At 40.5% G+C, this 286,596-nt stretch overlaps 17 protein-coding genes, 1 long non-coding RNA gene and 1 other non-coding gene across 36 annotated transcripts; 10 read left to right on the top strand and 9 right to left on the bottom strand.

The window, feature by feature from the left end:
• Positions 1 to 39,960: 39,960 nt before the first annotated feature.
• drp2 (dystrophin related protein 2) lies at positions 39,961 to 92,518 on the top strand. The gene is made up of 16 exons (XM_044041077.1): positions 39,961 to 40,059; positions 56,417 to 56,573; positions 66,043 to 66,163; positions 66,730 to 66,841; positions 67,709 to 67,865; positions 70,324 to 70,470; positions 74,845 to 74,923; positions 77,127 to 77,187; positions 78,741 to 78,802; positions 79,294 to 79,368; positions 81,395 to 81,596; positions 84,481 to 84,566; positions 87,710 to 87,867; positions 90,476 to 90,642; positions 91,484 to 91,595; positions 92,378 to 92,518. Exons 1-16 carry the CDS (start codon positions 40,013 to 40,015, stop codon positions 92,516 to 92,518), a joined length of 1,884 nt encoding a protein of 627 aa, XP_043897012.1. The 5' UTR covers positions 39,961 to 40,012.
• An 8,180-nt stretch (positions 92,519 to 100,698) lies between these two features.
• LOC122778919 (dystrophin-related protein 2-like) lies at positions 100,699 to 110,082 on the top strand. Its single transcript, XM_044041078.1, has 5 exons — positions 100,699 to 102,778; positions 104,169 to 104,421; positions 106,219 to 106,336; positions 106,421 to 106,507; positions 107,918 to 110,082. Exons 1-5 carry the CDS (start codon positions 102,702 to 102,704, stop codon positions 107,935 to 107,937), a joined length of 555 nt encoding a protein of 184 aa, XP_043897013.1. The 5' UTR covers positions 100,699 to 102,701; the 3' UTR covers positions 107,938 to 110,082.
• A 5,895-nt stretch (positions 110,083 to 115,977) lies between these two features.
• si:dkeyp-115e12.6 (centromere protein F) lies at positions 115,978 to 134,211 on the bottom strand. Of its 3 annotated transcripts, none has more exons than XM_044040572.1 (18): positions 133,992 to 134,211; positions 130,873 to 131,050; positions 130,069 to 130,265; positions 129,785 to 129,888; positions 129,439 to 129,506; positions 128,671 to 128,932; positions 126,456 to 126,649; positions 125,976 to 126,101; positions 125,707 to 125,835; positions 124,245 to 124,367; positions 123,122 to 123,257; positions 121,328 to 122,847; positions 119,445 to 120,233; positions 118,724 to 119,067; positions 118,499 to 118,598; positions 117,679 to 118,219; positions 117,282 to 117,421; positions 115,978 to 116,515 (listed from the first exon to the last, which is right to left on the bottom strand). In XM_044040572.1, the coding sequence occupies exons 2-17, from the start codon at positions 131,032 to 131,034 to the stop codon at positions 117,303 to 117,305; spliced, it is 4,914 nt and encodes a 1,637-aa protein (XP_043896507.1). In that variant the 5' UTR covers positions 131,035 to 131,050; positions 133,992 to 134,211; the 3' UTR covers positions 115,978 to 116,515; positions 117,282 to 117,302. The 3 variants fall into 3 exon arrangements, with proteins under 3 accessions (XP_043896507.1, XP_043896509.1, XP_043896508.1); XM_044040574.1 differs by having other exon boundaries at positions 118,571 to 118,598; XM_044040573.1 differs by having other exon boundaries at positions 128,671 to 128,929.
• Positions 134,212 to 135,573: 1,362 nt separating this feature from the next.
• zgc:162144 (RD3 domain-containing protein) lies at positions 135,574 to 138,256 on the top strand. Its single transcript, XM_044040621.1, has 3 exons — positions 135,574 to 135,911; positions 136,537 to 136,844; positions 137,303 to 138,256. Exons 1-3 carry the CDS (start codon positions 135,906 to 135,908, stop codon positions 137,673 to 137,675), a joined length of 687 nt encoding a protein of 228 aa, XP_043896556.1. The 5' UTR covers positions 135,574 to 135,905; the 3' UTR covers positions 137,676 to 138,256.
• A 122-nt stretch (positions 138,257 to 138,378) lies between these two features.
• On the bottom strand, positions 138,379 to 145,054 carry stx5a (syntaxin 5A). Of its 6 annotated transcripts, none has more exons than XM_044040616.1 (12): positions 144,845 to 145,054; positions 144,208 to 144,439; positions 142,937 to 143,010; positions 142,667 to 142,722; positions 142,443 to 142,513; positions 142,211 to 142,327; positions 141,860 to 141,916; positions 141,681 to 141,762; positions 140,688 to 140,774; positions 140,428 to 140,531; positions 140,206 to 140,327; positions 138,379 to 139,876 (listed from the first exon to the last, which is right to left on the bottom strand). In XM_044040616.1, exons 2-12 carry the CDS (start codon positions 144,268 to 144,270, stop codon positions 139,717 to 139,719), a joined length of 993 nt encoding a protein of 330 aa, XP_043896551.1. In that variant the 5' UTR covers positions 144,271 to 144,439; positions 144,845 to 145,054; the 3' UTR covers positions 138,379 to 139,716. The 6 variants fall into 6 exon arrangements, with proteins under 6 accessions (XP_043896551.1, XP_043896550.1, XP_043896552.1 ...); XM_044040615.1 differs by having other exon boundaries at positions 144,208 to 144,413; XM_044040617.1 differs by having other exon boundaries at positions 144,208 to 144,346.
• A 3,932-nt stretch (positions 145,055 to 148,986) lies between these two features.
• On the bottom strand, positions 148,987 to 165,726 carry vegfba (vascular endothelial growth factor Ba). 2 transcript variants are annotated; one of them, XM_044040986.1, is made up of 8 exons: positions 164,737 to 165,726; positions 159,540 to 159,591; positions 159,256 to 159,452; positions 159,082 to 159,155; positions 158,925 to 158,966; positions 155,818 to 155,901; positions 153,886 to 154,089; positions 148,987 to 152,690 (listed from the first exon to the last, which is right to left on the bottom strand). In XM_044040986.1, the coding sequence occupies exons 1-8, from the start codon at positions 164,812 to 164,814 to the stop codon at positions 152,669 to 152,671; spliced, it is 753 nt and encodes a 250-aa protein (XP_043896921.1). In that variant the 5' UTR covers positions 164,815 to 165,726; the 3' UTR covers positions 148,987 to 152,668. The 2 variants fall into 2 exon arrangements, with proteins under 2 accessions (XP_043896921.1, XP_043896922.1); XM_044040987.1 differs by having other exon boundaries at positions 159,092 to 159,155.
• A 1,534-nt stretch (positions 165,727 to 167,260) lies between these two features.
• Positions 167,261 to 174,308, bottom strand: dnajc4 (DnaJ (Hsp40) homolog, subfamily C, member 4). Of its 4 annotated transcripts, XM_044039494.1 has the most exons (9): positions 174,243 to 174,308; positions 173,706 to 173,752; positions 173,336 to 173,395; positions 172,555 to 172,687; positions 172,363 to 172,453; positions 171,646 to 171,827; positions 170,653 to 170,820; positions 168,478 to 168,564; positions 167,261 to 168,371 (listed from the first exon to the last, which is right to left on the bottom strand). In XM_044039494.1, the coding sequence occupies exons 4-9, from the start codon at positions 172,644 to 172,646 to the stop codon at positions 168,275 to 168,277; spliced, it is 717 nt and encodes a 238-aa protein (XP_043895429.1). In that variant the 5' UTR covers positions 172,647 to 172,687; positions 173,336 to 173,395; positions 173,706 to 173,752; positions 174,243 to 174,308; the 3' UTR covers positions 167,261 to 168,274. The 4 variants fall into 4 exon arrangements, with proteins under 4 accessions (XP_043895429.1, XP_043895428.1, XP_043895430.1 ...); XM_044039493.1 differs by lacking the exon at positions 173,336 to 173,395; XM_044039495.1 differs by lacking the exon at positions 173,336 to 173,395 and having other exon boundaries at positions 172,555 to 172,676.
• A 1,192-nt stretch (positions 174,309 to 175,500) lies between these two features.
• nudt22 (nudix (nucleoside diphosphate linked moiety X)-type motif 22) lies at positions 175,501 to 181,436 on the top strand. 3 transcript variants are annotated; one of them, XM_044040702.1, is made up of 8 exons: positions 175,501 to 175,765; positions 176,517 to 176,582; positions 177,407 to 177,509; positions 177,882 to 178,533; positions 178,740 to 178,862; positions 179,624 to 179,721; positions 180,023 to 180,116; positions 181,254 to 181,436. In XM_044040702.1, exons 3-8 carry the CDS (start codon positions 177,421 to 177,423, stop codon positions 181,356 to 181,358), a joined length of 1,161 nt encoding a protein of 386 aa, XP_043896637.1. In that variant the 5' UTR covers positions 175,501 to 175,765; positions 176,517 to 176,582; positions 177,407 to 177,420; the 3' UTR covers positions 181,359 to 181,436. The 3 variants fall into 3 exon arrangements, with proteins under 3 accessions (XP_043896637.1, XP_043896635.1, XP_043896636.1); XM_044040700.1 differs by lacking the exon at positions 176,517 to 176,582; XM_044040701.1 differs by lacking the exons at positions 175,501 to 175,765; positions 176,517 to 176,582 and having other exon boundaries at positions 177,188 to 177,509.
• si:ch211-107m4.1 (heterogeneous nuclear ribonucleoprotein U-like protein 2) lies at positions 181,123 to 185,957 on the bottom strand. Its single transcript, XM_044040699.1, has 11 exons — positions 185,412 to 185,957; positions 185,212 to 185,288; positions 184,844 to 185,086; positions 184,603 to 184,715; positions 184,237 to 184,503; positions 183,927 to 184,049; positions 183,718 to 183,819; positions 183,238 to 183,406; positions 182,235 to 182,462; positions 182,106 to 182,146; positions 181,123 to 181,649 (listed from the first exon to the last, which is right to left on the bottom strand). The coding sequence occupies exons 1-11, from the start codon at positions 185,849 to 185,851 to the stop codon at positions 181,572 to 181,574; spliced, it is 1,881 nt and encodes a 626-aa protein (XP_043896634.1). The 5' UTR covers positions 185,852 to 185,957; the 3' UTR covers positions 181,123 to 181,571.
• A 743-nt stretch (positions 185,958 to 186,700) lies between these two features.
• zgc:153018 (Transmembrane protein 179-like) lies at positions 186,701 to 190,363 on the bottom strand. Its single transcript, XM_044039654.1, has 4 exons — positions 189,858 to 190,363; positions 188,819 to 188,956; positions 188,253 to 188,331; positions 186,701 to 188,060 (listed from the first exon to the last, which is right to left on the bottom strand). Exons 1-4 carry the CDS (start codon positions 190,178 to 190,180, stop codon positions 187,836 to 187,838), a joined length of 765 nt encoding a protein of 254 aa, XP_043895589.1. The 5' UTR covers positions 190,181 to 190,363; the 3' UTR covers positions 186,701 to 187,835.
• A 1,518-nt stretch (positions 190,364 to 191,881) lies between these two features.
• trnaf-gaa lies at positions 191,882 to 191,954 on the bottom strand. The gene has a single exon. It is a non-coding gene; the product is annotated as a tRNA-Phe (tRNA).
• Positions 191,955 to 192,160: 206 nt separating this feature from the next.
• Positions 192,161 to 194,479, top strand: hs6st2 (heparan sulfate 6-O-sulfotransferase 2). Its single transcript, XM_044039505.1, has 2 exons — positions 192,161 to 193,130; positions 193,615 to 194,479. Exons 1-2 carry the CDS (start codon positions 192,553 to 192,555, stop codon positions 194,441 to 194,443), a joined length of 1,407 nt encoding a protein of 468 aa, XP_043895440.1. The 5' UTR covers positions 192,161 to 192,552; the 3' UTR covers positions 194,444 to 194,479.
• A 3,287-nt stretch (positions 194,480 to 197,766) lies between these two features.
• mbnl3 (muscleblind-like splicing regulator 3) lies at positions 197,767 to 221,940 on the top strand. Of its 3 annotated transcripts, none has more exons than XM_044040090.1 (8): positions 197,767 to 198,199; positions 205,268 to 206,278; positions 212,533 to 212,697; positions 213,452 to 213,655; positions 213,751 to 213,993; positions 215,260 to 215,413; positions 218,276 to 218,370; positions 218,911 to 221,940. In XM_044040090.1, the coding sequence occupies exons 2-8, from the start codon at positions 206,105 to 206,107 to the stop codon at positions 218,926 to 218,928; spliced, it is 1,053 nt and encodes a 350-aa protein (XP_043896025.1). In that variant the 5' UTR covers positions 197,767 to 198,199; positions 205,268 to 206,104; the 3' UTR covers positions 218,929 to 221,940. The 3 variants fall into 3 exon arrangements, with proteins under 3 accessions (XP_043896025.1, XP_043896027.1, XP_043896026.1); XM_044040092.1 differs by having other exon boundaries at positions 218,908 to 221,940; XM_044040091.1 differs by lacking the exon at positions 197,767 to 198,199 and adding an exon at positions 204,761 to 205,176.
• A 5,681-nt stretch (positions 221,941 to 227,621) lies between these two features.
• rap2c (RAP2C, member of RAS oncogene family) lies at positions 227,622 to 232,258 on the top strand. The gene is made up of 3 exons (XM_044040116.1): positions 227,622 to 228,536; positions 229,881 to 230,166; positions 230,741 to 232,258. Exons 1-2 carry the CDS (start codon positions 228,264 to 228,266, stop codon positions 230,157 to 230,159), a joined length of 552 nt encoding a protein of 183 aa, XP_043896051.1. The 5' UTR covers positions 227,622 to 228,263; the 3' UTR covers positions 230,160 to 230,166; positions 230,741 to 232,258.
• LOC122778348 lies at positions 228,405 to 229,542 on the bottom strand. Its single transcript, XR_006361429.1, has 3 exons — positions 229,513 to 229,542; positions 228,545 to 228,693; positions 228,405 to 228,470 (listed from the first exon to the last, which is right to left on the bottom strand). It is a non-coding gene; the product is annotated as an uncharacterized LOC122778348 (long non-coding RNA).
• A 2,289-nt stretch (positions 232,259 to 234,547) lies between the features above and the next one.
• On the top strand, positions 234,548 to 237,013 carry zgc:92907 (uncharacterized protein LOC436733 homolog). Its single transcript, XM_044040117.1, has 4 exons — positions 234,548 to 234,762; positions 235,948 to 236,110; positions 236,516 to 236,654; positions 236,736 to 237,013. Exons 1-4 carry the CDS (start codon positions 234,682 to 234,684, stop codon positions 236,845 to 236,847), a joined length of 495 nt encoding a protein of 164 aa, XP_043896052.1. The 5' UTR covers positions 234,548 to 234,681; the 3' UTR covers positions 236,848 to 237,013.
• A 3,275-nt stretch (positions 237,014 to 240,288) lies between these two features.
• Positions 240,289 to 253,701, top strand: sesn4 (sestrin 4). Its single transcript, XM_044039841.1, has 9 exons — positions 240,289 to 240,507; positions 246,922 to 247,119; positions 247,247 to 247,429; positions 248,094 to 248,339; positions 248,897 to 249,011; positions 249,226 to 249,350; positions 250,104 to 250,270; positions 250,387 to 250,531; positions 251,698 to 253,701. The coding sequence occupies exons 1-9, from the start codon at positions 240,442 to 240,444 to the stop codon at positions 251,785 to 251,787; spliced, it is 1,335 nt and encodes a 444-aa protein (XP_043895776.1). The 5' UTR covers positions 240,289 to 240,441; the 3' UTR covers positions 251,788 to 253,701.
• Positions 253,702 to 255,781: 2,080 nt separating this feature from the next.
• Positions 255,782 to 263,886, bottom strand: foxo4 (forkhead box O4). The gene is made up of 3 exons (XM_044039839.1): positions 261,859 to 263,886; positions 258,595 to 260,150; positions 255,782 to 257,533 (listed from the first exon to the last, which is right to left on the bottom strand). The coding sequence occupies exons 1-2, from the start codon at positions 262,297 to 262,299 to the stop codon at positions 258,621 to 258,623; spliced, it is 1,971 nt and encodes a 656-aa protein (XP_043895774.1). The 5' UTR covers positions 262,300 to 263,886; the 3' UTR covers positions 255,782 to 257,533; positions 258,595 to 258,620.
• A 4,348-nt stretch (positions 263,887 to 268,234) lies between these two features.
• ubl3b (ubiquitin-like 3b) lies at positions 268,235 to 278,496 on the top strand. Of its 3 annotated transcripts, none has more exons than XM_044040535.1 (6): positions 268,235 to 268,398; positions 268,925 to 269,033; positions 273,454 to 273,562; positions 274,394 to 274,480; positions 276,092 to 276,169; positions 276,952 to 278,496. In XM_044040535.1, the coding sequence occupies exons 2-6, from the start codon at positions 269,007 to 269,009 to the stop codon at positions 277,002 to 277,004; spliced, it is 354 nt and encodes a 117-aa protein (XP_043896470.1). In that variant the 5' UTR covers positions 268,235 to 268,398; positions 268,925 to 269,006; the 3' UTR covers positions 277,005 to 278,496. The 3 variants fall into 3 exon arrangements, with proteins under 3 accessions (XP_043896470.1, XP_043896471.1, XP_043896468.1); XM_044040536.1 differs by lacking the exon at positions 268,235 to 268,398 and adding an exon at positions 268,435 to 268,640; XM_044040533.1 differs by lacking the exons at positions 268,235 to 268,398; positions 268,925 to 269,033 and adding an exon at positions 271,470 to 273,314.
• The last annotated feature ends 8,100 nt before the right edge of the window (positions 278,497 to 286,596 follow it).

Raw genomic sequence — 286,596 nt, 5'->3', positions numbered from 1 at the left:
CAGGAAAAGCACTGAGTCAGATTCAGGTTGTCTGTCAATAAATGCAGTAAACAATGAGCGTCTGTCTGCCGGTTTTGGTAGAAATGGCTAAAAGCTCTGCCTCTAAAGCCTTTGTAAATAGTGCTGGTATAACATTAATTATTTATTCATTTCATTCCAGAAGTTTAACAGTTCGTAAATTCGTTTTTTTAACCACATGTACGTTTATATTATTTTGCTATTCACTATAGTTTTTAGGTCCATATCAACAATTTAAAATCTTGATAGGGAAACAAATGAATGCAGAAAAAGTGACTTCATGAACTTAACTTTGTTAGATTATTTCACATCTAAAGGCTGCGGTGATACGATATCTCCTTAGGATATTTTGACGCAGCATAATTTGCACTCTCTTTCTTCATGCCACTGCAGTGAGTGAGTGATTGATGTGCAGTCCTTTTTCTCCAAAGTCGCTGTGTATTCCAGGTCATTAGCAGTTTTTAGAGGTGTGACAGCGACTGACCCGTCCTCCCCTTCCTCTCTCTGTCTGCACTCTGTACGTGAACATGGTGTGTGATTTTCACACAAGATTGGGGTAAAAAAAAAAAGGAAAACAAAGCGAAAAAACCTAGAAGTTTGTCCCTTAATTAATCACAATGAACACGTTATTGCTGATAGTAATAATAGTAGGTTAAAAGTTTGAAATTATAGGTATATAGTTTACGTTTCTGTAGTAAACAGCAAAGATATGTCAGCCGTATTCTACATCCTCTCTTTTAATGATTTCTTTACTCTATAATCCAACAAAGCTAATGGTATTTTTGTTTGTTCAGCCAGTGACACAATCCTTCATTTGTTGCATGCTGCAAAAACAAATCTCTGTTGATGAAGTAGTTTTGCGGCGTAATGACACAAAACATTTCCATTAAACCTGAATTCACCGGCGCCCGCAGCCCCTCCGTCTTCTCTGTTTTTGTTTCTGCTCTCTGTCTTAGTCACCTCCTTCTTTTTCACTGGACATACAGGCGTGCGCTGTTGGCTGCTTTAAATTCTGTCCTGTCAGCAGGAAACACAGCGTCTTCAACTCTCACTGTAAACTGTGTGTGTCTGGGCTCGACTTCACGCTTTGGTGCCACTCTCTGTTCGCTTCCTCCAGTGACCTGCACACACATTTTAATCTGCAACTCGTTTTTTTTTTTAAATAAATTTCACTCAATGAAGTCTGTTTAGCTCCAAAGCTACTTCATGTCTCTGAAACGTCACTGGGATGTTTCTGTTTGAGTGCGCACACTTGTTCCCGGTGACAGAATGCTTCATTATCTGGCCAGGAGGATGGTGACGGTGGGGCGGGGGGGTTAACAGTGTGGATGATGAATTGCGTTGCATGATGTGCATTTGAGTGTGCCGTCCTTTTCAAATTGACAAGCAACCTCTGCAGCTATATGACTAAACTCTTCTGTCCTTGTTTTTTGGGAGCTGACAGAAGGATGCGTGAGAATTGCTCGGGGCTGTGGCTTCCCCAGAGAGAGACAGCGATGCTTTGACAACCTGCTGTCCTCCGCGAAACCCCGGAGCAGACTGGTGAAGGCCTATATCTCCCTCGCAATGGTTTTAGAGACACTAATCCATGCTTTTATAACATCTTGGCTGGATTATTGTAATTGTAGGGTTGGGGTTAGACATCTATGTGCCTTCACGCCTTATAGCGATGATAGATGGAGGGATAGGAAGATATGTAGTGGAAAATATCGTTTGTGTTGGTGAACGTGTCGGTTAGAAGCTGTGCTAGGTTTGGCGTTATGTTATCTATAAAGCGAACCTTATGATTGAACCTAAACCAAATGTAACCTTACAGCTAACCACGTTGGGTGGCTTTGGAATTAAAGGAATACTTCACCAATTTGAATTTAGCTTTGTATTACTAGCTATTATTAGCTTTTTTTGTTACATGCCCACCAGTGACACTTGCTCCGAGTCCTGAAACTTTTAACTTTTTTTTTTAGACCCACTCGTAGGGGGACGGGACCGCATTCCCAGCATGTGTCCGCCATGTTTGCTAACAGTTATGCTAACACGACCAAGAAAAGAATGAAGATATTTCTCAACTCAGGGGAAACTGAGGTTAGGAAGCACAATTTTTCAAAAATACTACCACTAGTCTAGTAATACAAAGCTAAATGCTAATCAGTGAACTTTCCTTTAAGTTTCCGTTTGTCACTACAGTAATTCTCTGTATGTTGGTTCAGACCAGTCATCTGTGTTGCGCTCTCTCCACTGGCGTCCCATTCGTTTTTAGGATTGATTTAAAAAATTGTTCCTTACCACTCAGGAACTTCTTTTTCCTTCATGCTCCATCCCTCGCGCTGTGGTCTAATAACAGGCTGCTTTTAGATGTTGCCAAAATCCCGGCTAAAAACTTGTAGCCTTTTCTGTAGCTGCCCCTAAACTTTGGGTTTTTGGAGTTACCCATGGAAATTAAATCTGCCTTCACTGAACATTTTAAATGTCTTTTAAAGACCCACCTCTTCTCCTTGGCCACTTCAGGATAAAAATGGTCAACCCCGGACACTTTTATGTAGTTTTTACTACATAAAAGTACTTTTTACTATTATGTCACCATTTTACTGTTTTACTTCTGTTTTTATTGATTTTACGTGTTATAGACTTTAACTCTGTAAAGCACTTTGGTCAACCTTGGTTGTTTTTTAGAAAAGTACTTAGAAATGAAGTTGACTTCATCTCGTCTTTCCTTTTATATCTGCCAAGGACACAAATATCTGGCTCTCCTGATTTCCTTAGCAAAATGATTTGCTGCAGTGGAAAAAAAAATTAATTAGCTTAACAGAAATAAGGGCAGTGATAACTACTTTCTTTTCACAATTGTGGATTTAGCTCTGTTTTTATTCCTATTTTTCTGAACAAAATAACTTATTATATTATAATTATAGTCTGTATAAAAAGTTTTATGATGTTTCCATCTCCTGTTTTTTTGAATTTCTAAGAGTTTGAAACGGAATTGTCATGGAAAAGAGTGACTCTTTAGCGTCGTAGAAACGGCGTTAAGTGATGTACCTGGTACTTACGTTTGATATGGTGTTACAGCAAAACCTGAGCCGAGTGCAACTTTTCTGTCGCCTCAATAAAGCATGGTTTCACCATCTTGTATCTGATTTTAAATGGAATCGGACTCTATAATATGGACCTCATGCTGTTGTGAAGAAAACCCAAAAATAACGATCTGACAGAAACTCAGGAAAAACGTTTATGGACATTATGAATCCAGATAGATGACTTTATTGATCCCATACTAGTGAGAAATAGTTTCATTTCTTCCTCATATTTTACTCGTCTTTGTGCAACCCGTGCAGTGGCTCCCCGATGGACGTTCAAAAGAATACAAATTCCAGGCACTTCAGCTTTGGCTTTGATCTCTGGTCTTTGGTGTGAACGCATGCTGATGTCAGTCTGTATTAACCAGCCTCCGATATTAGTCAGCAGTATCTTGAAAAGGCTGGTCATGTGATAACCTCCCGACAGAGATCCCTCTTTCTGTTGTATGAATGAAACACAAAATAAACACTGAGCACATGCACCTCTTTGCACAGGTTCATAAATTATATATAAACATGTTTTTTTTAGCAGCAATATTACATTACATTATATTATTATATTAGATAGATAGATAGATAGATAGATAGATAGTTTTTTTATTTCAAACCCATTATTTATATTGTGTCATGTTTGAAAACGAGTAGGCAGAAGTATATAAATATTTACATATTTACGCTATTTTATTCAAAGTGCTCTGTTCAACACAATAATATTTCTGGCTTTGAACGCGACCATTTCCATCACCGTCTGCTGTCCTTCATCCTTATGTTTATTTGCAATGTGTATTTTATTATATTCTTTTAAACTGATCTATGTTTTTTACTCTGCTTTCATTAATGTTAGACTGTTCCATAATGAAACCCCTGATATTAAAACACACTCACACACACACACACACACGCAACACTTTTAAAGTCGTCATGGCACACCTGCATTTCTAAACGTACCCATTCCTTCTCTTTCTGTCTTATTTGTGCGGACGCATTATTGTCACCGTGTCATCGCTTCAGTGGTTTCTCCCATGGAAAGTGACAGGTTACAGACTTGGAAACCAAGACTGCTTCCTGTCGCGAGTGCAATCCCTGAGTTATTTCTTGTAGGTTTTATTGTGTAATTCGGCAAAGTGGATGTTTATTACTTTTTGCAGTTGGCTGTTATTGCCGTCGCTGAGGTTATGGTCGATTGTGCCCGTTTGTGTTGTTAATCCAAGTTACATGTTTTCGCAGGGAAAGAGTGATTTTGTTGGGCAGACTTTTGTTCAGCGCTCTGGCAGACGTTCAGTTGCATAATTTCCAGACATCTGTGTGTACCTTCTGTCTGTGAGCTTAGCCGCGCATAGATATTTTTTTTTTTCCAGTTTGATCAAACTGTCTTTTTACAGTTTCCTTTGCTTTTCATTTCAGACAAACATTGATATTACATTATGTCAGCATATTATCCCGTTTTTTTTCCGCCTTGCCAGTCCTTTTTTTGTGCGTTTGTGTATATAATAATAATATCTGCATTTTTATTCCACACTGTCCTTTTTTCCCTCTTTCCATTGCTTCTGCTCCCCGCTGTTTCCTCCCTCTGGGGGGTCCTGCTATAACTAAATTAATATCTATGGCAACCTTTGATCATATTAATATCCCCACATTATTACAGCTTTTTTTCAATAGCTGTGAACAAGGAGGATTTAATTCATGAACATTTATGGTCTGTAGTAGCTGTTGTGCTATGGCTGTCTGGTGTGGTAATGAAAACTGTCTCTTATTTTGTCGTCTGCAGTTGTTGGCGATGTAATTGTCGGGCTGTCTCGTTTGGATTTCATTTCCATGTGTTAGTCGGCTTGTCACATTTAAGGTCTGCATATTTCAGACCATTAATGGACTGAAACGTCATTCATGTAAATAAACATTATCAAAGATGTCATACGTCAGTGTTACAGGTACAGCGCCAAAGCGTAAGACGACAAGAAATATGGTCTTCTTTATTTGTTCATTATGTGCCACTTACTACTCTGAAAATAGTTTGGCTCTTTGCTGCTCTCTGCCAGCTTGGCATTAAGCTTTTATATCTGTTTTGAACTGTTAGAGAATGCTCTCCTTCTCTTGCCAACCTCTGCACCGCACTCCCACTAGATTTATTAGAAATGTAGCAGATATGCGAGACAACCTGTTTGCAATTTTTTTTTCTCCCAAAGACCTTCGCGCCTCTTAGTTCCTCAGCGCTCCTCTTTCCAAGCCTGACTGTGCCTGATCATCCCTGCTGTACAAACGGCCTCGATGGGCCATAACAGAATGCATTAAACGGTTATAGGTGTTATTGGTTAATGGTCACACTGTCAGGATTGGAATCGGGGAAAAAAAAAAGGGCTTGTAATTGCTTTTAACACTGCTATCAAACCTGCGGCCAGGACGGAGTTGGTTTGCAGGGCAGTATTGTGCCGGAGCAGCAAATAAAATCTCTTGGCAAAAAGGGGAGACTCATTGGCATTCCCCCTGTGTCACCTCACTGCCTGTTTCTCCCCTGTGGCCGGCACCCAGTGTGTCAGCAGTCCTATATTCCAAAGCTGTGTGTGATAAACAGCCACACATCGGGGCCAGAGTCACAGAGGTTTTGCTGTAAGATTCTGGCCACCCTACTTTAGTCTATCCTCCTAAACCCCCCCCTGCTGTTTCTTCTTTACTTACAGGTCTGAGTGTCATTGGGTTTGTGAGTGTGACTGAGGAGGGACTGAGTCTCGGCTGTTAAATGATTCGCCTTTTTTCCAGATTCTCATCAAATCTCCTTCCGTGCAGGAGTCATTGACCTTGTTCTCTCTGTTGTAGGTCCCCCGACCCCCCCCCCCACCACAAATTTGAGGAGTTCGCTGCTACTGCCACTGCCTTTACTCCACATCCAGGCCGCCTCCACCCCTCCCCCGCCACCAGAGCAGGGCTGCCACACAAGCGTTGGCTCGATTCCAGGGCGGCTCTGATCCCGCAGCCACGTCAATCACGTCTTCACCGCTGGGTAACTATCAACCTCGCATACGAGACGACGCCTGCTTTTCGAATTTATTTATATATCTATTGTGCTGCGGGAATTAGAGGCACAGATGCTTGAGATCAGCCAACTTTGTTTTCGGAAGTCTTCTGTGGTTGTTTGTTACTCATGTGTGCAGTTTCATGTAAAAGAGACATTTTCTTCAGCCAAGCATGGAGTGTCCTCACACACACACTCACACAGATGTTGGGGTTCAGGAGTAATCTCAGGGGGTTTAGATCAAAGCTGCTGTGTCTTTGTTTTAAACTCAGTGACTTGTTTGACTTTGGCTCCAGGTGTCAGCTACTGAACTATATCTACAGCTGCTGCTCAAATAAAAAAAAAAAGATCTCACATTAGAAAACAATAATTCTTGTGTTAGACTTTCACCAAATCTCACATAATGCAGAGTCAAGCTACTATTCCATGTTTACCCTCTAGGGGTGGTCATTAAGAATTTGGTGATAAATCGCCGTCCTTCCTCGTGCAAATATCGATATTTTAACAAACAAATGAAGGCGCTCTGAAGTAAACGGTCCCTGACAGTTTTCCTCAGATTAGTAAGGGAAGCTTGGGTGGAAGTTTACAGCCGGATAATCATGGAGAAAAGCGATGTAAAGAGATGACCCATCCACGTCCAATACACAGACTTAATGCACTTTTTACTTTTCACGGAAGTTTTCTGTTTTCTTCAGTGAGACAGATATCGCGATGTATTGCTATTGTCTTGCAATATATCGATTGTCAGAGAATCGTTGTATCGTGATATTATTGGTATTGTGGACCATGTATCGCACATTGTATTGTGAGTTACCTTATGATTCCCACGCCTAATGCCCTCAGTTGGACCAGAGCTGGACTCCAGCTGTCCTTGAGGCTCTGTGCCTGTACCACAGTTCCCCCTCTTGCTTTAAAAGCAGAACTAATTTAAAAAGACACAGAAGAAATAGACAGCAACAAAAACATGGTGAAAATCAGGCCGTTACGTTTTTATTTCTTTTTTTATGCTCCGTCTGCTTAAAGAATTGGCTATTTTTAAGTTCCTGGACAGTAGGTAGACTCGGAATGGTGCTGCTCTCCATGCTAACAACTAGCCGCAAGCTAAACCGGAAACCACCTAATACTAACACATTTAAAAGACACGCTTCATTCAATAAATCAAATCCCCATTAGTGTTTGTGTCCTGGGACGAGAGCAGGAGTTCAGCTGAACGTGACGACTCATCTCTACGGAGTGATTTTACTGTCTTTTCACTCCTTGTTTTTGTTTTACAGCCTGTAGTTTAACTGTTGGCTGAGGCTCTCACTTTTCATCGACTATGTTTCCAGCATCAGGCAGAAATCATTAGCATTCATTTGTTCCGTGTTAGCCGCTTGTTCCGCGTCTACCGGATGTGGCAGCTGTTTGCTAACACAGTCGTGGATTTACAAACTAGATAATATGTCAGTGTAGTGTTTACAGCTTGTTATGCCGGCCAAAAAGGTATGTATTGATGCAGTAAATCAGTGTCCAACATAACATTTTTCTCCATTGGCCCATTTGCCGTGTCGATCCGGATGTTACTGGTCCCCTTTATATTTTTATTGTCTTGGCAGCCGCAGAAATAGAAGATAACCCCTTTCCATCCTCAATAATAATTAGTATTTAGTTCTGATGAAAAAATAAGCATTTGAATTATTCCCTTATTAGACATCAGGTAATTATACTTTTGTACATTTGCTTTTTACGTGACTCATTTTTGATTAATTTTGTTGTGAAAAATTAGTTACAGGAAAAGTTGACCTCAGTGTCATTTCAGTATTCAGTCACTGAGCAGCTGAAGCAAAAGTCTCTGCTGTGCAGAAACACATGGCAACCCATAATAAGCAATTTATAAGCAGCCTGTCTTTTGTGTTGACGTGATATAAGTCATTTGTGTTTTCTTGCCGATAGTAAATCTTGTAATAGAGCTTCCAGATGTTTATATTAATGTAATTACTGCATACTAAAATGTGCAGTAATTGAGGACTTAAATTTACTTCCAGCACACCACGCTGGCAAATAGGAATACAAAATATGTCCATACCATATGGCCATATTTTAGACCAGCCGGCCAGCGAGTTTTCAATCAGTTTGCAGGTAACCCTGTGTAAAGCATTACACTGACCCTACACAATTCCCTTTCAAACATACTGTATATTTGGGTGAATATTGGTGTCTAACTTATTGTTCCCTAGACAATTTTAGTGTATATGGTTCAGTGAACAGAGTTGCCCCGCTGACCCCAATATTCTCACTGTACCGCCAAGTGTAATGTTTTATTCCAATATCTTTTTTCTATGTACCATTTTTCCTGTACCGTTTTCTCTGCCTGCCTTCCAATCTCTAGAAAGCCCTAACATGACCTGAGTGGAATTATGTCCTTGTGGGTTTATCTCATATTTCCCCCCCCCAAACTGAAATTAAACTCACAAGATCACAAAGATAGATGCAAACCATGACATCCATTTGTCCACCCTCCCCCTGCTCTCGCCTCCAGCTCTGCTACCGTGCGTTCCAGCATCAGGTCCGCCTACGTTACATTAGCTGGTTTCGTCGGGCCCTTCTTTTCCGAGTTACATAAACAAATCTTTGGTCTCTCCGAGTTGTCACTTAGGTGTGTTTGACCATCTGGAGCTAATTCAATCACTGTCTCTCATAAGTAATATCCTCCGCCTGCTCTTAACGGTGACTGAGTTTTAGAGCAGTCTTCACATCGGATGGAAGCGAGGGAACAGTGAGGGAGCTTAGAGAATGTCATAAAAGGTGGCTGCCGGACAGGAAAGAGGCAGAAGCTTGTGTGTGGCTACACAATGAGGCTTGCAGAGATTCTGGGCATGTGAGCCGAGCTAAATACTCAGGTTTGGCAGTTGGAAATTAGTGCTGTGCAGCGCTCACTCAGTCATCCAACTGGTGTGCTGGATGACTACCTCGCTTCCATTGCCGCTCATGAGCGATCGGGTTTTAGAGCTGCGGCCTGTTTAAATGCTGCCACTCTAAGACATGAGAGAGTTTACTATTCTTAGTCAGCGAGGGAGATTTCTCTCTTCTTTTATCTGTCAGCCACTGCTTTGTTGTAAAACCCTGTGATTGACAGTCGTTACATATACTCCATTCTCTTTCTTATTTTTTTTTGCAGCAGCAGCTGCACAGTAAGCCTGTGCCCTCGCGCTTTCATCTGCTCAGCCCCTGAAATTAGCCTCTCCTCATGCTGCTGCGCTCCTGTGTCACAGAGCATCCCTAAGTGTTTATGACAGTGAGCTAATGTGGCAGCGCCCACAACGCTCTATTTCTGTGCTAATCAACAACAAAGTAGCATGAACAGTGATCAGCAACATGTTTCCCTGTAAGAGGTTTATCCACTCCAAAGCGCCCTCCTGTCTATTAATTCCTCTGCCTGAGCTCATTGCCAAATATTACCATATAACCTTTGCTGCATACTTTTGCTTTATGTCATGTAAGCTGTGTGTTAATGAAGCATAAACCACATGATTAAAAGTGGCTAAATATGGCAACATCACGCGAGTGAGAGCTTTCGCTTTATAAATCCCTCATGAAATGAGAAACCACCACACTCTGTAATGACTTTACTTAGTTTCATGCCCAGTATACACAGATGAGTGACATAACAGATCATGTCACCACAAAAATCAACATCCTTGCCTTTTTGGCAGCACCAAACATTCCAAAAACCAATATCAACAAACCTCAGCATCATTCTAAAATGACCACACAAGTGTTACACGGTAGCTCAGTGGTAGAGCGAGTCATCTTTCAACTTGAAGGTTGTGGGTTTCGATTACGCTCTGCTAGTCTACATGTCGATGTGTCCTTGGGCAATACACTTAACCCCATGTTGCTCCTGACGGCTGTGCCATGGGTATGAAATATGAGTGATAGAAAATGTGTAGCTGTAAAGTGTGAGTGAATGGTGAATGGCAAAACTGTAGAGTGAAAACCGCTTTGAGTGGTCATCAAGACTAGAAAAGTGTTGTATAAACTTCACCTTAAAAAATCCAAGTTTCCCCTTAACGGCAAATAACGGAAAATAAAAGAGCTGGCTATATTGGCAGAAGTTATTTGTGATGCTCGGTGCATATAGTCAATAGGTTAAGACAAAATTTTAAGGGAGCATATCGCCACCTAGTGTCAAGGAGGCCGACTTGACACTTAATTCAATAAATTAATTGAATACTTGGACAAGGACAGTAACCCAATTAACTGGCGCCACAAGTGAATAAATCACATTTAATATATGACAGAAAAGGATAAAGATCCTGGGTTTCTTTCTGTCCATAATGTTTTCTCTATTTCGCCTCATATAACTAACTCTGCACTGCAGAGCTCAGTGCTAACGTCACCATGGCTCTCCACATATCTGTGTTCAAGGCAACTACGCCTGCCTGCCCACCATAAATGTCCCTGAGTGTGTCACAGTGTCAAAGACCTGACACGGTGGCTTCTGGGAGCATTGTGTTCCACATCCCACATTCTTCCACCTCTCCTCTGCTCTCCTTGACTTTATAATTCAGCCTCTCTACTCCTTTAATCGTCCTTTTCATTCGAATCCTCTCTTTAATTTTCCTCTCTGTCCCTCGTCGCCCCTCGCGCGCCCGTGCGCATGCAGAGATGAGCTGGATTCTGCCGTGCATGCACGTTGTCCTCCAGAGGACGGGCTCCTGTTGAGGGCCTAAGGATGAGCAAATGTGGCATTCCCCTGTCATCCTCTCCCTCTTCTCACTTGTCTCCCTTTTCACTGTCGCATCTCCCACTCCTCCTCTTCACTCCTTTATTTCCCATTTCACTTAGCATGTATCTCTCCCTCACTCTCTTTGCCTGTCACCTCAGAGAATGATGGGCAGTGCTCGGGGAAATGGGGTGGTAAAGGAAAAGAGATGCAGCTTCTCGACAGAGTCAGCTTTACTATTTGTACTTCTGATGCGTGTGTGTGTGCGTGCGTGTGTGTGTGCGTGCATTTTCCTGGAGTGTATATTGGTAAATGGGTGGTAACTCATATTTACGCTGGTGTGGGAATATGTGGGAGGGGAGGACGTGCTGTTTATGTTCGCTGCATCTCAATCTTCCCATAAGAGGAACGATGAATTTATATGTTTTTTTACTGGGTTGAGTGATGAGGTGTGGGTCAGTGCATATGTTTTCCTGCATATTTGGCCCTGAGGTGAAATAAAAGCACAGCAGTGATAAAGAAAAACACAATGCTGCAGAAAACACAGCATTTAAAGGCGCAGTGTGTAACTTCTGGTGAATTCCCAAACAACTCTGCTCTCAGAAGAGCAATACTAACCTTATATAGGTTATCTAGCATTATCATTGTAGGCATCACATGTTCCGACAGCCACCTTTCTCCTGTTTCCATGGGGCAACATGTACTCGAAAAACAAGTTATTGTTATTGTGTTGTGCGCTTCATCTGAAAATGGTTTGTGTCAAGCAATACTATCACACTGTCTGGAGTTTTTATGTGTATAGAGCAGCAGCGGGCAGGGGCAACTGTTCTGTGAGGATTTAGCATGCATACTTCTCATTACCGTAACATTTGTGATATGTAGAAAATGCGACCTTTAAAGTTACACAATACAGTTTTAGTGCAGTTGCACTGTATTTTCTAATCTGTAGTGGGGGTTTTTTTTAAGTGGCATTTAAATTGTCGCCGATGCGTGGTTTGTTTCCTCTCATGCCGTCCTCGTGTGAAACATTGTTGTGTTCGACACTTTATCTGATGTACAGTATGTGCACAGTCCGTGCGGTTGACGTGAACTTGTGTAAAAATTAAGTCTGCGTCAGCAGGCAGCCGCTCAGGTAAGATTAACAGGCCCTGACGTTTCCTTCGCTGGAGACAGATGCTTGCTCCAGTTCCCTCAGAACATTTTCCATCTCCTGCGTCCTCCATCAGAACATGTTTCCCCTCACTTAGCTTCTGTGCCCATAGCGCACACACCTGTTTTCACTATTAATTTGATGATTTCTGATATTGCAATTATAGGCAGTGGTGATTAGGAGCGCAGGTGTCAGATTAAAGGCTTCTTTTATGCCATATTGAAGTCAATTATCTCTAAGTACAAACTTCTATAGACAGATGACCATAAATGCTGACATTATGCATGCAGGCTGTTTTGCTGGTGCAGCACATTTTCTTCAGTTGAATCCTTAGGGAAAGGCTGGTATTTTTGTGCTCTTTAAGTGCATTGTTAACAGAAAAAATCCATAAAGGTAAAAGAAATTAAAAATTCATCTGGCTTGTGTGTGATGGATGTCCTCGGGAATCACATGCTGCTCTGTCAAGTAACTCCTAAATTACAATATGATGTCTTCAGTCCAGCTAGACGAAGTGTCTGTGATTTGATTTGTAAAAAGGGACAACAACGTTTTACATGAGGCCCGTAATGCATACGCAATTGAGTCAAGAATTGCACAGAAATATCATGATGAATGAATGTCTACAGGCAGTTTACAAACATGTTTAGTGTTCTGTAGCGTGAAAGAGGGAGATTAATGTGAAAACGCAGACCATAATGTGGGTTGATGAGCAACGCTTAAATAGAGGTGGACATCTTTTATGCATAAGCGCGGCAAATGTCACAGGCATGTCACTGAAGGCCACTGTGAAGAAATGTGATTATCGTTCATGCATAAGAAGCGTTATTGTGCGGGAAAATGTGCAATGAAAAAAAAAAAGTAAGTGGTAAGTGTTTAAAAGTCGCCCAGGCATGGACATTATTCTCATCTCTGTTCTGAGAGGGCTTCACAGATGCTCAAGTTCAAACTGAGCATCGCAGTGGAGAAGAAAATGGGATTCATGTGACTTTGAAGGTGCTATGGTTGTTGGTGTGTTTCCAGAAGCTGCTGATCTATTGGGATTTTCACGCCCCATCACATTTAGGATTTTAAAAAAAGAGGAATTATCTAATGCAGGGGGGTCCAAACATTTTTTTAAGGAGGGCCAGATTTTTCTTTGAACAGTATATGGCAAATTAATGGCAATGTAACCAGATTAAAGCCACGCAGGAGTGTACAAATGAAACAAATTCTGCCTTGGAATGAAACATCTGGCGTCAGATATCATAATAAGAGACGAATGCATCTCTCCATCTGTCACGGCTGTGAGTACCCAGGACTCGTGCAGCTCCTTAGCAGCTGAGCTGATGAGGATGACAAGTGAGGCCGATTTTCTGTCCCTCTCCGTCCGTATAGCCATTAAATAAGACATCATAAAAACCAAAGCTGCGGGCCGTACAAAATCTGACCGAGGGCCGGACTTTGGACATGTCAGTTCCTCAGGTTAGAGTGCTCGAAATGAGTTACTCTACTTATAGCAACTCAAATAACCAAAAGACCATCTCAGAACAAGAGTGTAAATCTATGAAGTGGTTTAAGTGCTAAATATGTTTATGTTCATGTAATGTGCAAATAGAGGAAGTCCTGTGACGTTATCATAGTGTGGTTACATGGATTAACATCCCAGAAGCAGTTGTTTGTTTCCCGTTGTTCTTTTAACCGCAATTCCCTCTAAACCTTGAACAAGTGATAATAATTATAACCATGATGGCAAAGGTTAACTGCAGTTAATGAAGTAATCATTTTAACAGTTAAAACAACCGTGTTTGTTAGATTAGAAAAGGTTTTTTCTGTAGAAAAGAGCAGTAAAAACTGTAATTTGTTATTAATTTGACTTAAAATATATATTTCCTAGAAAAGCAGATATGAAAACAGATTGTCTCAGATATTTGTTTCTTTTCTCTCCATGCTGTTAATCATGTGGTATACATGAGGTTGAAACGCTGTCACTCTACTTCCACTCTTATGACTTATTTATAGACATATGAAACAGGCTCTCACGGGAACAGACCTTGATCTTTTGTGTACATATGTATCTTTCCTCTTCCATGTGCACCTTTAACACGTGTAAGCAGCCGTTTGAACTTGTAGATACCAGGTTATACGAGTGTGGGAGCTGGTATGCGGGGTTGTGTCAGCCTAGTTTATTGCAGATTTTTGTTCACACTGTTAGTTCTAATCCCGGAACATGGTAATTGTCAGGGTGAGGGACAGAGGCTTTCCTCATTGTTATCCACCAGCCAGCCCTGAATTTCCCTTCATTAGAAAGCAGTTAATCCCTGTGTATCGTGGTGGAGGCTCAGACTGTGAATGTTCTGCACAAGTCAACACATTGATTGCGCCATAACCTCTACTGGAGAGGGGCATTAGTATGAGGTGATGAGGACAAGTCTGCTGTTTTTAGCCGGGCTCTTTTATGTTAAGGCTCTTAGGTATACACTGGTACCAGGTTTTAGAACGACCTCATTTTCTTAGCTTATTATTGGAATTTAAGCAGTTCAAGTTCAGTCACTAACCTTGAATCTTTAAAGGTACCAGGTAAGTGGTAATTTACCCTTATCCTTTACCATTATACAGTTCTAGGAATACTCGCCTCGACTCTTCTCTTCTCTACTTTTTCCATTAGGGATAGTACGGTGGCAAACACATGCCGGATTTTATATTGTATAAAAGAATTCCTTTGAAATAACATTTCTTTGGTTTTTGTGCCATCATGTTTCAACGGCAGCCCAAACGTGCATTTCACGTTTTTGAAGTGGAATCAAACGGATATGCAAGCGAAGATTTGATCGTCCCACATAAACCTGATCCATAAACCAATGAAAAAGGAGGAGGAAATGGAAAAGTGAGTTGATATTGATAAAGTTTTTATTAGTAGCTTCTTTATAGCAACATCCACATTCATGGCTATTTATATTCTGATTGATAAGGAATAATAATAATGATAATAATGGGTAACACTAGATTAGGGGTACTACCACAAAGTCCAGCTCGTAATTCAAGTAACTTCCTTACTTGCTACTTATAAGCAATAATTCTGAGGGAAAACTCTTAGTTAATGGCTTATTGGTTGTATAATAAGGCCATGCAGCATAAAGCATTAATAAGTACTTAATATTGACTCATTAAGAGCCAATATGTTACTAATTTGCATGCTAATAAGCAAATAATTAATGGTGAATATGTGTTCCCTAATCTAAAGTGTTCCCTAATAAGGTTAATAATAATAATGATAAAGTGTTTGACTTTTAACTTTTCTGTCCAAACACACTGTCGGCAGACGGCGGTACATCACTGAAGGCCGTTTGCCAGTTAATCTCACAGAGACACTGTCTTCATATTTATATTGTACCTGTGGGGGGAAAAAGCCTCTACACTGGACCCATAAACCTGAGAAAGCATATATCTCAGTGCTCTCGGCATCATGCAAAACATGATGACACTGCTGTGTCCTTTACTTTGCCAAAATAAAAATAAAAAGTAATTTGTTGTTTCATGTAAAGCAGAATATGAGGCACTAAAAGTAAAAACGTCCTTTACAGTGTTACAGGAAATAGCCCACAGTTTCCCACTGAGGTTTGGCAGGAGTGGATAAAGATACTCACTTGAACGCATGCATGTATAAAAATGTCCAGGATGCAAAACAAGTTGAGTTTCTGCCAAACCTCAGTATCTTAGCTTAGAAGAAGAAAAAACAAACAAACAAACAACCAAAAAACAAACAAACACATCACTAACCTCAAAATGTCTCCTCAAATTGACAGAATTCAATATTTTCCCAGCATCTCTGTCAGAAGCAGAGCCTTAATTGTTCATTTCAGGTTAGCACTGCTGCTGAATCTGACTGTCATTCTCTGCTTTGTGTGGTAATAAGTCAGAGAGTTGTGTGCAGAGCCCCGATGTGGCAAACATGGTCCACTTTTTAAGATGTCACTGGTTTTTTGTTGAACTATTCATGAAGTTGAATATTTGATTATTATTTTTTTGCTTGTTTTCTGTTGTCTTTTATGTGTGCGACGTTGTGTTTTGGTTTTGCCGCGCTCTGTCTCCAATTGAAAAGAGGTTCTTAAGGTCAATGGGATTTAGTTAAAGCTCCAGTGCAGAACTTCTACCATCCCCTGAGGACTTTTGTGTAATTACCAAAACACTGCCAGCCTCTACATGACCTAGCGCTCTTCTTTCTCTCTCTCTCTCTGTCTCTCTCTCCCCTCCCCATCCACACTCTCACACATATAGACACAGAGAGAGAGAGAGAGAGAGAGAGTCCCTTCTGCTGTGTAAAACATTCCATTTTGATGATGAACCTTACTTCCAGACAGGTTCCAAAAACGTTTCCAAAAAAAGTTCCAAAAAAAGTTGCGATTATCCTGACCAAAAATAATTGTGATTAACGATATGCGATGTCTGACTAAATGTATTGTTGTATATCTATCTATCTATCTATCTATCTATCTATCTATATAAATATACATATATATGTGTGTATATATATATATATATACATATATATGTATATATATGTATACATGTATTGTTTATATATATATATATTATAACCTCTTAAGGGTCAGAATGAAGAAACATGCAGCTTCCCTTGGGCACATTTAGAAATAGATCACAAGCACTGTATGCTGGTGAATGAGACAGGATTTTAAGGTCACTCTCCCGATATTGTCCCATCACTAGTTGTATCAGTTGTGATATACAGTCTTATAATAATACAAATAATAATGATGCCTGGTGCCTTTCAAAGCACTCAAGGTCACCTTACAGTACATGATTAAAAGAGCAGAAAAATACACTAAAAATAAATAAAATACAGGCAGGATGAATACAATATTCAGGCGGTCAGAGGGATGAAGGCAATTTTGAAAAGGTGTGAATTGAGTTTGGATTTAAAGGTGAGAAGGGAGTCAATATTGTGGATGTCGCAGTCGGTGTTTACGTTTGAAAGTTGCGCGCTGCACCTTTAAATTGAAAATACAAAACCCAAGAAACGCAGGGTCATAAATAACACCAACATGCGGTGATTGACAGCGCTCCTACTTGTGATTCAGCAGGACAGCTCCGTTACTGCAAGATCAGGTTAATAGTGTTGCCAACTTCTTTCTTGCAGCAGAGAGAGAGATTTAGCGGGTGGAATATTCCAGTCACCGTGGACGACGACAGAAGCCTCTCTGAGTGGCAGAATGGGAATGCACATCTCGAATCACAGTCTTTTGCTGATTTGAGAGGTTTTGTGTTGGCATGTGTGATCGCAGCAGGACTTATGTGACTCTGAAATTGAACAAACAAGTTAATAAACCCCCCCCCCGGCCCTCCGTTACCCAGGAGTGTGCTACGGCTGACAGGCGCGCGCTGGTGTGTGTGGCACGGGTTGTAATTTGTGGCGGCGGACGTCGTCGCAGACCCCTCCAGCTTTCATCTCGGAACACAAAGCCGCTGATGAACATAGTCTCCGGATTACTTCATGTTTGGACTCATTTGTTATTAGAGGCCAGATCTGGGCCTGATTCCCCCCCCCCCTGAAGTCTGGACAGTGGGACAGTGGTTGCCGTGTCACGGTGGGGTCAGATGAGCAGACGGCGTGGGTGTTTGTGATTGAGAGCGCTGTCACAGCACCTGCGGTCACAGCCTCTGACGAAGTCCTGTGGGGCCATGAATAATGTGCGCCGTGGGCCTGAGTGATGGGTGGTGTAATAATGCCAGGCAGAATGGCGTGACCAGAAACCCCCGCGATGGCCAACATACCAGGGGGAGAGATGTATTTAGCTGGCCGTCTGGTACAGCATGGTCTCCCGAGTGCTGCTTCTCGAGTGAAATTGTTCCGTTTTCCTTCATCGTGCGAACATTTTTATGCCGCTTTAGAAAACGTAGCCTTGCTGCTCAGATGAATTTGATTTAACAGTCGTTATGTTTTGATGAGGTGAAACCCAGAATCAGACTCCGGGGACAAAGCAGATTTAGTGAAAACAGGCTTTATTCAAACGTGTCTCGGCAAAGGTATACAAATCCTGGCAATAAAGGCTGGAGAAAAAAATAAAACCCACCAGGGATGAAAGTTATAGCTGCTACAAGCAGTCAGGATATACCACTAAGGCAATAACAGACAATTTGGCATAAACGGCAGTGAACTGGGAGACAGAGGGCTGTGATACAGAAAACTGAACAGTGTTTGAACAGAGATGGAGTTCATTCTAAAGGCAAAAGTGTGTTTTCAGCTCGCTCCGAATGGCCGCATTAGCGGTGGAGTGAAAATCCTGTTGGTGACAGAAGAGGGAGTGAACAGTACAAATGAGTCTCTGCTCAAATGCATTTGTAGTTGTTTTGTCTGTGTTTTTTTTTATTACTGAAAAGAGACATAAATGTTTCTGCGTGTTGGTTTGGAAAGTTGAAAGTTGAAAGTCGGAGACACTGCACACACTGCTGGACAAGCTTCTGCTCCACTGATGAGAAAATAGCAGCAGATGAATATGGAGACGATTGATTTCCATAAATGCCACTTTCCTGTCATGTTTTATCCATCCTCTCTCACTGTTTGGGGTTTGACTTATGCTCTTCTGATTATTATTAGTCTTCCTCTGCACTGGCAAGCTGGCAATAAAGTTACAGACTAAAAACAAAACAGCACCTAATAACTTACCAGCTGCAGTCTCATGACTCGTGTTCTAACCTAAGCTACTATAATTAATGTTTTATTTTGAAGTATCCCTGTTCTCTGTTTTCAATAAGCCAGTGTGACTACATCTGGAAAGCTGTCATCCAGCGATGGAGAGACGTTTTACAGCTGGTGTCTGCAGAAGTTACCACGAGTGTTGTCCGATGACAACATTTAAACACCTTTTTTTTAAAGCAGTAGTTCCATATCAGATCCTTTGGGCCTCAACTGTTTCAGCTGTTCAGGGGGTTCATTGGAGACGAGGTCTTCCCATTTTATCTTCAGGAGTTTCTGCTCCAGCTTGTTTACATCACGCTTATACAGAACCCACACCTCAGCGCCGTCAGGGAGGGTGGAAAGAACGATGGCTCGGAACACCGTGATTTTGGTATGGAGATTGAGGTTGTGGTTTCGAAAAACACGTTTGGAGAGCCTCCCAGATGCTGCATGTGTGGCACGGATCCCGTTGTCCCGTTGTCAATATTTTTAATTGCTAACGTTGCCAGTCCAAGTTTCCCCTTAGCGATAACAGCCCAGGAGTTAAGGAGCTGGCTTGTACTGTATTTTAATGGAAGTTATAAGTGTTTTGTCTGTGTTTTGTCTCCACGTTGTCTCTTTACTTGATGCCATGTGTTGCAGTCTCCTCTTCTTAAAACAGCCTCGGCTGCATTAGTCGGAATCTGACTCGAATCCAACGGCCATTATCGTTTTTGTTTTTCGACCCTGAACCGAGCCCAGCACTCTCACATCCACTGTTCTTTGCCAAGTTTGTACGGCCTAAAATGTAACAGATAGTTTGGGGGACACATTCAGGCATTTCTGTTTAAATCATAATGTCTTGAACACGATGCAGCCAGAGTGGACGGAGGCGCCTTCGAGTGAAATCACAATGTCAAGTTGGCTATAGCAACATGACCTGACCCAAGCCTGCAGGCAATTTTCTTATTCCAATTTTATTTCCTTTCTACTTTTGTTTCCTTAAAATTGGTTGACAACGGGCTAATACCAATACATCGAAGGCTCTGCTCAATCCCAGGGCCCTGAAACTGAATTCAGCCATCTTTATTGTTATGCTTTACACATCTTTATCAAAGATCCCGCTGAAGGTCAACAAACAAACATCACAGTCTACTATCACTGAACCTCCTTCTCACAGGAGACATTTTAACTTGTCAGTGCATCAAAGGCACACGCGTAATTAATAACACAGACGACATCTCCGCTCTGTGAAATCATCACAGTTTGACGACTCTTGTGCTGAGGGTGTTGACTCGCTGTCACGGCTCACCTGTCAGTCAAAGTTGTCACTAAGCTGCTGTAAAAAATGCCTTTTTTTTTCCCCCCCGTACCGAATGCAAATGTATTTAAAGCTCAGAGGAACACGGAAAAGATTAATTTGAGGTCAGAGAGAGGGGACTCTACAGGTGTACTGTAGCTATGATGCTAGTTAACAGTGACTGTTAGCACTTGGAACAGCATTCTAAAGTTGAACGCACTCGAGTCCTTATATTATCTTGTTGGGCTGCGTGTGCAAATATTGGAGTCCTGTCGCCGCCGTCCTACGCACCTATGTCTTGAAATAGCTGTGCGAAGTATTTGTTATTTTCCCCAGAACTTTTCCTGTCAGACTCAGAGTCAAATTTCCCGAAAATATTCAAGTGAGAGAATGCAACAGAAAAATCTCAAAAAAGTGGGAAAGTTTCTTGGATGCTTGACCTGCGCTTCACCCCTCGGCTTATGTTGTATGTTTTGTTAAATTTACTTAAGTTACCTTATAAAATCCAAGTTTCCCCTTAGTGACAATGGACCAGGAGTTAAGGAGTAATTATTTATCTGCTCCACCTGTATCTCATTGTCCTTCCACTTTAATCTGTGTTTTGTCTCCACATGGTCTCTTTACTTTATGTCGTGTGTTGTGAGTCCTGTCGCCGCCGTCCCACGCACCTACCACCTACCTCTAAATAGCTGTTTGAATATTTGTTTTTTTCTATTCAAGTGAGAATACGACAGAAAAATCTCCCAAAAAATCGGAAAAAATTGCCGGGAAAGTTTCCTGCGTGCTCGACCCGGGCTTCACCCCTCGGCTCATGTTGTATGTTTCGTTACATTTCCTGCTTGTGTGAACACACCTGACCCGCGCCGTTTCCTGCTGTGGTCTCTATACTGTGTGTGTGTGTGAAAATGTCCTGACCCACTTTTTGAGACACATTCATGTTTGAAAGCAGCTTCAGTTGGGTTTGACGCGCGGTGTGGCGTAGGAGAGCGGACATGTGGAGCACTGGTGGGCGTGACGTACAACTCAAGACGCTGGCAATCCTCCTGTCACTACTGCAAGGTTAGGGGAGGGTCCAGAAATAACTCCTGTCTCCTCCTGAGCACTTGGGCTGCAACTGAGATTTTGCCAATAAAATGTTGCATGTTGCATTCCCGTCTCTCTCTGGTACCATCCTCTTATCTCTTTAACTCCCCTCCTCATCTTACCCTACCCATCATCCTTAAAAAGACTTTGGCTAAGTGAGTCATTTCCTGGAAATGTTGATTTGTTTCATCAGAAAATGTGCCTCCTCCATTGGGGCTTGCCCTCCCTGATTACCGCTAAGCTCTTTCCTGCTCAGTTTACTGTCTCTGATTGACTCTCTCGCTGATGTTTCCCTCTCTCTGCTCTCATCGACTCTCCCCGTGTCCCTCTTCACCACACTTCTCCTTGTCACTCACTGTCTCCCCGCGCCACTGTGTCTTTTTTTTTTCACATCGCGAGGCAAACAGTTGCACTGGTGTCAGCCACCGACCTCTTTAGTGTCTCTTTAATGGAGTCACAGGTAGGGACATAGTGATTAAGAAGAAAAAAGGAGGTGGTGCAGCTAAAAAAAATATAAAAGGGCAAAGAGTGCATCTTTGTTCCAGGCTGTTGATGGAGAACTAAGCACTTGACTTCATGGCAGCAATGTGAACTTCAAAGCCTCTTCTCCCTTAGTCCCTTCTCATTCACTTGCTTCCGCGTTTTATCTCTGGAGAGAGGATGTATACTGGCTGGCTGCAGGCATAAATCTGTTGCAGATTCACACTTTTGATCCTATCATTACAGGATTACCAGCTCTCTATAACCTTTGCTGTATTCTCTTGTTAACAATTTCCCCTTCCCTTGGTTTTAAATAACTTTTATTTGAATCGTCATGAGCACGAGAGTAGCTGCTTCTCAAGAGATTAAGCTTCAGTCATTTAAGTTTCCATGCCAACAGTCACAGTCGTGGCTCTTACCTGTCTCCCAGAGGCCAATCCTTTAAAAAATGAGACATGCCTCCATGCGCCATCTCTCTTTTCACTTCCTCCTACATGACGGCTGGCCCGTAGTGTGCCACTGTGGACAATACTCACATCTGAGGCAGGGCCACTGCCTCCATTCTTCAGAGGGAGCGAGGACTAGCTGTGATGGGTGTTAGCTATTTTTGTTCTCCCAAAAATACTCTGTGTGTGTGTGTGTGTGTGTATTCTGTTTTCAGCTTTTGAAAATCCCCTCCTTTTAATCCAGTTACTGCTCACAGACAACACACACGCACACAATAAGGAAAACATCACACACATTGCATCTGTCACAGAGGTGTCACTCAATATTTATTTAATCAATATGAAATATTGCACTGGGCCCTCACACAAATGCTAATTGCATGCATGCGGTAATATCTTAATTCTGGATCATGGCAGAGTGATGGTATTGTTTACCCAGCAAGGTGCCTCGGGGAGGCCTTTCAGGATGTTTTATGAGTCTGCTTAGACACTTGATTAGGAACGTGCTTTCTACTGGGACTCTTTCTTCACCCAAACACAAAGGACACTGTGAGATTTAATTCCTTCCTCCATCATTTGTGGCTGCACTGTTTGTAAGACATGCATTAGGAGGCAAAAGGTGGGAAAACATCAGATTTAACAACATAATCTGACAAGTGAGCAGCTTGTACATGTCCATCGATCCCTATAGGTTTTCAGAGGAGAAACGGAGAAACACTGTGAGTGTAGTCGGCCACAGCTCAGCGACTGAATGAGATTTACAGCGCTGCAGTCGCTGTCATGTTTTTACCCATCAACTGAAAAGCTGTTCGTCCACATTGAATACCAACAGTGAGCAAATTAAATCACATTACGTTAACATTCCAACACAGGGGTAGAGAGTCGAATACTAAACCATCCCAAGAGCAGGTGTGTTTTTTTTATCGGACAGAGTTCACCAAGCACGTTGTTATCACTGTAGCAACATTAGCAACTTTTACAAAGTTGGTCCTGCTCTGAAAACACCTGATAAACGCCTCCAGCACCAAGCGCAAGGCACACCTTCAAGCCTTAGAGGGAAGTGTACGTGTGAGTGCAGCCCAACACCACACGCATCTCAATTTTCATTCAGGCTCACATGTTAACTGATGAATGCCCACATCGCCACACACACCTGACGTCTCAGTACGTTTACGTGCACAGTGTTGAACAAAGCCCGTAGTCCGACTATGACAGGCAATCGGACAACTTGCAGAGTCCGAGTATACATGGGGAGTAGAAAATCGATTTATCGGCTGTGTACGTCTGACTCCGCCTCCGTAGGTGGCGCCGTATCGCTCTATAAGCCTGTGTGTGTTGAATCAGTTCCCTGTTGACTGTTATGTCACAGAAAAACAAACAGCGAACGTTGAAATGGATCATGCTGTGGTTTTACAGTAAAGCATAAATCTCGTCTCTTCGCCGGTCCAAATGTGGGTCCTCTCCGTAACCTTCGCTCTGGCCGATGCCATCGAGTTGTTGGTTCTTTTCTGGCAACAGCACTGCAGTTTATACGTCGTCTCCTTGTACTTCCAGGTCAAAAACAGTGGGGGGAAATTTTAGTGCATGCGAAGAAATGTCCGACTACGGTCCGACTAAGCGTATACATGCAGGTGTAATCGGACTATGAATCGCATTAGCCGGGTATGTTAGTCCGACTAAGACTAGCTCAGACTAACATACTGACATTTACATGACATTAAGAACTAAAATCAGACTTAACATGTATATAAACACACAAATAATCTTTTCACCACAGTTTCAGCATCTTGCCTATATCACAAACACAACATATCCTGTTCCTGTTTCAAAGTAAGTATTGTGAAATATGTATAGTGATGGATCTGAGACAAACTCCAGGAGCAGTGCTCCTGACAGAATCTCTTTGCTGTGTTGTATATTACATTAGACGCTCAAATGGATAAATACCAAACTACCTGAGATTATTCCATGTCCTGTGTGAGTTTTCTGTCTTGATCTGGCCGGGAATTGGGCATAAGTTTTTCATGAGACCTTGTCAGTGTCAAGCCTAATGCACTCGGTGTGTGTTCTGACTCAATGATGAGTCGCCGTGAAGAGGTCACCGTGTACTATTTAGAAAAGAGCAGCAAAGGTAGATTTCAAGAGTGACGGGTTCGTGACTGAAGTATCTCAATCACTAATGAGTTGTGATGAAATTTCACGCAGACATTCATGGGCCCTCTGACTTTTGCTTTAGAGCCGCCATGGGGGTTGACATTTGTGGCGATGAGTGAAATAGTTTCAGAAATATGAAATGCATTTTACGACTATTTAACATTTTGCCCGACAGTGTGTTGTTCGAAAAAAAGAATAGCCTCATTAAAGTAAAGGGCTTTAACAATGGATAGCTTTAGCTGAAGTCACCCCATCATCAATCACCCAAGTTGGACGTCTACTGAATGAGAGTAAGTTGAGAGACCCATTTACTGGCAGACAAAAATAGTTCTCTTCATGTACGTAGGATATTCACAACTGACAGTTACTTGTTTTTAACACCGCTGTCTGATGTTTCTTATGGGGCCGTCATAAAGCCAAGATTTGATCTGTCAAGTAATTTGGTTTAAGACCTTAAGACCATATGTGATGCAAATTACAAATACAATGAAGCACAAAAATGACGAGGACTAACAATTGATGTCACATCATACATAACAAGCATTCCGATTGGTTCAATGTGCACCGGGTGGAAGTGAAACAAAAACAAAGAAGTAAAAGCTACAATTTAGTTTGAAAAATGTTTTTATTAGTTTAGTTTGAAACGGCATTTAGTCTTCATCTTTGTTTTATTCTCATTATGTCTTCATCTTTGTTTTATTCTCATTATGAAACATTACAAAACTGAAAACAACCGGCTAATCCTTGACTCCATCATGGAATAATCCCATGGTTTAACATCTTTGTTTTATGATTTCTCTGCTTTGCCTTTATGACTTCTTATTGTGTTATGGTTTGTGGTTTTATGATGTCTGTGTCCACCCATGGGTTTTTGACTCCTACATTTGGAACAAATGTACGATTCTCTAACGTGCAATTGCACATACAATGTGCAATAACTCTTGTTTAGGTCATCCTTATTACATCTCACGTACAGCACACAGTAGGACTATTGTTGTAGGAGTGCACAGTACAGCATTATATGCACTATAACGCGTGTTTCTCGCGGTATCATTGCATTCATTTGTTGCCCAAGTCCAACAACGTAAGCTCGATATGCACAAATGCATGTACGCAGTTACAGGCGTAATTCATGTCTAATGTTGTAGATAACAGTGGTGACTGTTGGTTTCAGATGGGGAAACAAACAGCAGCCTCTTCTCAGAGGGCCCTGCGCTTTGTGGACCTCTTAATTTTGTCTGTTGCTCCCGTCATACGCGACTACTTGAGGTCAGTGCACAATAAAACGTAACTGTGGGTCATAATAAGCCACTTGCACTGACAGGGCAGACTGAGGACAGTGCCTTTATATACCATACTTGCTCCAAACCTAGGAGAAAAGATGGATTGATTCAGCGCTCCCTTTTTTTATGCAACGGTATGATCAATTGTCTAAAATGTCATGTCCGTTCTTTCCAGTCCAGCTCTCTGCCTACTGTCCTTCACTGAAAGGACAGTTTGTTTGGGAATGTGTTTGCGAAGCCTACTCAGCATTTTCTCGTCCAGCTAGATTTGCCACCCTGTCCAGTGTGTAATGATATATGGCAAACACTGTGTGGGTCTAAACGGGATTTACTCTCCGTCGGTTAGACTCTCAGGAATAATCAAAGGGGTACACATAGACCTTGAAGGTATATGAACTCAGGTACCGTTGCAGATGAGCGCCTCCTGAATATTTTAAACTCTCCTCCATCAGTAGCTCTTCATTAGATTCATCTAATGGAAACAAATTAATCTCTCTTTTTTTCCTTTTTTTCCCGTGTGCAGACACATACTGTGCCGTGGCATTGATTTTATTCATGTCTGACTTGCTATTTAGGTTAGGCTTTGAAGAGCATCCAAATTTAGCTGTTTTCTCTTCCACTGGTGCTTGTTCATTGTGCCAATTTCAGCCCATTTTCTTTCTCACACTAAACGTGACGTTCACTTGTACCCAAACATTATTTCCACTCTTCCAAAATGACACCTATGGAGGCTTTAAATCGGGGGTCTCAAACACAAGCCACATGTGGCCCGCCGCTTAAATGGCTGTTTTTGTTGTTTATAGAAACATGTTTTATAATGTCAACTATATAAATATATATATATATGTACAGTATCATTCTGTGTGACAACAAGCACTTTTATATCATTTTGAAGCTCATAGCAGGTCACAGAAAATTAAATCAAAAATAGTGTGAGTGTAACTTCTGCTCATATTGGTTGTTGTTGATGTCATTATTCTGCCTGTGTTTGGTTTTCATGAAACAACCTAACATTATTTGTATGTTATGTCTAAAACAGGCTCTGACCTGAATGGGGGAGCGTTCGTGTGTATATAACAGCAGCGCAGGGGCAGATTTAAGAAGCATTCATTTCTTATCTAGTGCGATGTGGCTGTGTCGCTTCCTGTGTGCAGCGTTTAAATGTTCCCGGCTGACACGAGATCTAAACACAGAGAGAGTTGTGTGGAGCTGATAGTGTGACATTGTGTGTAATGATGTCATATAATTTGTCATTAGTTTAAAATCTGATGTTTATATTTAAAAATGACACACTACACTTTTAAAATGGCAGACAGAAACTGAAATGTGCCTAGTTAGAAAAAGTTTTAAAATTCCATATACTAGTCATTTTTGGAAAATTTCCCACTGACCATTGAGTTCCTTGACCTTCTGTCCTCTCCACTGTCCTGCTGCCCTTCAAAAAACGTCCACACTTATAAGAGCCTGGTCACTTTCCTTTTCTGAGCTTTGTGTATATAAAGAAGTCAACCTCTCTGCCTGCATCCACATATTCACACAAACAGCTGGAAGTGTCATGTGCATCCAGCTCTGCTCTCCTGGTGCTTCCTCTCTCCTCTGTCTTCTCACCTTTTGTCTGCCCTTTGCACAGCGGTCCCTAACAACAAAAACAAAGCACGATCCTACGTCTGCCTGTCTCTGAACTGTTCCTACCTCGCTCCAACAGAGCATGCAAATAATACAAGTCCATAAACACCATATTTTAAATGACAAATTCATAAAAACCATAAACAGGATAAACAAGCAACGTAAGTTCAGACTGTAGTGCGGAATGTATCAGTGTTTCTCAGTATGGCGGTGTTTAGATCTCGTGTCACCCGGTGATATTCCCACGCCGCACACAGGAGGGGATTTCTTTTAATGTCGATGCAGACGCAGGCAACAGTAGCGTTGTGCTAGAAAGCGAGTGCGGCTGCAAGTAGGTTGGAGTATGATTGAAAACACAAAGGGAATTCTACTGCTCAAAAAACACTTATTTAACGTGGAAGAAAAGCTTCTTGTGCCAGTTTACTCACACAGAAGCTCCCCTCGGTCAGGTCTGATAGTATTTCTTGACAGATGAAGGACGCGGCGTATAAATAATGTCCCATCCTTTCTGTTCACGCAGAATAACAACATCAACAGCAAATAATTAGCAAAAGTTACACACTTCATTAAACCTAAAAAAATAGAGGATGACGTCAACCAGGAAGTCCCACTTTGACATTATATTTTCCCACTTTATTCCTTCCAGCTTTGGTTCACTTTTCTTTTAAGCACTTTGTGTTCAGTGAAAAGAGAGAAAGACGTGACCCTGTTTATGCGAACAGCTGCTTTCAAGCTGGATTTGTGCCTGCTCGAATTATATAGTTAGTCAACCGTGGAGTTAATGGTTCCATTGTTTTGTGACACAGGCGAAGCATTAATGTTGCATTTTCTATTTCTGTTGTCATGTTTGTATGTTTGTGTGTTTTGTCGCTCCTCCTCTGTTTGTGCACCGCTGCTATTCCTTCGTCAAACTGTGATTTATGCTGTAGCTGCAGCTCACACTGTGGGCTGCGGATATTCCGTGGAATTCATTGTCACCTTTTTAATGGACACCAAGCTGTCAACCGGATTCCTGTCTGCTGGAATCTCTATGGCTCCCTCAGCAAATAGGAAGTGACAAGGTTGACAGGCCAGTGAATGTGGACAGTTGAGTAGAGAGCCAAATGTCACACTACTCCCTGTCAAAAGTCTTTTTCTTGCTGTTATAATGAGATTTGTGCTTTCAAATGAGTCTCAGTGGAGGCTTGAATCCATTAAAGCACATTCCCTGTTGATTTGTGCTTTCTGCTGCACTGCATATTTATCATTAGCACATATCAGCACTCTGTATGCACAGTTCTGGTGAATATCCAGTAATTATACCTTATTATTTGCGGACAAGACAACCCTCTTTGCATGTAAATCAATATTTTTTCACAGCCCTTACTTAGAATTAGCATTTCACACGTTTATATCTGTTCCCCTGTCAATCTGCCTTCACTTTGCTGTATGTGTACAGTAGACGCACAGCTGTGCAGCTATATACTGTACGGACACACACACACACACACACACACACACAATTAACATTTTGTTTTACTGGTATCATTATGGTAGTAATTACAAATCAGAGGAAAATGAGACACTGAAAATAAACAGCAAATTACGAACTAGCTGTCAAGTTTGATTAGTTTTATCCATCTACCGGAATAAACTGAAAATCTCACTAATAGGAAGGTTGGTGTGAGAGAAAATTCTAATCTTCAGTCAACTTTAAGTTGAATAGTTATAACCAGACCTGGTGTTCAATATTAACAGCCATAACACAAACTAGGTGCCTTTTTTAAGGTTCCCTCACTAGACACCAAGGGGCCAGGCATCTGGACCGGATACACCGGACATCTCAAATCTTGCGATGACGCCGTAACTGTTCAGATGTCAGATCTCCTCGGATCTGAGCTGTCCACAGTAAAATCTTTCAACTGAACAACTGAACTCATCACTGACTCCAGAGGTTCCATCACTGGTCGTCTCACCCGATCATCGAAAAATCTCCGTAACAATTACAAATATCACACAGAGTCCCAAAAGTACAGTAGAGTGAGTCAGTGAGTAATTATGTCAAGGACAGCTTCATACTTCAAAACCTGTATTTTATCATCAGGGCTGCAACCAGCGATTATTATCATAATCGAATAAACTGTCGGATTATTTTCTCGATTAATCGAGTAATCGTTTGGTCCAGAAAAAGGATGATTTCAAATGTGTTATTTTGTCCACAAAATAATGATTTCTTTGTCATATGGAGCAAAGAACCCAGAGAATATTCACTATCACAGTTTCAGTGTCTGAGATCTCGTGTGACCGGACACGAAGGGAGCAAGTCGTTCCAGTTGTTTTGAGACTGCTTGTAAATTTGTCTCAATTTTCCAGCCATCTGTGGCCACAGTTTATCAATTCACTGATTCAGCTTGAGCATAAAAGTCGAAGGTTCACGTTCACATGGCTGCAATAACCCCCTCGGGGGCTCTGTGGGGAAGAAATTGTACCTCGAAAATCTGTCAGGACTTTAAAATGAAGAACCGATCCGACTCGACGTTGTACCTCAGCGCTAACAAATGTCTGATCAATATAATTATGTGTGAGTGCCCAGTGCAAACTGTATTTGTGTCAACTTGTTTGAGCTGGAGCGCTGCCAAATAAACAGTGAACACACAGAACTAAAAGTCACGTAAAAATTGTGTGTGGTTTAGTTGGATAAGGTCAGCATGTCCCCTCCTCTCTCTGAGAAACAAATGAAAAAATTGGTATTTTATTATTTGTGTGCATTAACGCTGCCTGTGTTATTTCAATCTTTTGAAAACTTAGATTAGAAAATGCTAACTTTATCTGCCTCAGCTCCAGAGAACTCTGCCAGCTGTTTTATGCATGCACTATTAATCTCAAATGCTACACAGGGCTATAACAAAACCCTGGCATTTAATTTACATTATTTTTATGTGCTGTTAGCTGCTGTGGCATCACTAAACCAAATTACTTGTGACTTTTTGTCTGGGCGGACGGATGAATGGATGTGCTGATTGTTTTGCATTGGGAGTTTGTAACAATGGAGGCTTTTCTGTCTTTTTGTGACAATTCTATTCAGACCATGGATCATTTTGCATATAACTAAAGTCCATAAAGGACAGAAAGAAAAAGGGAGATTAAAGTCACAATTCTGAGGACAAAAGTCAAAAGATTAAAGTCATAATTCTGAGATTAAAGTCAGAAGATTAAAGTCATAATTCTGAGATTAAAGTCAGAAGATTAAAGTCATAATTATTATTTTTTATTTTTTTACATGTGGCCCTAATACTTTTCCATATGTGACTATATGAAATAATCTCATTTTACAATAATCTGTAAAATAAATGTGCCTTGTCAGTGTAGTGGCACATGAAAACTAAAGAAAGCAATTGACCAGATAGAGATAATAAACTATTAGAAGAAAAAAAACAGAATATTTAGCTCACCGTCTTTCCAGTGGGATAAACTTCTCTTAATTAGCAGGGAGTTCAGTAAATTACCTCTTTACTGAAACAAGTGTTTCCTCTTTTTACGCAAAACTGCATGTGAGGACGTGGGGACGGAGCTGACTTTTAATTAGCGCTTCTCGCACAGTAATGATAAGACAGTACGGGGGGAAATCTGAGCAGCAGTCATTTGCAACAGTTACAAACACAGCTGGTGCCACAATATGAACTCCTCTGAGGTTAGTTTTGTTCTCTTGCTAATCCTCCAAAATGCGTTTTGATATTGTTATAAAGGACTTAGTAAATAATCTCTTTAAAGTGAGGGTTTAGTGATGCTGTGCTTTGTTGTTGTTGTTGGGCTTCACTTCGCTCTGTATGTTACACCACAGTGGACAGATCACATGCATTTAGGCACAGCAGTGCGTCTACTGAACAGTGGTTACACTTTGAAAATGGCATTATATGGACATTTATTGCACTTCACAATCAGTTTTCTGAGATTAAAGTCTCTTTAAATCAGAATTCTCTTAAAATCTTAATGTCTCTTTAAATCAGAATTCTGAGATTAAAGTCTCTTTAAATCAGAATTCTCTTAAGGCCCTGAAGTCTCTTTAAGTCAGAATTCTGTGATTAAACTCTCTAAATCAGAATTCTGAGATTAAAGTCTCTTTAAATCAGAATTCTGTGATTAAAGTCTCTTTAAATCAGAATTTTGAGATTAAAGTCTCTAAATCAGAATTCTGAAATTAACATCTCTTTAAATCAGAATTCTGAGATTAAAGAAAAAGTCAGAATTATGACATTAATCTCAGAAGTAAAGTCTTTTTAATCGGTTCGCAAATTTGCCAATTATGTGCTTAAAGTCTATCAACCGATGAAGAAAATCAATCTGTAAAAAAATAATCAACTGAACTTTAATATTCCTAAAATAAGTCTTATTTCTTCACTGGTAATTTCAAGCCTGGTGGTTTTTAATTTGTAACATTTTTAAAAACAGTTTTTTTTTAATTCAATATGAGATGAAATTGGTATCTCAACTGTCGTTACCTCCGCAAAAGAGACACCGTGAAAAAAAAAGCATTCTGTTAAATTATAACTGTGTTCTGCTCTGTTCATTAGTTACAGTACATTCTCATAAACGTAAGTGAACAGATGACATGAATCTCAAGGTGGAAATTTACACACACACACAGATTGAACTACATTACTGTTAAATAGGCCGTATGTGAAATTGCATGATGGTTCTGGAGTTTTCATTAACGCTTCACAGCTGTCAATTCAATTTGTACGGGAAAAAAGAAAAAGGAAAAGAAAGTGGGCAGGGACATAGAAGAGGAATATGTGAAATATTATATGCTCATGAGTATGTTGTCTCTATTCTGGTTGAGTGGTGGTTGAACAAAACAAAGAACATTTAAGGGAAATTGTTTCCATTTTACTATTTCAGCCTGTTTTCAAAACAAAACCAGGCCAGTGAACTTCTAGTCTGGTCAGGAGGGGGCCGGGGGCCAGTCAAGTGAAAAACGTCTGAAATGAACTGTTTAGTGATCAGAATTGAATAATTATATCTTGATAATCCAGCGTAGTGTTGCAAATAAAAATATTTTGGATAAAGTCAGGAAGTCATTTCACGTCGTCACACGGTATCGTGATGGGACACTGTGAGGGCTGCACGTACACACGCACACCAATGATTAAACAAACACACTCATCATACAGTTGGTGATAAACATAACCATTACTCACTCACCCGATGCTATAGAATAAACACACGGGTATCAAAGAAGGTGTTCAAATAACTGCCATAACTGCGTTCCACCCCAGGAATAATGACGTTAATGTGAGCCGAGCTCTCGCTTCAAAGCCATCTCTTTGGCAACAGACACACAAACAAACAGCGGCATCATGTAAATATAAATAACTGTGTGGATAGCATGTTTTCTCCAGAGGGGAAATTACTTTGGCTTTGAAAAGATAATAAAGTACGAAGGGTAATGAAATATCTGGTTGGAGGGCACAACACTGTGAGCATGACAATGTGAAGTCGTGACAGGAATTCAGGAGGGACGGCGGCGCGCAAAGGAGGGGACATGAAAGTCTTTCCTTGCTCCCGCCGTTCTAATCTGTGCTGCAAATCACAGATCACTGCGTCACACGTCTGCAGACAAAAGGAGTCCAGCTTGGTAGGAGTGAAGTGATGTGTCAAGGGAAATAGAAACAGTTTGACAGCTGACTGTGCCCAGCTGGGGTGGAAGGGTAGAGCTTATACAGCTAGTGTGTGAGTGTGTGTGTGTGTGTGCACTCAGACGCCGGCTGAATTTTTGCCATAACACAGTGTACAGAATAATGTCAGAGAACCTGCTCAGTCATCCAGGTCATAGTCTTCGTCTGTCGTTAAAGGCAACTGGACTTAAGGTAACAGTGAACCACTTAAGAAGTACAGAACAGTACAGAGTGTGTTCTATACTGTCCATGTCTGTGGGGAGGGTTCTAAGTGTGTCGCCTCGTGCACTGCCGTCTCCGAGAAAGCAGCCATGGGATATGAATGTCCGTGGCTGCCACCAGGAACACGAGGAATATAGATTTCAGCCTTTTAAAAGGCTCACTAAGTAAAACCTCTCTCAGCTTAAATCTACAATACCTTAAGAGAATGTGTTTGCTGATAGACAGACAGACAGACAGACAGTCTTCTCCCGACCAGAAATTGAAGTTTGTAAACCACTCCATCTCCAGCACCAAAGAGAAAAGGAGCATTTTAATCTCTCAGGGACACAGGAGCTGCCGCTCTGCTGCTGTCTGCTCTGGTAAATTAGTGTCACTCAGGTAAATCCGATCCGATGAAGGTCTTCATACGTCTAAGTCGCAAAATAATATATACAAACTTAGCGATGGAGGCGGCCGTTTGCTTAACTACCTCTGTGTGCTGTGATGTGAAATCGCGGACTTTTCCAATGGACGCTGGTGTGGGGAGTGACCGGTTATTTTCAGCCAGAAAAGGCAGTTTAATGATGAGAAAAATAGTAGCAAACATTTCTTGATTAGGTGAGTCTTTTTTTGTTCAGTGCCTAAAATCTGTTTTTCCTCACGTCCCGGCTGTCAGCCATGTTATTAGTGCGTGCGAGCGTCCGTGTCTCAGAGATGGCGCTGTGCTTGGCAAACAATGTGTCGACACCTCATAAAACTGCACTTAAAAAAAAAAAAAACGAAATTAGTGCTTTAATAGATAATAATAGGGTGCCCATGTTAATACCCGTGTGTGGTGTCACTGGAGCTTATCCAGTCTTTTAAGGAACTTTTCAGGCATAAACGCTGACTTTGTCCGGACCAGCAGTCCTCGTGGAGACTTATGGCGGTGCTGACTACTTAAATATTGAGATTTTAGGCATTTCCCTGGTAATTGTTGGAGATTAACCCACGTTTTTCCGGATTGTTAAAGGTGACATAGAATGCTTGTATCACACATATATGTTAGTTATGGAGATCTACTTACATATATTAACTTGTTTTCATGGTTAAAAACCTCCTAATCGCTGCAAACGAGCCGATCAAAATATCTCCTCACTGACGCTCTCGTCAGCCGCGCTGTTTCAGACCAAAACCACCAGAGCAGGTACTCGTAGTGTGGCGAGCCGAGACAGTGGTCCAGCCTCCATTAACCCCCGTCAGACACAAAGCCAGGAGGTTGCTGATGAAACGAGCCAAGAAACACACACACATTGTGCAAACATCTACACACACACTCACCATCCGGCCGCTTGGACACTGACACTGAGTCATTGTCAGCTTGGCATGTGTTTGTATTGAAGTTAAATCAGTGTTTCACACATTTGGTGAAGCCCAGCTGATGAATTTGGGGCGTCTGTATCAGCGCTTGCCAGTTTTTAAAGAAAAAACAAACAAACTGCATTATGGCTTTATCACTTTAGTGGAGTGTTGTAATTGTGGGTGTAAAAGGATTATAAATCGGTGCTTGCGTTTGCCTGCTGACACGGTGATGTGTTCACAGTTACAGTAAAGAGTATTCTGTATTCTATCACTGTATTGCTCACAGCTCGTGTAGAGTTAGAGCTGGGAACAAAAGGTCTGTCAGGTTATTCTCTCAGACTTGACCAGAAACTTCAAATACAACAATCTAAAATATACAGTCGGAACCTGTGACTAGACTCTGTGTGAAAACTTCTAGATTAGATTTTATTTCCCTTCGTGGCCCTTGAACCTTTGCAAAGTCCCAAACATATTTCCTCATCATTATAGTTGCTTTAGTCATGGCCACTCTCTCTTATGCTGCTATGGTTCTGCCTTACCTACTGAAGAGCGATACACCCCCTCCACCCCTTGCTGTTACGTCCTCACTTCTGTCACGATGCTGTGGCTTTGACCCTTGCAGTCCAGTCATTGAATGCTGTAAACACACTGTCGGGATTAAACCCTCTGCAGTAGAAATTCATTCTCTTCTCATTTATGTGGATCATTCTATGACCTGACACTCTTTCCTGGCGCACCTCCTAATGCGCTGTTTTTCCTCTTATTTGCATCGGTCAGAGTGCATGTGTGTGGGTCGAAGGACAACCGGGCAGATGGCTTTTCCTTTCCCATTAGCCAAGGGGAGTAGGTGGACATGTAGGTGTGAGCTGGAATGCACAAGGACAGAGAAGTCTTTGACCATGACAGAAGCCACTGCTTATTCGGTCACCCATCTCTCTCCCCTTGTCTATCTTCCCCTCCTCACCCCTCACTACCTCCGTCCTCCCTCCCTGATTGTCTGGTTTATCCGTCTCTGCAGGCCTGACGTATCTCTGCGTTCTCTGATAAGCCGGGCCGACATAGGCAGGGTAAATAATGTCGACACTCATTTAAACCTCTGTGACAGGTTTAACGACATGAGCCCGAGACTGGAGTCGTAACGGAGCAGCAAGACTGTACTGTTAAGGTAGGCACTGCTCGTGGTGATCTGTCTGCAGAGCTCCAGTAATGAATCCCATTGCTTCTCAATAATATCTGAGGTACAGTCTTGATTCCTTCAGATTAGTGCCAATGTGTATACATGGCGTATAACCACGGTGGCTTTCATCCTCTCATGCTTTATCTGCACATTTGAACTGTCTTTCTTCTGCTGCTGTGAAATGTAGAAAAAAAGCTTTGTGTGCCATCGTCTGTAGTCTTCACTTTCTTTTGATTTAAAATTCAGATATCGTCTGAGGAATGTTCTTTCTGGTTGCCTTGGCTTGAGTGGTCAGGGGAGAAAAAGCAGGCGGGGGCTGTGGGGGAGAGACTGGTATTCTCTTTGTGCCGTTCACATAATTGGGTAACCTTAAAAGTGTTAAAGGTACGATTCCTGTCAAGCGTGTGGGGGTGAGAGCTGTAGCCATAGCAGCAAGAACATTGTAAAACCTTGGCCGGTTCTTCAGCATTTTTAGACGCATGCACGCATGACTGAGCCAAGCCACATGTGACCGCCGCCGCCATCAATAATGAATGTTTAAAGCTTGTGTTGGAAGTTCAAAAGTTTCACCTAATGTCGTCTTACTGTGGCTGGGATGCACACGTTTGCGTGACGTGAATCTTTCGACATCTTCTCTCGTTGTGTGGTGGCTTTTCTTGCATTCAAAACAAGGACAAGATTCTCTTGTTTGTCTCTTAATATTTAAACAAGTCGCAGGTGCAGTGATGTACGGCCTTGTATCTTCATGTGAAATCCTTTCGCGGCGTCTGAGAGACAGCTGAGGAGAGGAGAGAGACTTGAGGTTGGCGACGGGGGCCGTCGCTCCGTCTGTTTACTGTTTCACTCCAGATGCAAAACCTCTCTCAGAGCTACAGTAGCTCTCACCTGCGGGGTGTTCTCCTGGTGCAGTGTTTGTTGAACTCCATCTCACATCCTGGAAAAGCAACTTCTCAAAGCAAAACAAACACTCGTGCTGTCACGCAATGCTTTTGAACGTCATTGCGTCACGTGTGGCCTCTCTGCTTTGCATGCGCCGCCATGTTTGATTCACAGTGAGGCAAATCAGATTTGTACGCAGAATGGGGACGTTTTTTTTTTATTATTTTCAGAGATATTTGAGCTGAAGCGACGAGCATTTGGAGCCCCACACACACACACACACACACTTCCCTTGATTGTCAGCGAGGGTAAAGACATTGAGAAGGGCGAGAGACACAGAGAGAGAGAGAGAGAGAGAGAGAGAGTGGGAGAGATGTGCAGGATTTCGCTGATTCATGCAAGGCTCACCTACATGAACAGGAGCTGTCTGAGGGGGAAAAATAGGGAGGGAAGGAAATTGAGAGATAATGGGAGATGGGAGTGGGAACGAGATGCTGATGATTCATGTGCAAAAAGTTTGAGAGCAGTTTGTGGTGGTCTGCCCAACAAGCTGGGAATGTGGAGAGAAGAGAGAGAGGAGAGTACAGATTAAGAAAGGGAATGAATGCAATACTGTCTTTCCCTCTCACTGGGGAGTTGTTCACTCAAATGTTGACACTGCAAAAACTTCCTCCTGGTTCATTCCAGGCTCAGTTCTTTTTTTCTATTTGATAAGCCAACCTGAGCTCAGTGGAGAGAAATATTTAGTGATGTGCGAGAAACATAAACATTTTAATGGCTGAACTCAAAACAAGAAGTTCCTTTTGCCTCCGCCGACAGAACAACTCATCCTTTTGGCTGCCACCGCTTCCTGTGATAAACTGAAATACTCGCTTCACTGATAGCAATCTTTTCATTATATTGGTCGATCGGTAAATAACTGTGTAAAACATCGGAAAGTAATCAAATATATCAAGATAACATCTCCGCGGCTCTTGTTCTGTCCAATCAGTGTCCCGAACCCAAAAAATATCTTTAATTTATATCTGTAAAATAGTGGTGAACAGAAACTCTGAACTCATCGAAGAAGAGGGAACCAGTGAATGACTGATGGTTCGCTGATTATCAAAGTGGTTTAATCAGTTCAGAATGATCGTGCGTGTGGTGGGATATAATAATTTCCTCTGCACTGCAGTCGGTTGAAGATAAAGCCTTGAGAGGGTTTTTTATAGTGTCTTGCCAAGATGTGACTGATATGATCCTGGATTCACTGTTATGTGGTTAAAGTCCCCCAAAAATGCATGTGTTGTATTATTATTATTTTTATTATTATTTAGATTTATAACCATCAGTAAATTTGATAAGTCTCTACTTCCACAGGGTTAATGGCTTGTGTTTAATTAAATGTATCTCAGTGAGTGTTATTGAGATGAATGAGTGTTGCTGCAAAGGTTAGAGGTCATGTAGAAGGACAGAAGCCTTATCGGCCACTTTAAGATATGATAGAGAATTAGGACCAAAGACATACTTGTATTTATTGAGGTCTGAAAAATGTACAAACCTATCGTTGTGAGGACATTTTGACCTTATATGCTGGAGACATTTTAAAGCGATTTTTCAGGCTAAGAGATCTGGTTTTAAGGTTAGGATTAGAATTGGGTTTAGGTTAAGGTTAAGTGTACGGGGCTATACATGCAGTATGTCTGTGATGTGTCCTCACCGAGAGATAAAAATAAGTTTGTGTGTGTGTGTGTGTGTGTGCTGTAGGTCTGAGGGTCTTAGATGAGAAGCCCTTCTGCTGCTAAGGTAAAGGTTGTGAAATGAACAGAAAAGACTAGAATCCTCTGACAGCCGCACTGACCAAACACGAGATTTATCTTGGCCTGTGAACCTGGAGAAAAGCTTCCCCTGGCCTGAATGCCACTTACTGTGGAGTGTGTGTTTGTGTGTGTGTGTGTGTGATAGTGCTTGTGTGTTTGTTTTGTGCTGTTCCTCCTGGGGTTTTGCACCTCTTCGAGTGGAGCCTCACTTGCCCCCTCTCTGAGACAAAAAACAAGCTTTTTGTCTGTGTTTGTTTCCCTGAGTTTAATGGAATGGAATCATGGGATAAAAGTGCTGTTGTCTCATGATTTCACTTTTCTATCTCACACGCAGGACAAAACTGTGTCACTTTACATTTTGAAGATTGCTGCAAGGACTGGTGGAGGAATCTGTGTGCTGATTTATAGTTTTTTACTATTTGTGATTGATTTTTGCTCCGTCCCTCAGTCGTGGCAGATGGGCTGGCGGTTCTGCCCTTGACAGTCTATAAATTTTCCAGTCTTACATTAATGTTATTAATGTGCTCCTCGTCTGGGTCTTGACCTAAAGAGGTGCTGTGGCATTTGTAAATGTCTGACATTTGTGACATAGTTGCAGGGTGGTTAACACTGGTGCCTCACATCAAAATTGGTTCTTGGTTCAAATCCCAGTTTGGCTTTCCTCTGTGTCGTTTTCTCAGTTTTAACGTGATAAACAATAGGCTGGTGACCTACAGTATACCTGCCTCTTGTTCAAGGTCAGCTGGGCTTGACTCCGCCTCCCCCTGAGACCCTTATCTGTAAACAGTATAGATTAGGAATGGATAGATTTATATGTTTTTGAGGGAAGCACACAGCAATATACACATATATCTATCTATCTATCTATCTATCTATCTATCTATATATGTGTATGTATATATATATATATATATACACACATATATATATATATTTATATATGTGTGTATATATATGTTTCCATTTCAGCAGGAACTATCGGGAATCAAAACCCAGGCACATTTTTGATATGCGTATATATGGTGAAATTTGAGCAGTAAATCCACAAGTTTAAAGACTTAAACACATGCATGTATCAACAATATGTGACCCACCAGGTAGACATTTATTTATTTATTTTTTACATCAGCTGCTCATCACAGAGGAAACACATGGCTACTTAATATGCAGCTGCTGCTGAGGCTCCTCACTGTCACTGCTGCTTCACAAGAAAAAACACATTGCAGAAGAACTAAATCGCAGCTGTTAACGAAGACAGATGTTTCTGGTAATGCCAAGGCCGATATCACTTCTGCTATGCTAGCGGATTTGATCGCTAACACGTTAGCATTTAAACTAGCACACTCTATCGCTAAAACGTTAGCATTTAAGCTAGCGGACGTTATCGCTAACACGTTAGCATTTAAGCTAGCGGACTTTCCCGCTAACGCGCTCGCATTTAAGATAGCAGGCGTCATCGTTGCAAACTTTCTCCAGAGCTTATACACAACAAATGGATGGATTATTTAGCGGCAGAAAGAGAACAGCCACAATACTCCACTTAACTATAAACTTTGTCTAATAATACTATGTGGAATTAGGGGATTTATTAGCTTTTTGTTGCAGTAATCAGGACAAACACAGTATTCCTGGGGAATTGTGCACTGGCACGGACTGTCTGTTTGTTCACCTTGCTTGACTTGGTAACCAAAGTAGCTTCATTTAGTTATTTCACTGAAAAATAGAACAATGATTTTGGGATCAACTGCCTGTGTCAGTTAAAGGGATGGAGGGTGTGGTGACATAGTGTCTGCCATGTTAATTATTATTATTAAATCTCCTGCTGTTTTTCTCTTCCTCCCGTGTGTGTGTGTTGCAGCTGCGGGGCGGCCCTCGTGGCCGGGATGCCACTGTGTGCCGTGCCAGTCCACGGTGGACGGTGAGGGGCAGGAGGAGGGGACTGAGTGCTGCAGACTGAGAGGAGGTGGTCTGCACCAAACAGAAGACATGAACCTCTGCTGGAATGAGATCAAGCGGAAGTCCCACAACATTCGGTAAGAAGCGGTTCACACTGTAATGGATGGGTCCGATGGGATGAATGTTTTCAAAGACGTTATGTGTACGGTATCTGTGAGTTCGAGTTGTTTGGGATGAAGTTTTACACCTTTCTGTCAAATACAGGTTTGATTCTCAGCTCTATGGCAACGGCTGTGGCATTTCTAAACCTCACAATTTCGAATCTATAACTAGATTCAGAGAGTTCAATCATCACATGTATGCGCTTCACAAAATGTGACACATTTCTGCTTTTGATGTTGCAGGAAATAAGACTAAGCAACTTTTTTATCCCTCACATTTGATTAGGAAGTTACTGACATATTTTAAGTGGGGTGACAAAGTCAGAAGTGATATTTTTATCACTTTACGGAGACTTTAAAAGACTTCCGAATGATAGGGCTGTAAATTAAATGTGCTTGGATTGATGTAAATATCCTCCTGCCCTCTCTACCCCACATTAATCAAACGTAGGAGCAGTGTGAAGTGCTCAGCTTGTAGATTAATTACACAGAAAAGAAGAAACAAAAGTATTGTGTAAAGACCCAATATAAAAAAAAAGAGACTATAAACAGAAATGAAAGTCACAGATGCAAGAGTGGAGGGAAATGAAATTGATGGTTCACAGCGACGGGATAAGCAGCCGGGAAATATTATCTGAGGGCTTGCAGTGACAACAAGTGTTTGCTTACGATACAGATGGAAGTGAAGCTTCTTCCATTGCTATTTTTGGACAGCCGGACAACTCTTTGCGTCTTAAAATAGTTTCTTCTAACAAATTGCTTGATGCGTGCATGTGCATATCATAAAATCAAATTACTTATTTTTATTTCCATGAAAACAGTGAAGTTTTAATCCCTAATTCGAATGATATTAACTGGATTGAAGGGAAATTACATGTTAACATTGCCGATATCCCCGACATCAAAAAATGTCGTCAAAGTCAGTCCTTTACTTTAACAATCCGTGGTGAAGGTAATGATGTAATTCAATGTTACGCCGGGTTTCATTTGGACCACTTTAATGGCACACTTAATCATTTTAAATTAAATTTTTAATAACTGTTGACCATCAGTCACTTGGTTTTTATTATTCACTGTTTGCAAACTCCCAGTCGATTTTACACCGACGTATAATTCAACTAATAAAGGCTGATCTTACAGCTTTCTGACTTCACCAGTTGCCATTTAATAAAGACTCTTAACTGCTCTCTTAACTCAGTAATTTGTTTTTCTGCTCGCTGAATATTAAGCGAGTACTGTACTTTTAATTACTGTGGCAGCTGCTCATGTGTGGGCATATATATGAGTACAGAAACCTCATGTGTGTCTCTCTGACACTTGTCTGTGTTTGCTTTTCATTTCCCTCCTCACGATTCCTCTTGCTGTCATTCATGGTCAGTTTACCCGCAATTAGATAAAAACATTTTTTGTTAACATTAATGCATTTTTCTGTGCTCATCTTTTTACGCCATTATGTGAGTTGTACCGGAGAGAGGACTGCTGGTGCAAAACAGTTAGAGGGCAGTCGTGTTGTTCTTTGATGCTTAATTGGAAACTGTCCATGCTTGCTGCTTCATTTCTTTCAATTCATCTGGCATCCTGTTTAGACCATTGGCCTCTTAATTGCTTACTTGACCCTGATATATCTGGAGGAAGCAGGGTGCAGTGGTTCCTGGTGGTGGGGGGGTGTGTTAGGGAAGGATAGATGTGAAATGGTTTAGGACAGTTTCCCCCTGCAGTCCTGTGTAATGAGATCACTATGGATGGCTCGCAGTGGCTGTTTGTGCTCGAGTGTGTGTGTGATTGTATTTGTTACCTCCCGAGGACATTTTCTGCCATTAACACTGACCTTGTCAGGACCGGTAGTCCTCATGGAGACCAAAACCTGCTCCCAATCAGGCAGAACCTCATTTCTGAGGAACTGGTTAAGTTGAGGGGTTAGATTTGAATTGTTGTGATGGTTAAGGTTAGAGACAACACTCTTGTTTAGACTAAATTAATGGAAATCAATGAGCGCTCTTAAAAAGGGTGAGAGAAAGGGAGTTTGGTGGAAATGAAATCATCACAGAGGAGAGATGGGGTGGCTGGGAAATGGGAGGGGCGGAGAGGAAAGAGGAAGATGAATGAGAGAGAGCTTCAGTGAGAAGCTGTCTAACCTTGTGGGTGAGATCTGTCCAGAGGAAACGTCTGACTGTCTTTAATGCCAGCGGCTGGACAAGTGCAGACGACTGGCTCTGTAATAGCCTGTCTGGCAGTGATTGACAGATGGCTGAGTTTCCATTCGTAATGAAAGTCATGGCGGCTTTCTTCTATCCTTTTAAGTTTCTCTTGCATTATCCCTTTATTGGAACTTGAGTGGTTTGAAGTTGAGTCCCTCATGCTGAATTTTCAGTGAGAGATTTCTAAACAAGATAGCGTTTAGGATTATCCTTGAGGCGTTTTGTCAGTATTTTAGACACAGGTGTATGAGCTGAGCATTATTTTTCTATTTTGACACATTTTTTAAAACATTGCTGGAATAAAAGTCTGAGCAGAAGCACCACCACAAACATGCTGCAGCCATTACACACTGTGCATGACACCAGTGTGGACATGGATCAAGGCTCCAGTCCAACATACTCATGTTGGCATGTTAACATTTAACAGCAAATGTATGTTATTTTGCTGTTTTTGCAAGTTAGCATTTGCTCATTAGCACTAAAGGAAGTGAGACATTGTAAATGTAAATGTTGAACTCGAAACTTCAAGAATAAAGATGGAATATCATGTCGAGATTTAAACTCGACATGTTGAGATTACATTTTTTCTTCACATGTGGCCCTAATACTCTTTCTGAGAGGGACTTGAATCCATGTAATTGTATGTAATGACGATCCATACATTATCCATCATTTGTGTGTTAACAAAATGCCTGGTACAATAATCCATGTGCAATATGTCATGTACAGTCATTCTCTCATAAACTGTTTAAGTTTCATTTAAACTGAACGTAAAGCCTCGTATTTCCTACTGAGCACATATTTTATCTGTTGATAATCTTGATAATCTTGTTGGGTGTTATTTTAGTGATAATGGAGCACCCCCCGGGCATTAGTAATGTATTCTCATTGTGATTTGATGTTTCCGATTCCTCTGTGGAACATAAATGTTAGAGAGAGAAGTCTATTCAATAGTCAGTGAGAAACATGCCACTTTGGATCACATAGGAGTGGAGTGACTGACACTGCCATCCCTTGAGCCAGGGGGAGGAAAATAAATAAATAAATGATGATTTGAAAACACATGCTGCTATTTCTGAGAACAAATTAAGATAATGAGTAAATTGCACAACAACATATTTATAGCTGGCAGTGGTACAGAGAATTTATCAGCGTGACACATTGTCACTCTGCTAATTGGACTCGGCGTTGATAACGTTGGGTTAGAGGTTTGACATTTTTTTTGTAGATGGTAAAATCATCGACACAGCGAGCGTCTCTCTCTCCACACACACATGCACGCACACTCGCTGCGTCACATGTGTTACTGACGTGCTGTTTTCATTGCTTTTGTGTTTAAATGAGGATGTGGTTTCAAGTCTCTTTGCAGTATTGAGAGACACCACTGAGATGGACTGAAGCATATTCAGTGCATCTTGCTGCTTTGTGTTTGTCATAATCACCAATATACGATTTTGAATATGATTATTTATGTATGTATGTGTGTATGTATGTATGTATATATATATATATATATATATATATATATATATATATATATAAAATATGTTTGTGTAAATAACTGTCTCTCTCTCTCTCTCTCTATCGAGAGAGAGAGAGACTGTTATTTACACAAACATATTGCTGGGGTCATTTAGCCATCTGTATCTACTGTGTAAGAAAGTACAGTGAGTGTGGGAGGTTTCAGAGCTGTATTTCTGCCAGTTGCTCAGTAGAGACTCATTATTAGAGAAAATGAGTTATTATTCGACCAGTTATCATTCAGACAGTCACAGGATAATGATCTGAAATTTGTTCCTCATTCCTTCATTCTGGGTCAATTACTACTTACTATTTTACTTTTTTGTAAGAGAAATTAAGCTGATGGCAGCTTAATTTCTGCTTGACCTGTCAAAATGAAGTAACATTTTTTCACAAACACTTAATTTATGTCTGTATGTATGTGTGTGTGTGTGTGTGTGTGTGTGTATGTGTGCGTGTGCGTGTGCGTGTGTGTATCACTTGACACTTGATTGATTCATTTCAAAGAATGAACGAAATGTTGCATGTGACATTTTCCAGGAACAGCCCATCGGAGCGTCACGCCCACTTAACACAACTATTTTTGTCACTTTTCATGTGGCGTGCTATAAATTTATTAACTGTAACCGTGTGCTGCACATTGTGAAAATGTCAGCTCCTCCGTCTGTACAACACTCTGCCTTTGAGTTTGGTCGTGTGAATCTATTTACCTTCATTATAATGCATTTTATATTCTGAGAAAAACAGAAGACAAATACAAATAAGTGCAATACAATAATATGCAATAAACATATTTAAAGTATTCACAGGTTAGTCCTCCCAGAGTGCAACAGTTGTTTTTCTCAGAAAGGTCAAGCTCCCAATTTTGTAAACATAATTGCCAATCGACTCCCATGTGATTTCTTAAATTCAAGAATTTAAGGCAAGACACAAGAGTTCTATTTACACCATTTATATTTTTAGGACATCATTAAATAGGCTGTAATTCCATCCCTAACAACTTACAAATCCCCATGTTTTAAAAAAAAGTTAAAGAACATGGTTTCACACAGAACAGAAAGTATAAAAAAAAGTCTTCTTTATTTTCCAGCACGATCAACAAACTTCCAAACATTCGGAAGATTTGTGTATTTGTTTTTACCTGTTCTTGTATAACTCAGCCTGTTTCATAGTGCGATCAAAACAAATGCTCTGGCAGTCGAACATGAGTCTCGGGTGTTGCCGAATCCTCACAAATGTCACCAGTGCTTCCTGGTTATGTGCAGGTATGAAGTGGATTTTCCATGATTACGGCGTCAGCAACACTGATAACAATATCAGCTATTGTGCAGGGCTTGGTCGGGCTGTGCCACATAGTGAGGTGCCCACTGTGTTGCACTGCAGGGAATGCCCACCAGGGCTGGTGTGGGTGGCGAGTGGCATGCTATGAATTTATTTGCCACATGGCTCAGATAACTGCAGAGAGCCAACCACCCACACTGAGCGTCTGTCTGAGGGCAGGGAGAGACTTGTGAGTCTGCTCTGTCGTTACCACAATGCTCCTCTACTCGCTATTCACAAACCTACTCTACTTTCCCATTCAGTGTCTTTGCTTGCTTGTTTTTCTCTTTTATTCTACACTGGGTTTGCACGATTACCCTCTTATGGTGTAGTGTCAATAGTGCTTTGTACTAACACCTTAGGTTTAAGCCTGCCCCACACTAGAGGATAATTGGCCAGATTTTGGTCCTGATTTGGTTGTCTTCTGATTTTAGGTTGATATGAACAGATTATCCTCGAAGGAGCAGTTGGCAGCCACTGAGCAGCGCCCTGGGAGCAATGGGTGTTGGGTACCTTGCTCAGGGGTACCCCAGGCTTTTGACCTGGTGAACACTCAGAACCAGAATCCGGTTAAAAGCCAAGTTCCCATTCCACTTGGCCGTGGGCTTCCCATAGGCAGTTGAAGATCTCACCTTATTTTCTAATCTGACCACCAGGCTAGGTAAAAACTGTGGAAGCTATCCTGGCAAATGACATTTACTTTCAACCGTAACTTGAACAAACCAAGATGGTTCTGTCTTCTCAGTCTTCTATCAGCACAAAAAATCATCCAAACAACAGTAATTAACGACGACAGTCCGCCTCCATGTCACGTGAGTTTCTGTGAGACCCCAAATCCTGGGAATCTCCACTCGAAAATCGTTTCATTAAACGCCAAAGTGTGTGGTCCTGCGTCATGACTCGTTTGTGCAGTCTGTGGTTTCTCAGGATTAAGACACTGAGAATCGGTTACAAAGTCTGTTGCGTCTGTGGTCGCCCACGTTTTTTAAAATCAAGTCAGATTTGAAAATCCTCTATTGTGTTAGTGCAATGCCCTGTGGTGATTCTGTGCTCGACTGTTCCCACAATATCCTCTGGCAAGTTACACGACGTTGTGGTTATTGGGCTCCAATAACATGTTGATGATAATTCTGTTGTCAAAAGATTGGGCTGAGTAGTGTGGGGGTTGTGTAAAAATTACAGTTAAGATGTTCAGATCAATCTGAATATTTATTCAGTGGTTTATTTCAGATTAAAGAAATGTAAGCATTTTCCCAGGATGCTCTGTAAAGTATATCCTGAATCTGGTGCACAATATTTTTCCACAACAATGGGATTTTAGCAGTGATTCACTTCTTTATTCAGGCGTGACATTTTTTTTTTTTTTTTACATTTTAATCATTTATGTCCGATTTCAGCATAATTATTTCATCCCTTGCACAAAACTCCCCACGACTGTTGAAAGACGTGGTTAACTAGGGAAAGATATAAAGAAGGAATCACAGCTTTAAGGCTTTTGGGACAGACACCACATCTGTTGGCAGAGACAAAAACAAACTTTGACACACTTTAACAATAAAACAAAACCGCTGGGGAGTTAGGGGCCCATGAATAATTTGAATTGCCACTCTATGCGTGAGCGAAGCTGCGAGAAGAGCAGTGAATTTTTTTGCCTTCTTACCCTCCGTCTGGTGCAGAACAAATCAGGGACGGACTTGCACACATTGGAGACAATGTTTGACTTTTTTGCACGACTACAGTGTGCGTTTGATTAGCAGACGTTAATTAGGTTTTGTGCCAACGCTACGGAGACATGTTGAAGGGTTTATATGGTGCAACTCAAATCCCCAACGGAGTGAAACCATTGTTTCTGTTGGAGCTACAAGAAAAGTTAGTGTTGGAGATGCTTTATGTTAATGCCGTGCTCATGAGTGCTTTTCACTCGAGTTACCTTAGTAACAAATGGAAAAAATCATACTTTTAATGTTTGTCACCTGATTATAATTGACGTCTTTTACTGCTGTGATTGCAAATTACTAATGCAAACAAACAGCTGCGGCAGGCGCAGCATAAAAAATAACTTAATTAAAATGCTTCGCAATTTCATTGTGCGCTTGTTCATACAAATTATTTATTAGTTCCGTTGACAGTGGCTGCACTAGAGTTTGCAGTAAGCTAATTTCATCTGTTCTCCTTTGGGCAGGAAGAGGGAAAACAACATCTCTGCCACAGCCAAACAAAAACACCAGCAATACATATTCACATCATGTTTTTAACATCATCGCATGCAAAAGAAAAAAACATAATACAACATTAAAACACATTTGTTTGAGAAGGTGGCAATAGCAACTTCAAAGGAGAATCCTTACAGTGTGTAAACTCTTATTTGGTGTGACAGTAAAAGCAGGGAAAACACACAAGACACCTAAACCTCTCATCATATTACAGTGTTTGTATTTTTCTTATTCTATCTTTATCCTAAAAAAGTGTAGACTAAATCATCAGACTCCAACAACATTCCCATCATCAGCACGCAGCATCAATCTACAACGTCCCTGTGTTACGCAGAGCTCATGACTGTGTTGTCAAAATAAGTGCAATAAATACTAAAAGGTTTGCTTTTAATCGCAGAAAAAGAAAATCTAAATCAAGTCTAAATGTGGCCAAAATATGGCCGCTATAGAAGGATATGTCACTCTATAGAGCAGTTTTCATTAATGAATGAATGAATGGACACATTTTCTTTGTCCTGGCATGGAGTAAAAGGTACAATAAATCTGATGGTTCAAATCGGAATCTACTCTCACCACACAAACACATGTTCGTGCATGTTTTGGTCTCCATGGGGACCTGACAAGGTCAGTGTTTATGCCCCTAAAAGAGGTAGCAATTACAAATACAAGCACACACACTCACACTCACACTCAACTGTCTCTCATCTGTCTAATTTCAAGTGCCTCTTATTTCCATACCTTCACTTTGGTTGTGCGCTCACTCCTGTCAGTGTGTTTGTGTTAAATTATGGAAAAAAAACGCCTCTGCGTTTTGTCGCAATAATGTCATCGTCAACAATCGCTTGCCCCCTCGCCGTGGTATCTTGTTCAGGCTCTCGGTAAACAAGTGTTCTCTGTTATACACGAAGCACTAAAACCAAATGAAGTCATTAACGCATGTCTGCTATTTTAGGTGCTATATGTGTAAAGTTCATGGCACTTTGAGGCGACGTTCTACTAATTAAACATTCCCGCGCCATCTATCGTATTCCGAAGCCGTTATTTTCTACACAAGTCAGGAGTTTTCTTTTTAAAACAACGGCATCATAATCAGAGTGCACATGGGGAGAATATGGCGCGTTCTAACCTAAGAGCGGGCAAATTAGCTTTTTGTGGGGGATTTAAAGCTTCAAAGTTAAAAGTGAATTTTAAATAGAGCTGCATAAACTCAATACAATATAAATGAAGCTGGATTAATCAGTGCAAGGCAATTAGCCTGAAGCCCTACAGTGTGAAGTTTAGGATAGAGACATTTTCAATGGTAATAACAAGCACCCCAGTTTCAATTTCACAATTTACAGATGTTTTTTCTGTATTTTTCTGTATTTTGATAAAAAAAAACAACAACTTTCAACCTCAAAGCAAGCAAACCTGCCTCCTTAGGCTGCAAAAAAAAGATTGTAACTAGAGTGATTTCCTGGTGGGCATAAGCTGTTGTAAGCGTATAAACACTGTGGCAAACAGCCCCAGTGGTTGGTCTACTCTTGTCACTCATTACATATGTTTCCCTCAAATCGCAGTTAAATGGAAGAGACGGAAGAGACGCTGAAGGCAGGGCATCAATAAAACTCTGCCACCGCTGGAGAAATCTCTGAAAGCATCACATACAAGGCAGAAAACCTTAGGGGAACGTTAGAGGAGACAGAAACTCAGGAAAGCCTAAGTGTTTGCATTTCACAGCCATTACACTGTGTGGTTTATTGATGTTGGAGTTGACATTTTACGGCTGTCATTTGGGACCATTTGCATGTGGGCTGCATCAATTTTGTGCATGCAGCATGCTCAGGGACAGTGACACTGAGCCGATATCTGGGCACTTTCTAGCAACTGAGGTGAGCATGTGTGTATTGAATTGGGAAATTTTGGATTTGATTACTGAGAAATAGTTGAACTCATCAGGTATTTGCCTTTAAGCTACATATTCTGTTATTGTTCATTAAAAACTGTATTTAAAACTGACCAAAGACAAGGAAATCAGAAAAGGATACAAAGTATACAGGAGATCTTTTCCTTTTCTGATATATCATTCATTCATTCATTCGTTCATTCATCTTCTATCACGTTTTCCTCCATATGAGGGTCGAAGAGGACGCTGGTGCAAATCCCAGCTGACATAGGGTAAAGGCGGGGTGCAATCCTGGACCGGTCGCCAGTCCATCACAGGACCATCACTCATGCTCATGGTCAATGTAGAGTGTCCAATTTGCCTAATCCCCAAATCTGCATGTTTTTGGACTGTGGGAGAACCGAGGAGAACTTGCAAAGTCAGTGCAGAAAGGCCCTGGTTCGGACCGGGTCATGAACCCAGAATCCGATATATCTATGTTAGATTAAGTGAAATTCAATGTTACGCTGAATATGTAAACAAAAACTATAGCCCTATTATTAATTGTAAGTTTTTGATGAAAGAATAATATTCACTCCACTTTTATCACATTTTTTCCACACAGTGTTACACTTTTTTTTTGCTCTTGTGGTTTTTGGCCACACTTCACCTGCCTGAACATTGTTCTCCTGTTTAATGCACATGTCAAAAAGGGGCTACGATCACTCTTCTTAATCATGGTGGTAAACACACACATTGCACCGTGGGCTTGGACGTGGGTGGACACTCTGCTTCAGACTCGTGAAGTGTGGGAATGAACTGAGACTGTGTGGTTTGTTATATTTGTTTATGTTGCATAAATTCAATTGTTTGGTTTTCATTAGCTTTGAAGTCTTTTTTTTTTTTGTTAATGTACTTAAGCGAGAACCATGCTTTGTGGAGCCCGTCAACGTGTGCTGCCAAATGAAAGCTTTCTTCAGAAATACAGAACAATGTCTTCTGGTATGCAAAGGCCACCGTGGTTCCCTGAGGAGCCACCCGAGTCCCGAGTCCTTGGTTTGTCATAGTCTATCTCACCATTAGATGTCTCTAATTCTTACATGCTCGACCTTGAAGCAAATTGTCTGTTCAATTCAGGTTTGAGTCATTCAAATCTAAATGAAACATAGACTTCATCATCTGTAAGTTAAGCAGTGTTGCAGACTGGATTCAGGTTTTCTTTTACCATTTAGTCCTATGACATGGAATTTGGGGGTAGATTGGTCTTTCGTTTACCCTCAATTTCCCTGTTTTCCTTTAAATCACATATTTCAATCAGACATACAGTACATGCACACAATAACACAATAATCAGTATCCATTTTAGGTCCTTATAATGTCTTGTATATACATTTTTTGCCATCTTTCAAACAGTAAACCCATATATTAGGGTTTGTTGACAGTTCATTAGTCACTCGCTTACATCTCTTCATGTCATCTGTTATTCAATCTCCATTTCCTGTGATGACATGTGTCTCTCTTTAAGAGCTGGCTCTAAGGAAACCATAGCTGTGGAAACCGGTTCGCTCATTTTTATGTCCCAGTCTGACAGGAAACAAAAGTGAAGCGAAGCTCATTGTTTTTTTGGTTTTTTATTATCATGGTGACGAGTCCTTGGTAGGTCGTCCCTTTATGCTTCACCGTGCACTCAGAAACCTTGTCGGTTGTTTGTACCACGGTCACGATCCTGTTTTTTGAGAATCCAGCCAGGGTCTGCGCTAACATTTCTAAGCAACGTGATTGAAGCTCCCTTCCTTTCTGTTGAAGTACATGGTTACACATTCCAGAGCGTGTCAGAGAGTGAAAAAGCTCAACTCAACAGGCTCTTCTCTCCAATAATTGTCCTCCACGGCTGACTCAGCTGAATTGTAGACTATCTCTCATCCTGGGGCGAAGCTTCACTTTGCCTCAAGTTTAATATTTTTTCTTCCCTCAAGTCAACTGAAGGAGATAACTCAGTTATAACTCAGCCAAAATGTGACATACAAACGTCTTGGCTACTACTACTGTGTTGATGTGATATCACGTTTTAATTGCTTTGGAGAAACACACGTTTGTGGCATCTTTATGTCAGTGCTCTTTCGGTCTTTTATGATTGGAAATGTTTGTTTGTATGAAGTGCTTCACTTTATGAAGAGTAGTGATAAATGATTATCTCGGGCTTCACATGATTATCATACAGTATATCACAAAGTGGATATATAAGACAAAAAGAAATAAAAAAAAATGCAACACTACCAAACCTGGCAAACTGTAGTTTCCTATTGTTTACAGTGTCAAAGCACTTCCTTGATTGAACAGTTACACAGACAGATTGCAAGGAAAAAAGACTCTCTAATTAACATGGAATTATGTGGTTAAATCAGGTTAATCACTGAATGTTATTATAACAAAAACAGTTTTTATTAGCGACATAACAAAGGCTCAACATCATTATATTGCTTATCTGTTAATCTCTGTACAAATATACAAATATGTGTTATAATATATATACACACGTATATACATATAACACATATACAGTATTTGCTTTGAATGTTTTTACCTCAAAATTAGAACTTTTTTAAACCAACATTAACTGGAATAAGATTGATGTTTGTTTCATTAACCCCTCCTGAATTGTATTGGCAACGAAGCTTATAGATATATGAATGATACATACATAATATATTCATATGATATGAATACAATCATTTTTTTAAACATTAATAGTAGATTTGCTTCACAGCAGACAAACTTATTATATACATTTTTTTTGTTCAGAAAAGCGGTGTTTCAGAGATTTGGTGCGCCTCCTTGCTGTGGTGACACGTCGCAATACAGTGCAACCATTATGCAACACAACACAAGACAGGACAACAACACAACAGGGTAATGCAAATCAACACAGACAAGGCTGATATTTTATTCTTTTTTTTTAGTCTATTGCCAAAAAAAAATCTTCATTTTTTTTGTTTTATCTACATGGTTTGACTTAATATTCACCAACAGGCTAAGAGTAACTATGTGACATAGTCAAGGTGTCAAATTGCAACCAATAAACCAAATGCAGCAGTGTTGTGTGACGGTGGACCACTGTCACACACCCCCTCATTCTTTTTCCAGTTCTTGCAACATCTCTGCAATTGCGAGAAAAAAAAGACAAGCAAGGCTGAGCTGGGAGATAGGAAAAGGGCCAAGCTCAAAAACTTCCCTCGGCCCTAAGGCAACTCACCAGCTAACTCCTCTCCCCTAAAACAGCAGAACCACTGTTATCTCCTATGCATTAATTAATCATCAAACCAAGCAGTAAGCTTCCCTCTAATCTCTCTGACTGATTGGGGAGTAGAATTCTATTTGACAGTGTTATTTATTTTGCATGCTAACCATCAAGAAATGTAGCAGATACAAGAGTAATTAGTATGCAACAGAGTTGTTGTTGTTTTTTTTGTTGAGTTATGCTGAACACAAAACCCATGGTTTGTTCGACAGCTACACAACGTTGTATTTACACCAAAGTCATTGTGATTAGGATTCTTATCCACAGCAACCAACAGTGATGAGCTGATGGATGCTCAGTGTCTTTCTCAAGGACACACGGACGTCGGTCGGTTACCGCAGCTCTTGCAGCATGAATGTGTGTGTGTGTGTGTATTCATATTCATAACAAAGGTCGCGCTCGCAAAGGTTGGCCCGCATATTTTATCTCTCCAGAATAATTCTCAGGAAGCTGATTTGTGAAATGAAAAATGTTCTGTTATGTTATTGACACCAAGTTTAGACTCTTTGTGTGAAATGTGTTGTCGTTCAGTCCTGAAGCTGCATGTTTGAGTCGACTGGATCCCAGTCACCCATTCACACCCATTAATCGTCACTGGAAGTCCACAGTATAGCATGCTATTGAGCAGGTCTGGGACACAAGCATTGCACAATGCATCTCACACACATAGCACAAACACAATATTGTTGTTGCCGATAAGTAATAATGTGCCAGCACATGCCCTGATGTCAAAGATATGATACCAAACAGCACTTGTAGGGATAAAACATCACATCTCCTAGACCTCGCTCACACCTGGCTTATTATGTCCTGAGAAATATAATCACAACTGGACAGTGCTGAGATTTTGTATTCTCAGCTGGCTTTGTCTCTTATGACTCACTTCCCTCCTGTGCTGTATGGTGATATGCAGTGGCTTGTTTGTTTGTGAGAACAAAATTATATTTGACTACAGAGGTGAGTCCCATGTCAATGTGTGTCTGTACCAGCGACTCAATCAAACTTCTGCTCACGCTGCTGTAACATGAAATGAAATTTGAACCATTAGAGAAAACAAAAGAAGTCACGTGTCGATCAGTTTAAACTCTGCTTCGGTGGCTTCAAATAAATCACGTTTGGTCCCTGAGCAGTATGAAAATACTTATAGTCCATCATGAGACTGCAGGGGGTCAGAGGTCAGCTGAGGTGGAGGTCTGTAACGTGTCCTGGGGATGGCTAGCATTGGCTACACACAGTACTGTACGTCGCCAAACCATACCTGAACTTAGAGCTGTCCACTTGCGATTTGATCACTCAGGACAAAACTTGTCAGACTGCAAATATCTGATCCTTATAATACTTACTCCCCTTAATACTTAAGCTTTATATGAGTGTGTTGCTTGTGGGTTCCTCTCGCTGGATGTGTGGGGATCTGGTAAAATGCTCTCCCGTTCTCTGAGTGTTTTCATGATTTATGTATTTGCCTATACGTCTATAGAGGTGAACACTGTCGTTTTGGTTGTGGGACGTCGAGCAACCTGTTTTTCTCCATTATTCACGAGAGAAGCATTAATGCAACTGAAGCTTGGCAGTGAACGGGACCCCCAGGCCAACTGGAATGTATACATGCGGTAGTAATTGGACTCCCAATTGAATTAGTCGGACCTTCAGCAATTCGATTTTGTACAATTTCAGTCAGACTCACAGGTTTACATTATTTTTTAACGTCCAGTTTAAGTCGGTCTAACATAATAATGACTTCATTTGTAACTTCATGTAAATGCACTGACCATTTATGCTCATGCTCCCTGTTAGCATCTCTAATGTGACAGCACTGGCAAATGGTGATGTGCAGGAATAATCATATTTGTGTGCTGGCCTCTGGTGTGTAATTGGAACGACTCTTACACACACACACACACACGCACACACACACACACACACCTACCTGTCTATACCAGCTGTGACGCTGGCATAAGAGCAGTGTTTCCCTCAAACATTGCTCATGATGCTGGCAGGTGGCAAGCAGATAAATTACAGGCTGCTGCAGGTAGATAGATGCTGTGAACTGGGTTTTTTTGCATCGTGGAGCATGACTCAGCTTGGATGTCACCTGATTTCGCATTCATATACTTACACATAACAAACACCCAACACAGATGACAGTGTACGGCCCACTCCCCTCAGATACTGTCAAGCTTTTCAACTCCTGCTCAGCTGATGTGCAGAGTATAGTGATAATAGTGGCAGATTTACCGTCACGGCGCTTAGTCATTTTTCAAAAACAATGTGTCCTGGTACTTCAGACAGTGGTAGACAAACGCAGCCTCACATTTGTAGTCTGGCACAGTCCGTCTCTGATAATATTTATCAGCTTCGGCCAGGTAGCCGTAATTTATAACATGAGCTACATGACTTTTGAAAATGCTGCCATCGGCCGACTCATTTTTTTTAAAATAAGAACCCGAGAAGACAAAAAGGGGTTTGATGATTCATCTTCAGACGCTTGCTGTAGGCAGCTGGACTTGCTTGAGTCTACTGAAGACCTGGACGACTGACTGCCTTCACAGACATGTTGATGACTGGTGATTTATGAAGCAGGGTAGTGTCGGGAGTATTACTCAAGTACAGATCGGATTTATTTCCCTTTCTATTTCACACAAAGTTTAATTACTTGAAAAACCACATACACACAGCTGTATTATTCATATTCTCCAACTGCTTGTTTCTTAATGAGGAAAAGCCTTTCAGGATGTGTTTGGCCAACTTACGGTTCTCCTAAACAAATGTTCTGTTTCTGTTCCTAACTAAAAATGCTCTGTGTATCCTTGACTGCATTTCCTTTCCGCATAAATCATTTGCAAGGCTGATTTTTTTTTAAGCACTTTAAATCCAGGACTGTTTATTTACTTACACATTTGTTTGCTGCAGTCTTCTTCTTCCCCTCTATCTTCAACGGTGCAAAACCCGCATATCTCGGAATGTTGTAAATGCCACCTGTTGTTCAGTGAAGTAGTAACAAACCATTTGTCGGAACACACACTTTCACAAAAATAAATAAAAAACTTACAAGAAAAAAAAGAAAAAAAAAAAAGCAGCACAGGGACCCGTCGACAAACAGCATCCTAGCATTTCTATGGGGTATTTGTTGGCTCATTTATATTCAATACTTTTGTGGAGAATTGTTGAAGTGTTAACACCAGGGTGCAGGGCGTGCACCTCCAAATTAACGAGATAATGGAAGTGTTTTTATATTGATTTGCAATTTCGTGGAGAATATTGTGAGGTTGAAAAACAGTTTCTGGGAGCTTTTTAATGCAGGTGTGGATGCTGTGTGCCTCCCACACAGTGCCTGTGCAGTGCTACTTGTAAATTGCCGTTGCCATTAACCAATTTAATGGTTAATTAATTATCACTGACCATAATTATGAAAGGTCACTGAGAGTGTTGCTAAAATGCAGCACTCGGGTGCCGTTGTGTCCAGAGGGACATTATCAAATTTGATATGACTCATCTGAGGTGCAGTTAATGGTCCTCAGGAACACTAAACCCCAGTCCACAAAATCCCTGCAGATGTGTTTCCCCCGACAGTTTGTCTTGAGCACATTGGCGATTTGATTTATTTTTTCCTGTCCTGGCTCACCTTGCCATTTTCTCATAGTCAGTCACCGTCTCCCCTGAAGACACAGGACTGACTGCTCAGCCGATATTAAAACCTCTCGTCCTGTAAACGTAACAGTGGCTGAATCTCTTGGCAGGTGATTATCAGCCGTTGTCCACTCTTGGCGAGACTTAAAAAAGGGTTACATATAGCACCTTTAAGTTTTGGATGCAAAGAGAGCTCATGTTGTGTGGACAGTATGAGATGTCACCTGCGGTATTGTTGGTGTTTACTCTACTAACTCTCTCCCTATCTGTGTGTGTGTGTGTGTGTTGGCAGGGCGCGTCTAGAGGCGTTCTCTGACAACAGTGGGAAGCTGCAGCTCTCTCTACAGGAGATCATAGAATGGCTGACAGCCAAGGATGAGGAGCTGTCAGAGCAGCTGCCCATAGGGGGCGACGTGGGCGCCGTCCAGCACCAGCGGGAGTTCCACCAGGTAAAGTGGATGATGAGAGCTACGAGTGTTACACATGCAGCGCAAGTGTTGATGAGGGAGATCTTTTTGTTTTTTTGCTGCTTGAGTGGTCGTTCATTTCCACAGGATGTTTACTCACTCGACTCTCTGTCTCTCACACACGTAAAGTAGTAAGAATCGCAATAAATCTGGATTACAAACCAAACCGCCGGCCAAATATCATGATTCAACTGAAACGTGACAAAAGCATGTCATCCCAGCCCGACTAGTCTCTTATATGGTGGAACAGGATGTGTAAATCATCCCCACTCTGAATCTTTTCTTGCATTTTTTCCCCTGACTTATTTGAGTAGTTTATATGAATAATTGAAGAGACGTAGGAAGCTTCATGTCTAACATTTAAGTTTATAGATGTGATGTAAAGATGGGCCAGCTGGGCTCAGTAGGATCTCTTTTCTTTGATTACACTCATGTGATTGAGTATTTTTGCCTTAATATATATGATTTCATTGAATTTCCTCAGATAATAAAATAAAAATCTTCCATTCATTCACAGATCTTTGCCAAGAGAATAACAGTGAAAGCAAAGGCACAAAGGGGATCAATAAAAACGCGATTAGTGCCATTTTTCCATAACCACGACACAGTGCAATAAGATTTAACATCATAATGATGAATTTTAAGACAAGAAGTTGCTTCTGTCAGCTCTCTATTCTGATGTCTACATCCATGCGGGAGCAGTGTGAGCGTTGTTGTGCTGTGATCTATGCTGTTGTGTCGCGGTTGGTCACAGTCAACTCAGTGGAGAAACACGCGGACCGGTGTTGTTGTTGTTGTTGTTGTATAGGTGTCGTTTGCATCGCGTCAACAAAAGCTGGGGAACAAAACAGACCTCTGGGAGTTTGCAGATAACGGCGTCTTCGCTGGCAGCCTTTGTAGACATCAGGGGATGTTGATCAAGGCAGAGTTTATTGTCTCATCTAGTCAATACTGGATAGATGGAACTTTCCTGAAGTTCAGCCACCATTGATGCCACTGTTGAAGGTGAGACTTTGTGCACTGTGTGTGTCTTGGGAGCGCTGTCGATTACATACCATGTGCAGTGCAAACAGCTCTTTTTGTTCACGGAGTGCTTTAATAAACCTGACTTCAGATAGATTAAGGAAAGTTTGAATATTTTGTTTTGTTTTTTGTTGCTCAGTTATATTTTGTCTTGTTAGTTTATGTGGTAAATATAGATATAGATGTGTGCGTGGGATTTCCTTCCACAGTCCAAACACTTGGTGACTAAATCAGGGGTGACAAACTAATTTTAGTTCAGGGGCCACAATTTGATATTATGTGGGCCGGCCCAGTAACATAACTGCATTATAATAACCTACAAACAAGAGCTTTCCTCTTTGTGTTACATTTAATGAAGCATCTTATTTCAAAACATCTTATGAGCAACATAAGAGCAAAAATTCTCTATGCCTCGATGTGGCCCTGTGATGACTGGCGACCTGTCCAGAGTGAACCCTGCCTTTTGCTCTATGACCGCTTTGTCCTCATGTGGAGGATAAAGTGGTAGATGAGTGAGCGAGTGAGATATGAAAGGAAAAAGATTTGTGTGAAAAAAATAATGTTTTCTTCCTTCCAAATAAAATATTAAAGTGTCTCAAACTTGTTGGAGAACTTCTCCTGATTTGCACTTGCAGTAGATCAGTCAGAGACACTGTGATTGCCTCTTTATAGCGAGCTGACACGGTTAGATGATACAGTAAAGGTTGTGATATTTAAGGGGGATCGGAGCCGTGGTTCTTCTGACACAGCTAATCACTCATACGTCGGTGTGAATCCTTGTTAGCTCCACGGCGGTGGAGGAATCTGTGGCTGCAACTGAGCAAAGTCATAGGAAAAACACAGATGAATGTCTCTGTACATCATCGCGGGACTGGACAACGTTGGACAGAGGGACGATAATGCTTCACTTAAAGGGCTATCTCTAGTTCTCTTTAGCATATTTTACCCACTTTATCTCAGTGACCAGCTGCTAAACTGCTGAAAAACCACAGGAACACAAGAGCTGCTCATGTGCTGTTGCTTCATTTACTATGTTTTTGTCACTTTCGTCTCGCAGTAAGAGGGTCACTGGTTTGATTCTGGTGTCTGTGTGGAGTTTGTATGATCTGGACACTCTAAATTGTCTCAACCTTCTCCTGGGGGGGGAGGACATTAGGTTCATTAGCTATAGTTTCTAAATGTAGCTGTCTGCCATTTAATGTTGCGCACCTTACCGTGGTTTTTCCAGATGTGTCCCTGGAAACAGCAGCTTGCTTCATATGACACCAACACTGAAGCTTTGGTCTGGGCAGAGAAACAATGAGGTGTTAAGTCAAGGACTGGACTCGGACTGGGATGTTAGAGCAGGACCAATCCAGGTGATTGTTGGCTGTTTGTCCATCACCAAGAGTGATGCCTTTTATATTATACACAGTTATTTGATATGATATATGTTGTGAATATATCACTATTTATCATAGCTGCCTTAAGGAAATAAGAAATGTGTTTACCATGGAGATTTGATTAGAGTATTGACTGAACCTGGGCTCTTTAAAACTTCAGAGAAATTGGGTCAATAATCATTTCCAAAAGGCCAAGGTGATGTCACCAGATGCCTCTTTTTTCTGGAAAGATATTTCATTTGATATTTAATATTTAATTGCTAGTCTCACAACTGGGAACATAGAACCGAGAACGATTTAAGTAAACAGCAACAATTCAGTTTAGTTTGATGATCAACTTTAGTCAAAGATGTTTGTTTTTTTTGATTTCTTCCTTTAGCCGTGCTGTGATTTATTTTATTGTTATTTAATCAGACATATTTACGACAACTTGTTCTCATTCGAGGCCTGGGAGATTAGCTAGTGGCACGAAGGGCTGTGCACGGAGTCTACACTTTGATTAATAATATAGTATAATAGTAATGTGCGAGTGCTGAATACAGGCTGCAAATAAACCCCCTTTTTGTTAATCCCCATTTAACACTCATTCCACCCCAACTATTTAATACAATACAAATTGTGATGTTCTCATTAGCGAATGGTGAACTGATGGCACTGGTTGCCAGGTAACTCCTCAAGATGAACTCAGTTTTGTCCAGGAGTCATTTTGAAAATGAAAGTGCATAAACTACAGCAAAAAAGGGATATTTTGTCATTATGTCACTGACTCTTGGTAATATTCAAAAGATTTTATTCATAATATTTAAAGACAGCTCTGGACTCTCAAGCTGTTCCAACACATGGTTGAATAGGCTGAATACTGAGTATGGTCGAAGTCTGTTTGTTGTTTTTAATTTTTGTATATTGTCATGTTTTATATTGTTCTATGTTTTCCCTGTTACTGATGTTTGGCTTCTTTTAATCGATCGCTTGACATTTCCATCCGCTTCCTCCTTCAAAGCACTCTGTTTGGAAATGTGCCATAAAAATGATTATTCTCACTATTTTTGTGCTCCTTAAAGTTGAATACCTTTGAGAACACTTAGGTCAGTTAGAGTTGCTGACAGACTAGTGAGCCGCCTCTTTCACTCTTCAGATAATTCCTTCATGGTTCAGTGATTGGAACTGCCCTTTAAATCCTTTCAAGGACTTGTAGTGGATAAGAGGCTCTGACTCCCCTGATCGTGGCAGAAAAAAACACTGCACTTCTCTCTAGTAAATATATAATAATCTTCCCATTAGAAGCAGTAAAACATGTCTGCCTTTAAAACCTTGAATTATAATTGAAGTAAAATCAGTGGGTTTTAGCTGATTCTGCATTCAGGCGTTCATTTTCTCTAAAATCAGAATAACCTAGAGAACAGATTCAATACATGTTATCACTCACACATCTCATTTCATTTGTCTTCACGTCTCCCCGGGTCTGTGTTGGCGTGGCCGCGCTTGATTGATTTTATTTTGGGAGCACCTATTATACGGCAAGACAACCTTTAACGGCTTGTTGAAAGAACACATTTCACGTCACCAAGAGCAGCAGGAGAGGCGAGCTGTGAACAAAATAAATAAGTAAATAACTCTACAGTCTACTTTTTCACCCTGTGGCACTCGGAATCTAATACATTTAAATTAAACTCCATTAATTCCCAGCTGAAGCTAAGAATGCTGCACCTGGAGGTCATCCAAATAAAAGCAAAAGTTAGTCAGATATCACAAACGTGATTTTAAAATAAATCACTTCACACATGTGTTCAGGATAACGCAGGATGTTTGCAGGACTTTGAACATCTACACTTGGCTCTTAAGTGTTTATTTTGTCTTTATCACTCACTTCAAAAAAGCCGTTGCCTTTTGAATACACTAAATGAAGTGAGTGACATCTTAATGATAAAGCTAATGAGCGTGTCAATGAACAGGTGTAGAGAGAGTATTTTCCTCCACTTAAATTAACACTTTATTGCTGTCTTTCACGGACATTTAAATGACCACAATCTTTCCAGCCTCTTACACGACAAAAAGGAATTGACGCACACTTAAAATTGAGTTTTGATTCATTTATCGATCATAATATCTTGGCATTGGCTGATTTATTTATTTAACCCTTCGAACGCAGAGCATTTCAGCTGCTTTTTTCCATTACTATGTGTAAACGTACAGTATGTACAGAGGCGATAAGAGTGTCTTATATTCTTTTTTCAGCACAACTATATGGACACACCTGAGCAAAAAGTACTCAAAACGTTTAAAATCTGGTGGAATTTGTGAAGTTTGGAAATACATTCAAAGTTCACTTGAACTGTGAAATAAAAGGTCTATTCTTGTGACTTCTGCACAGTTATTGCGACTTAATATCACTAATTAGTATATATCACAAAAATGCGATATATAATGTATCATAACTTCGACTCAACAACACATGAAAGAAGAAGATGAAAAAAAACTTATATTATCCCAATGGCAACTTTAAAAAAAAAGGGGGAACATTTGAGAAACACTGTGTCATTGATGTGGATTCAGTGACTGTCCATTTCATTCAGTTTAACACTCACCAGCTACAGTATTTCATCAGCCGGCATTACAGGTATTTACTACAGGCTCCTGGAGCCACATACAGTCATTTCTGAAAGATAAAATTAAATGAGTTTTGGAGGAGCTGCGCCTGTAGGTACTGAAAATAAGCGTAAACACCTCTTCCTGTGGATGGATCATACCTCACTGTGTGCCTGTCAAACTGAGCCTCTGGTCTTTTATAACATTAACATGATATTTGGAAAGACTTTGATATAATATTCCCTTAATTTAGCATGCTGACATAATACGTCTGAATATCACATCAGCGGCAGTCGTTTTATAGGAATGGAAATCAAATGGACGGCTCTCCTGTGTGTTAAAAATACCCACTGGTGGGACTATAACTAAAACCCCCACGATCTCCTTAGAAAGTCTCCCAGCTTTTTAATTGACATGCTATATGGCCCTGCGTGTGTCTCTAAATTTGGTTCAGACAGGAATTTCCCAGCAGGCACATAAGCATGCGTGCGTTCTGTTCAGAATCTGATGCAGTTGCGAAATCTTTGTGGATTCAAATATTATTATTATTATTTTTTTATATATAAAAAAAAATAGTTTAGAGCTTCAAAAGTTTGTAAGTGGAGAAATAAGTCAAGGTTTCAATGACACGGTAAAAGGTGTGCAATGGTCTGTGTGTGTGTGTGTGTGTGTGTGTGAAGATTAGAACTGATAAAATCTCTGCTCTTTGGATTCTTGTGTTATGGAGGAGCATGTTCTGGGATATTCAGGATGCTCCGATATTTTCCACCAAATCGACTCCGTCGTGGATGATGCGTTTCGCGCAGTGGGACTGATGTCAACATAATTGCTTCTATAACTGCAGCAGCAATTTCTTCTTCCCACGCTTTTCCTTGTCCGTTTGTGCCGCATCTTGTACCAACACTGAGAGGTTTGTGGCTCCTGCCACACCACCTCACTCTGAGTCCCACTTCAGCTGGTGCATTGTTAGATCGGCCTCCCTATTAACTGGACAATGAAACACAGAACTCACTCCCATGTCATACCGTCCCGCAGTGGCTTCTCTCTTCCTGAGCTCTCTTCATCATCCCTGCAGTGTTGACGGTGTAACTCTGTGATGCATAGACCCACAAATTTGTTAATTTGCACCTGTGCAAATGGGCCAAATTAGTTCTTAACAGTTGTATTCATACTAAAAAAACAACTTTGATACAGAAGATACATTAGATTGTAGATAATTGAACCTTAGCAGAGCCAAATTAGTTTGCCACACAGAATTACAGAGCAACACAAAAATTGTGGCCACAAAATAGGTCAAATGTGCGCCCGAATGGACTGACAATCTGTCCAGAGTGTATCCTGTAATCAGGCCTTAAAAGTTAGGCCCGACAAGGCTAGAGCATGACAGAATTCGGCCCGACAAGTACATTTTGATTGACAGCTTTTTAAAAGCCCAAACCCGTTTACAGCCCCACATTATTCAAATGTGCGCACGCACACAGCTCTTTTGCCTTTTGTCAAGAATGAGTCATTTATATATTTACATAGGCCACTTAGAACAAAGAAATAAAACAAGTCCTCCGTTAACAGCTCAGCACTCTAAATAGGCCGAGGAGGAGGAGTGGGTTCGGCCCGTACGGCAGTTTCTCACACCAGAGACACAAACGATTACGTTTCGATCAAGTATCCCCGCTGTGCTTTGTAGAACGGCTTCAGAAGGTCTATAATCCACTTTCGCATCTTTCTCGCGCTAATTGAAACGCATCACCTGACGAGCCCGTGTAAAAAGATAGAAACAAAGATCTTCAGCTCTAGTGTACCCCGCCTTTTGCCCCATGTCAGCTCAGATTGCCCTCATGTGGAGTATAAAGTGGTAGAAGATGGATGGATGGACATTATACCTATTTCATGGGAACAAATTAGTATTTTGTGGGAACAAATTAGTATTTTGTGCGCATGAAATACCCCAGACATTTTTCATGTCATGTCTGGGGCTCCGTACACAATAACTAATTACCTGTTTGTTGAACTCTTGCATGGTAAATGGTCAGACTGCTCAAAGTGTTCTACTCACACACACATACACATTGTATGTGTGTGTCGCTCTTTTTCCATCACACTCACAGGAGCAATTTTCAGTACAATGTGTCTTGCTCATAGAAACATTAGCATGTAAAAAAAAAGAAAGAAAGAAGAGGAACTGGATATCAAACCTCTTCTATGCCTTGAAAATGACCCACTCTACCCACTGAACCACAGCTACCAGACACAGCCCGCATCTGTACTCTTCACCTCGCACAATTTGAACACATCGCATTCAGTACGAGTCCCTGCTGCACATCACAGAGTTTCCTCTCCTATTTTATCCTCTCCTCTCCCCCTCCGCAGATTTCCCATTTTTTATGGCAGCATGCCTTTATAATCTGAGCTGATGTGTGTTTGCGTGCGAGCATTTTAGCAATGGGAGGAATTTTGAGAATCTTCTCTGCCGCTCGCAAAAGAGGAAATTAAAACGAAGATGTGTCTTCCCTGTCAAAAGAAAAGCAGTAAATGGAACGCCGACATGTTTAGATGAAGTGAATGAAGTCATTTCCTCCCTTGCTTTCTCTGCTCCATGCATAATGTAACTTCATCTGATCTGAAGACTTCGTTCTGAATGTTCCTTCAACCAAGGATGAAGCCTCTGAGTGTGATATTTAGCTGGAATTAAAGTTTTAACATGACAGCTGGCTCAGGGAATCCACGGCTGAGCTCCTCTTTGGGGCGGCAAAGCTCCTAAACTGGGGGATGGAGAGAAAAGGAGAAAGGAGAGCTGAGGAGGATGGAGAGTGGGCAGAGAAAGGGGAAAGGAAAGAAGAGTGAAGGAGTGAGGATGTGAGGGGAAGGAGGTAAAGGAGAATGGGTGATATTACCTCATGCCGCAGCGCTCCACAATTGCACAGTTTTGTGTTATGTTTTGCTCTCTGTTTGACTTGACTTATTATCAGGGCCGCATGCCTCTGAAATTCTAATCTCTTCATACTGTAAAAGGATTGAGGACACCGGGTTCACCTAAATAAATGACTCTGAGGAGATTGAATATCCCCGGCATTAGTTCATACACCTGCAGAGTGTTTTATAAAGAACAAAGATTAGTGTGGAAGAATGAAGGCGGATGACATACTGGCTTTCTTTAAGGGCCCCGGGGGAAGGCTCTGGGTTTCTGCTCAGTGGCGTACATTGTAAGTGTGTGTCTTCATACACGCTGAGCTCCTCATCTGTGATTTGAATAGGGAGCGCTGCTGAATGTGGACCAGTGGAGCAGGGCTCTCCAGCTAATTGGCTCTTCTGTGCTTGCAGGCCAACAAACCAGTACTCCCAATAGAAATGATCTCCTATTGTGCCCTGGGCTCTCTGCACAAGCAGACAAGCATATAATCTCATGTGGTCCTGCGAGTAGATCAGTGCTGGTGTATACTGTGTTCTCTCATGGCGTCACTTACTGTATACACACACACACACACACCGTATAGGCTGTCAGCGCGTGTGACAGCTCAACACCGCGCTACTGAAGAAGTAAAGACAAAAAAAGACAAAAAGACAAAATGGAAAAGTTGGAAGACACGCTGGAACCTTCACGCAGTTTGCTGTTAGAGGTGCTGCTACAATGGTCATGAGAGTCACTGATGGTTACCATGGAAACGTGGCTCTTAGGTCAGAGATGGTGAACCTTTTTTTCGAGGACAAAACCTCGTCATCACCCCGTCAATCGTATTTGTGTCGTGTTTTACTCTCGCACTCGGTATTTCTATAATGAATTTGACATATGGAGCTAACACGATGAGACATGACATTTATACACCGGTCCATCTATTATCAATTCTGTTTGTCCACAGAGGGACACGCAACCTTTGACACTCACATTCGCTCCTATGGGCAATTTAGAGGCAAATACGACATGGGAATGTTAACTTATATCATTATTGACATCACGTGGCTGAAGTGAAATGTCACACATCATATCAACTGAGTGTAAAGGGAAGCCGTTCTCGTGCACTAAGATTATGGTTTACTGTAATGTTGTCCTTATTATTTACATATATAATATTAAGAAACCCACATTTCCCATATAGCTCTGTTGAAATTTGGTCTGATAAAAAGGCCTGTAGTTCAAATTCCAACAATCGTATCTTATAATTATTTCTTTAACGGTGCAAATGCTTGTGCATGCAAACCTTGGACCACAATCAAAGTCATCAAAATTCTTGTGCTCACAGTCGTTTGAATGTCTGTCTGAGCACTAACATTCACCAGCGCTTTTGCTATGTTGTCGATAAAGTTGTCTCATTTTAGGAAATATCCAGAGAAACAGACACAGGCTCAGGTGTTTACCTTACTCATCACCCTCAGCGTCGTCCTATGGAGAAACCAGCACTTAACTCTGGTAACAGGTTTTCTTTTGCTCACACTCACACTTTCCCCTCTTCTGTTTTCCCCTGCAGGCGTTCATGGAGGATGTCAAGTCTCGTGGGCCGTTCATCTACTCGGTGTTGGAGTCTGCCCAGGCCTTTCTGGCTCAGCATCCCTTCCAGGAGCCAGAGGAGACCCTGACCGATGGAAAAGGTCTGTTCCCCGCACTCTCTGTGCCAACTGCTCGCACCAGCCAAAATACCATACTCGCAACCTGCATCAACTGAGACTCGGGGTTCATTTGATTGAACTCCTGCTGGTGGAATCAACCATTGGTATAATTATGAGCAGTGATTTGTCCTCCGGTTTCGCACTGAGTTTAGGGAAAGTTTCTTGGTCGAGCCCAATTAGCTCTAGCTCCACGGTAGCATCGATAGATCAATAATACAGTAAGCTGCGTGTCTTTGGACACTGTAGTGTTTTGCTCTCGTAACTGGGATGTTCACCTGGGAATTAGTAAGGCTGTCTACCTCACGGTGTTATCCACACTGTGTTTCCCTGGTCTCCCGACTTGTTTTGCCCTCCTTCCTTCCTCCGATTTCTCTCTTGGAGTCGGTGCACCGTCCAATCACTGCCCTTCTCTCCGTCTGACTTTTCGCCCCTTGCTCTTTCCCTCCACATCATTACTTCCCTTGCTTCATATTCTCACATCCTTCTTCGCACCCTTTGTGCTCTTATTCCGTCCATGGCCCCCGTCTAACCTCTTCCACTCTCCGCAGAGGTGTCTCCACGTCGGCGAATCTTGAATGTGAGTCGCTCTGTATGGAAGCAGGCGAACGTGGCCAGTGACCTGTGGGAAAAGCTAACGGCGCGCTGCGTAGACCGCCACAGGTCAGACTCCTTTCTTTACATTTGTTGTACATTTGCTTTCAGTTGGATGCAACTTAAAGACCAATCCATGTTACCTACATAGTGTTTTAATCTGCTGAGGTCAGCGTTGGGTCACATGTCATTCAGTCATATTTGCAGTGGTCAGTTTGGACCCAGCTCACACATTTGCTGCTGTAAAACGAGGGATCAGATTTCTTGTAAGAGTTTTTATGGCACTTTTATTTAGATAAAGAATGTTTTACACTACTGGGTTTTCTGCCCTCTGTTAATACTGACAAAAAAAAGAGTGAAAAGACATATTTAGTTTTTAAAAGCCATGGTGACTCAATTTTCTGTTTTGACTCAGTTTTGTTATCAAGGACAGTTTCATAAGCAGCTGTTGCGTCAGAAGCATTGGAATTCCAGCTTTGGTGATTATTTTTCAAATGCATTTCAAAAGCAAAAATCAATCTGTTTTCTTAGATGGAACTTTGTTTTTTTATTTATTTCACGAGTGAAGATCTATGAAATATGGAATATGGGTATTTTTCTTTTATTGTTTTTGTTTTATATAAAGTATATTTTATATATATATATGTTGAAAAACATCTGCAGTATATTTGTTGTAAAATTAAATCATCCAAACAGAAACATGCCTCTGGAGCTATAACCTCGAGAAACTTGCAGCTATTCAACATTACATACACGCACCATAATTATGTGGCCAGCTAATCCATTAGAGAAGCAATTAAAAACAACTAAATATTGAAATAGCATTTGGTTATTTAAATCAAGTTTGAAAACTTCATGTGACTGAATGCTTTTACTCTCATTACATACAAACTGAAATGTTGTAGCCAATGAGCCACATTTTCAACACCATTTCAGACACATGGAGCGGACCTTAGAGCGTCTGCTGCAAATCCAGGCGGCGATGGAGGAGCTGGCAGTGGCTCTGGAGCAGGCCGAGGGCGTGAGAGACGCCTGGGAGCCGGTCGGAGATCTCTTCATTGATTCCCTGCAGGACCACATAGACGCTACCAAGGTAGAAAGAAACAGAAAATCCACACATCGCTGCCATTTTCATTATATCTCTCACAGAAGCATATGAGGAGGTTGGTTGGGGACACATTTTGGCCACTGTCCTGCTTTCTGACCTGCTGCAGTTTTATAGTGATCCCAAAGTAGTTTTACGTTGACTGACACACCCACGGATGTTGAAAGTGGACACATCTGTATACAGTCAGACTGCTTAGCACTCTTGGCTTTGCGGCAAGAAGACCCAGGTTCTTTCTACATGGAGCTTGCACGTTCTCTCCCTGCTTGCGTGCGTGCGTGCGTGCGTGCATGCGTGCGTGTGTTCTCCAGGTTCTCCAGTTTCCTCCCACAGTCCAAAAACATGCACTTTTTGGGGGTTTGGCAAATTGGACACTCTAGGTATTTCTATGTGGCCCTGTGATGGACTGGCGACCTGTCCAGGGTGTGTACCCCACACCTTTCACCCAGTGTCCGCTGGGATTGACACCAGCACCCCCTGCGACTCTCATGTGGAGGATAAAGCTGTAGAAGATGGATGGATGGATGTTCACTTGAGGAAAACAGACACATATGAGTTGATACCTGTGTGATTGACAGCTGGTGTCCAATAGGAGGCCACAGTGCAGGTGACATCTGTTGGTTTCCGGGTTGCAAAACCTTGGCAGTGCTCTGGCCAAAACGGGAGCACCTATTGGTGCATGTTATGGCCAGCGGTGAACAGTCTCACTCAAAGTTGTCCACTTTTAATCGGATCTGTCGGGACATAATAAAACTAGGTGCCATATTGTCAAGAATTCTAGGTATAGATCTCTTTTACAAGCTAATTATCCCATTTAAAACAATCGCCTCTGGCTTACCCTGAGAAGGCACATAATATTGCAAGACTTTTCCACATTGGGAACAAGCTTCAAAACAGTGACGTCTGCTTTTTTTTTCTTGTTTTTTAGCTCGTTTGTTTTTTTAAAAGCAGAGAAGGGATATGTTACTCATGAATTAATGAGAGCACTGTGTCATGTTGTGTTGCCGTAAAAACGCCTGCCTGCGCACACGCTCGCCTGTCGGCGCCGCATGACATGTGACAGACGATGAGAGCAGGACGCGACACTTCAAAACTGACACGGTGAAATGGTCGGGGTTAACAATCCTCAGTTGAATAGATGTTGTTAAACAAAACGACAGGTCACTGGTTAAGTCGTTATTGAGTGCCAGGTGCCACCGCGTCCTGTAATTGTGTGTGCACAATGATCATGTCACTGTTTGGACTCCTGTCACGGCACATGCTCAGCTCCCATCTCCTTTTACACACACACACACACACACACACACATGAATGTACACAAGCAGGCCACAATCATACGCGTGTTATATGCCATCATCACGCATATAAAAATGTTAAATTGAATCATAGCAGACTAATCATCTAAGTTACCTATTGACTGTGCAGCTCCACACTGACATGTACTGTACTTTACTGCGTGTGCACACTCGCTGCTCCGATGACAATTTAGCATTTTATATGTTTCTGTTGCCTTTCCTTCAACTCGGGTCTCCAACATGTTTTTAAATACCGCAAATCATTTCCCCTTTCATGAAGCACCATCTTGTGAATTTTGCCTGCGGTGTAAAGAAAAGCTACCACAGAGTTGTAATTAGATTTCAGCAGCATATTTTGTGCAGGAGTTTATTTTTTCTTTTATAAGGGAGACATTCAAAAGAAATAAAATAAAGTCAAATAAAAATGAATAAAAATGTGACTTCAGGCTGCCTTGGGGGTTGAGTGAGCTAAAGGTGTACCGCAATTATGTGTACAACCAAATAAAGACAATACTAGATAATGTAATGCAAATAACGTGCCAAATATGCACATCTGTTAACTTTAGATGTCATGTTCATTTTAACTCAATAAAAACATGGTTGCATCCCATAGATCTTGCCAGCTAGTATAAGTAGTATAATGGAAATTTACCTTTTTGTGACTTCTCTGAGAATTCAGAAATTAATTAATTAAACATTCAAACACTAAAACAATTAAACATAACTATAATTTGATTTAATCTTATTCAAGAAATAATTAGAAATATTTTTTTGTAAAACAATTCATTTGGATTTTCATGGGGAACAATAATAATTACATTTTTAGCAATGAAAACATAGTTTCGGTTAAAGAGCTTGGTGTATTAACCATTACAGAAGCATAAAAAATGATTTTTGATAATTACCAATGATGTTAATTTAGGGTGATGGTATTATAAATCTAGCATGAACACAGACTGGTGATTTTATTTATTTATTTCACTTTTACGTAGAGCTGAAAGCTGCCATAATGATAACAATCACATTGACTAGACTGGATCACGTCTTGTCTCATCTGCCCCTGATATTTTTCTAATGTGTTTTCTCATTGTTTCCCCTCCATTACTCTCCTGTGTTTGCGTTGTGTCTCAATCTCTCTGACGCTGCTGCAGTTATTTAAGGAGGAGCTGACCCAGGTACGGGAGGGCATGAAGCACATCAATGATCTGGCCCACCAGCTGGCCATCTCCGATGTCCATTTGTCGATGGAGAACGCCCGCGCCCTGGAGCACCTGAATAACCGATGGAAAGTCCTTCAGGTGAGAGGATCACTGCCCAGTCTGTTGTGTCTGTTTGACCATGTCAGCAGCGGCTTCTAGAGCAGTCGGATTCAAGGGAGACGTCCTTGTGTAATGCAATGTTGTTTGAGCAGCGTCTGCAGCTGTCAAATTCAAAGGGAAACGTTCAAGTGTAATTTTAACGTCTGATGTTACGTTAAGGGTTTATGTGAGGCTTGAATGTTTTCCACAACACAGGCTTTTAACTGTGTCATTTATTTTCTTCTTTGAGTGTGTGAATGTTGTTGGGATGAATGAATGAATGAATGTTTTTGAGTCACACATCCTTTAACATTATTTGAACACGGACTACACATCTTTAGCTTTATTATTAGAGGATCATAAGATCCCTGGTATCTCTTTCAAACTAATGCCACCACTCTGTTTTTCTTTTATTAACTTTTTTCCATTTTTTTCTGTTTAGTTCCACAGCAGCTGTTTATTTCTCTCAAGTGTATTTATCACTCAGTTTATGTCAATCTTATCCATCCTTTTATAATATATGCATATACCACCTATGACAGGGTTTATTTATAATCAATTAGGAAGCTGTAGTTTATGTTTTAACCAATATTATATATAACCAACATTATACCAGGGTAAATTAAACTCTTTCTATAAAAAAATGGAAAATGATTAGAAACTTATGGAGCCCCAGACATGACATGGGAAAAAAAACTCTTGAAATAATAATTTGTGGCCACGAAATATGTAAAACGTGCACACAAAATATTAATTTGTTTCCTTGAAATATGTAAAACGTGCTCACGAAATACTAATTTGTTCCCACCAAATAGGTATAATGTACGCACAAATTAATAATATTAATAACATTCTCATGAATTACCTGGAGAGCTGCACAAGTAAAGTGAGCAAAGAAGTTTAGCTCAGTTTAGTCAGTTGTTGCAGTAGATACACTTGTATGAGGGTTTACAGAGGTTTATGTGAGTAATTTAAGCAATGGCAAGAATGATTAATGAGAGCACAACTTTCACATGCATTAATATTCTCATAACTTTGTCAAAAATTCCCCAATCTAATTCCATGTCCTGAGCCGTTTTCTATACTGACTGTTGTTTTCTTGCAGCACTTTATGCCTGTGAGGAGTTGAGCACAATGCTTCTTTAATGAAGCCCCTGAAAGGAGATTATATTATGAAATGTAGATGGTGCTCATTACTCATAGATTATTATAACTACTGGCCAGTATATGCTAACACATAAAGTTGCTGCACGGAACAGATGTTTTTTTTTTACACATAATGGATTGTAATTTGAGGCCGAATAGAAAAATGAATGGTGAAAATTACCATTTGAAATAATTAACATGCATTAAAGGTCTTCAATGAATCCACTTACTTTTTAAAGCCTTTTAAATTTTTCACAAATAAAGTGCCTTGGATTCATTGAACTGGATTTGACCTCCTCTTGATGTTTTGCTGACTGTGTGGATGCATTATGGAGCAAGCGTTACTGTAATTCTGTAATTTGCAGCCATGAAGCTTATATTCTCCATCAGAACCTATGCAACAAAACCCACTCAACCCTGTTCCCGTTCCATAACCTCTCTGTGACTCTGTCCTCGCATCTTGTCCTGATGTTTTAATTGCCACTCTAGCTCCTCGTCTCTCAGATGTGAATGTGACGATTTTGATGTCCGTTCAGCGATTCGTTGGCTTTAGATTTAGCTCGCAGGGTTCACTCAGCAAACTCGCCCCCTCCCTGACGTTTCACAGCTTTTATGTTTCCTCTTGTCCCCGAAGCGTCCCACAGTGGAAGAGTTCAGGAGCAGAGCACAACAAACGGGAAACAGATCAGTACAGTATAACTGCACGTTTGATTTGTTAGCCAGTGGGTTTTTTTCTGTGCCCTCTCTCTCCTCTTTGACTGAAGCAAATAAGGTCAATCCATTCAAGTTAAGCCTTTGTCTTCTGAGAGGAACCTATTAGATTGTTTGTAGCTGCTAATCACACCAAGTGGACACTAATGCTAATGGAAGGATTTGGGCTGTCATTTCTCCACTTTGGTCCAGACTCTTTTTTTGATACAGACATTTTGTGGTCTCCTATTTTGAGATGAATTTGGTGTTTTTCTCACTTTTCCGTCGTCATCACCATCATGAGATTCACATAGACATATAGAATATTGAGGGATTTCTCTCAGCAACTGTTGAGATAAATCTCCCCCCTGCCAATTGAATAATACGAACAAAATAAAATATGATTCAAACCGACTATCATGCACACTAAATAGGGTATTTTCTCTGAATGTGCTGTTGATGCTCACAATGCAATGGATTAAAAAAAACAAACAAATAGAGTGATTTGGTGATTAAGTGGATTTTCTAAGCCTCACTATAGCGGCGTCCCTTGTCTGTTTGTGCAGAATGGTGAAATAGGACTGTATTGTTGAACGGGCTAGTGTATATAATTATTTATTTATGTAGTACATACTGTTTAAGAGCGGTATGTAATGCAGGCTTGAGACGTGGCTTGTTTAAAAGGCTGTGTGTGTGTTGTTCTTTTGTTCATTTCTAACTGTGCTGATCCATTATTTTTTTTTTTTACCAAACTGAAGAAGGTGAAGTGCTCTTTGCTCAAAGCCAGCATGGTACTCCTTATCCTTCAAAAGCAGCCATCGCTGAATGAAATAACACATGTGCAGCCTTTTTTTGTCTGTGTGGGACGGACTGAGCTCACATATAAATAGAAACATTTGTCATTTTCATGCACAATTGTTTTATTTCTTCCACAAGGGTCAGAGTGATTGATGAAATCATAACTTTCTCGAGCCTGAGCTTTAAAAACGTCGTCACAATCCTGTGTATCATAGGAAAGGATTGTTGGAACTCATTACACATTCTTTTTCGGAAAGATCGGAAAGTGTAGAAAGATCAAAAATGATGACTTGTCTTGCTGCTTATTCGTGTCCCTTTGTGTTAGGTAAAAAGCGCCTCAGTGCAAAAGTTCTTTTTACAAGATCATTTCTTTTAAATCTTTCATGCACTGTGTGCTTCAGTCGCCGGCGTGTCCTCTGGTCTTTAATTCAGAAAGTATGTCAGCGTCTGTAAGCCCCCCCCGATGTTCAGCACTGTTAAAAAGGCCTTTTAGCATCCGTAGACACTACTCTACATAATATTTCCAAATCTTGGAGTGGTCTCAGAGCAGAACGATGAATTAAGCGGCAGGTGGTGTAAATCGTTTTGGAGTGGTTCAAAAAGAAACAACCCCGTGCACGTATTTCAGCTGCGTCGCTCCTCGATCGATGTGAAAACAAACCGAGCGGAGAAATCTTCTTCTTCTTCCTCTGTGTCTCCGGTTCTTGCTAAATTAAAATGATTAATGCTAAATCCCGGGCGCCGTCGTTGGCTCTGTTGATTTTTGGCTGCTCCGACTCCAGCGAAAAATGTATCTCCAAATTTGATTTGCTTACATTTGTCGATCATGGATGTTTTAGTAATTTGTCTTCCTTACAGCAGCACAAAAAAAATAGATTGTACCACACGGCGCAGTCGGCACAGCAGATTGTAAACGCTCTATATTAGACACAACCAATTTAGCGATGCATCAGATTATATTGTTTCATTTTTCTGGAGAGGGAGCAGTGAACGGAGTGAAAAAACATAAAAATAAATAAATAATGCAAACATAATATATCTAACTTTGCACATTATGACTCATTGCCTGTGCTTGTCTTTGGATGTTTCCAGGCCCCTCATCAGTTCCCCCCGCAACTCTCTCACTCTCTTTATCTGCCTCTCCACCTCAGTGTGAGTGGATTTGCCTCCAGTTGTTTGAGGATGTGTTTCAAACGTTCAGCTGACAATGATTCATGTGCCAAATCCAATACTTGTCAAATAAACCAGGATTAGATCAACTAAATCCCATTTGATGGGAAATAATACTGATGTGAAATGCTTGTACAAAGGCAACGGGGAACTTGATTTCGTCAACACTACATGCTTTATAACCTCCCCCCTGTTCTTCTCTCTCTCTCTCTCTCTCTCTCTCTCTCATTTCATCTTGTTTCACTTCTCTTGTGCACACATTTTAACCTGGAACAGTTGTTTGTCACAAAATATAGGGTTTCACAATCGCTGTCTGCCCCCCGTCCTTCCCGACCTGTTGCTCTTCAAAGGCTTCCAAAGACTTTCAAGATTAATAAAAAGACATAATTTATATTCTGCAGTTAACTAATGGAGGAGAAGCAGGTGGTCTCTGTGTGTGCATCCCCATTGTGGGGATTTGTGGTGGAGAGGGATGAACAGCATGATTCTCTTTGATTCAGCTCTGTGTGTGTGTGTGTGTGTGTGTGTGTGTGTGTGTGTGTGTGTGTGTGTGTGTGTGTGTGTCCTCAGGCGTCCATAGAGGAGAGGCTGAAGCAGCTCCAGGATGCACATCGAGACTTTGGCCCCGGATCGCAGCACTTCCTTTCCAGTAAGACTCCTCCTCTGCTATTTGAAGTTTGTGCCTCATGTCGCACCAGTCTGTGCAATGTGGTGCCAAGGCACCATCGGATTATCTGCGGAGACGGGGAAGAGGGTTATATGTATTACAGTTGTTGTCATAATGAGACTATAAAACACTTCCTGTGCACATGTTTGCGTGTTTATATTGGTTAGAGGTGGAGCTGGCAGCAGTCGTTCGTCCGTCTCCCTCAGAGGTGATGCTCATCACAACAGCCATCGCTCTCATCTGAACAGAGATGCACATTTGTGAATTCTGTCTCTTCTTTTACCTGCTGTTCTTCAAAGGCTGCGGAGAGGTAGTTGGTGCAGGTAGTGGGGGGGCGGGGGCTGACACGTGTGATTTGCATCCTTTAAAGTGATGAAGTAGTAATGGTGTGTGGTGCAGACTGTATCTGCACTGTCCTCACTAACCCCGTTCAGTTTTACTGCTGTCACGCCAGCTCAGAAATACCACACTGGGGCTTATAAAGCACAAATCCACTGCCTGTTCAGCCCACTGCACCCTGCAGGAACGTATACGTAGACTGCAGTTGTTAATGCTTCAACATGCCTGTATTTTAGTCTCTTATCATTGATTCATTCATCCATTCATCCATTCATTCATTCATTCATTCATTCATTCATTCATTCATCTTCTACCACTTTATCCTCCACATGAGGGTCACAGGGCCGCTGGTGCCAATCCCAGCTGACATTGGGCGAATGGCAGGGTCCACCCTGGACAGGTCACCAGTCCATCACAGGGCCACACAGAGACAAACAAACTATTCACTCTCACACGAGTGTCCAATTAACCTCTCGTGTTCACTCACGCACTCATCTTCTACCACTTTATCCTCCACATGAGGGTCGCAGGGGGCGCTGATGCCAATCCCAGTTTATATACAGTGAAAGGCGCGATTTACCCTGGACAGGTCCCAGTCCATCACTGGGTCACTCAGAGACAAACATCGATTCACTCTCACGCTCACACCTACAGTCAGTTTAGAGTGTCCAATTAACCTCTTGTGTTGTTTGATAAATTTGTTGTAGAGCATGTAGCGCTTTTGTGGGTGGAGGTGGAATGCACGAAATTGACTTTTGGTTCACTTTAAATCTATTATGACAACTATGATTACTGCTTATATTCTGGTTTAAAAAAATATATCATACACTCCTAAATAACCAGTGGTTACTGAGCTTTTCGGTTTGTGTCGCCTCCATGTGTGTGTTTATGGATTCTTTGTGTACTCCTTTGTTGTACAGTCCAAAGTCCTGTAGACTTGAGGTTTAGGTCAACCTTCCCCCAGTGTTAAGTCAAATCTTACAACTCCCCTAAAACCTAAATATTTGGGATTTAATGGGACTAACCTGGTTAAATAAAGGTTAAAGAAAACATGTTTTTCATTGTATTGCCTTAAGACTTAAAGGCATACTTCACCGATTTGCATTTAGCTTTGTATTACTAGAATAGGGGTAGTATTTTTGAAAGATTGTGCTTCCCAACCTCCATTTCCCCTCAGGTTGAGAAATATCTTCATTTTTTTTTGTTAAGTGCCCACCAGTGACACTTGTTCCAAGGCTTGAAACTGCAACGCTAATTTTTAGACCCACTTGTAGGAGGACGGGACCTCATTCCCAGAATGTAAACAGTGTCCGCCGTCTTTGCTAACAGTTATGCTAACCAAAGGACCAAATGTCACTGGTGGGCACGTAACAAAGAAAAGAATGAAGATATTTCTCAACTCAGGGGAAAACTGAGGTTGGGAAGCACAATTTTTCAAAAATACTACCCCTATTCTAGTAATACAAAGCTAAATGCTAATAGGTGAAGTATTCCTCTAAATGATATCCTGTAGACAAACCACCTGAACAAGTAATATTGCTCATCACCACTTTATTCAACTTAGTCACACCTTTGGTGTTTTCGGTCACAAATGACTGCCATAGGAAATGAATGGTGGTTTGTTTTTGTCACCCTGTCAACTCCCTTTCCTCCCCTTATTCTGTTGGACCGTGCCAAACAAACCAACACCTTCGGGCTTTACTGCACCTGTTGTGCGGCCCCTGTTAGGGACGATCTGAAAGGACACGGTGTCTTGACATGCTATCAGGGACAGTGTGCACTTTTTGCTTTTCATGCATGACATGTTTGTTCTGAAAATTGATTTTGCCTCCACGTGTTTGTGCAGGTTCAGTCCAGATACCATGGGAACGTGCCATCTCACCGAACAAAGTGCCCTACTACATCAAGTAAGTGCAACGCCGGGGATCAATATCTTCTACCACTGCAGGTTAAGAAGCTTCGTTTTTCTGTGGACATTTGCATTACCATTGTCTGTCTGCGAAGCACATTGATTATGTTATAGTTTTCTGAGCATAAAGTCAGACCAGAATTCCCCCTACAAGATCTACATGTAATATTCAGACTGTATTACACCGTCTGGCATCTTTAATTCCTTCAGCTTCTACCTCCGTGTGAAAAGTGATTTAAAACAGCGTCAAACGGTGCAGTTTCATCACTTTAGAAAACGTTGTTGGTATTATGAGTCATGCTTCATACATCTAGTACACTGAAATAGAGACTCAGCGTCACATTTGTTTGTTCAACCTGAATATATGCAATTTCTCACTGAATGGAAAACATAGATTCCTCATAAATATCCCATGACATGTCAGAGTTGAGCTTTCATCTTGCTGCCTGTGTCATTATTCTGGTAGCCTGTGACTTGACCGTTCACGGCCTGTAAACAGTAGTTTTTAAGTGTAAAAGTGAGTCAGTATGAGCACTAAGGCTCAGCAAAGTTAAATTAACCCTAGTCATCTTTGCTGTGCACACAGCTTGACTCACATATTCAAAGATCCATCTGCTGCCCAAGACAGAGGAGATAAATAATGAATGATTCATACAAGGACTCCATTGAGCCACTGTTACCCTGAGCATTCATCTGTTTATCTATTTACGTCATCAGTAGTATTTCACCTTTACAGCGCTGTTGGTTTTATCAGTGCACTGCGAGTGTGAGTGTGAGTGTGTGTGTGTGTGTGTTTATGCTTAGATGATGGTATTTTTATGTCTGCAATTGTTTGTATGCAGTTTGTTTCTCGGCAGACTACAGAGTATTTATTTTCTTAATCATCTGGAAACGAACGTCCCGGTTCTTGTTTTAGTCTGCTAGTCAGTTCTTTATGGGTTATATTACCGTACCAGCGGGAGTGGGAGTAGTATCTGAGCAGCACTCCACTGGGTACCAATCAATGTGCACTTGCAAAGGTAAAAGGATGAGTGGTGCCCTAAAAGGCTCTGGAGTTCTGACTTCCTGCTCTGTGGTTTCTAATTCATTTTGCTTCACATTTCATTCTGTATGGGATCTGTTTTTCTCATGGCACATTTTCTAAATGTGCCCATAGAGTTAGCAGTGTGATAGCAGTGTGATAGCAGTGTGAGTGTGTGGGTTTTGATGTGTGTGTGTTTGGGTTTGTGTTGGGATTTCTGCCTTTTAAGTTACTGGCAGTGTATCTCCAGCACAGCAGTAATGGGACCTAACATCAATGCTTGAACCTGCCTCCTTTATCATGTTTGATGTATGTCAGCACTTTACAGGCTTGGAATCTCTTGTAAACAATAGCTGCCCTATCGTGGACTTTCGTTTTTCACCACTCCCTCTCACTGACTACCCTCTGATCTTGCAGTTTTTTCTTTTCTTATTTTTTTCTACCATGTGCCACACCTGCCCATCTCTGCTCTCTTGGCTCATTTGTGCTCCATTGCCTTTTGTTTCATCTTTCTCTTCGTCTTCTCTCAGCCATCAGGCCCAGACGACGTGCTGGGACCATCCAAAGATGACAGAACTATACCAAGCACTGGGTGAGTGAGGAGACAATTAAAGCACCCTTGAAGTCCCGGACCCTCGCTGTGCTGCACTAACAGCATGACACCACTGAAGGCGCCGTCATGCAGCTGATTGACTATTTCAAACACCCTCGGGGCTACGTCACTACTGTCGTTAACCTATGAGGCTTAATTTGCCAGCACTGTGATTGCTTTTTGTTTACCCACTAATTAATTGAGATTAAATGACATCATGTGATTTACTGTTAATCTGATTTGACAGGGAATCCTTGCAGGGGAGATCGACACACTGCCACGTACACATGCTTCACTAGACACACAAAAAAATCATGACACATGAACAGATGATATTAGCAGTACAGTACTTTATTATTGACTTATGCAGTGGTGTGATAAACGGGCGGTTTCTTTGATGGCAGGATGTGTGATGCAGGATGGGTTTGTTTTCCCTTTTTCCATTTAGCCTTATCGCTTTCTATCTTTCTCTCTCTCTCTCTCTCCATTAGCGGATTTGAACAACATCAAGTTCTCGGCATATAGAACAGCGATGAAGCTGCGGCGAGTTCAGAAGGCTCTGAGATGTAAGTGCAGTATTTCATCAACGGTATTTTTCTGTCGGCAGGGCTGGAATTGGCTGGTTAAGTGATCCACTGTTATCTTGCACAGTAATCAGTAATCCACCACGACAGCCTCTTCTTTGGGAATGAGACACAACAATTAGCCGTGGAACATTTCTTTATTCATTTGTCAATGGATTCATCGTATTTTTCTGTAAATGTGGTGTCTGCGTTGTCAATTTCTGTTGCATTTTAAATGCAGAAATATGAAGTATTGATATACTGAAGAGTCAAAAGAGCCAGTCAGCCCCTGGATTTATTCTTCATTCCCATTATGGCCTGCAAAATTGGCAAGCGAGGTAATTGGAGCAATTAATTTATCCATTTGAGTTACAAAAGAAAAGACTATTTGTTTTTACCATTTGGCTGCAGCTGACAATCCCATGAGGGCCAGACATTCTCACTTTGTCATTCCTGCTTATTCGTCCACTGCTTTCCTCTCTGTTATTCACGGCCTCACACCTGGCCAATCCCCCCCACATCCCCCGCCCCCTTCATGATTTCTACCTTTTTAATCGCATCCATTTTTCCATCACCTGCAGTGCTGTAACTCATGTTGACCTCAAATTGCAGCTGCCACTTATTCATGTTCTACTCTTTCTGCCTTCACTTGCAGCTTTACTCCCACCTTCTCTCCCCTCCTTGTCCCGGGTTTCTGTAATAAAAATTCAGCATAGTCAGACCACTGTAAAAAATAAAAAATCCTCTTTCACAAACTCCCCCTCTTACATTTTTCTTATCTAACCCTCCTCTGGTCTAGTTGATATCATTACAGAGTTTAATTGCCGGGCTGCCTTGATAACTGCAGAGTTCTCACTCTTTCTTTAAGCACTCTTTGTGAATGATGGAGGAGTGCTGTGTAAGAGCCCCTTCATAAATACATTTTTAGGTGATTTACTCCCAAGGCTGAAAATCCTCCTGTTATCTCTTCTCTCTGTTCTACCTCATCATCCTACTATCCAATTATACCTGGCATCAATGGACACCCTTTTAGCTCCACTCCAAGGGATGGGCCATCAAATTAGTTTAGAAGGGCGAAATCAAATTTGTGTCACTGCACTTAAAATGACTGGTAAGGCTTAAGTGGGCAAAAAAAAATTGGTGAATAAGCGCTTCTGTCACTCGTGCGCTCATTTGCTCAGGTGAGAACGATGGTTCTATTGTGTCCGTCTGTGTGTTTTGATAATTAATGACTGAGGAAATGAATGTGCAGTCGTGTATGTTGGAATACAGGCGTTTAGACTCCTGCATGGGAGCATTGATGTCAGTGAATATTCCATCCTTCCATCCATTATACTGGAACCAATCCCAGCTGATAATGAGTAAGTAACCAGGCTCATCATATGGCCAATTTAGACCCTGGTCAGACCTGGCGTTAAAATGCATCCTGGATGTGTCTCCTATAAACCACATTATGAATGGATCTTAATTCATACACACACTGATGTCACGACTGTTTGCAAGAGCAAATGTCTGTTCTTAACGACGTCTGATTGTACAAACGTGTCCACTCTCAGTGTTAACCGTTATACGAAATCATGTGGTGATCAGTGTTAATGTTGCGGCGGTGGCTGTGAATAATTAATGCATGAGCACTGATTAGGGTAAAGAAAACTGGAACTAGCACCAGTCAGACAACGTCAGCTGAGGAGGTGGGCGGTCTCTAAACTGTCCTGCAGCTCTGGAAAAAGGACAATTGTGTCCAAGAAAAAACCCACCTCTGAATGTGGATTATGTGATTGGTTCTAAGGACACGTTCATGATGCATTGATGTGATCTGGCTGTGATCTGAGGGAGGATGTCAATCCCAAGTCTGAGCAGCGTCATACGAAGACAAAACATTCACACTCGCATTACCTTTCAAAGAAATGTCAAATATAAAAAAGATTTCATGCACATAAACCTAAATATACAAAGCTACAATAAATGATAATGAAAACAAACTGCACAGCTTAATTGTCCTTGGGTGTCTCTCGATGTGTCTCTTAAGTGGATTTAGTGGCGCTGAGCGGCCTGGTGGAGATATTTCGGGAGCAGGAGTTACAGCAAGGGGAGCATGTGATGGATGTGGTGGAGGTGATTCACGGGCTGACGGCTCTGTACGAGAGGCTGGAGGAGGAGAGGTCCATCCTGGTCAACATTCCACTCTGCGTCGACATGTGTCTCAACTGGCTGCTCAACGTCTACGACAGGTGAGTGAACTGAGTGAGACGTCTCTAGAAAACGGGTTAAAATCTCCTCGTCTTGTCGCAGCTTTCTTGCACTGTGATGTTTTTTTAACAGACCAACATGCGTAATGATTCTTTCAAATATAACAAGCACTCATCCAAACTGCGGGTCTTTCATCTTTGAAATAAAGCTGTAAAAAAGTATTTTTTTGGGTGGCAGGAGGAGAGGCGACAGATTTTCCAAATAAAAAAAGACACCTCCAGGTGTGTTTAATGAAATGGAAAATTTGCCATCTGTAATGGCTTATCAACTTCACGTTGAAGCCACATTAGCCACATCTAGCATAAGACACTCAAATCCAAAACCAAGTTGTCCACATTTGCATTTACCTATACATTAATTGCAATGTATGTGGAAGAAAGTCTATGGAATAGTACAAAAGAAAAGCTGTACATTGTGAACCCAGTGCTTACACTTTAAGCACTGGGTTTAAGCACTAAATGGCTTTATTGTGGATTTGGATAATTTTTCTGTTAAGGTTGAGAAGAAGGCATTACTTATCCAACACATGCACACATTGATTTTCACAAAGCAGTGCAGTTTGGTTCAGTTTGGCACATTACCCAATGTGCATTTCGATTAATATTTGTAAAGGATTCCAAAATGACTGATCTGTACTATCCAGTGTGCTTTCAACAAGCCACTGTACAGTTATTACGATAAAAATGTGTTCAAACTGGCTGGTTTTTGGGAGCATAAGATGAAAAATTCTGCTTCATATACGTATATGTATATATACATATACATATATAAATATATATGTATATATATATATATATATATACACATATATACATATATATTTATACATATATATAAAAAAACATATATCCATATCATGTGTATGTATTAACCAAATGTAGTTTTTTCTTTAGAAACTCTGACACAGGCTAGGACAATGTTTTGGCTCCCTTCTGTTGTGGGGTAACTACCACAGTAGTCCAGCACCTAATGGGTGGAGCCAGACACACATAATTGTTGTTGAAATTGACTCTAGATAAAAGCTGGAATGTAATGATACTGTTTGGTGTGAATAGACAGTATATTAATAAACCCTTTCACCTCTGTATTAATCTTAACCACGTTGCTTTGTTTTTTTTAATACTTTATATGTAAGGTGACATTATAAATCTGCCCTCCGTTGGATTCTCGTTCTTGTTCTTTTTTTCTTTTTTTTTCAATTTGATACTTAATGAGCATTAAATCTGTCAAGGGTGTCATTAAATGGCAGTAATAGGTTTGTCATGCAGGAGCAACAATGACCGTGATATATTATGACACAAGCCTGTATCAGTCCTAACACTGCAAAGGATTATTCTCCATTACACTGGGCTGTCATAGCCTGTGGCAGAGTTTATAAAAAAACATTTGGTTAATACACACCCGATATGAATGTAAATTATATACATATACTGTACATATACATATATATGTATATATATATGTACATATATACATATATGTGTATATATATGTATATATATATACATATATATATATATGTATATATATATATATATATATATATATATATACACATATATACATACATACAGTATACATATGAAGCAGAATTAATTATTTTTCTTCTTATACTCCCGTAAACCAGCCAGTTCGTACACATTTTTATCCTAATAACTGTACAGTGGCTTGTTGAAAGCCACAGCATGGCTAAAGCCCTCTTTAGGGCCAATCATCCTCTCCAAACCACAGTGGAGTAAAACCATTTTTCATTCCATCTGTGGTGCTGATTGACACTTTTAGCTATTTCAGCCAAAGAAACACCGAGCACAAAACAAAAAAAACATACAAGAGTAACCCTTCTGGTGTAGTTATTTGGTCAGTGGCTCCTAACTTCTTTACAGAGACTTTACCCTCTGCATGAATTCCAGTAATTGCTTTTTGTTTTCCAATTAATAGCCGTAGTGAATCTCAATGAGGTGCTCATATTCTGTGTGTCCATTTTGTTTAATACTTAAAGACGGTCGTTACGTTGCTCGAGCATGGTGTGCAGGAGTGACGTGTCTGCACTGGAGCAGCGCCAGGGTGTATATTAAATATGGCACATGCGGTGCACAGCAAACGTGCCTGTCAGATGTGCTGACAGCCTCTTCTCCCCATGTACTCGAGCTCTGACGATGGCGGCGATGCTCTTCATTTCTCACTTTGATGATTCCGATGTTAAGTACACCTGTGCCCCTCGCCCTCTCCCAGGGCTAGAACCTAATGTGTGCTGGTTATTCTGGCAGCAGAGCAATGAAATCTTGACGGGGGAACAGTTCATGGTGTGTTTGCCTTTCCAGTACAGTCTCTGAACATTTGCTTCCCCACTCACACCAACCCTAAATCCACAATCTCACTGCTCTCCCATTGACCTGTGATCAAACGTGTTATTCCCTTTGAGAGAGTGTGAGGAATTCATCCATCCGTCTTCTACCGCTTTATCCTCCACATGTCGCAGGGGGGAGCCGTGCCCAATCTCAGCCGACATAGGGCGATCGGCGGGGTACACCCTGGACAGTTTGACTTGAATTCATATTTAGTTCTATTTGTAAACTATTTGTCTGTAAGTAACACTGTGGCATTGAGGTGTAGGTGAGCGTATAATTGCTCTTCAGGGTATACACTTCATCATGTCCCTGTACTGGCTTTAGTTACTCTGGACGTGCTGTAATACAATTTCACACTGTTGCGCATCCTATTTTGACCCGTGTAATTTCTCCACTCTCTGTCCCTTTCAGCAGAGCTTATCCAGTGTATGAAGAGATGTTACCATCACGCCACACACACACGATTCTTGAACAGTTAAGCCTTTTTTTTTATCTGTGTCTCTCTCTCTTCTTCCAGTGCTCGCAATGGCAAAATGAGAGTACTCAGCTTCAAGATGGGATTGGTGAGCTTGTGCAACGCAGACGTCCAGGAGAAGTACAAATGTGAGTCTGACGTGTGCCCGTGTGCCTAATGCATCTCCTCAACGGCAAACAATGAGCCAAAACAAAATAGTAGTGATTGCCAGTGTTACATAAAGACATCCACTTACTCTAATGGAGGAAATGAATCTGCTGCCATAATAGAGAAAGCTTTCTTTGCTTCTACAAAGTACACCAGGGGCATTAAAAGCATTGCTTGCCAAAAGCACCATTTATGAACAATCTCCCTCTATACGGCTCTGACTGTCATTTTTCTTCACAGGTCAAACAGCAAAAATGCTTTCTTCTTTGTTGATTGTATATTGTGCCGTGCACCTCTTCAGTCTGGTACAGGTCTTTACTGTGCTACTGTAATTCCAGTTTACGAGTTATCTTAGCCATGCGCTGACAGACCGATCATTTGGCATTCAAAAACCCGGTTATCAGTGGTCGCAGAGGAGACTTGCAACCAGTCAGAGTGAGGAAAAGACACGCGGTGTTGCACAGGACAGCAGGAAAAAAAATACAACAGTTGTTTGTTCTTCTGTTACAGATAAATATACCGTCCAGTTTTTTACAAGATGCCACATATCTGTGGCATGTTGGTTGTTAATGAAAATGCTTCAAATAGACCTCTGTCAATCAGCGTTTTAAACCCACCCCACTGTAGATGAACTCTTTCACAAAAGATGGAAATTGGTGAGGCTGGGAAAGGGATGGGGGACAGATTGCAGCTGCAACAGTGAACAAACGTGAACTTGGTTTGGTTTCCAGGCTAAAAATGCTCCAGTACATAATGGTGAAATGTGAGGGAGCTTTTCGAGCTGCCAATATTTGGACCTTGAACAGCTCAGCCATTACAGGATCCGAGAGAACAGTGGCGGACTCGTGCCAGGATTTCTCATTCTTGGCACGCCATCTGTGTCAGCTTTTCAAGACTGAGAGATAACAGATTTGCCATGAATTGAATGATTGTGAGTCATTCCCCCTTTTATCTGGGTCCAGGTAGACATGTGGTGCCCTCAGAAGTCTGTCACTTCTCTAAATTGTACCATTTTTGCCAGCTCAAAACTCCACTGCAGTGTTATAAATATAAAGTTGAGACAAAGATGGTGGGTGTTTATTTCATCGACACCAGCCTTTGGCTGTGATTCAGAAAAGAAGCTTGACATTAATACGTTTTCATTAGTTAAGTAATTAACATATAATAAACATAAAATAAGTGATTTGGCACTTTTCGATACAAGTATCAAAACCATTTTGTTAACAGTAATGTGTACATGTAACAGGCAGCTTACTGAATTACTGTCAGTGGTTCATGATCATTTTTCATCATGTAAAAATCAGTTAATTATACATAAATTGAAGATAAACAAAAAAAAAATCCATGCAGTTGCAGAGAATGTCATTGTTTTAGTTGCTGTCCTTAGTTTTAATGGATAAACATAAAGTTTTATGAAGCTGTGGTGAATTATCAAGCAAAGTAAACTGTTCAGAATCATGAAAACTGAGCCCTGAAGTCATACTGCTAGTCCACCGGTCAAACTCCTTTATGTTGCATATGTAATGTGAAAGCTACAAGGTAAGGGACAATGCCAATAGGCCAAACTATGATGACGATCATGGTAAACACTGAGCTATTGCTCGTAAATGTCAGCAACTTTAATTTAGTTAAGTCTAAAGGCTAATGTTTAAATGTTTAAATGCACTTTTGTAAGTCGCTTTGGATAAAAGCGTCTGCTAAATGACATGTAATGTAATGTAATGTAAAGCACATGTATTGGATATTATGATGTCAGTAAGGGCTGTTCAGAAAGTTTGTGGCGTACGCAGTCAAGTCCAAGAATACATTTTACGCAGTACTGCATGTGTCATACTGCGTCTCTATAAAACATCACCAGCAAACAGCTCAACATTTAAATGTGGACATTTTCAAATCTTATACAGCTCCGTTAATGAGGACTATATGCAGTCGAGGAGGATGTTTAACATGTGGGTGTTAAAGCCAAGTGTTGTCCCTGTAGGGCTGAATAAGTACACAGAGAAGGGGGCTTGGCGTTGTGCAGCACCCTCACACGCTTGTCAGAATTCATCTTCTTCTGTGACAGGCGGCGTTGCTGCGAGCTCAGAGGAAAGAAAAAGAAAAAAAAAAAAGCCTCATTCAGAACCTGACAAGACATCACTTTTACAGCTCTTTCATTTCAAAGCGAAGCAGCGAGACCTTTAATACGGCACTGACAAACTCAACAAATAGTATTAATTTGAATGTTGGCAGATTATTTTTGCAGAACCTCTTAATTGATAAAACTATCGTGTGGAGCTATAACACAAACAAAAGAGTTGAGACAATGCTGATTAAGCCTTTCAGTTCCACATGAATCTCTGTGTGTTTCTCAGTATAGTGGTGTTTGGCTCTCGTGTCACACAGTGACATTTCCATGCTGCGCACTGGATTTTTTTTATGTCAAGACACATGGAGGCAACAGCAACATCGTGTTAATAAAGCGTTTCAGCTACAAAGACGAAGAAGTTCAGCAGTGTGATGCCCCCTTTGCCACTGTATACACACAAACACAGGCAGGTTTGATAGTAGTGCTTGACAGAGCCCATTTTCAGATGAGGTAACAGACCAAATTTACGGAAGAATATTAGGGCCACATTTCAAAAAAAGAAAAAGTCAGAAAAGAGATTATAGTCAGAATTTTGAATTTAAACTTTTTCTTTAATCTCAGAATTCTGTCTTGAATCTCAGAATTATGACTTTTTCTTTAATCTCAGAATCCTGTCTTTAATCTCAGAATTATGACTTTTTCTTTAATCTCAGAATCCTGACTTTAATCTCAGAATCCTGACTTTAATCTCAGAATTCTGACTTTAATCTCAGAATTCTGACTTTAATATTAAAATGATGACTTTAATCTCAGAATTCATGGGCTTTTTTTCTTTTTTCATTACATGTGGCCCTAATCTCTTCCCTAATTTTGCAGCTTTAATGATGTTTATAAATATTAAAAGCCCAACTCATAAAAGCTCTGCACATATGAATGTAGATGTAAATGCAAACATGACACAAGCATAACATACTTACATAAACATGTAGTACACAATTAGTTTGTATAATCACATTAGTCAATGCATAACTCATGCAAACTGCAAATTTTTTGCAGACCTATTCCATCAGGTGTCTGGACCTGGAGGTGTGACGGACCAGCGTCACCTCAGCCTGCTGCTGCATGAAGCCATCCAGATCCCCCGCCAGCTGGGAGAAGTTGCCGCGTTCGGGGGCAGCAACGTGGAGCCGAGCGTCCGTAGCTGCTTCCGCATGGTGAGGACAGAGTCACGCGAATACACGAAAACACACTCACAGACTTGCAATGGTGCTCGCAGACTTTGTTACACACACGTGCACACATAGGATAAATCATTTGTCAGGAATATGCTGTGAGTCCAGGCCACACAAGGAACTGCATGGTGTTTGCATGTTCTCCCCATGTGTGTGGGGGGTTTCTCCTCCTGCAGTCCAAAACCATGCAATATGGGGATTAGGTAAATTGGACACTCTAAATTGATGTGAGTGTGAGAGTGAATGGTTGTTGTGGCTCTGTGATGGACTGGCGTATGTCAGCTGAGATTTGACCCTCATGTGGATGATAAAGCGGTAGAGATGGATGGATGGATGGATGCTGTGAGTTCACCTTACCCCCATTTGACCTGATTAACTCCCTTTTTGACTAGAACACTAGACTGACCACGATTGAGCATTGAGCAACAACAGTCAACTACGCGTTTACAACATACTGATCTATAGTAGCGTGCAGAAATCTAAAAACCTCTTTTCTCTCACTGCGTCTCAAACTTGCTATTCTAAAATGCAGGAAAATACCAAGTGACCCCAGGAAGATCAGACGTCTTCTGTGCCAAGACAGTATTACAAATACAGAAACAGAATTTTAAAAGACTCAAACTTGAAAAATAAATGGCCTTCAGACACTCACCCATCAAAAATCCAAGTCAGCAGGGTTGGATTCTTTCAGCAGAGGGAGAAGATAAATGCACCATGTCAGGAAATGAAGAAGTTATAATTATTCCACCTAAGGAAGCCTCGACTGCACCACACACACATCCAGCATGTTGCCTTGCAAACATTACATCTCATGAATATTACATTCCGCTGCTTTAAATGCACATAAAACACACTTAGTGGTTGGTAATGCATGATGTCACTTCCTATACATGGACCATAGGTGCAGTTTAATTGGGAGAGTTGTGCATTAAATATGATCTACTGGAATAGCTTATGCAATATATTTGATGAAGCGAGGTCACGTAATCCTGTAGCACACGCAGTGTAACAGCTAATGAGCAGACATGTTCTAGGCATTAATTACCCTCCGTAGTCTTTCCCTCTTTTGCTTCCTCTAAATGGGTCTTCAGTGAACGTCTTCAGTGCAGGTTGCATGAACTTTACCATATGATATTTAACACCAGATAATTACTCAGTTGTTAGGAACATGTGGTAGATTTTTTTTTCTTTTTTTATAAGGTGGCGTGTGTCCTAATTCCCTTATTTTCAAGGTAGATCATAATTATAGCCACTTAATTCTGGTCCATGCTCACTGTAGCTGCTACGGCTGATTAAAATCTCTTCACGGGTTTGCTCCATGTTGGGGCTTTTAGAAGTAATTGAAATATCAATGTGATGTGAATATGGTGGCTGACTTGGCTTTGAAGTGAGTTATGACAGTCTTAAGCGGTGTTGGTACAACGCTTGCTGCAGCTCCGCGTCTGCGGGGGAAGAAAGAAGATGAAATTGACTTGAGGTTGATTAGAAAAACAGGTGAAAACAGAGTGATATCATTTTGCTTGTGGTATGCAAAGTGGTTATTGTTATGAAATGGCAGAATAACTTGACCTCTGGCAAATCGGTCTGCACTACTTTTGTGAAAAGTGACTCACAAATATCGCGTCTGGTGAATATTTAGAGCTGAAAGACTATATGACCGTCTCCTAATGATGTCCAAAACATTGCCAGCTGCTCAGCGTGTTGCTGTGTTATGCATCTATGTGATAGTCAGAGCCAAAGCCAGGTGTTTGCTATGCAAGGGGCTGCTAGTTGACCTCCCATATGGAGTAAAGCCGGCTACTCTGGCACCAGTGAAGAGCTCCTTCATCCCCAGGACACTTTACATCTCCATACACAAACACACACACACACATTTGTATCTTAGTGAGGACACATCATAAACATAATGTGTTCCCTAGCCCCTTACCCTAACCTTAACCATCACAACTTTGTGCCTATGTGCATTTAAAGTTGTGTGGCCCAGACAAAATGGTCAAAATGTCCTCACAAGGGTAGGGTTTGTTTTTTTTGGACCCCGCACAGATATAAATACACATACACACACATACACGCACACCTCACATTTATTATGCTACTCAGCTTGAACAGCGGAGGAAGCCCCAGGGAAATCAACCTCTTAATGCATCTCTGATGCAGACTTAATGAGAATTTAGCACATCACGGATTGTCAGCACTTGGCGAGTCATTCTTTTATTAGGTTGACTTCCTTTTTAGCCCACTTTCTGGAATTCTCAACAACTGCATAATGCGGTCTATTCAAGTCCAGTCCATTCACGTCCAGTATGGTGTAGCTGAGTCTGGTATAATTTCATATGGAAAAGTCTTGTCTTCTCTTCTCTTCTCTTCTCTTCTCTTCTCTTCTCTTCTATTCTCTCACCTCTGTGTCCCTCTCCCATCATTTGTATTCTCTTTGATTGCATTTCTCTACAAAAGCTCACCCCAGGACCACCGTTGGAAAGGAAGCACACCTTCTCTTATTACACCGTGTACCTTGCCTGCTGTTGGTCTATATTTGGGTTGTTTACAGCCTCCTGCTCCTCTTTCCACTCTCCCATCTTTCTCTTTCCAGGCCCCAGGAAAACCTGCCATTGAGGTGTCTCATTTCTTGGAGTGGATGAGCCTTGAGCCACAGTCGATGGTTTGGCTGCCTGTCCTCCACCGTGTGGCTGCAGCAGAGTCAACCAAACACCAAGCCAAATGCTACGTCTGTAAACAGTGTCCCATCAAAGGCTTCAGGTTGGTGTGTTTGGGTTGCATGTGCAAAGATGAATAAAGGGATGGATTGTAACATAAAAATAAATCTTCAGGAATCCCAGAGGGAGTGTGTATGTTCCAGTGGTTTTGTTGGTTTTCTTTGGGAACTCTGACAGAAGAATACAGAAGAAGATTAACATTTCTAACATTTTCAGGCGAAGCTCTTTCAGCTGCTCCCTCGGTGTCAAATGCATCACCAGACCTCACTTCGCTGCTCTCTGCACCGTTTCTCCACCAGTAATGAAATTACCGTAATCACAGCATATTGGGTTTGAATTGGAACTTCTCAGCTTTCAGAAACAGTTGGATTGTTTTTCCTACAGCGCAAACCATCGCGTAATCACAGTAACGCAAAATGTGCCGCGGGCGATACGCTTGGTGTTATCGGGTTAACGTCTTATATACAAACAAGAAGTTAAAAATAAAACTGTAAAAAACACTTCAATAAAACAGCATGTGAAATGTGTTTCTTCAGTGAAAATGTGTAGCATTTTGTACCATAATTACAGCTTGTGACTTACAAGCGTAAGAGTGTTACTTTAGGTGATTCTGAAACTAAGAGGTAGAGAATTTTTTTTTACTCTAATAGTGGCACCTGGTGTTTTCTGCTTTATACATGAATAACTCCACCACATCTTTGTGTTGAGGTTCTGGAACTAAGAACACATTGGCTGGATATAGAATAGACAACAAGCATACAAATAAATTCAGTACACAGGCATCCACTAACCTTTTATCCTGTACACACACACACACACACTCCTGCTTTGTCTGTTCTCTCGAAAACATCAGTTCAGCCTCTGTCTTGTATTGATCTTGACAGGTATCGCAGCTTGAAGCAGTTCAATGTGGACATCTGCCAGACGTGTTTCCTAACTGGCCGCACTACCAAGGGAAAGAAGCTGCACTACCCTATCATGGAGTACTACACCCCAGTAAGACAAACATTAAGTCATGCTTTACTGTAATTGAAGACAACATCAAGGCATCAGGGACAAATAAAACTCAGTCATATGAAAGAAATACACAATTATCTCCTGCCTCCAGACGTAGATTACTCCACTGTAAAATCTACATTATCTGTAAGTGTCTGCCTCATGCGTAGCTTGAATGCCGCTCAGCACTATCATCCTTTTTTGGCGCACGTACCTCACAGACTACGTGCTATTTGGAGCACACGTTGCCAAACTGAATAAACCCCAATAAAACCAGAGTCTTAAGCAATCGCACAGACTCTGAAGTCAAGTTAATTCTGTAGCGGAAGCTCTTGCACGGCAGTGCTTGAATGCACTGAGACGGTGCCAGATTTAATGTCTATTCAGTTCCGAGCTGCACAATTTCTTTCTTTTTTATTTTTTTTCAGATTCAGTTTTCACAGTGGCCCTAGATTTCAGCTGCTATCACAGAGCGAGCAGAAGCCAGGGAGCCAGATTTTGAAAGAACATAGAGCGAGGAAGCAGCGGGAGTTGAATGAGAAAGCAGATGGAAGAATAAGTAAAGTAAAAGATGAACTAGCCATGAGACAGAGTGGACAGATTTCGCATGAGGTCATTTTGGAGACGGCAACATTTCCAAGAACTCCTAAACTGTGTAATTTGTCTTCCACTCATTCACTCCCGCTGCCTCCTCCCCCACCACCACTGCCGCCCTGTCTCACCCCTTCCTCTACCCAATCCCCCACCCCCCCAACCCTCTTGACTCATAAATCACACTCCAGACAACCTCGGGAGAGAAGATGAGGGACTTTGCCAAGACTCTGAAGAACAAGTTCAGGTCAAAGCAGTACTTCACCAAGCACCCGCAGAGAGGTTACCTGCCAGTGCAATCAGTGCTGGAGGCTGAGAGCTCAGAGACGTGAGTCACACATACACAGTCATCTCTCTGTCGCCGCTTTTACGTCCAACGTCTCTCAATTACACACACACACATACACACACACGCACAACTTGTTCTGCTGTTGACTGCTTATCACAATAGGGCAGTTTAGGGCTCTGATGTGCTGATATATAGTTACAGGGTTCCCACTCGTCCTGGAAAACTAGTTATGGAAAACATGGGAATATTAAAAAAAAAAAAAAAGTGATGAAGAAATGATTGTCTTCTGAAACATAACAGACCTTTTTGCACTGCAGGATACAATTTGGTTTAGATGTACACTGTAATCTGTGAGTGTGTTTGCATTATTCTGTGATAAATTTGTCATAATTTCTATGAGAATGTAAGAGATTATTTCATAGGTAAGTTACAGCCATTGACTGCACATCATTATTTTAAATCAGACATCTGGGGGACTGAAGAGGAATAAAGAGGGAAGGAAGAGGGAATCTGGGTAAAATGTACAAAATGCAAATGCAAGATGCAACTGTAGAAAAGAACACTTTTCCAAAGCATGTGGAGGACAGGGAGGATGTATTAGTGTATGACGTGTTCATTTATCTGTCATATACTGTCGCTTCTGAAAATGTCCTGGAAAATAATTTCAAGAAACGAGTGGGAACCCTGTGTAAGTAAAATGGTTCTGTTACCAAAATGCTGTCCCTGTGATTCAGGTCTGATTCAAATGCTCTGGTCACATTCACTCAGAGGTGAAAACAGCAGGAATGAAAACTGCAGGATGCACTGACTGGGTCCTCACACTCTGAATAAACATGTTTGTTTTTTTCCAGACATAAGGGTATTACTTTGTCATCGGTTTGGAGTGAGTGGGTCATGGGAGTTGTGTCGATGTTTCACTCAAACTGACACAATTACAACTCAGAAATGACAGAACTTCACATCTTTCCATTTGCTTTTCCTTCTGTGTCGTGAGTACAGGGAAATCAGCCACTCAGAGTGACAGGACAAGCGTGTTTGCGAAACCAAGGATTAAATCAGTGAAATCATATCATATTTTAAAGGTTGAGTGTGTAAGAATCACAGTCTTGTGAATGTGAATCACACTCTGACTGGTTTGTCTACTCGCGCTGCTGGAGGAACAGCACAACCTTTGTCTAATGTACGTACAGTATATAAAAGGCTTATTCTAAGGCTGCGAAAATGAAAAAAAAACAATTTTTTAAAGCAATTGTACACCAACATACCTAAATGTTACCCAAAGGACCGTCAAGCCTAGCAAAATCATAACCGGAAACACTGCAGTGTTTTCCTCTGGTGTGTAATGCAGATGTCTATAGATGACATGTAGGTTATAATATACAACATTTTGGCATTAAACTGTCTGAGAGTAATGTTTTATATTTTGACGAGTGGTGTACTTACATTAGCCACAACGTTTTCCATTTCCACTCAAGGTAATGGTTTCATTATTTTTGGACGATGTAATCCACTTTACCTGTCCTCGCTGTAACGTCTGGGTCCAAAACAAAGTTGTTAGCCAGTGTGGTTCTTTTGTTTTTGCATTTCACTACGTCTACTTCCTGAGATCATGAAACCATCGTGAAGTCTTGTTATTGTTTTGATCCGAGTGACCCCGAGCAGCAGATATATTACATACTGTGCCTTTATACAGGAGTTGTGCAGCAGTTTTCCTTCCGTGCGGATCGCTGGAATAAAAACCTTGGCCTGGTTGCATACAGTACAGGATTGTTTTGTTTTTTTTCCGTTTATGCATAAAACTTGTCCTCTTTATAATTATATGCGTGGTTTGCAATTATTTGTGCGTCTCACTGTGACCACATTCACAGCGAAAGTATTGATGTCGGCTTCTTTTGTCCACAGGCCGTGCTCCTCACCCAAGCTGCCCCATGCAGACACTCACAGCAGAATTGAACATTATGCCAGCAGGTATGTGACTCTGTGCACTGTATCAAATAATTACAACTAAGTTTCTCCCTCCCTCCCTCCCTCCCTCCTTGATATTCACTTCACCCCGGCTTCCACCTCTCTGCTACCCCTGCCTTCTCTGCTCCATCACCCTTTAGACTTCGCTCACAAATTGATTGAAGTATTGATTTGGCTGCATGGTGCACTGTACTCAATGCAGGATCCAGACGACTGCCCAGCAGTTACCTTCACTCTTATTTCTCCACACAAACAAATGCTGTTGCACAACAAGCTGAGCAGTTTGTGATTGTTGTTTGTGCGCGTGTGTGTGTGTTTGCAGCTGTGTAGGTCAGGGGGTTTTAGCATGCCTATAGCAAACTGTCACTTGCTAAGGCAATGAGCCCATTGGTCACATGGGAGCTGCCACTGTGGATTAGTGTCTGTCTGACAGGTTATAAACAGGCCACAGCGCTGGAGACCCACACTCCTGGCTGCTCTGCCCATAGAGCTGCCTTGTGTGTGTGCCATTGTGTATTACGTCCCTGAGGATCTTGCATACAACCGGCTTTGTCCTGCCAAAGCAGGGGGAACACACACCAACAAGAGAGAAGGCACAATTGTCCTCTTTACCCACCATATCTCTGCCCTTTTCTTTTTCCTTTTCCATTTGCCCTTTCCTCTCATTATTCCTATCTTTGATCCCACTCTTCTATTGTCTTTCTCCCTCTTGTCCCCCTGTTTTCCTTTATTTGAGCCCCCCTTTTTCTCCCCCTGCTTTAATATTTTTGTTGTTGTATCCTTGTTGTATTTTAATTAGGGCTGTCAATCGATTAAATTTTTTTTCATTTTCTGCGATTAATCGTGAAGATAAACCTGAAGCTTACGCAGATATTTATTTATATAAAATCATGGAATGAACAGGAAAGGTATATTTAAGTTCAAAGTCTGTTGTTTGAATGGCTTTCTTTTAACTTTAAACACAGTTGCTCTGCTGTGAAGTACACATTTGGCACAAACAAAAGGCATCTTGATGTTTTAAACATGTTCGTAAATCATTACAGAGAAACAGAGAAATACAACACATCCAGAAAACGCTGGTGGACACTGAAAGAGAGCGCACAAATGCACACAAGTCAGGCAGGGCAAGAGAGAACACACAAACTCACATAGAGAGAGACAGCACGTGCACACACACACACAACAGTAATGTAGCAACATGCACACACAGAATATTGGTTCGATTTCGTGAACCATGTTTTTTTTTTGGTGCATCACAAATCTTAGTTTTTCAAGCGCCCTCCAAAACAAGCAGTTGGAAAATTATATCATATCATGACTGCGCGATGTATTCAGACAGAGCGCTGGAATCGTTGCACTCCATATTTATCTTTTCATGAGCTCCATGTAATCAATTATTAAAGGGATAATAGCACAATTTAACACACCACAATGTAGACATTATCAGAGAAAACCAAAGCTTATGTTGCCGTTGTAGATTTGCAAAACGGTGAATTATTGATAACATAATGTAATGGTTTTTCTAATTACGATGTGATTGCAACATTTCACATATGCAATGACTGGTATCTTTGGGAACAGTGAGTGTTAGCATTTTTAATCCGCACAACAACATAAGTCTGCTCATATCTCGTATTTTAATTGCTGGTTGCTGTAGATTGGAACTCATGTACTTAAACACGGGTAATGTATGTGTCTTTGCGGACAGTTTTTAGTGGGCAGAACAGGGAGCTCCAGCTGTGACTGATATGTAGTTAGGCCAGTTCCTTGCATGATACAGCAGTGTGATTGTGGATATGAATGGATGAACGAGAGGCAGAGATAATAAGAGTGCTTTTAACCTGTGTGTTTCTGTTTCTTTGTCCCACTACCATGTGGAATTGATAGAGCAGTATTTTAACGGTCCAGTGGCTTTTTAATGAATTATACTGGCTAGAAAAGTATGAGCAGCAGCAGCAGCAGCAGCAACAACAACACACTTAGACAGAAGAGAAAAAAAGGAGTGTTTTTTTTTTTCTATTTTAAAACGAGCTGAATTCTATCATAATACACATAGACAGTCCTTATAATGGAAATGGAGACTATTTTATCTGCACTCAGGCAGCTTACAGAACTGACTCCATCTGTCTGTCTTTCTTTCTTTCTTTCTGTCTTTCTTTCTTTCTTTCTTTCTCTCGCTCTCTCATAAATCACAAGTCATATTCCTTTACATGAATCCATTCCCCACATTGTTTATAATTCCCAGAAAGAACATTAATGGAAAAAAATGTTGAATATCACCACTGCAAGGTCAGTGTCTAAACTTAATTTCTCGAGATTATAAATTAAATGGACGCATCTAAGAGTGTGTGTGTGCGTGTGTCAAGTGCCCTTAAGCCAGTCAGATACTATAGTCCCCACTCATCTCAAAGGAGACAAAGTATTTGATGTCTGGGGTGAGAAAAAGACGGATCTGTCGGCATGCCAAAAACACGGTCCCTTCCTCTATCTTTCCCTCACTCTCTGTCCCTCGCCCCTCCCCTGATATTGATGCAGGACTAGAATTGATGGTGCCTTTCATCATCAGCACTGCTTGGACATCATATATAGAGGATGGATGAGAAGGAGATAGTAAAAACAAACTCTCAGAACCCTCATTTCCTCTTCTATCCGTTCACGTTCCTACATGAAGCTGAACACTGCGTCTTGCTAAGACAACACAGCTGTCCATTATTTCCAATTACTCTCACTGCACAGTCCTCCTCGCGATGCTGTTGTATCCGTTGTATCGCAGCGCTCGGTCTCTCTGTGGAGTGTTTTCTGATGAATGGCGAGGCCGATTGAAATATGAGCGGTCAGGTTCACAGGCCAGCCTCTAACAGGACATGTATAAATCCTAAATTCCTCAGCGGCACGGTCTCACCGGACACCGGAGAGAAAAGAGGAGGTAATACGGATGTCCTAGACAGCCACTAAATCACGGACCCCGCCTCCTCCATCTATCCTTCACTCTTTCACCTGATGACACGCTGTGAAAGTTGATGGAGCGTGGAGTGCACCGGTGTGTGCGTGTTTCCATGCTCGTGTGTGTCAGGGAAGCTGCAGTGCAGATTTAAAGATTGCTTTAATATGACACATGCATGCATAAGTGTGTATATGGGCAGCTACCAGGCTCAGAATATTTGCATCAGTGGGTTGATTCTCTGTGCCGGTTAATTGCCTGTCCTGAAGGAAAAATCTTTTGATCATCTAACAGTGATATATATCATTAACATGGTATTCGCAGAACGGCAGTGGTTTGTGTTAAATTAACTTTGCGGTGTATCCACTCTTCGTTCAACCCGTCTCTGCCTACATCTGTTCTATAGATCATGTCTTCTTATACATTACCTTTCAGCTGAGGCCAGAGAATCAGCGGCCTTGTTGTACAGTATATGCACTGTATGTAGGCGGTGGTGGCAAAGGTGATGACGAGGGAGGATTTTCTTTTCAGTCAAGGAAGAGCAACAGGATTTAAATTAGGTCTGCGGCCACATGATGATGATGATGCTCGTAATAATGGTTGCAAAGAAAGTAGTAAGTCATTTTCATGAGCTCCACGTGTTTCTACATCTCTGTGTTTCTCAGTTTAGCCGTGATCTCGTGTCAGCTGGCGACATTCCAGCACTGCACACAGGAAGTGATTTGTAATAGCAACAGCAATATTGTTCTAGTAAAGCAAGGTTGGAATCTGACTGAATACACAAAGAAAAGTCCTAAAAAAAAGTTTAACAGGATAAAAGCCTGTTCTGCTGCTGTATATGCACAAATGCTCCATGTCTGATAGTATTGTTGATAGAGTCTGTTTTCAGATGAAGGACTTATACAGATAATGTTTCATAGTCTCAGTTTAGGCAGAATAATAACATAAACAGCAACAAAAAATATAACTAATCATTCAGTTGTCTGAATGATTAGGGGCAGCCAGTCCCCAGACTGTGTTCTACTTATAAATATTATTATCATAATTAGCCATGAAGCACAGAAACTGCAGCTGCACTCCGCCAAAGTGAGCCAGGTGCAGGTCCATAAGAGTCTTTTAATGTCTGCACATTTGGGTCCAGACAATTTTCAGAGTTTGTCACTCACTTATGACAAAAGCAGTGGAAGATATAGTGAAAAAAAAAACAATAAAAAAAAAACTGAACTGTCCCTTTAAGATATTTGCTTATCCCTTATCCTTTTTAAGCATCACATATAGCATTCATGGATGGATCCAACTTTCGGCCATGTACTCAACTTTACTTGTTTCATACAGCAGGGTGCTTCTTCCAGCTGTGATATTGTTTGATGTACTTTTTTGCCGTTTGCCGTCAAACACAAGGGTTTTTTCCGACTACAGCACATTCGATTTGATGTAGTCCTGAAACAGCTTTCAGAGCTGTGTGTGTGTGTGTGTATGTGTGTGTTTGTGTGTGTGTGTGTGTGTGTGTGTGTGTGTGTGTGCGTGCGTGTGCGTGCGTGTGTGTGCGTGTGTGTGTGTGTGCGCGCACGTGCGTGCGTGTGCATGTGTGTGTGTGTGGTACAGCTGTCCACAGAGAGTCAGCAGGACATGATGCAGAACTACAAGCGCTGTCCTTGGTCCTGAAAAGACACAGCAGCTCACTCACTGCTTCTCTCACATCCACCACAGTCTCTGTCCATGGTCCTGGACAGCAGCACATTATCTTAAAGGCTTTGTGTATCGCTGCCTGCATTCCCATAGACAGCGAATATTTTTTTGTTTTTTTTATCAGGTTCTTATTCAGTTGTAATTTCTGCTGCTCTGCAGTTTGTCAGTCAGGTGGGTTTTTTTTGGTTTTTTTGACAGCGTGCCGCTCAGTTGCCGTCCATAATGTCTGTAATATTCAAAGGCCTTAGGTCTTATCAATACTAAACTGTTCCAGTTGTTAGGTTTATCTTGTATTTGGTGAAACATATTTCCCCAATGTGTGATAATGTCTGCTTTTTTTCTCCCCTTTTCTCCCTTGTTTGTATATGTGTGTGTCACATGTAGACTTGCAGAGATGGAGAGCCAGAATTGTTCATTCTTCACAGACAGCCTGTCTCCTGATGAAAGTCTGTGAGTATGCCGCTACCCCCACTACAAACCCCATCATTACATTTGTACCTTTCATGGGGATTTTGCTTGCACTGTTTCTTTCTCTTTGTGTGTGCGTGTGCACACGTTCAGGCTTCTTCATGCATGTTCCACTGTTGGGTTAAGATTGGGTGATCACATAAGTAATCAGCCACATAATGAAAATGACCCACAGAGAACAGTGTGTGTGCACACAGCCCCCTGTTATCCTGCACATGCCTGCTGTGATTAGAGTCTGTTGCTGTGGGTGGAAATCACACTAAGGAGAGAGAGAGAGGCAGGTGTGTGTGTGTGTGTGTTTTTTTTATAAGCTGTGTGAGAGGCATGGAGTGATGAGGTTATAGAAGTGAGAGAAATGGGGGATGTTTTGCAGTCGGTAAAGTGAATCCTCGTTGCGGTGATCTGACAAAAGTATCGTGATTCATGACTGTGCGAGATGTTGTGTTAGCGAGCGTCCATATCTTGTTTGGTTGACAGCAGCTGTATGTGAGTTGCTAAGCATTTCCTCCTCCTCTGAGCTCTGAAGTCAAGTGGAAGTTACATGACCAGCAGCTCTGTGTGAAATGTTTGATCTAGTAGAGAATCAGGGGGTTTGTGTGTGTGTGAGATAGAGTGAGTATGTATGTAGTGAAGCAAACTCATTATTTCTTCTCTTTTTAATGTGTCTGCTCTAAGGGAAAACTGAGAATGACACCACATGAATACTAGTTTTACGCTCAAACACTCCTCTTTTCTGCGGTGCCACACGTGAGCAGCTTGTGTAGCATTTTGTTGTCCTCATCTCCTCATGTTAGTATGTACTCTATAAGTTCTGTTTATATACACGTTATAAAGGGTCCAGCTATTGGCCTAGCAACTTATTACAGTAATTTATCACACTTATTGTCTGACTCTCTTTTAGACTCTGTCCTTTTTTTGAGTTTCTTCACAGTGTAGGAAGTTTTTGTTGGTGCTACAGCACCAGAAAATTGTTTTGTTGTAATGCTACAACTAAAGTTACAAGGCTGTAAACAGAGTGTGGAGAAGGTGTAGTGTAGTGTAGTGTAGAAGGTGTTGTGTAGTTCATCTTGGACAGGTCGCCAGTCCAATCCCAGGGCCACATAGAGACAAACAACCACTTACATGTACGGTCAATTTAGAGTGTCCAAGTTACCCAATCTCCAAATCTGCATTTTGGACTGTGGGAGGAAACGGGAGAACCCTGAGAAAACCCACTCTTTACTTTGCTGCATTTAGCTCCATCCTTGTTTCACAACAGTCGTGAGCACACAGATACATACAGCACATACATGAGCAGTGGGCAGCACACACTTTACTTGACCTGTCCTGGGATTTAACCCTCAAGTTCCAATTCACTTCCACTTGGCCATAAAAAAAAAAAAAACCTGCTTACTGCTGGTTGGTTTGCCTCCAATAGAAACCTCACACGTGTGTGCCGTAACTTTTACATTAGTTCACACAAGTCATCAAACTTTCACCAGCTCCATTTCACGAGACGTCTCTGCTTCTCTAGCCTCCCAATGTCTTTCTTTCTGTGTGCACATATCCAGAGTTGTTTTGGTAAAAAAGCTTTGCCACAAAAAGGTGTTTATATCGGTGCATGTGTATATGGAATTTGCATCCGTGTCTGCGGATAACTGTATGTGGAGGATCGCGCACGCGTGCGTGTGTATGCATGACACTTCACTTCCGCCTGTTGCGTGTAGCAATGTTGTTTTCTGCTTTTTTGTGCCCTTGTATCTTGTTGTTCTTATTCTGTGAAGCAGACCTTCTGTCTGTCAGCGCTGCTGTTTTTTTCCTGCTGCATGGCTCTGTACATACTGCTGTGCTATCTGTGCCTCCAGCTGGTGTTTGCTTGGCATCATGCTGTTCTCTGTCTTGAACCACACCACGCTTGCGTGTGTGTGTGTGTCCAGACCTTCATATGCACCACCTGTATGCATTGTTTTGTATTCACTGGCCGCTGCTTGTTGCCAGGTAATTGACATGGAAACGATAAAAAACAGGCTGGTCCAAAAATGATTCATAGAAACCAACATTCTTCAAATAGTGGTCAGAATTCCACCTTTTTGATGTTTCATAGATGCCTCTGAGGACTGAAAATAATTGCTTTAGTTGTAACAAAGCTGATTTTAAGAGAACTTTTTTTAGAATTTGTGAGACAAAAGTGACATTTTGTCTCTTCTTTTCAAGGATTAAGATACTGTATATATTGATGAGATATATCTCATCAATCACCTTACATATGCAGATGATTTGGTAATCATTAGTCCTACAGTGTAGTGCTGCCTTACAACAACTTCATGATACAACGATATCCAAAATCTAAGATGATATCTCGTCTCATGTCATGATATAGATAATAATATCGGTGTATCACCCAGCCCTGATCCTGAAGCACTGCTATCTCACTTTACTATGGTAGTTGTTAGGCGTCTGCTTTCCCCTTGACAACACAAATCACTGCTATATTGAGTAACACAGAAAGAGTGTGGAGCTGATTGGTTTAATCAGCGCTGTGTGTGAACTTGTTTGTTTATAATGAAAAACATACACACTACAGCTTTAAACCGGGCTCGTAGATATTTCTGTGATGTTTGTGGCACAGTAAGGCAAAGCTTTTAACTTTAGATCAATAAAATCTTCTTTTTTAATAGCCCTATGCATTATTGCAACATATAAATTGACAAACATCTGTCCTCCTAGTAAATAATTTCAAAATTTATAGGTGCATTTATTGTTTTACCATCGTGGATCTATAAACTTTTTTGTCCCATCATCAATAGCGGCTTCATTGTTCGGGGTATGACTGTATTATTGTCTTGCACTGAATGCAAGTAGGTTTTAAATGAGTTTTAAGTGAGCAGGTTGGTTACAGAACATTTATTCTTTGAAATGAAAACCTCGCACAGCACTGTGTCTTTGCCATAGTGTCCCGTGTCTCGTCCTGTCTTGCTCGTCCCGCTTTGCTTCGCCTTGCTTCGCCTTGCTTCGCCTTGCTTCTGGCTGTTTGCTCGTCCAGGGCTCTGCTTTGTGCTGCTGGTGGCTGTGTGCTGGTGGCTCAGTGTGCTGTCTCCTGTGTGGGGGACTCAGGGATGAAGATCAGTACCTCCTGCGTCACTCCAGCCCAGCCTTGGACCAGGACTCACCCTGTGGACAACACATGCTGCTGGCTCACCTGGAGCACCAGGACAAGGAGCAGCTCCAGTGCACCCTGGCCCGCCTGGAGAACGAGAACAGGTCTGTTCCTGTAGAAGCTTTGTTCCCTTCTCCCTTTCTGTGCATGTTGGCATCATATTTAGTTTCTCTTCTGTGTTTTACTGATGGCACACATGACTCATAATAACACCAATATTTGCAGAACAGGCTTTGCAGACTGTGTAGAATTTGATTTGTTTTAAATGTAGTTGTTTGAGGAGTGATTTTCTTCAGTAATGCTGCAGCGAAGCATGAAAACACAAACATGGGTTTGTTTGTCTGTCTGTCGGCATTAAACTCTTTTTTTTGGGATGTTTTCTGCCCTCCTGAAGAGCGTTAACTCTTTCACACTGCATCCAGAATGGCAGTGAGAAAAACAAGAAACCTTTTCTGAGGGCCACACCTGACAGAAAATAATGAGGATTCGAGCGTTTATAGATCATCCTCCTAAGTGCCTTGAAGAGAATGCAGTCATTATGAAGTGGCACAGAAGCATTTCTGGTTTAAATTTGAATTTATCGTTTCCTAAGAGGCTCCGATATTTTCAATAAACCAAGCAAATTCATTTTTCCTGATCCCCTTAATTGGTTACTACAGGCTAGCTTTATGTGAATGAGTCATTTGAACAATTCTTCAGTTCGGTTGTGACCTTTCTACACACACACACACACACACACACACACAGACACACAGACAGACGTGTGCCCCCTGGTTGTCGGAAACCTTGACCTGGTTTCGTTTTTCTATGAAATATGCTCTCCTGTTATGACGCGACAGTGTGCTTTGTTGTCCTTATTTATCACCACAGTAGCTGCCGCAGCTTAGTTTATATCCTGCTCTGTGGCTTTCGTGTGCTTCATACTTGAACTATAATGTTTTTCTTTTGGCTCCAGGAGATGTCAGACCATTTTAAAATATAAAATAAACAGCCACAACATTATTCTATCTGCCTGGTACTAAATGGCAGTTATAGAAAATGACACATTACAATTTTAGTGCGTAAGAAAATAGTTCATTTAGCAGTTATTATTGTTATAATTATTATTATTTTTATTGCACATACAACAGTGCACCCCAAATTGGTGGTTCATTAAAACTAACATGTTGTGCCCCATGATTTTCGGATAAACTAAACTAACCTTTAATAACCTCTCCCTGCGCAGCATGCAATTAGCTAATCCTTAATCAGTGTCACACTTGTTGCCAAAAGAGGAGGAACTTGTTTTAGTGCAGTCTGTATTTACAAGAATGATTGTGTTCAGAGCGTCTTGCTTTTTTTGCCTTAATGTGTAATTATTTTTCAATATGTCACTTGTAAGAATAACAGGTCAGAGTATTATATGGGGTGGATTTCTGTCTGTGTCATGTAGGAGTTGCATAAATATCTCCAGATGTGTATTTTCTCACTGTTTCCTCCCCTGCGGATCCTCAGGGTGCTACAGAGCGAGTACAGGCGGCTCAAGTGGAAACACGAAGAGGCGGCGTCAGTTCCCATGCTGACCGAGGCTGGAGAGGGAGGCCCGGGCTCGCCCACATCGGAAGGACAGCAGGACGAGGAGCTCCTGGCTGAGGCGCGGGTCCTCCGGCAACACAAGTCACGCCTGGAGACTCGCATGCAGATCCTGGAGGACCACAACAAGCAGCTGGAGTCCCAGCTGCGCAGGCTCAGGGAGCTACTGCTACAGGTACGCCTCTGTGAGACGCCTGATGATGATGATGATGATGATCATACCGGAGGAATGTCCCAGAGTGCAAAATGTAGTGTCGTCGAGCAACATTCCCCGCGCTGCACACAGGAAGTGATTTGTTTTATGACAGATGGAGGCAACGTTTACAGTTTTGCAAGTAAATCAATATAGCTGCAAACTCTTTCATTACTGCGCCAAAAACCTGGCCATTCAGCAGTTTGACTGGATTAACACTTTGTACCCCTCTATACGCAAATATTCCCTCAGTCAGGTCTGATAGTTTTGCTTGACAGAGCCCATTTTTAGACAAAGGATGCAGCATACAAATAATGTTACGTCAGAATAATAAAATAAATCACCAGAATGTACACACTGGAGGTTTTAAACTCAAGTAAATATTCAGTCACCATCCATTTACCTACCCTTCTTCTTTGTTCCCTGTTATTTTGTTAAATTTCATTTTGAATTTTTTTTTTTTTTTTAATTTGTGCAAAACTTTTAAACTGACTTGTGCATAAGACAGGGAGGAAACTCTTAAAGTTGTTTGTGGATGCAGTTTAAGAGAAATAATTAGTTTTTATCACTTTCCAGGCATTGTTTCCCATTTTCAGTCATTTCACAGGAAACACTTTTTTTTTTTAGATCTTGATGACGACCGACATGTAGGATTGTGTGGCCTTGAAAGTGTGCAATCTACTGAGTGCCGCTCAAATTTCCTATTGAAAAAAAACAACCTTATATTTGATGAATTACTTGTCAAGATCAATGGTTTTCAACTCATTAACGCGTGACAGTGTAACCGTCAGGCAGCAAGGGCTTCACACACGTATATTATTGAAGTACAAAAAAAAGAGGCAAAGACGGTATGTTTAAAGGAAACTGTGGAAAAGGTGAGGTCTCAGAAAATGTCAAAGTTAATGAGATGAGATATAGAAAAGGCAGTCGTGGGAGTTAAGAAATACAGTGTGGAACGAGTTAAAAAAAAAAGAGAGGGTAAGCCTTAAGAAATATAAAAGGAATTACTGCAAGTGCGGGGAAGAGATTTGGGGGGCTGACATACATACAGTCACACTGGGACACTATAGTTTAGAAATGCAAAAAGATGGAATAAAGAGGAGAGAGAGGGAATGTGATGCTTCTTCAGGTTAAACACCTGGAAATTGAAAAGCAGCACAAAATAGTGTGTGGCAAAGATGGTTGTATAGAGAGAGACTGGAGGTGTAAAAAAAAAATCTATTCAAATGCATGTAATTATTTTCCCCCTGAACCAATATCACAGTTTCATTCACTCAAAAAATCAAATCTGTGGAATCTGCCTGTTGTTGTCTGCGGGAGTATACATAAGAATTCTTCCTAGTCTCTGCAGACATCTTTTTTCCACTGCAAGTGCTGTACTTATTCACCTCCCGAGTATTGCCACGGTGTTACTAACAACAATACAAAAGATGCCAGGTTGCAGATAATATCCCCGGGAGTTAGATTATGCATCTGTGATTTTCTTCCCGCTGCCATTGTGTTTTTCTGCACTGCTGCTGCAAATCACTGTCTTTTCATTTGACTGTGAGAGCACAAATCACACATAACCGTGCGGTCTAAGACGGTGTTTTCTATCCGAATATTAATGATAATAATCACGGTGCTCGTGAGAGACGGCGGTCGTGGACGCGTGACTGAAAGCTGCTAACCATAACATTCATTACTATTTGAAAGGCTCAGCGCCCTCCGCGCTCTTAAACATGATGGATATGAGCAATTATTTGGAGTGAAGGATAATCAGTCTCTCTTCAAAAACAGCCCAAAGATGATTCAGAGGCCAATGGATCAGAACCGTCGACCCTGTCGTCTCCTGTGTCTGGAGGGGGTCATCACGGGGAGCCAGCCAGCAGAGAGACCACCGACACTGAAGCAGCAGGTCAGCAAGCATGTTGAATGTGAAGCCATGCAAACTCCCCCCTGCCACCCTCCCCTTGTGACATTTTCTGTGTGTGTGTGTTAGGAGATGACCTGGAGCACGAGCAGGACACGGTGCTGCAGCTTCAGGAGGTCATTGAGCAGCTGAGAAACGTCTTCCCTTCGGAACCGGGTGAGTTTGTCTCAGCCGCGTGGATCTTTGCTGCCGTAGCAACCGTGTGAATCGCAGAAAGACTCTCCAGCATCAACTGGAGGAGAGTGAGCAAATAGATACTGCGGCATGTTTATTGTCAGGGCGGAAGGCGCGGGGAGATTAAATGGCAGCGAGGAGGAGTGAGATGAAGAGACTGAAGCACAGAGATGACAAAGCGTCAGCGTTCACACACTTGGCAAACTGGCCTAGTCAGTCCAGAGCCTTTAACCCTCTCATGACCATGATTTTACAGCTGTAGAATTGTTTAAAGGTAGCTGTAGAATCAACCGTTAAGGAATTACAGTACTGAGAAGCTGACGTCACGGATGTTGGTCAATCTCATCTGTGATTGGACACTCGTTCCAAGTCCCGAGGGCTACCATAATGACAAGTATATGGGCACAAAGCTCTGTTTCTCTGCTTTCCAGTATCCATCCATCTGTCTTCTGTCGCTTTATCCTTTCAGCTGACATAGGGAAAGAGGCAGAGTCACGTCCTGGACAGATCGTCAGTCCATAGTTTTTGAATTTTCTAGATAGCGCAAATGGTCTAGGAGTTACGGAATGAGAAGTACGCGTGCCAAATCCGGTCGGTGACGACAGGATGGTAACAGAGGGCTTAAACAGCTACCTTTAAAATATAACTGCCCCACTGTCTGTTTTATTATAGTAAGCACTAAAACTGTTTTTCACACGTCAGCGACAGTCTGAACATAAAAGTGTGTCTGCTCTAGAGCAGCAGCAGAGTCACAGCAGTGGAGAGATAACACGTGATGAGAAGCGGCGACAAGATGAAAGAAAATGGGCTGTAAAAACATTAAATATGTGAAATATCCACCAAAAATGACATGAGAGAGAGTGAGAGGGAGAGACAGGTAACTTCTCTGTTTCTAGTGCATCTCCAATGCAGAACCTAATTCTTCTTCTCTTTTTTAAGCCAAACTTTTATTGTTGTATTGCTGTATGTTTTTATGGTTGATGTACTGTTCTGTATTTATATGTATTGTTAATCCAGTGTGTAATCTAATCTAATCCAAGACATTTTTGAGAGAGGTAGTGAGGCTTTTTAGGCAACTGTTGTGTTTCAGTGAGTGGTGGCAGCCCGTGTTAGCTGGTTAACAGTGAGTGGTACAACAGACCAAAACAGACCAAAACAAAACATATAAAGAGCTGTGAAATGAAAAGGTATTTAGTCAATATACTGGCTGCACCTTTGTTTTAAGTGAAGCAGTTTAACACAATGACACATCATGACCATTTTATGACATAATGTAATTCATTACATTAAACACAGAAGGGGTTTTTATAACTCTAGCCTTCTTAGAGAACCTAATATTAAAGCTTTTCCCCCCCTTTTTTTTTCTTCTCTTCATCGATTTCCTAATTTCAGGCACCACCTCACACATATAACCCGAGTGTTCCTCGAGGAGCGACGTAACAGCCTGAACGGACACCTGATGCCACAGGAGAAGCCACATTCCGCTGCGGTCTGGCCACAGTGACCCACCCAGAGCTAACCCTCCACTGGAACTTAGTGCACTAAAAGCCTTTTTCATGTAAACTGCAAGAGGCCGCCGCTGATGTCTGTTTGACCAGGCTGCGCTTGATAACTTGTGCAGTGTAGCCGTGACGCCGTGTGTTAACCAGCCAAAGGAGACTAATGTAAGCAGCAGATAACGGGAGTGGAGGCGGGCGCTCGAGATAAACGCTCAGCCAAGACACTGTGCTTACCAGCATCTGTGTGAAGCACAAACCGGTCCTTCCGTGAAAAGAACTTTAAAGAATAAGAAGGATATCCCCTTGTTTTGTCTGAATGCCTATATCTTCAGTGTGGTTTTTAATCATGGTTATTTTGATTAGATTTTTTTGGAGGGAGGTGGTGTGTCTGTGCTGGGCTGACTGTACTTCATGTGGCTGTATGGTGTAGTATTGTCATGGAGTTGACATCATTTCATCAGTTAAATCTCTGATTTATTTAAAACAGCCCAAGTGCCCTCTAGCACAGCGCCTCTGCGTGCGCACACTGTGTTCTTCTAATCCTCTCACGCTGCTCGTCGATCTCACGCACACAGATGTATGCTGCTACGTCCGCGCTCCCTGTTCCGACGACACCTTTCCCTCGTTGTGCACACAAATGTCTCCATGCGTGATCGATACATGTGCTGTGCTCCATGACTAAAACCCTACACTTTCATTAAAAAAAAAAATTTAAAAATGGAGCGCCATTTGATGTCCTCAGCTTGTCTGAATCGGATGTGCTCTCAGTTTTAAGTCAATTTGCTTTGCAACTGGGACCGGAGTTTTGTGTTTTTTTGAGGAAGTGTCTGCCGATAAACATCAGCATGCAGCCGTTTGCTTTGGGATCTTAGCGTTCGCCTGCTGTGTGCAGAGAATGCAAAGGCAGGAGCTCCAGGCAATGTGCCGCCAGGCTGAAGCTTCCTCCCGCTCGCTCTCGTCAAGGCCAATTCCGGGCACTATAGGGGGGCTACCATGGCACACCACCATAGCACAATCGCACACTGACTTCATCTGGAATAATCCCCCTGCTCATGTAGATTTGAAAAGAGCAGTAGCTATTGACTATACAAGCGTCATTTTCCCTCGCTAATGCGAACTTAATTGCTTTGAGAGTCACAGAAAGGCGAGTGCTTGAAATGGCTCTGCCCCCATCACGCCAGGGTCATAGTGTGTGTTCTGTTCCAAACATAGCACAGTCATTTAATGCCTTAAATCCAAAGTGAATTCATATGAAGTCACTCTTTCTGGATATTTTTTCTTTCACATTCAGGGAGCGTGTTTGTGTGTCACTGTCACTCCCTTCCTGGTCGGGGCTAGTGGTTCATTTCGAGTAACACAGGAAACAGTGTGTATCAAAACCACAGAGAGCGTTCATGTGTTGAAGCCAGTTAAATCAGACTTTTATGAATAAACCCATGATGCGAAGGATGCTTGGAGGGAGTAAAGATCAGAGAGACAAGAGGAGAGGCGGAGGGGAAAAAACAAACAAGCTATTGCTAAAGGGCTGGTGAGAGAGAAACCACAGACAAGTCTCCAGGAGCGGGACAAGAAGTCGCCTGAAACCAGTGAGTTCTGGTCATGAAAGCGTGATATTTATGCCTCGTTTGCACAGAAAAAACACAGCCGATGAGTTGTAAACAGCTGGGAATCATCTTCCATCACTTCATCCTTCTCTGAAGCCTGAAAACCTTCCACATGACTGTGAGTACTAGGGCCAAACGGAAGAAGCAATTATTATTCAAGCAAAATCTCAGACGATCGGCTGCAACCTGCGTCAGGATGAGGAGCGCGGAGCATTTTGCGAAGTTAGATTTTAGTTTTTGGGCTTCCCAAATAAGGAAATACACCACATTATCATTGGCATCTGTAATTTGAAAAGGATTGTGCACGAAACGGAGTCTGTTTCGAAGAAAGAATCACTCTTGTGGAGGATTGCTAATTAAATATTTGGATCCAGAAGGAATGGAACTACAGCGAGCACGGCATTGTGTTGCTGTTTAACAATAATAATATTAATAATGCATTTTATTAAACGATGATAAAAATCATTTCATTTTGCTACTTTATTCTTGAAAGATTTTGGCCCTAATACTCGTCCCTACTAAGCTCACACAGTAGAACGACTATTTTCATAATTGATTCATCTGTCGATTATTTTCTCGATTAATCGTTTGGTCCGTAAAGTGATCGACTTTTAATCATTTCTTTGTTATCCAGAGCAAAGAAATGAAGAAAATACTCACATTTAAGAAGCTTAAACAATCGTAAATCGAGTTTTGAAAAAAGCTTTGAAACGATCAATCGATTATCAAAATAGTTGTCGGTTCATTTAGTAACCGATTAATTGTTTCAGCTCTATCACACAGGTCAGAATAATCGGAAAGAGAAGAAAATAGTCTTGAAAAGCTATGTTTATTCATGAGACTTTCATTTCTTTTGACTTCACACATCTTCCACGCACACGAACACTTGCTAACGTACACACACATTTACGCTTAAAAATCATGTTGAAGATGTGTATGTCATGTGACGTGTGTTGCATTAGTGAAGGCAGAGGGATGTAAATACTCTGCCAGGTGGTTTAATGACAGCGCGTTACATTAATATTCCCCCGTGTTTCCTCTCTGCTGCTCTTCATGGTCATCGACCTGCATCTCTCTGCTCTCTCGCACTGTGTGTTCATCTGAAGACACACACACACACACACACACACACACACACACACACACTCCCTGTGGTGTGACTGAAGCCGTGTGATTGAAGAAAAAAAGCGTCTCCACAGAGGCAGGAGTCACACCAGAGGATCTCCATACTATTCAGCCAACATGCTAAACAAAACAAACAAACAAACAAACTATCATATTACTCCTCTGTGTTTGTTTTTGTGTCATCGTCAGGAGTTTACATGTCACGCCTCACATTACGATGACTCACCTAACCTTCAAGTAAAGAGTTAAAAGAGAATACTAACAAATGTGGTATATATACACACACATACACACTTATACATTACTGGTGAACTGTGTTTTTGTTTCATCATTAATATACCTCATTAATCATACAGATGTTCTTTTTTTTTTCATGTTGTGTTACTGTCCAGCACTGAGACACTTCCTGTTGTCTTTTTCTCTGGAGTTTTTAATCTGTATTTAAAAACGTTTTTTCTGAAGAAAGGCTTTTTACTGTATTAACATATATAGGTTACTGGCTGCTTTCTACTTTTTTGTGTACAGAAATAAAACTTTGTATTTGGCAAACACTCTCTCTGCCTGTGCTTTTCTTTTTTTCTGTTTCCATGTGTTTGCATTTTTTCCCTCTGAGACAGAATAATGAAACCTAACCTAGAACGGAGCCAAATAAAGGGTGTTTATATTCATTTTGCTCCTTGTGTTCATATTTATATTTGTATTTGTATGCAGCGGAATCAATATTTCCTGTTCAAAGTTGAGGCTTGGCATCACTTCTCCTGCATCCATATTACTTTTCTTTCTGGGTTTCTGTTTTATTCATCACTCTACTCTCTGTTCGTTCTCTTATTGAGTGTCACCATTTCCTTTCTTATCACAGGTGGCTCTGTTCCCCTGACTTGTTCTGCTCAGGTCCAGTGCAGCGCTTGATTGACATTTGACCTTCTCCGTGCCCGTATCACACGCTGATCTCCTGCTCGCTACGCTATCTCCGTCCGTGCCGGTGGACGCAGCAGGGTCACTATCTGTGTCTTGTGCTCGATTATCTGGTGCCCCCTCCCCGCGCCCCGCATCCACTGTACGTTCTAGATTTTCATTATCTAACGCCTCTTCGCTCGCTGCCCCACTCTCCAGCTGCTTGCTGTGCTTTGCTTTCACATCTGGGATTTCCTCTGTTGCTGCATCATCTTTTGCCTCGGGTTTCTCTGAGCTTTCCTCCCCTTTAGTCTTACTCTCCTCAGTTTTTTCCTCTGAGGTTTTCTGTACACATTCAATGTGCTTCTCTCTTGCAGCTGTCTTGGTCTCACTTCCACCGGCTCCCCACTTCTCCTGTGTCATATCCCAATAAGTCTTATTCTGGTGGGCGTGCATGTTGCGGATGCGCTCTCCCAGCTTCTTCAGTTCCTGACGGACCAAAGGTTTGAACTTGGGGTCCAGCTTCTCCAGCATTTCAAAGTCCCGCCGAGCTTCAACTTCATTGCACAGAGCAGCGTGTGCTTGCGCCCGCTGGAACACTGCTTTAAAGTTACCTATAGAGTACAAGAGGTAAACCAGTGTAAACTACAGCAACAGCAAAACCAGGCAAGAGTAAGTGGAGAGACAGAGAGAAGACAAAGGCAAAAGGCAAGTTGGGAAAGAGAAGTCAATGACGGGGAGAATGAAGCATAAGAACAACGATTTCACATCAGCCCCAACTATAAATAATTCAGTCACAGAAGAAACAAAAGAGAAAAACAACAAATTCATTTTTGACTGCGATGTCCACGGGTGGGTGTCACGGGAACAAACATGAGACTCAGCAGTGTGGCTGGGAGTGCTTGGTTTCTTCTCTCCATGATAAATAAGAGCGAACAAATATTGCTGCAGGATGAAGGCAGGAGTTTACTGAGGGCCAGACATGTTCACCGGTAGCAGTTGATATGTTTTAAGCTACAGAATGTAGGACAAAACTAAAACTAGAAAATCGTGCCTGCTGTTCTGTTTCTAACACCTGCATTATAAAAGCTGAAAACGTGGATTATAACTTTAAAAGCTGAAGTATTAAGACAAAGTATTTTGGTGGAAAAAGCTTTTAAAACTTGGAGAGAAAGAAAAAGACTCACAAGCCCCTCCCCCTTCCAAACACCTGCATTATAAAATCAGCAAATATCCAAAATAGTATAAAACTTTAAATGTGCTTGATCGAAAATTTTAATATGTATCAAAAATACGTTTTTTTCAATTGACATTTTGGTCAAAATTTTGGACGACATACTAACCTATGACTTTTTTGTCACATTTTGGATGACGTTACTAAAATAGGACTTTTTTTCACAGTTTGGACAACATACTTTAGTATGGCTTTTTTGTCAATTTTGGACGACATACAAAAGTATGATCTTTTTGTCACATCTTGGACGACGAAAAGAGTGATCCTCGACATGATTATGCATAGGATAAGCAACATAGATAGAAAAAAAACTGGCTTACATTTGACTTTAAAGGCCAAAGAAATCCCCCCAAAACAAGGATATTTCTAGTAAAATGCAGGTCAAAGGCAGCAGCTGTCGTCATAGGAACACAGTTACAATAATATGTTGTACTTGCATTACAATTTACACAATATCCGGACATGAAGAATGAGAATGGATATTACAGAAACATATAGATTTTCATGTCTTACCTTCAGTTTGGAGAAATGTATTTATCCAAGTTTGTCCCAAGTAAGTTTGCTGTTCTCTCACCATTCACCTCTCCATGAGGAACTCTCTCTGTCTCTCTCTCTCTCCCTCTCTCCTTGGAAGGTGTTTCCCCACTCCTGTGACCCTACGTCTCTCTGACAGGAAAGCAGATCTGAGGAGGAGGAGGAGAAGAAAGAGCCGAGGTTTATCCTCCGTGGCAGCGCAGCGAGTGTGATGAAGTGCTGTCAGTGCAGAGGAAGAGCAGAGGACCCAGAGTTTCCTGAGCTGGACGTGGAGGAGCTCAGCTCTGTAAATGCTTTTTCGGTGAAGAGGAAAGAGACGCTTGCTACGTCAGAGTCAAAGTTAATGTTCAAGACAAATGTTCTTGCACTTTACTAAGAATTGTTTGTTGACAGTTTTCAACAAAAATGTGCAACAAACAAGATGAACACATGAGTGTTTTAATAGCAAGGTGCTAAATGCGAGATTCAAAAAGGTCATAATAAGTATTGTGTTATAAATACCCAGGAAAAGATGCCAGATACCATCCCTGAATCAAACATCACAGACTACAAGAAACTAACCTGAAGTGTTAGTGTGAAAGGTAAAAAAAAAAATCTATTCTCAACAGACTAAAGGCACACAGTTCAATCTGAGGAAAAATATGAGTACAATTTAAAAAGAAACAACAAACATTAAGCATATTTTTTCATACAAAATCCTTTTTGTACCTATTTTAAAAGGTTGTATGTGAGACAGCATTTTCATTCATTCATAATAAATTGTTTTTGATTTGTTGTTTTGTTTTTTCACAATGTGGGACATAAGGCTGTGCAAGTTACACATAATATGTGTTATGTTGTTAATTGGGTTGAGCTGATTCATCTAAGTGAATCATACCGCTAGTCTTTAATTGGGTTTATTTGTTTCTTGCTGGGCTTTTAATGACACTATACTTTTTCAATCTGGCTCCTGGCAAATATTACAAAAAAACAAATAAAAACTAAGCATTCACAAAAAATAAAAACAGACAACCCCACTCTAAAAACTAATTAAAACTAACTAATTTTAAAAACAAAAAGTCAAAACTGGTTGATTAAATAAAAACTATTATACAAGAGCGTCGATAAGAATCAGCCTTTTATTGTAGTCAACAACAGAACATCGAACAACTGCCAAAGAACTACAGATCCCAGGGATATGAAGGCAAGGCAGCACAAGCGTGTGTGGGTGTGGGATGGTGTTGCCATGACAACTGATACCGAGACATGCGTGTAACTGTTACAAGCCAAGACCAGAAAGGAGTGATTCAACATGAAATGTTAACATAAATAAACTAAATCAATTTACATCCTTTTTGACACAAATGTACAAAAAAACGTGGGTTTAAATAATCTCAAATATCAGTGACAGACAGAGCAGCAAAGGTTTTAAAGGACTTCATATTCTTTAATAAAACACCAACATGCTTTTTATGTATATTTACAAAACGAGCTGTTAATACTGGCAGAAAGGGAAACCTTGTAAATGCAATGTCAGCGCAGTTAAATCAGGACAAAGGCTTCTGTCATCTAGTTTTGTTGACATCATTGCCTAGAGAAACATAAAGCTGTAAAGATTTCTTTTTGTACTGTCTGTCAAGGCCTGTTCTTACCAATATATGAAAATAGCAAAACTTGTTGGTTGATTCTCTCAGTAAATCTGTGCAAATCATGTTTTAGATTTGACCTGAAAATGTACTGCATCACTGACAACAAGCAAGTGTCAAATTTGACCAGGACTGAGGATTTTGGACACTGCTTAAGCAAATGATCTCTTTGCAGCCAGATAACAGCAGCAATGCTTAGAATTCAATGACCAGTAGCCCTTTATATATAATTTGAGCATGTGATATCATTACAAACAACCTGGGAAACCTTGCAGAGTGGTGATTATCTTCAGGTACAATGTACAAAAAAAACCTGTCCATGAACGTCCAAACTACAGAATTCATACACGCGGCATTTTGATCACAGTCGCAAATGTGCGACAAAGAAAATCCACCGCAAAAGCTAATTTAGTCAAAATGAATGTGAAACGAGATAAATACAGAAGTTCCGTTTTTTTTGTGAGGTCGTCTCAGAGTCAGAGTCAGATGAGTCTCATCAGTGTAAGAAAGGGAAAGCAAAGCAGCAGCAGCATGAGGAGACAGAGAGAGAGAGAGAGCGAGAGAGCACAGTGTACTTCACCATACATGGAGCGGAAACCAGTGCAGAGCAGACTGAGTCATAGACGTGTGCTTGGCTCTCTCTCTCTCTCTCTCTCTTCACCACAATCACACATGTATACAAACAATTTCAAGACTAAACTCGTGTTTTTATTCACAGCTAATCACCTCACACACCTTTTCACTATGGTTTATCATGGGTTTGTAAACAGCTGTCCTCACATTCAAGTGTCCATAATAAAAAAGCTACTTCATGACTTATATATGTGTATATATATGTATGTATATGTATATATATATATATATATATATATATATACATAAAATATATATGGGAAAATATGATATATACATATATATATATATATACATATATATATATATATATATATATATATATGTATATATCATATTTTCCCAAAGAGGCCCTTCTTGACTTCACCCTTTTTTTGGCAAACACACCACACTTATCTTGACAAGCGTGTGTTTAGAAAAGCATCAGCGAGTCAGCATTTCATTAAAAACAGGCCACGGTTGGTTTTGACCCAAGCGCTAATTCAGAGTAACTAAAAATGATCCCTCTGTTATCGTGTCATCCCTAAATCAGCAGCACCTCTGCACCTAAATATACAGGTGAGTGTAATAATAAAGTCTTTCCACACAACAATCACAGGATCAACTTGTGTGCACGGAGACATTTCAGATCCACAGTGATGGAAGTGTTGAGTTTTTCCCCACTGCAGGACCTGTTACCTGTAAACACATGTATGGATGTCCAGCGTGACGGGAAATGTTTGTGTTGCTGTAAAAGACTGAAGTGGTTCACGTCACTGGTGAGTGGAGTGTGTCTTTGTAGAGCTGCTGTTCTTCATCACTGAGCTCCAGTGTCATTAAACATTAGTTCAGTGCCACCAGACCTGCAGACAACAAAATAGATAGAGTCTAATAAATAGTATATTTTGCCTGAATTGTGAGTCTAGGATGATGTCATGGTGTGTCATTAGTAACTAGTAGTTAGTAAACGTTTTTAAAACACACAAAATAAAGCAGCAAATCTTTACAGTGGATAAGCTGCAGCCACATAATGATCTGCACTGTGTATAAATAACATAATCAGTCAACTGTATGTCATTAAGGTGCTTAAACGCCAAACTTCATTTTGCAAAAAAGGGCTATCAGATTCATCACCAACTCTACTTACAATGAACCAAGTAATACATTATTCCTGAACCTACAGACATTAAACTTTTATGACTTAGTGGACCTGTGCACTTTAATAGTTATGTTTGAAATAAGAACTCATCGCCTGCCAAATACAATACAGAACCTTTTCACAACCAGAGAGAGAGTCACTATCAGCTCAGAGGAAAAAAAATGTTGTGGGTTTTCTTGTTGTTTTTTTAAAAACTTTTGAACAAACATGGATCTGTGGAACAGCTGCACAGATGAATTTAAATGATGTACAAAAGTATTTGAACTCAAAAAACACTTAAAAGCCTATATTAATACATATATGAAGATTATGTGGATGAAGAAATAACTAACTAACTAAATAACATATTTTTAACTGTAATTTTTTTAATTATTTGCCAATATGCTTTTTGAATTTCCTAAATCTTTGAGACATGAAATCTACTTTAAATGCACACCAGTGTCCACAGTACACATGGCTGTGGAGGTTACCTGTGGATGTGTGTTTTTTTTTTAATCCGTCTCCTCTTCCTTTCCTGTGTCTTTCTGAGGGACAGGTACAACAGATGTCCCCAATAAACCTCTTCTCACAATGTAGGGACACGAGGGGCCACTGGGTATGTCGGCAAACCCTTAAGGAAGAAATTGACAGGATTGAAGGACAGGAGATTGGTACTGTGTGTATACTGAAAAGCAGTGGTGGTAGCCTGTCCTATTTTTTTTTTTTTAATCTGAAGCGTAAAATAAAGCGATACATAGTGAAAACAGCACAAGCAGCAACAGTAGCTTCAAAATGAATCTAAAACGTTATCTTTGAGCCAACAAAGCACATTTCTTCATTAAAAAGTACTATATACTTTATGCAATTTTACACAAACCGTAGACTTACCTTTCATGACAACTTCCGGTAGTCCATACGGCTCATACTCCGTGTCATCGAAGGCAGCAGACAATTGTGTCCTGTTCCGGCGGATTCTTTCAGCTAAACGAGCCGGGTCAGCTGGGATGGGGAAGGAACCTGAAAACAGCATCTTCTCTCCTGACACTGCTGCCTGAGCTAAAGGAATGGGGGAGACAGGGGGTGAATCCACTATGTCTACTTCCTCCTCCTCAGTCTGTGTGTATGCAGAGTGGAGTTTAAATGCTGTTGGAGGATCCAAGCTCTTCTCCGTTTGACTGCTGACACTCTTCATCTCGGTCCGGACAGCTCTCTTGATGGAATCCTCGGTCGTGTTTGTTTCATCAGATGCTCTGGAAACCTTTGGGTTTGACACAGGATTCTCTGGGTGACACTCTGTTCTGGTATTGTTCAGTCCTTTGGTAATGTGTTGACCCGTTGTCTCTAATGACATCTGGATAACTTCAGTGTCATGCTTGTCTTTGTGCTGTGATTGTATGACATTTCTCTCCTGATTTTCTTTTTCAGATACCTGCATCGAGATACAAAATACAGCAGTTAAAGACCGGACAATTTTCCAATGTATGCATTGCATTTTTCCCAAATAAGAACAAGATTAGCTTACAGCTTTCAATTCTGATGCAAATAAAGACATTTCTTTTACATCTTCAAATGCTTATCACTTCAAAAAAGGGTTGGCACAATCTAATTTGACATAAATGATAAAAAAAAAAGACATCACATCTGTAAAAACCCAAACTAAAAAATAAAATATAAATATAAATCTAAAAGTGGAAAAAGGGTCAGTCACCTTGTCAATGTTGACAGTGTCCTGATTGTATTCCTTAAGTGCTGCAGTCTTTTTAAAGTATTGGGTACTCACTGGTTCAGGGACGTTGCTGTGCTGTAGTCTTGATTTAAAGAAACAGAAAACAAACATTACAAACATTAAACATACCAAATATACATATACATTTATTCAACATGAGCGTCAAATATTTGCATTGTTTCTCTAGCCTGAGTGTAAGAGTGTTACCTGGAGAACAACATCTGGCCCTGCAGTTTGTTGGAAGAGCAGGAGAGGAGTAACTCATCTTCTCTGACGACTGCCACATGACTGGGACTTTGCTGAATAACCCGTATCTGGCCAGCTAGAGCCTCGCTCTTCGTCCCTGGTAGGTCATTGGTTGTTTCATCAGTGTGTTGCTGGTTTGACTGTGATTTTACAACAGCAGAGATTTGATAGTGGTCATCTTTGATGGGAAGGATCTGGTCAAATGTTGGGGCTGGTTGGGAGGCCAGTCTCCACAGTGCAAGTTCCTCATTCTGCTGCTGGGTCTCCTCAGAGAGAGCCCGTACTTTCCCCTGCAGTGCCACCACCTGGACAGCATAGAAAGGACAAGACTGAGTGAATGGAAACATTCCTAATATAACTCTCTCTAAAGAAAAGTGAAGGTTTTTACAGAATAACAAATTCAATATTCATTAGTTAATTAGAGTTTTAATTAATACTTTTTCTGATGTAAAGTACTGCAAATGCATTCAATTTAAAATTCTACTTCCTAACAAAGTTTGTCAACATATTTGTAAATTGCAAACTCTGTTATTTATTTCAAACTTCAGTGGGTAACTTTTTAAATACAAGTAAATGTCAGTTACTTTCACACGTTAATTTTGCTGTCTATTATTAAGTGTCAGATTCAGTAAGACAGTTGGCATCATCGTTGTGATAGGAAGAGATAGGAGACCGTCGCTACCTGTTGCTCTAGGTGTTTGATCTGAAGATGAGACACTTCCTCAAATGTCTTTTCAGCCCTTGTTGTCCCTTTATCTTCTCTTCTCTTTTCACCCTGCAGCAGTGACTCCTGACCCTCAGTGGTGATGTCATTCTCCTCACTAGATGACCCCTGCTGTGTCGAGCAGGACACAACAGTATTTCCTGGGTTTTGCTCGACTGGGTCTTCTCTGCTTTCAGTGTGGGTGTGTAATGCTAGGCCGCCAGTGTCAGAGACGGTCAGGCTTTCTATTCTTTGTTTCAGCAGACAATTCTCTTGTCGCAGAGCGAGCAGTTCTGCAGCATCATGTGCTGTTCGTCCATCTTGACTGTACTCAGTCTCCTCTCTCCGAAAAATGGAGCCATAGTTACTCTTAGTCTTGGTTGAGTCCTCTAATAATTGTGCTTCATTGTCTTCTTCACTACTAACAAGTGCTCTGGGATCAGACTTGGTTTGATTTTCATCTATCCGTGCAGTAGATCCCACATCTGCTAGTGAACATGTAGTATCAACGGTGGCAGCACAACCCTTTTCCTCATTGGGTTGAAGCTCTGCGGGATTAGTCAACTTCACATCAAGTCTGCCTTCCCTTTGACCCTTTTCCACCTCCTTTTCGGTCTGTAAAGCATCCAGTTCTAGCTTACATCGTTGCATTTCCTCTCCCTGTCTGAGGAGGGCGATCTCTTTTTCATGCAGCTCGGCTAGAAGGCCCGAGATGTGCTGACTCTGCTTTTCAAAAGCCATTGTAAGCTGCTGTGTCTGACGTGTCACCTGGGAAAGACAGAAAATAGAAACAATAGAAGAAAGAAGACAGGCACTTCACTTTGCCCTGCATCCATTGTGTTAAAACACCAGCTTACAGAAATATATATGTATATATATATATATATATATATATATATATCTGTAAGTTCTTGACTTGATGAAATGTTCAGCAAATGTGTTGTCTAAATTAAGGCAAGTGTGTAACTAAGAAGTGCGTGCCATCTTTTACTTAGCTGTTGCTTATATATATGTATATATATATATATATATATATATATATATATATATATATATATATATATATATATATATATATATATATATATATATATATATATATATATATATATACATATATATATGAGTGTGTGTGTGTTATTTGGCCTGGATGAAAGGTTTCTAGCCTCTGTTTCTTCCTGCATTCACAGATGGTTTCAGTGACAAAGTAATTCTGACACAGTGACACTGGCATTACCCAACATACATAAATGTTTAATTAGTTTGTGGGTTATAGTCACTGTAGCACGTTTCTACATTTTTATTGACTGCTTTTTGTAAGACAATTCCTCTGTGACACATCCAAACATGAGGTTTACATTTTTATTTATTAATTTATTTAATTACTTATCTTATCTTGAATTAATCTAAATATTCTCATTCAAAGTGTAATGACTAAATCTATTGTGTCATACAGCTGAAAACTTATATTAATAAAACTGAACAAATAAAAATATAAAAATTGAAGATGGACGATGAGGCCAAACCGTTATCACAATAAACACAAATTTAAAATAAGTCAACAAATAATTATTGTGCCAAATTCAGATAATCAAATTAGATATTTGTCTGCGTTCAAATGGAAGATATCAGTCGACTGTGATTTTCATAATGGCTAGAAAACAACACTTGTGACACAATCATTTTACATATCTGGTGTAAAACATTTAAATTGCAAATGTGTTATGTCTCAATGTATCTGTGCAATGTATAAACATCATATCAATGTCTATTCAACCTTTGTTATATTGCTTTTGAAGATATTTTACAATATTACAAAATATCAGTACAGCCCTAATATCAATAAACACACCATTATTTACCTGGCTCTGCAGGGCTTCTAGTTTAACCTGGTTCTGGTTGGCACGTTCAGTTTCCTTTGCTTTCTCTTTCTGCAGGTGCGCCACCTCGTTTTCCAAATGTGAGGGAGCAGACTCACATTTGTGCAGGTGAGAAATGTCATCTCTCTGGTCGGACAGAAAAGTCCCTCCCAGACAGTTTTGTCTGGTGTCTTCCAAGTCAGAAGGGATTTGATATGCTTGACCCGCACCTGACAGAGGTGAGCATTCAGGATCTATCACCGTTTGTTTTTGAATAAGATCTGCTGTTCCCTGAGATACAAGCGTGTTGAGCTGGTTGGTGGACTGACAGAAGAGAAGGTGCTGCTCAGGAGAAAGGACGACTTTACTGTCACGATGGACAATGTTTGAGTTGAGCTCATCATCATGGAGAGACAGGTATGTCAGCGGACTGTTTGCAAGCAGGAATCTCTCCTTTCCTGCTCTCTCATCTTCTTTCTTGCTGCACTTAAGTTCTTCCAATTCAGCTTGAAGTTCTGCCAATTTTGTGCTCAGCTCCTTTTTAACATCTGTGTCTAAGACTGAAGCTTGGTTCCTCTCCTTGTCCTCTCGCTGTCTCTCTTCTCGTTCTAACGCCAACTGGGCTTTTACATCTGCTAGCTGCTTCTTCAACTGAATATTAAGTTCTATCATTTCACTCTCTCTGTCTTCTAGCACTTTATTTTTCTTCGTTTCCTGGTCCTCTCGCTCCTTCTTTTCTCTTTCCTCCCTCCTACTCTTCACCTCTGTCTCCAAACCAACCATGGCCTTCCTCAGTATTTCCACCTCAGCTCTCTCACTCTCCAGTTTTGCCTTCCATTCCTTGTCCTGTTCCGCCTTCTCCACGGCATGGCTGGCATGTTTACGGCTCAGCTGCTTAAGCCGGGTCCTGGCCTCTGCTTCAGCCCGCCGTTGGGCTTCCAGGTCTTCCAGCCGTTTCTGGAGTTCTTCACGCACATCATTTATCTCTGACCGCAGCATGGCATTCTCCCTCTGGAGGTCTTCAGAAGCTTTGGTCTGCTCAGGCTTAACAGAAGGAGTCCCACCATCAGAAAGTCTCACACTGCAATCTACAGAAGTGTTGGTGTACACATCAGGAGCTGAGTGAGATTCACTAGAGTGTACATGACCAAATGTGGAGTGCCCCTTTGTTCTAGAGCTGTCACACTTGATCACTTCACTTCTACTATTGTTCTTTTCTCCATTACTTTTCCTTCTGTGTCCTAGAATTTGTAAAGCCTCAGAGTCTGTGGATATGAGGACAGAGATGTGTTCAGAGTCGATGCCTTCTCCTGGCTCTCTTTCAGACGGGTAAGGCGATGAAAGCTCTGCTCCTCTCTCATCTACATCCTCTTCTTTCTTCTTTTGTTCAGCTCGGGTGGTGGGCTTTTTAGTGTGAGTGGACTGCCGAGAATGAAGTGGGTACGATGGAGGAGGGTATGAACTTTGTCCAACAGGGCAAAACTGCACAGGCTGAACTGGAGGTGCTGGTGCAGCTTTTTGTTCTGGAGTTAAATGGAAGAATATAACAAATTTTACTGACCACCCATGAACTAAAACTTTACTTAACATTACTTATATTTAGAAAAAAAAAAATGTAAAATATAAAAACAGCCAGCAGGGAGCAGCAATGAAGATAGTAATATAGCATGTACTGTACTGAATGCATAACAGTATATAGAACTCATCAACTTAAATAATGAATGTGCATCACATGTAGTTTTCCTAAATTATAAATGAGTTTACACAAGCACAGATGGATCTGTCACCCCTCCTCACCCTGCAGGTCTTTGAGGAGACGCAGGGCGTCAGCTCGCTCTTCTGCCAGTCTCCTCCCCTCCTCCTCCAGACCTCGCTCTCTCTTCCTGCTCTGCTCCAGACTCACTGCCACACCCTCTGCCTCACGTAGCGCTTCCTGATGGAAAGAGGGAAAATAAAAATCTCACTTATCACATGACAGTCTAATTTATTTAGTTAAGTTGGAGTACAATTGTTTTAGTATAATTGTTTTTATATAAAAATAGTTAATTTATCTGTTGACTGCTTTTAAGCAATGACTGCTTTTAATTAAAATGTTTCTTGCAGGAAAAAACATTCTCACACTGAAACTTGACCATTAAAAAATTATTTTGGAAATGCAGCACTTCCAGACAATAATGGATTGTCAGGGAACAATGTACTGACAAGTGCATTTCATGAAGAGCATTTGTTTTGAAACAAAAACAAACCACAGACAAAACAAGCCACAGGTAACGGCAGCATGAGTTGATGTTGAAAGCTGGAATGTGTGTAATCTCCTGCCAAAAACAAACAACTCTACATACCTCTGCTGCATAATGATTTCAAAATTTGGTCAAGCACATTAATGCTAGGTCTGATGTGACGGTTCACCCCATAAATTCAACATGATGATTAAACCGGATGATTGGAAAAGCCACAGTTAACTTATTATTCACAATTAATGTGATCAAAATAACCAACATATGACAGGTAGAAATGCTTTTTAAAAAATGTACACAGTTCATTCTTTATCCACTGGACAGGTAATGAATAATTAATATGCATCACTAACATGTCTGTTCTGTGTTACGATGGCGCTTCTGTGTTACGATGGCGCCGCGGATGGTTGCCTCGGTGTGTTGGTGCGCGTTGTTTTGTCTTGTTTTGTGTTTTAACTCCGTTTTTTGCGATTATACCCGGAGCTCTTTCACCAGAGAAGAGCTCATGAACATCAGGGTAACAACACCAGCGGACTTATTTACGTTTACTGTTCACTTTAGAAAATGTTGTATGCTTGTTATGCGCCAATGACACCAGAACAAATTCCTTGTATGTGCAAATCGTACTTGGCAATAAAGCTCTTCTGATTCTGATTCTGATTCTGATGTCATGCGTGTATTACCGTTAGTTTGGCTTGTGTCTGAGCTTCTTTCTTCTGGCTCTCCTGCAACTGTCCCTCTGTCCACTTCAGTTTCTCTTTCAGCATGTCCAACTCTTTCTCTAGTACTTGTTTCTGAAGAGATAGCTGAAGGAGGAAATCATTACTCAGCAGGTGCTAAAAGACGAGTAAAATTTAATAAAAAAAACAACTGGCGGGAAGGTTAAGGGTAAAAACAACAAGACAAAATCCAGACTGAACGGCTGCTACTGTCAAAGTATGAATATGAACCAACCAGGCAAACAGGAAGCAGGATAGCAATCAGTGATCAATAGCAAACATCAGCTATGTCTAATGTATTGTCTACCTCTCTGGGGAAACTAAAGAAGACTTAACAAGCTGATCAGCTTCCCACCAGTGTGAATACAAAATGCTGCACATGATCTCATATCATCGTACATGGTGATGTGCAGGTAGCAATTTGAGTACAAATTACATTTACTAATCCAACAAATAGGCTCAAATCAATTAAAAATATGTATCTGTGCAACATCCACCACTGATAATTTAGTGTACCAATAAATCAAAAGCTCTGTAAGATTAGATTCAACTCAAACTGTGCCTCTATTGTGTGTTTACTCTGTCGCTTATCAGATATAAAAAGACAATATCTATGTGGTTTACAGTTCGGCCGTACTGGGTGTCTAAAATGAAGGAATGAATTTCAAGAACATATTTTGGGTGGAAAGAAGCTCGACCTTGTCCTGAGATTATAATCTCCATTACTGTTTTGCAGACAAAAAAAATAAATCCAATATGACACGGTCTTGAACCACAAACACACTCTTTCTTTACATCCATGCAATTTGTCTTAAAAACAACTTTCACAAAAACATTCCACGCTTCATCCTCACCACACAGTCATGCTTGTACACCGTGTGACAACTCAAACTATTTCTCAAGCACAAGTTACAAGGTTTCAGTTTATTTAATGCTTCCATAACCAAAGCATTCTGCACCGAGAAACGGAATTGCACTGTCATTACCTTCACTGCTCAACCTTTCCACTGGAGAGAAACTGAGAGGAGTGGAGGACGGAGCAGAGAAAAGAGCAGGTGGGAAGGAAGAGTAATAGAAAAAAATAAGGGGAAGAAGCAAGCACAGGAGAAGAGGCAAGGCAATTTACATAACATTTGATAATAATAAAGAATCTGAGGAGGAGAGAAGAAGAAAATGGAAAGGGAATAGTGACAGAGAAAGCAGGAAAGAGAAATAGGAAAAAGTTGAAAAAACACAGCAGACACATACTGTAAACCGTCATATAAACAAATTGTATTGAACGTCATTTGAATCCTCAGTTTCCAGTGTTGATACAAATCTAAATGCTTTACTTGTTAAATGTATTACTATGAAAATGAACATTATAGGGCAGGTTTAATGATGTGTTTGATGTTCTATAAACCTAGGCACCTTGTGCAGCATTTACCTTGTCCGCCTGGGCCTGCAGAGCATTGTGGAGGGCCCTGGCCTGTTGGAGCTCCTGGTTGAGCTTATTCACCTCCTCCCGATGCTGCTTTTCCAGCTGTTGCCTCTCTTTCTGGAGCTCTGTTACATCCTGCAGATAACACCCTATATGTGAGCCATTCTAATCAACTTGAAGGTGGAGCATATCAAACCAAAGCGATCTCAAATTGGCTAACACTTTCTTTAGTTGTTTCTTCAAGTGTGTATCATCCATCTGTCCCAGAGTCTTACCCTCTGATGTTGTTTCTCCATCTCTTTGCTGCGCTGCTGGTGCTGCAGTCGACTGCTCTCAGCATTTTGTCTCTGACACTTCAGCTCCTCTTGTAATTGCTTCAGCCTTTGCTCAGCTCCTGATGCCTGACACACAAACACAACACAATGTCCTTAACTAACAATAACAATAATCATTATTGTATTATTGTTATAATTGACTATTGTACATATGAAATGTACATCTAGAAATCTAGAAATCTGCCACCTTTGATAAACTTGTTGTGCTTTGTATCTTGTACTTCTGATTAAGCTTCTGTTTGGTGTATCTTTGTAGAGCATTTGGCAAAATAATCCCATGTTTGTTTTTTCAAGAGAGGTTAAAAAGGAATATTTTGATAAATGAAAGCCAACACCTATTTTGTGACAAAACAGCAAAGCCTCAGGGAAACTAGGAAACCAGGAAATTAGCCCTGGTATGAGAGTATCAGTGTGTTTTACCCTTTCACTCTCCTGGGTAATGCGGGTGTGAGCCAGGCTGAGCTCACAGCGAGCTTTCTGTAGGCTGCTCTCTTGGGCAGCCAACTCCTTTTTGGTTTGCCCCAAGTTGCTCTGAATCGATGTCATCGCCTTGGCCTTTACTGACAGCTCCTCTTCCAGACAAGATACACGACTCTGCATTTCTGACAGTGATGCTGGAGAATGGACCAAACACACAGAAATAGTTAATAAAGTATTTTAGTATAAAGCAGACATAAGGCACAATAAAATCCCCCTAACACATTTTAAAAACACCACTAAGATGATTTTGAAAAACCTAAATGGGCAAAATGCTCAGAAGATCAATCACTATAAAAAGAATATTTCCTGGCATATTCCCCTATCTTTTACAGTCTAAGAGGAGAACAGGCATTATTATCCACCAAAAGAACACAATACACTGAGTTTTAAATTGGTGAAATGAAACCACAAGCAGTCAGCAAAACACAGGGGCTTTACAAGCAAGGTCAATCCATACAGGCTTGCTGACAGCCACAGCTGTTGTCACCGAAGCACTTTCACCAGGCCTGTGGGTCTCAGGCTGCTGATTTAAAAAAACAGTGAGGAAATCAATGTTCTGTCTGACCAGTATGTTTCCCATCATTTCCCTGTCACCCAATTTTTTTAAAGCCATTTAATTTATCAGAAAATAATTAAGAAAATTCTACAAACAAAACATCTGGTATGTCTGGTAACTTTTTTTTTCATTAAGTATATAAAATTTGCAAGGGCTACAACTAATCTGTCTAATATTTTCTCAATCAATTAATTGTTGTAAAATGTTCAGAAATGTTTCCCGAGCCTCGAAATGATGACTTTCTCAAACGTCTTGAAAAAACGAACTAACCCTAATCTGTTTGTAAATATAATACATCACTTCAATTTCAGGACAGACAAGTAATTTCTTTAACAAAAATAACTACTTTTAAGCATGCCACTTAAATGACATACGGTTTTCCTACGCCAACGGTTATAACCCCATAAAGAGGAAGAGAGAGCATAATAACAAAACACAGCAGCAAAAAAACTGAAGAAAGGCATAACTAAAATAAACACTGCACTAACCCTGCCCCCTCTGTATCCCAGCAGAAGCAAAAATAAGAATTTTATTTCGCAATGGACAATTCCCTTCTTTGAGCAAACAAGCACACACACACACACACACACACACACACACACACACACACACACACACACACACACACACACACACACACACACACACACACACACACACACACACACACACACACACACACACACACACACACACTCACACACACTCACACACTCACACTCACACACTCACACACAAACATTGGAGCTGAGAGAAAGAGGAGTGTTTTATGGCAGTTATAAAGTGAGCCACTCTGCAGTGTGGAGCAAGAAGGATTCTCCAGCTGAGACAATGATTTCTAGACAGCTTCTTATGTAACAGGTATTGTTGAGATTTTAGTACATGGGATTAAGGATGATGGCACCACTTGAACATCATTAATTTTTGCCTTATTTTGAGAGCACAACAAATGCCTGAGCCATTCAAAAGATCAACTGTTAGCTACCCGTTTTATTTCTCTTAAAAACAAATGGCACAAAGGTAACTGGCCTTTTTAACAAGTGCTGAACCTGAACAGTACTATTTATTTTGCATTTGCATCTTCAGTAACAAACATGGCCGCACCTGAAGTCACGCTACTGTATGGACAAAGAAGTCGTCTTTGACAAGCACAAAAAACAACTGCACTGGAGATGCATCGGAGACTCATTGCATTAACATTTCTGTTCAATGTGGTCACAATGTGTCTCAGACCACCTCGCGAAGTGGTTTGGCAGATCAGATAACAATCTGTCCTCAATGTGTCTCGGGTGTATTTACACCTGTACCTGTGTATTTACACCCGTCAGGCAAGTGCAGGAAATGCATTTTAATGGCAGGTGTAAAGGGGGCCCCTGTGTGTCAAAATACGAAACCATCTGTTTTTCATCACAATATCCTAGATCTGCAGCATTTGGTAAAAGTTCAATATGTCTGTTTGTTCGTTTCGTTTTTTTACAAATAACACTCTAAAACCAAAGAATATTGTGTTTACTGCAATGTAAAACCAGGAAAACCAACACATTGAAGAAACACCTTCATGCCATGTAAAGAAGGTGATCATTTGACTTTCACACTCACTGTCCATCTCTGTCCTGTTGTCCTTGCCCTTCCCCAAATGCCCCAGGGCTGGCTGGCCTTGACTGATGAAATCAGTGCAGGGCGCCTGGGGAGAGGACGGGGATTGTCTTCTGGCTGTTTGCCTGGTGTCATCTCGTTCCCACGGAAACACAGCCAAGGGAGTGGAGAAGGACTCTAATTGGTCCGACAGGCGGTGATGGGGTGTGCTCTTGTGTTGTCTTGGCAGTGAATTTGTGTGCATATCTGAGAACTGGAGTCGCTGCTGAGAGGAGAACAGAGATTTTGAATTTTTTTTTTAATAACGAAAAAGGAGGGCATGAGTCGGAGTGGAGGAAAAACTGGACAGTAACACCATCAACAACTATATTATATAAATTATTTTAGTAAACTTTACTCTTCAAGTCATACTTGAATTGAATTATTAAATAAAGTAAAAGAAATTACTTGATGCAAAGTAAAGAGAGTCTGTAACGGAGGGATAGGCAGTATGTGGATTAAAAGAAATACAAATGACACTAATATATAAATATCTTAGAGAAAAAGTTTCTGAATACCAACAATGCAAAATCATTGAGCCACACAGCAACAACACAAACACACTCTGAACAAGTTAAACTCTAAGCATGATACAAGGTTACATTGAAGTTTGCATCTCTGTGAACGACAGAAAAACAGAACACACAGAAGAAGCAAGGATGACATGGAGTGAGTCAAGTCACACAATTAGAACACTATTCACATTGTCTTTATGCATATGCTGGAACTTACTCGAACGTGAGGTGCTTGGCTCTGTGTTTCAACTCCATGTCCCAACCTCTCCTCACCCTTTCTGCTCCCTATTGGCAAATAAAGCATTTAGAGTGGATTGACAACCTAAATCCAATCACTAAAGCTGAGCGGAATCAAACGGTGAATAACTCAAGTGATTTAGGGACATAGGAGAACTAAAACAGTCTCCAGAGAGACAACAACTAGGAGAGGACTGGGTTGAGGGATTCTATTCACAACCTCTGTGTTTTCCCAATATATATTGTACATTGCTTTAATGACAAGATAGAGACAAGAATAAAACATTGGAGAACAAACATTGAGTCATAAAGTTAAAGGACTCTACCATTCTGTTCCCATGGTGAGGGTGTGCTCCAACATGGAGTAGAAAACAGAGTGGTATCTGTCAATTTATTTCTGTCCTGTAGCTTCTCCAGTTCGGCCTCCAGTCTGCCAGAGACACAGAGAAAGTTCAAGAATAAACAATATTTGAAAAAAAAATCTAATATTTATATTTTGTGGATGCATATGAAAGCATACTTTGGCAAAAATCTGCTTATAGAGAATACATATAAAAGAAAGACAATACAAAGAGAAGCTCATTGACAGAAGATTCCCAGTGCAGCTAACCTTTTGACTTCCTGGGTGAGTTTGTTGTTGAGGGTGCGAGTAGCATCTAGCTGGCCCTCCAAGGAGCATACTTGTGCCTGCTTGGTCTGAAGGTCCTGCGTCAAGCGCTCCCTGCTGATCACTGCCCCCTTGGCCTCCTCACGAACACACTGGAGCTCCCGCTGCACAGACTGAAGTTCTCCACGCACCTCATCATACTAATAGGAAGAAAAGAGGAGAAAGGGTAAAGGGGAAGGCACATGGGTTAGAATTTACAACAACAACAATGTAAAAATACAACAACAAATTCTTCTAAACTCTTCTATGGCACAATTATTAGACAGATAGACAAATAAGATTCCAGGTTGTCAGCAGAGCAGATACCGAATCGTGTCAGCAACTGCAAGTAGAGCTTTTATCTTTTATTTTAGTAGGGCAATTAATCAAAATTTCAAAAATTTTAATAGAATCACAATGACTAACTGCAATATTGAAATCACAGGAGTTTAACTTTTGTTAAAGCCACAATGTGTGTTGAAAAAACATTTTAGATGAAATACTGTCCTGACCTACACATCATATTCTACAGACAGAAGAAAACATTTTAGTTCACACAGATCTGCACACATAGTAGTGAATTTCAGTCCCCATAATCAATTAGACATTAATTCAAAATCTTTCTGCCCTACAGCTTAGTGTCATTTATTACAATTGGCCTTTTTGAAACACATTATTAGCAAATGTTTACATAGTTAATGTGTTGTTATGATAAGAAGAAAATTACCCAAATGTTTCCCACCCCTGATGGAACATGGTTGCTTGTACCTTTACAACCTGTTTTTCAAGGCTTGTATGGATGTTGTCCAACTGCAGCTGTTTCTGCTTGTTCTCTCTTGATAGTCGCTCATGATGTACCTGCAGCTCCTTCACCTTTTGCAGGACGCGTCCAGACAGCCCTACTGTCCAGTCCTCCTCAGCCCAACTCATGTCTCTCTGCCTGAGACTGACAAGATTGAAAAACATCATTACATCAGCACAAAAGATTCAAATACAAGTTCACGGTCAACTCTGAATTTTTCAGTATGTCTTGATTATGAGATGCTGTAGAGAAAATATCTGTGTTTTCCAGAAAGGCCACTTATGTTTAGTTTCCACCAAGTGCTAGAGTGGTTCTATCTGGTTAGTAACACAATTAAAAACATGACAGCAGCACCTACAGGTGGAGCTCGACAGACTGCTGTTCAGTAAGTGGTAGACAGATAATTTTGGGTGACAAAGTGAATAAAATGGAAAAAATATTGACGAACCATTTTTAAATAAACCATGTATTATGAGGGATAAGATCCAAGGCAGTTTGTGTTTCCTATTTAACAAAATAATGTCAGCGCACAGCAGTGTTGTTTACTATTTACATTTTTCTTTGTTGAAATTTATTGGCAGGCTATACTGTGTTCTGCTTTTATGACCATGCAACTCTATTTACATAGCTGATGCAGCTATCACCATCTGACCTACACACTCCATGGCGGAGAAACAATGAGATTAGGGTTTAACATTCCATATTGTACTGTATTACATAGTGGAAAAGCAGCTTTAAATACAGATCCAGCTGACCATTACTGTTCTGGCGTCACATATCCAGAATCGACCAAGGAGTAGCTGGAGAGAAGATTCAAGGGTGCAGCAGATAAGTAGTGACAGAGGATCCAACCCACACTGCACACATTTAATGTTTTCATCTGTGCCTTTGTCCTGCCTTGAATACGTTATGTTACTAAGGCTTTGATCCCCGGGGAAGAGCTGGTTGTTACCGCTGGGGCAGCTCTACCACCGACTTTTCCAACACAGACTGACTACAATGTTCCAACAGCATTTCATGGTTAAAATAGACCTTTCCTATTTTAAACCTCTGCAACTGCTTCATTGTCACATCAGTCTAGAGCTGGACGATACAGCCAGAAAAGATATCACAATAGTTTTAGTCCATATCAAAAATGATATTAATAAGTAAATATCAGATATTTAAAGATCAGGCCTTTTTTCTCCAGAGTGGAAAAAAATGTGTTAAATGCTTGTTTTTTCAATTGTAATGTGATGTATATTTTTATAGAATTATTCTAACAATTGTTTTAGAGTCAGCGGAGTACAAGAGTAAACAAGAAATAATCTACATCATAAACATGAAAGTGTCAGCATTAAGAGAAAAGCCTGACATAGCAACAAAAGCCTAACCAAACCTGTAGAGGTTGACTCTGTTTTGACTTGCATTCCAGTCTCAAGCTCAACAACTGTAACTCTAGTCAGATAGTTTCCGTCATAGCTCACTGGTTGTGTCACTGTGTTTACCTGTTTCTGCAAACAAGGACAGAGACAGGCACCTAAATAGACGTATGCGTGTTATTATTGAAACTTACACTTGCTATACAGCACACAATGGCTGAGAGACTAGACAAGAACACTTGAAACTTCAGTGGTTTAATTCCAAGTAAATCCTTTGTTGTTTGTCCTTCTCCCCATTCTCACCCTGTGTTTCCTGTTTATGCACTTATCTTTGCCATACACGAGAGCTATACACTGTAAGGCAGCAGGTTTCAATTAGTATAACCACAAAACCTCAAGCTGTGTGAAATTAGAACAAGACCCTAGCCACACTGTTAAATTTGCATTTGGCTTTCACATGAACGTGACTGTCATCTGAAACGAAGGAAAGGGTGAAGTTCAGCTACAACCTCACCAATAAATGTTACACACTGGACAAAACCTTTGAATGGGAGTTTTGTTTCTCTCTCCACAGACAAGAACTGTTGAAACTGTTGGCTCTCTCTATCCCTCTATAATATTACATGGTCTAAGTCAGAGGTGGAAAACTCACGGCCCACGGTGGGGCACATGCAGCCCGCCAATGGATTACATGCATCCCATCACTTAATATCATGTTATAATGAAAACGTGGCCTGTGACCTACTCTCCCTTTAACCACAGCATGTGTGGCTGAGGCCCAGCTGCCAGCAAGGTGACAGAATATATCAAATATATTTCATAGCAATATTAATATAAATTAAATAAGGGAGTAATCATCACAGTATTAATTGTATTATATTCAACATTAAATTATGTATATAATTTAGTGATTTAATTACAGTTGTCCATGTTATTATTTACTTACTTTTACATTTCTTTCTGTCTGTTCATGACATAATAGATTTATTTCGCATCATATATGTTTAAATATAAAGAATACATCATTTCAAAATCTTTTTAACCTTCAAATAATGTGATTCTGTGTGAATATCTTGACTGCAATATCGTGATGGAATATTTTGTTATAATTTGAAGCTCATATTGCCAACCAGCTACCAGCTGTTTTTTACAACTTTGTTTTGCTTATTGAGCACCTATTAAGTTCGGGACTCATTTCATATGTCCCATACTTAATGTGACAATGAGCCTAACACACTGAATCTTGTGAGCTACAAGTAGAGTTTATCTCCTGAGAACAGACAGCAGCAGGTTCCATAATGAAGTGCCATTTTTAATGATATGGCACTTGATGCGAACACAAAAAAAACGTTCACACGACACAACACAATTTGAGAAAACTACCTGACCGATTCCCCTGAAAGATGAGAAGAATCGTAAAAACACAGAGGAAGATTCTTTAAGAAGAGTTACATTAATAATTGATGGAAGGACAGAGATCCAGACACGGACCTGAGATCGGTGACATCTGATCACGAGGTTCAAACAAAACAATGGACAACTCACAACGTCCAGATATTAAAAAAGAGTCAGTCTAGCAGAGTCAGTGATAGGGCGATAGTTTTGTACACGAAAACAGTTTTCACCTTGTTAGTGCTCGCTCCATCAGCTGGGGACTGACAACATGTTGCTAAGCTAACAGAGGAGCAACTGAACGCTAACCCCGCGCAGGGAGAGCCACTTACCGGTCAGTCCGGAGCGGTTACAAAGCGCCGCCAACCGCCGCGCAGTCTCCCAAACAGAGCGGCGATAAACACTGACAAACCCAACGATTATGTCCAAGTCTTCACTGTCACTGACGATACTGTTTTTCTGTCATGTTGGGGACTGACAAGCTTCCAAAACTAACAACAGACGCCGAGTTTGCGTCTCGTGGAACTGACCGGGTTTCTGTGGCACGAGGCGGGGCGGGGGCGTGGTCAGTGACGTAGCTGGAGAATGTTTTGGATTGAGGTGACGTGGTGAAACTCTGATGACCTCTTGTGGCTTCAATTAGCCTCATAAAGGACAACGATTCAATAGTATGTCTGCAGAACCGGAGACAGTCCCAGTGTTGTAATGTAACGAAGTACAAATACGTCGTTACTGTACTTAAGTACAACATTCACGTATTTGTGCTTTACTTTGTCATTCATATTTCTAGCAACATTTACTCCACTACATCTCCTAAATAAATAGTGTACTTTTACTCCACTACATTTCCCCTATCTTAGCTATCTTTCTTAAACTATTTATTTCATTTTCACTATGTTCAAACAATTTGTTATCGATTGTAATATTTACCTTTCTATTGATTTCTTACAATTCTGGCTCTGGGTTGTTTGTAAATGTTCATGTGCAGCATCTTTGAATCTCTTTCTGTATAAATAAAACTTTCTTGCCTTGGCTCCACAACTTCCTCTTCCTTTTAAGAAGAGGGCCTTTGGACTGTGGTGGAGAACTTTGCTGAAGGACTTCTGAATATGATTGGGAATGATGTTACATTAACTTTTTGCAATTTACCCACAGACAAAATTTGTATGCATTATATGTATATATGAAGAAAAGAGGATTTAATGTATATAATGTAGAACATTTGGTATCAAAACTGCACCAAAATGACAACAAAAGAATAGGCTTTCACATAAAAACAACTCTGTGAGGAAACTTTGGAACATGTGACCTTATAGTCAATTTCTCACTGTGAAAGCACATTGAATCACTCTTCCCTGGTTACAGTACAGCAGGAACAGCACCCACTGTAGGCAACTATAATTAGATTATAACAGGCATTTTCCAGGTAGGCTCTGGATTTGAATGTAATCTGGGATTTGGCGGCTGAGTGCTGAGTGGTGCAGAAACCCAGGAATTAGCCTACAATTACTTTACATACAACACCATATGCATACATATACTATACTATATGCTGGTGAGACGATCTGCCAACACCTTTTGCGGTTTGTAGTGAGACAAAATGGTGGTCATTATCCAAGTTTATTGTAATGCTTGACCACAGCATTTTCAGAGTCTTAGGAATTATTGTCTATGAATAATTTTTCAGGCTTTCACTTCATTATTTCCACAGACCAGACGGGGTGTGACGGCAGTAGCCAAGCTGTCAGAGACCAGAGTATGCTGGTTAAAATTTAATGAAGGCCCACTTAAATCTCTGTCTGTGTGGTTTGAGGAAGTACCTTTCCCCAGCCTGCTTCAGTGTATGAGCTGAAACAGGAGAATAGCTTACTTGGCTATATGTGCAATTATGTAACCAACCCCACATGAATTTGGTCAGTCACACACACACAAGCACACATACTCCTGTCCCTGCTCCTGCCACGAGATAAGCTCATCTTGTCTTTATTAATACAGGATTACATATTCTCAAATGGACACACACACATGCACACTTCACACGCTCCTCACTAAAGTATGCACACTGACTGCCAAGGACCGTTAAAGGTAGCACGGCAGTCGGGTATCTGCGTACCACTGGTTGGAGTTTCATCCTTTGCTCATCCATGGAGACCTGATGTCCATTTTGCTGCTAACAGTGACTTTACCAGGCAAAAGGTGGATTACTGTCAGACACAAACACGCCACAGGTTTGTCGATACACTTTCATGAAGGTAAGGCAACAGTCATACAAGATAAGACTTTGTACCTTTTTCACTACATATTTTGTAGGATCCAGTATTGTGTTCATTTCATTTTAGATTTTGTTTAATTGATTAATGCAGGATTATATGTTACAGTGTAACATATTAACAGTTAAAGGAGTCAACTGACTGCCTTAAGCAGCTGCATTTAAAGGGAAAGAAATGTGGTATTTAGTTATTTAGATAAAGGGCACCGGGGTTAAGTTATCACGCATTCATGGCTCGAAACGCGTGTGTTACAAGCTGTGCTAGGTTAGGTGTGAAAAGGTTTTTATGACCGTTATGTCACTGTTATAAAACTAAAAAATGTCAAATGAATATTTTCATGTATTGCATGGAAATATTTGGATGGAAATGTGCTTTGGCAAGTGGAACTAAAGGTGCAAAGCCTTTACAAGACTTGGTAACTGAGGAATAGAAAGAAATTTGCATTCAAAATGTACAAGTCTCTTCTATAGACTAACTGATAGGGGGATTCAGCTGTTTATCTGCAAAATGAGTTTCATGAACATTATGAATTTGATCTTATAGTCAAGTAAGTATGAGCCAGTTATGAAGGATACTGCACTCCACTAATCCTGTCCTTCTTTCACAGATGTTTCCTTGGTCTGCCGTTTTCTCTCTCGAGCCCAAAGTCCCTGGCCATCGCACTGCTGAGGAGTTGGTAACAAACACTCTGATGTTGGAGCTGGGAGCCATGGTGAAGCGCACTGAACGCATCCGTTTGGAGAGGATGACAGAGGGCAGGCGTCGCCGACGCAGCTCCACCTCCACACCTGACTACAGCTGGCTGGCGACCACCCCGACCCCACACCCCTACGAGCTGACACCCGGCGACCTGCTGGAGCTGCAGGACCTCTGTACTAAGATCCCTCCTGCACAATGTGGTCCTGTGATCGTCAGGTGAGGAAGACGGCAAGAAAGACAAGGAGAAGGAGACATACTGTATAGAGAAAGAGAGGAGGGGACATATTATATTTTAGGTATAAAGTAGAACAGCTTTCAGTGAAATTCAGAAAGTATGAGCCAGTGTGAAGAGCAGATGAAAAAAAAACATAAAATGATTCAAATAACTGAAAGATAGAGAACCACCATGTTAAAATCTAAAAAACACAGGAGTTAAATAGAACATGTTATTCAAGTAAAACATAACATTATTGAGAAAAAGAAAGACCTGCTTTACTCAAAAATCTCTAAAGATACTTTCCAAAAAAAACACAGTAACATCCATTAAAAGATTTACAAACATGTTAAGCCAACTAAAGAAAACATAATCTGTACTTGCATTCTGAGGCCTTGTAAAACCAAAACCTGTCTGTCTGTACCTTTCTTCCGACCTTGTTACCGTCTTGTTTCTGCAGGTTCAGGAGGCTGGTGTCACAGATGGAGCCCGAGGTTCATGAGGTCGCCAGGCTGTTTCGCTCAGTACTGTGCGACTGTGTGGATGAGATAAACGCAAACAATTACGTTGAGATACAGGACACTGAGTTTGAGAAGCGGCAGCGCAGCATGAGTCTCTCTTTTGTTACTTTCCGCACCAAGTTTCGCACGGGGTACTTCTTCAAGGGCAGCGGCATGAGAGGCTCCAGAGGGAATCTGCAGCAGCAGGTGGACTGGTCTGACGAGGAAGAGGATGGAGAAGGAGAAGAGGAGGCAATCAAGGCCAGGGCAAAGAAAGGAAGGAGCAGGAGCATGCCAAACATTTCCCCACTGGAGCAAAATCCCCATGGGTGAAAAGGAAAGAGATATAATCTTGAAGGGATAGTGGCGGAGCTGTACCTATAAAGATTATTTTCAAGAGAGAGGCAGAATAGATTTTAAAATCATTCACAAGTTTCTCTTTCCTATAATTTCACCTCTATTAAATGTCCACTCACAGACGGGGTTTAAAAGACTGTATCTAGCTGATAAACTTAAGTAAAATCCAGAGGCATTACTGAACTGGTTTTAAAATTTCTGTGTTGTGAAGTGTTACATGTTGTTTTTTATTCTCAGCATTTAGCCATGCTAGATTGTTTACAAAGTTATTTTATAAGTAAAATTTTACAGTATCTCCAAAACCAATATTATGAAATTATACATATCTCATGAACTGCTCCTTTAAAAACCACACGTGGGGAAAGTTCAACACACACACATCTTTCAGCAGCCATTTTAGACCTCTCAGGGAGTCCATTAATAAGCAGGTCAAGTGGAGAATAATAACAATCATCTGTAATCCTACAGTTTGTGGTTGGTGTATGTGATATAAAAATACATTTGGAATTGAACATGTCTGCTTCACTATAGTGTGATTAAAAAAACTTTTTCACAAATACGTCTGTGTTCTCATTTTAATATAGGTACAGTCGAGAAACGCAACACTAAACGCGATTTGTCATTTTGGTCCCGAAGCACATGTTAAATTTTATTAAAGAAAAAAAAAAAGAAAAGAAAATGTATGCATCATTTTCTATTTATTGTAGTTGAGCGGGAAAAATAGTTATGCATAAATCTGTCTGGTGCCTGTAACGTGACAAATGAACATGATGAAAAATAAATATTACATGTCTATCGTGTTCATGTGTTCATGGCATATAAACTGTTGCCCTGTTCACTGCCTCGGTCACAGCATGGCTTATCATATCACTGCCGACTAATCCTATTATCTCAATATCCAAGCCATAAATGCCAGCACCTCATTATTTAATTCATACACACGTTCTTATCGATACATCATTAACAATATTTGCACTTTTTACACGTAGGTCAAGGCATTTGGCTAAAAATAAACAAGGGCAAAGTTGGGAGAATGTTTTCTTTTTTCTTAAAAAGTAGTGGTAAATTAAATAACATTAGACAAAGAAGCCAAGCAACTACTTTACAGTGATATCCAACCAGACACTTCCAGGGAATCTGGCTGAATGAGTCACTTCAATAGGCCTTCAAACCCAGAGTAACCCCTTCATAAGTACTAGATACTGGTCTGCAGCACTTGCACAACCTGCCTCATGGCCAACGGCCATAGTTAAAAAGCTGTTTCTTTACATAAGTTATTAACTTCGTACAGCCCATTCCTGAAATTTACTTGAAAAATTTCTCGTTCTTTATTTGCCTTCCCATGTCTTTGGAAGACAAAAAGCCAAACCACAAAGAATGTCTTCGTATTATGTCACAGTTAAACAAGCGTACTCATTTGGCAAACAGGCTTTGAAAGAAAAATATACTGATAAAAAAGAAATTGTCACATCATAACTGAATGGTGTTACGTGAAGAATTATTGGAGTTATTCTCCTGAATAAAAAGCAGGTAAACTAAAAAAGCAAAATGATCTGATGATGAACTGCAGCTCTGTTTGGCTTTGAAATAACAACAATGCTAAAAATGTGGCAAAGGGGGTGAACAAGAAAAAAAAACCTCAATTAAAAAGACAGTTTGCAGAATCAAACCATTAAATTATAGCCATTTTGATTAAATGTTTATAAGAAGTTGGTCAATAAAGAGCAGTTTTCTGCAATCTCTATATAAAGTGGGATTTTAGTTTTTTCTTTAATTAGGACAAAGTTCAACACCACCTCTCTTCACAGATTCATCTAAGAAAGACTGAGAGTTTGTGGCTTGGTAAAAACCAAACAATTCTGTTTTAAACTGTGAGTTCCTCCAGCCTCCATCAAACCGTCCTTTTGCTAAAGAAGCCCGTCCTTCAAATATGACACCTGGACGTGTCGTCTCAGTCCAGTTTTAACGTTCATATCCCCTCATGCGATGTGTCTTCCTTGAACCGCTCCTCCTTATGTTAGGCAAAGAAGACGACAAAGATGATGAAGAACACGATGAGGACGAGAAAGATCTTGATCATCAGCCAGCGGTTGGAGGAGACTGACTGAAAGTACTTGAGGATTTCTGAGTGAGCGGCCTCCACGTTCAGCTGAGTGTCCTCCACATTTGCATCGATCCTGTAAGAGATACACAACAATAATCAGTGACACTGCAGTTTCACAAATACAAATGATTTCCTTTTAAATCTGACATGGATTAATTAAAATTATGTCATAATTAGATTAAAGATGAATATAAAATGTATTAATTATTATTCATTTATAAAGCAAATTGTAAAATAAGAGATGCTTAATATTTGAAGAGCAACAGTGAAGAAATCTTTGCTTTGAATATATTTTGATTACTATGTATGTAGTTTTGCCAATATGTCCCATGTAGCTGCACCGTTTCCCTATTTTTTCTGAAAATCCTGTGTACCCATCTCCTCTGTCTTTTTCCTTCTCACCTCTGGATCGTCTCCTCTTGCTCTTTAACCATGTGAGCCAGCTGCTGGAATATAGAGCTCAGCTCCACGATGGTGCTTTCAATGTTCTGCACGGTGTCTGCACGGCTCTGGATGTACGAGTCCTGTTATGACACAGTCAGTGGGATTTCAAAGAGGGGGAAACATCAGTGCAAATAAACACAGCTTTTAAATTTCATGTTAACGTCGAAGAATTAAGGTTACCTGCTCATCAATAAGTTGCAGTTGCAAGGGATTGGTCTGAGAGTCCATATCGATGGCCACATCCCCCAGACTCCGCGACTCATCCTGCATCAGGACTGAGCTCTCTGAAGGGAGACAACAAGCAAAACAAAAGACAAAAAAACATTTTCAACACCATCAGATGTAAAGGCTTAACAGTAGAGGCGAAAGCAGTGAGAACAGCGGGCACATACAGAAGCTAGTTAAAACCGCTGGAGGAGTCAAACATTCCAGGGAAATACCTTTTAAATTTGAGGTTGTATAGCCCTGGTAGTCATTGCGCGGCTCACGAGCTGCATGCGGCTCCTGGGCCCCTTTTTTGCGGCTCCCTAAAATATTTTTTAATTTTTGCATTATAGAGACCAAATACAGTAATAATCATTCACAAGGACTTCGAGCAGCTCCCTACAACAGCTGTTCTGAGAAGTACACTGGCTATCAAAGTTCCTGGTTAACCTGTGTCACATTTGGAATATATTTCAAGCAGTGTGCCGATTGTAGATATCCTCAAATGATAAAATATATGATTTTTATCTCAAATATTTTTATAATATTTCAATTCAAGTACATTTTAAGTATATTAATCATACTGGGTCAACACAATAGTCTGTCTGGACACAATAGCATTAATTATCAATACAATCAAGCTAATCCATCGTGTGTCATTTTCAAGGTATTTAAAATTAACACTTTGCTTGAAATTTTGCCAAATATACTGACATACAAAAGGCTGCTCAGGAACATTTTACTGCCAGTGTAAATGCCTGCATAGTGAAGCTGCCTGTGTTCATTCCAGGGTCTCCATCAAGTAGCATGTTTAGCCATTTGTTTGAGTAGGAGCCAGATATGTTAAAATTTGCCTCAAGGCTAAATAAAGGTGTGTTCACGCAATATACTTTTTAAAACTGCAAGCAAGGTTCCATGTGTCAGATGACTGATTAGGAGCAGGTCATATTTAACTTGTCCCACATTTCAGATAACATCACTGTTCTGATCCAAGACCGATTCTGACCGGTATGTCAAACATAGAGAAACATTGAGAAATTGTTATTTGCACAAAATGTGTCTAAGGCTAAAAAAAACCAACAACCTCAAAAGTCAGTATAGAGTGAACACTCCTTTAAGTAGCTGCAACAGCATGCATTGTTTACCTCTTATGCCATTACTTGAATGTTTAAAAAAGGAATCATTTGTAAGCAACTATATGCACGAAGCCATGGTGTGGACAGACTTACTGAAATTGTTGGTCATCAGAGGAGAAGACGAGACAGGGGGCTGGGAGAACTGCTCTCTCCTGCTGCGCTGCTGTTTCAGGTTCTGCAGGAAAACAGAGAGATGAAAGTAAGATAAAAAATAAAATAAATGAGAGGAAAACCATTTCTCATTCAAGACATTCATTTGTTTCTCATCTCACCTCCGTTCTGACTTCTAGAACTGATTTGAAGTCATTGGACATTGAAGCAAGTTTGGACTGTGGACAACAACAACAACAAAAAAAAACATTAGTTAAAAGGTAAACAATGTTTACACAGGATTTCTCGAAACATTTGTAAAGGCTGTTACAATACAAACCTTTACCATTCATGTTCTTGTATGTGAACAATAGCACAATGTGATTATAGTTTTAAAATTTGGCACATGAAAAATATTTATTATAAAATGGAATGTCATCCTAAAATCTTAGTTCTCCATCCTATTTTTTCATGTCCAAAACAATGGCCATGTAATATACATTTATGTTAAATTAGCACATCAATGAATATACCTGTAATGACACCACTATAGTGGTAGAGTGGGTTTGGATATGTCTGCTGCCTGGAGTTCCACGGGACCTCACCAAGTCCTGCAGTTGTGCTATCTGTTTGTTTAAACTGTTGATGTCCTAAAAATATCAATGCAAAATTAATAACAGGATCATAGATAACTGCTTTATTCACAAGTACTATATAGTATGTTTGCAAAACCACATTTCGTGGGATATAAACCATTCAACTCACTTGTTTTATAATGTACGTTAGCTCCTCAATCTCCACTGCCTTGTCATCAAATAGAGATTTTCTCTTTGCCACTAAAGCATCAAAATAAAATAGAAAAGCTTTTATTGTACTATTGTGCTACACCTCAAAATCAAATACAACATGAAAAATGTGTGCATTGGATGATATCTTGAACAAGCCTATGATTTTAATTGATGCTAAAACAAAATTAATGTGTAACTTACAAATAGTAAGCTTTTCCAGTTTGGCAAATGTATTGGTCAAGTCTTTTCCGATTCTCCTGCAAGGGAATAAACAAAAAATAAATACAATTTTATTCTAACCAAAAGTTAAATTAGATTACATCAACTTTATCAGTATCTCCCTGCTAACAAGCTTTAAGAAAAGCTATAAGCTAGACAGTCTGTGATGAATCCCTCCCCTAAAATTATACGTGCCGGTAAATATTGATGAGCTTTCAAAACATGCGAGTAAACAGACAGTGAAGAACTTACTTAGCCATAAGTGTGAAGTCACTGCGCTGTCTAAGAGCGCTGTGAGCTGGTTTACTGGGCTGCAATCCATTCTGCTAGGGGAAGTGAAAAGGTATGTTATACAAAACACACATACAAAAATGAAGACACTGGTAAGCAACCATGAAAATAATAATAAAAATTAAATGATTCCTTCAGTGATCCGGTAGCGCCTCCTTGTGGAGAACAACCGTTGGCCAATTTATTGACATACTATACACTGACGTGCCTCTTTTTACCATTTTATTGAGAATAATAATCCTCTATTGTTGCCAGGGTAGACATAAAGTAAAACAGGCATGTCAACTCACACAGGTTAAGAAGCACCACTTTGTACTTAGTTTGTCAAAAAAGGAAAAGAAATGCAGAGAGGAGTAGGCAAAGGATTGATGATCAGGTATTGACTTTTAAAGGCTTTGAATTCAGATCCCCATGAACAGTTATAATTATTATTACTGTACAACAAGGAAACAGACACAAGTCCTGAGTCGAACAAAAACCTTTCTAGATCTCTCTAGATGTTTTATTCTTGATGGAACATCTCCTTGGAAGTCTTGCCTCTAAACAATAAATAAACATATTAAATAAATTAAGGATGTGTGATTTTCTGCTGTTGTTTTTTTGGAATTTGGATTAAACTGCATCAATACAGTTTTGTTTCGTTTGTAAAGGTTTCTGAATGGGCTGGGAGCCACAGTGGTGCATAAAGGGGAAGATCTGAGATATGTTTGACAGTGGGATCCTACTGATGCACTGAAACAGAGCAGAGACAACAGGAGTTGTGGTTCTCACAGCTGCTTCTGTGTGCCTCCTCATTCATGAATACAAAACAACACTTGCTATAAGTATGCACTTTTGAAGGTACCCATTATTTCAGTTGACACAGTAGTCTGTTATTTAGACTTCCTAAAGCCACTGGATAAAGTCAATTCCACTTGAATCGTTTTGACCTGACATATTGACTAAAATATTAAATGAAGAGTTACAGCAATGACTATCGTTTAAAAGGCACCCAGGGCTCTCACATGGAGACGTATAAAATCCCACACGTGTTTCCATGTAAAATAATTGTGTGTCCCAAAGCAGCACTAACCATTATTATAATAATTTAGAAACATTAGCAAGTGATGATAACGAAGGAATCAGAACCAAAAGCAAAAGTAACCAAATCAACGCAACAATTAATAGAAATGTCTTATCTAGCGTTAAGTGACCTCTTTATTGTTGTTGTTGTTGTCATGTCGTTAACATACCTGTCTGCCCTGAAGAGATTTACAGGCCGACTGGAACTCGAGGGTCCGGTCACGGCACGTCATCCTGCCGCTGGAAGATGGGTCGCTCGCCCACTGTCACTGCAGAAAACCACCGGGGAGTATCGGGCCCTCCTCCGCTCTGTGGTATGGATGAATAATAAAGAGTTCCCGCTGTGTCGACGAACTCACATTCAGGGTGAAGTATCCTTCATGGACACAGGTACACACATGTCTGAAAATTCACCAATTAAAACAACATTTTGTATGCTTTAACTACACAAGTCTCCGGCACCGTTAGCTCACACTTGGTTAAGCGACAGACGGCTAACAAGCGCCACAACTCGTGGTGACAAAAACTCCACAGGTGAGCCAAGCTTAAAATACACATTATTATGTCACAAAGGTAATCCGAAGTGAGGAACAGCTTTGTATATGTGGAGGCCGCCCATCTCGACACAGCTGATCGCGGCCTCACCGGCTAACCACAGGCTAACCACCGGCTAACGTTAGCTGCAAAGATGCTAACCAATGTTTTCGACGCGGTATAACATTCTCCATTACCTTAAATATATACCAAAACGACATGCTAAATTTCACCTAATTAAAAAAACACAAAAATAGATCCGACGGAGCTTACTTGAGTTTCTATTAGACCATATTTCCCGAGCTCCCGATGTTTGAGTCGAAAACTAATGAGCGCAGGAGTTAAAGTTCCGATCCGGGTCATTTCCGGCATTGACGTCACTGCCACGTCTCCTTATTTTCTTCTTCTGTGACGTTTTACTGTAGTTGGGAATGTATTATGTTTACTGCCCGCCTTTAGAGTTACTCAATCACCCGAACATGTGTTCGTCATTCACCTGTGTATTGTGACGCGTCAAAAAGGACGTTTGGAAAATCGGTGGCCGTGCACAACGCACCGTGGTGGAATATGTCTGCAACTGCCACACGCCGCCACCAGGGGTCCTCCCGTGTACTGTTCTTTCTTACTGCAGTTTTCATCTAATACAGTTTAGTATTACAGTAACATGTTAGAGTGTCACTGTACTTTGCAAACATTTCGGGAGAAGTGAATTTAAGATTAAGTACGAATTAGTGTAAAAAATGTATCCTCTGGTAGTTCTCAATTTAAACAATTCAAAGATAATTTACTTAAGTACAAATAAAAGTACTGTCACCGATGCTTTCTCACTCAGGGACCTTAATTAGCACCTGTCCTCATCATTTACCTGTCCTCATCATCATTAACTTGTCCTCATCATCATTCACCTGTCACATTATTATTTTAATTCAGACCAACATTTTTTCTTCAGTAATTTAAATGTAGTACAGTACTAAAAAAATATACTTAAGTAAAAATAAAATTACAAAATTCTGAAGTACACAAAACACCTGTAAATGTAATTTATTACTTTCCACCACTGATTATATGCTTGCTAAAGCACCATGTCATCATTAAAAGTAAGAATCATGCTAGTTTCAAGCAAAACAACATGTGCCATTGATGGTGTTGTGTCAGCTCAGGTGGAGCAGAGAGAGAGGATGTGATTGGCTGCTGCCTCAGGGAGTCGACCTGCAGGTACAGTATGATATGGGAACTGAGATAACATCCAACAGGCTCTCTGATCTCCTTGCTTGTCTACTGGTACCTGCATCCTCCAGCTGACAGGACCAAGCATGTCAGACCACAAATATGCCCTCATCTATTTACCCACTAGACCCCCAACCACAAAACCTCTAGCCTTCCTACACCTCCCCCATGGCCTGCACCACTTACATGCCACCTCACCTTTATATACCACCACTAATCCCTCAAAAACACTCCTCTTCGTGCTTTTCAAGCATTATTTGATGTTTCGATGTGATGAACAAAAATGAGCCACATCTTGACTAAGGAGACTGGTTTCTTATTCAAAATCTTCTTCTGCACATGCCATTAAGTTGCTGGACTATATTAATTATAGTATATTTTATAGCCATATATGCTAGCAGCAGGCTCTTGCACTATGCAAACATGGACAAAATAACAATAAAACACAAAAAATGTACAGATATCAATAGTTAATAGAGGGTTTATGGAGTTTCCTGTCATGTATTGTCTGTGACTTTAGTGTAGAATAGTTTTTTACTTTCTAAGGTATGAATATATACATTTAATTAATAAACAATGGACAGTTTTAATTCAAATAGGAGAAATGAAAGGCCTGACACACTGTTTCACATTAAATTCTCATGATGTCCTTCAGTAGACAGAGACAGACGAGGCCTGTGGATCCACGTTTCTGTTGGAGATAACGCTGTTTGTTTGTACTGTAAAATAAAATGAAAAAAGGTCCTCTGTCCTCTGTGTTCACAAGAGACATCCAAAAACACTAACTTTTCCCTCTCCTTTCTCTCTCTCGCTCTCTCTCCCACTCACACACAGTTACACACACACACGCTTTACAACGGTGATACCATCTAACAACACACACACTCTCAGGCCAGATAGCGTGCAGTACCTGCTTCAACACAGCTGCTGCTACAAAAGCAGGGGAGGAAACGGCTGGAGTCATTAGAAAAACACGACAACGAACGCAGGGAAAGCAAGGTGGAAAAATACAGATACATGTGTAAAGACTGAGCAAAAGAGAGAGAGAGGTGAGAGATGGATGGAGGCAAGCAAAGAGAGAGGTGCACAAGCTGACAGTCGAATAATATACACAGGTAGAGAAGAAGTGAAATGAACAGAAAGGACACATTTGTTCTGAAATGTAGATTTTGGAATACATGTATCTTTTCTGTAACATGATGCATAAGTCGCTCTGTCCTTTTCTCCCTCACTCTCTCTCACCATCTAACTCTGTCTCCCTAATCTTGCAGCTATATTTAGTACTGGCACAATGCCCCTCCAGACAGACTGGTTTGCAGAAGCATTAGCTCCTCTCCTCTCCTCTCCTCTCCTCTCCTCTCCTCTCCTCTCCTCTGACCAGGATGGACAGGATTAGAAATGATCATATTCGAGGTACAGGTCAGGTTGAACGGTTTGCAAATAAAAGTAAGGTTGAGATGATTCGGTCACATCCAGAGGAGAAACAGCGATAATTTTGGAGCTGCCGGGCAGGAGGTAAAAAGGAAGACCACAGGGAAGGATCATGGATGTTGTAAAGGAGGACATGAGGACAGCTGGTGTAACAGAAGAGGACACAAGGGAGAGGACAAGATGGAGGCAGCTGATCCGCTGTGGCGACCCCTACAGGAAGAGGCGGAAAGAAGAAGATGTTAAAATAAAAGCAATGCCAACAATGCTTTCTGTCATCACTGATAATAAAAATAATGGACACAATTTTTTAACCAGTGCGCTGTGACAGATCAGCTACTAACACTATCGCCCAACCTTTACTCAACACTTACACTTATAATACTCTTCTTATTATTATTAGTGTGGCATGTATTGTGGGTACATTTTCCCAGCATGCTTTGCATGATGCTGCAGTTTAGTGTTGTTTCTCCTTTAATCGTGAAATTATAATGTAATATAAGGGATTATGATAATATCTCATATATCGCATGCAAAAGCATTTTAGCTGAGTCATGTTTGGGCTGTTTGTTTCTTCCTTTTGGGAGAACAGCATTTATTCAACACAGTTGGAGAATTATGTCTTTGAAATGACTCAGCACAAATGTGTTGTTAACAGCTTTATAGTTCATAAATGGTCTGCCATTATCAGTGGATACTCGAGTTTGTGATATCGGTATCGGACACAAAAAAGTGGTATCGTCCCATCCCTAGTAATTATAGATGATATATGGCACATTATTAATGTTTAATGTTCTAAAATCTCTTTACATCCCACTTTATTGTGTTGACGATTACGTGCATTTTTACAATCTCTATCTGTTATAATGGCTGCTTGTTAGCACCATAGTTACCTCTGGACTGGGCTATAATTTTGTGATTCAGTGATTAAACAAGCTATTTTGGCAGCAAAGGTGATGTGACTCATCAGTTTATACGCTGACCCAGTTCCCTGCGTTACAAGTATGATTAAAAAGGTATTGAGGCATGTATTTGCATCTTCTTAATTCCTGTTTTAGTGAGTCGAGGTGAAGCTGTAGTCAGTTCTTGTTATAACCACAGCCAGTCATGCTTGATGTACAGTGTTTTATGTGAGCTGCATTTGATTTAACTGAATTTTACCAAGCAGATATAAAAGCAAGCCTCACTGAGCAGAATGCCCTCTAACTGTAAATCACAGTTTACATTTTATTTTGGTTTATTAAAGTAACACCATGGTGCATGTGGAAGAGAAAACCAAATAAGCAACTACTATTTATACTGCAGTTGATCTTGTTTTGACCTTTTGTGTGAGGTTTGAGACTATTTGTAATGAAAGCGTAGAAGACAGCAATCCATACTGCAATAAACAAAGATGACAATACTAGGCAATAAAAAAATGAAGAAAAATACAGAGCAGCATAAAAGTATTCATGAGTAAATGAGTAATTTTCCACATGCACACAGTGTACGGCTTCACACCTTTGTACTTGACGAGCTTCTGACTCAGCAGAACAGTGTGAGAGGAGGAGAGGTAACAATATTATGTCTAATAACACCACACGTCACTACAGGGTGGCACTGTAATCAAAAATGCCTGTTTGCCTTTCATTATTGTCAAATGAGAGATTAAAACAAAAGCAACACAGGGACGGAGGAGACGGCGCTCAGGTCAAACCAGAGGGATGACAGATGCAGGACGAGAGAGCACAGACAAACAGCCACAGGAAGAAGAGGAGAGGTTTATATGAAAAATAAGACATTTCCTTTAATAACATCTGTAACATCACTGTTGTATCCTGGTATCATTTTCAATATATTTTTTTGACAATGCAATAGACATTTTCATGTGGACATTGAAGTTGATTAAATGGCAATGATACTATTACAACATACAACTGCATTGTATTCTCTACAAAGACATCATAATATAGGGCACAGATGGTGTAGCAGCAAAAAAGAGTGTAATTCACTGCAAAGTATACATCTGAAATTAAGTTACAAATACATTTCTAACATATGCTGTACATCATACACAAGGACGTGGCTGAGTATTAGAGATTATAAAATGTTACATCATTAGTAAGGGGTCTCTAAAGGCTACTAAGACACTGGAGGCGAGAACAGGGCTATCTTTACAGTGCAAACATAGACTGTGCAGATATTAAGCACACGGATACTTGAGACTGACACAGGGTCGGGACACTTGGATAGGATGCTAACATGTCCGAGCTATACGTTTTTAAAAGGGTTGTGATGCAGAATAAATACTTTAAATAAGACAATCTGGTCACAAGGTGTAATAGAGTCTCCAAGGCTCACAAACAGTTACCTAAGCAGGACCACAGCTCTATTTGGTGGAATGTCTTTAACATAATGCGTGTCTTTTAAGAGTGGATCTGTTCATTCCAAGTCCATATGCTCCTTCAGTTCTGCCTTCAAAAGAAGTTTGTTGTTGTTTGGCTAATCTCCAACACAAGCGTAATGTGGACTGAGGTTCACAGTTTCCCAAAGCATTTGCTTGCAATACATTATCATTATTATTATTATCATTCTGATTATTATTAATAAATCAAACTTGGAATATGAGTCACCAGTAACAAATGCATCAGTACAAAAAGTTGTGAGATTTGGGAAAATGCATTGTTAATCCATTGTTTTTCAGAGTTAAATAAAAAAATCAATCATGCCTGTGGGTCGTGTCTTGTGGTATGAGACTATAGGAGTATTCATCTTAATTTTTCTAGGAAATGGATGCAACTACCAGGCTTTGACCAAAGGTAACAACATCTGCTTATCACTTAACTCCCTGATTAATAAGCTATTTATTACTCGCTAAGTCCAAACTGTTATAGGACAATAAACTGTTTTGCAGAGCGTTATGAGTCAGACTGTTTTCTGGCTGCATGGCAGCAGTGACTCATTGGAGTCTTTACTGCAAGCAAATGTGAAGACTCAATATTAATAAGTTTAGGACGCTAATAACTTTATGTATGTTTTGTCTGATTTTCCCAGTTATTGTCAGTCTAATAAAAAGTCAGTCTACTTTCATGGTTACTGTATATAGCATGGCCGCTGTATCAATCTTTTCATTTAACTCTCACCAAAAAACAGGTAAATGTATTTCCCAAAACATGAAAAGGTTATTTTAAAGCCATGGACAGTCGCTACAAAAGCTTTGGAAAACAATCTCCTGTTCCGCGTTATCACACAGTGTCTGGTCTTAACTTTTTTAAGATGCTCTCAGACACTCATCTCCTCCAGGTTCCTTTTTAAACCAGTGATGATCACTACATATAGTTTCTACACTGGAGACTGTGCTTATTGCTAAGTGTAAATAAAAAAACAAACATCATAATCTTAAGAAGAGGTCAGAAATAACACAGAGAAAGTAACAACGATGCTCTAATACTTGGTCATTAATATGTCATGATACAGAGGTAGTGATTGAAGCATTGATTGACGAGTCATAACAAACACTGAACAATGAACTTGAGCATGGACCAAAAAAAACAATCTCATCTCAGTAGAGAGTATAAATACAGAGCTTATCACACAAGCAACTAAAACAAAGTTCTTTTGCTCCGAGGCGAACACAGAAATCATTCACACTGCGGTCTACACTCTATTTCTGGGGGACTATTCTTCAATCAGCAGGACGACAGGGATCCTGGGGGGGAGAATGGATGTGAGTCATGGAGTTTCATAGTTTCTCATGGTGCTCAGACGTGACTGGTAAAATTTAACACAGGCACTGAATGTGTGTCGGAAATGGGTCCACGTCGCTGGCAGCAGAGGTTCAACCTCCAGCTTGTCATACTGACAGTCGTCCTTTCTGAAGCCAGCACAGTTCACATCCAAGCAGCCAAAGCAGCAGTGAGCTATCAGGCAGTTAAAGTGTGAGATTCAGTCAGAATATAAACAAGTTATGTTCCAAATGAATAACACTCTCTCCATCCCAGCCCCGGCGTGTAACAACAACAGCCACGTTTCTCTCTTTCACAGCACCGGGAACCGCTCTCTGCTTGGGTTTCTGAGTGCTGTGGACGACGCTGCATGACTTCAACACACATTATAATGTATATCGTCTCCTTTAAGGCCCGTGTCAGCCGTCTCTGTTTAAATTCAATACATTTGGGTATTGGTTTGGATGCTGAGTGTGTTCATAGCCGACGGCCACCCAGCGTGACTCTTTATGCAGATGGATTAAGGATCCATCTGATTAAGGAAGACACATTCAGCAATATAGAATATCTTTTCAATCAACTTTACAAAATTATAATAAAAATATAAAACACAGGCATATAACACGATGTGAAGAATAAGACAATGGACAAATGTTGCATTAAATTGCAAATCTACATGTCTATAAGCTTATAGCTACCTGCAATCATTTCACATTGTGTATACATGTCTGTGTATATACTATATATATATATGTATACATATATATATATGTATATGTGTGTGCCTGCAATAGCACAGAGTGAATGCGTGTCTGCATTTGCAGTGATGTCTGTGTTCCTCGTATTATAAGTGTGAATGTTTGTGTGTGAAGTGGTGGACAGCCGCCAGGTCCTCATTATTGTCATTCTCCTCACTGCCTAAAAGAGAGGCGAGAGGGAGGCAAAGCGGCTGCTTTCAATCGAGGTGCCGAGGAAAAAAGATGGAGACAAAAGGCCAAAATTAAACAAATGCCAGAAAGCAGCTCAGAGAGCCACTCTTTGAATGAGAAAGAACGGCTGCAGGGATAACCCATCTGGGTCTTTCACAGGGAGACCACACAGATACACTCCATCACTGTGTTCGGCTCAGCTATACGTCCACTGCACACTGGGGAGCCAGTTCATGATCATGTCCTGTGTTCCTCTGGTATGTGTATATGTGTGTGTTCACCAATAGTCTGTTCCCAGTGGTTTTTCAATGTTCTGTTTCCGTGTGAGCAGCAACTCACAGTCGTGCATGGATGCTCATACAAGACCAGTCCACTTCTTCTCTGGTGTTCCTCCTCGTCTCAGGTTCATCCACAGCTCCGAAGCCACAGCCCCCCCCCATGTCTTTCAAAGTCGTAATGTTTCTGCCACTTTATCTTCCACTCATGGAATGAGCTCTGTGACATACATGCACAGATGGACTGATGGTGGCAGCTCCATAGCAGAGAGTGAGCAGGTGACAAGATGTTTGGCTGCACACACACACACAGATCTACAGTGTATAGAGGCTGTAATGCTGCATGTGTTGCTTTACTTGAATGCTGCTACTGCTTTTTGAGTGTACTACTGCTAATAATGTTTTTCCTTCAGCGTGACATACTAGATGTCCAGTGGTCTGTATGCTCCATGGCAGCAGTGATGCTGAGAGTGGACAATGAATCAACAGGGTGAGGTGGAGTAAAGGGGGGTGAAATGAGGGTGGACAGACACATCAAGTCCTCATGGTTTCACACCTGGAAAGATAAACAATAAATGGTTTAAGCCTTAAATCTTTTTGACAGCGGAATAGGAGTCGTGTGTTTTTGTGTGAAGTGCTACGATACAGTGTCAGTGTCACCGCCAACAAGAACCAGTCTAAGACACGGAGAATCTCCCCCAGAGAAAACATGGCTCCCAGTGAGAGCACAGAGACAAAAAATGATTTATCCACTTTACTGGGTGCAGTTCATTGTCTTGCTCAAGGACACTCTGACACTTTATAGCCTCGCAGTGACAGCATGCTCCACCTTGAGTTATGACAACCTCCGGGAAAGCTTTGTCATCATCGCATCAAATGCTCAAGCGTCTGATCAGTAATGTAACAATCTCGAATTACATCTGCCAAGGAGCTTATCCTTTTGGCTGCGATGTTCTTTTTGTCTGTCTGTGAGCAGCATTATTCACAAAAGTAGCTGGGGAAGTGTTTCATGGCCCGAGGAAGAAATTATTCGATTTTTGGTGAAACTTAGTTACCTAAGCAATGCTCTGCACTCTCTAAATGCTTTATGGAGGGAGATATGTTTAAGTTGCATATATAGTACCGCTCAAAAAACTTACTTTTACTGATATAAATTGTGTAATTATTTGACAGCAAAAAATGACACATTATAATAACATCACCCCAGTGAGGGATGGATTCAAAACCACACAGGGAATCAATGACTGTGATGATTAAGTGTTCCATTATTTTATGGAGCAGTTATTAATTTATGGTCTCACACTTGGGGCCTGCGGGCCACATATGCACCCCCCATCAATTTCATGTGGCCTGCCACTACATGAAAGTTCTAATGAGTTATTTCTGTACGACATCATAAATACATATTGTGAACTATTTATCGTTCCATTCAAAATAAAACACTTTTATTTTGAAATTATGTGAACTATCATCATAAATATTATTATTTCAGAGTCTTTCTCAAAAAGTTTTTTTCTCTTGGGCGGCCCCTTACTGACCAAATTAGACCCTCAGTGGCCCCTGGGTCATTCAAGTTGCTCTAATGGAGGACAGATGGGAAGACATTGTGTGTGGAGTGAGAACAATTTTTTTCTGACTGCCAGTGAGTTACAGCAAATGTATAATGTTAAAGTTACACACCAGTATATTCAAAACTAACAAACAACAGCTAAAGGAACAGATGTGTGGATTCATTCCATGTGTGCACTGACCTGCAGCGGTGAGGGTTGAGCCTCCGGCCTTTCTGGCTGCAGCTCTCAGCGCGAATGGTGCAGCGGCACTGACACGACTCTGCGTCCAACGTCCACTTCCTTCCTTTGCACGAGTGATGACAAGGCTTCGGGGATGGAGAAGGAGAGGAAGAAACGGTGGTGGGAGAAGGGCTTGTTGGAGAAAGACTTGGGGGAACATGGGTCCTGGATGGAAGAATTACAATGACATTGATTAACAAGAATCTATAGCTGTGCTTTTATCATACAAGACGGACGTATGGTTCCATCAGTCTTGACTTGACGTCACAGTTTTATTATAGTATATGACATTTACTGTACTTAAGTATCAAAAGTAATTTTCTGATATAAAATGTACTTAAAAGTATTTAAAAAGTGAGGAGTAAGGATTGAGTCATGTTAGCTCAGTGGTAGGATGAGTTCTCTTTCAAATGGAAGGTTGTAGGTTGAATTCCATGTGTCTTTGAGCAAAGACACATGTGAATGGGTGAATGATAAAACTATAGTGTAAAGCAGCTCATCAAGACTAGAAAAGTTCTACATAAATACAGATCATTACCAACTCTCGATTTAAAATGTAGCAGAGTAAAAGTAAAAGTTGCTAGAAATTTAAATAACAAAGTTAAGTACAGATACGTGAACTTTGTACGTAAGTAACAAAGTATTTGTACTTTGTTACATTACAACACTGGGTTCCATATTGGGCTATAAATAAAAGGCCAGCCTGTTTGAATTCAGTGTGGGAGGTGCATTACAAATGTGGGATATTGTTTCCTCAGCTGCTGACAAACTCTCTCTGCTTCCCCTGACCATCTGTACGTTACCATGGATATTGTCACTTTACTGTGACGGCCATAGTCACTCGCCTGTGAAGCCTTCAGCTCCTCTTCCAGACACTCTGTACTTTCTCTTAGTCTGGAGCTGGTTCTGCCTATGTTCTCCGGGAAGGCTGACGACCTTAATGAAGTTAGTTAATGAGGCGGAGAGGGGCCATCTTTGTTCTGATTCTGGTGACCACGCCTGCCACTTGCATGAACAGAGATGTGGCATTTGGGGGCAAATTACACAGCTTTTACCCTTGCCAGAGTCCGAATAAAGCCCGTTCTGAGTGATGGATGGCTACTGAGGGATATCACACCCAAACCCAGCAACCTCTGCCCCTGTGGGGTGGGGCGGGAGGGGGGGACGCAAGTGACTGACAGCAAAGTGGTTGAAAAAAACCACGTTTCAAAAGAGTGCTAACCAGTTTGTCCTGCAATGCCCCATCAAGAAGGGTAGGTTATTATACACAGCCCGTGTTTGTTTGTCAGCAGCTTTATGCAAAGATTATGTAAGTGATTCACAGTGGACGAGATGAAGCGACAGGCCAGTGGCAACAATGACACTGGTTTGGATCTAGTTAAAGGGCCACTTTTGTAAATGTCTGACAGACATCATTTATGGCATTGAAATGTATAAGTGTGTACACTTTGGTGCTGATTATCAAACTACTTCCTGACACACAGACAGATGTAGACACATGTGATTGTTTAGCCTTGATTGATTATGTATTTACTCTGCTTAGAACCATTCTATTTTCTGAAATTTTGTCCTTCAGGGTTAAGACTTGGTTTTAGGATTAAGGTTAGAATTAGGTTCATGTTAGGGTATCTGATGTGTCCTCACTAAGACATAAAAACAAATGTGTGTGTGTGTGTGTGTGTGTGTGTGAGACCTTGACTTGAATGCTGTGGCTGTAAAACAAATTGTCCTTCAGTAATAACGTAGACCAGATAACCTAGTTTTTTTGTTTCTAATCCAAACATTCTCACTGAGGCTGAAAAATACTAACTAACACGAGTCAAAACTCAAGGCCCGTCTTGTTACGGAACAACTCAAACAAAATCAAATGTGTGTGCTGAGAAGTGAACGTACGCAGCACTGGTGGATCCACGTGTCTTCTGTCTGGACTTCCCCCTCTCCTTCTTCTTCTCATTTCTTGTCGGCTTCCAAAGCAACCTGAGAATATTAGACACACACATTGCAACAGGCAGATTATCACATGGTCAGGAGTCATATGGATCAGTTATATATTGTTTGACAGATTATTTTATTCAAAGATTGGATTCTACCTTCACTCATTTATCGCATCTTGACTGCTGTGTTTACATGATGAATTTCATGTCATTTTCCACATTATTTACACATAACACATTATGCAAAACACTGATGCAAAGATTTGACCTCACTCTGCCCCACGGTTTTCGAGTGTTTCCTCATCTTATTTGCTCATTCTTGTTAAAGCTTGTAGGATTAATGATGGAATTGAACTCAGAACATTAAAAGTACAATACAGTACAATGTATTACTGGTGTTTGAGGCTCACACCTCTGTACTTCTACTCCACTACATTTATCTGACGTCTTGAATAAATGTTAAGCACACTGTACAAACATGGTGTACAGTTATACTGTAAATGAATGACTATCAGTGTATGCTATTGTTAGACTCTACATAGCTACGACTGCATTGAAATTGTATATATCTGCTTCATATTTGCAACTCATATATTACTTTATGATCCAATGTGTGACATTTAGGATGTATTTTTATTTGGAAGAAATTAAATATCCTACCCTTAAGTATGTTTGTATAAGTGTGTAATCATTCAAAGCTCAAGTTGGCTTCACTGGACTCCAAATTTGAACTTTATTTATAACTTTATTTATAACTTAAAATTTATTTTATCTGTCTATTTGTATATCATATACCTATTTCCATAGCATTTATTGCTGCCATTTTATATAGTTTGTGTCCATGTTTTTGTATTTTATGTTTTCAGTTGTTAATATGTGCCTTACCACTGAGAGTATACCAACTACATTTCATTGTGGAAGCACAATGACAATAACACTTCCTTATGGCCTTATGTCCTTATGTTTTATGTTCAAGACAGACGGAGGCTGCAGCAACATTGCACGAGTATAGTCAGACGTCTGCCAACAGAAAACTTTCATAAGTGAAGTAAACGGCTCACAAAACAATTTGTTGAGCAGTTTGATGGAATTAAAGCTTCTTGACCACCATGCACAACAAACCAGAGTGCAATTTGAAGCAAAAGCTTATAACACAAACAAAGAAGACTGAGATCCTTTGTGGTATGTGAAGGCAAGCGTAGTTCCCTGATGTTCTCGGGAAAGGAAGTCCCCCTTTGTTACAATCTACTGTCTCAACTTGTCACAAATGATTGTTTGTAACGTGTCTTCTAAAGCTGTACTACTTACTATGACGTGTGCTGCTAACCTCTTGGTCAGTATCAGCCTCGGAAAAGAGATTTCGACGATCTCAATGTTTTTTAAGGTAAAACACAATGTCACAACTTCTTACATTTGTACATTTTGCTGATAATACTTCTCCAGTCCTTCACGAGGTTGATGATCTGGGTCTCATTACTCTTTTCTTTTATACTCCATGACATTGATATGAAACAATGAAGTTTAGAAGGTCAAATCAGTGCACAGCTGTTGGTTCCTGTTCTCCTACTTCTGACAGTGTGAGTTGATTTAATGCTGATGTCGTCAGAGCAAAGTGCATCTGCTGACAGTTGTTGTTATAGGATTTCCAACATCTCTGTCTCACAGTTATCTCATCCCGTTCACTGCAAACTGTCTTATAGCAAATTCTGTTTTTATCAGCTTAGCCTGACATTATTAACAGACTCTGCTGCTGCTGTTGCTGCTTCTGCTGCTGCTGTTGTTGTTACCTTTGCGGGTTTAATTTACTATCATGGATGCATGACTCTGCCCCGTCAGTTTGCGAGAGGGCACATGGAAGCAGAGATAAAATCATCACTATGGTGACAACAGGATGAGGGCCGTCCCAGGGGACGCTGGGAGAGAGTCACACAGATGCTAACTTGCAGAGGGACAAACACACATTTACACATACCACACAAAAAACAAGTATAATTGCACATTTAAACACATTATATTTACATGACACTTACATGGCAAGTGTAATAACAATACACACACATACATAAATTCTGAGAAAAAAGCAAAAACTCTATGCACACATACATTGGAATCCTTTATTTATGTCCATCATCCTAACAGGAAGCAGGGGGGACATAAACATTAAAGATGCAATTATATGATTGTCTGGTTGGACCTGCCAGTACAAGGCACACAAACAAACATCAGGAACCCAGGAGCAGTGGCTGTTTCACAGTGTACAGCTGTCAGTCTCAGCTGACACTCGACAATATGTCTGCCTCCTGGACACAAAGCTTTCTTTTCACTTAACTGCTCAGTGCAACTGCTTGGAATATGTAAATAGCAACAGTAAAAGACTTATCTTGATGAATGATTTTACACAATGGTGAGCCATCTCTTTCTTAATAAAACCTTTGGATGGATTTGCATGTGTCCTCTTCATGTTTAGTGCTCTATCTAACAAAGGCAAGTTGAATTTTTGTTGTAGGGTAATGAGGGGAAAACCACGTCGATGGTAAAATGAAGTCACGGCAACATGAAAAAGCTTATAGTGGTAACCGTCTACACAAGATTTGTACCAGACTTTGCTGCTTCCCGTTTCACACGCAACCCCTCAAACACGCACAAATGGGTTGATTCTTCTATGTTTAACTTTCAGATTCAGTGTGGAAGTCATCTTCAGTCAGTGATGATGTGATATCGCTAGGTTGAAACAAGGATATATTAGAAAATGTTATCCTTTAATGCATGCTGGCACCGACTAACAAACCAACTCGCACTGTCGAGCCACTGACAGTTACATTGGGAAAGCTGTTTATCGCTGAAACGCTAGTTTGAATACCTCCTCCTCATTAGTAGCATCAAGAGTAGAATATTAACAGCATCATTAGGGCAGAGGTTGGACAAAACAAAAGGTTTAATACATTACTTCCTCGACCGTGTGTGATAACATTTTGATTACATCTTCTGAGGACGTAGGTTATAATCATGATTGGAAGACCTCACAAATCCAGAACAAAAATGAAGGGGATAAAGTTAGTGTGTTACCTTGTAGTAGGTTTTGTAGCAGGTTGGAATTGTTCTTTTGATCTGCAAACAGATCAAACAGACGGTGTCAATATAAAGGTAGACTGAGGGGAAAGAACAGCAGTTGCACAATGCATCTTTACCTCTGTGCACAGATATTGAAAGTGTTTTTTGTTACCTGCACTCACACTGGCTGTGCTCGACAAAGGGCAGCTCGATCATCTCATGTTTCATGAAGGAGGTCCTCATCAGCTGCACACAGATCAGAACATCTCACGTCAAAACCACAGACACTCACTTTCACCGGTTCACTTCAAGGAATTCAGTGTGTGCTTCTGCATGCGTGAGATACCTCCATGGTGAGCGTGTGAGTGAGCGAAGGCACACACTCCAGGGCCTCGTCGGCACAGCAGCCACCACAGCGCCTCACGGACACACAGGACGGGATGAAGAGGTTGTGGGTTTCCCCCGGCAACTCCCGCCAAACTTCCACCAAAGTGTCCCGAGGCTCGCACCCACTTCTTGAATAAACCTCCAACCACCGTCGCACTGGCACATGGACACAGACAAATAAAACGTCAACTTTACTCATTCAACTGCACAAAGTACAATTCTGTGTTGGAACAGGGAGCGTACCTTCTCGACCTTCTCTTGATTTGGGGGCATCAGCAGGCCGCCAGTGAGCGAGCTAGAGCAAGAAATATAAATATTGAAATATTAATTTAAACTGAAATGGGAAAGAAAGGTTTTTTAACCTGACTTTTAAATCCAGAATGTCTGTGTGTAAGTATCAGTATATTATATGACCCGGTATTAAGGTTATTAATCTATGTGTTATGACTTTTACTGTGACTGTGCTGTTGCAATCTTGGCCAGCTTCGCTTTATAAAAGAGGTCATGTTGTCAGTCTTCAGTGCACTAGTTCATATGTCCTCTAATAATCCATTTTTTTAGCCAATAAATCTAACTTTTGAACCACCACCTGTAACCTGCAGTTTGACTTTGTTGTACCAGGCCTCTGGCGCAGATAAAGACGGTGTTTCTTGTTAATCAACACCACAATGGATCAAACCTGGCCTCAGAATACGAGGAATTCAGGGTGGTCGGAGACAGGAAGAAAGTGAAAACTATGAACTTTGAAACACAGATACACATCTAAGAGAGAAAGAGTCAGCCTAGAGTACTAAATTGAATGCACCACATGTTAAACGCTATTATAAAATATATGGAACATATTTGAACATGTATGTGGAAATGCTACTGTTTCCAACTGGAATCCATCTTAACTTTTGACTGCAGGACTGTCTATGGGACAGAGCGGTTAGATTTCTGAAACTGTATCTGCTACCTTTGCCCTCGTGTCTACTTGATTCAGTAGCTGTTCAGAGCGAGATAATGAGAGATTCTGCCACTGGATTTCTCATTGAGCTGTCACAGTCAGTGAGCAGCAGAGTGAATTGAGCAGGACCACTTTTATTTCACCTCATGTCACAAGGTGCACTTTACTCCACATCCAGTTATGTTGTAACCACTGGTAGAAAACAGTATTTGTGATTACCCAAGTTGTGGAGTATAATCTTACATTTATTTAGGTGTATTTTTGGTACCTTTATTAGGCATATTTACAGTTAAATATAGTATACCTGAATATACAAATGTGTAGGACCTCTGTATGATCAATCTTGAACTTTAAGGTCACTGAGTTGATTATGCTTCGTACATTTCCTCAGAGCCATTGTCGTGTTGTGTCATAATAAACACCCCAGCAAGAAAAACATGGTGGATACCAGGTGAATGCCGTTCCTTTTTGCATTAAATTGTGTCATTCTCCAAAAAAAGACTTATAGATGGTGTAGTTTGTCTGTCAAGAAGTTGTTGTCTTACAGCTCTGAGTAAGTTTCTGAAAGCATGTAATAATGATTCGTGTAAAATTGTGTGATTTCACAATCCTGCGCTTGTGCAAAGGATAAAATCTCAACCCTGTTTTATTCTCTTTAACACAGACATTGGCGCTATTTGACATGTGTGTGAGGACCAAGGCCACTTGTAAGAGAATGTAGACTTTGTCCAGTGGCCCCCCCTTTGACTGCTCCACCCCCTTACACACACATACAAACATACACACACAAACACAGATTTGACCTGCACTGGTCCTGATGAACTCAGACAATGGGACTGAGGCCATTTTGTGACTGATATGATCAGGATATGAGCTAACCTAAGTGTGTCTTTTCTGTATCAGTCTTTGAGAGGGGCGCGCACACACACACACACACACACACACACACACACTGTTTGTGTATTGCTGTCAGTCTCCTGTCTGACACATCAAACTCTGAACCACACCTAGAACACACTGTACAGAAGAGAGAGTGTGTGTTTGTGTGTGTGTGAAAAAGACCTTGCCCTACAGCTATACACCACGACCCACACTGTCACTAACCCTCATCACGTCAGCAGGGAAGGCAATGAGCATTCAGAGAAGCAGACAGCACGAGACCAGAGAGTGCTGCTGGGTGTGAGACAGCAGCTGCGAGCAGGTGAGGATGCCTTCCCGTGCTCGTCGCCATGTGGCGTGTAGTGTCTAGGATGATGAATCACTAAAACATACAATATACAGCGGCACCAAGTCAGGACTGGATCCCACACTGCCTCAGAGCACTGCATGTTCCTGATACAAGTCTCCAGACATAAATAAAAAACCAGCATGTCTCTCCATGTATGTGTCACTGTGTGTGGCTGTAGAAAACCGAGCCCTTGTCTCGTCGAGGACCAATATTTCTTGTCACAAAACTTAACTATGAATTGGGTATCACTATTACTTCTGACACAAGAAGAAAATCCCAATAATATGGATATTTGTTAATGAGCTGAATGACTTACATTCTTCCCTGCAATTTTTTCTGCACTAATAAAATTAGGGTTCATGTCTAACACATTGATTTACTAATTGTAGTTTTAAAGTAATTCACAGAACAAGAACAGTGAGCTAGTACATCAGCCGAGACAACAAGCAATCTCAAGCGTTATCCCTGAAATTGAAAATGAACATGGTGATCTGGTAATGGATTGAAGGGGAATTGATAAGGTATGTTTTTCTGAATCTACATCAAATAAAAGCTCAATTTCTAGGCAGTTTACATTTTCCATGTCTTGAACCAGATCTCAATCTGTCATTTATTTTCTAACATTTGGAGGCTTCTTAAAATAATTTATTCATCACACTCTACACAGGTCCCTGAGGCAGTTATCTCACTAGACACCGAGAAGGCCTTTGACCGCCATAGAGTGGGAGTATTTATTCACAGTCTTCCAGAAATTTAGCCTTGGCAATTAATTTCGCTCTGGATCAGACTCCTCTATTCATCTCAGCAAGCATGTGTTTGCACCAACTCGCTACGCTCCGCACACTATTTGCAATCAAGAGTCAAGAGGCACACAGCAAGGATGCCCAATGTCACGATTTTACTTTATTAGAAATAGAACCCTTGTCCATTGCACTGAAATATGCAGATGATCTCTTGTTATACTCCTGGCACAATGTGGATCCTTTTTGGAATACAAATTAAACTTTCAAAAGAATGAACTATGCCCAATTAACATTTTGGCTTGTCTGATTCAACAGACTCATAGACCCTTTCGTTCAGCCTGCTCAGGTTTCTTGAGATCAACATAGTTTTGAGTCTCTTCACACAGCCAACTTTGCATCGCTGGTGGAGAATATGAAGAAGTCGTAATTAAACATGAATATTAGGATATTATGAACTTTATATGGGCCAGTAAAGTCCCAAGAGTCAGCAGACTCTCTTCAGCGCCCACAAGAAATAGATGGGTATAAATGTATTTATTACCATTGGGCAACTACCGTGATACTTTATGTAAGTGTTATGGTGTGGCAGATTTCCCACTTTGCACAGAAACAGTCCCCTTCATACCCCAACCTCCCCTGTAAAACTACTTGATCCCAACCAAACTCAGAAGGGGCAATTTCTGTAATTGAAACTAATTAGGAACTATATACAGATTGTACAGGTTGTCCAGACGCAGGTCGATTACATATTTTCTGGAATTCCCAACTTAGAAATATATGGTGGTATGTTTTTGAAACCCTAACTTAAGTCTTGGAGACAAAAGTATAACTTTGGTTGCATCTCCCTCCTGGCAGTCTTTAGAGTGCCAGCCACACATACAGTACTATTGGATATTACTGCCTTCATCACTCTTGTGGCACATCGCAGAATTCTTCTAGGATGGAAATCTCCTATTGTACCCTCTCAGTTTGCCTGGTTAAAAGATGTGTCTTGAAAAATTATGTATGGGATAATTATATTCAGAAATGGCAACCTTAATGCCACCTGGCTGATAAAGATGATAAGCTTTGAACAGATTTAGAAATACACTCAACAAGTAGTTGTAAAAGTGAGTGAAATTGGGAAATGATCATTACTGTGGACACGAAAGTGAACCTCCATTATAATCCCAAACTGAGGACATTGTTGGTAAACAAGATTACACCATGTCAATTGTGTGGAAATGGTGTCAGTGGATGGTGCCAACCAGGACGGGAGACACAGCAAATCCTTTCACCTGGTGCTGCTAACAATAATAACAGAGGGTTACAGAGTGCCACTAACATTATTAGGGTCTGAGCACTCACACAGTGGTGCGAGGACCTATTGGAATTCCTGGCATTTCTGAGGCCCTAAATGTGGGTGAAAACGGGCAAAAACTGCCACTGGCATCAGAACTGGTGAAAGGTTTATAAAATAAGGGTAATACGTAAAAATAGTGCAAAATGGCGCCCCCAAAGGTGAAACCCGGTAGGACAAAGTCAAAATTAAGTTGCACCAAATTTCACGAAAGTTGGTGGGAACAATGTTACAGCCCAAGATGAACAAACATATCTATTGAGACAATGGCCTCAACTCAACAGGGAGTCGACCACTTTGAATCGTAAATGAACAAACTCCTCTAGGCACATCAAAGATGAAATGCTAGCAAAAGGTCTCACAGATTCAAAAGGGTGTGGCCATGGCAATCATCAGACTTTTGGCAAATTTGAAAAACAGGAAGTGTTCTATAACTTTGCCAAAAAGTAAAATAAATAAATATATCTTAAAGTTTACGGTAGAGTTTAATGGTGGGATTGGAGACTGCAATAAGGGAACTGTGGTGGCTTTAGCTGCTGTAGAAACATGCCTGCACAAGATGGTGGCCTGCTACAGTAAGGCCCTTACCTTAAGTCCAATTTAAAGGCTTATTCTAAGGCTTTTAAGGTGAAAAACAGGGAGAAGTTTTATTTTAAAGTGATTCTACACTTAAACAAACAGACTTTTGGGTAGTACATTCAGTTTCTGCCAGTACACCCACCCTAAATGTTACACACTGGACCTTTAACTTCTTCTGACTTCAGTCAGGAATCTCTTCAGAAAAATAACAACCTGGCAACCCAAAAAGTTATCAATGGCCTCAAAATGATGGTTTAGTAACTTCTATATCACAGTGTGCAAACTCTGGTTGTCCATAATGGTGCCTCACTAATAAATAACCCTGGATTAGAATATGATAGAGAGCAAACACAAGCAAAGCAACACACAGTAGCAGTGTTGTGGTGAATTCCAGGGCCTGAAGTGACAGGTGTCATTGACCTAGGGGATGCCTTCCACAAAGCCCCACATGATCTGGACCAGGCCAGTCTAATAAAGAGATTATCTTAATGAATGCCAATCAAGTGAATATCAACACACAACATGCAACATTTAAGCTCATGCCTGCCTTGGTGGCAGCCTGACACCTCAGCCATGCAGTCTTTTGAGGTCAAATGCGATCATACCTTGGCATGAGACGTGGGTATTCTGGTGAGCAGCAGGAACTGAAACATTCCTAGAATAACTTGAAGCATAATCCCCATTGTGCAGGAGTCCAAGGGGCAAGCAAAAATGTTTTTGGACTAATCCAAAAAAAAAAAAGAAGAAGAAGAGGAGGAAGAGAAAATCAAGATCCGTTCGTCTCCAAATGGGCTCAGTGTCCAGTTAAAGACGCACAAATGCCGCTTTCATTCTCCAGGCTCCCTCGTTGGAAAACTTCCCACGGTGGCGGACATATTCAATTCTGAAATATCAACTTTATTAAAAAGCACCAGGAGACAGTTCACAAGCTGAACTCTTAATTATAATTTCTTATAATCTTCAAAGGCATAAAGGCCCATCCATCCATCCATCCAGGAGTTTATACGAAGACAGACAAGGTCTAACCGTGGCACTGTGACCCGAAATCCCTGGTGACAGTTGTATAAACTTTGAGTGATGCTTCTCTTTCTTTCTTCTATTTAGGACACAGTCGGTGTTACTGGTCCTGATCCCGTCAAAGTGGTCTGAGGTTCCGTGGTAGCGTGACTCATCCAGGTTCTCCCGCGGAAACGTGGCGTGACCATAAATGTTTTTTTTTATATTCCTGCATAAAAAGAAAATCACATCATCCAACTATAGGACGTTTCTCCGGTTGTGATCCGAAGCTTGCGGACGTGCGTAGTCACAGTGCAGCATATCCCTCTCCCCGGCTCGGTCACAGGCTCTCCACGCTGTCGCTCCCACTGAAAATGTGACGTTTCCCCTGCGGGCGCATCTTCGCGTTTTTTATCCTCTTATAAATAAACCGAGAATAACATCCTGCACTGACATGGCAGCAGAGCACACTCACGCTTTCACACACACAGGAGAGGAGCGGTAGCACGATTCATTTGTTGTTGTCAACGCTTTCCTCATTTCCTTTGCCCTTGAGAGAGAGACGCACGCAGCGTAACCATTGCGCCAACAACTTTTTCCAACCGGCGCACTGGATACAGGTGCAGCGTCTCTACTGGTCCCAGTGAGAAGGGGGGCGGGGGCCCTTCAGGGGCCCCTCACATGAGGGGGGACTCGTGTGTTTTAATGAATGATAATCTGTAGAATAATTAATCTGTGCTCACGCTGAAAAAAGTCTTCCACTCTAAAACGTGATGGTTAGCACTTTTTGTGTATTTATTTATATATACATAACTACAAGCTAAACTACATTACACACAATAACTATTATGAAATGATAAATTTAAAACATAATCACTACAATAAAACATGATAAAACTAGCTAAAACTAAACTAAAGCACCATTATTTTCATGAACCAGCCTGGGACCCTGACACTTGAGCAGGGACAGAAAGAAAAACAAATTTTAGCCACTCAACCAAATGAAACATACACCTACTTACAACTTTAGTGCAGTATTCAGCAATTGGTGGCCCGTGGGCCAAAACTGGCCCGCCACTATCAGCATCTGGCCCGGCAGATGGTTTAACATGCCACGCAGGTGGCATTTGCAGTAGGACCTAAGTATGCGGCCTTTCTGCATGGAGTTTGCATGTTCCTCTCTTGTGTGTGGGTTATCCAGTTTCCTCCCACAGTCCAAAAACATGCAATATGGGAATTAGGTCAAATCGGACACTCTAAATTGACCGTGAGAGTTGACAGTTGTCTCTATGTGTCCATGGGATGGACTGGCGATCTGTCCAGGATGTACCACACCTCTCGCCCTATGTCACCCGAGATCGGCACAGCAACACCGCTCATGTGGAGGATAAAGTGGTAGAAAATGGATGGATTTATCATCACAACAAAATTAAAATTTCATGTCAAGCTCAGAGATTTCATTCTAAAAAAAAAAGCCAGGTTTGGGGAGTAAATGTGTTTGTCTTCTTAACAAGCTGCTGATTAAATACCACGTCCACATTATTGTCAGTTTAAGGCAGCAAACGTGGGCTTATGTTTGTGACTGAAGACGTTGGTCTGTCTGATGAAGATACCATGTTTTGGTCCAATATTCAATTGCTTATAAAATAAATAGCTAATTCCTGCCAGCGACATTCCTACACTTTGATTCTGCAGCTCATTTACAGTAAAGATAAACATCAAATAAAATAGTCTTTAAGCCGGTTAGCGGCTCCCCCTTCCCATGAGCTTCGTCTTCTGCCTGTGTGTGTGTGTATACTAGGAATGCTGTCACCATCAAGTCATTATGGCGTGTTTGGGTTATGACAGGCCACTCACACGCCACATGAGGGTGAGGGTGTCTGTAGGCTATATGCGGGGGGGGATAAGTTATCTCCTGCTGACGTCTCAGGACGGGGGGCGCTGGTGACAAGAAGACAAGACTCACGGCGAGAAGGGGAAGAAAAAAAAAAGCCTATAGTTTTTCCTGAAAAACAATTCATACACATTTCTAAGATTCCATAAGTTCAGTCCATACATGTGCAAGTATTCCTGAAGAGAAAACACTTGACAGCTTGACATTGAAGTCACATCTTTCGCTGAAGAAAGTGTAAATATTTGTACAACACTGTCTTTAATACTTGGAGGGAAATGAGAATTATGCAAGCAAGGTTGAAATTATGCAGTATCTCCAGACAAGTGGGAATGGGGACAAACAAGAAGTTAAGGTTGAGGAGAAAAAAGTTGATGTTTTAATATTATATTTAATATAATATTTATCCCTGACACGCCTCAAGACTAGAAGACAGGTGAGGTAGCCAAGAAAAAAAAAACAACCTTAAAACAAAAAAGGCAAAATGGTTAATATTGTTATGGTGGAAATAACGGTCTCACGTCTCTATATCACTTAAAATGACTACATATATAAATAAATGCCGCAGTGTCATGAATTGAGTTATGATATCATTGTTTATAGTTTATGTCTTAAACAAATGTTTAACATTCGAATGGCTTGTCATAGAAAAAAAGAACAGCAGCCTGACAATGATGTGTAAATCTAAAAAATAATCAAAAACTGACCCTGACTGATCATTTGACCACAGAAACTGAAAAAAAGCCAAAAACCTGATTCTGCAACCGTCTCCTTTGGTCAGAATGAGGCATTTAAGGACCAAAGCGGAATCTTCGGCTGTGTCCCTCTCTGTGTGCCAACTAAGACATTTTACCAAGACAGTAGCAGGCACCATGAATCCTGTGTTATCTGTGAGTTCTACAACTCATGTAGCACTTACCCCACAAACCATGCTGATGACCAGCATGTGTGAGTTCATTAGAGGCAGTTTGACAGTGTTCATTATGGCTCATTTGTACAAACAGTGGAAAAAAGCCTTTGAGAACTTTCATCTGAGTCCAACTCATGCAAAGATGCTGCCAAGTAAAAATGGTTCTTTCCAATTTTCAAACCCGCTGCAACTTTCCTGCATCACAACCTGGTTCTTGTGTCTCTTCAGATCAGTGGTTGGATTGATGTAAAACACAGGTAATTAAAAATATTTAAAATTCTAAAACTAGAAGCACATCCATTCTGTCACTTCAAACTCTTCACAGAGCGCACAGCGGCAGACTCTCCTACTTGGCCACTCCACTGTTAGGGTTTTTGTATTTCTCAAGGAACTCTGCCTGTTTCTGCCGGAGGATTTCAGTTTGTTTCTTAAAACCGTTGACCCTGAGGAAAAGCACAGAACACACTCTGTGTCAGAATCAAGCGTTGCAAAACTGAAATCGCAGGCACGATCACGAGACAAACGTGGGATCAAAGAAAAGAAGCTCACTTGGCCTTCTCTTTGGAGTCGTTGTAAATTTGAGTGATGACTCGGTCTTTCTCGTCCATGTAGTTGGTGTGAATGTCGTCCAGTTTCCTGACAGAGGCGGAGAAACGTTTGAGTTACAACAGAATAACTTTGCTTGACCTCAGCATTTAGAGCTAGACAGGCGCTCCGTTTGCTTAGTTGCATTTATGAGTTTGTATAGCTGTTAAAACAGCTCTTCACACCACAAAGAAGAGTCAGTGTGTCTAAATAAATACAGAGACACAAGCAGACCCCAAGGTTGTGTCAAGACACATGGCAGAGACTTGTGTCCACAAACAATCCCATTCAACTGGGTGCGAGTTTGTGGCCATAAAAAAATAAAACACCAGTAAAGGGCTGCAGTGTATCTGTATCTGTTCTCAACGCCACAGCTGAGACTTCACAGGGAAGAAATGTAACACCGCATCTCACGCTTTCTTCACAGTGTGCTGTTGACTGGGGCAGAGAGGAAAGTGATGGGGACTCATCCACAAACAAATACACACACTCAAACAAACACCGGCACACACAGGAATGTCCCTGTTGAACAGTGTGACACACTGTGTACACGGCAACAAGAAAACTAACATCCTGATGGTCAAAAAAAGTCAATGTTCCCACATTCCAGCTAAGTGATTGCTGGAAGTCAAACCAAACAGTTACTAGTTCATACTGCGGGACACCTTTAACGCATCTGATGATATAACACCTGCACAAGTCACGTTAATTACCCTGAGTAATTGTCTAATTTAACACTTTTCATGACATGTTTTAACAGGAACAGCACAGGTGTTACTGATAACCCCAACAATGACTCTGTTCACTTCATGTAAGCCAGGACGGTGAACCAGCACAAACCCTCACACTGGACCTTATAAGGAAGCGAAATGGAACTCAGCCGTCATTGATTAGATTATTTCCACCTGTGAATTTTTCCCAACTGGCTGGTGTGCAAAGGAAGGGCCCATTATTGACGTTTGTAGGGAATACTGTCAAATCTTATATTGACACTGGACATCAATGACATTAGCACAGAATATGAGGCTGTTTTTGTGCCATTTGTGAACAATTGAAGGATAACAGCATTGGGGTTTTTATTTCTGCACTGTATTGACTTTAATGTTCCATACCAGACAGGTTACTGGTTTTGAAACAGGGGAAGCTCATTTCAGTCCCAGTTATTTATGCATAAATTCTACATCATTTCTGCAAACAAACAACGAGGACAAGGAGACGCGATAATTATGTAAAACTGAAATGCTATAATAGTGTTTTTATTGACAATTAATGTGTACAACATGTGCAAATAACACACAATGCTATTTGTAACACTTTCAATAAAAAACTGGTTCCGCCTCTCAGACAGTTCCTCCAATCATCATGCAGAAGCCCAGCGTCTGCGCCCGTCAAAATGGAGCTCTTTACTCTCAGCAACAACAGCCAAATCATTTGAAACAGCTTTAAATTCATCTTATGAACTCTTGATATATAGTGATCTAACTGACATGACCGAAATAAAAATATAAATAAATAAATATACATGTTTGCAAAGGTAGAATTACGAGCTTCGATCATTTTTCACTTACATTTAGATTTTTATGACATATTATATTGTTGAATTCATACTTCAGTCTTCATGAGTCAGCGATTGCATTTTCTTTCGACTTTGTGTTTTCTGTTCTGAATAATACATTCAGTTATTTCTCTTTGTCTTACAGTTATTTTGTTGTATGGTATTGGGAATTTATTGTGTAGTTTCTGTTCAATATTCAAGTAGCTGTTGCCTAATCTAAGGGCTAATGGGGATCCTAATAACTCACTTATACCCTCATAAACTATCATCAAAATGTAATTGTCTGATGCGTACGCATCATAAGATGAAAATCAGTGAAGCAACAATGTTATGTTAATATTGAGGAGACTGAATGATGAAACTAGCCAATGAAATATACAGTGTGTTATCTCTTTCCATTTATGTTCATTCAAATTACTGACCGTAATAATCTAATGTAATAGCTGTTATGCTATGAAAATGACAGTTATGACTATGCTTTACTGTTGAATTGTTTCTTACTTAGTCTTTTTAATTCTACCACTTTCTAACATTCACATTCAGAGATGACATAAGGCAGCTAGCTCACTGTGTGCAGTATTTACCTGAAGAAGACCATGTGGGCTCCTAAGCTGAGGACCATAGTTAGGACACAGTAGCCCACGAGGAGGTAGTTCATATTCCTCCTCTTCTGCTTCTCCTGCGCCGTCATCGTAGCACGAGGAGACTGATGAAACTGCTCCCAGTAATTATTGTGTTCCTTGGTGTCTGCACTGAAGGTGAATCAGTTACATGAGAACATGATTTGTCACATTAAACAGATTAGTTTAAAACAGATTTAAAATAATAATAATAATAATGACAATAATCTGCAGCAAACCCAAAAGACTCAATGTGTCATCAATAAATCAGTTTCTGTATCAAGTGTCTACAGCTTGGTTTTCATTAAAATGCATTGAGAATGCAAGAATATTTACGTGTGTTTCCATCTACTGATGTTAAACAAATATAGGGAGTTAGCTCACCAAGATAAGAAGCAGGTGGCGCAACATAGAAACTACTCCATACATGTGCTTGAAAGACTGTGACAAGAAAGACTAACTGTGTTAAAAGCCATCCAAAATAATAACACATTCAGTTTTCACCATTTTTCCAGTGCAGTGACAAGCAGAAGCTGGACTGATGATTTTAACACATGAATTCTAATCATCATTGTTTCATTTGCAGAATCAGTTTCCTTTGCACTTCACTGCATTTAACTTTTACTGATTTGTAAGTGATATTCCGAGGTTTTTTTCTTTTCTGTCCAAATCAAAAATGCAAATAAACACAGGCTGATGGAAACCCAATTTGTGTCTAAATATCACAGTATGCCATTCACATTTCAACTGATTGATCCGGATCTATAATATAAAAGAAGCAATCTGCTACTGAATTATGCAGTTTTTAGACAAGGTTGAACAAAGTGATGGTCGTACTGCTGAACTTAACTACAGGTTTTCTGCTTTTATTACTGCAAAAATAACAAGAACAATCAGTTCATCAATCTATCACCGTTTATCATCAAGCACAAACTGACAGACTGTGTGTATCGTCACCTGGTTTTGTAGATGTTGTGACTGTCAGTAGATGTCGAGGCCTGGCCCCCAGTGTATCTGTGTCTGATTTTGAAGTCATACTCCTTCCTGCTCGGCTCTTTGCTCAGCACTCGATACGCCTCATTCAGCTCCACAAATTGGCTGTGCAGCGCTGGGTTTGATGGGTCGCTGTCTGGGTGCAGCTACAGTCACATGGGAGCAGTGGACCAGTGATGAGCGGGCATACGGTGGTAGGGTTTTATAATTGTACAAACATTCTTATAGAACTGTGCAAACTCCAGCTTCCACTCCAGATTTTAGAAAGCAAGTGTAAGGCTCGGTTACAAACAATACTTATACCTGTAGAAGCTGTGTTTCCTGTATTTTCTGGATGTGTTCCAATAAATAATTGAGAAATTATTATACCGAATAGTCATTGTGGCATTGCTATTACATCAAATCTCATGGTGGTCAAAGACTTCAGCCCAGTATTGTATGATTACCAAGCATTATACTCTAGTGGGAGAGTGACTTCACATCTATTATGCCACAATGACAAAGTAAATACACATGTCCATCATTATTTACACTGGAACCAGCAACAGGAAAACAAACAGTGAGAAACCCCAATATGGGGTTAGTGAGGAGAGACCAGGATGTGAAAGACTGCCCTCAAGTGGCCACATATTTTTTCTTTTTTTAATGAACGCACAGTTTGTTGATGAGCAAAGACTTTACCTTCTTAGATTTGTCAAAAAAAGCTTTTTTGATTTCCTCAACGGTGGCATCAGATTTCACTCCCAGGAGATTGTAGTAGTTCACAGGTTTTCTGGGAGAATGCAAATAAATCAAAGTTCAAACCAAAGCAGGATACATATGGTCACTCTGATTAAATCCAAAACCCCACTCATACACACACTCATGGTCTACCTGTGTGCGGAGACGTAAGACAGCAGACGCAGTCTACTCCTGCAGCACCAAAGACAACTCTGACAGAGTTGCAGCTTAGCCTTGAGCATCATGGAAGAATTCTGGGGATCCACGCAGACGACCTGGGCAGAGACTTTAACATCAACCACAGATGAAGCAGAAAGACAATTGAATGGAAAGAATATTAAACACTTTTATGATATGGTAATGCTACATTTTGAGTATATCTATTGTTAAAAAACATCTTCAACTAAAAGTACATAGTCTGATGGTTTATGAGAAAGTTTTTAAAACATGAGAGCAACATAGTGGATTATGGCCTAGTGTCCGTGTGAATTTCTCCTTATAATGATTTCCCAACCATGCACATCTGATATTAAACTGCTGAGGAAATGAAACTGCATGGACTGTCTACTTCACTTTAAATACATTTGAATGTCTACAATGTGAAAAATGGTCAAAAGATTCAAATTTAGTGCTGTAATTGCTGCTTTCATGACTGATTTATCTGCCAGTTATTTTTGAAAATGCCAAAAAATTACACTAACATGAAGGTGACATAACATCTTTGTTTACAAACACGTCTCTTTTCAGAAGCTGAAATCTAAAAATACATGTTTGCCACTATTTTTCCTTGGAAAATTAGTAAAATTATGGATCACCTATCAAATGACTTGATACATATTTTTCTGTTGATTGACAGGATTAACAGCTTACTTCCAAATGTAGTTTAATCAGTAGCAGCTGGAATTTATAAAACATTCTTTTAAAGATGTTTCACCTCTGATCCAAGAGGCTCCTCTGATCTGGAAGTTGGTGGTGAAACCCACAGATTTATCCTCTGTGAAAATGTAGACAGTGTGATTACAGCCGTTGGGCTGCTCCAACTACAGATATTAAGAGAGATATTAAGTCCAGGTTGAACGTGAGGTGAAACTTCTTCAAGAAATCTACAGTCCAGATGCTACTGATTGAATTACCATTGGAGAATTAGATGACAAAATCACTGGCTGAGAAAGGTGTGACTATAGGACTGCATTGTACTGAAACAGAGGAGATGGTTTAGTTATCTAATGTAATTATTCGTTCTGAAGCTAATCCATGATTAAATTAATTAATTTTAATGTAAGTAGTTGTGTTTTTGTATTCACCTTTTACTGCGAGTCAGCAGCCGCTCATCTGGTGACAAGTGACCTGTCTGGAGAATGGAAAACACGTGAAGGACTTTTAATACACTCAATTAAACCATGAACAACCATTGAATATAAACACAATGAATACCAAAATAATAGTTGCCATTCATTGACAACAATGCACTGTGTAGTTTTGTTGTGGGGGCGTGTTACACCGTGATAAAGCTATGTTAGTTTACTACTATCTGAGTTAAACACCTCTTTAAATAAGTTACGTCACCAGGTACATAGCGACTTTGTCCTTTTGTGTGTGTGAATGTCAACAAGCAACCTGTCGAATTAAAGGCAAAGTCATGAGTTTCAAACGGGAATAATGGAGTCAGAGCGGCGGCTAGCCACAGTTAGCTTCAAGGCTTTGAGTCAAGTGTGTGTACTAATAACATTAGCATGCTAACGATGATTTCATGACGCTGTGGTCTGATCAACACTGACAAACAAATGTTTACACATGGAGCAAATATTAAACCAATATTCAATGAAAGAAAAGTGACAAACCAGCAGGACTTTGTTTCATAACATAACAGTGACGCTGTGCAGAGAGAGGCCGATGCCAAATTTAGCTATTGGTCTACCGGAAAACGACAGACCAACTTTCAAAATAAGGACACAAGTGTTTTAAATAAGTACATAATGTTCAGTAACACCACATTTGTTTTAAATATACAGTACTTTATTTCTGTCTTTACCAAAGGGTACAGTTGTAATCTTGATTTCGGGTTCACCTCTGTTGGCGATTTTCAAAAAGAGAATATAAAACAACCCTTTTCCTTAAAAACACAGTTTCTTCATGGTTTTTCTGAACTACTGCGTAGCTGGATTCTACTGTACACAGCAATCATGTGTTAATTTTAAAAGTCATGACTCACAATCTGGTTGAAGTTGAATGTCACTCCACTGCTGTTACAAACATGTTACATAAGTGATTGCAAAATGTAAAAAATCTGCCTAAAATGTACTTAATTTAATCAAAAGAGTTGATCGAAATGGCCAAAACATCCAATATGTCTCAAAATGACTTGACTCCAATAACATGTGTTGCTTTTTCCTGTTAAAATACCTAAAACACTTTATTTTCTATTTAATTCACAACATCGCCATTTCCCCTTATTCTGTAAAATACTTGAAATGATCATTTTTACTTGCCATAAATAACACATGTTAATTGATCTGCGAGTGTAAAGAGCAAAGTATAGCTTAACTTGAGTAGTGAAACATTTCCTCAGTGTTGTCTCAAATGTTCTGGCTCGTTCTTTTGGAGCTTTATTTTTTGTCCAGACCGGAAATTTACCTTGATTTACAGGTAGCTTGACAAATTATTAAAACACGCCCCTAATCGATTGATGCAGGATTTTAACTCTGTAGTTGCCATACTGTCCATCACGTGTGAAAAGTAACTAGCACCGCGAGCGGTTCTGAACGGGTTCGAGCTCGAAGTGCCCACGCCACCACGCGCGCCTCGAGCTCGTCTCATGTGTCTTGAATGTTTCCACTGATTTTGATACAACGATCCCTGTCAAAGTTATTCCCGTAAAGAAACGGTGTAAAAATAAATATGTTTATATTGTAAACTATTTATTGTTCCATATCATAATAAACACTTTTGTTTTGACATTATGTGAGATTTTACATCATCCGTCTATTTGTTGATTCCACAACTGTATAATTTAATAATAATAAAAAGAGTATCTGGAGGATTAATATGTTTTTCCACTAGAGGGCAGACGAGGTCAACTCATGCCTGAGTGACAGCAGACTTTCCTTCCTGTATGTGTTCTGTGAAAAAAAGGAAGGCGTTCATTGAGCTGCTTTTAACGTTTAAACTCATCAACCAGTTTTCATGTAAATACAGCCGAAGGCATGCAGTCACATAGACGCAAAGGTACAATCTAACACTCCACGAGTGGAGTGGTTAACACCACTGTGTTCTGTCGACTGTTCCGGCTGCCTTTAGCTATTTCCCATTCAGTATAGTTGACATCAGCACAGTGAAGACGCAGTGAAGCTGTTCTCGCAAGAAGGTAAGAGAGACAATAACATTTCATCTGTGTGTTCGTTATGATGCAGCAACACTGCACGTCACTGACGACTGAGGACATTTATCTGTAACATGATGAGAATCTGCTGTTTCTGTGTCAACTCCAGGATTCATTAAAAGTTGACAAAATTGTAACGTGCACGTGAAACAGTTTACATAAGATTAAATTCTCACAAAAAGATGGTAAATCGGTGAAAAAGATGAATGATAAATGAATACATTAAAATAGCACTTTATATGTTATGTTATTATTAGGGCTGAGCTTATTACTCGATTACATAGCTGACGATTAACTCGTCAGCTATTATTTTTCTCACACAAAAATTCATGTTAAACGTGAATATTTTCTCCATTTAACAAAGAAATCATTAAAACTGAATAAGTTTTTGCATTTTTTGGACCAATCAAGTACTCGATTAATTGAGAAAAGAATCAACTGATGAATCGATTATGAAAGACGAGTTGCAGCCTTAGTTATATTTATTATAATCATTCTTGGCTGTTTTGTCCAGCTTGTTACATTAGACCAGTAGTTCTCAAACTTTTTGAACCAAGTACCACCTGAGAAAATATTGATCCATTTTTACAGGAGGCAGATTTATTCCCAATAAGATCCTTTTGCTCTCTCATCATCCTTCTCTTCCTCACATACAGTAGTTCTCCGACAAACATGGGGGAAAGGGAGGAGTGAGCAGAGTGTTTGTAACTAAAACATGTTCTTTGTCTCGTTAAAGCCTGAAAAGGTTGTGTCAGTGACAGTAACCTCAACCAGTAGCACTGGTTTGACATAAAGGACATAAGTGAGTAAGAAAAATGATCCATCTGTCTCTGACTGTGTGGGCACTCAGTGTGTGTGTGTGTCTGTTTGTCTCTGAGGAGGAGAGTGAGTGGTCATGTCACACCTTCTGCACACAGCAAATAGCTGCTTTTAAATGGCTACAGGTTTTTGTTGTCATTTGCAGTACTGTAGAAAGGTCTCAGGTCACCTCCAGCTTTGTTGTTTCTACATTACATTACATTACATGTCATTTAGCAGACGCTTTTATCCAAAGCGACTTACAATAAGTTCTACATGGATGTGACTAAAAGTTGGTCTTCTATATAATCTCAAGAGTTTAACTCACACAACACGTGCATATAGCCTGGCGTAATATACCTTTTTCACAGCAGCTATTTGATTTCAAATAGACAAATACACTTATACTATTCAAGTGTAAGTGTAGGCCACACTAAATACTTTAATTAGTAGAACAACAAACCAAATGGTGGCTTAAAAGACTTTTGCCCAGTACTGACTACATTATAGTGCAGAGATGGAAAGAGTGCTGAATTATTCTACTCAAGTAAAAGTACCACTATTTTGATAATATTCTGCTCAAGTACAAGTAAAAGTACTGTTCTAAAAATGTATTCAAGTTAAAGTAAAAGAGTAGCTTGTTTAAAATGTACTTTTAAAAGTTTACTTGTCCAGACTTTTCTTGGCAAAAACGTTAAAAATTAAAGTGGTGACCGAATAAAATATGTAAACACATAATGGGTCAAAGGTCATGCTTTAATTTTCTCACTCACTCAGGGACCTCAATTAATGCCACATATGCTGTGACGTGTGTGTGATCATCCACAGGGGGAGATGAAGACATGACGGACCCTGAAGTGTCTGTGCTGCTGCACTGTGCAGCCTGGAGGGGGCTGCTGGAGTCACGAGTGCAAGTGGAACTTTCTGAACGGTAAGAATGTAAATCAATGCCGCACATCTGAAACCAACTGACGGGATCATAAGGAAATTGTGAAATAGCATATATATAGTTGTAGGAGCCATGTCTCATTTTTATTTGTGCATTTTCTCCCAACCACTAGGGGGTTGTATTTCAGTTCCCATTAAAAAGTTTCAGAAGTGAAATCTACTGCCCCCAAAAAAAAACGGTCGTTCAGCAGATTGACTAAGGATTAATGTCTCTTGTCCCCGCTTGTCCCTGATTTCAGATGAAGGACGCAGCATAGAAAATAATGTCCCATCGGTTCTGTTCAACAACAAATCACCAAAGGTTACACAGTGGAGCTTTAATCGTTTTTTACTGTTTTCTTGACTTTCTTTTCAGATATAACAGGCAGACAGATGATGCTGTAGAGCATCACATAGAAGAGGTGTGGAGGGAGCGGGTGTCCAGGGAGCCGTGGCTCTTCAATGGGGCCAAATTCAGACTTCACTCTTTCTGCTTCACCTCCTTAAAGTCGACCTCATCAACATGCTGTACTTCTCCCAAACATCTGCCCTGCACCCATTCATGTGAAGTACACCATCAGGAAGATCAGGAAGATAAATTACCAAACTGCCAAAGACGAGAGGGCTTGTGGGGATCGGGGGATGCTGCTCAGAAGAGTTTGGACCTAAGACCAGGAACAGAAAACGTAGAAGGTGTCATCCATCAAAGTGTTGGTACACTGGACCAAGCTTCCTCACACTCCTCTAAAAACACAGATGATCCAGAGAGTGGGCCTCTCCTCACTCTGAGACTCGGCCTGACATGCTATAAGGACTACCTCGGAACCAACTGGTCCTGTCGAGTGGCAGGGCTCCGTCAGCGCGGAGAGGCAGAGTTCAATGATCCCATGGTGATGCTGTCTCAACCTCTGGGTGTGGGCGCCATCCTGTGTACTAATGACGGACAGGTGGTGATGATCAGGAGGAGCCAGAGGGTGGCAGAGGCGGGGGGACTACTGGACATTCCTGGAGGCCACCCAGAGCCAAAGGTGGAGTGAATTATATGTGTGTGTATATATATATATATATATATATATATATATATATATATATATATATATATATATATATATATATATATATATATATATATATATACACACATATATATATATATATATATATATACATAAAAAAAATTAATGTCACTTCTGTTGCTTCATGTGTTCATTTCTCCATGTTCTGCTGCATTCAGGCAGTGTGTGAGAGTCTAGGTCAGGCAGGATGTGAGGAGATCAGCATGGCGATGATGCAACGGAGGCCGGAGGCCGTCGTCTCAGAGCTGTTTGCGTCTGTGTGCGCTGAGATCAGAGACGAGGTGAGCTTGTGTCTGTAGACACCTTGGTAGTCAAAGCCTCTGTAGGCAAGATCACTGGAAGACTTTTGTGTTTAATCCGCTGTTTATTAAAGTCTTCACACTTTTGTCGTTAGTCCTCTCACCACATCCACTCAAGTTATCCTCTGAGTTGAGAAATATTGTCATTCTTTTCTTTGTTACGTGCCCACCAGGGCCACTTGGTCCTGTTAGCGTAACTGTTAGCAAAGATGGCAGACACTGTTTACATTCTGGGAATGAGGTCCGGTCACTTTCAATTCAGGGAGGTGGGGGCGTGAAAAACTTTCTGTCCTATGGGGGGGGGCATGACAGAAAATAATGGAGAACCACTGCTTTACGGCAAGGTGGTTTTATTTAAAGAGCAATTTTCATACACAAATGCATAATCAAGGTGCCGCACAAGAACAGTTAAAAACAACAGCTTTAAAAACATCAGCAAAAAAAAAAAAATCCAATCCACAGCAAAAAAAAAGCCTGTAAAAGAAATTAGAAGTTTATGTTCAAAAGTGTTAAAAGAGGTCAAATGAATCTAAATATTTAAAATCTCGAAAAGGTAAAAGATAATTAAAAAAGAGAATCTCAAAAAACACAGACGGATGCACTTGTTTTCTTGTGATTATTGACCGATCAAAAAATGAGCAGGTTGAGTTATTGCAAAGAAACCGTAAATCAGTTTCCACTTGTCCACGTCTGAGAGTGTGTGACATGGAAATCCCTCACGTCTTCCCTCTGTGCATGTCCAGGTGAATGTTCCTCTGAGCTGCCTCGGACAGCCTGTCCTGATGGGCGTCGCTCTGAATCACACCAGCGCTGAAAGACCAAGCGCCGAGTTCTACGTCAGGTACTCGTGGTTAATTCTGATTTAAATAAGTGTAGCTTGTGTTTTCTGTTACTAGATTGGTCAAATTCACGCCTGAATAATTGACATATCCCAGTTTACAGTAATCTCTTATCTTGCAACAGTCCCCTGAAAGTTCAGTTTTACTGTTCTGTTTTTCCGTTACATGAGCAAATATTAAATGAAGGTTGTGTGTAATATTGGAGATTGTTTCTAATCTCTGACACTCGACACCATGTTTGACAAAGTGTAACGGTGGAGTTTGTTTTACTGTATGTGTGTGTGTGTGTATTTGTGTCCTTAGTTGCTCACTGACGTCTGAAGACGTCAGACAGTTGTACTGGAAAGGGGGAGCAGAGGCGCACGAGTCCACGGACATCATCTTCCTCAGCAGAGCAGTGAGTGAACTACACTGACAGACACAAGTAATGAGCAATGTTTTCTGATGAGACCTAAATACAAAAGTTATCTTCCAACCAATTCAATGATCGCCACTGGGCGAGTGACTAAGGGTAATTTACATATATGTAAAATAAAGATGTTTTAATTCATTTTTTTTGGGGGGGGAGACAAGTTCATAAGAATACATTTTTGGGTGTCATCATAGATGAGAATTTAAAGCACAAATCTCAGATTATTGCTACAAAGCGGCGTTACAAAGTAAAATATGTTCACACGTCTTTCATACCCATTCACACGCTTCAACTTAAGTTTCTTGCTCAAGGACACGTATAGTATAGACTTGCAGAGCCAGGATTTGAATCCTCAACCTTACAGTTGAAAGACAACTTGCACTACCACTGATCTACCATTGCTCAAACCTTACTTTTACATTTTCTGCTTAGATACTTTTACTCAAGTATCCCTTTAAGGTACAAAACACATACACACTCAATTTTTGTATAACAGAAGAAAGTCATAAGACTCATTAGTATGAAAGGTACAGGTTTCATGTCCCTCAAGTCAAATGGAAATTGCTGAACTTTGTTCATCTGGTCGATCACCACATTCTGCAAATAATGTGTAAGTCACACAAGAAAATTCTTCGAAGCAACTTATAGAATCAATTTGAAAAAAGAGAAAGTCTTAACAATCTGGGGAAGGGGAACAGAGATATTTAAAAAGAAAGAAATTAAATGGAACGCAGAATCACGGTCTCACAATCAATTAAAAAGTCATTCAGATTCACATCTTCAATAACTATGACAATTTAGCTCTACCTTGGTTACATTTCCATAAATTGTTTGGGCTTTTAATTTTTTTTGTATAAAAGATGTATAATTTGTGTAATGTGCACTGACATAATGTGAAAGAGGGGCAGGTAACTTTAGGTAATGCTATTTTTATTGCATATATTTTTATGTTTTAATTTCTAAATAAATGGAATAAACTTTCCTCCTTTAAGTAAGTGGACACAAATGGGGGTGCAGTGTTGCAAACCACCGACTTTTATTATCTTATCTTCAGACGCAGGAAGCTGCGATTCAGGTTTAGTAAATATGCAGTATGTGATTTGTTCTCTCTGTTGTTAATAGGAGGTGTTGCAGCTGGACAGGAGCTGTCCTCTGTGGTCAGAGCTGTGTCCTTCAGCTAAAGGAGCAGTGCTGCTTTATCAGACTGTGAAGCCCGATGGAGACTGAGACCTGACACAAACATTTCTTTTGACAATTGTGCTATTAAAACAGTGTAAAAGTAATGTTTTTAATTATTTGTATAGTGAAAACTAATAATAATAAAAATTTGTTTTTTTAAGTGACCAGGTTTTTATCATTTACATTCTTAAATACTACAACCCTTACTAGCATTGATTGGTCTGCACAGATGATTGAGCAATAATAGCAGGATTTTTTTCTCTAGTAGTCATTTCCATAACCAACATAGCCAAAGTCTCTGTTGTAGTTGTAGCTCTGGTCCCGATAAGCCACATTCCACTGGAATGTAAATGACACAAAAGAGGTACATTGTGATTATCTGGCAGATAAAATGTGAAATACTTTTAGTGGTTTGCCGTTTAAGTTTGACTTGTAGCTACATGCTGAATTTATAGCTACCTAACCTAAACCACAGTTAAATCCAGATGTAAATGGTAAACTGGTAACCAGTTAGGTGATGCAAAAGAAATGGTACTGAACAGATTAACTAGTCTGCTCACTGTATGTGTGATTTGCACACAAACTGGTTTTTATATCCCATGATCAGTCAACATATCAAAAGCACCGGCCTGGGAAAAAAACGCAGCTATGCTCACATGCATCATTGTTTTCACTGTTCACTGTGATTCATTTGATAATAGTAAAATCCACGTTCTAAAAGTCCACTGTGTAACAGTTAGGAGGGCGAAAGCCTTTTACGTGTACAAGACAGAGCTGGTTTGGGGTTATACTCACGTATCTTGGGTGTTGGGTCCATGACAACATATTGTTCCACCCTAAAAAAAACATTCAGAGGATTGTTATCAAAAAAGTAATCTTAAAAAAAAAAGTCACAAAATAATGCTCCTTGTTTTTCCTGCTGACCGTTTATCCCAGTCCTGTGGATCCTGTGTGATGGTGGACGGCCAAGAGGGTGGCGTCTTTTCCTGTGAACTCTGGGATGTTTCTTGTCCTGTTTGGGGACGGGGGGCAGCAGTCTGCATGCACGGGATTTGTACTCCTGCAGGAGCATCTGTGCCTGTTCCTGAGGCAGCTCCACGTATTGCAGCTCCTCCATCAGGTCAGTCTGCTGCACAGGAAGACTGCAGCTCACTGGAATCACAAATAAGGGCTCCATTTCATGGCATGTTTACACTGAAAATAAATTGGTTTGAAACCTGATAAAGTATTTTCCTGCTGGAACCAAAAAATGATTGACTTTCTCATGCAAACCATTATGTCATCAGTGGGTGTGTCAGCTGTAAGCTTGAGGAAGAGGTGACAGGAGCAGGTGGTGAATGCTGGACTAATGGATAAACACAATTTGCCAAATTAACGGAAGGAAAGCTCAACGCAGCTCTATAAAATCTGCCATGTAGCCATTGTTGTTCTCGATTCTGCTTACGTTGTGCATTGAGAAACAGCCACCGGTGATGATGTAGGGTGGTGGAACATGTTTTTTGCAAATGTGGGCTGGTTTGCAGAGTCCACCAAAAGTTCCCGACAAAACACAAGCCTGAACAAGAGCCTTGCTGCTTTAAGAAAACACAAAACTAAGACAATGCCACCCAGCGTCCCACATTATCAACACATTACCCAATCTAAAAAAAAACAAAACACAAACACTCCCCCCTTCAAAAATGTTTACAACCTACGACCAATCATTTACTATCTGAGTCTGACAGACAGTCAAACGCAGCCAAACATAATCTAACGAAAGATCCTTTAATCCTTTGTAGGAATGCAGAATTAAAGAAGTACCCAAGAAAAATGAGTTCTCACTTTGTCTGAGTCATTCAGCTCCCTTCCTACAGAAAGAATGCAACAGACGAGAAAATAATGTTCATTTGTAATAGAAACTGACTTCCAGCTGCAGATCAGTGCACACCTTGGAGTTTGAGCAGTGCCGTTTGTGGGATGGGCTCTTCCTCACTCATCTTGTGTAGGGACAGTCGTCTCTTCCACTCATCTGCACATGGAAAAACTACCAGCACCCGCCTCCTGAAACCTGCGAACAGCTGCAGTTTGTGACGTCTTGCCGAGAAGAAGATGTTGCACTGGAAGTGGTAAAATGACAGAGAAAATGTCAAAGTAGAAGTGATTGGTCCAAATGGTACATCTCAAAGCATTTTCAAGGGCATAGCAACCTCTAAAATCCAACTGGAGTATTGGGAAAAATGGCTTTTAATATAATTAGGTTATAAATGGTGTCATTTGCCTGCAACATATACGTACATGACTAAAACACTAACATGTGTGGTCTAAATGATTTAAATTATATTGATATTATAAAAGTGAGTAGGTCAAGTCACTAAGCAGGCTCTTTAACTGACCCATGTGTAGGAGTGAAGGGTTAAAGTTACAGTACCTGGTCCAAGATATAGTTTCCAGGAGTCTGAGCAGCCATCTCAATTAAAGCAGTCAGAGACTGTGAGGCCTGCCGTAACCTGCTGTCCCTCGGTCCACCACTCTACACACACACACGCATGCATATTAGCATCAACTGGTCAGAGGTTAAACATCATCTGTGAGTGTGAATATCAAACATGACAGTAATGAACTGGAGGAGTGACTGACAATCATGCATGCGAGCAGCCCCTCTGTGCTCAGCAGCCTGTAGTGTTTCTGTGGATGCTGCTTCATGTGAGTCCTGGCCCAGTGGCTCTTCCCAGAACCAGGAAGCCCCACCATCATCAGCACCTGGAGAAAGGAACAAGAAAATGAAGGCAGAATTTTAAAGGACCGTGGCCAATTCCCTCAAATTCAAGGGCTGAATGTGCTGCTAAAGATGGGAGGGTATCTTATAAGAGCTGCTTTGCCATGTTGTCCACTTTTTTTTAATTGATTGTACATGTTTTTGTAGAAAGTTGTAACCCCCGTCTCTCACCTCACACTGTGCTCTGGAATTAGGGGGCAGCGTAGAGCGTATCCTCTGCTCAGCAGTAAGAGCGGCCAGCGGCGTGAAACCTGGAGGGCTTAGATACCAGGAAGGAGTTGTGGGGTCAAGGAGGAACCTGACGGCACAGCTCTTACAGAGAATGTGAGGGAACAGAGGACGACCACGCAGCACAGAGGCATTGAGGGAAAAGGCCACTCCCATGAAACGACCGTTCTTATGGAAAGAGAGCTGAACACCACCGTCTGTGGAGAAAGACTGTGGGTATAAACACAGACACAGAAGATTGAGAGATGACTTGCTATGTTTACTGATTTTGTATAGATGGAAAAAATTATGAAGGAAAGTGTAACTCACAGTGTAACAGCCAATGATATCCCCCACTGAAAGACTTTCTCCAAACTCTTCCTTCTTTCCACCTGACACTATCTTGCTGCTGCCATCATAAGCAAAGGAGAGCTCATCCTCACCTGGTGTGAGACACATTGAAAAAACAGAGGGACATTGAAACATGTTACGATTAAAGGCAGTTTAACATGAATAAAAGAAAACTCTGATTAACTCACTTTCTCGAGGAAAGAGAGGAAGAGATCCTTACCCAGCAGCAGAGAGGTGTCCGCCACCGACCAGCCAACTCTCACACCATAGGACTTGGTGAACTCCTGATCGTCCAGCTGTGTGGGCAGCAATATCTTCTCCAGCCTCACCTCAAATCCCACCCTGCCCTGCAGCACCCCATGGGTGAGCCTCGAGCCTGACCACAGTGAAGGGGACTGAGCCCAGAACCGTGGCTGTCCACATGATCCATCAGAACTGACCTCAAAGTGGAGGTGACTATTATCTGTGGTGACAACAGAGGGAGGTTTTTAAAATAATTATTATAATTTGTCTACCATGACAAATTTGTGAATTCTCTGAAGTTTGTTTCCCTACCACAATGGTGGCAGTTGTTGTTTAAAGACTCACGTTGATCTAGACGTACTTTATCTTCATCCTGTCTCTCTGTCTCCTCTCTGTCCACTGCAGGCTGTGGTGATTTGGCTCTGTTTAAGAAGAGGGAATAGGGACTAACTTTTAATGAGGGTTTTTGGGGTTTTTTTAACCACCAAAGAGTGTTATGGAGCCATCCCTACTGACTCTTGTCCTCTGTGCTGCCTGTGTTTTACCTCTTGTATCGTATCTCCTCTTTGAATTCGTAGAAAGCTCTCCCTCTGCCCGTCTCCTCCTCCTCTGGGGACAAATCTTCGTCCACATCTATTCGCTCAGTCACGGAGCAGTTTACGGACTCTGACAGCAACTCAGTGCCCTGTTGTACTGTAGTCACACCGGTGTCTGTCTCAGTCTGGGTACCGCTGTGTGTAAACTCCCTGGTGCTGTGCACATAACATGGTGCAGCAATACTCGCGTCTGTTGATGACGGGGCACAGTTCTCCACTGTCTCGGTCGGTGCTGTCGGTGGACAGCTCACCGGCAGCACCTCATCTTGTAGTTTAGACCACAGTCTGTCTACCAGCTCAGCCTTCAGTCCTCTACTGTCCAGACCTACTTCTTCGAGTCTGGACCGCAGCACTGCCACTTTTAACTTTTTAATATCCGATAACTTCATTGTTTAAAAAGATCTACTAGTTTTAACTTAGCGACTAAAATCCTACTAAACTCTAAAAAAAACTGTGACTACAACAAGCGAAGCTCAAAACTCGGGAAGAAAACAATTCAATATGGTGACCTAGTTTGTGATTGGCTCGTTGCTTCCTCGCTTTTGTAAAAATTATCACGTCAATCACTCTCTGCGCTCTTTACTGCCACCAACGGCAAAAAAAGAAAACTACACCTGGTGTCTTATATAAAGTACTTAAAACGGATGCTTGAGTAAAAGTACAAGTATCTTACCAGAAAATGACTTTTGTAGAAGTTACATTTTTTAATAATATTAATATATGTATATATATATATATATATATATCTAATAAATGAAGTAAAAGTATATTACATTTACTGTACTTAATCATCACATACTGTAAATGATGTATATATACATACATATATGTATATATACGTAACACTCGCTCATAACAATTGTTACATGTATTAAAATTGTGATTTTAAATGCAATATGCTGCTTGTCATATAACGATTATATTTTATATATAATAATTTTCTTTACCTAGTAAACTCTGCTCTCATTATATAAGACCTTCCATTACATTTGTGTTGACCTGTCCTGTCTGAGGAATACACAATGCCACAGCCGTGTGACAAATAATCTCAAGTGGAGTCAAAATTACCAGCGGTATATTTAATTAATCAAACAAAGCCACCACAGTTGTTGGTTCCAGCATTGCATGTCATAATTTACTGCTTTTCTTATTTTTAATTTTATTGTTAGCCCTGAAAGTTTATAACTGTGATTTATTTCAAATTATAGATATTTTAAATAAAAAAAACTGAGTATGTATGAATGATGAGAGGCTTTTTATTCTGAATGAAAAAAAACATGAATATAAATAGACTCAACAAATACGAGGGGTTAAAAGTTAAGATTATTTTCAATTACCATAAAAAACATTTAATCTGTTACAAATCACAATTTGACTGTCTCGTCGTCGTTCAATCAGATTTATTGCTCTGCTGTCTGTGTGTCATTACAACCACTCTGATTGAGGAGAGAAAGTTCTAATAGTTCATCTAAAAAAAACAAACTCAGCTAACTTAGTAACTTCCTTCCTCTTCACTGAGCCTTTTCCACACCAATCTCTCTCAAAAGGATCCATGAAAGTTTAGCCCCTGACTATCCAGGACAGGGTCTACATGGATGGCTAGAGAGGATATGACTGCTTCATTAATGGCCAGAGAGTGGCTGCGTCCACACTAACGGCATCATGACACAAATCATCACAAGAGGAGAGAGGCAGCAATAACTCTTTCTGTTTGCAACAGGACATTCGGGTCATGCTCACACAGTGAGCCTGTTCCACGTACTGTACATGGCGACTACGTCACACTCTTACCACATGCTTCACAATAAAAGCGCCTCAGTGCAACATCAGAACATCACATTTATACCAAGTCGACAAAAAGGTTTTCTCCCTGATGTGGAACCAACTGTGCAAACTGTTAGGACTCCAGCTAAACATCTTTGAACAAACATGCATCTTCAATATAGCGAAGTGTTTAGAGTAAGCACCGTCTGGTTGCATGTGGTGTCACTATGAGGCGGCGGGTGCTTGATTTACACACTGTAATGTAATGTGAGCAATGCTCAGACATCACAATGAAGCCTTTTCAGGCTAAATCCTATATAAAACAGCCAAAAACTGATTAACACAAAATATTGTTCAAAAGTATTTTTGCTTCACAGTTGAAACATAAATTTGTTATGTGTTACTCATTGGCTGAAGTTAATTTTAACATTATGAACTAAACCAATTATTAAAACAGTAAAATTATACATGGACTGATAGGACTTTAGGAGTTCACATTACCAGGAGGAATGAGGTTAAAAAAATTGGTGTCAAACCTAATTTAAAAGACATCATTTAGATATTGAAAGTAAAAATGTCCCCTTATGTAACAACCTCCTTAACTCTGAGTTAGACTAAGATGGTGGGTGTTGCTGGAGGAGGAGAGGGCGAGCTGCTGCTGCTGGAGCTGCTGGAGCTGCTGCTGCTGTTGTCAGACGGACTGTGACCAAGAAGGAGCTGCTTCTCTCGAGGAAGACAAGGCCGGCGGATGTGCTGACTGTGGGAGTGGTAGAGCCGGAGAAAGGCCAGGATGGAATGAGCCAGCCACAGAGCCGTCACACACCACAGAGACACCTGAGGACACAAGGAGTGACAGTGGCACAACAGACAAGGCTTCAAAATAAAATGAAGAGATACTGTATGCACATATTGTATCTGAGGAGATCCATCAACAGCAACTCGGTGAGACCTTGTGCTGTGCAGTTTTCATCTACACCTACTATTATGTGTAGTATAATGCTTGTATGCAAGTGAACGTGTACCCACCTGTGCCAGACTGAGCTCTGTGTAGAAGGACGATGTGTCCACATCCAGGTAAAGAGGAACAGACTGGGACTCTGCACAGCTAACGACAAACAATAAACAAGAGGGGATTTATTAAAGTATTCTCAATTACACTGAGATAATGGAACACATTATAACAAAAATGTACAACCTTTATTTTATTTGTATCCAAAAATTGCAGTATTTTAAAATAAACAATGATAATATTCTTAAGACGATGTGAAATTAATCATTTTTAATTTCTTAAATGTGCCTGTTTTGTATATTAATACAGTAGCTGTACAATAATAACACCACTATGAAACAACATATATGCAACATTTCTATAGACAACTGTCAACAAAAAAATGACCATTTAATTATGAATTACTGGAAGACTGTTTGAAGCATCTCTAATGTTTAGATATGTTTTGATATTGTGGATTTGGATTTGCAAACTTTCAATTCAAAAGAAAAGAGTTAAGGCATTGATATTCATGATTTATAAATCTTGTAAACAATATTATAAAGCCATGTAGATCAAATAAGTTTAGAACCAAGAGACTCACGTGTATGGCTGCTTGTTGTTATCAGTCACAGTGTCACACCAGGAGGACAGACCCAGAGACAAGAGGACACTGGCCCCTCCAGACAGGAAGAGCACACACACGCTCAGCAGCACAGTCAGGAAGGACGAAAACAGGGTGCTAAGCATAAACAGTGCAGCACATATTAGACATGCTGTGTATATAACATGATGTCCATAGTGTTGTTTCTGCTGAATTAATCATCTTTGTTTATGCTGATAAATAAACAAATAAATTAAGATAAGTATGGTCATTTTTATCACAAACTTACAAGTGTTGCCCTCGGATGGTCATTCAAGGGAATACAGATTTCAGGCACTTCTGCACTTCATTTACTTTCCAGATTCAAAGATTACATACATTTTTAAATACAGATTACAATTTATTTAGGTTTATATATTATTATACGATTATTTTCAGACCCAGTTAATCTATGAATAAATCAACCAGTGTTTCCAAAACTCGTTTTCAAATGTCTTGTTTTGTCCAGAAAAAAATAGTAATGAATACTAATTGATTAATCGTTGCAGCACTAAATTATTTTCTTTGAGTTGTGACCATACATTTTCAAAATACTATTGTCTACTGTAAATATTGTGTCAATACAGTCAATAGCACAATCTTATTTGGGGACATTTCAAACATAACAAAGTAACTTGAATAGCCAATAATATGAATTTCCCGTGTTGCTGTTGCAGCACAGAAGTGAATAAAGTACAATAAAATACAAATTACAAAAATAATATTTTGTGTGTTAAACACATGTATCAGTAACTGCCCATCCCTGGTCGTAACAAACATCCTCTGCTGACGAAAGCCAAACATACACTTGCATTTAAACACGTATTAAGTGTTTATTTACTTTTTTTAAACAACAGCTAAATATGTATTTATTATATATGTATGTTTTGTGTTTTGTAACTACACCAATGTTGTCAATGTTGCCTTGTAAACAACAGCAGTCAAGTAGTTCTGTAAAGTACGTACAGTACTATCTGTGTGTGTCAGTGCACTCACTCACTCGTCATGTCGTCCGTGCAGATAAAAGAGGCACCTCCAGCCCTGCGCGGCACCGTACAGCACCGTGAAAATACCCACGAACGTGGAGAACTGGCACGCCGCCAGTGGGCCCCACTGCTGCACCACCAGGTGGGAGGCGTGTCCCGGCTGCTCAGTCGCCTCGGCCCGGTCGTCTGTTCTCCAGTAGCCCGTGGAGAAAAGTGCGCAGCGGCCTTTGAACGCGGAGCCGTTGAGAGCCATGGGGATGACCACCAGCAAGCCCGCCACCACCGACGCGGCGTGGAGCGCACAGTGTGCCAACAACAACCGCCGGTCCAGCTCCATGTTAGAGAAGATAAATACAACTACAGCGAGGTGAAATAATCACGAATTCAAAAAGCGTGTAGAAAGCATGCGCAATGTGTTCAGTTAATTCAGTTTCAATGTAACAGTTCACAGCAGTACCGCTGCTGCTGCTGCTGGTGGTATTTAAAGAAACAAGGGCGGGGACCGACTCATCTGTGTCTGCGCATTCCTGCGCTACAGAGGAGGAGCAACCACCGACAGACGTCTCACTCCGCCGCCAATTCCAGGAAACACAAAGAATCATCAGCACTGTTGGTGTCATAATTACCAGCCTTGTATAAAGTACCTACAATTTAAAATTAAACTACAAGTATCTTACCTGAAAATTACTTAGAAGTTGAAGTCACTTTATAATAATACGTCAGTAAAAGTCTATGACATTTACTGTACTTAAGAATCAAAAGTCATTTTTTTTAGATAAAATGTACTTAAGTTTTAGAAGTAAAAGTGTTTTTGTTTTTGTGAAGTGAAGAGGAGTAAAGAGTGAGCCATGGAAGCTCAAGTTGTCTTGCAATTGAAAGGTTGTGGGTTCAATTCCTGCAAGACCCCATGTTGAAGCGAGTGAATGGCAAAACTATAGAGTAAATCTGCTGATTGAGACTAGAAAAGCTCTATATAAATACAGACCATTACCATCTTCTGATTTTTATTTGGTAGTAACAAATAACAAGATAGAGAAAATTTAGTGGCGTAAAAGTTGCTAAAACTACAAATGACAAAGTAATGTACAGATATGTGGATTGTGTACAGTGACAGAGTATTTGTAGCCTACTTTATTACTACACTGATAATTACACTCCTGTAATATTAGTTGTTAGACTACACAAATAAGTATACAACCCTACACTGTGAATTGAATAATTGCATCTATGCAGCATAAAAAAAGAAAATTCACTTTACCAGCCACAGTGTTCAATTCTGATACAAATCGGATTAATTATAGATCATATTGGACAGTTCACATTCAGTTGTAAGAGTTGTAAGTGTTGAGCATAGTGACGCATCTGTTCACACCAGCGATATGTGGGACTACACATCCCCCTGTGATGGTTTGACCTCATGTCTGTTTTCAGCAGCTGGTCTCTTTTCCGTTAACTCATGCAGAAAAGGATTTAATCATCCAGCAGGCAGGCACTAACCGAGCTGTCTGACGAAGGCTGGCTTTAATCAGTGACGCCATTACCTATCACCTGACAGACTCTCCTCCATACAGAACTGTCAAATCAGATCGCTCCCTCCATCTTTCAATCGCTAACCATATAATGCGTACTATATTTTTTATTATATTATTGTGTGTAATAAAGTTTTTACTTGAGATATAAATGTTGTATGTGCTTTATTATCTGGATACAATTAGTGCAGTTTGGGGTGTTGGTATTATACTGATTTAGAAAAAGACTTTTTGAGGTGGTGACAACAAATTGGCTTCACTGTTACATTTATTTATTTAGTAGTAGCTGTAGCAAGAGTACTAGAAGTAGTGATAATAGTCATTTATTACAAAAACAATTTACAACTAGTTTGTTGTTGCTCACATTGTGAGCACTCTGTGATTTGTGGTAGGAGTTGTCAGAATTAGAGGAACAAGAGAGGTACGGATGGAGAGGTCATTGGAATAAGTAAGTATTAATCTCTCAGGAAGAGTGAGTTAAACAACATTGCTAAATGTAAAATGCAAAATGCCGAAACCCGGGATTGAACCAGGGACCTTCAGATCTTCAGTCTGACGCTCTCCCAACTGAGCTATTTCGGCGGTGAATAACATATCATTCAGAGGCCCATCTTGTTAGTACAATGACGTATGTGTACTGTAAAATATACATGTATGTAATTATATCTCAATTCAGGACGATGTCGATGGCTGGCCGCGACGAGGCCGCTGTCAGTTGCCGTGTAAAGGTTTATTTCTCTGTGGCTCTCTGGTTCGACACTCGACAGCAAGACAGCACACGGTGACGTAACGCCCGTCCCCCCATGAAGCGCAAAGGCTGCTGGGAAGTAAGGTCAAGAATCACAGGCTGCTGTTCAAGACAATCACCATCGACTGCTGCTGGAAAGATCGTCAAACTATCACTCTTGGGGTAAAAAACATTTGTGTAAGTTTGTTCGCTCAAAATAGACGGATCCACTTTGCTAAGAATTATTCAACATTGAACTTAAAACACTCTATCGCCCTCGTGCACTCTGCCGAAGACACAACACCGTGGCTAACTAACGTTAGCTGGTCAGCTGCAGCATTGTTATTGTTTTCGCTGGGTTTGGCGGCCGTATAAACACTACTCCCCGAGGTACCCCAGCCCAGGCAGGGGTCCGGACTGGCTGAGTGATGTGTTTCTGCTCCTCCCGGGAAGATGGATGAGAAGTCCACCAGCAGCAGCCACCAGAGGCTCCTCATCGCCCTGCTCATGTCGTTGCTTTTCGGAGTCATCACGGTCCAGTATGTGTGTCCCAGCAGGTCCGAGTGCCACATGCTGCACCAGTTGGGATCCTGGTTGAAAGTCGGCAGTGCATCTGGTCCCCGGAGCAGTGGCAACGAACCCCGGGACGTGCTCCAAAAAGACCCGTACATTGCAGAAGACGGCGCCCTGGTCCGCTTTGTCCCCCGTTTCAACTTCACCAAAGACGATTTATATCGCGTTGTGGACTTCAACATCAAAGGAGACGACGTTATAGTTTTCCTACACATTCAAAAAACAGGTGGCACCACCTTTGGGCGACATCTTGTGCGAAATATCCAGCTGGAGAGACCATGCGAGTGCCATGCGGGCCAGAAGAAATGTACCTGTTACCGGCCAGGTAAAAAAGAAACCTGGCTCTTCTCCCGGTTTTCTACCGGCTGGAGCTGTGGGCTTCATGCGGACTGGACGGAACTAACAAAATGTGTCCCGTCACGCATGAACACACGAGAGGCTCCCAAGAACCTGCCCAGGTTGGTATACATAACATTATTTAAAATAATTGTTGTGTTTTTTTTCAAATTGTTAATACAAAGAAGACGCAGTAAAAGTCAACTAGGTAGTAAATCCATCAACATAAATGTGTTAGTTATCTCATTAAAGGGCGTAAAAATAAAACAAAGACACCAGTACACTGATATACATAGTTACTGAAGATGGCAAGGACTTTCAGACACCTAAAAGCAGTGGACTATCTCTAAAGTGATTTAACATGATCTTTGAGAATGTTCTGAGATGTGTAAAACAGTCAGATAAAGGGATTTATGTCCTTACTAAATAGTTAAACATACCACATACTTTTAAAGATGGCCCAACTAATATGTATTATTATTTTTGTATGTTAACACCTAAATCCTGCCTGTCTTCTGAGGGCGCGCACATGTTAGTGTTGAGATTTTAAACCTTGTTGCAGCAATAATTAAAACTGCAAACCTGATGTAAACTTTTTCTTTCCAGATGGAACTATTATTATATAACCATCTTGAGAGATCCAGTATCACGCTATTTGAGTGAGTGGCGTCATGTGCAGCGTGGTGCCACATGGAAAGCCTCCTTACACGTGTGTGATGGACGTTCACCAACGCTGTCTGAGCTGCCAAGCTGCTACCCTGGAGATGACTGGTCAGGCTGCTCCCTTCAGGAGTTCATGGACTGCCCCTACAACCTGGCCAACAACCGGCAGACCCGCATGCTGGCTGACCTAAGCCTGGTTGGATGCTACAATGTCTCTGCCATGAGCGAGGACGAGCGCTGGGCAGTACTTCTGCACAGTGCTAAGCGTAACCTACGCGACATGGCCTTCTTTGGGCTGACTGAGTACCAACGTAAGACCCAGTACCTGTTTGAGCGAACCTTCAACTTGGAGTTCATTGCACCCTTTACTCAGCTCAATGGCACCCGTGCCTCTAGTGTTGACATACCTCCCGAAATACAACGCACAATCCGTCAGCTAAACCGATGGGATGTAGAGTTGTACGAGTACGGCCGAGACCTTTTCTTACAGCGTTTCCAGGTGGCGCGGCAGCAGGAGCGCAGGCTGGCCAGAGAGAGGCGGCAGCAGGAAAGAAGGCGGCTCCGTGGAAGGCTTACAACAAAGCAATGGAGGCAGCTGAAGCCCACAGAAACACCCCGTCCGCTTGACAGCCACTCTGTAGTTACTGAGGAGCAACTGAGGAAGAAGGCTGGTGGAGACAATGTGGAGTTAGAGATGCCTCTCCCAGAGTGGTGGGATTTGGACGAGAATAGCACCATGGAGGATTACATGGACAACGTGGAACAGTGGTAGGGACAGGAATGAGAGGTCTTAATGCTAAATGTGCCATGTTGTTAATAAATCCGTTATTTTTGTATATGCTCTTCATTATCTTTACTCAATGAACTGTTATATAAAACACATGTATTTATTGATAATGATTGTATGTCTTTGCCACAACTGATATTCATAAGGTAATGGATGGATTTTTTTTTTCTTTTGCCAGAAAAAGAAGCTGCTCTTTCTGCTGTCTTACACTTGTCCATGTTCACACAAGCCTTTTAGTCTCTTCTCCTGGCTTATAAATACATTTGAACCCTCATCAAACTTTAATTGATGGGAGGGTCCTGTTTTTGGTCAAATGAACAATATAATACTTGTTTCTATTTAAAAAAAAATATCTGCCACTGTTTGTGATTAACAATCAATATTTTTTGCAAGATTGTTGTCTCCTTTGAAATGTGTTCATTTTAAAATGTACCTGTGTTTTTAAGTGTCTCTTTAAGTGACAGAAAAGAAGAGCGGCATTTTCATAGATACCTCAATGTGTTGTGTTAACTGCTAATGTTGTAAAATTGCTGAATGTGTCCCAAGTCTCAATTTTTATATAAAAACAATTTTACATCTATTGAGCTTTTGTTACATTCTTGCTATACAGATATATATTTTTCTGTCGCACAGTTACTGATTATCAGAAGAAAAGCCTGCAGGCTTTTTGGTTGCATTTGTTAAACTCTGGAACACCAGCAGGGAGCGCTGAATTGCTTAAATCAAGACTTTTTGAGAGGAGACAGAGCTGATTGTTGACATCACAGCTTATTTTTTACTTTGGTTGGGTGGGATTTGAAGCAAAATTATAGAGGAATGCATCAATTCAATGGTTGTTTCTAAATTTTAAATAATTATTCTGCAGTATACCACTAAAACTTTAACAGCACAGTTGCATGACAAGGTAAGAACCGTTTAAATGTGGTACATTGTCTGCATACTACATACTAAAAGATTAGAAGACAGATAAGAGTTTCCACAAGGGTGAGAAATAATACAGAATTTTTCTAGGTAAACAAAAACATGCATTTATAAGGTTTTCCATCCCCTGCTATATTCAGCTAATATTGGGAGTTAGTTCACAAAGATAAGCAGTAGGTGGCGCAAAGTTTAAAGTTCAGGTCACCACAGCAGAGGGATCGGAAGGTGCATTTTGATGACGTAAAAAAAGAGTGCCCAGCCAAATTTGTTTTTATAGCTACTGATGAATGGTCACGTTTCACTGCTGCTTAACAGTGACTGTGGTATTCATATTTGCTTATGTCAAGGAATGTTGTGTTTCCACATCAGTCTACACATACAGTACCTCCTCTAGTTGGCTGGTTCCCTTATTTTCCCACTGCCGTAAAAGTACTCATGGAATGTCTTAACGTCATTTTTTGTTGAATCTGTTAGACTTCTTTGCGCTGACTTGCCCACCTCCCTCTATAACTGTAATGTGATATTTCAAGATGGTTTTTTTCCTAAATGGCCTGTTACTCAATTAAAGGTGACCAAAATGAAACAGTCTGTTAACTTGAATAGAAATACAAATATCTATGGATGATCATGGCATGACTCAGTGAGCACTAGAAGTTTCCGCATATTAACTGTTTTTCTGATTAGGATGAGCTGTGAGGTAGGGTCTTGTCGCTATACCGATTGCCATTTTGAGTAGTCACAGCATGGAAAACAGCCTACTTTGTTATGGCAGACCTCTCACCACCACTGTTGCCTTTATTTGTGGTGTTATTTTGCATGGTCACTTCTTGGTTTTCAATAAGCTAGCTTGACTATTTCCATCAATCTACCAGCCAAAGATGCAAAGATGTTCTACAGTCAGTGTCTGCAGAAGTTATCAAGAGCATTATGCGACAACTTGTAGAATTTAGTGGATGCTGTGCACAGAGGGATGCAACAGTGCTCAATTAAGGAGCTGGTTTCTATTTCTGTGAAGGTTTTAAGGTGCATACAGTCAACTGAAGAGAAAGCTGAGAGGGATTTTTCGGAAAGGGGGATGATGATCTGGAATTTTTTTGAACTGATGCTGAGGAGGGAGAGACCAAAAACATGTGGTCACATCTCTGCAGTGGAGTTGATGCATCTGAATGGTACATCAGGTTTTGTTCAGGCAGAGCATAAAAAAAAACCTCCCTTGTATACTCCCTTGAGTACAACAAAGATGAGTCATCAAAAATCCCATGTGAATTTCAGGGCATAGCAGCCTCTAAAACCAGTAGGAATATGGCTCTTATATTGACTTACAGGTCTCAAGCAACATACATGTATGTGATTAATGCACAACATTTTTTTTTTATTGTGTGTAATAGGAACTTTAAATTGTTGCAAATGGTTTGGCTAAGAACATTTCTTTCAGCTTCTCCCTCTCTAGGGGTTGAAGGTTTTTTGGAGGGCTGTAGTGGTGCCAGTACTGGACGTGGCGTACTGACCGTAGCGCGCAGGCCCAAGGACTTAGCTGAACAATATGGCTGTCGACACCTACGAAATATAGCCTTTAAGGTGACATTTTTAACTTGTTATATGGCCTTACCAGGTCATCTTGGCCCTAACCCTAACCTCACTTCTTCTCCATGCCTAACCCTAAACCTCGGGGTGCTCTCCTAAATGTAGTTGTTTCTTGTATGTGATATAGTTAGAAGCCATCTCTTCTTCCACTTCCACGTTACGTCCCTTCTGGTACTGGCACCACAGCCCTCCGAAAAATCTGTGACCCTCTCTACAGGTTGCCACAGTGGATCTTCTGCTTTTTTTAATTGATCCGCATATTTCTTTCTTTTTATTCATCGCATGCCCTTCTGACTCATCCTTCCCATTTATCTGGACTTGGGAACACCAGGAATACAGTTGATGTAGTCCCACATGGCTGGGGTCAGTTTCTGAAGTGTTCAATTAACCCAATTGGTGGGAAGCAATATGAATTGGGTCCTTTTAATGAAGTACTAATGAAAAACGTTTAATAGCAAGCACCACCTGAGAAAATATTGAGCTCTTGAAATAGTACCATTATTGCCAACATTAAAACAGTTACAGTGGTGTAAATAGGTCGAGCAACGTCAACTATGGACTTTTCTCTAGCTATATTGATGTTAAAGAAATATATATTGCAGTGTTATTTATTATTATTTTATTTTTTGTTATTTGTTTCATTTTTGTACCAAGTACCAACAGATGAAGCTTCGTGGTACGTACCACAGTTTGAGGCTTTAACGTACTCAACAAAATACATGAATACATGACAAACCGTATCTTGTTGATATCACATATTATATCTTTGAATATATAACATGTAAAGATTACCACCTCGTGCAGTTCATGTACCTAACGTACTGATCTTACCTGCGACGTCTTCTTCACTGCTGCCACACACACACACACGCACACACACTCCCAACTCCTCCCTCACCATTTTGCCCTGCCTCTGATTTTTTTAATCTGCTGGGTTTTTTTTGCCGTCGAGCAGATTTAGAAGCAGCGAACATTTCGTCTGCCACCCTCTTGTTTTTCCCCCACTCCTCCGCGGCGGTGATAACACACATTTTCTACTTGGCTAGCTTTTATTATTTGTAGCTAACAACAACGGCGCTGTTCCTCTGCTATTCCCCCCACTCACTCACTCACTCACCGCTGACTGTTCATGTCAGACAGACGAGCCTCACGCAGAAGAAAATAACCACAGTAACTGTCAAAACGACGTTATTCCAGAAGAAGACGTTTGAATGTGATCGTCTGGACTACGAGCAGGTAAGAGGCGAAACACGTCTGGCGCAGTTATGACTTTGCAGCAATATGAAATCATTCCTGACGCATTTAAATAAATAACCTGGGTTAGTAGAAGTGGATGTGATATTCAAGCCATGTGGTTGTCATTAGACGTCTGCCTGTTGCGCGGAGGCTTCTGAGACCCACCTTTGTTTCTTTACTAACAGTAATAACGTTTATAACACGCTCTGTGGGCAGTGCTGCCGTGAGCAGTGGCGTTCGTACAAATCATGTTGTTACAGCTGTCATGTTTTAGTCCGGGCTCCACAAACACAGTGGCTGTGTTTGAATTTATCCTGCTACAGAGAAAAAAGAGGAAAAAACACATCTGTAAAATTACTTTATGAATCACTGTATTAACTGTATCATGTCCACTTCACTTGCATTGTGTGTTTGTGTTACTTCTTTAGGACCTTTTCTGGCATAGACCAAAACCTGGTCCCAATGAGACAGAACCTCATTTCTGAGGTGAAGGGGTTTAGTTTAGGGCTAGGATTTGAATCGTGGTTCAGTTAACCCCTCTGTTATGTCGTCGCCGACAGGATTTGGCATGCCTTCTACTTGGGGTGACGACAGTAGCTCAGTGGTAGTGTTTTGTCCTTCACTCAAATGTTGTGGGTTTGATTCCGGGCTCAGCTAGTCTACATACTGTTGTGTCCATGGGCAAGACAATTAACTCCATGTTGCTCCTGATGGCTATCCCTATATAAATACAGACCATTTACTTCTCATTACTGTAACTCCTAAACTAGGGGTCTGCAACCTTTAGTATTAATAGCAAACACAAAAACATAGTTTGTTGCATTTATGAAATCTAAAAAGTAGAAAAAGGAAACTCAAACAACCTAAGGGTCAATGAGTGTCAAGTCTGGTCAGGAGGGGGCCAATCATAACTATGTGGGAAATTTGCTTAACATCATATCACAATATTCCATCACAATACAACAATAACAATATACATGATGATATTTCACATAATTTCAACATAAAAGTGTTTGTTATGATACTGAATGATACATAATAGACAATAACATATAGACAACTGCAATACAAACTAAACATTCCCATATACATATGTATTTTTAGCAGGTCCTCGCAACTTCAAATGGCTTTTTGAGGGACATCTGAGTGTCCTCACAGGAAGAGAGACAAGTGAGTGTGTGTATGCACTCATTTTTGTTCACATTTTAGTACTTTTTAATGTATAAACACTCTCCTGGTCTGGAACGGTATTCTTCGTAGAGACCAGTTATAGGGGCTAAGATATGAGTTCAGGGTAAGGTTGGGGTCAGGCATTATCTGGTTATGGTTAAGGGTGTTATTGCAGTGTCCTAGTACGATACATCTGTGTGTGTGTGTGTGTGCGTGTGTGTGTGTGTGTGTCAGATTTATTACATCTAAAGGACCACACTGACCTTGTCAGGCCCAGTCCTCTTAATGTGGCAGAATCCATCTCATTTCAGAGGCCCTGGTGAAGGTTATGTGCCAAACATGTGAATTCTAGTTAGGGTTTGGCATGAACTGGTTGGGGAGGTTTTTGTGGATAGGCTGTCCAAAATAACTGGAGTCAATGCAATGTCCAAACAATGATATCTGCACAAACTCTGCACTATCACTGTGAGCATATGAGGATATTGTAGCTGTAGCTCGCAAATTAAAAAAGCCTTTTACGTTTAGGGTTCAAATTTGGTTTAGGTTAGGGTAAGATCTGGGGTTAACCCATGTGTTAAATATAAAGAGAATGGGCAAGGTAATGATTTGTATTTATTAATGTCCTCCCAATACTTTCTTTCTCACTGTGTGTGAGAGAGTGTGTGTATATGCATCCAGCATCCACACATTTGTCAGTGTAGGAGGTTTAGTCTTGTCCTTGTTTGCCCCTGTGGGTCAGAGAGGTCAGCAGACACACCATGGTCACACTCTGTCGTCACTGCTTGTCAATTCAAGTCTGCGTGCATTTTAAGTGGACGTATTGTCATCGTAATTTTGTAACGATAAAGCCAGTCTAGACAAGTTCACACTCCCTTCAGGCTGTGGACTCTGCACCAGTCGAGCTAGTTTTATTTTACTAAATATAAACACAGATAAACTGAAACTGGCACTGGTTTTCAGTACTTGAGGACTGTGTTTGATGAGGACTCTCAGTTACACAATGCCTAACCATTATCCTATGATTACTTGTAACTTAAATCTTTCCCTAAAAACAAGTTTTTTACCCTCAAACAGCCCTTTGAAATTGTAAGAGTGGTAGAAATTTTGTGTAGACGTGCAGACACACACACACACAGGCACAGGCACAGGTTTGCACAGCTGTTCTTCTTGGGACACTGCATTGACCTAACCAATCCCTAACCTTAACCATAAACACTACACTCAACCAGTTCCTCAGAAAAGAGGTTCTGCCTTATTAGGACCAGGTTTTGGTCTCCACAAGGACTACTGATCCTGACATGGTTAGCGTTTATGCCAGGAAATAGGTAACAAATAGAAGTACACACACACACAGAGCATACCACCTTATTTCCCACATTACCTGTTTTCATTTCCCCTCTGACACACATTATGCCTCATCTTTTATGGTACAAATAAAAGCATTCACCAGCAGCATAGCGGCAATAACAAATCAAAATGTCATGCAGACAACACATGATTGGTTCAGCTAAAATTACTTTCATTATCTCTCTGCAGGGATGTGAAGCCTCAGCTTAGTATTATAGCAAGGTAAACTGAAAGCTTATGACGCCTCGTTAAATTCTTTTCCCGAAATTCCAACTTTTAGGATCGGTTGCCCAGTTGCTCATTTCAAGTATTCATGCTTTACGTTGCTGATGTTGTCCTGTTTATAAGAAACAGCCCTGCTGTACGGGACGGAGGTTTGAATGGGAGTTTTAATGAGCTGAAAGGATTAGTGATACTTAACATATTTACTTTGCTCCCTGACCCTCCCTATTGGATTTTACTCTCACTGTGATTGACGGTTCCATCAGAGTGTGCTTTTTAATCATTACATGTCATTTGGTCATTGGTGTTATCTTTACCTGTTTTGCACCATCTATGTCTTTGTATGTAATTTGTGTTTGAAGAGCTGCCTCTGTCGTCATCTGACGTCCACATGTATTATTTACATCACAGTTGTGTTTTCACAAATTTAGTATTTTAAACAGCACGTGCAAAAGTGAAATTTACCAAGCGGTTGGAAACTACAGATTGAAAAAGTCCAATAAAATGTTCAGCTTTGTCGTTTTATTTGAAACTATACCTTAAATCAAGCTGAATCCTTAATTCCTTTTCACGCATAAAATGATATCAGTTTGACATTTAAATTCAGATTTCAGCTCTTCAGTTTTAACTATCATCTATCAATTTTTTTAGCATATTATAGGGCTATGTGGATAATATCCCTTTGTCAAGATTCAATTGTCTCCAAAATACTTGCAATTCTACAACTGTTTCGATTCAATAGTATCTTTAACTGTGACTCTCTTTTCCTCCTTAAACCCAAATTGAATGATGCTTTTCTTGAGACAATAAACCATGAGTCATATTTCCAAAATCAACATAGATCACGTGTCAGTCGGACACTTCTTGGCACAGTGGTTCATAACACGTAAAATGCATTTGTAAAATAACAGAACAAACACAATCAGGCCATGTAGAAAATATTTTATTCTACTTTATATTAATTCTGTTAATCAAGCTTGTGTAGATTATGTGGGAGAAAACCTTTTTTGGTTTTTAATTTAATTGTTTGTTTGTTTTAAAAAAAAACTAAATCACTAATAATGAATAATAATTATGTTTTAATTACCACTTCAACTCCTCTGTTAGTACTCCTATATTATTTGTCCAAATGCTCTTGATTTAGAGAAGTTCAAAATAAATGTAATAGCAGAAACTAAAATGTCTTTAAAATTGCCTTCAACCAATGGAAAGAAATTAAAATGATGTTTTTTTTGTTTTTCGTAAATCTTCTGATAGTTTGAGCAGATACAGCACAGGGCGGCGGCGGTGTTTAGATGGCACTCAGCCGACACACCAGCCATAATGCAGACGTCAGAGCTTCAGTGAAGGTTAGCCTATCGTTTGCCCTTTAATGCTCAGTGTTTGACGAGGGACGCAGTGCACCCGAGTCAACAGCAGCCACCTCCATCCGTCCTCCGTGTACTACCCCCCCACACACATGTTTTCTGTTCCACCCTCCTTGTCCTGTAGACACCTGAGAGACATGCAGCAGCAGATTGACTAAAATTACTAAATCATTCTGTATGGATTCACCGCTCTCATCTTTGCATGTGACCACTAATACTGGGGAGTAAAAGTCTGACAAGTTCTGTCGTGCATGTACACGCTTTTTTTATTATTATTTCATTTGCCACTTGAAGAGTCATTCCATACAAATGAACTTTTTTCAGTAGTAAACAAATGATATTAGTGTTTTTAAGCACATTCTCTTAATGTGAGGACTGTCTTTCTTTGTAATATATATTTGTTTCATTAACATACTTTTCTGGAAAAGTGGTGGTAGGTAAGTATAATGGAATCCTTTTTAATTTTCTGACATTTGGTTCACTAAATTAAATGAATTACTCCAAAATATAATATACAGTATATACATTCTTAATGCAAACACTCAATACCTTCAATCCTGGAGTATATTTTAATGACATATCTTATTTTCAAGCTCTGTTATTATCGTGAGTGGGCTGTAACCGCTCAAATGTTGCCTCAAACATGCAGAGCCACATCGAGCCCTCGTTTTCCCAACAAAATTCTCAGATCAATATTGACTTAGCTATAAGAGCTCTTCGAACCAACCCTTAATTAAACTTTTGTATCTAATTTCATGAAATGCCGACATTATTTAGCCCAAAGCTGTTCAAACACAGCCACGCGCACAGAGCTGCTCGTCGTTCTTCTGTCTGAACTGTGAGTCATCTGTCCATCAACATGTCCCACTGCCTACATTCAGGAATAAAGTGTTTGCACCCACTTATGAGTAACTAATTAATAAAACCCTACTTGCTATCCCGCCTGAATGTTAAATCTACTAGCTCTCGCAGGTCATCTGTTCATGTTGCAGGAAATTCAAGGAAAATCATTTAAGGAATTTAAGGAAATTCATCTAAGGAGACGTGTCTCTCTCTCTTAACCCACTTATAAATTATACCATGGCATGATTTCTCTATTTTTAACTGTAGTCACTCCATTGGTTCTGATAGAGGCGAAGTCAACAAGCAACGGCCTGGTTAAACAGTCTGTGAGTTTTCGGGGGCAGTGAAACTGGTGGAAAGATGATAGATCATCACTGTGCATATTCAAAGGTACAGGGTGCAGTATAAACTGGAATGGCTTTTGGAGAAGAGCCAATATTGCTGTGTAGCTTCCAGGAATTGTTGAGATGGCAACTCTGCACCATTTGGTGTCTGGTGTGGTGAGAGAGTGATGAGAGAGGAAATGAGGAGTGAGGCTCAGGAGCATATTGATGATGCAGATTACATATTGCCCGGCTGCGTTGTCAGGGCGTGCACAAGCCAGAGCCCATGATACTGACATGGACATAAATACAGGACAGGCAATGCTGTAGGAGCAGTGCATGTCTCACATCCCTGGAGAAAAGTTTCTATTGATCTGTAAGTAAACTCGGAGGAAAAGAAGAAGGAGGAGGCATGGACCTGGACAGGGGTTAAGCAAGCAAAGCAATGGCTGTACCTGTTCATCTCTCGTTCTGCCATTTGTGGGTTGTGGGATGTGTCTTTTGTCCTATGTTTGAAGGTGGATGTATCAATTCACTTCCCACTCCCCCCATCCTTTCCTCTCCCACTCCACTGCAGTATGCTCCTACTGGGCTGCCTAGCTGCGTGCTCTCATACACACTCATTTCTACCCCCCTCCTCTGTCTGTGTCTGCCGCCACCAGACACAGGGACTGATAATATCTGCCTCAACCTCCCATCTCCACCTACTCTTGTTTTTTCTTACCTCTTCTATCCTGCATCTCACCTATTGATTATTTACTTTGTGCATTCATGAACTACCAAGAATCTCCCTCCTCACTCTTTACTGTCATTCTTTAAAATGCAGTTTGGACAGTTTGTCTTCCTGTATGAAGATAAACCTGTATATTTTATTATTTTTGAGCCACGTCACTTGATTGTTATCTGTATTCAGTTACTGTCTGGACATGTCACCCTGCTCCCTCACAGCATGCACCTTCCTTACGTCACACTGCAGTACAGTCTTGGCTTTGAGGAAGACATGATTACTTTAGCTCGTCTATAAGAAGACAAAGCTTTTGGGAGTCAGCTGCGCATTGTTGTACAGTTTGAATATTAACATGTGGCTCAGCCATGACTGTGTATCAGTGGAAGAAAAACCTGGGAGGAACAAGGACGGGCTATGTGGAGGGAGGAGCCTCTGTTGAAACTGCCCTGTCATTGGCTGAAGGTTGTATTCTGCCTGCTTGCAAAAGTTTGCCCGATTGGCCGTTGCTTCACAGCAGCTGCATTTGTGAAGAATTACCCCTTCTCTTTCTGTCCTATCTCTCTCTCTTTCCTCTTTCTTCCCTCCACATCCATAAGTGTTTGTGTGTCGACCACACGTGCCAGGCTGTGCCACCTCAAGGACGCCACCTTTCACTGTATATTGTAGCCGGATTTATGTCAATGTTAAGTTAGTCAATTACTTTCTGCTTTGTGGAGCTCAGGGGAGTTGAAGTGTCGTCTCTGTCCTGCCTGCAATCTTCCTTCATCCTTTCTTCCTCTTCCGCTCTCCCTCTCTCTCTCCCCTCTTCTATCACTTAATCAAGCTATAGCTTGCCCTTTGCTGTTCATTGCTGCCTTCCTTCCTCCCGTATGCTTTGCTCCTCTAATTGTTTGTCGCTCTGCTCTCTCTGGCTCTTCTGCATCCACCGTCTGCTCCTGCCTCTGGGTCCTCATCGTTTAAAAACAAGCTCTAGACAAGGTTGTAGCTTCATATTAACATTCTCTCTTCAACAGGCTGCTGTACATTGTTTTTGGATTAATGTTTGCTCATCTGTTTTTATTATCTACAGCAAGACAACCAAGCAAGGACATGCAGAGGAGAGGTCAGTGAGGAGGATGACAAGAGAAGAATAAAGGACAGTGAAGGAGGGATGAGAAAGAGACTGAAGTAAGAGGAGGAAGTGGAACTCTGAAGTGCCTACTGCAAGGGGCTGTGTGCTTGTGTCTGACTTTACCGGAGCAGGACGTGGCTCAGTGTGTGTTTGGCCTTGAATTGAGGCTATATGTTATCCTGACAGCCACAAAGTCATCCATCCCATGTTGCTGAGCTACAGTCCCCACGTACCGTGAGCTGAGTCGCCGCCTCATCTCATCAGTGTGAGGAAACCATCCCCATAGGCCTCTGCTTTTTTGTTCTTCAGAATTCTTCGTTTTCAAGCCGTTTAAGCATATCTAGCTCTGTAGAGACTGCGACAGCCTTGGCCATGTTGACGTGAATATAATAGTGACTTACAGTAGGCGTCTTTTGATTTAGATGAAGGCACAGATGCTCATTGACATATCCAAGCATTCCAGAGTGATGTCTTCAGAGTAGTTTCTGTTTTTCTCCCATTTTTTTTCTTTTTTTGAGACAGAGCTGGCCTCTGCTCACGGCCAAGGCCCTCTATCTCACAGCAGAGAAACCTCAGCTGCCACATTTCCCAGGAAAAACTAATAAACATCCCCCAAAATAAACTGATCGGGAGGACTCGTTGCCTGTTTGCGCTGAGGACAAACTATTTTAGCTTCTTTTTCCTCTCTGTTTTGGTGAGGATTTTTTCTCTCTTGCATCACTATTAGTCACCCTTGCACTCACCAGACAGTTTTCCATCTGTCTGCCCCCACCACTGTTCCCTGTTATATCTCTGATGGCTGTCAGCATGACCATGGGACGTGACACCAAATGGCTGACCTTGGAAGTGTGTCGTGAGTTTCAGAGAGGTACCTGCTCAAGGTCTGATGCTGAGTGCAAGTTTGCCCATCCGTCCCGGAGCTGCCATGTGGAGAACGGCCGAGTCATCGCCTGCTTTGACTCGCTGAAGGTAATAACGCAACAGCCATTTTACTCATAATTAACACCTACCATATAATATTATGTTGTTTTTTTTTGACATATGTGTTATGGTTGGCTCTGCAGAGTATTGTATAAATACTGAAGTTAAGCTGGTGCCCGCTTATTCCACACACACACAAACACACCCATATAACCACAATAGAGTTTCCTGTTTAGTTTTATAGTGCAGGTGGTCTTTATTTCAGGTGAAGTGACCCAAGATTAGACATATATTAAAAGAAATACTTTATTGATTGCCAGGGGGGAACAAAATGGAAACATGCCATATATTTAATGTGACAATGGTTTAGGCCATCGTTCATTCAGGGCATCATCTTCCATTTGAATTCTTCACATCATCACAATCAGTTAAACAGTTACCTGGTAGAGAACCTTGTAAACTGTGTCAGTTGGTTAATAGAGCCAACCTTTTTACAGCTTATATTTTAATTTTAAAAAGTTGCGGTTAGCCCATAATGTTTTTTCTAAAGCAATGAATTTGTAATGAACATGTCTGTTTAAAAACAAATGAGACTGATGATATATCTTTTTGTGGAATAGTGTTGTTACATCAGCCAACAGTCTTAATTGATACAGTAGATTGTTTCATTTTGGTCTCCATATAATGACATCATGTGCATTGCCAAAACCTCCATAAAACATAAGAGTGAGAACGGAAATATTCACTACCACTACTTAAAATGTCTCTACATTTAAGGCTAACTCACAGTTTTCAGCCAACCAGAACTGAGACTTATCTGTTCTCGGTTTATGTTGTTTCGTCACCCAACATTAATTTAAACCAGCTAATCTGTCATAGGATTCTTTTTTTCTGAACACATGCACATATGTATAATAGTGTCCAAAAATATCCTCTGTTATCAGTATTTTTATCTTGTAATCTGTTGCTCTGCTGTGTCTGTTCCTCCACCCCTAATGTGGGCTAGTTGGTCATAATGCTTCATCACTGCAGCAACGCATCAAGGCATCTCCTGCCTCTTCATCCTCTCTCATCCACCACAGAGCTACAACACTATCACTGCTTGTGCAGATGAGACAGATGAGACAGATGAGGCTTTTTCTGTATTTAAGAAAAGCTCAGGTTCATTTTTACACAAAGGGACAGTTGTGATGAAATCACACTGTCGCCGTGCCAGTGTGTGTGTACTGTATGCATGGATGCACGTGTGTTTGCAAGAGATTTTGTTTAACCAGCTTTCCTGCAGTGAAGAAGTGAGAGCCAGACAGGGGGGTTTCTGTCTGAGTGCAGCTGCTGTCTCCTGCTTTATTGAGTTAGAATTTATTATTCAGCCATTTTTCTGTGTTATGTCCTCCAGAGCAGGAGGGAGATGGAGAGGGAGTGAGCGGGAGAGAAAAAGAAAGGGGCGGCCTAGCAACAGCACAGGAGTGCGTACCCATTGGATAGTTTGATCTTCCTGAGTGGCACGGCTGTTTTTAGCACAGAGCAACAGCCTGGCTCTGTACTGGTTGAATTGAATGGGAGAAAAAGGCAAGTTGCTTTGTGCCAACAGCAGTGAACGAGCATTAAATGACACATTTGCCTGTTGGAAGCCCAGGGGTCATGTTGTTAGTTTGAGAAAGAACTGAAGGTTATGACAGTCGAATGTCACAGCAGCCTTTTTTTTTTTTTATCAGGAGCTGCAGCAGGGCTTTGGTGGCAGAGCAGTGTGTCAGCACACACCTCTTTACAGTGTTTCTACCCTCATTGTTTTTATATTATACTCAGCTGACAATCATTGTTTTTGAAGGAGGAAAAAAATAAAGAAGTGTCTCGTGCATGCTGTGCCTGACAGAATGTCACAACTTTCTCCTGCTGCACACCTAAAGATTATTGTTATGTCATGGATTTATCCGATAATGGTCTCACTCCTCACCATCCCTCCTATATCTGGCAACTCGAGCCCGGTACAACCTGACCGCTGTCATCCCCCTGTTGCTCCTCCATTAGCTCCATCTGAATCTGCTGCAGGGAAGAGAGGGGGCAGCTCACGGCCTACTTATTTTTACCTTGTTAACTGGAGTGCTGCTGTCATCTCATATGATTAGTGCGGCCATCCCATCTGCCCAGTATACAGTAGACTTGAGAGGAGTGTCACTTTCTGATGACATCACGATAAGTGCTGCAAATGAAGACTTTTTTCCACCGTTTGCAGATATGTGTTTTTGGTCTGCAGTGTGCCAAAAAAGCTGTCAGACCCAACAACAACTTATTTAAAATGCTTGTTTTGTGGAAAATTAGATTAATTGGTACTCCTGCCCTGGGAAACACGACCCTCTTAGCTGCAGAAAAACATCAGGTTTTGTTGTTATGTGTGCAATGATTAAAACTTCCTGTCTCATCTTTTCCCCCTCAATGCATCAACAACAGCACACTGTACTTACAGGGACTTTCTCTGTGCTGTGTGGTGTAATGTTGTAGTCAAGACCACTTAAACCTAGACCAAGTGGAGACCAAGACCACAGTGTATCGAGACCAAGACAAGACCAAGACTTTGAGGGGTTGAGACCAAGACAAGACCTAGACCGTTAGTGTCGCTTTGCAGAAATTACCCATTGTGCTGTGTTTTCTTTTGGCGGTATTTATGCACAAAAAGTCTTTGTGGTTCAGGTAACCAAATTTTATTATAGATGAGTTGGCTGACATCTTCTCACGGCCTCTTCTCCTGTCACTCACATGCACTTTTGTGGGGGGCGTGTGAATTAATAGGTGCTTTTCTTTCCCTCCGAGCTTGGGCAGTTTGCTGGGCTCATGGGCTTCACTCCTCGTTACAGACTCATCCCTAAACACACAGTTTACTGACGTAAAGCTTGCACACATATCCAGTGTAGGTGAGAGTGTTTGTGTAACATGTTGTATGCTTTTTTTGTCTGTTGTGCGCCATGAACTCCTCTTGGATGCTGTAGTGGGCGACTCTGTGGTTTCTTCCCTCCTGTTTACACAGTTTCTCCCGGCTGCCAAACCCTTTTTTTTTACGTGCCATCAGCTCAGCGCGACATCATCCATCAACGTCAGAGTCTCTGCACCATGATGTCAGTTTGTCATCAGTGTTGTATTATAAGTTGCTTTGGTGTTCTGTCCTCTGTGTAGCACACTTGCGTTATGATCACCTCATGAACTGGTCTGATGACAGATGATCAGTGAAGGTAGTTTAGCGGGTCAACGGCTCATCTGCAGGGGCAGACAGCTGCTGGCAGCCCAGGGGTTTAATGCAGATTGCAGTTCCTCCTCTGAGCACGTGCTGACCTGCAGTGTTCCTGCAGCACCATCTTCACCTTCCCCACAGACTCTGACTAGGATGAAGGGCACAGCTTGAACACCATTCTTTGATAATAATAAATTTGGGCCCAAAATATGATTTAAGATTTGTTAGAAACCCCCCCAAAAAAAGAAAAAGATGCTGATACAAGAAATCAGAAATATATCAATATATAGAAGCAATTATTTAATTATTTTAACACGTTTACCTTATTTAGGATCCACAGTTTTGAGTAATTTAGAAAATGAATGAACAAAGATTGTTGTCATTATTAGATTGATTCATCTTTCCAATGCCTCAATGTAATGATCTGATGCATTTTTTTGTCTCTAAACTGTCCTATAGTCCTTGTTAGTTTGGTCTGGGCAAAATGCCCTTTTAATTTTGCGGAAATGTCTTTGCCTTTGTTGAATATACAATTGTTTTAGACCAAACACAATTGAAGTGAGGGTTACACGGTGGAGTAGTGGTTAGCACTCTCGCCTTGCAGCGAGAAGACCCGGGTTCGAGCCCCGGTTGGAACAAGGGCCTTTCTGCATGGAGTTTGCATGTTCTCCCCGTGTGCGCGTGGGTTCTCTCCGGGTTCTCCGGCTTCCTCCCACAGTCCAAAAACATGCAATGTGGGGATTAGGTGAATTGGACACTCTAAAATTGACCGTAGGAGTGAGTGTGAGAGTGAATGGTTGTATGTCTCTAGTTGTGTGTGGCCCTGTGATGGACTGGCGAACTGTCCAGGGTGTACCCTGCCTATCGCTCGATGTAGCTGAGATTGGCACAGCACCCCCCGCGACCCTCTGGTGGAGGATAAAGCGGTTAGATGATGACTGACTGACAATTGAAGTGATTACAGTGTCACCTGTATATTAAGGAAAGTCTGACAGTTAAAGTCTCATCGCCATCAATTTCTACCTGCAAAGGTTGAATAAAGCTTTGCACACAGGGATGAGCTTGGTCTTTGTACTGTACATCTGTGCAGCAGCAGAGAAGCGCTTGTTCAACCATGGTGCTGCATGCTGCTTTTGCTAACAAATGGTTGATGCTCTGCACGTGCTTGTTTGCGTTTTATATGTGTGTGTGCTGTTTTTGAGAAACTCTCCTTCACATAACTAACCTTAAAATTTGTGTCACAGCAAACACTTGTTCAGCAGCTAATTTCTTCCCAGATTCTGCCATTTGACCTTGTTCTGACCTCCAACATTGTGTAATGCACTGCCCAGTCTTTGGTGGAATATTACAATACAATTTAATACAGTCAGTTACCTATATTTTATTGTACCTTATGTCACTAATTTTGTTTGACAATGCAAATTAATTACCATATAAATCCAGCAAAGTACTGGACATTAGCATTGTTGTGTTACTCCCTGCAGTTTGAATGCAAGCTCCCACAAGAATGTGCAGTTATTCTACCTTAAGTTGCCTTTGTGTTTTGCACGCTTTGGCGTTACTTATTACAACAGTGACAGGAAGAACTTGTGCCATTTTTGTCCACTCAAGCCATAGTGATAAAATGTAGCTTTGTAAAACGCAGATGTTAGTACTGCACATCAATCATGGAATAAATCTGTATCTCACAAGTTATAATATGAATTTATTTTACAAGCATTAAGGCAAAAAGCACCTCCCTCCTTCACTTCATCAAGTTTCTGTGTATGATCGTATGTGTTTGACAGGTTCTCGGGTGATGACTCACACTGTTTGCCACGTTACTTTAGTGAAATGGGGTAGGGTTTAAGTTTTTGTGTTGTATTTTTTTTTGGCTTTTGCCACAACAGTTGTCTGTCATTTAAAAAATGAATAACAATAGCTCTGTATGTCATGTGATTCAGTAAAAGCTTCCAGTTTCACTCAGTCAAGTGATATATCGCAGAATCTGACAGACTGAATATAACTGACCCTTTCGGTGCCCCCGCGGTTTCTTTCATGAGTACGGACACAGCTGAAGCACACATTATTCCAGACCTGCAGCATCCAGAAATCTTCTCTCCTTGCTGCTGTTTCTGTCAGCAGGCAGCAACATATCCACATGACTCAGTTTTCATTTACAAACAGAGTTTGAAAACTCTGCTGGCTCCATTTTAGTTCTGGGTATAAGTTTTAGTTTGGATGGGCAAAAATGTAGCTCTTTGCAACTGATGACACATTTACCTGCAGTCACTTCCTGTTTGGGCACAAGTCAGCTATCACCTGTCAATCAAAAGCTCTGTCGTTGTTATTATGTCAAGTGGAAAATTCTCTGTGATTTTTGCTGCAAACTGATTTGCCATGGGGGAAGGATAATGTTAAAAAAAGAAGCTATAATATCACAATGAAAATAATATAATTATATACCACAGTAGTAATTATGATATGATTATAAGTATTTTAAGTAAGTTATTTATGCTCCCATATCTACCACATGGTGATTACTATCGGTACTATCAGTCACATGGTACAGTGAGAGTCAGGCATATGTTTTCACTCTCCGGCTTTTATCTCTTGTCGATGTGGTTTATTTGAGTTCTGCTGCGCTACTGTGGACAATCCAAAGCTGGGTTAAATACTACACATTGCTTTAATTGTATAATTGTATATGTGCAGTTTAACTGTAACTTAAAAGCTAATTTGTTTCAAATTAAATCTGTCTAAAAAAATGTTTGTCCACATGTTTACATTTCTGTTTTGCTCACACTGCTGCCTTTAATGTTATGAGCACATTTAGAAAGTATTGCATGAATTATTTGTTTTAACATCATTTGCAAGACAGGTCTTACACTGTATGTGTGTTTTATTGTATATTATGTCTGTGAGTCCTCAGCTACACTAAGACTTTTTTAGGTCTGGTGGTCTTTTCAGTCTGTCCTGAGGCAAACCCCAGACTGATTTAGCCTCTCTCACACAGTCTGTGCTCATCTCTCTTCTCTATAAATCTCCACCTGCCTGTCTGTCTGCTCTCACACTCACCTCCCTCCTCTCTGCTCCTCAGGGCCGCTGCACACGTGAGAACTGTAAATACCTGCACCCACCTCCACACCTGAAAACCCAGCTGGAGATTAACGGGAGGAACAACCTGATCCAGCAGAAGGCTGCGGCAGCCATGTTGGCTCAACAGATGCAGTTCATGTTGCCAGGAACACAGCTGCAGCCCATAGTGAGCAGAGCACAATCAAACCACAACTTTTTAATTAATGCAAGCACCACCAGTCATGCCTAAGGCAGGGTCTGCCTATCCATCTCTATGATGAAGGCCAAAGTAACCTTTTGTTCATTTTGTTCATCAAAAGTTATATTTATTAAATACGACAGTGTATTGGCAGGAATGTTGCAATACTCACAATATGATACACGGTATAGTGATATATTGGGATACTATAAGGCTAAATATTACAATTTTTACCTCTAAAATACTCTAGTTTCAGAAGCTAATTAGTGGTTGGAGTCTTAAATACAACACAACCCCAATGTTAGAAAGCCACTGTCAAGGATTTTTCTGATATATCAACGCAGAATATTATTTAGTGTATCAATATTTTTTACACTGCTACTATTGAACCTGGATTAAAACCTGGAAATAACCAGTGATTCAAGTCAAATAGAATGTCCAAAATGTTCACATAGTGAAACCCATATGATGTTACGAATTGCTTTTATGTATTTGTATATGTACTTATCTTATTCCGCTTCAGTGAGGTTAAAATTTAAAGGCCCAACTATGACTTATTTTGATTTACTTTGCCATTCAGTAATTATATAGTACAAGGTAATTGAATTGTGGTTGTTTCTGCAAAAGAAAACACCGTACCAATAATGTTACCACCTAGTCCTCCAGCGTTTACCACTTTTATTGAAGCTCTGCTGTAACTTGTTTTGTTTCTCTTGTCGTGGTTATTCTCTCCTTCCCTCAGACCACATTCCCAGTGACGCACTCCTTGGCAACGAGTCCCAGTATGGCGTTCAGCCCCTATCTGAGCCACATGGGCCCAGCCATGGGCTTGATGCCTGAGCTGCTGCCCAGTACTCCCCTTCTGGTTCCTGGGAGTCCAACTGGCTTGGCAGCCATGGGCAACGGCACCTCTGCACAAAAACATGTGCGCACAGACAAGCTGGAGGTATGTGAGCCTGTGAGCAGTTGTTGTGCTTCTATGTTTGGCTTAAGTATGATGAAAAGTAAATGTTGACTAGTTTCTCCCTCTGGCCCTGCCAGGTTTGTCGGGAATTTCAACGCGGTAACTGCACGCGGGGAGAGAGCGACTGCCGCTACGCTCACCCCCTAGAGGCCGGCATGGTGGACTGCAGCGAAAACTCAGTCATTGTCTGCATGGACTACATCAAGGGCCGCTGCAGCCGAGACAAGTGCAAGTACTTCCATCCCCCTGCTCACCTGCAGGCCAGGATCAAGGCTGCACAGCACCAAGCCAGTCAAAACGCGATCAACAACACAGGCCTGGTGAGTCGTAACGTCGAGAACTCGCCTTTATTTTTTTCTACCATAAATCAGTCAAACCCTACAATACAAACACACAGTTGCAAACAAACACTAACCTCCTCAAAAGTTGCAAGTCAACATCGTATCTGCTTAACGCTGCAGAGAGGCGGTAGAAGAATTTCTTGTTCTGCACTATTTACTGATGCATTGAAGGATCAGGGTGTCACAGTATCCAGCAGCCAGCTTGAAATGTGATGACGTTTTCTCTGAATGTGTGCTACTGTGCCTATGTCTGAGCCAAGGTCAGTGAAGCCAGCGAAAGCAGGCTGCAGTTTGAATAGTGAGCAGATGTAAGATAATCATTTAAAAAAGAAACACATTGAAAACAATGATGTAATAATACAAAGACAAAGTAGTAATATGAAAAGCAGTGATGTCACTTTTACTGCTACTCTGAACAACACTACCATGGATGTCTGCCTCACAGGATCTTGCATGGGTCTGGACTTCTGCTCTGAATGCTGTCAACAACGAACAAATTCACTCAATTTTCATATAAGATTAAATGGACATCAAACAAATAGTTCAACAGCAACTGTGTGGTACTGTCGGCAGTGAGTGCATGGTCCATGTTGCCACACAGAAAGTGATTTTTACCCCCAAACAATCCAAAGCCTCCCGTTTGAAAATAACTCTAAGAACTAGTAACTGATGACACAGTTGAAAATATTAAACGTAATTTGGAACTTTACCATTTTTTAACACATTGCAGATCATACTAAAATGTAGTAGATATTTTGATCTTTTAGAAGACATGGTAATGTTGAAAAAAACAAACATAGATATTCAAATGGATCAATCCATACTTTGGGGGCTTTTTTAACAGTCCCAAAAGCAGCTTGACTAATTAAAATCATAATCCTGCACAGGCCTCGCCATGTTTCTTTCATATATTCAAGTCCTATTCATATGTTACTAATAATATAAATTAAGATTTGTCTTGGTTATCTCCCACTGCAGTCGGATGTTTCAGTGTTGAGCCCATTAGAGAATAAAATCACAGTAATCTCATTTTCCTCTTGGCCTGACCTATGGGCTTTCCCACATTCCACAAAAATTGTAGATGTTGCAGTGCCCTCTTGTGGTGGTAAATAGTAACATATATGTCTATTGGCATAATTTACTCTTAGATAACACCAGATAGTTTAAATACAAGGGCAAGTTTTATAAAGTTGCTAAAAAAAGTCTTTGTTTCCCCCTTCTTTCCTCTGGTTCTCTCTCGACCAGGCTTTGCCACAAGGAGTCATGCAGCCACTACCAAAGAGGCAAATCTTAGAGAAGAGCAATGGAGCTGCATCCGCCGTTTTCAACCACAGCATGTTCCACTACCAGCAAGCTCTGGCCAACATGCAGCTGCAGCAACCAGCCTTTATCCCCACTGGTGAGTTGCTACACCACAGTTCCTCCAGGGTTTGTCAGGGGCCGATAAACACAAGGGTTTTTATGTTAAATGACTTGGATTCATTATGGGATCTGGGAGTCACAGCCAGTCAGTGACGGCGTCTGAAACCTGAACAGGAATACAACAGCGGCTCATCGGTGGAAGAAGGAAAAAGAACATTAGAAAACTTAATAGATATCACACAATGTTCAGCAGGCAATCTGTGCACATGCAGTGGAGCTTATTTAATTTCACAGATCATTCCTCATGTCCCATGTGTTTTCTTATGAAAAATCATATGAGTCAGGGACTCCTTGTCTACTGCTTTATCCTCCACGTGAGGGTCGCGGGCCACTGGAGCCAATCCCAGCTGAGACAGGGTGGAAAGGTGGGGTACACTCTGGACAGGTCACCAGGGTTTATTACAGGGCCAACACATAGAGACAAACAATCATTTACTTTACATGTTTTTGGACTGTGGGAGGAAACTGGAGAACCCAGAGAAATCCCACAAACACACAATGAGAACACTTAAACTCCATACAGAAAGGCCCTCAGCAAAAAGACCCAGGTCGTGAACCTGGGTCTTTTTGCTGTAAGGCAAGAGTGTTAGCCACTATGCCATGTGGCACCTTCGTCAGGAACTCCTGAAGAAGGGGTACTGTGTGACCTCCACTGGTCACTCATATAGAGTGTACTCCCAGTGACTGTGCAAAAAACACCTTCTGAGCTTAACGCAGCACATTGTGTCGTGTGGAATGCACAGAGATCTTCCGACTTCCGAGATCGTGTAGTTCAAGTTCCAAGATGAATTGTGCTGAACAGAAACCCGACGCTGTGTCTGTAGTTCCATTTCATAGCCGTCTCAGATGAGTCGATTGCTCTTGGTGTAAGGCTTCCTCCTGTGTCTTGTTGGACAAATAAAAAACTCCGGCCTCACAAAGGCGAGAGTGGAGCAGCTGCAGGCAAAACCCCAAATTGCTTACTGTCAGTACATGGCTTGAATGGTGAGGGGTCCTCTCACATGTCATACCTATCCAGACAACACCTGTGCTATCCCTCGTTGAAGCTTCACTCTGAAAAATATTTTATTTATTACCTGACTACCTGAAGCAGAGTGGAGGAGAGAGTGCTGTTAGGACAGCTACGGTGGTATATTGTTTATGCTGTTTTACTGTCTTTGTACCAGTATATAAGGTAGGGAATTGATTGAATGAAGTGTGCCTGTCTCAGCTTAGTGAAATGCCACCTTTCAGCTTGTTAGTATTAGGCTTTTCCGGGTTGAACTATTACATCACAGACCAAAACAAGATTAGCTGGCAGCTAGCGTGTCAAGCACCATTCCCATCATCCTCAAACTTAAAAAAAAGTACATTTCTGGAGCTACCAGAGCATGCACTTGGTCTCCTTTTCTTTGTCTGTGTACCGTGATCTTGTATTTCTGGGTCAGAGCCCAGGGGTGGGAACTGCAGAACATGCCCATGGGCCAGTTTTGTTCAGGTTAAGCTAATACATGAACGAGTAACTCAGTTCCCAGTGCTTGTCTGAATGTAGCTCTGGGTGTTTCTGGTAGTTAGACAACAGATCACACAGCTGTAGTGCTGGGTATCAAACGTCCATACATCTGTAGCGTGAACCAAACTTCCTTTGTAACAACTAATATTGTAAACGTGTTGTCATGCAATATCAAATCTAGGTTCCTAAGGAGTTAATCTCATCAGCGTCAGAGAGCCAATAAGCATGCAGCATGCTGTTTGACTGAGATCTAACAGTGCTCTGCATGCCAATCTCACATGCCAATTGAGTCCAGAGACGGAGGAGAAGACGGGGCGTAATAGCTGTGAATGAGAGTGTTTGTGTTGTGTTTTGAGAGGCTTGTGCTTGTTTTATGAACAAAGGTGTGCCGTGAAGATTTTGCTTTGTGTTAGACTGCAAAAAGACGACCTTCCCAGCAAAATGGAGGCATTTACTTTAATGAGTCAAAAAAACAACCTACACAGCTGTAAAATGACACAAATATCTCTTATTGTATTAAAGGCATTGGTCATTTCTCTGTCAAGATCATCAGCACCAAAGGATATTAACCCTTCTGTTACCATCCTGGCGTCGACCAATAACTACCATTACTCAGAGCAGATAAATAAGGACTTCGATCGATTTACCAGATTTACCATCGCGTCACACGTTTGTGACGTCAGCCTCTCAGTACCGTGATTCCTAAACGGTTGAATAACTGCCAGATATATAAAGTGAAAGTTATCTTGGAAAAAGGGGCAGAAAGAAGCACTCACTCATTGGAAAGTTTTTTTTGCACAATTCCACAGCCGTAAAATCAATATAAATCCAGACGGCCTGAATATCATGATGGTCATATGAGTTGTGAGATGTTGGAATTTATCTTGCAAAGCCAGTCACTAAATCCAGCACAAAAAAAGCACATTTTATTGACAGATTTAGAGATAAACTAGCATAATAATTGAGAACGTTTTGGTTTTTTAATGAAGATCATTTGCTCACTCCATTCACATGCTCCGCCCATTGAATACAATTATCAGATACTCCAGTCTGATTAGATTGTATGCCTTTGTATTGCCTTGCTTGTTTAACAACCATTTTGTCAGTGGACAATGCCTTTGTTTCATTTCTGTATCTTGTTGGCTACTTTGAAAAGTATCTGTCTTATTTCGTTTGCATGTGTCTTGGTACTTGTTCAAATTCATCCCGGCAGTATCACGTGACTTGTGCCACGACTTTTTTATTCCGACACATTTTGCCATGGTAATCATATCATTCCTGTCCCCCCCCCTCCTCCCCGCCCACATCCTCGTCCTCTGTCTGTCGTCTGACTTGCCCGAATAAAAGTTCCCATGATGCACGGTGCCGCCACCTCCACTGTTTCGTCGGCCTCGACCCCAGTCACCACTGTTCCTTTCGCTGAATCTGCTGCCTCGAATCAGGTTTGCCCTTTCATTTCACTTCTTTGTTTTAAAGAGCTTTTAGGGTGTCTTTTTTTTTTCTTTCCTCCATCTGGTGAAAGAAACTCGTTTGTAATGTCATCATTTATCATCATGTTCACGTCTGATCCGTCCTCACTTTTAAGTCTGATGTAAGCAAATGAAAAAAGGATTTGAGTCAAATTAAACATTATAATAATAACTGTTTTCAGCTTAATATCTTAGTTTGGCGTTTAACCCCAGTCATTATCCACTGTCTGTCTCTGTCATTATTGTTTATGTAATGGGCTGGAGATGAAATACATCCACTCTTTTATTGTAGACATGTACACAGACGAGGGGACTTTAGCAGCTCTATTACATAAACAACACTAAACTAATATTTTGTTCAGTATTTATTTATTTATTAATTTTTTTTAAACAAATGGAAAGTGACAATACTGAAAATGCTGGCTTTACATTATAAATGGTTTCAGTCTCATCTTTTTTTTCTCATGATACCTAAAAGTTATGAAAAACATGTCTCTCTCTGTCTTCCAGTAGAGCCCTCAGAGCTATTGACTTCTGATCCAGTGGAGCTCCAGTGCGTTCCCATGGAAACCCATTTCTGTCCCGTCCCCAAACTGCTAGTGGCGGCGCCAGTGGCACTTAACTCAGTAAGCCTTTCCAGAAACACTAGTTAAAGTCCCTGACACATGTTCAGCAGCAGGGCGGCCATCTTTCTGAATGCAGCAGACATGTTCCTCATATACACTGCACACTGACTGGGTGGCAGTGTGAAAACGTCACAGATTAACGACGTAGGAAAGCTGCGGTGACAAATACAGGACTGGATGTACTATTCTTGCTTTACGGCAGCCATTTTGATGGATACTGACTTGATCAGGCTGAGCAGTAGAGCTCCCTCATTCTTACAGCCATACATACCCATACCTTAAAGGTGCAGCCAACGTATGCACACACAAACACACACACACACACACACACACACAAATATTCATGTGTAGGATTAAAAGCCCTTTATGGGTTGGAGCCATCACATATGGCGACCCAACACATTTGACTGTTCTAAAGTCAGACTGTGAAAAGTTAATTCTGGAGAATCCAGAGCATCATCTGTGGACCTGCCGCTAGTCTACAACCATTACAGTTCATCAGAAATTATATAAAAAAGTGTTTTATGTCATGTTTACGTTTCCGAGATGGCCACAAATGTGACACTCGTGTTATACCATTATTCCGATTGTTCCCGTGGTCTCTTCTTGCTCAATGACACAACATCAGTGAGTTGTTATTGGTTTGTTTGTGCCTTTCATTTATCAGCTCAGCCGCAGAGGAGGAGACTTTAGTTTCCCTCATAAAGAACTCAAAACAACACTCATTTAAAAATAAATAAATAAATAAATAAATATGTTATTTGCAATTAAAGGCAATATTTGTTGTTACAAACATACCGTGTATTAGCCCGGTGTTCCTCTTGTACGAAAATCCAGTAATCAACAGTGATACCCACTTTAGATGTTTTCAGTTGTCAATGTAAGATAAGGTTTGGATCAGTTTTTGTTCTCTGGTTTCATGTCGTCAGTATCTGCTACTCAATGGGTAATAATAACTAACAAATACAACATTACTCTTCCCTTTACTTCATCATCATGCAACAGCAACAAAAAAACAACAAAAAAATGAATGATTCACCGATTCACAATCACGTCTGCACTAAAGGGCCTGGGTGAAGAGATTTTGAGATATGACCTTCTGGATTAAAGACACAAACTGCCTTAAAGTGGCTGAGGTGATGTTGTGAACGCCTGTCTTTACAGATCAGACGGCTTAAATCACCAAGTGTTACATGTCTGCGACTCATGATTGCCTGTATTTATCTAATGGCCTAAAAAGAAATGTATTTTTGGTCTCTGCTTTCACCGTGATTTCTAACTAAACATGGTGTAAATGAACAGGTGCAGCCACTTTCACTTCATATTTTAAGTGAGTGAGTCTTGGACTCAGCCACAACCCATGATTCCCCGTGTCCTAGGTTCCTGAAATTAAAACTGAATATTTATGTCTGATATCTATGATGACAGACGTCTTAATTGGTACTTCTAAACCTGATGTCAGAGAGGGAAGCTGGGTTTGTTTCCTGATGTTGTGCCTAGTCTGTGTGCCAAGTGGTGGCATATGCAAGGAGCTGCCCCATTTAATGCAATACCTAAATAACTCCTCCTATTAAAACATGTCCCTCTTAGACACAGATGTGTATATTAAACAAGACGTTTGCCTGTGTTACCAATGCTTTTCCCGTGGCTTTTCGGATTGTATGTGTGGCACAAGATGTTTATGTTTCACGGCTCTTCAGGGAGAAAGCTTAGAACTTGAAAATGTCCTGTCTTAGACTTTAAATTGTCCGTCTTTTCTACTAACGTGTCCTTTTTTGTCTCAAGTCGTCAAGACTCTAAACGGGACAAAGCAGCAGTGGTTGTCAGAAGTTGGCAAAGTCACGAGATGGAGGAGTAGATTTTAAAAAAAGAAGTTACAAACCAGTTGGGTTTCTGGTTACAAATGTCTGTAAAGAATTGCAAAAGTGAACATATGGCTTTGGGATCTGGGCTGAAATAACTTTTATCCAAATTCAAATGTGCCTCTTTCAAGTCTCCTCAAACCACTGCTATCAATACACTGTAAGAACAGACTAGTGCTCAAAGATAGATGTGTCTATTTAGTACGTTATTATAATAATAAATCATATCTGTGCTAGGTTCTTCTGGGACAGCTGTGCTGTCTTATTGTCAGTGTAAAGTAAATGAAGCGGTGTGTCGCACGTGTAGTCAAGTGAAGAGAGGGCGAATCACACGTTTGATTTGTTGTAAATGCTGCAGATATTACAACGTGTCCCCACTATTATTCCTTTTAAATAATGTCAACGTGTCGTGAATGTAACTAATGCAAAAACTGCACATGTCGCTCTTAAAGACAGGCATTCTGAAATGTAATAATAATTCACTACATATACATATACTGGCTGTTTCTTTGGTCACAAAGGTGCCATGCTGATACTGTGTTGATACATGTTCAAGTATGTGTGTTATTGTGCTATTGATTTAATGTCAGTGGGTGATGTGACTACTTTTAGAAATATATTTCACTCAGAAAAGTACATATGTGACCCATACAAGTACATGACTGTGCCAGTTATTTATCATCATAGCTTTCTTTTTGTATCCCAACACCCGAAAATACCCAAAGTGCCCTAAATGCACCTATAAACAGTGATGGAATCATTGGGCAACATAGAGAAAATCAGCGCTACTCTTGTTTATTTCTTTTTTTTTACAATTATTTTTACCTTACCCAGTTTGGGGTTGATTCGTTCACCCTGAGCTGCCGCCCTTGTTTTAACCAAGTCAAACTCAAAAATTCAGCGGTTCTCAAACTTCTTATACCAAGCACCACCTGCGAAAATATCAGGCTATGGAACTTTCACAGGAGGCAGATTTAATCCCCAGTAAAATCATTTGCTCTCTTATCATCCTCCTCTTTCTCACACTGGTATAGTGACATTAGATTAAGGTGGAGCGAGAGATAAGGTGACTCTTATTATTAAATATAACATGTATAAAAACCTGTGTGTTGCTCAAGGGCTCTATAGCGCCCCCTAACATGAAAATAGAGCCGAAACTGAGTTCCACCGAATGTTATAGCCCAAGATTAACAAAAAAACCATGGCATCAACGCAACAGGAAGTTGGCCATTTTGAATTTTGGCACCCTACATAAATGAGCGTACTCCTCTCAATGCGTTTATTGTACCAAACAAAAAAAATTGTACTAGTTTATTATCCACTGTCACCACATACACATGAGTTATACAGTAGAACAGTAGTAGGAAGCTTGCGTACCACTGGTGGTACAGGTCCCACAGTTTGAGCACCATGGCCTTAGACAAATCAGTGAGTAGGATGTTATCGCTCACTGGCTTCCATGTTCAGTGGAAGCATATTGGAACCATTGCTTTAAAACAAATTGACCGTTAAAGTAGGTCAGTATGCTTATTTGTAGAAGAGACCATGTCTGTGTGTTAAATATAAAGCCAATTAGCTTAGCACAAAAACTGGACACGGGGGTGGGGACACACACACAACCAGCTTGGAATAGTCTAAAAGTGATGAAATACACCTCATATAGCACCTCAAAAAACAGTGAATAGCATCCTTTGCTGTGTGTTTATTAATCGGTAAATCAGTTATAGGAATATAAAAGCAACAATTTGTAGCTTTAGGCAGCGTTGCATGCTGTAACTGTATGCACCTTAATGAGTTACTAGGCCATTTTGTAAGACCTTTAAGTTTTTCTCTATATTTTTTAAGAACTATGTAGAATATACACTTCATTTGCGACATTTTAGCATTAAAAAAGAAAGAAAGAAAAAGAAATAAGTCATTGTTCTTCAGTGGAAATAGCCTCAAACCTGGCTTGGTGTTTCTAAAATACGTTTCCCACTGAAACAGATACAGATAACTCTGTACGGAACTAGATACATCTTATTTTTCCCTCGTTTCTAGTTGTTCATAAAACTTCTTAAAATATCAATCTTCTAACCTAAATCTTCAAAAATGAAACTGGATATTATATGTGTATTCTCTAAAACATCTATTATTGTTCCTAATGATTCTTTTTACATTTTAGCTTCACGTTTTTCACCTCTATGGAGGACAGTCACGGAAATAAGAAATGTGTATGTGCAAAAGTATTTATTAATTAAAGTGAATTAAATTAAAATTACAAAGGGAATTTATCAAATCATTATAAAGCAGTTAATAATTAAAACTGTATTTATGGATTAACAATGAATAGAATTTCAAAATTGATTTGTGTCTTAATATGTAATAATTAAATCCTTTGGGGTTTTTTTTTAATTGTAAAATTGGTTATTCATTGATTGAATATTTTTATCACTGTTTCCATGACACTTGACTTCCTCCATATGAAACACTTATGTACTGTAGCTGCTTATCTCTTATCTGTAAGAGAATATACTTTATTATACTTTCCCTTCACTTTCTTTTTCCAGCAGCTTAGTTTATCGTAAGTCTTAGAGCAGAGCCTTAGAGTCAGCCTGTGTCCTGACTGATGAACGGGATTAGAGTGTCGACAAATTTGTCCAAATCTAACATATTCTAAATCTGGTCTCTTTTGTCTTCTCTCAATTCATAACTTTGCCCCCTTTTGGAAGAGTCATATGTTTAGGACGTATGCACTGATGCACAAGAATGTGTTTAGTTTGAGGATCTGCAGTGTGTCATGAGAAACATAGTGTGTTTTTCTCTCTCTCTTTCTGATTTTCTTGAACATTTTTTTTCCCCTGGGGCACAAAGAAAGAGCCTTATTTCTCAATCACTGTACAAAGATATTATGATATTTGTGTATCAGAATGACATGTTATTGTAAGTTAAGCTTCTTCTTTTTTTCTTTCTTCTTTTTCTTAAATCTAACTTTGAAAAAAAACACAGCATGAATATAAAAATAACTCATTTATACTTAGTTAATAGTTTGCGTAGACCAACAACAACAAAGCATATAGTGTGAAAATGGTTTGTATACAATGATGGAGTCATTGTGAATGGTAATAGTTGCCGTTGCTGTGGCAACACAAATGACAACATGGCTACCTTTCTATTATCCTAACTGTGATCTTTTTTCACATTAATTAAAAGTATCACACAACACTAACTTATTCAAGAAGGGAATGTCTCATCGGTTTGTCTTGATATTGCGACGTGATTAAATATTTTGTATGGAAAATAATTATTAAATCATTGTAATATCCAAAGGTCCTCGGGAGAGATCAGGTGTTTTTAGTTTTCTGTGTTCATTTGACCTTAACAGTGTTTTTGTTGTTGTTGTTGTTGTGTGTTTTGAGGAGTGAGAATGGACTTTGGCTGTTAAGGAAACACCTTGCTGTCAGAGAGATAAAGAGGCTTTTGGACTAAGTGGAAGATTTTAATCTGTTCTCTAAAATCTAACATCAAACTACTGTGTGCGGCTCTCACTCGGCTGCCTCTGAACACAGATCTGACCTTTTTCCATTATGAAATTTGCTCTAGTTTTGGTTTAAAATGGTGGTCCAGTCCAGAAGTCTCTCCCTGCCCAGCTGTGCTGGGTGACGACGATCCTTACTGAGCTGTATATGAATGTGTGAAGTTCACCCTGTTTGCACTTATGTACATAACTATGTCAAAATACTCAAAATTTTATTTTGAATAAATATAGAGAAAAGATTGATTTAAAAAAAAAATCAAATCATTGTATTGTTAAATGATAAGCCTATCATTTTTGTTAAACTATAAAATGATTGCTTTAAAGGGATCTGCCCTTTGTTTGTTTGTTTGTTTGTTCGTTTGCTGGAGCTTTGTCCCTGCCTAAGCATGACATCGCCAAGCTATAAAAACCACTGCGGTTTCAAACAGCTTGTTTCGTTCGTTTACAGGAGTATTTCTGATTCAGTAACAGCTCAACAACAAACACCGACAAGATGAGATAATCCAGAATATATAACTAAACTACTACTAACCTTTTAGTGTCGTTACACAAACGCAGGCGCTTTCCTCTAAAGCCCCAAAAATAAAGCACAGGGTAGGTAAAAGAGGAGCAGACATTAAAATCAGCCTTTAGAGTCAGACATGGAAGTGAGATGTGTTCGATTCTGTCATTTTGTGAAATGGGTTATTGTTTGCTCCCTTGTTGTCATTGTCCAAAATAATATAAATCGGAGTTATCTGGGTTCAAGTTCAAATTGTAAACAACCTGGTTTTCTGGTGTTATTTCTGGTGGTTTTCAGCAGCAGCATCCTTGTGTCACTCTGTTCCTGCAGATTTTGGACATTAGCTGCTCTGCAATCGCTCTCAAAGCCAGCGATCTTGTTGCCATGGCACTTGTCCAGTGGTTGACGGACTGAGTCACCCTGGTGAATCGCTTCAAAGCCCTCAGACTGTTATTGAATGGTGACTTCAAATATTCACAGAGAGACAGATCTCTGTACAAAGCAGTGTGCCCAGAACTTGCCATCACTGCACTGTGAGTGGACAGTGTGTGGTTGAGTAGCTGAAACATCCTGTGGGTTGGGTTTTTTGTCACCAGTGAGGTAACATGACCTTGATTTTTTTTCCCCCAGAAAACTTCAGATATAATTGTGCCTTTATCGTGCAAGACGTAGTTTTTCTGTTTTAAGTTTCACATTCAATTAGATTCAAACATCACGTGTTTTGTGATTGTAAAACTTTATTTATAATCCCTTGTTGGTGAGTTGTTATGACATTGGGTACACACAGTCACAATCCCTGTAGGTAAAGAGTGAAGAGGGCCAAAGACTGTTGGGGACTAAGCCATATGAAAAACTCTCTCTGACACTCTAGGACAGACTCGTTGGTGACTGCTGTTTCTTATTCACCTCTCACTTCACTCTTCTTTTTTCTTTTTCTTTTTTGCTTGTGATGCTTGTATGTGCTGCTGTGCTACATGCCAATTTGTTTTGCTGTGTATTGCTATTATTAGTAAGTTACTGTGCCTATAAGGAGTTCTGCTATTTCTGTTTGACCTTTAATAAAAACATAATTCTGATCCTCTTGTAGTGTGTGGGTTTTTCTTATGCTCTTGTGTCACCTTTAAAGGTCCAAAGTTAGTGAGGAGAGAGACAAACTTTTAAACATGTACAGCTCAAATTGTGCATTGCTTTTATTTGTCTCATGTGGATGCTAAAATCCCACAGGTCCTTGAACTCCTTAAAAATGTGTGCATTTTAAAAAGTTTCCAAGACCAATTTTTTGAAAATTGCCCTAAATAGACATTGAATTTTGTGCAAGAAAGAAATGAAGTTGATATTTGTTATGACGCTACCTACTGATTCATGTGCCCTGCATTGCTTGATGTGATGTTGTGGACACTGTGGACACTCTCTCACTCTCTCCGCCGCTGACGTGAGATTCCATGCACAATGGGCGAGTAATGTTAAGCAAGAGAGCGCAAATGCTGTGATGCCACCAAAGAAAATGACTAACCTGACCAAGATCCCAAGGACAATTACTTGGCACCAGATACAGAGTGTGCTGCAAACTAATCAGAGTGGACGTCATGGCCATCTTAAGCTGTGTCAGCACATGCGGTCCTTGAATTTAAGGGAATTTGTCCTTCAATTTGATGTCAATCAAGGTGTGGGAACCCTGTCAGACGAAGTGACATCTAATGGTGACACTGTGTAGACTATAACAGACAGACGACTCCACTCACCCTTCCATTTCACAAGCATGTCAGGGAACTATAGTGGCCTTTCCTTACCAGAAAGGTCATTGTTCCTCATTTGTGTAGGAAATTCTGCTTTGAAATGTGAAAGGCATGTTGTCCATTGTCCATTGTGGCTGCTGAAAAACAAGGCAGCAAAAAGTGGCTGTTTCTGTAAAGCCAGGCCCTTGAAAAAAGTATATTTTAGGCTTCATAAACCAAACACATTTTATTTTGACAATTTTGTGTTGTACATGTTTTAAGCCACAAGTCAAAGAGAGTATCTTAACAAATGTTGTCTATAAATGTATTTAATTTTGTAACTGTGGCCTCATGTTTAAAAATGTAGCCTTGGGAGACTAATGCAAAGTCAAATTAATCATTTTATATAATTATATCTTTATATAGGGACACACAGTGTTGTAGTGGTTAGCACTCTCGCCTTGCAGCGAGAAGACCCGGGTTCGAGCCCCGGTTGGAACAAGGGCCTTTCTGCATGTAGTTAGCATGTTCTCCCCGTGTGTGCGTGGGTTCTCTCCGGGTTCTCCGGCTTCCTCCCACAGTCCAAAAACATGCAATGTGGGGATTAGGTAAATTGGACACTCTAAATTGACCGTAGGAGTGAGTGTGAGAGTGAATGGTTGTTTGTCTCTAGTTGTGTGTGGCCCTGCGATGGACTGGCGAACTGTCCAGGGTGTACCCCGCCTATCGCCCGATGTAGCTGAGATTGGCACAGCACCCCCCGCGACCCTCTGGTGGAGGATAAGGCGGTTAGATGATGACTTGATGATCTTTATATATATCATATCTTTATTCCTAATTATGTGGGGAAACAATCTATTTTGAGAGATATTGTGTAAATTGATTCTCAGTCATGGTCGGAATGATCATGTTTTTTTTTGTTAGCAATATTAACATGTATTGATATTTCAGAAATAAATGTCTCATAACGACCGCAGTGGAAACGTTTATTGTGAAAGACTGCCCCACCGGAAATCGTGTTCGGGTTAGCGGAAACCAGGCTGTTAGCTTCAGGAAACCTGCAGGAAGAAAAACCATTTTTCTCGCTGAAATCAAAGCTGCCCAGTACGGACTCGAAAATTAACCGGTGCAGCAACAAATCCCAGCACATGGACCCCCGGGTGAAGACAGCGAATCTTTGGGTTGTACGTCGATAGCACGCCTGGGTGCCGAGGCGCCGGGCCGGAACCAGAACCAGGCCCAGGCGGACAAAACCAGCGCTGGGTTTTGTGACGCGTTCGGGCTAGTCTCCGTGTGTCCAGACTGGCATGTTCTCTGTAGTGAAAGTGTAATGTGTATCTTGCTGTCTGTATCCTGGCAGCCAGTCCCTGCTGTTCGATGTAGAGGCTCCAGCATGGGACTGCGAGCTAGTTTTGCTGCTAGCTAACACCGGATTTAACTGCCAACAAGTTTTGCTCGCTAACAGCGACCTCCGGTATGAGCGACAAACTTTGGTTTAATGAATGAAGAGGGCTTATTTTGCACCGTGTAACGTCTGTCAAGTCGCTTGTTAGCTCTTTTAAATGTCCGATGAATGTTTCTAGTGCGCGCTCAGCAGTATAGCTAAATCCTTAGCTGCTAAATTAGCCTGCCTCCACCGCCCCAATGAAAGAGTACAAAGTTGTCGTGCTGGGCAGCGGCGGCGTCGGCAAGTCCGCGTTGACCGTCCAGTTTGTCACCGGCACCTTCATCGAGAAATATGACCCGACCATTGAGGACTTTTACCGCAAGGAGATCGAGGTGGACTCGTCTCCCTCCGTGCTGGAAATCCTGGACACGGCGGGGACCGAGCAGTTCGCCTCCATGAGAGACCTGTACATTAAGAACGGTCAGGGGTTCATCCTGGTCTACAGTCTGGTGAACCAGCAGAGCTTCCAGGTACGTACCTGATTGTGCCTGTGTGCAGGGTCCAGTATGTGACAAGAAAAGCCCCCCCACACATACACATGCCAGTGTTTTACAGTCTTCAAGGTTGAGTGAGTAGATTTCCAAGATGGGTTCCAGTGTTCCATTCTGTCACGATTGAATTTTGTAGCTGATATACAAGTGAAGTAGGTTTGCATTAAACATTTCAAAGGGGATTTATTAACATTGTGTTTCAATATACAAATAAGTGAACTCACAAGCAAACTCGTATACATTTAACCGCCTGTCAATATCTTTTGCCAAATTATTTGGATGGAGATACAAAAAACAGTATTAATCAATAAAGAAAAACCTGCTTCCTTGTCCCCAATCTCAATGTTTGAGTCTGTCATGGGTTCTTGAGTCAGTACCCAGGACAGTGAAACACAAACAGGAGGATAGCTCATAGTAGGATATTTTATGTAGCTGAACTGTTGGTCAGTGTCTACCACTGTATACTAGTATACATTTACTTCTGTTATAAGACATAAATGCTTTTGGCCAAAATAGTTAAAAAATATCCAATGACCCTGCACATCAGTCTCTTACCAGTGACTATTGCCTCAATTTAGAGCCTGATCATTTAGTCATTAAACATCACAAAGTTATGATCTTCCTGATTATGGTTTCACGAGATATATAACAGCATATCCTCTGATGTCTTGCCTTCATCATCAGAAAACTCAGTTATTACTCACTTTGTCAAATGTGGAAGGCAATATCAAAGCATCAACTCTTTGACTTTGACTCAGACTTTGACCATTTGACAAATGACAGAACTGATTATCTGACTTATCAGCTCTACAAGATGTTTATGTAACACTGCCGCTGCTCCAGGTATTCTGGTATAACAGTACCTGGGCTACTGCAATAATAACTGACTATGAGTCAATATATTTCTAGCTGTAGAGAACAAAATGTAGTTTTTTTTAAAAGATCACGCACTCACCCATTCACTCACTCATCTACTGCTTCAGTGTCGGAGATGCTGGTGCCAATCCCAGCTGACACAGGGAGAAAGGCGGGGTACACCTATAGTGTCCATGCACTCCACTCAGAGAAGCCTTTGAAAAGATTGGTTATTGTTTAATTTTACTACAGAGTTGTGGAAAAGGGAAACCAATAAACACCATGTACACCAACCATTTTGTTTGTCACCTTTCCACAGTTTTATATCTGATATTTTGTATGCAGTGGGGAAACTGGGACATACACACACATCTATTGTGTCATACTCATTTTTGTCCTTTTATACTGTATGTAGTCCACTGTTTTTTCAAGAGAAACAACACTTTAATACACCTCTTAAATTTTCAGGACATCAGACCAATGAGAGACCAAATAGTGCGTGTGAAGCGCTTTGAGAAGGTGCCGCTGATCCTGGTTGGTAATAAAGTCGACCTGGAGTCCGAGCGTGAGGTCGCTGGGTCAGACGGACGAGCTCTGGCTCAAGAGTGGGGCTGCCCTTTTATTGAAACTTCAGCTAAGAGCAAGACCATGGTGGACGAGCTATTTGCAGAGATTGTCCGACAGATGAATTATTCCACACTGCCGGAGAAGCAGGAACAGTGCTGCACAGCCTGTGTGGTGCAGTGAGGAAGAGGTACAAGTACATTTTCCATCCTTTTTGTTTTTTTAAGGTTATATTCATACCAGGACTGTATGGTGTTGGAAAATACCTCAACAGCACAGTTGGCCATTCACTAATTTTACAAAATGTGATCAAATGCTCCAGCAGTGTCTGTGTAAAAATGGCTCACAAGCTGAGGCATGTGACACATGGACGACTGTGTTTCAGTGCAGTGTGAGGGAGAGGATAGATTCAACTGGGAGTGCGAATGATGAGTGGGTGGTACAGCTCCGTGCAAACGGTTGCTTTAGTTTGTTATCATAAGATTGCAGAAAGTATGCAGCATGAAGAACCCAACTGTCTGAGCAGTTTAGGGCCAGTGTAGGGAGGGGAAAAAAACAAAGAGCAGAGAGTAATGAAGCAGACAGTCCTACAAGTGGTAGAAAGAGGAAAATGTGGCATTCCGAGAAAGAAAACATGTTCCAAAACAGGACGTTCACATTAGATTCTGTTAGAGTTGTTGACTGTGGCAACCAGTACTGACCAGTTTTAGTTCTCTGTGTTGAATTATTCACATTTTGGGTTTTTTCCTCTCTTTTTTGAATAGATGCATCATTTGACTGGATCACCACAAGCATTTGATGAACCATGGGACAACAAGAGTTTGACCCTTTTGACAAAAAAAAACTTACCACCGCACGTAACATTTCCGCTCACAGTGCTTTCTGACTGTCCATCACAGAGCATCTGACAGGAAAGACGTCAGTCCTATTTTTGATATCACATATGTTAGAAGACATTTCTGCTGCAACCTTTATGGCCTTTGTGATGACCCAGAATGGAGTCAGACAGATGGACTTGGCCATGTGTGAAAATGTTTTTTTTCTTTTCTTCCCATTTTAGTCAGAAGTATCCCAGAAATAATAAGCAAGTGTTTGTGATGTTGCAGTTTCTTTTTAAAGCTGCTTTAATCACTATTATATACTTTATTATTACTTGTATTATGTCTGAAGTTTGGAATTTGACAAAGTATTTCATAATGTTGAAACATTTTGTCTTTTAGGCATGCAGACTTTGACGAGTTTGCTGCCCAGGTATACTGCCTGTTTTTTCATATGACAAAAAACTATAGCAGTGTGTATAATGGGCTATTTAACTCATTATGGTCAGGATTTACACATTACAGATTGAATCATCAATGTATTCATCAGTCCACTTTGCTGTTTGTGGTTCTAAAATTTGATATTTTTATTTTTGCAGTAGCCTAAAGTGGTTGAACTCTTCTGAAAACATACTCAAAATTGAAAATGTTCCACCAAATTAACCTGACGTGATGAGGAAGAGCCATGTAACTGTTTTAGTGTGAATTATGTCAGTCTCTCTACGAGGCATTAGTCACATGAACGCAGGTCTTCCATTATCGGTTTTCTCAAGGCGACTGTGAGAGAATGATTTTTGGAACGACCAAAGGAAGCTCACATTGTATATTTGTGTTTGACTACATGATTTGTGTTGCTCTAAATCCCAGAGACACTGACTCTTCATTTTAGGAACTCCCGCTGCAATGTGGTTTGATAAAGGTTCTGGCGCAGTTGATCACATTTAACTTTGTATTTTTGTTTTTCTTACAGTCAACTATTTATTAAAAATTAACGACATGGGTAGCCCGTTTTTAAACTTTTAATTTTATAGTAGTTCTTGCTTTTTGTGACTTCACAATTCATGATGTTTTTGTTTTTGAAGCTGAGAATTTAACAGAGCCTTAAAGTATTTCTGTTGCAACCCGGTCTCACGCTTCTTTATCATCATCATTTAGTAATAAATATAAATGCCTTTCTGCTGTTGTCATGGGAGTAACTGTCACTTGATTAGTGCCAGTTTTCCTCCTGCTGATCTTGATCAGAACATTTATTTTCAGAAAACAGTGTTTGGTGCCTCTGCAGTCTCCTGTTTTGAAACTGTTGCTCTAAAGAGACAAACTTAGCTGTCACTCTGTAGTTGTAGTGCTAAAATGAATTACTCATTATCCACTTATCAAAAAGTAATACTTTTGATAATCGGTTAATTGTTTTGGTCATTTTATTTAAGTAAAATGTCAGTTATCTGCTGCTTCCAGTTCTTCAGACTTTTTTTGTCCATTTTTGTGTCTTAGCACTTTGATGTAAAGATTATTTACAATATCAGAGAAGACAACATGGCAGCATTATCAAAAATATTAATATTCACTGTCACAACAACAACTCATCGATCATTCGGTTAATTTGTAACTATTTTGATTATTGGTTTCAGTGTTTGTTTTTCAAATATGTTTTTTAAATGTGAATATTTTGTTTCTTTGCTCCATATAACAAAAAAAATATTGATTTGTGGACAAAACGAGAAGAGAACATTTTGTGTTTTTGGAAGCACTGATCAATATTTTCTGACGTTCTGTGGACCAATAACTAATAAAAATGATAAGCAGATTAATTGATTATGAAAATAATCGTTAGTTGCAGCCCTAGTTACAGCCATAATTGCTATCTAAATATCTGAGCTACTGCGAAAATGTTACACCCTTAGTATATTCAAATTTGCTTGCTTTCTTAAAACAATGTTTGTGTCATAAACTGAAGAAAGGTTAGAACTGCGGGTGTCAAATACAGGATGAGATAAGCTGAATTTATGTTTTGGTCAAGTTGGTGACATTTGTTTCATATTAGTGACATGAAAAACAAAGGTTAAACGACACGGTTGTCAGGAGAAATAATTGTTGATTTGTAGAGCCAGGGCATTCAAGAATATTACTGTATATAAGAATGGAGTTTGTTTTTCCATATTGACTGTAGAGAGATCCCTTCAGTGATTTTGCGACAATATTTACTTTTGATGCTTTAGTTTTATTTAGAGATGGGTTGATGCATTACTCCGCACCAGTATTGGTCCGCTGCAGGCCAAAATAACCGTGTTGGCTCTGGGAAAAAGAAAATGTAAAAATCCACCATGACCCACAAACCTGTAAATATGATGTCAACTATAAATAAGCACAGGCCACATGCTGTAAAGAGAGATGTCCACCACCCCCATGAGCGGGACGCGAGTGAGGGCTGCAAATGTCTTCCACATATTTGGAGTGCCGTCATTTATAATGGTGTTGAGTGTGTCGGATACAAATGTCTTACTAACGGCTAAATGGTGTGAAAGACTGTATTGGTCTCAGTAACTCTTCTTCTACTAATAAGTTCTGGCCTGCTGTGCACAAAGGTGCTTCGCTCATTTATCAATCACCTTGTGACTGCTCAGATTCATCTTATAAAACTTGGAAGAGCCTTTGCATTTAACATTAATCACTTAACTTGCTCAACTCACAGTGAGCAAGTGCTCATTATACGTAAATCGTTTCCTAATGCCACATGGGTATATAAGATTTAATAATTTCTGTAATCTTGGGGCCATTGAATTAACATTAAATCAAGCAATCAAACTTAATGCCCCGTTTTCCCTCAGCAGGCGCAGTGTGACTTTACATCCCATACTGTCCTCACTTTCTTGCTGTAATTTGCAGTTTAGTGCTACTTGGCATATATTGAAAAAAAACAGTTGAGGAAAACAAGGCACTTATTCACTGTTGATTTAAGATGAGCAATGGCAATCCACAGCAGTTAGGTGTTGTTTCTCAGGTGTTAATACAAATCACCAAAGTGGACATGACACAATATGCGAAGTGGGACCATATGCAGTCAACAAGAGGGACACGTTTACAAAAAAAACAAAAAAATGTTCCCTGTGAGTGGTTCTTGGCATTGCAAAAGCCGTAAAAACTATTATGTGAGAACCCTGATAAATTCTGATTGGCTCTATACAGGAAACTGTGACAACCATACAGTATGTCTGTGGTCACAACACTGTAGGAAGAAATACCCACAGAGGACCATGTAACTCAATCTTGCTTCCAGAGTTTATTAACTATAAAACACATTCATGCTTCAGGGAGTCATAAAGATAAGAGGAAAAGACAAAAAAAAAACTATATTACAGTGAATGAGTCAATAGCTGAGCTGCTATTGGTTAGTGTTTGAGTCAGCGTAACAAAAGGCATTTATTGTCCTTCATATCCATGGTGCTGTTGTGCACACCACGTCTGATTAGTTTATACCAAAAATCACAATAAATTGTAATAATAGGGTCATTAAGCCACAACTTAAGATACTCCAGGAAATATTTGAATGTTTTTGTATGTTATTAAAGGGTCGTGTTGCTTTACTGTTGTATTTCCAGTCTTTTTGTGACGCTCGGAACATTAAAAACAGTGTTTACATGTGAACTTGTCCTTTACAACGAGCTGTCAACTGGTATTTTTCCACGCCGCAGCCTCGGACACGCTGCAGTGATACCTCCGCGCCTGCAGGTGGCAGCACGGGGGCCTTTAGCAGCGGAACTGACTGACGCGGAAGCAGCTATGACGTGTGTTGCTGCAAGATTGAGGAGGAGGTGGCTTTGAACTGTCAACATTTTTATACAACTACAATTAAAAGCAACAACAATTTAAAGATTAGAAATTGACCCGATATGAAGACGGTGTTTGTAACTGTCGGCACCACGAGCTTCGATGAGCTAATCGAACACATCACTTCCTCGGAGGTCGTTCATGTGAGTGCCGGCAAAGCGTCTCTACAAATTTGTATAATACTATGTGTTCATTCATTTTTACAGATTATATGGCCAAGGTCCATTTAGATTCCTCAGCTTCAGGGTGCATTCTGTCCAACACTGTCCTAACTGACATGAACAGAGCAATCATTAATGTGATCAGTTACACCTGTGCTTTTCCTACTAAACTAAACTCACTATCAAAATGAGTTCCTATTCTATCAGTTAAAGTTAAGAGAGGTCGATCAATTAAGTAGGATTTTTTTTATGGCTGATTCCAACCAGTAGAAATCACAGCAGCCAAAAGCCGATATTTGATACTGCCTTGTTTTTCTCTGGAAGAAATGTTTGGCTGGTTCCCTCGGGTACTACCTGGACAGGTATTTGCCTAATTCCCAAATCCATGTTTTTGGACTGTGGGAGGAAACCAGAGAAACGCACATGCACATACTGGGAGAACATGCAACTCCATGGGTCTTCTTGCTGCAAAGGCAAGAGTGCTGAACACTACACCAACCGTGTGGCCCTCCATCTGATAAATAAAACACAAAATTGCTTATTTAGACAACTGTAATGATTTGTTTCTCCAATTAGCATCCTAAACAACCATTCACTCTCACCCGCGGTCAATCAAGTATCCAATTTGCCTAATCTCAGATTGTGTGTGTTTTGGGACTGTGGGAAGAAACTGGACAACCTTAAGTTAAAAAAAAATATAGAATAAATTCTAAATACATGAATCAGGTAATAATTTTTACTAATGACATTGATACTGGGCCACACGGTGGTGTAGTGGTTAGCACTCTCGCCTTGCAGCGACAAGACCCCTGTTCGAGCCCCGGTTGGAACAAGGGCCTTTCTGCATGGAGTTTGCATGTTCTCCCCGTGTGTGCGTGGGTTCTCTCCGGGTACTCCGGCTTCCTCCCACAGTCCAAAAACATGCAATGTGGGGAATAGGTAAATTGGACACTCTAAATTGACCGTAGGAGTGAGTGTGAGAGTGAATGGTTGTTTGTCTCTATCTGTGTGTGGCCCTGCGATGGACTGGCGAACTGTCCAGGATGTACCCCGCCTATCGCCCGATGTAGCTGAGATTGGCACAGCACCCCCCGCGACCCTCTGGTGGAGGATAAAGTGGTTAGATGATGACTGACTGACTGACATTAATACTTCTTTTCTCTGTAGGCTTTAAAGGCTCGTGGATATGAGCGTCTGGTTCTTCAGGTTGGAAGAGGATCTCTTCTTCCAGCTGCTGACAGCTGTACTCACATCACACTGGAGGCTTTTCGATTTAAAGACTCCATAGCAGAGGACATGAAGCAGGCTGACCTCATCATCAGCCACGCAGGTCAGTAAAACATCACAAATCCTGCCAGTGATAAACACAGAATACACATTACTTTTTATATTACACTTGCTCCTCAATAAGTCCAATAAAGACATGTCGCATTAGACTTTTTCGCTGTTCCTTCATAAAGAAAAGCAAGTGCAGCGCACGTGAGCAGATTGCAAACATGAAACAGAAAAGTGATGTTTAACTGCAGCAGATGGATATGAAATAAGTGCATCGGATATCATGTAGCAAAAAAGTAAGAGCAAAACATCTTCACACAGAGCAGCTGTTACTTTGGCATCACTGTACCACTGCGTGACCCTGTATGAATATCAATGTTTTATATTTATTAAAAGAAAAGAAAGAAGAAAGTCTTCTTGTAGCTTGGTTCTAGTTGTGAATAAAGGTCTTTTTTTGCAGGGGCAGGAAGTTGTTTGGAGGCACTTGGTGCAGGCAAACCTCTGCTGGTTGTGGTCAATGACAAGCTGATGAACAACCACCAAATGGAGCTGGCCAGACAGTTACACCTGGACTCTCACCTGCTGTACTGCACATGCAGGTATGTGTTTTCTTACAGCCCCCACTACAGTTCATGCAGACAATTTAGCAAAACAAAGTGACAAGTTCATCTTTCTTTCAGTACACTGACAGAGACTCTCTCAAACATGGATCTCTCTGTTCTTCAGCCCTTCTTACCTGGACAGCCGAAAAACTTTGCAAACTTTCTAGACAGAGCCCTCGGTGTGCAGTGAAACTGTATTTAAGATGTGGATTGTGATGCTGCTCAACCATTGAGTCTTTTAGACTTAGACTTCCTTTTATTATTATTATTTTTTATTTTTGTATGTGATAATACTAATAATGATAATAATGTCCAATTTCAAATCCTTACAAATCCCACAAATTATGTCTACATTTTTTAAATGTGTACATTTGAAGTAAAGAAAACAGCTATATATCAACATATATAATAATTAATTGATTTGAGTGTTTTTACAATAATTAAAACAAGATTGTTGATTTGTCAGCTTCTTAAATGGGAATATTTTCTTATTTCTTTGCTCCATAACAAGACATATAAGTCTGTGACTGCATTTCATTTATTTGTTTTTAATTCATTCTATTGAATCCTACTGCTACATATCATTATTTTACTGTTGTGCCAAGAGCTCTCGTTGGGCAAGTGCACATAAAAAATGTAAATAGAGGTCATGGTGTACAGTAATCTAACCCACATTGTGCATGACTTTCAGAATATTAATTCACTTCTGTCTAATTTCCATATTTAGAGGCCAGACGATTAGCCAGGTTGGTGTAAATGTTGCTGACAATTACATTTTAGATTGATTATTGCTTGTGAACCCAGTATTTCATTTGAACTATAATGTAGTTGTCAGCAGCTATTATTTGCATTACTATTACTACTGGTTTATTTTTTTTAGATAGAAAGGCACCAGTAACTTTCATAACCATGTAAATTTACAAGCCTTGAAGCAGATTGTCTGCAGCAGCAGAAAACCACACCGACTGACGCTTTATTAGCTGTCCCATGTACCTAAAAGCGTTGGCCTTTGAGTGTAAGACTATCTTGGTCTGTCTGTGTTTTCTGCACAACTGAAGGCGAGACGATGCTCCCAAACATATTTTCTGAGCTCAGATAAGACTCACCGCCATCTGCTTCAGTGATCAGTGGTTGTCATAAATCATCTAAATCCCAGTGAAAAAGTCTGTCCTGTGTGTTTCGTTAAACAGCCCAAGAACATAAATTTCAGGTGAAGTATGAAATGTGTTGTTAGGGCTGTTGATAACAGATTCTGAGATACTTACAGCCTTGAGGACAGATTTTAGAGATATTTTCAGTTGTTGATTAAATACTTTTAAGTTATTTCTATTAAAAGCTCAATCCATATTCAGACACACATTCTGTTTAAGTACAGGATAGGTTTCCTTTTCATCTGGGGTGAGATTTGTTTAGATTTCTTCATTCTTTTACCAAACCGCTATCTTTAACTCAGGGGACAAATGCAGTTTAAACTACTTTCCCTACATCTTTTAATGACAATCTGAGTATAAAATCTCTAACACTTTCAAGTATAGTTTGTCTGTTGTGTACAGTATGAATAAAACACCAGAAGGGTGACAGACTTCCTTCTTAGGAAAGTCCCTGTTTTTTTCTTTAAGATTTTCGGTGGAAGTTGAGGACTCACTGTGATATGAAACTGACAGAGACATGGGACTTTCTTTACTTCCCTTCATCAGCGTGTCAGTGCAATAAAACACAGTATTATTGAAGCACAATCACTTTAGTTTCAGATTCTGTGGTTACATCAGACATCTGCTTTACCACCTCTGCTTGACTAAGGAAGTGTTTTTTAACAACAGAATGTGACATAAGACTACACACGAGATGAGGCATGACCAAAATGCCACCATGTTGCTGCTTTACAAAATATTATATAATTTTATAAGTATCACAATAAGTATCACAACCTTTGTCAAATACCTTTTTACTGTAAATGTTTTAGTCACAAGCTTTTGGTGTTTGTCCCAATTCAATTTCAGCTGGAGTTATTTGGTTTGGACTGGTTTTGCCTTTCCCAACATTAAGATTCACATGATGTTTGTGCAAACTGCATGTTGATTTAATAAGGACAAACACTAGCCTAGTGTTTTCTGCAGGGACACTTCTCCAGCTTTATTTGCATTTTAAACCTGTGTTATTTCACACAGCGGGTTATTATTTGTGTATATTCCATGACAGTATTGTCCGGTTCTGGGCAAAAATCAAAACTGCTGTATTGTACACTGGCTATAATTCCCATATTTATTATGAATTTTACAAACTTCCGCATGTTTTGTGCACACCTCCAAGTTTTCACAAGACAAATCAAACTTCCTGGGTCTGAGGTTTTCTCAAGAAAGATCTGTATAATGTAGTACTGAGCTTTTGTGTAACAAAGTGTGTACAGTGTGACTGAGCATGTAGGAGTTTGCAAGAAAATAACAGAACAGTGTCCCGAGAGCAAATAACTCAAATAGAAGTCGCGACTGCTGCGCTCCTCAGACAGAAAAACAACATGATTGAAACCAACGCAATACCAAGATTTCTGATAAAGAACAAACGCCCCATTCATTAAGACAAGAATGAACTGAATAAGCCCATACAAACAGCAACAAGGCAGAGGGTCAATCAAAGCAGCCTGAATGCAGTGGTCAGTCATGGACATCACATGGCACGAAGGGCTGTTTTCAGTGTTTATGTGTTGAGTTCAAGAAACAAACATTATTGGAAGCATGTTTTCTTTTACTCCTAGGATGTTTCAATGATGTATGAGAGCAAGATTTACACATGTTCATTCAGAAAAGATTTTTTTATTAGTCTTACTGTTTAATTCCAATTTTTTCCAAGTCAGATATCAATACATTTTGACCCAAGTTGATTTGGCAGTTTAATATTGTTTTTTTCCTGGTTTGAGGTCAGTGCTCTATTTTCAAAAAATATGTGGTCAATTTACTTTAATTGAGTCTACTCTTGGTGTTCTAGCAAATGCAAAAAAAATCCTGATTGTGTTACCTCAGCATGGACATGGACCCTATGCCTGAAAGCCACTGTTTAAAGATGTCACATGGAGTTAAAGGTGAACTTGTTTTTAACTTTGTAGCAGAAATAAATAAATACATTAATTAATAATCATTCTGATGTTTTGTTTTTGTCTTTCTGAGTTTTCAATCACCTGAATGTATGAATTGATGTTTCATTACCACAGAATGAGGCCTTACATTAGGAGAGGGTCCTCTACTGAGACCGCCATGTTGCATTAATGTTTGTTTAATGGACAAACTAAACACCTTTTAGTTTGTACTTTGTTAAGTACTGAAACAAAGTATTTGTACTTTCTTACAGTACAACACTGCACAAGATTATAACTCGAACCCTTATCTTCTCGTTACAATGGAGAAAAACCACGTCTGGTCGCCCATGTTGGCCCCATCATGACCTGGTACATGAAGTTGCTCTGCTCTGCTCTGCCTCGGCCTGTTTATGCCTCCTCTCCTCGCTGTTATTTGCAGATGTTCATTAGCATATGCATGTGTAATCCAACAGTGAGCCAGCTCCTGCCCCGCCCCCGTCTGAACGGTGATTGGCCACACTGTTACCGGAGCTGTCAGCTCTGCTCCGGGAAGCTTTTCTCTCCTCGCAGTCCGGTCTGGAGCTGAGCAGCGGCGGGCAGACAGCGGCCAGCAGGAGACCCCCCCCCCCCACCTGCCTTTGTCTGCTGGATTAGGAAGCACCAAGAGAAGAGACAGAGCCGCATCCATGCAATAGCACACCTTTTTTTTGGAAAATGATAATCTGTGCGAATAAAATGGAGTATCCCCTGAGAAGCCAGTGTCAGCGAGTCCAGAAACAGGTAGGTTAAATGTGACGACAAAAAGCCACTTTTAACACAAATGGAGCTAGCGGCTAACGGAGTAGCCTGCGTAATGTTCATTCATTTTGCCGAGCCCTCGATTTTATATCAGAGGGAAATTAAAATTTTATCTTACCCACCGTTTTTTTATCTCAACTTAAATGGGAACATCAGCGCAAAAAACGTCGCCGGTGTGAAGATAAAAGGTTGAAGCGAAGACTTTTTGTGAGTCGCTAAACTTTCACTCGCAGGGGCTCGAGCCGACTAGCAAAAACTTCTCGGCTAGCTATCTCAGCTAACGGTTTGTGGATCAAACACAGTCGCGTTCAAAAACATTTAAAACTACACGTAAAATGTGTATTCATTTTGTAAGTTTGAAGACGAGAGCGCCCACTTTTGCTTTAACACTTTGGGACATTTGTTAGTTTCCATGCTCCTCGGTTAAAATGTCACGTAAAGCTCGCAGCGTTTCGTCACAACATTAATGCTAACATTATCAGGCTATATTAACATAACAGGCGACTCGAATACGCATTTTCCCTGTGGTTAACTGTGTTTTTGTTTGTTTTTGAATTGTGAATTAACACCACAATGACTACAGCAGCAAGGCATGATTCTTCCTTTGTTGTTTCACCAAATCACATATGGGATTTAACCAAAGCCTTTGTTAAAATGCGGTTTGTTTGATGATATATTATTATATGTTTTATTTGAGACAATAGTTGATTGTATAATTCAGTGAGAGCGGAGGTGGTTGTTGCAGCTGTAGGTGAGGATGACATCATCTGATGATTTGGGAGATAAATGTCTGAAGTAAAAGCAGCGCACTTAATCTATTTATCATGATAATAAAAAACGAATCGACACAGCTGTGTATGAGAGTTTTTAATCAGCGAGCATTAACGAGGATTGTTCCGTGTTTTGCTGCTGGATGACGGGATACTTTTATTGTGCTGTTTTTGCTGTCTGAACTGGACTGCCAATCAAAGTTGTTTTTCTCCTCAGTCGCTGCATTTTCGGCTTGCAACAGAGTGGGGGCGCTGTCTCGAGTGCACTCCAGCAGGACATGTTTGCTGCAGCTTAGAGTCCAGAAATTGAGCAAAACAGGGAGGAATGCGGGGAGCAAGGGATTCAAAACCATGCACTCTGGCATCAAGTCCAAATTTGTCTTACTTTACAACACCATCACCTCCCTGTTTGCTGTTCATATGCACTTGTTTTTCTCTTATTGTTCACCAAGCAGTTTTGTGTTATGCACAGTTATCTATAAGTGGCGCCAGTGCCTGTGTAAAGGTACATGTATGTTGCTGAAAAAGACACTTGTACAGTGTCTTGAAGCAGTTGCACACCAAAGCTGGTGAAATGCACAATTGAAGGTGTTTGAACACCTTTGCATTTGATCTCATGGCTTGTTTGTGAAGGAAATGGGTAATAAAGAGAGCTGCAATTTACGATTATTCTTTATTATCAATTAATCCGTCCATTGTTTTCTTTATCAGTTACTTGGTCCATAAACTGTGAAATGATGGAAAATGTTGATCCCGGTTTCCCAAACCTCAAAATGACGACGTCCTTTAATGTCTTGTTTTGTTCACACAACAAAGATTTTGAGGTTACTGTCAAAGAAGAGATTGATTAGTCATTCCAACTCCAGTGTGAAAGTCTTATTAATTGCATATCACCTGCTCTCTACCCTGCTTCTTTGTTTTCTGATTGGTCCGGTCATTCATCAATAAACAGTATGTGGATTCAGGCGTGCTATTTTTTTCCTCATCCTGCAGCACAGTGTTTGTGGTTTTTTTTTGGTTGTGTTGTATGTGCTGTCCTACCCAACACTCTCCCCACCTCCCCATAAACCTCTCTTCAAACCTCTTTTGGCTGCAGCTGGTTTGTTTGTGCTACTCCCTCAGTTCAGGTTGCAGAGCCAGAATCTGCTCTGGCTGCTTGTGTTTCCGGCAAATTTCTTTTTCTTTTTTTTTTCTGGTGGGGGGCACTTGCCACTTGGACACTGGTGTATGATAAGGATGGACCCCTCCAAACTCAATCGGAATGCAGATTGAATGTCCTTCTCCTCTTTCTGCAGCGTCCCCCCTCCCTGCAGCCCTCCATTACTACCACACACATGTTCAGACACTACATAAGCGCACACACATCTCATCTCAAGCTGACACATTTACCCTTGAAGGGCTGGTGGCATAATATTCCTGTTCTTTGTGTGTCGTCCTCACAGTCCTGCACTCTCCTTCATATACCTGCTCGCACAGTGCTGCTGTTTTGTTTGTCAGGCTGCTATCAAAGCCGGTCTTTGTCTCCACTTACCTTTCCTCTCCTCGGTGACGTCATGGCTGTTTTTCATTTCATCCCTGCCTCTTGCTTTGCGCTGATCAATAAACAAATGACCTCTTCTGTGTTGGGAGGGGAAGGTAATTTTTTTGAATGTCAAATGACCTGCACCTGTAATTCTTTCCCACAACAAGCCCTCTGTGGGGTGTTGTGTTTTTTTAATGTCTTGCAGCCAGACCACAAGTTTGAATTCATCTTTTGATTTTAATACAGCAGCTCTAATATCAACTCAGCCCTCCTGTTTTTTATCACCCTCAGGCTTGTGTTTGACTTGAAAAAAATTGCTCTTTTAAGATCAGTTGCTGCTGGGCCAACTGTAAGCAGAATTCATTAGTTTATTTGTACAAAACCTAGATGTGCTTTTGCTTTTTCAGACCATTTGCATCAATATAAAGTCAACATAAGTCTGTACTACCAGACAATCATCTAAAGGACTCATCCTTATTACCTGCTTATTTTCTTTAATTTCCATGTGGACAGTAAGGAGTATATAAGTACATAAGTACTGATTTATGCTGTATTTGGCAAATTATGTCTTCCTTAACCACCTTGCCCTTTTGTATATTAGTTATGATCATTTTTATTGATTGTTTTTGTGGTAAATACATATATAAATATATATTATTATATTAATATAATATATGATATATATTATATTTATTATGAAATGGTCCACTAATTAATTCAAGTAGTAAAAAAGGATGATAAACATACAGTTTTAAACATAACAGCTCAGGAAATTCAAAGATGTTACAAAGTCCTGGTAAATTCACGCATTGCCATAAACATCCGTCTACTTAACCAGGAGGTTCAGCTGAGCTTTAATTTTGCTTTCATGTGTACGTAGGCGTCTGCATAAAAAAAATCTATATGATGTGTCATTTCCTGATGCACGTCCACTGTAGTTCCTGTTTCAATTTGACAATGCTGTTGTATTTGTCCAGACATGTTTGTGCAATTTCCCAAAAACACCATTTTTGATTGTTTCATGCCTCTAATGGCAGATCCCATCAAGTGAGTAATGTTGTGTTTTTCCACTTGTCTTCTCTGTTATTATTTATATTTTTCTCTCGATAGCAGAAAACCTACAGTTGGTTTATCACTTGACTGAACAGCACAGTGAAGCCGGTGTGGGCAGTGGAGTCACAGTGAGGGCATGGTGTTTTTACTGCAGCATTATCTAGCAGCAGCATTAACAAATAAATGATTACATGTTAAAACAGAGATTATGGTTCCCTGATTCTATCTGGCAAAGCTAGATTTCGGAGCTACTAAATTGATCAAACATACAGTATGTGCCTTGCTTAGTAACACTTTTGTGCCCAAGTTATGTCTGTGCCTTAGTGGGACTATGAAGTGTGTTATCGCCTATCTAATTAAAACATTTTCCCTTTGGTAAACCAGAATGCTTTTATTGGATTGTATGATGCACTGTGATTTAAGATTCTGTACTCATGGTATGAGATTTTGGACTTTTTTTGTGGTTCCACATTCAGAATAGAATCACCCTAAATACGACTGACCTTTGTAACTTGGTAACTTTTTTTTTATGTGGACAAGAAAGCCTTTAGATACCATGGTACATATGAATCTGATCAACATGTTTTTGTACCAGCATACCAAAGATCTTTACAGTTATTCATATACGTAAACTGTTTGTATTATTGAGTTACATTTCTATTAAATATAATGCACTGTTTTATCTTGGCTCCCAATCCTAGTAAGATTGAAATCTGTTCAATATTTATAATATGTTATAGTGACAATTGTAATAAATTGGATTTACAGCACTATATGCCAATATGCATACAATAGACAACTGAAGAGTGAGCAGTTTTAAGGTTAAATTAGTCAATTATACAGTCTTCTTCTACAATGACTGACTGAAAAATGGGATAAGTGGTATTTTAAGTCCTCAAAAAGTCATACTCATGTTTATGGTTTAGTGCTCTAAACAGTCCTCCTTTCTTGATGGTGCCGTAACCTAGATTCTGTTGAGCCGCATACTAATCAGTCACTGTTTTGTTTGCAAAGAGATACTTGTGTGAATGTGCTCTTGTCAATAGCTCTTTGATTGGCAGGCACCTGTGTGCTCTATGTTCCCTCTCTATAACGTCTCTCACGTACGTTGACAGACAACTCTTTGGTCAGGGAATGTGTCCGAGCTGCGTCTTATTTAGTGTCGACTCCCATTGCAGACTTGCTGCTTTTTTATCCTCTTGGTCCTTCCAGCACTTTGTCTAATGCGCTTCATGTAAACTATTAGATTAGGGAAGTATAAACACCAGTATAAGACTTGAGATTTGTTTGGCGTGAGATGCGTGAGGATGTCTTCAAAGATTTGAGCATGTCTGTCTGTATGTAGGTCAAGAGGTGGTGGCTGTTGCAGGATCAGGAGGAAACCTTTTTTTCACTGTAGGCAGGGAGAAGTGACATATCTCACGTGGTCACCAGCCAGATTAACGGTGCTGAATGTCAAAGAGCTGTATGGAGTTAAAGGCTCAGTACTCGCTGTTTGCCCCCACAATCTTTGAGATACAACAAGTTGAGGTGTCACTGATGAAACAGGTCAGGGCACTCTTGAGATATTATCCTGTAAGGTGCAGTGTGAAATTGAAAGCAGTGGGTGGCAGTAGAGGCCACTTGACACACAACATGAAAATTGCCTTTACTGTTAAAGGTTTATAAAGCAGCTCTTCTAGTAGATCCTGTGTAGCATATGGTCATTATTCGAAATAAATTCATCACAATGTGTATTGTATCGTGGCCTCTGTATTTTGATGTGTATCGAATCTTGAGGTTGTAAAAAACTCTTTTAGGCTGTGCCTTAGCCAACATTCATATATATGAAACTGACGTGAGGCATTTGGCATTAGGCATTTGGCTTTCATCACTGGTGTGTACTTGGGTTTCACATACACGGGAACTAGTCCTCCGGCTAATGTGAGATGGTGAGAGAAGTTATGAAGGCCTGTGCCAATGAGGGACCCTCTCCACATGGGTCTGTTTCTCTTGGCCTCGGGCTCGTCCGCCCAGTCTTCAGTGTTTGTGTGTCAGGTCTCAATCGCTTCTTTGCTGCTGCCGAGCTTCCCTCTTTAAGGCCTCCTCAGCCCAACTTTCACATTAGCTCCTTTATCTGTGGTTCCAAGTTCCTCCCTGCATTTAAATCCCCCTTTCAAAAAAAAAACTTGTATGGTTTTATTTCCCCTGGTTTGATCAGTGCACCAGATTGTTTTTTTTTGTTTCTGTCTAATTTCTCCAGGGGTGTTTCATTTCAGTGGCGTTTCATCTGCATTTAATGATATTGTAGAAGATTCCCTGCTGTAGCCAACATAAAGTTAATATCTGCATGTCTGGTGAGCTGTCAGTTGACAGCTGTTATTGTAGCTTGTTTTATCTGGAGGAAAAAATGCAATTACTTGCCAGTGGCACTGGTACCACAATCTCAAGGCTGCTGCTCTTCTAAGACTGCCTCTCGTCAACTGATTTATAGTGCAGAACACAAGTACAGACCAAAGCACAGCCACAGAAGTCTGACCATATCAAAAGTCTACCTGCTTTGGCTACCAAATTAGATCTATTCATTCTAGGGCGTTCCTACTTTTTTTTTTCCTTCAAAATCTAATTCAGTGTAAAAGATTAAAGAAGCAGTTCATCCTGCACATATTCTCAGTATTTTGAAGTAAATGTCACTCCTAAGTATTATTATATAATTTTATCATTCAAAAATGATAACTCACTGTGGTCAATTTGTGTCTGGCTGCTCGGGATGATAACCAACACTTAGCCTTGATTCATTAATCTGTTGATTATGTTCCCAGTTAATAAGATTTTTCATAGAAATCACATGCTTTGGTGTGACATCTTCAAACTGTTATCTATTTTACAAAGAAAAGCATAAAATCAATTTACAGGGATTTTACAGAAAAAAATCTTAAAGCACCTGGAATGATCCTTTCTAAGTTCTTTCTTCTATTTGTTCTACAAAAACAATCAATGTTTGTTTCTAGAGATGTAGAAACTGATTTCAGTGACCAACCCTCTCCCTTCTCTCTGCCCTGACTCCTGTAGGTGGTGGTGAACGGTGAAAAGGAGCGCGTGTCACTTCTGTTTGTGAAGGCTCTGGTCAGCAGAGGGAGTGTAGACGCTGTGTTTCAACAGATGGCTTCTCACCCTCAATACTTGGAGAGCTTCCTGCGCACACAGCACTATATCCTGCACATGGATGGCCCCTTGCCGCTGCCATACCGCCATTACATTGCCATCATGGTCAGTGACCTTGCTGCTTTTGATATTACGTAGGACCTAGGATAACACCAATTGTTGTCAGATTGAAGCAATAACACACTCTTTGCTTTCTCGATTCTGTTGAACCGTTTCTCTCTGCGACCTCCAGGCTGCTGCACGACATCACTGCAACTACCTAGTGTACCTGCACTCCGCTCAATTTCTGCGAGTGGGCGGTGACCCTTTGTGGTTGCAGGGTTTGGAGGCGGCACCGCCCCGCCTTCGCCTGCTTGACCACATTAACAAGGTGCTGGCCCACCAACCCTGGTTGACTGCCTGCTCACACATTCAGGTACAGCAAAGTAATACACAGAGCAAAATGTACATTTTCTCATACATTATGTATGTATTGTGGCTTGCAACAGGGCTTCAAAAACCACTAGAATAATGTTTTTATAATTTTTTTATAAAAGTTCAATAACCCTCAATACGTATCACAACCTTTAGTGTCGCAAAATTTATAGCAATTTGATACAGTCAATTTCCCATGTTTTAAACTTCCAAAAAGTTGCAAACACATTTGTGCTGCTGTATTCAGTACCAAGCTATAACAAGCTATTTCATAAATGCAAAGCTTCTGCTGTGTAGCACATATTTTACACTCATTAAGAAGGAACAAACAGCCCAACAACATGACTCAGAGTACAGCATTTATGTGTTATATAATCAGGCTGGACTTAACATTTTTAATTTTTCCAATATTAACAAGGCTCTGTAGCAGACTGGACCCTGTACTCACATATAAAGTACCACATTATGGCCATTTTCAGGGCTCAGGTAGGGAGTTAACATTAGGAACCCCTGCTTTAGATCACTCAGGAAATGTGTAAACAAGTACAAATAAACATTAAATTTATACCTGCACGGTGAAGGTTGTTCATTTGTTTTTATTTGTACTGTAATAAAAACAAGTGTCCTTGAGGTGTTTAATTGCTTTGACCTGTGTTTCCCTCCAGACCCTGCTGAAGTCCGGTGAACAGTGCTGGTCGCTGGCTGAGCTGGTGCAGGCCGTGGTGATCCTGGCTCACTGCCACGCACTCTGCAGTTTTGTGTTTGGATGCGACACAGACTCAGACTTTGTCTCTCGCTCCAAATCTCCCAACGGTACCCCGCCGACCTACTGCCCCTTTGATGCTGCCAATGGCAACACCAACGTGCCTCAGTCATTCGCCACTCCGTCCGAACACATAAGACGAAGACGGGTAACAAATCAGAATTAACTAACTATCTAATTCCTGTCTTGCCATATGAACAATTTTCTTACTAAGTAACCTATTGAATTCATTTACATCTTCTTTTCTTTTTTTCTTCAACGCTGCATTTGTACAACACTATTATGATACTGTATTTTCTTTGCTGATAGATATTTATGAGAGATTTGTAGACATTCTTATGCTCTAAATAATGACAAAGCTCTTCCAGAAGGGCTGTACCTGTTCAGTTATTTCTTGCCTAATGTATTCACAATCATTCCTTTACTCTACTTGAAATCGACGTATCTGAGAAGCTGAAACAACATGATGTTTAGCTGTTTTGAACAATACTTGAGTTGTTGGGGAAAGTCTAGCTTAAAAATTAAAAACTACTGTAATTTAGAACATGAATATACTGAACCAATGTAGATCAACTTAGTGTTTAAATAATATAAAATAATAGGAAATAATACATATATGATTAGATTTAATGTTTCTAAATGATTCCTATAAAATCAATAATATTCATATAACATTGGTACCCGGTGTGGTGTTTGTGTCAACAGTCTCTCGACTCCAGCTGTGACATGATTTGTCTAAAAGAGAGGATTCAGAAGTCTCAGGAGCAGCACGAGAAGAGAGAGGAGCGCCACCTGCAGACCCAGACACTCCAACAAACAGGTAACCTACTTGGCTGCAGACACACACACGCACACACACACAAATAAACACTGCTTTGATGTGGCCTCTCATTTGTGATGGTTATCTTGAAGTGTTAAATTTAGTCCACATGGTGTGAAACCTGAGCAGTCGCTGCTCATCAGTCCCTCTTATTGACTTACTCGCTCTATCTCTCTTTCTCCGTCGCCTTTGCTTTCGTCACTTCTTTTTTTAGATTCCGAAGAGGAGGAGGAGATGATGTGCTTTGCAGATCCGTCTCGTTTCATCACAGACCCAGACTTCTGCTATCAGGAGTTTGCGCGTCGGGAGGAGGACCACTTCCAAGTATTCAGAGTTCAGGTGAGGACGCCGGACTTGAACATGCATCATCAGACCAGGTGGTGTTGTCGGTAAACTGAATCCATGGCCACAGGGAATATTTGTCCCAGACTGGTAGATTAGATGAACACAGCTCTCAATTCATGGTCTGTCTTAATGTTGCAGACTGCAAACGGTCACCTGAGCAACCATTCGAAGCCATTACGTCACACTTCATGGTTTTATAATTTAATCAGAGGAACTAAACTTATGTCAAAGAAAAACGACAAATAAGAACATAAACATTAAAGAGAAAAAATAATAGAACACATGTACAAGTGACTATAAAATTATACGGTGTAACTGAAAAAGAATGTGCTTAACAACAAAAGTAAGATCAGTTACCGTCTAAAGTGAACTGACGCATATTACACTGAATAGGCCTTTATCTAGCTCGACTTCCTCACTGCTCCAGTGCCACAGAGTGAGTGGACTGCCAAGTGGCCAGTGGCCAAATTAAGACTTACATTACATTTCAGCGATCAAGTAGCTCCAGGCATAGCAGCTCAATCAACATTGATTTTCCTTTAAATACACTTGTTTGGTTGACTTCCCCGAGAGAAAATGACTAATCAAGGGAACCCGCAGTTTAATTTATTCCCCTATAAGCAATATTTGCGGTTGCTGTGGTGTTCAGGATAGGATGACATCTAAATGGGTGTATACGCGTGTCTGTGAAGAGAATTTTCCCCGAGCCCATTTAAAATGGTGGTTGCTGTTGTATTGACACTGCAGGATTACTCGTGGGAGGACCACGGCTTCTCCTTAGTGAACAGGTTGTATTCGGACATTGGGCACCTCCTGGACGACAGGTTCAGGAGTGTGACCAGCCTCCCTTCAATGCACAGCTCTGACCTGAAGAGGGCGATCTGGAATTACATCCATTGTGTGTTAGGAATACGGTGAGACCCGTACTTTATTATTATTATTATCTAACAACAATAAAAACACCTGTTATCAAAAATTCCTGACTTACCATTGTAAACTTTGGTTAACAAATGTTTGTTTGTTTTTACAGCTATGACGACTATGATTACAGTGAAGTGAATCACTTGCTGGAGCGGGATCTGAAGCTGTACATCAAGGCTGTGGCCTGTTTCCCAGATACCACCAAAACACCAGTGTGTCCGCTGAGTTGGGCTCTTCTTAAAGGCTCAGAGAGGGTAAGAAGGTTTTTACTGAGCTTTTTATACAATAAATATGACATTTTCAGTTGGGTAGTTAGTTGCCAGTGTGTTTTTAAATTCTTTCCAGGTTTTTATAGGTCAAGTGTGTAACATTTAGGTAGGTAAATCTGCAGAAATGTAATATACTCTATTCTACTAATTCAGTTTTATTAATGTTCAGGGCTCCAGACTAACGTGCAAGCAAAAAACTTGGGGGCACACACTGTAAACTGACTTATATTATTGCAAGTATTCACATTTATCAATACTTTGATAATAAATGCAGAAATTACAATGTGCTGTTTTTAAATTCACAGTGTCTCATTTTATTGTTGCACCTTTGAAGAAGCAACATAAACATTAGAGAGATAAAGTATACAGACAGCACCATCACTGTCATTACAGTACAATATTAACATCTAATAATAAATTCCCCGCACGTTACTGGTATGGACAGCAGAATTTGCAGATCTGGGAATTTTTCCCCCAGGATTCCACTGAATGCGTATCCGTCGTGGGAAGTCCCTGAATCGTGTCACCGCTGTCCGGCCGACACCCATCGGCTCTCTGACAGAAAACCGTAAACTGACTGGTCGCTCATGTGCGAGTAGATGTAAAATTTACGCGCACTCAATTTTGGTCTGGAGCCCTGAAGTTTATGGTCCCTGCCTCGGGAACAACCTGCCAGAGGAGCTGAGAGCCACATAACCAATTTTGGTAACACTTTATATTAAGGTACACATATTCACCATTAATTAGGACATGACTTTTCCTGCAATTAACTCCTAATTATGACGTATTGACTGTGAATGAATGTATTGTTGTTTCTGAATAATGGTGTGAATAACCGGTCTTAATTCATGTCGTAACAGAGGTAGAATAAGGTTATGTAGAATAAGGTGTTAATACGTGCTTAATAATGACTAATAAAGGGCTAGTATGCTACTTGTATGCATTTTAGTAAGCACCTAGTTAATGGTGGATATGTGTACCTTAATATATTAAGTGTTACCCATATTTTTTAATGGTTGTTTAATCATATTTATTTGCTAATTTTTATTGTATGGCATTTTTGTGTAGGGTTTTAATTGTGCATGAAATGGTGCCATGTAAATAATGTTTCTATGTTTTGAATTCATTCATTCATTTTCTTTCCCCTTCAGATACATGTGAACTTACTGATCATGGAGGCGCGGCTGCAGGCAGAGCTGCTGTACGCCCTCAGAGCCATCACTCAGTACATGATTGCCTAAGTGCTCGTCGAGGCACACGTTGGAAAACTCTTCGCCGGTACAGAGAGACCCAGAGACGTGAGGATGCAGATGCAGTGAAGTGGGACGAGAGCAGCACTTTTTTGAAGGACACAGAAGCTCCATTGTTTTTTGTAGCCGTGCCTCATGAACATGCTTCTCTCTTTTTTCTCAGAGTTAAATGTATTTGTGTACCGTAGTGTGCCACAGTGCCCTTCCTAGAGTGAAGTCCTCATATCTAGCATCCTGGCTCTCAAGCGTTACGTGCAATTACAACTAGCGTTGTTTTTAAATTTTACTCAGTTATTATGTGTTTCCAGCTCAGTCCTTTTTGGGGAAACTGCTTCGGTTGTAGCAGCGTGTTACAGAGGCCATTTCTGTCCTTAGTTTGATCAGTCTCCTTTTTGTATTAACTATGCTTTCCCAAAAAATATCTCTGTACAAGTTGAATGAATGTCAATGGGAGACCAGGGCCTTTTTTCTTTTCTTTTGTTTTTTGGGACAATCCTAGTCAGTGTTAGAGGAGAGTGAAAGGACTGGAGGATGATTATTCTGCACTCCCCTAGCATTTTGTATTAATGCTGGTCAAGAACAAACAACAGTGACACTGCTGGAACTTATCACATCACTATAGTTTCTTTTAATACGCACTTTTAAAAACTTTATATATTTATAATGCAAGGTAGCTTGTTAGTGAGACACACGGTGTGTGGGTCTGATACCTTTTCATGTCACTGTACGTACGGGCGCGTGACAAAACCATTTTTAGACTCCTTGAACGTTCAGATTTTGCTTTTTTGTGCTCAAGTGTCCAAGTGAAGTTTCCTCTCAATCCCAGATATTTCAATGAACTATTGGAAGGATTTTGAACGACGACTGATATTTCGCAGAACACAATTCACTCCTGATAAGAAAAGAAAATTGTAACTAAACTGAGGAGCTCAGTGAGCTGTTTGCGACAGTGAAGTTTAGGCTGAGCCATTTGCAGTATGATTGCTTTTTTGTTTGTTTTCGTTTTGTACTGATGTGCGTCAGAAATGATCAAATCAGACACTTGAGTTTCAAACCAAAGGTCATTTGAAAAAAAAAAGTGAGAGCGAGTAAAAAAACTGCAGTAAAGTGATGACCTGAGCAGAAGAAAAGTGCACAGATGTAAAAGCTGCTCCGTTTATCCGTTTGAGTTGAAGTTCAGAGCTTTGCTTAAAGCTTTTTTTTTCGTGAGCTGTGTCAAAGCCGATTAGCATGTGAGAATACACGGTACAATTTGCAGAGCAGAACAATGTGCAAAATAGTTCTAGTTAATAGTTTCCTCTGTCTTTTTTATTTTTTACAGTTTTTGTAAACAATGGAGTCCTTTTTTTTGTTTCGTTTTGTTTTCTGGGTGTGACAGTAGGACCTGTTTGTTGTGCTGCAGCCTGGGTAGATGTAGAAGTGTGACCGACTGTTTAGAGTTAGACGTTTAGGTTTAGATAAAAGAAACTGAAGTTCATATCAACTAAAGCAAAAAGCGCTGTTAACACAGGTGCCTTCAGGACAAAACTGGAGCGCTGCTGTAGTGGAGGGCCGTGACTCCTGTAGGCTGAACGTTGCCGCCGGGAAACGCCTCTCCACCCGACAAGAAAAGAACTTTTAACTTGTGGCGTTTCCTGCGTAAATGGGAACCATGTTTACTTACACTGGTCGACACCATTTCTGATTTCAGACACCTTCCATAAGCCCCAGCAACTCGGCAAGAGCCTTTGACACAGATGGATGTTTAAAAAAAAAGTTTAACTTTAGCTGATTTAAGGAGAACAAAAAAAAGGACAATTAACTTAAAATAAAACAAATAAAAAAAAATAATAAGTGAAAAACAAAAAAATGCTTTTTTTGAAAATGTGAAGAAATGTTTTCTATAAAGATGCTCTATGAAAATAACTGCTGTCTACTGTTTGTCTGTCTTTCTGCTACAGAATAAAGTACATTATTGTTTGTTTAAAAACTGTTATTTAGTACTTTTACTGGATTAGTCTGATTTAACTGCCAACTCATCACAGGGCATCACATTCACTTCAAAGTAGAGGCCAAGTCGGTTACAATTGTCTTGCCCGAAAATCAGGTTTCACATCTGAAAATCCTACTGACATGCATGTCAAATCACAAATTTATTTCTAATATTCTTTAGTGCAGAATTGGTAGACAGCAGCGTCCTCTAGTGGCAGATCTGGAGCACTGCACACAACACCAACAACTCGACAAAGTGGGTTAAACTGTTTATTGAGTTTGTTTCTGATGTTCAGAACTGTCTGTCATCTCTGGCTCTTACTTTACAATGTGTAAAGAAAGAAGAAGACTGAAGAGGGGGGAGGGAGAAAAAAAAAACAAAAAATGTAACACATTTGATCAAAAAATATAAACATAATTGGCATATGCACAATTTAGGCCCACCCCACCCGTCCCTATGGAAAAAAAAAAAAGAAATAAACAGAGTAAACCCAGAACCAAAACACTAAAATACTGTATCAAAGGGGGGCAATTTTTAAAATTTTCAAAGCAAATATACAGGGACTAACTGCTACTTTAACAAAACACAAATATGTAGATAGTTGTTATTACATAGAAAGGAAGATACAAGGGAAGTTTTTTTCTTTTTTTAAAGGCGTTAACAGTAAACTAGACGCATTTAAGCCTGAAACAGCTGGTTTTCACAAACCAACCACGTTTACACGCTACACTGAGTCTGTCCTGTCAGTCTGTACGTAATATTTCCAACACCTGACCGTTAGTGAGGAACAAACAGTCGAGTAACGACCTAAAGTAAAAATAAAAATCATAAGAAAATCATGCAGTTTCAACAAGCTGGTCCATTGATTTGGGGGATTTTTTTTAATATAAAGATATTTAAATTAATTTAAGAAAAATAGAAGAGGACTATTGTGTGCCAACTTCTGCCATCACACCAAATCAAGATCTTTGTTCTGAATACAGAAAATGCAAAGGCCCTGACTTGCACCCACTGTGTCACGGCCTTCTCCAGGATGTGTCAGAAATGACATCTAGCACCTTTAAAATAACAACAATAATAATAATAATATTAATAATGATAAGAGTAAAAGAGGGGGGAAAAAAGAGAGAGTGCTTTATATAAACCAGAGGCTAACATATTCACATAGCTACAGTGAAATGATGAATATGAAGAATTTAACTGCTGGGATGTTCTGACATTATGAACAAATTCATTTACACACAAACACAACATTCTGAAATGGGCAGGGGAAGGAGAAATCACAGAATCACGTGTGTCCTGCTACAGATTAACATCATGCTATAGTGTTTTGAATGTTGGCAGTTATTAAAAACAGAAAAACATTGGACAGGCTACAGGTACTGATAGACACGACTGGAGAGATGTGACATGACATGATTCTATCTCTTTCTTCATCTCCAGGGAAACAAAACAAAAGATGTGGCGCATTTGTTTCCAGTCAGAGAAAATGTGTAGAAAAGAAAAGAAAAGAGACTTTTGTCACGTTTTCAGATCACATCTGTGCAGAGTCGTGTTTTCTTCCGAGTGGCCCTGAGAGGTAACGGTTGCATTAGTCTTGTTTTGAGATGAGAAGGCGGCACAGCCGAGGTTTGTTTATGATCATGCCACACGACAGCACAGAGTTTGTGTTATTTAGAGAAAAGACAAAAGAAAAAAGGTTCACAATTAATGCAGGAAATGAAGCAGGTCATAGGGATTTGTTTTTTTTTTTAGATATAAAAAGGGGTCTCCTTTTAACGCATCGTTCTAGCTCAGATTTTAAAGGTGACTCTTGCAAAGCTTATGTACATGGAGATACTGTGTCGGGCGAAGCGCTCCATAAATGCCTTGCGAATGCAAATATTAGTGTTCCTTTGGTTATGTAAAAAGAAAATCTACATGCATCTCATCCTGTACAAAAATAAAAAGTATAGAAAATTACCGTTAAAAATCATCTGCAAAAGTTTTCTCCGGCGTAAAAAAAAGAAAGAATCATCATTACTAATATATTTATATGTGTTAATATCTCACTTGTTACCTCCGACTAAATTGTATATTAAAACTATAATCAAATATATTCTTTTCTTTCTTTTGTTGTTGTATGTCTCACACAGTGATTTTAATTTCTTGATAATTGACGTGTGAGAGGATAATCGTGACATGAAGCAACCACACCTCTGACAAAAAAATATCAGGGAAAATCTTAAATAGCAAAACCCTTCAAGGAGCCATTTGTTTGTTTTTTCTTTCAAATTTCCTTCAAGATTCCATTTTGTTCTCCTGATAGTAAATCTGCATAGCGTGACAACATGTACATATGCAATGTGTACATTATACATATCTTTTAAAAAATACATATTTTTTTCATAATGAAATGGTACAACCCTTAATGTGGATGTATTCTTTAAGTTCGGGGTCCCCTGTGTCTCAGGAAACCTAATAAGTGCCTTGAAAATGCACAGCAAAAAAAACAAAAAACAAGAAGAAAAATAAATCAGACCATTTGAGAGTGGAGGCATATTGCTGCGTAAGACAATGTAATAATACTTGGCCAACCAATCACTTGTTGGCAAATAAATTTACCCTTAAATGCCCCTTGTATGTCACAAATCACATTTCTTCATTATTTTTTTTTTAGTTTAACTGCACATCAGGGAGTGAAAAAAAAAAAAATGAGAGAGGGGAAGAAAAACACCCTCAAACTCAAAATCTACCAAAACACACTGGATTGAAAAATGCCAAACTGCAAATACACCCACTCCTAACTGAACAACCAAATTAGATCTAGATGATAAAAACAACAATGTTCTTCAACAGCAATATATGTATATATTTATATATATATAAAAATGCTGTAAAATGTTATAATAGTTTAATATAGTGTATATCACTATGAGAGGTATAACACAAATAACTGTTATTAGGACTGTCCAAGTTCAGATGAGTGAAATGTTTCGCTGTTTGTCTTTTTTTTCTTTTTATTTAAACCACAGTTAAGTGTCTGGTTTCTTTTACTAAAAAAAAAATCAGTCTTTAAACTAACATTTGAACTTTGTTTTCTCTAAAGGGAGTACGAAACTGAGTCTGAAGATGTGTCGCCAATGTTCAAGCAAACATTTTACATCTAGAGTTGTCCAGTCTTTTTTTTTTTGTTTAATCTTTTTTCACCTCATCAAAAACACAGTTGCACATCCTCAGAGTTCTTATTTCGTTTTCCTCTGGAGGAGAGGAGCTGGTGCAGCAGAGTCACGTCAGACGACGATCAAACAGCATTTTGGTCTGGCAATTTGTGCGAAAGCGCTGATGGGGAAACTGGCCATTTCTCCACACACTCTCAGTCCGCCAAGTCTTCAGAACCAGTGGGGGGTACCATATCGGCCCTAAAGCTATCGTGGTGAAACATAACTGTACCATGAACTCCCTGCAGTGGGAAGCTCATGATTTTTTTTTATAACTCTTAAAAGCATTTTTTTTTTCACACGTCTCAAAACAATGATCAGTAAGGATTCAAAAGGTAAAAATGGCTAGCAGCCAAACTGTTGTTACAAAAAAACTGAAAAAAAGGAGAATGTGTGCATAAGTAGCTGCATCTCCTCCCTGTCCTCTGCATGTGTTGGCACATGACGTGAGTGAGGTCTGGTTTTAAAGTCCAAGTGGAAGTGTCGCGTCTGTCAGCCACCAGGGAGGAGGAATGCACCGGTCGTTTAGTCGTATGGTGAGCTCTTCTTCAGTGGAGATCACTTCCTGCAGGAGAAGACAACGGAACGGTCACTGGTGACAGGCGTCATCAAGTCAAGTTTAACTAGCCTGTGTGATACGCAGCCACGTCTTTGTCTGTGTCTCAGCGTGGGTGAGACGAGATGTGACACCTACTGCACGTCTGTCTGTCCGTCCTGGCAGAGGACAGACAGTGTGAGGGTCTAAGGACAGAGGGTGTCACTTGCTGTACAGACTGCAGTCTTAGAGGCAGATTGTGATGTTGGGCTGTATAAAACTGACTTGACTTGGTTGCAGGTCTATCAAATTGTGTACAGAGGCATTTTCCATCTACATCCACAGGTCACGCCTCTTAAAAGTGGGAGGCGACTGACTACACCCTTTCTTTCCAGACTCCTACTCAATACCAAATGACACCGAGATGCAGTCGTGTGTCAGCCAGGCTACTGTTACACCGAGTCGCTAATATCTTCAACTATAAAGCGGAGCAAAGTCAGTAAATTGATCCAAAAATTGTTTCTCAGAAGAAATATGTTTTGTCTGAAGTAGTCACCTTTTTTATGATACAGTTTATAGTCGAAATATTGATAAGATTAATCAGTAACTCTAATAATCATCAGTGACTATGTTTTTAGGGCAGTGAATCCCAGATTGTGGGCTGTGAGAGGCCATAAAAACTTTTCATTAGAAAATTCACAATTAACTTTTAAATGTTGTTTTGCAAATTGTTACATACCTGTGGACAGATCATTATGGACAATTTATAGAGCGGTTTTGTTTTGTACCCTAGATATGTGGATCCCTGAGGTTTTAAAGGTCCAACATTTTTGGTACACTCGCTCTAAAATAAAAAATGTGCCTCTTATATCTACTTCAGTCAACGGCCTTGCTTTGTGCAAACGCAGTGTGAAGGCCACCGTAGTTCCCTGCCACACTTGAGAAAGGGAGGGGCGGAGTCTAACCATTAGATGCCACTAATTCTAATAGTCTGTACCTTTTAGAAATAAATAATACACATTTAAATCTAGTCTTGTGTGTTAATCAGTGTTGTGATTTTAAGGATTTGCTGGGAGTAATCGTCGGTGTACCTGGCTTCTTGTTGTCAGCTGAAGAATTAGCTGGGGACCCAGTTGTGAGCGGAGCCTTGTGTGGTGGCCGGGCCTGCATAGCTTTGGGTACCAGGCAATATGGGGTCAAAGTTGAAGTCAAGGCCATCTCCGTCCATGAGGTCACTGTTGATGATGTAGTCCACGTCACAATCCAGGTTTTCCGTGAACATCTCTATGTCCAAATCTGTGGGCAGTCGGTCCTGACCGGTGGGAAGGAAGGATGGAGCTCCAAAGTGACCCATCGCCTGCGGACCCACGCCGTGCCCTCCGTGAAGAGAGCCCAGTGCTGGCATCGTGGCATGCTGGGCTTTAAGCACCGAGAGCTGTGATGGGTCCTGAGACATACCTGAGAGGATCATCCCCAGCCCCATGTGAGAGTGATGCTGGTGGTGTTGTTGTTGTTGTTGTTGTTGTTGTTGTTGTTGTTGTTGTTGTTGTTGTTGTTGTGGTGGTGAGTGCTGGTGCAAGTGGTGCTGCTGCTGTGGCTGCATCTGAGTCTGCAGAGCCATGGGGGCCACTGTGTTTGGCTCCAGCCCTTTACCTAAGAGCAGCTGATTGGGTTTGGACCTCACACCCACCACAGATGAACCCAAACCCATCAGGCCTACCCTTCCGGGACTGGGCATGATGGGATCCACCTGGGTCATCAGGACATCGCTCGGAGGAGGGGAGTCAGAGGTGAGCAGTGCCTCCAGACTGGAGGGCACATGGCTGCTGTAGTGACCGCTCCCGCGAGAGCCAGAGCCAGACATGGGGTTGAAGAGGGAGTTGCTGAAGGTGGATGGCTCTTTGCTGCTAGGTCCACACTGGGAGATGGAAGCCTGGGTCTGGTTGTGGGTGGGAGCCTGCGGAAGGTTTGACGGCTGCAGCTGATGGAAGGAGGAGAAGCTGGATCCTCGGGGAAGCAGTGTGGCGGCGGACGGCAGTGGAGTGGGAGGTGCTGGTGGGGCTGTGCTGGGACTGGCCCCTCCCTGCATCAACGTGAGGCCGTCGATCAGATCCAGTTCCTCCATGAGGGTTTCAGTGAGTGTGGGGGTCAAGCTCCTGGCAGGGTATCTTCCCAACAGCCCATCCTCCGGCAGGCTGTCGTCATCCTCCTGTCCAGGGGCAATGGGGGACAGACGTCCACTCAGGGTGCTGGCATTAGAGCTTGTGCGTGGACGGAAAGTGGTCCACATGTCAGTGTCGTCCAGGCTGCCACGAGATGAGGGGCTACTGCTGTTGACCCCCCATTTGGGAAACTGCTGGGACGAATTTGGGCTGTCTGCACCCGCTGAGCCCGTGCTCCCGTCACCTTGCAGTGTCCCTCCGGCACTGGCGAGGCCGGACGCTCCCGCCTGCTTCTTTGTCTGCTTGGCCCTCATGCGACTCTTCAGCAGTTTACTGCTGTTGTCCATGGAGGCAGCTCGACGACGAGGAGCTTTCCCAGTCTTCCCTCCTTCTGGGTTGAGCATCCACCAGGAGCTCTTTCCTGTCGACTCATTGTGTACCCTCAGGAACTTGTTGTGGAGTGATAGATTGTGGCGGATGGAATTCTGAGATCAAGGTGAAGAACAAGAACAAAAGCTTAATCACTACTTCATAAAAAATAAACATGAATAAACAGTCAAAGTTCACGTATTTCAGTGTAATAAATTACACAGTTTTTGAATCCTTTTGAGATTCATGATACAGAAATGTGTTCTCTTAAATACTAATCTGGGAGGATTTCTCTCCTCTAATGTTCCAATTTTTCACTCCTTCATTCTACATCCTGAAATTAGAATGATATAAATTTGATTAAAAACATCAAGAATTTTAATATTTCTTTATTGAAGTGCGTCAGATTACTTTATATAGGAGTCTCACTTGTACTTTTCGGGCTCTCTTTTAAGATTAAAATGACAATTCAAAATAGGACAAATGATTGTCCTATTTTATTTCCTTGTTTTATTATTTAAAGAGAGTAGTCGACCTAACCCTAAGCAAACTGTGAAAATGGCTTGCGAATATTTACAGATGTGTTTCAAGAGGTTACGAGCTAACAAAATGTTTCCATGACGTCTCAATCTTTTTCATCTGTATGAATGGATATTCTTCAAGTTATTGTAAAACTTTTTTTCAACTCAACTTCTGTTATCACTCTCCTCAGGTGTTTCTGTTTTAACACCCACAGTTAAATTTACTATTATATGTCCTAATGTTGCTTCTATAAATCATGTAACTGTCTTATAACAATACACTCACTGGCCACTTCTTTTAGGTACACCTGCTCTACTGCTTGTTAGTGTAAATAGCTAATTAGCCAATCACATGCGAGACAGGCTGGTCTCAATATTTCAGAAACTACTGATGTGGGATTTTCATTCACAGCCATCTCTGAAATTCATAGCGAATGATCTGAAAATGTGAAAATATCGATAGAAAATAACGAGCAGCACTTCTTTGGGTGAAAATGTCTTGTTGATGCCAGAGGTCATAGGTCAGAGAAGAATGAAAGTGACTCAAATAACACTTTGCTACGACCAAAATACACAGAAGACCATTTCTAAATACACAGCACATCAAACTGTGACTGCAGAGCTGTCACTTTATTCGGTACACATTAAGTATATAGATAAACCCTGTTAAAAGATTATAAAAACAACCCACATGACGTGTATTGGGCTTCTGATGAAACTATTCCCCCTTATTCACTTTCAAGTCTGTGTTTCTATGACCTAACATGAATTGTAAAACTGTAAATCAATGACTTATGGCTCTTAAAGCGTATACACAGTCCACATTGTTTTTTAAGTGATGCAGTAAAACACCACACACGTGTAGCTCAGTGGTAGAGCTAGATGTCTTTGAACTTGAAGGTTGTGGGTTTGATTCCTGCCTCTGCTAGTCTACATGTAGATGTGTCCTTGGGCAAGACACTAAATCCCTTCATGCATGTGAATGTACTGCACATAGATGAACTGTATGAATGAATGGCAAAACTGTAGTGTAAAGCATTTACTTCCATTCCTTTGGAATTTAAAAACCTAAAAAAAGAGTTGTCCCTAACCTTTACCATAACTAGTTAACGCCTTATCCTAACCACCATTCAAACCTTAGACCTAAACATAACCAGTTCCTCAGAGATGATTATCTGCCTCATTTGGACCAGTTTTTTGGTCTCCATGAGGACTTCAGGTCCCGACAAGGTGAGTGTTTATGCCTGATAATGTTCTTAAGAGTTAAGTACACACACACACACTCACTCACTCACTCACTCACCTTCCAGCCTGCTGAGCTGTTGCTGTCCCCTTTGTCTCTGAAGTAAGGCACTGTCTTCACCATCCACTCGTAGATCTGTGCCAGGGTCAGCCTCTTCTCAGGTGAGTCCTCGATGGCCTGGCAGATCAGATCCGCGTAGCTCTGGTTCCCCCACGCGTTGCGCCGGGACGAGCCTTTCCGTGGTGTCGCGCCGGCTCCGCCTACACCAGCCACGACTCCGCCCTCGGCCGCCGCCGCCGCCTTCTCGGGCTCGGACGTGATTTGCTGTGGCTCGGGCTTGTCCTCGTCGGCGGGCGGTGTACCGGCGGCGGACTCGGCGCCATCCGCGCCCTCCGCTTTGACAGTGGAGATGTCTGGTCTGGGCAGCGGCCACGTGCAGGAGCGGGGTCTGCTCTGTGGCTCAAAATCTGGGTCAATCGGGGACACCGATGACTCCTCCATGACTGTCCGCTGGATTTACACTCAAACGCAAAGACGGCAGCCACTTACAACATCCACCTTTAAAAATTAAAGTTAGCTTTGAGTGGATGATGCTTTAAAAAAACAAAACAAACAAACAAAAACTTCCTGACACAAAACAAGATGCTTCACCCACTGAGGGGCCTAAAGTAGAGACGTAATAATCTGGACACACCAACAGCCTCGGGTAATCCTCAGATTGGAGATTAGGGAACCCAAATAATCTCCTTAATAGTAACTATCATAAAGCTTCCGATTTATATAGAATGAATGAGGACTGAGATGTCTCTTTGTTTGAATGGAAATAAAAAAAAAAAAAGTGACTGCAGAGTGGCAGCGAGCAGCAAAACATCTGGATCTGCAGTCTGGGTTAATCACAAAACCAAGGATTTGAATATAAAATATTACAAATTCTATCCATAAACAAAATGTCTAAATATTTGTCAATTATGACTGCCACTGAAAATTATCATAACACATTAATCTGAATATTTTCTCGATTATTCGATCTTGATATCTATAAAATATCAATACATTTTCCAAATCTCTAAAATGATGCAAAAGTGCACTACAAGGAGTCAGTGGGTAACAATTTACAATAAAAACATTACAATTAGTTTTGTACCTGATGTATCAAGTTAGGTATATGTTAAAATGTTAAAATTCGGGAGATTTTTTTTTATACTGTAAAGGGTACAAACAGGGATTAAGCCCGCCTCTCCGTCTCCACTAGTAAACAACGTGGTGTCTGAGCTTCTCCAAAACAAACAAACTTTAAATTAAATTAACATATAATAAAACCAAAATGACCCCCCCAAAAGTCAAATGCCAGTCCGGTGAGTGAAAGAGTAAAAAACGCCAGATTATCCGAGCACCCACTATCTTTTAAGTTTAAAAAACCAGCTGTGGCCTTTAATTAAAGCCACAAAACAACCGCAGAGAGTCAAGCTATGGACGCGGGTAAAGACAGGCGGACGACGGTGATGGTTTTAGTCGTGACGAGTGAGTACAAATGTGAAGACGGTGGAGAGGAGGTGAGTAAAGTCCGTGCTTTAGGTCTGACCGTTCCGCCGCCACATTGCGGGCAGGCGCATGTAACCATCTGCCATGTTTCTCCACACTCCTGCCGCGGCACACGATGCTCGCACAAAACTCCTCCTTCGACCGCGGCCCGCAGCTCGGCCGATCTTCGCCCGATGTGTCGGTAAAGCAAACGAACAACCACGAAGCGTGTCCCCGGCTGATGGGTGAAGCTGGATGTCCTCCGAGCTCCGGATGAAGCTCTCCACTTCACTCGCCGCACTTTGAAAACAGCACGACAGCAACGTTAGCTGGTTAAGCTGCTGCTACTCCAGAGTTTACAATCCGTGGAAAAGTCCGCGAAAACCGTCACACAACTCCCTTCAAGTTTCCGCTTCAGGTCAGCGGTGATTTCGGCGAGGGTTCCTGTCGTCGTTACGGCCTGAATATTCACTCATTCGCAGTCTTTTTGACTTGTTTTGTTTTGTTTTGTTTTGACTCGAGGCGAAGACTCCCTTCTGACGTATGTTTACCACTGTCAGGCAACGCGTACTGCGCAGGCGTCGAGGGGAATTCTGGGAAACCGAGTCATTCGGGTGACAGCGCACAGACGTAAACAGCAACTTTAGAGGGGCAACATGTACCGGTGTAGTGGAACATGATGTAATCGTTTTTAAAAGTGTACTAAGCGCCAAGTACATGTAGGATATTTAAAGTAGCCTGTTAACGGCCTGTGCTGTAATTGGAATCAGATTACACTTCATTCACAATCCCTTCTTGCCCCAGGATGCAGTGACTGAAGGGGTAACTTTTTCATTAAATAATGTGTTTTTTCCTTTCAGTCTCTTCCCTCTATTTCTTTTCCCCACCACATATTCAACCACATGATAGCTTTAGAAAATCACAACAAACTACCGGTTTTATGATTAAGTTACATTATGTCATATGGGTAAAGTTTGTCTAGCTGGAATAACCGATATCTGTGATGTCATTTTGACAGTATGAATTGTAGTTGTAGATATCTGTGACGCCACTATCACTAGTCAAAACTAGAGTTACAGATATCTGCAATTCGGTCACTTTTGCCATTCATGTGTATGGGGTTTGTCATTATAGATATTTACAATTCCCTTCAACTGAATTGTAAATATCTCTAATTCTAGATTCAGATATCTACAACTTAATTCTGATGATCTGACACTTAATTTAAGAAAAAAAAAAAAAAGATAATGTTTAATAATGTTTTTGGTGGGGTGATTTATCAAATAACAAATGCATAGAATTATGTTGTTATGTATGTCTTGGTAATGGCTGGTTTATTGGTTTTTTAATAATCAGCTTCTGTTTATTTTGTGAATTGTGTTGCAATATTGTGCCATCTTCAAAAGAACAACGTAGGGGATTAAGGTCCCTGGTCCAGACAGGTGGTCCCTGGCTCATTCAAAATAACTATAAAACACTGTAAAGATGCTTCCACTAAAAGTCAAGGGGGCTTTTTCACAACAGCAAAATTATAGTAACATTTAGGAAGATTTAATGGCATAAATTGAAAATACTACACATATGTATGTTTATATACAATCACTGGCCACTTCTTTAGGGATTTTTGTAGCCATTGAATAAGCATTTTATATGTATTGTAGTATGCTTTACTGAGGACACGGCATAGTTTAAGTTGGTTTTCCACTACAAAAGTAGAACCTTCTCAACATGGGCAGAGTCATCACTGCACAGCTGCATGAAACTGCCATGGTACCAGTTACTATGCTAGTATAAACGCAACTTAACTGTGCTGTGCCGAGGTGAGCCAGTGGAAACACGCCATATGTCTATCCTAGCCTCATGCATTTCATGTAGGCCAAGCCATGATTAGGGTACAATACAGTTTGGTCAAGTCAGGCTTGATACTCAAAATGTCTGTATCACTTGCACAAAATAAACTAGGTTATGTGCATTTGGAGAAAAAAAATCAAGCTCTATCTTACAAACAAACAAGCCTGAATGTATTATTAGATGTCAAATTCTCAAACAGTCTCAAACTAATATTCACATGCAGATATAATAAACATGTTCACAGACGAGCAGATTTAATCTGTAAATAAATATATAATTATTTTAGTATTTGAACATCTATATTTTTTACCTAATAATTCAGTCTCTTTAAACACTTTTTTGATTGTGTATTAAATGGACTTGAATTTGAATTAAAGTGACCTGAACATGTTTCATTAACGTACAGCTGCGTTGAGTGTAGTGGGATCCTCTTCACACTATTTCCTCGTGATTGCCTCCTTGGTTGCCATTAATAGAACTTCAACAAGATATGTGTCCTCATGCTGTGTTTTTCTTATGTCAGATTGTCTAAATATAGCATGTCCACATTTCTTGGGTAATTCCTGACCTGTAACATCACTGTCAACTCTATACATAATGTCATCTCACTTTTTAAGTCTGCCTTGAAACAAGTAGCCCCAGTCACCCAACACTGACACATGTTGTGCTGTAATCACCAATTTTGTTGGACATTAAAATGCCTTTCCTCATGCCCCTTAATTTTAAGTAGTAGTAGTTGTAGTTGTTATGCTTTTTTATTCAGTCACACAACATAGGTGCACACAGTAGTGACCAAATATTGCCCTTCATCATGCTCCCCTTCTGAAGAAGAAAAAATAAATATACATCAAGGACAACATGGTTACATAATCATGTGATGGGAATAAAATGCACCGTCCTCATTCCTCACAAAAATCTAGTCACAAGTTTATTTGCAGCTGATGTGAGACATCAGTCATCTGGTTTAGACAAATATTATGTCGGCCTGGTTATCTCCCAAACTGTCTTTTATTTCACCACATTTCTAATCACTCTCCCGAATATCAGTGATTCAGAGCTGACAGTGATTTGTCTTTTAATGGCTGACTTTTGGTTGACAGGAACCTGATGCAAAACAGCAAAACTAAATGTGCTTTTTAGTGTGTTTTTTTAATAGTCAAAAGCCCATGACACAATCACATGCTGTAAATCATTTATTAGGTGTTTATATGAAGCTCCAAAAAAAAAAAAACATGTCTGTCGTGAAACCTTGTGTTGTGTCTCATTAGCTGAGTCATTAGTGAGAAGAGACTGGCTTCCTGTTTAAAATGCTGAGGTGGCTCCAGCTGTCTGACAGCCAGGTGTAGCCACAGTTTTCTTTGATGACTAACATGGTGTGGCACAGAGTACGCGTTCAACATCAGGGACCAGAAAGCATGTGCAGTCTGCAGGTGGACCCACCACAGTGCTGTTACCACAGCTGTCTTCTTTGTGTAGATAACTGTTCTTAGTACTGGGCCTTACACTCATATCCCAAAAGCTGGATCAAGTTTAGGCTCAGGTTGAACAGGCAGACACTTGTTTGCATTTTTTATTTATTTTAAAAAACACATGTTGCATTTGTATGTCAGGGTGCTGTAAAAAAATGAGCCAGTGTTTTAAAATAATGACAACGTTTGGCTTTTTTTTGCCCAAGAACAGAGTTGGAAAAATATTTTCAGTGAGATTTCAGCCTGTACTTATTCTCTCCCTCCTTTTAACCAACTGGTCCTCTGTTAGTATTGCACAAGCCAAAATGTGATAACCTGGTTGAGCAGGAAATTTCAGCTTTAAAGCTTAAATGCTTCACTGTATTGAGACTTTTAGGTGCATTGTCTAACCATTGTTTGCCAATCTGTTAATTAAATCAATTCCCTGCAGACTTTTTGTTTACTCAGATTACTTAGTACAAATATAAATAAATAATAAATAAAAGCACCCATTCTACAGTGTTCATGGCCTTGGTTGTTGATATTATTCTCGCACAAACACAACATATCACAATATTAATACAAGTGTTATGGTAGGAGCAGCATTTTGAGATGGAGCTTATTACTTAATGCTTGGAAATTTAAACAGGTAGTTAACAGTATAGCTTCATTTTTTTCTAGGATCATTAAATAAATCGGAGGCGTTATTAGATGATTAATGATGGTTGGAAGGAAGAATACAAGTCGGGCCTAAAGTGTAAACATATCAAAGAAGGGGCCAGGAGCCAAAATAGAATGGAATCATTGGTTTAGTTTTAAAAAAAAAATCTGATTAGTACATGCTAATTCATAATATGCAAAGTTGGTCTATTGTCAGATAAACGTGGTGGAGTAAAAATGTATATTTCCCACTGAAATGTTGTATGTGTAGCCTCACATGAACAGAGGTTCCTCAAAATTTGTACTTGAGGAAGTGTTGAGTGGATGTTCAATTCTCTATTACAGGACATACAGTGTCTGATTATATAGTTTCCTTTTTATTGCATTTGAGTATTTATAAGTTGTTTTTAGTACAGAAGAATTGGTTCACAGTGTGTTTTTTTACAGTCTAATGTAATGTCTCTTATATGGAGGCCCATTAGTGACACTTGAAAAATAAAAATATATATAAGTAAGCCATAACAATAAAATACTTAGTCATCATAATGATGTACTATCTCATAATTATGTCATGCTAAGTAGTAATAATGAGATACTAAGTCATAATTTTGAAATAGTATCTCATTATTATGACATAGCATCTGATAATTATGGGATATTATCTCAATACTTAGGATCTCATAGTTATGACTCAATATCTCGTAATAATGAGATTATTACGAGATATTGAGTCATGAGTCATTATGACTTAATATTTTATAATTATGACTTGGGTATGCATTTTTTTTTTCTGTGTGGCAGAATGGGCGTCATATGTTTCTAAAATAATTGTCAATATCTTTATATCAGGAAACATTTGCTATAGCCAAACAGAATGTAGGTGTGTTTGTACCGGCCATGATGCCGCAGAGCTGCTTATTCTGGACCTCAACTTCCAGAAGCCTTTGCGGTTGTCCTCAGTGTTTACAACCAGCTGACATCCGGCGTCTTCCCGTCCATTAGCCACTGATACCCATTTCAACGATATCCGTCTACACTCGAAATTTTCTCTTCGAAAATCGCCCCCGCTGATTCTTCAACTAAACTGAATGCGAAATCCCATCATATACCTCCGATGCAGGTGAGACTAAAGAGACTAAAATCACGTTTAGCCTGATAGTCTACAGAAAGTCATCGATGGCAGGGTCGACATAAGCTAACGTAGCGTTAGCATTATCCTGGTAGCACAGCTCGGTTTCGACATCAGACGAAACGAAACTCGGTGTTAGGCGGTGTATTTAGGGGAAGTGGGTTTATAGTTTACAGCAGCAGCTCTGTGACCACTGAACTGCGAGTGTACAGTTGGGATTGTATTTAACCTATGTAAGTGGTGCTAGTCCAGTAGCTTTACTAGCGTTAAGCTAATTGTCAACCTGCAAATGCTTATGCTGCTAAGCTCCGTTAATTCTTTATTTAACTACGACAGAGTGCACTTATTTGTCTGCTTCCCTCTCAGCTTCGGGAAATCAAATGCATGTTTTGCGATAGATCGATAACACTGCAGACTGAAGACTCGTGTCAAGCCGGTGGCTCGGGGTGATGTGCGGTGCCGTTGCGGTGCCAGGCTGTGGGAAACAGATTCACAGTGTCTCTGTTGTTTGTGCCAGGGCTCTGGCCCCGTCTCCAGCAGCTGAACTACACCAGTCCTGTTCTGCTCTCCACGTCCACGACCTTCCTCCTTCCTGAGCCATGACCAACCAGAGGGATCTTGATATGGTGAGTAAGGGTCTGAAACTATTTACTGATGACACTGACATAGATCCAAGCAGTTTGTCACACTGCATTCATACTGAATCTATTGTTAATATTATTCATCGATGTTTCATCAAGTTAAAGGTCCGGTATCTAACATTTATTGGCAGAAATTGAGTATTGTACCTTTAAGTATGTTTGTGAACGTTCATCCTTTCAAACTTAAAATGGTTTGGTTGTCATAGCCATAAGCCATGTTTCCATTGAGTGGAACAGTACGGTACACATTTGTTAATGTTTTCATTAGGAATAGTACCATAATAACTGGTCCCAACCGTTCCATTTATTGGTACCCTTCCCTTCAGGTACCAGAGTTATGGTATGGGTGGAGCTGATTAGGCGACAGAAAAGTGGCATTCCCTTGAGACAGGTGTTCAAAAGCTGCTCCGTTGTTGTCCGTTGTGTTGTTGTCTGTTGTGTTGTGTTCGATGACACCGCACCGGTACAGTGTCACACTACGGATCTCACTGACGCAGCCATCGGGCCCAGCGCACACCTCACCTACCAAGTAAAGGTACTGTTCTCAATTGAAACAAGTCTGACTGAAGACTTAACCATTCCAAACCAAACTGTACCATGATGGAAACACAGCTACAGATTAAGCCTTGTGCGCCATAGACCTGTTTAATTTAAACACCACCTCTGGCAAACGATGTTTAATAACTGCAGTGCACTACAGGAAGTGCTGGGGGAAGTAGATATGTCAATTGCTTTCTGAATCAACGAAGAAAAATTAATCGGGGGATGGGGGTTTTGTCACAATGACGGCCTCACTGCATGTTATCCCATGTTAGCATGCATGTTATTACATGGCTTAGAAGCATGACTGGTACCTGGTGCTTTTTTAGCACCTGCTTTGGTGAGGTTTGGTGAGGCAGTGAGTGTCATCCCTGGAAGAACTGTAGATCAGTTGAAAAGATTTTAAATCCTCAAAATGTGTTAATCTCTAACGTTAAGCTAGGAAATTTAAATAAAAGTTCAATATTTAATGGAGGAGTCTGGTGTATTTAGCGACAGCACTGCCCAAATCAATCTTTAACACCTAACAATGGTCTTTTAAACAGAAACACAATCAACCAATTATAGCCAAATATTCAACCAAGCTGTGTAATAAGTCACGTTTGCTAATGATTCAAGTGCAGTGAATTACAGGAGTAGTTATCTTCCCTATTTTCTGTTCATGTTAATAACGTTACTAGTGTTTATTCTGAATAAACAGAAATAATTGTGACAAATAGAAAAAATAATCAGCTTATTAAAGAACTACGAAAATATTCATTAGTTGCAGCCCTACTGAACTGACAAACCAGCCAGAGCATGCGTTACAGGTTTTGATCGAGAAGCATTTTACAGAAACAAAGAAAAACAATCTTTTCTGGTATGCTTAGGTCACTTTAGTCCCCTGACATGCTTTGGGATAGGGAGGAGTGAACAAAGGACTACTCTGTTTGTTACATTACAGTCTCACCATTAGATGTCAGTAATACTTACACACTGGACATCAAAAATTTAAATTGTTTAACGTTTGGGGATGAGGGACCATGGATTAGCCAAAGTCCACAAACACTTAGCTGGGACAGTGACTGCTGTTCCTGTGAACACCATCTGTCTAATCTCAGTTAAAACGTTGCCCTACTTTCCTTTCATGGTTTAGATGCCAATTGAATGTACCCTCTTACTAAGTTACCCCTCCACCCCACCTTAACCCACCCAACCACATGAATGGACATGCATTCAGAAATGATAATGGAAGTCACAAAAAAGCTACAACTAATAAATATTTTAATAATTGTTTTAATTGATTATTATTTATTATAATAAGAAATAATAATAGTTTTCTGGCAATTTTATGGATTTATTTATCAAAGGGTTATTTTTGTAGTGGAGCAAATAAACCATTCTGTTATAATATTTAATGAGCTGAAATCAAATAATTTGTTTAATTAGTAATCAATGATAATGTTGCTGTCCTATTATGCCGATACTATTCCCCTTTAACTAAGTGAAATGATATTCTTTGCAAACATTTACAAAGATAAGCTACCATGTTTTTGGTTTTGTGTAATTATTATTTTGTCTGTTATTATCAGTTATCTATTATGGGAAATTAGTTTAATGTTATTTATAGTGAATTGGTGTCTGTTAATCAGATGAAACCACACATTTTAGGATTGGGCAGACTGAGGTGGGTTTTATTTTCATAGATGTATTTCCTTGAGTATATAATGTACAAGTTATTCTTAATACCAGACAGTAAAGCCTCTTCCACACTATAATTAGGTGGTGTTCCTGGGATTTTTAAAACCAGGTGAAGCCACTAACTGGGCAATTAACACATTCCCATTGCTAGTAGTTGGTCTGTCCTGTGTTTTTTCACAGCAGTTGAAACAAAAAACAACAACAGCAGCTCCATAGTTTTACTTATGTCCCTCTTTGGTAGATTAGCAAAATGTTTTTGGTTTATTTCACATATTGTATCTTTAAAAATACAATATAAGGGCATGTTTGCCATCTGAAATATTCAGGACACCTACAGTGGGTAAAAACCCACAGCAAGACGGAGCATGGTTAAATAGATCATCCATCCTGACAGTTAGCAGCCAGGGTCATTCGTTTGACAGTGGTTATGATTTTAGGAAACCTGACAAACATCATGCATGGATTAGCGTTTCATAGCTCTGTTAACCCTTAAGAAGTAAGTCACAGCAATGCTGGGATTTCAGTTTTGACCTCCAGTTGGAGAAGGTTGAGGACCTGAGTGATACAGGGTGTTGCCATGTGCAACCGGGCAGATTCAACATTGTTTTTATTTTGCGCCGGATCAACGAGATTGGGACAAAGCTTGTTAATGATGACACGTAACCCCACATTGAGGTTATTCAGTTCAGAGGGGGGAAGGGAAGGCAGAGGACCACCAGTGGAGGATTGTATTTGTAAACAGATCAGAGAGTAGGGTTGCCCCTCTCTGAACATTACACATCGCAGTTAAGTCTCTTTGTTCTCTGATTTGTGAACCAAGGAAAGTTCATCTTTGACCTTTTTAAGAAGGTAAAATGTCAGAGAAAATTAATTTCATCTGCCAATTCTTACCCAGGTCTCACACCAGAAAGATTAAGTCTGTAGGGTTTGTTTTTGTTTAACCACCAAAGCAATTATTTTGAAGTAGTGACATAATCTATTTGAAGTGATGGATTAAATGTACACTATTAACAAGGAGCAGTCAGAATTAATTTTTCCAATTTTTTCAGTGATGTTTCGATCCTGATCATGAGCTGAGCATACAAACACAAAACAAGGGGACAAATTAATATAATTTAATATATATTGCCTAGAATCTATAAGGAGCATATCTTCACCTTTTATTCAAAAAGCCTTGGTTGTCACATTTTAATGTTCAGGGTATTGTTCTGAAATCACTTACTGAGTTCACTCAACACGGACGTGACCGCATGACACACTTATCAGCCCAATGTATGCTTCATAAAGGCCTCCAAGATTACCACGCATTTGACACGCACAGAGATCTAATTGTTATGCATTCTGTTTAATAGTGTTGAGTATATAACAAAGCCACAGGAGCTTAGATTGGCTGCATTTTCTGATTTTCATTAAGTTTGTTGTAAGTGAGCATTAAAGCAGCTGAAGACAAGGTAGTCTTTTCTTTGCCGATAACTAACATTTAACTGTATTCACAATGTATTGTCACCAAAACCTTTAATGACCTCAGAGGAACAGCATGTGTCCAGCTTTATATCAAGATACAGTACATCACCAACTTGATGTTGAGATATTATTTCTAAGCCATATTGCCCAGCCCTACCTTGAAGGTATGATAGAGAAGTAGCTCCTTTTTGTGTGTGCAGTAGCCCAAAGGATCAAATATCTTGGAAACCCCGCTGTTAAAGACCCTCCCACACACTTCTGCATGGTCCCCTCAAGGCTACGCACTAGCCATGTAAATTTAATAATATAGCCCAGAGCTGTCTGGGACACCTGGGGTTATCGCATTAGGCCGACAGCCCGGAGAGGAGCTTGCAGTGCCCTGTAACTAAAGGGCCAGTGTTCTTCCCCCTCAGCCCCACCCATATCTGTTGTCATCTCTGGCAACAGGGGCTCACTTCAGTGTAAGCCCTCAGTGAAAGAAGTTGTCCAGGCAAATGGTGGAGAGCTGGCGTGGAAGAATCTAATTGGACTGGAATGCTCGTCTCTTCACAGCCTTCAGACGGTCACCCCATGTCTGAGAAGGTTAGAGGTTAAAGGTTGGAGGGATTCCACCACCACAAATGACGGATGAATTCTAGTGGAAATTTGTTGGAGTGTTTTTTTGTCGTTTGATGCCACATTTTTATGGACTGAATTCAGCTGTTATTGCCTGTTGTTTCAGGTGCACCTCCGCCTTATCCTGGTCAGTGGGAAAACACAAGACTTCACTTTCTCCCCGAACGACTCGGCCACAGACATTGCCAAACATGTATTTGAGAACTGGCCTGCAGGTATGCTTTTACTGAATTCAGTTTGTTGTATTTTGAATTTTTTCAACAATCTTAAAACAATCATCCTGTGGTAACGGTTGTTTAGATGTCTGTCATGTAGCTTGCCCTGTGATTTTGAATGGGATGGACACTATTTTAAGAAAACACCTGTTTACATAAAACACTGCAGGTCCATACCATACACATTATTACTTTCCTAAATGATCACAAACTGGATTTTATGTAATAACTTAAATTGACAACTGAAGTTTATTTAATTAACGTTAGTCGTCATTTTTGTGGACACATGCAGTTGCCTTACACAGTTTATCTCACCCACTATTATTGAAACATTTAATGTAAACCTTGAGCATTTTTAATAAAAAAGAATGATGGCAAACTATAATGTGAGTTAAATACCTTGGAAAGAATAAAGAAAGGGTAAATTTTTATTTTACTCTTATTTCATCACTGTTTCATTGTGTTTTGTTTCTATAGAACCATGAATGCTTACTTGAAAGCATTAAGAATCAAAAGAAATGTTATTATCAGTGTATATGGCTGCACAGAAGTAATGCAATACCAGACTAGATTTCATTTGACTTTAAAAAGTGTCACCTTTCGACATTTTATTTTTTATATTATTTGTGAATTAGTATGTTCATCATTCCCAAACCCCTGTTTACATTTTGTAGTTGTCTCATTAATATATGTCTTATTTCCACCATAAAAAAACCATGACATAATCACACAATTTTCCAGATCTGTGGGTAAATATGGCTGAAGGGAAACGTGAAGTGCCTACATCTACATCAAGATACATGTTTTTGTTTTTCCTGCTTTTTCTGACAGGATGGGAGGAGGAGAGGGTGAGCAGCCCCAGCATACTGCGCCTCATCTTTCAGGGACGCTTCCTTCATGGCAATGTTACTCTGGGAGGTACGACACAAAGATAACTCACAAGCATAGGTTTTACTCACTGCAGCTTTTATCCACATTGTGACTAGATTTCGCTTCATTTGCCATGTGATATTAATTTTTGTCCTTGAATGACCAAAGTATGGAATTCCAATCATGAGTTTAACAACTAACTCACTTGCTCATTAAGGCCTATGAGATGTGAGGTAAAGCTCTAGAAAATTTCCTGTCAGTGGACCTTGTTCAATGGTTGTTTGTCAAACTTCTTTTCCTCTGAACTTTATGTTGAGTGATTTATTGGTGAAATACTCTGAAACACTTGTGACTTATTTACTTCACATTTTCTATACTTTTCATTTTCCTCCCCGTTATCAAGTCGGCTCCTGATGGGACCGTTTTCACCTGTGTTAGTATGGGTTTTCTGTGATCTAATAGCAATCAGATAGTGCTTCAGCACATGCATTTACATCTGGTATTAACATGCTTCTCCGGTGTCAACTTCAAGATCTGATTGCTATCCTTTCACAGTCACTCCCATAATTCCCATAGAAAAAAATTCCAATCCCATGGAAATTTTCTGGACGTTTACCGGGAATTTCCACCACTTTGCACATCTACTCATCGCTCAAGCTTCCTAAACTTGAGGTAGACACAGTTTAACAAATGAGCAGTTTCTTATTTTAATCACATTAACCTTTTCAACTCATGGACTTTGCCCGGTACCTGGCTTACACTCGTCTGCCCTCAGGAACACGGATTTACTGGCAGCCAATCAGATAGGCTGATCAAGTGGTTTATCGCTATGTGAGTCAACTGTTGGCAGACAAAGCACTTTTCTTTTTCCTCCTCTGAGGCTTCAGTCAGAATGAAATTCACACGGTGTGGTAAAAGTAAGGTGGAACAGGAAATGGAGAGGGTTTGGTCATAAACAGGTTTTTCAGTGGGTCAGACGGTGTTATTCATCAAACACCTCACTCCTGTTTACCTTCATTGCTGTCCTCGGACACATCCGTTCTGTCTGTCTGTGTGATCGTGTTTCTCAGGACGGATGTTAATATCAGGTCAAAACAGGTCATTTATATACAAACATATTTTTCTGAATGAATGTCAATCCCGCATTGTTTCACTGAGAACCACTAATACACAAATAATTAAAAGGAAGTGCGTTGTTGACAACGGTAGTCAAAACACAACATACATAACAGTAGAACTGGTTGAAGTGTCTTTTACTGCTCTCAGACACGTACTGTACACGTGAGCGCATGTAAAAACTGCAGCAGGCAAAATTTCAGTGAATCCATGGCGAGTACATTTTGGATGATTAAGCCGAGAGCCACACCCTCACAGTCTGGACCCTCCGCTGATTTTCCTGCTGTTGTGAAAGCGACTCATCCAGACCATGTTGCGTTCGTCTAATTTGAACAGAAAACACCCAAGTCTGAGTTCATTTCTAATGTGCAAAGAAATTTATATCTGATGTCCTTTTGTATGAGATATATTTGGCCGAAGCCTTTGCTTTTCAATAACATGACTGTTTATCTGGAAATATTGTTTGACATCATCTCATTCTCACAATATTAGCCACTGAAGGTTCTAACAGAGGTGAACCATGTGTGTGTTCTGTGTTTAAAGCCCTAAAGCTGCCACCGGGCAGGACGACTGTCATGCACTTGGTTGCCAGAGAGACTCTGCCAGAGCCCAACTCTCATGGTGAGCAACTTTCTTCTTTTTTTTGTCTTTAGAAAACTGCAACCAGAATATGAGTTTTACTGAAGATGACGAGCAGTGTTACTTTAAAAAAGTTACGGGTTCAGTAACCGATTTACCGCATTGTAAAAGTAACTAGTTACCAGGGAAAGTAAGTATTGTGTTAATTTTTTTTATTTATTTATCAAAGAATTTTAATGAAACCGTAAAATCAACTGTATGTTTAATTATTTATAATAAGACTGAATATTAAATATGTGCAATGAATGAAATTGACACTTAATAGAATAACTTATTAACAGAAGACAGTGCGAGACAAGACATACGTTACTATTGATATACATATACATTCTTACCATTTATTTCAATAATGGAAAACTACAAACTACAAAAACACAAACTGCGTGTGTTTTTGTGACACACGCACCTCTGATTGGCAATCATTGTTACTTATGCCATTGTCCCCCACCAAAGAAAAGAGAAGAAAAAACACTTTGCATCCCCTGTGTGGCTGAGAGAGCCCGGTTGAACGTAAACATTACAGTAACATGCTGCATTTTATTGAAAAGAGTGAAACAGTAATTAGAGTCCTCCGTTACTGAACAAAATAACGCAGTTTATTTCCCCCCGGAGACTCCTAATGGTCCCTGAGATTTACTTTGACCTTCGAGCCTTTGTTGCCATGTCTGCTAATGTCCGCCTCATCCCACACAGCGCTCATACTTGTGTTTTCCTCTGCTTGTTTCTTTATTTCACCTAACGTCCCTGTTGTCCTGTGTTTGTAGGTCAAAGGAACAGAGAAAAAACCACAGAGAGCAACTGCTGTCTCCTCTTGTAAAGCAACAGAAACATCCCCCCCCCCGTCATTCTACCCAGACCTCACTCATAACTGACACACACACACACACATATATAAACATGCATACACTCTGCTCTCCCTTGCCCTGTCATCCTATCAGCTGTGGATGTGGAATAAGTCACAGAAGTCTGGTTGGGGGGGCATTATCCACTTTGGTTGAACTCATGTCCAATCTGAGGCATCTTCGTGCCAATATATTAACATCCCTCCAGAACTTTTACTTTATCAACAGTTTGCTGTTGTTGCAAACTGCATTTTTATTTGACAGTCCAATAATACCTTTGCTGCTGGACACGTTTTAAATAGCGATCATAGTGAAAAAGACCCAGGAACTCGTCACTCTTCATGGACACAGATGTGCTCTAAAGGAGGTGTGGGCTTTAACCTTTCCCTACTAGTCACATGGATGTTCCCCCCACGTCTTACTCATTGGTGTTAACCCTCTCATTGCACTTAACCTGGTTGTTTATTCAGAAGTGTTTATAGTGTCACCCTCTCTTTCCTCACATTTTCCTTTGAACAGACCTCAGTTCCCGCCACATGGTAGAAAACGTGCCATCCTCCCCGTAGACCGTTTCTGCCTCTTAATTGAACCGTTGAGTCTTTTATCGACACTAATGGCATTCGTGCCATTACCTACATCCTGTTTGGTCCTGGCAATGGATCAATGGATATTTTACTTTTATCAGGAGGAGCTTTAACACCTGAGGGATGTACAGGTCCATCGGGAACAGGAACAGGACTCCCAGTGAGGCTTGCAAAAAAAAAAAAAAAAATGGAGGCAGAGGAGGATTTGCTTGTGTGCCATCTGGTGTCATGTTCACACTTGTGGCGGTGACTTAATTCCTTAGACTGCCGACGTTCTTTCGTAATGGGATCCGACACAAAAGGCCACTTACACACAGACAGAAGATGACGGGGTAAACATGGGAGGTGGACGTGTGGTTGGAATGAAACCCTCCTCTATCGGACACTGAGAACAAGGTAGAGGGAGCGACGTCTCCCCCTCGGGTGAAAAGTAAAAAGGAATTTTTTTGGTGGCGTTTCATTTGGATGCTGTCTTTACTTCTTGTTTGCCTTTTATTGTGGAATTCAGTAATATCATTAATATTGAAATTGAAAAATATCAATTTTTATCTTGTGTATAGGTATTTGTTAAATTTTAGTGTGTGTGAGTGAATGAGAGTGTTGGTGAGCGAGTGATGCACGTGGCATACTGTGTGAAGTCGAGCGAGGGCATGTGGTCTTAAATAAAAGGTGGTGCACTGGGAGTGTTGATGGGCTGCGGTTTCTTCAGAAACAGTCGGAAACCTTTTGATTCCTTCCATTGAGTGTCCTTTGGTTTGTGTTTTTGTCAATCAATGTCACTGCTATGAAGTTTAGCTCAGTATGAATAAATGTAAAAACTAAAATGCAATGTGGTCTACATAAAAGCTTGTATTATAAATTAATAAATCTTTAAGTAAGGCAACATCTTTTGTTTCCTTTTTTAAGAGTTTTAAAAATGCGACTAAAGACACGGATTATTTTCATCTATTTTCAGTTTCCGTTATTTTTTGTTGTAACGTTCTCAAATGTTTTTTGCTTTTTGTTCAGTTATACGTCAAAGATGGAGATATTTAGATAACCATCACAGAAGACCAGAAAATAATAATTTTTGAAGCGGCCATAACCACAGAAATAAAGTAAATCAAGGTGCATTGTAGTAAAAAACAATTTAGTATAGCATTACAAATCAGTGGCGTTCTAGTTAGAACACTTCAATTATTAAACAAAAGACAACAAAAACAACAGTTTTTGCAGTCAAATACAAAATAATCTGTGATCAGAAAAACTCAAAACTGCAGTAATAATGTGTATGTTTTTGTTTCAATCACTTTTGTCCAATAATATAATGTATACTGTTAGTATTGAGTTTATATACAGTGATAATTCTACTTTAATCAAAGAGAGTCTCATAATTACTGGTCTTTAAAAGGATCAGTAAGAAATCCGTCTAAATGTGATACATGAAGGTGTCCTCATGTTATTTCCAAGGACTACATGTATTTCATCCCTTTGCCTCTAGGTGGCAGTGATTGCGTGTAAGCCCTAACATAAATTGACAGTGTATCAGAATCTGTTTTTATTTCTAAGTCAGTGTTAAAATACAGGAATGTACTTCAGTGTTTTTGTGCATTAGCACACACCAACAAGAAAATAAGAACAAAGATTAAAACACAACAAAGTAAGAAGCAATGACTGTTCAACAATGCACCAACAAACACAACACAGAGTATATACTGCATGTGTCAGTATGTAACACTATTCATACACAAAAAAAAAGATAAAGAGATACAAGTGGGATTTGTCAATATATAAAGTGCATTTAAAAGGCAAGAATGAGTTGATAACCAAGAGAAGAATTTGAGAATTCAAGACAAAGCTGCAGAATGAGCTGACAGTCTCAGTTGTCATTCTCAGGTGTTCAGGAAGTTTGTTCCACAAACAGGTGAGGAGCACAATAATAACAATATGTTTGGTTCTGCTTCTGGGAAACGCAGTAAACATAAAGTCCCTGAAGGAGACAGGATATCATGGTCAACCAAGGTGTTTTGCACATAATTGGATGGTTTTTTCTATTCTCGATACAAGCGAGTCATTTCTAAAGTAATTTCCATTAACTCACAGAGATAAAACTGTCCACAGTGTTGCTGTGAACGGCCGGTGTCTTTGTGTCCGGCTGATTTTCACCACTTTTCCGTAACATCTTCTTCCTCAGGAATCTGCTCCTGACATCCAGGTTTCCAGTTGACACTGGCAGTGAGTGCACTTTAGGAAAAGTGCAGTCAACCCAGTTCTTTCTCACTTCCAACGTCGTTTTTTATGACCCTTCACAGTTTCCACTTGCCTTTATCTGAACTGTGTTTTTGCCACCGTGTGTTTTTATGGGTGAAGACTAAACACAATCAGAGGAGATTTAGTCAAATCTGAATCACAATACTTGGGAGGAACTTTCTTAATTGCAGTCCCTCAGGTTTAGAGCAGCTGCTGCTTCTGCTGCAGTGAGATGAATTGCTGTCTGTGGTCGACATGACTCAAAGCGTGCGCGTGCCGTCAAATTTTTGAAATGGGCTTCTGTCCAGCACACATACACTGTTGGTGTTTCAGCCTCAGGAGTCTGCTCTCTCAGCTGCCTGGACTCACACCAGCCTCAGCATGAAGGTCCTCACTCCCACTTTGGCAGCTGTATGTGTGTGTGCACTGCTGTTTAGGAGCAGCATGTGACATGATGCAGCTCATGCAAGTGGAGTCAAACTGTACTCGAGTCAAACTGCCGGTGTTTAAAATGATTTAATTATGTCAGAGAGCAGATGATTCCAGGAGATACTGAAACCACTGGTGACAATGACAGGTTTTCACTCCTTGTTCACTCCTACACTGTAAAATATCATAACCCCACTAAATTATTCTTTCCTTTCCATTCCTCAACACTCTCTCAAGACTCACAAAATGAAAACAGTACAATATAAAAGCACGGTTAAAAGAACAACAACGACAGAAGAACAACAACGTGAAATAATGTCTTGTCCTGTTAGTGTGAGAGTGGATGGTTGTCTGTCTCTTTGTGTGTCCCTGTGATGGACCGGTGACCTGTCAACTAGGAATGGCACCAGGGACCCCAGCACAACCCTCATGTGGAGGATAAAGCTGTAGAAGATGAGTGAGTCAGAGTGAATTTTCTTATCTTTAACCTAAAACACAATTTATTATGTTTTTCAAACGTTAAATTGAACTTGACAGTCATGTAACCCTGGGAAGCAATTTTGACATCTTTTTATGAGTGATATCACTGTATAAATGTTTTCACACACACTGTGCGTCTCTGCAAGAAACTGCATGTATATGTGTTTCCCAGAAATGTCCGACCGTTTCTCAAATGCAGACCTGATGCTCGCTGTGGTTGAAAAGTGTTGTTAATACTGTGTGCACAGACGAGTGGAAACCAGTGACCAGACAGAACTGTTGTATAACAATAGAAGGAGATATTCTCACAGCTTCTCAGCTCCCTATTGATCCATCATGGAATATCAGCAGATACTGTTCTCTGCAGGAGGCGCTAACTCATGTTATTCTCTGTTATGGTAAATTCCTTTTCCCTTCACTCCTTCTCACTGTTTTCCTATCAGTCATTTTCTTCCGTATTAAAACCAGCTGTGTACACACACACACACACACACACTAAAGGCTACTGATACCACTGACTGTTGTCATTGTAACCACGTGGAGCATAAATTCATTTTATTCTTTGTTTTGCACATTTTTAGTCATTTTTCATCCACATGAGTCACACACACACAAATGCAGCAGGAAAAATGTAAGAAATTAAACCATAATAGGATACATTTACAGGTAGTTTACCCTCAAGTCCAAATGTATGTGTCTAAATCACTGGAAACCTTAATTAATTCACACTTTTATAAATAACGTGTATCTCTGTAGTGTCCATTTATGTCCAGAGTGGCTATGGCCGATGAAAAATGTGGTGTGGTTGGATTTGGAAATGTAAAAATGCAAACATAGGTGATCCAAAGGTCGATGTAAATTAGAACAAAAACTTAAAATTAACAAAATATGGTCAAAACTGTGTTTTATAAAAAGTATAAGATAATATGTTTATGTTTTAATGTGTTTTTGTTTCGTGTGAGACAGTGTGTGTGATTGGGGGCTCTTCATGTGTGTATCCTGTGTTCGTCCCTCTGTCCACGGCCTGAAAGGAATGAGTTCAGTAGGCCAGTGTGAAACCATACACACTCATGCAGGGGCTGAATTAACCCAGCGGGGTTTTGGTAAATGAGCAGCTTTCATGCTGACTCCAGAAGCTGCTGCTGCTGTTGCTGCTGTCTCCCTCCCTTCATCTTCAAACCTTCATCCTTTCCTCTCCTAATTGGGGAAACGACACAGGTTTTTGTGTGTTTAACTCAGTACTTTAACTTGTACTTAAGTAAAATGTTGTCAAAATAGTGGTGCGTTTACTGTAGTAGAATATTTCAGTGCTCTTTCCACCTCTGACACTGAGGGTGTTGATTGCTTCACATCAGTTTATTTAACCTGATGTTTCCCCTCTTTGCCCTAACGTGTAACTGTACAACAATATCAGCTCTGTGTACAGAAGAGAGAGAGAAAGAGAGAGAAATGGAAACTTCCAGAGTTCACACACAAGACCAAATATTACCCAGCATTACTGTGGAGCAGGGGATGGAAAATAGAAGGTATTTGCAGCAAAATACATTACAATCACATTCCTTCTGTTAACAAGAAATGACCAAACCTTATGGCTTCTGCATTTTTATGTCATTGTGAATCATTCATGTTTCCAGGCTCAGCAGGAGAATCATCCTGTCTCTATCTGGAAAAATCTTTACCTTCGATCATCTTCAGCCTCATCCGGAACATTGTTCTTTGCACTACCATATTATTATTTCTCTTTCATTTGTTTTTCCTTACACGTGTTTATTTTTTTAAGGTTCACATTTGTTATTTCATGTCCTTATTTTTCATGCTGATGTTTTCTGGCCGTGTCTTTTGTCTCACGTGTGAAGTTTTGAGCAGATTGGTCAATGAAGGGCGAAATTACAGGGCACTTCCTGTTTCGTGGCAATTCAAAATGCCTGACTTCCTGTTGACTGGAGTCTCTTGTGTCACATATGAAGTTTTGAGCAGATGTACACATTTAGAGAAGTTAAAAAGTCCCATATTGGCATTTTTTTTTAATAGAAAAAAAAAAAGGAAAGTCAACTTTGAGATGTAATTGTTTAAAATCACAAGATTCCACCCACTACCTGCCACTCCTAACCACACCCACTAAGTGATACAAACCCAGCCCTAAAGAACTTTGACCTCTGTTTCTCCCTCCAAACTATTTGAAAAACAAAGACTCTGCTCCTGTGAGTCAAAATGGATCATTTTTCATGTTTATTATGTTTATTTATTTGACACATATATATATATATACAGTATATATATATATATAACTTGAATGTTCATATTGTTTTATCCTTGATAGATTGCTGTGTTTAAAGGCCTGACCTCAATGCCATATTTGGATGCATTACAGACGTAAGTTGTAACCTTTTGATTTCATGTTACTACTTTGCCTAATTAGTTAAATGCAGATTTATAATATCCATTTATCTGAGTCTAACTGATGTCCACAACAAACTGTTGAAACGGCTTTCCTGGATCCATTGTTTAAATGTGCACCACATCAGAAATTCTGTGAGCCAGCAACACCAGTCTCAATGTAGTTTTTACAATAATAAAAACTAATATTTTCACAAGTTCTGCCCAGGACTTACTATGTTGTGTTCAGGACATATTTGACTACTACCTTACTGTGAATCAAACATTTTTACTGTACAGTTTGAGAAATCAAAGACAATCAACGTTTATTCCTACACCTGAAATGTGACATAATCTGGGATTATTCCCCAAAACCCTCTAGTAAACAGTGTACAGAATTCTTACTGGGTGTCTGTTAGTGGTCACAGTAATATAATACAGGGTACATACTAAATCCTCTCAGGATACAGACATTGGATCAACAGGCGTACACATCCTGTCACAGTAGTTAAGTCATTAAAAGATAATAATTTGTTTCCCAGACCTTTTTTTAGTCTATTATATGAATAATACTGAAACTAACTTCTATTGAAGTTCTGGCACTATTACCCAATTTCCTGCCTCGTAGTCCGGCATAATTATTACAAATTAAATAGAGAATTAAGAGTGTATGTGTAATTAATGTGTAATATACTCAAACATCCTTCCATCTGGGTCTGTGTAGTTGTATTTTTTGTTGTCGCACACTGTACCTTTTGGTGTTTACTTAAAGTAAACAAAGCACAACATGAGTGTAAAAGGTTAAAGGTCAAATCATTCTGAAAATCAACATTGTTGCTGTTTGTCAGGAAACTACGTCCTCGTGGGTGACTTCTCAGACGAGTTGTCACTTGAGGGCACATGGCGTCTGACCAGCCTCTCCTCCTCCTGTAGTTTCACTTTAAATGAAAAAATCCAAAATAAACTCTGAAGGGAAACATACTAAAGTAATTACAAATGAGCCGAGGCCAAATATGCTGAATGTGCTCCAGAGGAATCTGGACTCACTCATTTACAAACTGGGTCCCACTGATTACAGTCGTGTGTTGTTTAAGTACCTGCGATGGCTCTGGTTTGTGCCGATTATAATGATCGTTGCAATACAAACTGTGCTTTTCCTGCTGTTCACAGAGAAACGCTGGAGGCCTCAGCTTGTATTTATGTTTTTTCTTTTTTAAACAATCGTCATGAATTGACTCCGTTTGCTGCAGTCATTTATTTTTTCAGTAAAATGAAGGCCGATGGCTGCAGTTTATGTTCAGGTGTGTCTGATTTCTACGTGTTCACACGCTCCAACTCTCGCTCTGATCGCTCCCCAGAAATCATTCAATTTCCTCATCTCCGGATTTAGTGGTGGAACCATCTCATGTGTTCACACTCTGTGAGATTATTGCTCAGTGACACCAGATGCTGAACCCAGGTGTTGTGTTTGCTGTACTGTACGAGAATGTGGACCTGCACTTTTCCTTCTTTCACTACATTTCTCGTTTTTTAACATGTGAGACTCACACTCACACACACAAACATCTTTCCAAACAACTGACATTTGTTTTTAACATGTTTGACGTCCCTCTTCTCACAAACCCTCAAAGTATTTCAGCAGGGATGGGACGATATACAATATTAGCACACTGTATTTTGAGTTGATCGAGGTGAATTATTGGGATAATTATGGCTGCCTTAAAATCTACTCATTATAAATCTGATTTCTAATGATCAAATTTTAGATTCTTGTTTTTTTTAATTTTGCTTAAAATTAGGACTGCCACTACCGATTATTTTCATAATCCATTAATCTTTATAAAAATATTTTTTTGAAATGTTTTTCAAACCTGGAAATGATGAAGTACTCAAATGTCTTGTTTGAGTCCACAAACCCAAATGATTCAGTTTTAATGATTTATTTGTGTAATGGGGCAAAGAACCTGGAAAATATTCACATTTAAGAAGCTGAAAAATCAGAAAACTTAATTTAATTATGAAAAAAACCCTCAAACCAAGTAATCAGTTATCAAAATAGTTGACAATTATTTTAGTAATAGATTAATAATCGATTAATCATAATTGTTTCATGGTTTTGGATCCTACAACATTGTGTAAGGTGTTTTTGTAACTCAAGTCATTTTTTGCAATGTAAGTAATATATTTTGTACCAAAATTAGAATTTTTTTTTGGTGATATAACAGATTTGTTTTTGTCATGTTAGCAACCTGGTTTTGCAATATTACATTTAGTAACATTTTTTGTTCACATACGTCTTTATTTAGTAATGTTGGCAACACATTTTTGCAGCCTTACAGCATTTTGCATTATTAATCTAACATTATAGTTCATCTGTTTCCTGTGTGCACAAACATAAAGTGAACATGTTCTGTCTCTGCCTGTTTATGTTTATGAATCTTAAAACAAACAAACAAAACAAAACCAGTGTATATTAAAGCACATTTTTACTGTGATCATATTGTTCAGTATAATTCTGACAGAAGATTGTTTACTTTTGAGTGGTTTCTGGAGGGTCTGTTGTTCTTTTTAAACTCATAGGTGCTCTTTATTGGACTCGTTGCCGTGCGTATGTTGTTCATTAAGACATTAAAATGCTTTACAGTTCATTACTCTTTTTTTTCTCTGCCCGTTGAAGCTCGAGCTGTAATTCTAGTTAGTGAGGGATCAAATGGAGGTCACCACTGGCCTGTGGGGGTTGCGGCACAACACCAGTCCACCGAGCTTCTCCGGACTACATCACAGCTTTTATCCTCACTAATGGCTTGTCTTGGTGGGGAATCCCAAGGGTGATGAGGATTAAGATACCTGGCCTCGCTCCCATGTGCCGTTTACAATGTGGGCTGCAGAAAAGTTGTTGCACTTGCCAGGAGCGTGCTGTGGCAACATAGTTCATCTTCCGATACTCGTGCAGAAACCACCAAAATCATTTCATTTAGGAGGGTTACTGTGCATTCACACCCAGATTGTCTCTTCCGTGTCCTCACACCATTTCTGTGTCCTCTCCGCACCTTGACCCAGTTGAACTTGACACTGTTTGCAACTCTTTGAGAGAGTATCAGGTGATGCAGAGCTGGGAGCCGCTCAGGCCGCAGAGACAACAACGAACGTTAACTTTCTGCCCTGACTTGTGTGACATTGCTGGATATGTTTTGGAGTTTCCCAGCAGCACAGCCCAAAGAAGGAGAAGGAACAGAGTGATAAAAGCTTAACTTGGAGAATGAATAAACAGTTGGAAGTGGGTGTGTAAAAAAAGAAAAGTGGACAGAGGAAAGAAAAGAAAAACCACAGTGGAAGGATAGCTGAGAAAATCCAGCTATTATAACAGAAAAGATGGTGTGAAGTCTTGAATTTGCTTGGTCACTGCTGCACTAAACCTGGTGTCAGTTTGAGTCATGGCTTCACACTCCAGCTGTCTGTGACATGATGT

This window comes from Solea senegalensis, linkage group LG12 (genome assembly GCF_019176455.1).
Source record: "Solea senegalensis isolate Sse05_10M linkage group LG12, IFAPA_SoseM_1, whole genome shotgun sequence".
In the NCBI taxonomy this organism is placed as follows: Eukaryota; Metazoa; Chordata; class Actinopteri; order Pleuronectiformes; family Soleidae; genus Solea; species Solea senegalensis.
Note: the sequence above shows the minus strand (reverse complement) of the source record. Positions and strands in the feature narration are given on the sequence as shown.

Bases quoted from the DNA above. Each gene is read 5' to 3' on its own strand.
- drp2 (XM_044041077.1), top strand. From the start codon at position 40,013: ATGAACCTCTGCTGGAATGAGATCAAGCGGAAGTCCCACAACATTCG. The intron at 66,164-66,729 runs GTCTGTTCCCCG...CACTCTCCGCAG, and splicing joins GACCCTGACCGATGGAAAAG to AGGTGTCTCCACGTCGGCGA. The intron at 87,868-90,475 runs GTGAGGACAGAG...TTCTCTTTCCAG, and splicing joins TCCGTAGCTGCTTCCGCATG to GCCCCAGGAAAACCTGCCAT.
- LOC122778919 (XM_044041078.1), top strand. From the start codon at position 102,702: ATGCTGCTGGCTCACCTGGAGCACCAGGACAAGGAGCAGCTCCAGTGC. The intron at 102,779-104,168 runs GTCTGTTCCTGT...GCGGATCCTCAG, and splicing joins CGCCTGGAGAACGAGAACAG to GGTGCTACAGAGCGAGTACA. The intron at 106,337-106,420 runs GTCAGCAAGCAT...TGTGTGTGTTAG, and splicing joins CACCGACACTGAAGCAGCAG to GAGATGACCTGGAGCACGAG.
- si:dkeyp-115e12.6 (XM_044040572.1), bottom strand. From the start codon at position 131,034: ATGAGTTGGGCTGAGGAGGACTGGACAGTAGGGCTGTCTGGACGCGTC. The intron at 125,836-125,975 runs GTAAGACTCTGG...TGTTATCTGCAG, and splicing joins TGGAGAAACAACATCAGAGG to GATGTAACAGAGCTCCAGAA. The intron at 123,258-124,244 runs GTAATACACGCA...TCTTTCCATCAG, and splicing joins AGACACAAGCCAAACTAACG to GAAGCGCTACGTGAGGCAGA.
- zgc:162144 (XM_044040621.1), top strand. The intron at 136,845-137,302 runs GTGAGGAAGACG...TTGTTTCTGCAG, and splicing joins TGTGGTCCTGTGATCGTCAG to GTTCAGGAGGCTGGTGTCAC.
- stx5a (XM_044040616.1), bottom strand. From the start codon at position 144,270: ATGACGTGCCGTGACCGGACCCTCGAGTTCCAGTCGGCCTGTAAATCT. The intron at 142,723-142,936 runs GTAAGTTCTTCA...ATTCCCTTGCAG, and splicing joins GACTTCACACTTATGGCTAA to GAGAATCGGAAAAGACTTGA. The intron at 141,917-142,210 runs GTATATTCATTG...TGTTGTCCACAG, and splicing joins CTATAGTGGTGTCATTACAG to TCCAAACTTGCTTCAATGTC.
- vegfba (XM_044040986.1), bottom strand. From the start codon at position 164,814: ATGGGGATTATGCTTCAAGTTATTCTAGGAATGTTTCAGTTCCTGCTG. The intron at 159,592-164,736 runs GTATGATCGCAT...TTCTTGCTCTAG, and splicing joins TACCCACGTCTCATGCCAAG to CTCGCTCACTGGCGGCCTGC. The intron at 154,090-155,817 runs GTACGTTCACTT...TCTTCCATCCAG, and splicing joins CGTGGATCCACCAGTGCTGC to GACCCATGTTCCCCCAAGTC.
- dnajc4 (XM_044039492.1), bottom strand. The intron at 171,828-172,362 runs GTAAAGTCTTTG...ATGTGACTGTAG, and splicing joins TTTTTGACAAATCTAAGAAG to CTGCACCCAGACAGCGACCC. The intron at 168,565-170,652 runs GTAAATACTGCA...CGCCTCTGTCAG, and splicing joins GCCCACATGGTCTTCTTCAG to GAAACTGGACGACATTCACA.
- nudt22 (XM_044040700.1), top strand. From the start codon at position 177,421: ATGACGGACCCTGAAGTGTCTGTGCTGCTGCACTGTGCAGCCTGGAGG. The intron at 178,534-178,739 runs GTGGAGTGAATT...TGCTGCATTCAG, and splicing joins GAGGCCACCCAGAGCCAAAG to GCAGTGTGTGAGAGTCTAGG. The intron at 178,863-179,623 runs GTGAGCTTGTGT...GTGCATGTCCAG, and splicing joins GCGCTGAGATCAGAGACGAG to GTGAATGTTCCTCTGAGCTG.
- si:ch211-107m4.1 (XM_044040699.1), bottom strand. From the start codon at position 185,851: ATGAAGTTATCGGATATTAAAAAGTTAAAAGTGGCAGTGCTGCGGTCC. The intron at 183,820-183,926 runs GTCAGTCACTCC...GTGTGTGTGTAG, and splicing joins GGCTGCTCGCATGCATGATT to AGTGGTGGACCGAGGGACAG. The intron at 183,407-183,717 runs GTACTGTAACTT...TACCACTTCCAG, and splicing joins GAAACTATATCTTGGACCAG to TGCAACATCTTCTTCTCGGC.
- zgc:153018 (XM_044039654.1), bottom strand. From the start codon at position 190,180: ATGGAGCTGGACCGGCGGTTGTTGTTGGCACACTGTGCGCTCCACGCC. The intron at 188,957-189,857 runs GTGAGTGAGTGC...GTTTATGCTTAG, and splicing joins CTGCACGGACGACATGACGA to CACCCTGTTTTCGTCCTTCC. The intron at 188,332-188,818 runs GTGAGTCTCTTG...GTTTGTCGTTAG, and splicing joins AACAACAAGCAGCCATACAC to CTGTGCAGAGTCCCAGTCTG.
- hs6st2 (XM_044039505.1), top strand. From the start codon at position 192,553: ATGGATGAGAAGTCCACCAGCAGCAGCCACCAGAGGCTCCTCATCGCC. The intron at 193,131-193,614 runs GTTGGTATACAT...TTTTCTTTCCAG, and splicing joins GCTCCCAAGAACCTGCCCAG to ATGGAACTATTATTATATAA.
- mbnl3 (XM_044040090.1), top strand. From the start codon at position 206,105: ATGGCTGTCAGCATGACCATGGGACGTGACACCAAATGGCTGACCTTG. The intron at 212,698-213,451 runs GTGAGCAGAGCA...TCCTTCCCTCAG, and splicing joins GAACACAGCTGCAGCCCATA to ACCACATTCCCAGTGACGCA. The intron at 213,994-215,259 runs GTGAGTCGTAAC...TCTCTCGACCAG, and splicing joins CGATCAACAACACAGGCCTG to GCTTTGCCACAAGGAGTCAT.
- rap2c (XM_044040116.1), top strand. From the start codon at position 228,264: ATGAAAGAGTACAAAGTTGTCGTGCTGGGCAGCGGCGGCGTCGGCAAG. The intron at 228,537-229,880 runs GTACGTACCTGA...TTAAATTTTCAG, and splicing joins TGAACCAGCAGAGCTTCCAG to GACATCAGACCAATGAGAGA.
- zgc:92907 (XM_044040117.1), top strand. From the start codon at position 234,682: ATGAAGACGGTGTTTGTAACTGTCGGCACCACGAGCTTCGATGAGCTA. The intron at 236,111-236,515 runs GTCAGTAAAACA...CTTTTTTTGCAG, and splicing joins CCTCATCATCAGCCACGCAG to GGGCAGGAAGTTGTTTGGAG. The intron at 236,655-236,735 runs GTATGTGTTTTC...TCTTTCTTTCAG, and splicing joins CTGCTGTACTGCACATGCAG to TACACTGACAGAGACTCTCT.
- sesn4 (XM_044039841.1), top strand. From the start codon at position 240,442: ATGATAATCTGTGCGAATAAAATGGAGTATCCCCTGAGAAGCCAGTGT. The intron at 247,430-248,093 runs GTACAGCAAAGT...GTTTCCCTCCAG, and splicing joins CTGCCTGCTCACACATTCAG to ACCCTGCTGAAGTCCGGTGA. The intron at 249,012-249,225 runs GTAACCTACTTG...TTCTTTTTTTAG, and splicing joins CCAGACACTCCAACAAACAG to ATTCCGAAGAGGAGGAGGAG.
- foxo4 (XM_044039839.1), bottom strand. From the start codon at position 262,299: ATGGAGGAGTCATCGGTGTCCCCGATTGACCCAGATTTTGAGCCACAG. The intron at 260,151-261,858 runs GTGAGTGAGTGA...CCTTGATCTCAG, and splicing joins ACAGCTCAGCAGGCTGGAAG to AATTCCATCCGCCACAATCT.
- ubl3b (XM_044040533.1), top strand. From the start codon at position 273,267: ATGCTCGTCTCTTCACAGCCTTCAGACGGTCACCCCATGTCTGAGAAG. The intron at 273,315-273,453 runs GTTAGAGGTTAA...CTGTTGTTTCAG, and splicing joins GTCACCCCATGTCTGAGAAG to GTGCACCTCCGCCTTATCCT. The intron at 273,563-274,393 runs GTATGCTTTTAC...TTTTTCTGACAG, and splicing joins ATTTGAGAACTGGCCTGCAG to GATGGGAGGAGGAGAGGGTG.